Source organism: Oryx dammah, unplaced genomic scaffold, assembly GCF_014754425.2.
Source record: "Oryx dammah isolate SB20612 unplaced genomic scaffold, SCBI_Odam_1.1 HiC_scaffold_23, whole genome shotgun sequence".
In the NCBI taxonomy this organism is placed as follows: domain Eukaryota; kingdom Metazoa; phylum Chordata; class Mammalia; order Artiodactyla; family Bovidae; genus Oryx; species Oryx dammah.
In genome coordinates this window covers 43,568,157-43,799,456 of record NW_024070207.1, presented here as the reverse complement: position 1 = coordinate 43,799,456, position 231,300 = coordinate 43,568,157, and the positions used below count along the sequence as shown (strand labels likewise).

The 231,300-nt window shown below is 39.8% G+C and overlaps 2 protein-coding genes across 5 annotated transcripts in view; both read left to right on the top strand.

Annotated features, from left to right (window-relative positions):
• Positions 1 to 19,223: 19,223 nt before the first annotated feature.
• Positions 19,224 to 191,325, top strand: ATP11C (ATPase phospholipid transporting 11C). 4 transcript variants are annotated; one of them, XM_040265386.1, is made up of 30 exons: positions 19,224 to 19,403; positions 93,827 to 93,946; positions 100,164 to 100,253; positions 102,480 to 102,560; positions 104,302 to 104,409; positions 119,674 to 119,802; positions 121,706 to 121,809; positions 124,153 to 124,203; positions 125,179 to 125,243; positions 125,594 to 125,675; positions 126,526 to 126,676; positions 127,257 to 127,454; positions 132,212 to 132,373; positions 133,046 to 133,197; positions 134,201 to 134,272; positions 136,422 to 136,495; positions 138,382 to 138,485; positions 138,948 to 139,129; positions 140,497 to 140,760; positions 144,423 to 144,597; positions 149,023 to 149,125; positions 150,751 to 150,896; positions 154,927 to 154,986; positions 163,781 to 163,908; positions 169,967 to 170,102; positions 173,375 to 173,440; positions 175,518 to 175,621; positions 178,950 to 179,103; positions 185,731 to 185,835; positions 188,770 to 191,325. In XM_040265386.1, exons 1-29 carry the CDS (start codon positions 19,377 to 19,379, stop codon positions 185,830 to 185,832), a joined length of 3,390 nt encoding a protein of 1,129 aa, XP_040121320.1. In that variant the 5' UTR covers positions 19,224 to 19,376; the 3' UTR covers positions 185,833 to 185,835; positions 188,770 to 191,325. The 4 variants fall into 4 exon arrangements, with proteins under 4 accessions (XP_040121320.1, XP_040121323.1, XP_040121322.1 ...); XM_040265389.1 differs by lacking the exon at positions 185,731 to 185,835 and adding an exon at positions 179,223 to 179,289 and having other exon boundaries at positions 188,770 to 188,856; XM_040265388.1 differs by lacking the exon at positions 124,153 to 124,203.
• Positions 191,326 to 228,931: 37,606 nt separating this feature from the next.
• MCF2 (MCF.2 cell line derived transforming sequence) overlaps positions 228,932 to 231,300 on the top strand; it is a 127,982-nt gene continuing 125,613 nt past the window's right edge. Inside the window, exon 1 of the mRNA XM_040265282.1 lies at positions 228,932 to 229,090. Within this exon, the coding sequence (XP_040121216.1) occupies positions 228,932 to 229,090 (159 nt within the window). The remainder of the gene's footprint in view (positions 229,091 to 231,300) is intronic.

Here is a 231,300-nt window from a genome sequence, read left to right as displayed (position 1 = left end):
AAATGTCTATTTAGTTCTTTGGCCCATTTTTTGATTGGGTCGTTTATTTTTCTGGAATTGAGCTGCAGGAGTTGCTTGTATATTTTTGAGATTAGTTGTTTGTCAGTTGCTTCATTTGCTATTATTTTCTCCCATTCCGAAGGCTGTCTTTTCACCTTGCTTATAGTTTCCTTTGTTGTGTGCCAGGATCCAGTCCCCACAGGATCCAGGGGAACCCTCAGGAGAAACGGCATCAGCAAAGAAACTGATTTAGAGAGAGATAAAGAAAGAATGTTGCAGATAAGAAAATAGAGGAGAGAGAGAGAAAGAAAGAAAAACACGGGGGAACCAGGCTTTCATGGAACTGATCCTGGTCCGTCACTTTCTTTTTCAAGGAATCTTTTATATCTTGACTTGTACATAGAGGGAAATGAAAGATGCAAAGTCATACGGAGTCAGCCCAAACATTACATCTGTTTTGTCTTTATCGAAACCAGGATTTTTTCTGCATACCTTTCCCATAAACAATGTTGTGTACATTATCTTCTGGCCTTGGAGGCCTGTGAACATTTTCTGGCCCTCTTGTGATAAAGGCTGCTCAACCAGAAAACTTATTTTCCCTTGAAATGTTTTTTCTTTATATTTCTAATCTATGTCAGCCTCAGAAAATGCTAAACAGAGTTACATTTCTCATGGATCAAAGGTGCAGTGAGTTACAAGAAAGAAAAACCAATTAGCTCAAAGGTCTGATGTGGTTAATTTCAAGGCTACTTCTTGTTTTTCTTACATTCCAACTATGTTAACTAATGCACTCCCAGATGCACAGTGGATAAGAGATATGGGAACTTAGCAGCAAGCATTGGCCCAGTAATAAAATCCTACACCAGCACTATTCTAATAGCTTTTAACTCTTTGAAAGGCTCTATGATTTAGGCTTCCCATGCCTGTCACAGTTGGGAGGATGTGAACAATCATATGCGTAGCTGCAAGAGTCTGGATAAACCTGCCAAGCAAGCTAGAATGCTAACAGAGGGGGTTTGATTTGAAATATTCTTCTCATGTCCAGGAGACTTATTAGCTGAGCCCTAAGTTGATTTTCTCCAGGGAAAGGTGGTCAGGGATAGCCCCCTGTTAATATCAGGAGAGTTGGTGAAAGGCATAAAATAGTAAGACAGACAGATTCTGGTTTGGGGGTAGATGCTCGAGCAGGTCTAGGGAGCCCCTCGAATCCTGAAGCCTTGCTTAACAGTTCTCTTCCACATGACCTTGTCATGGGTGGGATCTCCTGTGCTGGCTCCCAGCAGTTGTGCAAAAGCTTTTAATTTTAATTAGGTCCCATTTGTTTATTTTTGCTTTTATTTCCAGTATTCTGGGAGGTGGATCATAGAGGATCCTGCTGTGATTTATGTCAGAGAGTGTTTTGCCTATGTTCTCCTCTAGGTGTTTTATAGTTTCTGGTCTTACGTTTAGATCTTTAAACCATTTTGAGTTTATTTTTGTGTATGGTGTTAGAAAGTGATCTAGTTTCATTCTTTTACAAGTGGTTGGCCAGTTTTCCCAGGACCACTTGTTAAAGAGATTGTCTTTAATCCATTGTATATTTTTGCCTCCTTTGTCAAAGATAAGGTGTCCATAGGTGTGTGGATTTATCTCTGGACTTTCTATTTTGTTCCATTGATCTATATTTCTGTCTTTGTGCCAGAACCATACTGTCTTGATGACTGTGGCTTTGTAGTAGAGCCTGAAGTCAGGCAGGTTGATTCCTCCAGTTCCATTCTTCTTTCTCAAGATTGCTTTGGCTATTCGAGGTTTTTTGTATTTCCATACAAATTGTGAAATTATTTGTTCTAGCTCTGTGAAAAATACTGCTGGTAGCTTGATAGGGATTGCATTGAATCTATAGATCGCTTTGAGTAGTATATTCATTTTCACTATATTGATTCTTCTGATCCATGTACACGGTATATTTCTCCATCTACTAGCGTCCTCTTTGATTTCTTTCTCCAGTGTTTTATAGTTTTCTACATATAGGTCTTTAGTTTCTTTAGGTAGATATATTCTTAAGTATTTTATTCTTTTTGTTGCAATGGTGAATGGAATTGTTTCCTTAATTTCTTCTTCTACTTTCTCATTATTAGTGTATAGGAATGCAAGGGATTTCTGTGTGTTGATTTTATATCCTGCAACTTAACTATATTCATTGGTTAGTTCTAGTAATTTTCTGGTGGAGTCTTTAGAGTTTTCTATGTAGAGGATCATGTCATCTGCAAACAGTGAGAGTTTTACTTCTTCTTTTCAAATTTGGATTCCTTTTATTTCTTTTTCTGCTCTGATTGCTGTGGCCAAAACTTCCAGAACTCTGTTGAATAGTAGTGGTGAGAGTGGGCACCCTTGTCCTGTTCCTGACTTTAGGGGAAATGCTTTCAATTTTTTAGCATTGAGGATAATGTTTGCTGTGGGTTTGTCATATATAGCTTTTATTATGTTTAGGTATGTTCCTTCTATTCCTGCTTTCTAGAGAGTTTTTAATCATAAAGGGATGTTGAATTTTGTCAAAGGCTTTCTCTGCATCTATTGAGATAATCATATGGCTTTTATTTTTCAATTTCTTAATGTGGTGTATTACATTGATTAATTTGCAGATATTGAAGAATCCTTGCATCCCTGGGATAAAGCCCACTTGGTCATGGTGTATGATCTTTTCAATATGTTGTTGGATTCTGATTGGTAGAATTTTGTTACGGATTTTTGCATCTATGTTCATCAGTGATATTGGCCTGTAGTTTTCTTTTTTTGTGGCATCTTTGTCAGGTTTTGGTATTAGGGTGATGGTGGCCTCATAGAATGAGTTTGGAAGTTTCCCTTCCTCTGCAATTTTCTGGAAGAGTTTGAGTAGGATAAGTGTTAGCTCTTCTCTAAATTTTTGGTAGAATTCAGCTTGAAGCTGTCTGGACCTGGGCTTTTGTTTGCTGGAAGATTTCTGACTACAGTTTCAATTTCCGTGCTTGTGATGGGTTTGTTAAGATTTTCTATTTCTTCCTGATTCGGTTTTGAAAAGTTGTACTTTTCTAAGAATTTGTCCATTTCTTCCACGTTGTCCATTTTATTGGCATATAATTGCTGATAGTAGTCTCTTATGGTCCTTTGTATTTCTGTGTTGTCTGTTGTGATCTCTCCATTTTCATTTCTAATTTTATTGATTTGATTTTTCTCCCTTTGTTTCTTGATGAGTCTGGTTAATGGTTTGTCACTTTTACTTATCCTTTCAAAGAACCAGCTTTTGGCTTTGTTGATTTTTGCTATGGTCTCTTTTGTTTCTTTTGCATTTATTTCTGCCCTAATTTTTGAGATTTCTTTCCTTCTACTAACCCTGGGGTTCTCCATTTCTTCCTTTTCTAGTTGCTTTAGGTGTAGAGTTAGGTTATTTATTTGACTTTTTTCTTGTTTCTTGAGGTAAGCTTATATTGCTATGAACTTCTTCCCCTTAGCACTGCTTTTACAGTGTCCCACAGGTTTTGGGTTGTTGTGTTTTCATTTTCATTAGTTTCTATGCATATTTTGATTTCTTCTGTGATTTTTTGGTTATTCAGAAGCGTGTTGTTCAGCCTCCATATGTTGGAATTTTTAATAGTTTTTCTCCTGTAATTGAGATCTAATCTTATTGCATTATGGTCAGAAAAGATGCTTGGAATGATTTCAATTTTTTTGAATTTACCAAGGCTAGATTTATGGCCCAAGATGTGATCTATCCTGGAGAAGGTTCCGTGTGCACTTGAGAAAAAGGTGAAATTCATTGTTTGGGGGTGAAATGTCCTATAGATATCAATTAGGTCTAACTGGTCTAGTGTTGTGTCATTTAAAGTTTGTGTTTCCTTGTTAATTTTCTGTTTAGTTCATCTATCCATAGGTGTGAGTGGGGTATTAAAGTCTACCACTATTATTGTGTTATTGTTAATTTCCCCTTTCATACTGGGTAGCATTTGTCTTACATACTGCGGTGCTCCTATGTTGGGTACATCTATATTTATAATTGTTATATCTTCTTGGATTGATCCTTTGATCATTATGTAGTGTCCTTCTTTGTCTCTTCACAGTCTTTGTTTTAAAGTCTATTTTATCTGATATGAGTATTGCTACTCCTGGTTTCTTTTGATCTCTATTTGCATGGAATATCTTTTTCCAGCCCTTCACTTTCAGTCTGTTTGTGTCCCTTGTTTCGAGGTGGGTCTCTTGTAGACAACATATACAGGGGTCTTGTTTTTGTATTCATTCAGCCAGTCTTTGTCTTTTGGTTGGGACATTCAACCCATTTACGTTTAAGGTAATTATTGATAAGTATGGTCCCGTTGCCATTTACCTTATTGTTTGGGGTTTGGGCTCATACACCCTTTTTGTGTTTCCTGACTAGAGAGTATCCTTTACCATTTGTTGGAGAGCTGGTTTGGTGGTGCTGAATTCTCTCAGCTTTTGCTTGTCTGTAAAGCTTTTGATTTCTCCTTCATATTTGAGTGAGATCCTTGCTAGGTACAGTAATCTGGGCTGTAGGTTATTTTCTTTCATCACTTTAAGTATGTCTTGCCATTCCCTCCTGGCCTGAAAAGTTTTTATTGAAAGATCAGCTGTTATCCTTATGGGAATCCCCTTGTGTGTTATTTGTTGTTTTTCCCTTGCTGCTTTTAATATTTGTTCTTTGTGTTTGATCTTTGTTAATTTGATTAATATGTATCTTAGGGTGTTTCAACTTGGGTTTATCCTGTTTGGGACTCTGTGGGTTTCTTGGACTTGCGTGATTATTTCCTTCCCCATTTTAGGGAAGCTTTCAACTATTATCTCCTCAAGTATTTTCTCATGGTCTTTCTTTTTGTCTTCTGGGACTCCTATGATTTGAATGTTGGAGCATTTAATATTGTCCTGGAGGTCTCTGAGATTGTCCTCATTTTTTTAATTCGTTTTTCTTTTTTCCTCTCTGATTCATTTATTTCTACCATTCCATCTTCTACTTCACTAATCCTATCTTCTGCCTCCACTATTCTACTATTTGTTGCCTCCAGAGTGTTTTTTATGTCATTTATTGCATTATTCATTATATATTGACTCTTTTTTATTTCTTCTAGGTCCTTGTTAAACCTTTCTTGCATCTTCTCAATCTTTGTCTCCAGGCTATTTATCTGTGATTCTATTTTGATTTCAAGATTTTGGATCATTTTTACTATCATTATTTGGAATTCTTTATCAGGTAGATTCCCTATCTCTTCCTCTTTTGTTTGGTTTGGTGGGCATTTGTCCTGTTTCTTACCTTTTGAGTATTCCTCTGTCTCTTTATCTTGTTTTTTTGCTGCGTTTGGGGTGGGCTTTCTGTATTCTGGCAGTTTGTGGAGTTCTCTTTATTGTGGAGTTTCCTCACTTTGGGTGGGGTTGTATCAGTCACTTGTCAAGATTTCTTGGTTAGGGAAGCTTGTGTCTGTGTTCTGGTGGGTGGAGCTGGATTTCTTCTTTCTGGAGTGCAATGGAGTGTCCAGTAATGAGTTATGAGACATCAATGGTTTTGGGGTAACTTTGGGCAGCCTGTATATTGAAGCTTAGGTTTGTGTTCCTGTGTTGCTGGAGAATTTGCATGGGATGTCTTGCTCTGGAACTTTTTGGCCCTGGGTGGTGCTTGGTTTCAGTGTAGGTATGGAGACGTTTGATGAGCTCCTATCGATTAATGTTCCCTGGAGTCAGGAGTTCTCTGATGTTCTCAGGATTTGGACTTAAGCCTCCTGCTTCTGGTTTTCAGTCTTATTTTTACAGTAGCCTCAAGACTTCTCCTTCTATACAACACCATTGATAAAACATCTATGTTAAAGATGAAAAGTTTCTCCACAGAGAAGGACACCCAGAGTGGTTCACAGAGTTACATGGAGAAGAAAAGAGGGAGGAGGGAGGTAGAGGTGACCTGAATAAGATGAGGTGGAATCAAAAGAGGAGAGAGCAAGCTAGCCAGTAATCACTTCCTTATGTGCGCTCCACGGTCTGGACTGCTCAGAGATGTTCATGGAGAAGAGAAGAGGAAGGAAGGAAGGAGACAGAGGTGGCCAGGAGGATAAAAGGGGGAAATGAAAAGGAAAGAGACAGATCCAGCCAGTAATCAGTTCCCTAAGTGTTCTCCACCATCTGGAACACACAGAGATTCACAAAGTTGGGTAGAGAAGAGAAGGGGGAGGGAGGAGACAGAGGCGACCTGGTGGAGAAAGAGGAGAGTGCAAAGGAGGAGAGAGCAGTCAAGCCAGTATTCTCGCTCCCAAGTAAAAATGGGTACTGAACAGTGGGTTTTTAAAGGTACAAAATTCATAACAAATACCAAAAATCAAAGATTAAAAATCTAGAGTAGAGGTTGGATTTTCAAAAATACAATATTAAAGAAAAGAAGAAGAAAAAAAGTCACAAAATTGTTATATATATATATATGCAGTTTGCTTAAAAATAGGGTCTTTTTTTGAAAAGTAACAGTAGGTTATAAAAATGACAATTAAAGGGGTAATAGAAGACTTAAGAGGGCTTAAAAATTTTAAAAAGTTAAAAAAAGAAGGAAAAAAATGAATTATTGTAAAAATAGTACAGATATATCTAGGACTTTCTCTGGTGTTGTTGTGGGCAGTATGGGGTCAGTTCATTTTCAGATAGTTCCTTGGCCCGGCTTATATTTCTCAAGATCTATAGGCCCCTTCCTATGTAGTCAGTACTAACGACAGGGTTTTAATCTATTGCACCTGTCACTTCCAAGGTGGTTCCCTCTGTTTTAGCTTCTTCTGTTTGCTGGTCTCTTCAGTGTCTGATTTCTGCCCTGACACCAGGGGGGTGGTGGTGGACACTTTTTTTAGGCTCACTTGTTCAGTTGCACTGTGGGGAGGGAGGGACGCTGCAAACAAATAACACTGGCATGTGGTCGCAGTGTCTCAGCCACACTGGGCCTGCCCCCGCTCGCGGTACACACAGTTCAGGCTCTAGGTTGCTCTGCTGGGAACCATCTGAGGCCGGCCCTGGGCTGTATGCACCTCCCAAGTCTAATCCGCTCAAGTTCAGGCATTCAGGTAGTCCTCAGAGGTGCAGACTCAGTTGGGCCTGCATTTTGTGCCCTTCCCAGGTCCGAGTAGCTCAGGTGTTTGGCGAGTGTGGTCACTGTGACTTATCACCTCTCCCGTCCCTGCTGCTCGGTTTTCTGTGTGTACAACTGGCGCACCTTCTCAGGTGGATGATGACTGTCCAGAACCCCAAGAAGTATTAGTTAGCAAAGGAGCCTGCTTTCCGTTTGGTAGATAATGTCTCTCTGGGGCTGCGATTGCCCCCTTCTGGCCCTCGTGGCTCTGGCTGCCTGTCACCAGAGGGGGATGGTCTGCAGCCGGCTAATTCTGTTCCGTCCTTTGTTCTGTGTGCGTCTTGGCGGTGTCTTATGTTAGAGCTTTTCGTGTGGTAGCTATCCCACAGTCTGGTTTGCTAGCCCAAGTTAGTTTGCTCTGACTACATTCGGGGCATTTGGGCCCAATCCTTACTCTAAGCAATGCAGCCCGTGCCTCCCTGACCAGCCCCTGCTTGCTAGTGGTGGATGCAGGCATCTGCACTGCTTCTCCGCTGGGGGAGTTACCATTGGGCTCGTAATCTGTGGGTTTTAATTATTTATTTATTTTTCCTCCCTGTTATGTTGCCCTCTGTGCTTCCAAGGCTTGCCACAGACTCAGAGTGAGAGTGTTTCCTGGTGTTTGGAAACTTCTCTCTTTTAAAGACTCCCTTCCCAGGATGGAGCTCCATCCCTACCTCTTTTGTCTCTTTTTTTGTCTTTTATATTTTTTCCTACCTCTTTTTGAAGACAACGGGCTGTTTTTCTGGGTGCCTGATGTCCTCTGCTGGCATTCAGAAGTTGTTTTGTGGCATTTACTCAGCGTTTAAATGTTCTTTTGATGAATTTGTGGGGGAGAAAGTGGTCTCTCCGTCCTATTCCTCTGCCATCTTAGGACTGCCCCCTCTGTAGTGATGCTTTCTAAGGCCCACTTGACTTCACATTCCAGGATGTCTGGCTCTAGGTGAGTGATCACACCATCATGATTATCTGGGTCATGAAGATCTTTTTTGTACAGTTCCTCTGTGTATTCTTGCCACCTCTTCTTAATATCTTCTGCTTCTATTAGGTCTCTAACATTTCTGTCCTTTATCGAGCCCATCTTTGCATGAACTGTTCCCTTGGTATCTCTAATTTTCTTGAAGAGATCTCTAGTCTTTCCCATTCTGTTGTTTTCCTCTATTTCTTTGCATTGATCAGTAAGGAAAGCTTTCTTATCTCTCCTTGCTATTCTTTGGAACTCTGCATTCAGATGCTTATATCTTTCCTTTTCTCCTTTGCTTTTGGCTTCTCTTCTTTTCACAGCTATTTGTAAGGACTCCCCAGACAGCCATTTTACTTTTTTGCATTTCTTTTCTATGGGGCTGGTCTTTATCCCTGTCTCCTGTACAATGTCGCGAACCTCCATCCATAGTTCATTAGGCACTCTATCATATCTAGTCCCTTAAATCTATTTCTCACTTCCACTATATAATCATAAGGAATTTGATTTAGGTCATACCTGAATGAGGAAAACAATACAATTGGAAAGACTAGAGATCTCTTCAAGAAAATTAGATATACCAAGGGAACTTTTCATGCAAAGATGAGCACAATAAAGGACAGAAATGGTATGGACCTAACAGAAGCAGAAGACATTAAGAATATGTGGCAAGAATACACAGAAGAACTGTACAAAAAAGATCTTCATGACCCAGATAATCACGATGGTATGATTACTCACCTAGAGCCAGACATCCTAAAGTGCAAAGTCAAGTGGGCCTTAGGGAGCATGGTTATGAACAAAGCTAGTGGAGGTGATGCAATTCCAGTTGAGCTTTTTCCAATCCTAAAAGATGATGCTGTGAAAGTGCTGCACTCAACATGTCAGCAAATTTGGAAAACTCAGCATTGGCCACAGGACTGCAAAAGTCAGTTTTCATTGCAATCCCAAAGAAAGGCAATGCCAAAGAATGTTCAAACTACCACACAATTGCACTCATCTCACATGATGGCAAAGTAATGTCAAAATTCTCCAAGCGAGGTTTCAACAGTACTTGAACTGAGAACTTCCAGATGTTCAAGCTGGATTTAGGAAAGGCAGAGGAACCAGAGATCAAATTACCAACATCCGTTGGATCATGGAAAAAGCAAGAGAGTTCCAGAAAAACATCTATTTCTGCTTTATTGTCTCCACCAAAACCTTTGACTGTGTGGATCACAATAACTGGAAAATTCTTAAAGAGATGGGAATACCAGACCACCTGACTGCCTCCTGAGAAATCTGTATGCAGATCAATAAACAACAATTAGAAGTGGACATAGAATAACAGACTGGTTCCAAATTGGGAAAGGAGTACATCAAGGCTGTATATTGTCACCCTGTTTATTTAACTTATATGAAGAGTAAACCATGAGAAACCCTGGGCTGGATGAAGCAGAAGCTGGAATCAAGATTGCTGTGAGAAATATCAATAACCTCAGATATGCAGATGATACCACCCTTATGGCAGAGAGCAAACAAGAACTAAAGAGCCTTTTGATAAAAGTGAAAGAGGAGAGTGAAAAAGTTGACTTAAAACTCAACATTCAGACAACTAAAATCATGGCATCTGGTCCCATCACTTCATGGCAAATAGATGGGGAAGAAATGGAAACATTGACAGACTTTATTTTGGGGGGCTCCAAAATCACTGCAGATGGTGACTGCAGCCATGAAATTAAAAGACACTTCCTCCTTGGAAGAAAAGTTATGACCAACCTAGACAGCATATTCAAAAGCAGAGGCATTACTTGCCAACAAAGGTCCATTTAGTCAAAGCTATGGTTTCTCCAGTAGTCATGTATGGATGTGAGAGTTGGACCATAAAGGAAGCTGAGTGCCGAAGAATTGATGCTTTTAAACTGTGGTTTTGGAGAAGACTCTTGAGAGTCCCTTGGAGTGCAAGGAGATCCAACCAGTCCATCCTGAAGGAAATCAGTCCTGAATATTCATTGGAAGGACTGATGTTGAACCTGAAACTCCAATACTTTGGCTGCCTGATGTGAAGTGCTGACTCACTGGAAAAGACCCTGATGTTGGGAAAGATTGAAGGTGGGAAGAGAAGGGAACAACAAAGGATGAGATGGTTGGATGGCATCACTAACTCAATGGGCATGAGTTTGAGCAAACCCCAGGAGTTGGTGATGGACAGGGATGCCTGGCATGCTGTAGTCCATGGGGTCACAGAGTCCGACATGACTGAGCAACTGAACTGAATTGCTTTACAATATTGTTTTGTTTTCTGCCATACATCAACATGAATCAGCCATAGGTGTACGTAGCCCCCTCCCTCTGGAGCCTCCCTCCCACCACCCACCCCATCCTACCTCTCTAGGTTGTTACAGAGCACCAGATTTGAGCTCCTTGCATCATACAGCTATCTAATTTTAAATATAATAATGTGTATGTTTCGACGATACTCTCTCAATTTGTCCCACCCTCTCCTTTCCACCTTGTGTCCACAAAGTCTGTTCCCCTCTCTGTTTTTAAACATGTTTAAGCTAAAGCTGAAACTCCAGTACTTTGGCCACCTCATGTGAAGAGTTGACTCATTAGAAAAAGACTCTGATGCTGGGAGGGATTGGGGGCAGGAGGAGAAGGGGACGACAGAGGATGAGATGACTGGATGGCATCACTGAGTCGATGGACGTGAGTCTGAGTGAACTCCAGGAGTTGGTGATGGACAGGGAGGCCTGGCGTGCTGCGATTCATGGGGTTGCAAAGAGTCGGACATGACTGAGCGACTGAACTGAACCGAACTGAACTGAGGTCTCCTTTAGTTTTTTTTTGGGGGGGATGCTTAATCCTGATGGTCCTCCTAGCAATTGTATTCAATAATTTATTCCTTCTTCTACCACTGAGCTTTGCAAATGAATGGGTTACATCTATAAACTCTTGCCATCTGGCTTCCAGCCCAACCACCACTGAAACTGCATTCTTAAAGCTCATGCAGGATTTTTGAAGCATTAAATGAAATAGCTCTCCTCAGTTCTGATTTCCCTTGACCAGGGGTAAACTTTTGAGGTTTAAAGCATCTTATACCAAGCTCTAAAACCACATTTTCAATGCATACTAGACATTTGTATTAGAGCATTCTATTGTTACTTCAACACAGTTAAAATGACTCATAATTTTCTCTACTGATGTTCCCTCTGAATGATTTTCCAATGTGTGACTGACGATGAGCCTGATGATGATGCCCTGTAAGAGTAGGGATCACACCTTTCAGGTACATTATTATAGGTCCTTCACACTGCTTGGATGTAATCAACAGTCAACAAATATTTGTTGAAATGAACAAATGAATAAACATCATTCTTCCACTCACTGAGCCTGAATTCTTTAGAGTCATTTTGGATTCACCTCCCTCCTTTGTTCCATAAATTACATCAGTGATGAAACCTTATCAATTATGACTCAAAATGTCATGGTTAAGGGTATGGATGTGGAGTCATATGGACCTGTTTGACTCTTTGCTCTGCAATTGTCAAGCTCTGACTTTGGGCATGTTCCCTAACTTCTCAATTTTTTTATCTATAAAACGAGAATAGTAAGGGTACATTATGGGATTAATGAGAATAAATGAGGTAATATGTACAAAGTGCTTCGCACAGTGCCTGGCACACAGCAAGGGTTCAATAAATGATAGTTATTCAATTATCTTTCACTGCTCCCCTAGAGAGGTTTACTTACTGCTTCATATCTTTGCTGTTTCTCTTGGCTTGAATGCTCTCCTTTCTTTCTGCCCATTCAAAATGCTATTTACTCTTCTTGTTAATTTTATTTTTTAAAGTAATACATATTCATAGTTAAAAACTTGAATAGATTAATAAGACTTCTTATGCAAAAGAGCAGACCTCTACTCCATCTTGCCTAACTTCTGATTTGTACTAGGAAACCAACCACTTTCAATAATCTTAACTGTTTTCCCTAACATTTACTTCCATATTTCTAAATAATGTCCTTATACTGATGGTTCTTGATCTTTCCATTTTTAGATAAATACTTGTTGCCTTATTATGGAAGGTAAATATTTAGACCTCTTACAATACCATCTTTTCCAATTTACTTTCCCTTCATCCTACAAAAGAATTTTCTCAGAATCTTGAAGGCCAAACTATATCCCAGCGAATTCACTGTAGCTACTTGTGATTGCCTTTTCCCTTCCACTAAAAAAATACCCTATCCTTTTTTTAGTTGGTTCTAGAACTGTGTGTGCCTTTGATATCCTGATTACTAGAATACATCTACTTCCCCTTTCTTAAAAGCAACGCAATATTAGATCATCCACAATCCCCTTGGACTTCTGTTCTCCATGATTACTAACCTCATTTGTCAGTACAGTATCCTCAATGTAATTAATATGGGCTATTTGGAGCACTATAACAGGGAACCCTGATCTCATCTGACAAAGTGACATTTAAGCTGAGATCTGAAAGACAAATTGCAAAGGCTATGAAAGCATTCCTGCGGAGATGGTTGCAAGTACAAAGGCTCTCAGGGGAAAAGGAACTTTGGGAACTCAAGGAATAAAAGGCGGCCAGTGGAGTGGATGGAGCTTGGTGCGTCAGGGGGAGAGAAGGCTCACCAGGAGCTAGAAAGGAAAACAGAAGTTAGAGAATTCAGAGCCTTGTAGCTGAGGTCCAGGCAAGATCTGAGCCTTATCCTGAAACCAATGAGAAGCTACTGAAAAGTCATAAGCAGGGGAGCGATTTGATCTGATTTGTCTTCTAAAAATTTCTATGGTTGCAGGGTGGGGAATGAACTGGGGAAGGCCAAGAGTTGGAAAGATACGGGTAAAACTGGTTTCAAGGAAACGTTTAAGGGCAGCTTTGTAAGGGAGAACAAAATTTCAAATGGGCAAAAGGTAGTCTTATGAGGTACTTTAGAAAGCTCAGCAGAGCCCTCAGAATTTCTTCAACTTGCTGATGGCAGTGATAGGTATGCTCATATAACAGCTTCAATTTTTTTCCCTTTTTTTTTAGAATTAGATGGAGGAGGGGACTCCTCCTCCCGCTCCTCCTCACCCTCCTGCTGAATCCCCGAATTGCTGACCAACCAATTGATCCAAGCAGCAGTTTGCCTCCCTCCTTCCCAAGCCTGGACAGCCTCCAGTCCTCACTGGATGGTCTACCCACTTGCCATGGTGAGATTTCTGAGGGGTCGAGACGACCGAGGGGCTTGCACAGAAATAGGGCAGCAGAATTGAAACGGTCAAGGGAGAACAGTTTCCCTTCCATTTCTGAGACAGTATGCATTAGCACTAGTCGAGTTGAGATGGTAAAAAGGACAGGAGACTGCTTCCTCTGAACTCCTGCCTACAAGGAGCCTGGGGCTTCAGCTGCAGTCAGCTGAGGCACCATGAGAGTCGTGTTATATACCATGGGGTCTGACAGTTCAGACAGCCAGAAGTTAGTTTTTGCAGTTCTGTTTATGGAACTGGCCAAATGAAAATGCTGGCTGATGGTCTGCTTTTCATAGCCATTGACAACAGCTTCCTACAACACCTGGGTTTTCTTTGGAAGCTGTGAAGAGGCACTGAAAAGAACAAAAATAATTTCTTCTTGTCTTAAAAAAAAAAAAACTCACAAAGTAATCTGAATGTGTGTGAGAGTAACTCTAATTCAGGTTGCATTTGGATAGGAAAGAAACTACCTTGCATAAATTGCAGGTTTTGCTGAGCATATTTGATTTTTGTGGGATTGCATTTTTATAGTCAAGCAAATTAGTCTGGACCCATGAATACAGGTGTTGTGATGCAACAAACTAGGAAGATGAGGGAGAGACGGTGGAATTACAGTAACAAATGAAAATTTGACCAACAATATTTCTATATCTTGGGAGATCCTAAAAGCTTTGCTTTTAAGCTGGATAAAATGGCAATGGTATATGAGAAAATACACAATGATGTGTGAGAGAACACCGAAAACCAATATCCAGTTCTCTAAAATTTTTTAAGTTGGTCTGTTTGAATCTATAAGCTAAGTACATTTTTTCAATTTATTTAACGAATTGCATATGGAAAGATATTACTTATTATTTACTAGTAAGCACTTGCATATCAAAATGTCTAAATTCATTTTCTATTTACCTATTTTACTGATAACGATGTCTCTTATTGATAAGGATTCTAGACTTATGCCTAGAACAATTGACAACAACCTCTTCAACCCACAAATTCCAGTCAGTATCTAGAAAAGTGCCTGCCACATAGTAGGTATTCAACAAACAATAAGTGAATTAAATTACATTAGTCATTCTCCTCAACAAAAGTAGTCAGTAAAACTTTTTCTATTTGAAAATAAATCATTGAAATATTAGAGAGCAAAATCTTAGATCCATTTTGCCAATATAACAAAATATCCTAATATCTGATCGGGCTTCCCAGGTGGTTCAGTGTTAAAGAATAAGCCTGCCAATGCAGGAGATACAGGTTAGATCCCTGGGTTGGAAAGATCTCCTGGAGAAGGAAATGGCAACCTACCCCAGTATTCTTGTCCAGGAAATCCCGTGGACAGAGGAGCCTGGCGGGGACTGAGGGACTAAACAACAGCAGATCAATAGACATCTAATATAAATCTTAAAAATCCTTAGATGTGGCCACAAGGGTGAGTAAATGCAAGGAATCACAATAGAGAAAGAAGTGGAAATGGACGGTTTTACTTCTAGGCAACCAGAACAGTTTGGGAACCTACCTTACGTGCCTTGCATTTAAGGCAATGAGGACGGGCTACTGTAGTGGCTCACACTATCAAGTGCAGACTTCCCAGGTGTTTCTGAAGATCCTAATGGGGAATGCAAAAGCAGGAAGTCAAGAAACACCTGGAGTAACAGGCAAATTTGGCCTTGGAGTATGGAATGAAGCAGGGCAAAGGCTAATAGAGTTTTGCCAAGAGAACACACTGGTCATAGCAAACACTCTCTTCCAACAACACAAGAGAAGACTCTACACATGGACATCACCAGATGGTCAACACCGAAATCAGACTGATTATATTCTTTGCAAGCAAAGATGGAGAAGCTCTATATAGTCAGCAAAAACAAGACCAGGAGCTGACTGTGGCTCAGATCATGAACTCCTTATTGCCAAATTCAGACTTAAATTGAAGACAGTAGGGAAAACCACTAGACCATTCAGGTATGACCTAAATCAAATCCCTTATGATTATATAGTGGAAGTGAGAAATAGATTTAAGGGACTAGATCTGATAGAGTGCCTGATGAACTATGGACAGAGGTTCGTGACATTGTACAGGAAACAGGGATCAAGACCAGCCCCATGGAAAAAAATTGCAAAAAAGCAAAATGGCTGCCTGAGGAGGCCTTACAAATAGCTGTGAAAAGAAGAGAAGCCAAAAGCAAAGGAGAAAAGGAAAGATATAAGCATCTGAATGCAGAGTTCCAAAGAATAGCAAGGAGAGATAAGAAAGCCTTCCTCAGCAATCAATGCAAAGAAATAGAGGAAAACAACAGAATGGGAAAGACTAGAGATCTCTTCAAGAAAATTAGAGATACCAAGGGAACAGTTCATGCAAAGATGGGCTCAATAAAGGACAGAAATGGTATGGACCTAACAGAAGCAGAAGATATTAAGAAGAGGTGGCAAGAATACACAGAGGAACTGTACAAAAAACAGCTTCACGACCCAGATAATCACGATGGTGTGATCACTCATCTAGAGGCAGACATCCTGGAATGTGAAGTCAAGTGGGCCTTAGAAAGCATCACTACGAACAAAGCTAGTGGAGGTGATGGAATTCCCGTTGAGCTATTTCAAATCCCAAAAGATGATGCTGTGAAAGTGCTGCACTCAATATGCCAGCAAATTTGGAAAACTCAGCAGTGGCCACAGGACTGGAAAAGGTCAGTTTTCATTCCAATCCCAAAGAAAGGCAATGCCAAAGAATGCTCAAACTACCCCACAATTGCACCATCTCACACGCTAGTAAAGTAATGCTCAAAATTCTCCAAGCCAGGCTTCAGCAATATGTGAACCGTGAACTTCCAGATGTTCAAGCTGGTTTTAGAAAAGGCAGAGGAACCAGAGATCAAATTGCCAACATCCTCTGGATCATGGAAAAAGCAAGAGAGTTCCAGAAAAACATCTATTTCTGCTTTACCGACTGTGTGGATCACAATAAACTGTGGAAAATTCTGAAAGAGATGGAATACCATACCACCTGACCTGCCTCTTGAGAAACCTGTATGCAGGTCAGGAAGCAACAGTTAGAACTGGACATGAACAACAGACTGGTTCCAAATAGGAAAAGGGGTACGTCAAGGCTGCATATGGTCACCCTGCTTATTTAACTTCTATGCATAGTATATCATGAGAAACGCTGGGCTGGAAGAAGCATAAGCTGGAATCAAGATTGCAGGGAGAAATATCAATAACCTCAGATATGCAGATAACACCACCCTTATGGCAGAAAGCAAACAAGAACTAAAGAGCCTCTTGATAAAAGTGAAAGAGGAGGGTGAAAAAGCTGGCTTAAAGCTCAACATTCAGAAAACTAAGATCATGGCATCTGGTCCCATCACTTCATGGGAAATCGATGGGGAAACAGTGGAAACAGGGTCAGACTTTATGTTTTGGGGCTCCAAAATCACTGCAGATGGTGATTGCAGCCATGAAATTAAAAGACGCTTACTCCTTGGAAGGAAAGATATGACCAACCTAGATAGCATATTCAAAAGCAGAGACATTACTTTGCCAACAAAGGTCTCTCTAGTCAAGGCTATGGTTTTTCCAGTGGTCATGTATGGATGTGAAAGTTGGACTGTGAAGAAAGCTAAGCAGCGAAGAATTGATGCTTTTGAACTGTGGTGCTGGAGAAGACTCTTGAGAGTCCCTTGGACTGCAAGGAGATCCAACCAGTCCGTCCTAAAGGAGACCAGTCCTGGGTGTTCATTGGAAAGACTGATGCTGAAGCTGAAACTCCAGTACTTTGGCCACCTCATGTGAAGAGTTGACTCAGTGGAAAAGACCCTGAGGGATTGGAGGCAGGAGGAAAAGGGGACGACAGAGGATGAGATGGCTGGATGGCATCACCGACTCAATGGACATGAGTTTGAGTGAACTCTGGGAGTTGGTGATGGACAGGGAGGCCTGGCGAGCTGTGATCATGGGGTCGCTAAGAGTCGGACACGACTGAGCGACTGAACTAAACTGAATGGGTTTTAGAGTTTTAGAGTTCTCTTGGGGGCCATTCCTGCCCACACATCCTAGGCGTCTGCCCAGAGAGTGTGTTCTTTTTCTTAGATCATCTGGCACGTCCTCGCTTACCCCTCCCTCCACCCTGGACTTTGCCCACGGAGCTCCTTCTAAAGCCTTCTCACATAGCAAGGTCCATTTTAACCTCCAGTGCTTTCGAGAAAGCTTCCCAGACCCCCTTTTGAGGTGCATCGGCGGTTTCAGCACTTGAAGCCTCTCATCTAGCAGCCAGGACTTTCTAACCTGCTGATTTTGCAGGTGGGTAGCCCCTTACCACAGTGGGGCACCCCCACACACACACACGCTGGGGAGGTCTTTTCAGAAGTCGCCGTATCCAGCCCCTAACACAGCCGAATACAAAGAAAATGCCCACGAAAGATCTGTTGAAATGGATCTAAACCCGAGTGGAAAGGAGAAGTGCCCGTGCCCAGCATTAAAGGCCCTTCACGACTCCAGGCGAGGCTCATGGTGCAGCTGGCCCTGTCCCCAGCGCTTCGCTGGCAGGAGACGGTGGCGCGGCAGAGGCTCCTGTTAATCCCTCTGATCTCCTTCGACTAATTTCTTCTTTACTTTTGCAGAGGAATCTACATTCTGCTCCAGCAGCCTCGGGGCACGCCGTAAAGTGCGGTGCAAACAGAGACGTGGGCGTTGGGATGGCCAGTCTCAAGGCAATTTTAGCTTCGGCTTTCCTATGTAAAGTTTAAAGTTTCGCAAACTCCAATTCTAAACTAGGAGCCGAGAGGGTAGAGCGTTTCCTGGTGAACAATTTTTCGCGTCCCAGGGAAGCTTCCGGGCATTCGTGGCTTTGCCTCGCAGATTCTTTTCACATTTCCCACCGCGGGGAATCTAAAGAGCGTAGTGGCCTCCACTTCCAGCCCGAGCCGAGAACCGCGGTTCAGCCCTGAGGTCTCAGCCGCTTCCTCCTTCAACCCTCTGGGCAAACCCAGAGCGGGCGAGTGGGGGAGCTCCCAGCCCGCGGTACTAGGCGGAATCGGAGGCATGGCGGGACTACAACTCCCAGGCTGCTCTGCGAGAAGCAAAGGGGCGGGGGCGGGAGGGACAGGCTTGGGGTATAGGCGGGAGGGGGAGTTGGGGGTGGCAGGGAAATCCCGCCCCGCTGCGCAGCAGCGGCGACACAAAGCCTGACTTTACAACCTCAGAGAGAAAGTGGAAGTGAGATGGTTTAGGTGGGGAGACAGGATGAGAAAAAACCTGAGGGAAAGGCGCGTAGATAGCTGAGCGAAGCGAGGGTAGTGGGGAGATCCGCGCCTCGGCACCCGAGGAGGGGGGCTCTTATAACTAGTCCCCCGGCCCGCGCCCCGCCTGCGCTGGGGTCTCCACAGCGCCCCGCCGGTCCCTGCTCCTCACGCAAAGCCCGGCTCCGCCCCGCGGGGAGCGGGGAGCCCCGTTGCCTGGCAGGTTCGGGGCGGGCCGGCAGGCTGCACCGTGGCTCCCCGGCCCGAGTGCGGGACGGCCGGCGAGGCTGCCGCGGACCGAGGAGGGGCTGTGAGCGAAGCGGAGCGGCGGACGAATTAGGGCCGGGGCAGGGTAGGCTGCGGCTCCCGCACGAGCCAGGGAGTAGTGTCGGGCTGAGGCGAGGTGAGGCGCGGGGAGCCTCGGGAGGGTCCCCCGTGGCCGCGAGCGGGGCGGGCGCACGCGGGCTGACCGCGGAGAAGCAGGCGGTGGCTCCGCGGCAGGGAAGAGTGCAGACAGCGGGGTGCCGAGCCCGGCGCTGGTGGAGAGCTCTGGGCGTCCCCCTCCCGCAGGAGGAGCCTAGCGCTCCTCCGCCATCCCTCCCCCGCGCGTTCGGCTCGCTATCTCCGCGGGCTGCTGCGGGAGAGGCGGGGCCGCCGCCCCCGGCGCGGGGCGGGGCGGGGCGGGGCGGGGCGGGGCGGGGGGGGCGGTGAGTGAGGTGGGGCGGGGGGAGTTCGGAGGGCCGGCGGTTGGCGGGGCCGCGAGCCTCGCCGACCGTTTCGCGCCGCCGGCCCACGCCGCAGTGTCGTGTGTGGACGGCACCTTCTCAGACAGCCCAGTAGAGTCCAGCTCGGCGCCCGGCAGCCTTCGACGCGATGTTCCGCCGGAGCTTTAATCGTTTTGTAAGTACACTCGCTGCGGCTCCCCGCGTGTCGGTTCGCTTGCTCGCCAGCCCCTTCGCCCGGTCCCTCAGAACAGTTTCCTGAGGGGAAGACTGCGTCTCTGGGAGACACCAGCAGCGCCCGCTCTTACATTTTCACTGAAACGACGCTGCCCGGGGCGGTCGGGGTGGCGAGTCAGATAGGGCTCTCGGAGCACCCCGCCACTCCACCCCGACCCCGGCCCATTTATCCGGAGCTTCCCTGGGCTGTTCCTTACAAACTGCCGCGGACGGCGGGGGGGCGCCCTCCGAGCTGGATGGTGGGGGACCCCCCCGGGGGGACCGACCCAAGGGTCCCTCGGTGTGCCAGTTACTCGAAGATGGCGTTTTATTATCAGGGAGGTTGCTTTCTTTTGTTTCCTCTGCCATGAGCACATGGAGGTAAACCTAGACCTGTCACCGTGGTCCAAAAAAGCCCTGGGGTCTGAGGGTTGGGAGGCTGGGGCCGGGCTCAGCCGGCTGCTCACCCGAGGCCGGGCAAACTTTGGAGACCCAGCCTGAGCCTCTCACCTTGAGGGTTTAATAAGAGCGGGGGCGATCGTCGGGGTGGGTTGAGTCGAGGTGGAAACGCGAGGAGGCGGCACCGCCGCTACCAAGCGAGCGCCGGGGCCGAAGCCTCGCCGAGCACCGAACGGCCCAGACCTTGACCCAGGGGAGGAGGCGGGCTGCGGCTGGACGCCTCCGTCCACGTCGACTCCCCCTCTACGATCCCCAGAAGAGGGAATTTTATTGCCGAGGGAGTTTGGCACCCGGAAAACCGATTACTGACTTTCTTGAGTAACCTGTTCACTCCTAGAGGGTACGTGAAGAATGGAGTGAAACCGGGACCATCTACTTCTATGCTGCTATTAGTAGCAACTTCCTTAATTGCAAGATGAGGTGGCGGAAATAGGATTTTATTTCTGCCAGTAATGTGAAAGGAAGGATTCGTCAATAAATGTGGATTTTTCTGGCCTTAGGAGAAATGGTTGAGTGCTGTGCGCGCCTAGCAACCCCCCTTACAAGATCTGTTTAAGAACTTGTCGGTTTGGCTGTTTTCCTGCGATTATTCGTAATCGAAGTATTGCTAGCATTTTTCACGTTTCGGATGAATTTGCTCTCATTATTTTTTCTGCATTTGAAACTTTCACAAATGTACCCTGGCTAAACGAAGTAATTGTACGTCCCCTTCTAGGCTATTATCCCAAGAGTGCTGTTAATGTTTTTCTAAAGGTTTACCTCACCAGAAGCATGTCTTATGAAATTGGAGCAGGTTTACCTGTGGCACAGCAATAGAGGTTGTGCCTATCAGGATTTTGAAATCCGTAGGAATTGGCTTGTACTGTATGCTTTGCTAAAGCAAGTGACTAAAATTGGTTTCTCACATTTAGCCTGAGAAGGTAAAAGAGGATTGTGCTTCATAGTTCTATTTCATGTAGATTCTTGTGATCCTGAGTGTTGTTTGGGGGTGTTAGAAAAGGAAAGGTGACAAAGAGGACTAATTGTAATATTTCGGAAGAGGATAATCTTTTCACATGGCATTCTTATACTGGAAAACAACTGGACTGTGGTTCGTAATATATTCGTTAGCTCAACATTGAGATGATGACTCCCCCCCGCCTTTTTTAAGGATTTAAAGATTTGAAACCAAACAACCAGTCTAAAAGTATCAGTCTAAAAGCCCCCTTCATCTTTCTTTTGCTCAGAGTGGTCTGCATTGTTTGAGTCTAGTAAGGAAGCACTGCTGGCCGGGGAAGGCAGGGCATGCAGTAGAATTTGCAGCAGTTGTTGAGGTGCCAGCCTGCAGGTTTTGAGGCTAGTACTTTGCATCCCCGTCCAAGATCTCTGCGTAGAATATGCTCATACTGAAAGGAGCTTTGACCTCATTGTTTCTGCTGGAATACTCGACTGCTCGCATTTTCCTGAGCAACCATGACTCTGGTTAAGTCTCCAGAATTTCTACCAGTGCAGTAAACTGAAAGCTTCTCAGGAGTTGTATCTGAGCCCTAGGCCTAGGGCAAGGAATTAATTTGCAAACCCTTGGACGGAATGTGAAATATACTATCAAATACTTACTGCTAAAGAATGACTTCAGAAATAGTTGTGTGTGGGGGGGGGTGCGGTTTTTAGCTCCTGTAGTCAGTAAGCAAAATGTTGTCCTCATCTTTTCCTTGGTAGAGACTGAGTGGCACTCCCACTACATCACTAGAAGGATACAACTAAAGATTTAGGTTCGTCTTTCACGTTTCACTTCCATGCATTGGAGAGGGAAATGGCAACCCACTCTAGTGTTTTTGCCTGTAGAATCCCAGGGACGGGGGAGCCTGGTGGGCTGCCGTCTATGGGGTCGCACAGAGTCAGACACGACTGAAGTGACTTAGCTTAGCTTGCCTTGGACAGTAATATAGATGTAGTCTAAGTTGTGTGCTTTTATATTTTGGAGATGGGGCTATGAATTCCTTTCAGAATTGTTTTTCTTGTGTACCCGTGTACATCTGAAATTGACTTTGAATGTAATATAAATTCCAGTGATGTTGATTGTAGTTCTTGGTCACTGAAAACTAGATACTACATGTTAGGACAGGGCTTTACATTTTAAGGCTTCCCTTGTGGTTCAGTTGGTAAAGAATTGGCCCACAGTGCAGGAGACCTGGGTTCAATCCCTGGGTTGGGAAGATTCCCTGGAGAAGGGAAAGGCTACCTAGTATTCTGGCCTGGAGAATTCCATAGACTGTATAGTCCATGGGGTTGCAAAGAGTCAGACACAACTGAACGACTCTCACTTAGATTTTAAACCTAACATGGGAAGTAGTATCATCTTTTACAGCTCAGTAGAGAAGGCAGTGGCAACCCACTCCAGTACTCTTGCCTGGAAAATCCCATGGACGGAGGAGCCTGGTAGGCTGCAGTCCATGGGGTCGCTAAGAGTCTGACACGACTGAGCGACTTCACTTTCACTTTTCACTTGCATGCATTGGAGAAGGAAATGGCAACCTACTCCAGTGTTCTTGCCTGGAGAATCCCAGGGACAGGGGAACCTGGTGGGCTGCCGTCTATGGGGTTGCACAGAGTCAACACGACTGAAGCAACTTAGCAGCAGCAGCAGTGTTTGACAAATCGTTTTTAAAACGCCATTTATTTCTCTAGGCCCAGGTTTTCCAGTTTTGAAAGAGAAAGTTCTTTCAGTTCAATTCAGTAGCTCAGTCGTGTCCAACTCTTTGCGACCCCATGAATCACAGCACGCTAGGCCTCCCTGTCCATCACCAACTCCCAGAGTTCACTCAAACCCATGTCCATCGAGTTCATGATGCTATCCAGCCATCTCATCCTCTGTCGTCACCTTTTCCTCCTGCCCCCAATCCCTCCCAGCATCAGAGCCTTTTCCAATGAGTCAGCTCTTCACATGAGGTGGCTAAAGTACTGGAGTTTCAGCTTTAGCATCATTCCTTCCAAAGAACACCCAGGGCTGATCTCCTTTAGAATGGACTGGTTGGATATCCTTGCAGTCCAAGGGACTCTCAAGAGTCTTCTCCAACACCACAATTCAAAAGCATCAATTCGCCAGCGCTAAGGTTTCTTCACAGTCCAACTCTCAGATCCATACATGACCACTGGAAAAACCATAGCCTTGACTAGACTGACCTTTGTTGGCAAAGTAATGTCTCTGCTTTTGAATATGCTATCTAGGTTTTGGTCATAACTTTCCTTCCAAGGAGTAAGCGTCTTTTAATTTCATGGCTGCACTTACCATCTGCAGTGATTTTGGAGCCCAGAAATGTAAAGTCGGACACTGTTTCCACTGTTTCCCCATCTATTTCCCATGAAGTGATGGGACCAGATGCCATGATCTTCGTTTTCTGAATGTTGAGTTTTAAGCCAACTTTCCCACTCTCCTCTTTCACTTTCATCAAGAGGCTTTTTAGTTCCTCTTCACTTTCTGCCATAAGGGAAAGTTCTTTAGCTTGAGCTAAAAGAAATAGTGATTCATTGTAGTTTTTAAAGACATGGCCTTGATGTCTTTGCCATTAAAAAATTGTCTTGTTTCCTTTCTGATGAATTACGACTTTCCTTCTGACAATTTTGTGGTAGAAAGAAATTGGTGGATTTGGTGTAGGATTTTCGGATTTAGATATGTAGGGGATATCTTAAAAGATTTAAGAGTTGGATGTCTAAGAGTATAATAAAAACTATATAGCCTATTCCCAGTCAACATCTCCAGTCTCCATAAATAAAATAAATAATGGTAGTTTTTTTTTGTACAATTTACTTTCCATTAAAAGAATGTTTAATTGGAAATCTGGACTAATTGAAACTTAAGTGTCAGGGACTTTTATTCTATCTTTTACTCTTCGTGACTTTCATAGTGATTACACTAGCATTTTCACATGAGTTGAAAGGTTTAATGAAAATCTAAACAACAAGAATTCCCCCCATTTGGTTTACTCACTTATTTCATGCTAACAAACAAGACATTACTTGATAAAGTAATTTAGGGGACTTGGCCAGGTGGATGCTATTTAACTAGCCTGTCAGAGTGATATGAAACAGGTGTGAATTTCTAGATCATTGATATATAAAAGCTTAAGTTTCAAGTTGAAATACTGGGGAAAAAAAAAAAAAAAACCTCTCTGATTCTATTAGCTCTCAAACTGTTTTGTCTCCATAAAGCATGCAGCATATAGTAATATCATCACATAGAAAATGTTGTATCTGTCAAAGACACCCAGGACTGGAAAGAAGTTGACTGCATAAGGAATTTTAAGAAAAATTCAAAATAAGATAAAATAATTCAAAATAATGAAATAGGTAGCTAATGTATTTCTTTGAGTCTGATCTCTGGTGGCCTTTACCTGCAGTGGCTTGAAGCAGGATTTCTGTTTTGGCCAGAGATTGAAGGCAGGTGGCAGCAATCCTGGCCACTAGACCTCCAGGGCCAGTGGCCTGTGACAAGACCCTGGCCCTTTGGCTTTGTAGAAATGAATTGCCACAAAGAGATGGAAATTAGTGAAATAAGTAAAGTGTTTATTAGGAAAAAGTGTACGTGTGGATAGACTTCCATGGGTGGGCTCAGAGAGAGAGTTGTGCCCTCGTGGTAGTTTGAGTCACTTACATGGGGTATTTCTTCCGGGTTTCCTTTGCCTCATAATCTTGCTCTGCCTGGCTCTGAGTCTGCAGTTTGGTTTATCTCAGTATCTTCCCATGTGTGCATCCACTTCTTTTAGCCAAGATGGAGTCTAGTGAAGAGGCCTCTGGGTAGGTTTACATTGCCTACTATGGGGTGCATCCCCTCTTGACATCCAAGGAGGCTTTCTGTGCCTGTGTAGTCAGGAAGGCCTCCTTGACCTCGAGAATGAGGAATGTGTGGTCTGTCTCTTATCTGGGCAGCTCCTCTGCTCTGGCTGTTATCTTTGTCTTGGAGTATCTGTCCACAGGGGACAAACTCCAGCTGCTCAGCTTGGGGCCCATCTGTCTGCTGCCTCAAATCCAAGGCAAGACCAACTTAGTGAAGCAATATATGGAGACAGTGAATAAAATTCAGGTAATTTGGGGGTCTTTTTGGAGCAAGGTTTTTTGTTTTCTCTTTGAATTAATATTATCAGAGTAATTATATATTTTTTTCTTGTTTCACTTTACTAAAATCCTCAGCCTGACATTGCTGAGCAAGGAAAATATTGATGAGTTTTATTATGTTTAGAAATTTATCTGAATGTATGTAGTGCAGTATTTTTGCATTTACACCAACATTACAAATGGCCTGTTCATCTTTGCTCCTACCAGGTAGTTCATACATGGCTGGATTTTTTTAAAAATTAATTATTTATTTTGGCTGCACTGGGCATCAGTTGTGGCCCCTGGGATCCAGTTCCCAGACTAGGGATCAAACCCGGGCGCCCTGCTTTGGGAGCTTAAAGTCCCAGCCAGAGGACCACCCAGGAAGTCCCCATGGCTGGGTTTAACAGGTGAATTTGCCCCTATTAAAAGCAAAAACTTTTATTATCGTATTGTAATTTCTTTGAGGGCGGGGGTTCCTTTTCCATGCATAAAGAACTTCCCCCACCAGGGATCAAATCCACACCTCCTACAGTGGAACCGCATTCTTAACCACTGGACACCAGGTAAGCCCCTGTCATTTCCTTTTAATTTCTGTGGCACTTTACATTAGTTTTTCTCCCCTGGGAGAGAATCAACTCCTAATGCCCTAGAGAATCTGTTTTATGTTATACTTATCTCCTGTGCATGCATCTGTAGATGAGGAACTTCAGTTGAAAAAGGCTGCCCTAGACGTTGAAAGCTGCTGGGAGCAGGGACAGTTGGCACAGTGCCTGGTGCATAGTAGGTGTTTGATAAATATTTGAATGAAAAATTTTTATGTTTCACATAATAGCTTCTGCTCATAGTGATATTTATGAAATTCTTATGAAAAAATGGTTAAAAATGAGGAGTTCTAGTTAATTGGGTGTGATACACCCAATCAGCAAGGTTTGGAGAGCTTCCAGGTTGATTTATAATAACAAATATATATGTGTATTTGGTCTTTGCCTGTTTCTGGCCCAGAGCTCCTAAAACCCTTGGCATTTCCGACTTTGAGAGCAATAAAGGTGTTTTTTATAATGTTAATGAGGTGAATTGGGAAAGCATCTCTGGTTGGCGGCTGGTCACCAGGGAAACCAACCCTTTTATTAGAGGCTTGGAACTTTCAGTTCCAAACCCCTGATTTCTGGGGATTGCAGAGGGCCTGGTGATTGAGTCACCAGTGACCAATGGGTTAGTCAATCATGCCTATTAATGAAGCCTGTATAAATCCCCCCCCCACCTTCAAAAAACAGGGTTTGGAGAACTTCCAGGTTGGAGATTTGTGAAGAGCAGGCCGTGCTCCTAGAGAGCACAGAAGCTCCGTGCCCTTTCCCCATTCCTTGCCCTATGCATTTCCTCCATTTGGCTGATCCTTGTGTAATAAACCAGTGATCTAGGAAGTAAAATGATTCTCTGAGTTCTGTAAGCCACTCTAGCAAATTAATGAAACCAAAGACGGAACCTCTGATTTATAGTCAGTCAGTCAAAAGTACTGGTAACAACCTGGACTTGAGGCTGGTGTCTGAAACCCCAGGTGGAGGTTGTTGGGAAGCCCAGATTGTAGTCAGTTGGTCAGAAACACAGCTGATAACCTGGACCTGCTGCTGGTGTATGAAGTGGCTGGCTGGGGGAGTCTTATGGGACTGAGTGCCTAACCTGGGGTATCTGATGCTACCTCTAGTCAGAAATAAGTTGAATTATGGGACACTCAGGTTATGTCTGAGAATTGCTTGTTGGTGTGGGGACACCCCTCCATATTGGAACTGTGATCAGAACCTAAACATTGGTGTGTACTGATTACCAATTTTTAAACTATTAGAATAAATATATCTAACAACAAAGCTATACTGACCATAGTATAATCTCTTAGATGATTACACCATTTTATGATCTTGCAGAGCATTATTTCATTCAACAAATATTCACTGAACATCTGTTATGTACTGGGCACTATAGTAGGCCCTGGGACACATTGGTGAGCAAGACAAACTCCCTGTCTTCATGAGCGTTAATGGTCATTATGTACACGGCTATAGATTTAGAGGATGTGGTGACTGCTCTGTAACACATTTGTGACAAACCATGCAACTTGCTTTTTTGTGAATAAGTTACTATTATATACTTACTTGTTTGTCTTTCTACCAGAAATAGAGTGAACAATTTCAATTATTTTCTGGTTGTTTGGATTTCAGATAAAAAGGGATTTGTTGCATTTGACACCTTCAGTATGACCTAGACATGGCAAAGGGCTCTTTTGCAAATAGATGTTAGTCTGATTCTCTGTAAAGTGGGACACCTATTTAGGAATGAATCACTACTACTTGAAGTAAATATTAGATAACGTGAAAACAAGTTTTGTCTTTTTTTTAAAATCCTGATCTGGGTTTTACTGATTCAGCAACATAAAACTTGGAATGTCTTCTGAACACCTATAAGGGTTTACTGTTTGCTTCTTCTGTTTATGATTATTGTGCATAATTCAACCTTTTAGTGGGTGATACTGAGTGCCTATAAATCAGGTAGTTTCCAGTGCTCTTAATGAGCTTTTAGCAGAAGTGAGATTTGAGCAGGTAAAGCTGGCCAATTTCATATTGATACAACTATCCAGGTGAGCTTGTTTCCTCATGTAGGCTGCCGGTTGACCAGCGACTGCAGTGGGTTCTGAAAGGTAAAGTATAGCCAGTGACCCCTGTGCTGTGCTTAGTTACTCATGTCTGACTCTTTGTGACCCCATGGACTGTAGCCCAGGCTCTTCTTTCCATGGGGATTCTCCAGGCAAGAATACTGGAGTGGGTTGCCATGCCCTCCTCCAGGGGATCTTCCCAACCCAGGAATCCAGCCAGGGTCTCCTGCATTGCAGGCAGATTCTTTACCATCTGAGCTACTAGTGACCCCTAGAGAACCATAACTAACATCCCTGCCTCTGGATGATGTGCAGAGAACTAGCTCATGAGTGAGTTCAAATACTGGTTTGTTGAGTGATGGGAAAAAATCATTAAGGTTGACTGCTTGTCTAACATGGTATAAGTTCTCCCAAAGAGGTGGAAGCATGGGACACAAATGAAAAACACTTTTTTCCCCTCAAGGTGGTGGAGTTCCTGTACATATGTAGTGCTTTATATGGAATAATCTTTTGCATCTGGAATTCTTCGGATTGGAAGGAATTTTCTGGTTGGGCAGAGTGAGGTTCTAGGCTTCCATAAGTGAAGTAGGTGCTATTTTCAAGTTTGTTTACATTCACTTAACACTAACCTTTCTGGCCTAGGATAAGGGTAGATCAGTGGTGACTGTAAAACAAACAGCACGACTGCAGCATATGTTAACACTACCGCAGTTTAGTGATGAATGAGTACTCAGCACTGCAGATATGGGTGTGGGGTGCCCTGTGCCAGTACATTGGCAGGCAGCCCCACACTTCCTGAAATGTGTGGAGGGATTGCTGGTTTGGCTGACTTACTGATTATTTGAGGGTTATAGATAATATTGGACTGTGGATATCCAAATTCGGGAGGTTAATATGTATTTGTGAAATACAGATTGTCATCAATTTTTTGCCCTATATTTATTTAATAAAATATGGGAGGATTGGTGAAGATTACCCTGTTCAAGCAGATACTGTGTATTTTTTTTTAGACTCCTCCATTATATGTTGTCATAAAGTAGTGTGGCTATATTTTTCTAGTCTCTTTTTCCTGTAGATATTGAAAAAATCAGCAGTTTTCTTGATAATGATTATGCCTTTAGCAGAGCATCAAGTAAACAGTAGATGCTCAATAAATACTTTCTGAATTGATAGCATAGTCTGAGTCAGTAATAGAAGTTGAAAAATAACCAGCTACTGAGAAGCTTAGGCATTTCAGACTGGGCTACCAATGAATGCATGGCACTAAAAATAACATCCTTTCAGTTACAAAATACTACACTATATTTATTCTAAATGAGAAAAAAATTATACTTTCCTACCCACTTAAAAAAGAAAAGCTTTACCATTTACTTGACGCTAGTTTCTCGATCAGCGAAAAAGATTATCTTTAGTGCCTTTCCCTTTGTTGGCCAGTCACAGAAAACTATAACCCATATCCTGTTCTCAACTTCTAAAATTATAAGCAAATCCATATTCTTTTTGTTAAATCCTATGCATAAGCTTATATTTTTTGTTGCCACCAGCACATCAAATCTTTTTGAAAACCAAAGCTGCAGAATTCACTCTCCCAAGAGCATTATTTGGAATCCGGATTCCACTTGGTATTTGGTGCTGGGTGGATACCTGCAGTGAGAAGGCAGAGCAACCAGAGGAATTGTGGAGTTTGAGGGAAGCAGTTTTGTTGAGAAAAGAGCCTTAACCTTGTTTAAAAGGGTTAGTGCAAGTCCTGGTTTTGCCATTTACATCCTAGCTTGGGAATTGGGCACTGTAGTTCCTGTACATCAAAGTGTTCCCCAAAGTGTGGTAGACTACCTGCAGAAGAATCATCTGGGAATCTTATTAGAAATAGAAACTCTTGAGCCTCAAACCTACTGAATCCAAGTCTCAGGTGATAGGTGCCAGGAAACTGCATATTTAGCAGGCATTCCAAGTAGTTACTCAGTTCACAAAAATTGGAGAACATCCATATTCAATAACCTGGAGAAGGGAATGGCTACTCACTCCAGTATTCTGGCCTGGAGAATTTAATGGACTGTATAGTCCATGGGGTTGCAAAGAGTCAGACACGACTGAGTGACTTTCACACACATATTTGATAAACACTGAAATGTTTATTTTCTGTGTACACTCTGTTCCTGTTTCTGAAGTCTCCTTTCTTCACCTATAGAATGAACATCACACCTACTTGGCATGATTGTTGAAGTTTGGTAAGCTATTCAGCACATACCAATTGTGCCAGAGGTCCCCAGAACCACGCCCAGGTTCGATGGCTTACTGGCCAAACTCAGAAGACTCAGCATACAGTTGTCCTCACAGCTCTGATTTATTATAGAGAAAGGCTCCAAAGCAAAGTCAGCAAAGGGAAAAGGCTCAAGAGGCCATGTCTGCAGGAACCCAGGCACAGCTCCCAACAGTCCTCTCCCAGTGGAGTCACACAGGTTGTGCTTAATTCCTCCCAGCAATGTGTTGTCTCCAAAGGGAGCGTCTTAGAGACTCAGTGCCCAGAGTTTTTACTGGGAGCTGGTCACATAGACACACACCCTCTGCCTGGTACATGCAGAATTTCAGACTCTCAGAAGGAAAACATGTATTTAGCATAAACCATAACGTTATGCCAACACAGTGAGCTATTCTTACCACTTAGGATGGTGGGAACCTTCCCCACGTCCAATTCCCCAGACACCAGCTGTGTCTATACCAACCTTGTAAGCAGACACTTTTAAGAATAGAAGTCAGACCTGCTCTGTTAACTTTTTCACTGTTAGGAAATACTGGTATTTTTCAGAGAAGGGAAATGACTGACCCTGGGTCATTAAGCTAATGAAGCAGCAGAACTGAGTCTGTCTGAAACTCCCAGCAATCATCACCTTATTCTCATTGCTGTACACATCATGCTTCTGGATGATAGGTCATCGCTTTGCAGAACGTTGAATGTATTCACTGTCACTTGCAGCAGAAGAGCAACCTGCCGGTGATAAATTGATGCACCCAGTGGGGGAGCCAGAAAGTATTGATGTTTCTGCCAGTTTAGCGTCAACACTTGCTGGTTTCCTCTCTGGAGCATCACTAAATTCGTGGATTTTCAGTTATTCTGACTTTTATCACTGCCCCAACTCCTCCATGTTCCATCCATTTACCCATAGTCCCAGCCAACACTCATTAGCATCATTACTTCATCCCATTCTGTGATGGTTAGCTGTTAGCTTATAGGCAGCCAATTTTAAAAATCCTTTTGGATAACAGGTCCAAAGAGCAGGCATAGTGAAGAGTTTTTGGTCAAGGATAATTATATAGGAAAGGCTGCCAAAAGGAAGACTAAATTCTTGGGCTAATGAATGAATTTTATGGAAATGTTTATAAGTACTACTTTACTGCAGGATTTTTGAGTTCTGTGATCATGGAAAACCTCAGTGATATCTCTGGTTATTCTTAATTTCAATCTTTTTTTTAAAATCTGTTATCAAAAAAGAAAATTAATAATTCTGTTATGATTTGGGGCAAAGAATAAATTAGGAAATCATACTGGAAGATGTAGTAATCCTGCAGCTCAATGGGGAGCAGAAGCCAGGAGGGAGCTGTCACAAATAAGTAACAGCTGGGTAGAGCAGATTATGTAAGTTACACCTGTTGTGTAAGGAGTGGGGATGTTCTTGAAGCTTCACAATTAATGTAGCTTGCAGTAATATAGGTTAAGGGATCTATAATGTTTTGGCTTCTTTTCTGAAAACATCCATATGAATCAAAAGCTTCCTTTGAACACCCGTGCCCTACTGTAGAGGTATATAAGGCACAGCCTTGCTTTCCAGTAGGTTGCAGTCTATTAGAGACAGAAGACCACGCATGAGATCAACCTCCCCAGGCAGCAGGTAATCAGTGCTATCCTCCTGAAGGTACACACAGGAAGTGCTGCCGGCATTCAGACTAGTGCGCCAACTCCCTTGGCAACAGTGCCAGTAGACACTCTTCTGAAACTCATTATTCCAATGATGGTGGTCCTCAGTCTTCTGATTTGATACAGGAACTGGGATGGAATAAGTGTTTGGGGTAGTATTTCATGACCCTGCTTCATAATAACATTATATGACTGGTTATTTGGTTTTCCTGCTTATGTAATAAGTGCACACTTGCAGAAATTTTTACTACATGGGGACAATGTGGTAGTTTATTATCTTGAGTACTGTTGGTCATTTTAAAAAGCTGGGGATCCAGCATTTGTCCAGGAGCACCTTATAGTAACACTTCTGTTTCACTGTCATTAAATAGCATAGCTCTCTCTCTCTCTCTCTTTTTTTTTTAATTTAGCTGCACCAGGCTGTAGTTGCAGCATGTGGGCTCTAGTTCCCTGATAAGGGATGAAACCTGGGCCCCCTGCATTGGGAACTTGGAGTGTCAGCCACTGGACCACCAGGGAAGTCCCAACATGGTTCTTAATAGACATTCAGATCTGACCTTCATTGTATCTTTGTTGTTGTTTAGTCACTAAGTCGTGTCTGACTCTTCTATGACCCCATGGACTGTAGCCCGCCAGGCTCCTCTGTCCATGGGATTTCCCAGGCAAGAATACTGGAGCGGGTTGCCATTTCCTTCTCCAGGGCATCTTTCTGACCTTCATTGTACCTTACCAGAACATGAATTGCATCTTATTCCCACATAGTTCATCACCACAGGCTGTTGATGCTACTTGTGCTTTATCATCATGACTGCCACTCTAGTCCAAGTCATCAGCATCTCTTTCACATTTGTTCCTCCTCCAGTCTTCCCTCTTTCAACAGATGGCACCATCTTCTACCAGTAGCTCAAGCTAGAACCCTAGCAGTCATCCTTAATAACGCCTTTCCCTTTATCTCCTACATCTGTTCTCAGCAAATCCAATAGGTTCTAATTCAGAAAGAGTTCTCAGATCCATCCACTTCTCTACTTTGCCATCCCTACCGCCATCCAAGTCCAAGCTACCACTATCACTTATCTGGATCATTGCAGTAGATGATCTCATTTCCTACTGCACTCCAGTCCACCTTCCACACAGCATCAAAGGGATCTTTCACAGATGTGTATTTGAAAGCCTTCAGTGACTTTCCAGTACTCCTAGATAAAGACCTGACCAGTATCAGGTGATTGACTTATTTCACTTAGCATGGTTTCAAGGTTTATTTGTATTGTAGCATGTATCAGTAGTTGATTCCTTTTTATGACTCAGTAATATTCCAGTGAATAGATATACCACATTTTGTTTATGCATTTGTCAGCTAATGGGCATTTGGATTGTTTATATTTTTTTGCTGTTGTGAATAATAATTCTGCTTTGGACATTTTTGTATATGTTTTTGTGTGGACACATTTTCATTTCTGTTGGCTGTGTACCTAGATTTGGAATTGCTGGGTTAAATATTTAATTCTATATTTAACATTTTGAGGAACTGCCAAACGTTTCCACAGCTCTTCTGTATTTATTACTTTAAAAAATTCTGTTAAAAGACATAGATAAAATTTATCCTAAAATTTTTAAAGTACATAGTTCAGTTGGGCTTCCCTTGTGGCTCAGCTGGTAAAGAATCTGCCTGCAGTGTGGGAGACCTGGGTTCAATCCTGGGTTGGGAAGATCCCCTGGAGAAGAGAAAGGCTACCCACTCCAGTATTTTGGCCTGGAAAATTCCATGGACTCCATGGGGTCACAAAGAGTCTGACACGACTGAGTGACTTTCACTTTCTTTTTTCATAGTTCATTAGTGTTGAATATATTCACATTGTTGTTCAACAGATCTCCAGAACTTTTTCATCTTACACAGCTGAAACTCTCTAACCCATTAAACAGTAACACCTCATTTCCCATTCCTTACTCCCCCCAGCCCCTAGTAACTACCACTATACTTTCTGTTTTTAGGAATTTGACTATTTTAGATAGCTCATATAAATGAAGTCCTACCATATTTTTCTTTTCTTTTTTTTTAACCATATTTTTCTTATTGTGGCTTCATATAAATGGAGTCCTAAATAGTTTTCTTATTTACTTCACTTAGCATAATAGCCCCAAGATTCATCCATGCTGTAGCATGTGACATGATTTTCTTCCTTAAGGCTGAATGATACTCTGTTTATGTATTGCATTTTGTTTATCCAACCATCTATTGATGGACATTTGGGTTGCTTCCATTTCTTGACAATTGTGAATATTGCTGCTATTAACAAAAGTGTGCAGATAATCACTTTGAGATCCTGATTTCAAGATCTCATTCTTTTGGGTATATATGCAAAAGTAGGATTGTTGAATCTTATGGTGATTTTGTGTTTAATTTTTGAGGTGCATCTGTACTGTTTTCCATAGTAGCTGCACCATTTTACATACCCATCATTGCAGAAGGCTGCTAGTTTCTCCACATCCTCACCAACACTTTTTTTTCCCCCCTTAGGAGAGGGTGATGTTTGGTAGGAGCCATCCTGATGGGTGTTTATATGGTTTAGATTTGCATTTCTCTGATGATTAGTGACATTGAGCATCTTTTCATACTTTTGGCCATTTATATATCATCTTTGGAGAAATGTCTATTCATGTGTTTGCATATTTTTTATTAGATAATTTTTTTTTGTTGTCCAGTTGTAGGAGTTCTTTCTATCTTAGATCTTAACCCTTTATCAGATATATGCTTTCTGTATATTTTCTTCCATTCAATAGTTTGTTTCCCTTTTTATATTTTTGATTGTTTCCTTTGATGCATAGAAGTTTTTTAATTTGATGAAGTCCCGTTTGTCTGTTTTTGCATTTGTTGCTTATGCTTTTTTAGTGTCATCTCCAAGAAATCATTGCCAAATCCAATGTCATGAAGCTTCTCCCCTAGGTTTTCTTCTAGGATTTTTTTTTTGTTGTTGTTGTTTTAGGGCTTACATTTAGATCTTTAATCCATTTTGAGTTGACTTTTGTATTTGGTGTAAGGTAAAGGTCCAGCTTCATTCTTACGCATGTGGAAATCCAGTTTTCCCAGTGCCATTTGTTGAAAAGGCTATGTGGATTTTAGGATGAATTTTTCTATTGTTGCAAAAAGTCATCCTCACTTTTTACCTTCCCGTCGGTCAAAGGACGTTAGTATATACTATTTCCCTTGTCTGGTAAACCTCTCTCTTTTAGTCAGTTCCTGAACTTTTGCTCATCTCTCAGGGCTTGTCTTAATCTCACATCCCCAGGGAAGCTGTCCCTAATCCTTCCCACAGACTATGGCAGGTTCCCAGGTTCTCATAGTACTATGAACCTTTCTTCTATACTCTTTATCACAGTTGACTTTACATTTGCATATTATATTTGTTTGCTAACCTATATAGTATCAAGCTTCCCTCTGTCTAGTAAATTTCACAGAAGTAAGAATTGTGACCATTTTTGGTGGTGGTGGTGGTGGTGGTTTAGTCGCTAAATCGTAGCCTGCCCAGTTCCTCCATTCATGGGATTCTCCAGGTGAGAATGCTGGAGTGGGTTGCCATTTCCATCTCCAGTGACCATTTTTGCTTATTGCTATATCGCTAATGTTTCAGTGCCTGACATGTAGTAATATGCTCAATAAAAATTGAACGAATAAATGAAATTTGATTACTATCTGTATTTTTAATCTTATTTCCCATTTATAATCATAGAGTTTGAAAGCTTGTCTGAGAGGTAAAATTGTCCAGTCTTTAGACATCAGTGTTGTGTTCAGTTAAAAAAGCATTACTCATATTTTAGAAATGACTTCATTTCCTCTAGAATGCTGTGTTTTAAATATATACAATAGAATATCTGTTTTTCACTATCATGTATTTAATGTTTTCTGATGTACTTAATGAAAAACTTTATGGGCATCACTGTTGTATACACATTTTCAACATTCACTTTGTTGAAGTTTGCTCAGTTCATCTCAGTTGCGTCCGACTCTTTGTGACCCTATGGACTACAGCATGCCAGGCCTCCCTGTCCTTCACCAACTCCCAGAGCTTGCTCAAACTCATGTCCATTGAGTTGGTGATGCCATCCAACCATCTCATCCTCTGTCGTCCCCTTCTCCTCCTGCCTTTAATCTTTCCCAGCATCAGGGTCTTTCCAAGGAGTCAGTTCTTCATATCAGGTGGCCAGAGTGTTGGAGTTTCAGCTTCAGCATCAGTCTTCCCAATGAAGATTCAGAACTGATTTCCTTTAGGATGGACTGGTGTGATCTCCTTGAAATCCAAGGGACTCTCAAGGGTCTTCTCTAACACTACAGTTCAAAAGCATCAATTCTTTGGCGCTCAGCTTTCTTTATAGTCCAACTCTCACATCCATACATGACCACTGGAAAAACCATAGCCTTGACTAGATGGACCTTGTTGGCAAAGTAATGTCTCTGCTGTTTAATATGCTGTCTAGGTTGGTCATAGCTTTCTTACAAGGAGAAAGTGTCTTTTAATTTCATGGTTTGCAGTTACCATCTGCAGTGATTTTGGAGCCCCCCAAAATAAAGTCTCTTTCTGTTTCCCTTGTTTCCCCATCTATTTGCCATGAAGTGATGGGACTGGATGCCATGATCTTAGTTTTCTGAATGTTGAGTTTTAAGCCAGCTTAAAGTTCACAAAAGTTGAAGTTTGCTACTATACTTCAAACATACTGACTTCGAGAATCCTCTTCTGGTCTAATGGTTAGGACTCAGCACTTTCACTGCCAGGGCCTGGATTTGATCCCTGGTCAGGGAACTGAGATCCCACAAGTCCCATGCTACGGTCATAATAATAATAAATACAAAAAAGTACTCACTTCACTATAAATAAGAAATATCATATTTATTGATTAAAGCATTTCTTTCATTTTATGTCTTTGATAATTTTTTAATCTAGCTGTTTCACAAAATTTTTTTTTAATTTCAAAAATAGTTATATTGAAGAGTAAGTACTTTTAATGTTACTGTCTTTAGTGAATTTATTGCAGTTTTGTGAGTACCAGACAGTCAGAAATGATAGTGTTAAGAGTCTCATTTAAGCCCTTAATACATGAGGATGGAAATCTTTTTATTTTATATGGATCAAAATTTGAAATGAGTTTTTTATCTTTTTGCCTTCAGCATAAGCATTTGTGTTCTGTTAGGCTGTGTACAAAAATAACTATTCCAAATTCAGTGCCTTGAATTACTGATCTTTGATCCCACTGATACTCTGCAGGTTTATGGAGTTGTTTTAGTTCTGAATTGTCTTTGCCTTCTTACCATTATAACAGCTAAAACCAGAGTAGTAAATTCCTGACACTGTTTCAAGTGCTTTGCAAACTAGATCATTATACACATTTGCTTATTGTATTAGTGAGGATTCTCCAGAAAAACAAATAAGGGGTATGTGTGTGTAAATACTTATATATTTACTACTTTAGTATTATTTCTGTGTAACTATGTAAGTTTCTTCATGTATATATTTATACAGACATATATACACATATAAAGAAACTTACAAAGAATTGGCTTCCGTGATTTTGGAGGCTGACAAGTCTTAAGAGCGGGAGTCAGCAAGCTGGGGACCCAGGAGAGCCAATGGTGTAGTTCTAGTCCAAGTCCAAAGGCCTGAAAACCTGGAGAGCTGATGGCGTAAGTTTCAGTCCAAAGGCTAGCAGGCTTGATACCCTGGAGAATCAGTGCTTCACTTCAAGTCCCAAGGCCAGTTAAACCAGTGTCCCAGCTTAAAGGCCGTTAGGCAGGAGGAGCGGCCTCTTACTCAGAAGAGAGTTGGTCAGTCCCTCCGTTTTATTTAGGCCTTCAATTGCTTGAATGAGGTCCACTCATGTTATGGAGGACAATCTGCTTTACTCTCTTTACCAATTCAAATATTAATCTCATCCAGGAATACCCTCATAGCCAAACGCCCTATAATGTGTGACCAAATATCTGGCAGTATGTGGTGCAGTCAAGTTGACACATAAAATTAACTATCACAGTTATGTCCTAGGGTCATGTGAAGATAAATGAACAAACCTAAAGTGTGTACAGCCCAGGAGTAGAAGACTTTACTATAATTGCCCATAGTGTGCTAGCCTTACCATCTCATCTGTAAAGTGAAGGACTTGGATTGCCACATGGTCTGTAAGGTTCACTGAAGTCCTAGAACTGGTAAAGGATCTTAGAGACCTTTTAGTTTTCCAGCGTCGTCATTTTACAGGTGAAGAAACAGAGGGCAGATGGCTTGTCCAAGGTTATTCAGTGACTGGGAATTCACAAAAAGAAATTCCAGGCTCAGCTTTGTAACCTATGTCCTCAGTTTCCTCCTCTGTGAACTGTGAGGGCTCTTGGATCGTCAGTATTTCTTGAGCTTATAGAGATAGTATACTGTTTTGTTTTTTTTTTTACTCAATATTAAATTGCTAAGATTCTTCATAAGGTTTCATGTAGCTGTAGTTGATTCATTGTCACTGCTGAATAATATTTTACTTTGGGTATCTACTAGAATTTATCCATTCTTCTGTCGATGAACTTATAGGTTATTTTGCAGGGTTTTTTTCCTGTGTGACCAGAAAAATATGTCTTTTAATGTATATTTATGAAAGAGGTTCCTCCCAATGTATGTAGGGTACACATATATAAACACACGCTCAGCCACATCTATAGGAAGACAAATACATGTAATAACTCTGGAAATGTGCAACTTTACAAGAGGAGGTGAAATTGTTCTCCGAAGTAGTTTTACCATATGAATTACAACTAGCAATGTATGAGTTTCCATTGCTTCATATTTTTGCCTTTGATATTGGTTGACGTCTTACATTTTGTCAGTTCTCTGATTACTAATGAGGTTAAGCATCTTTGCATATGTTTCTGGGCCCTTATGTTTCACCTCTGAAATACTTGTTCATGTCTTTTAACTGTTTTCTATTAGGTTATTGATCATATACTGATTTATAATTATGAGTCCTTTTCATAATCAGAGATTAATCCTTTGTTGATTACATTTTTTGCAAATATCTTAGTTTGTAGCTTTATATATATATGTCTTTTGATAAAGAAATTCTTAGCTTTAATGTAGTCCAGATTTTGGTTCTTTCTTTGTGGTTACTGCTTTGTGTCTTGTTTAAGCACTCCTTCCCTATTCCAAAGTTGGAAAACTAGTCTCCTTTTTATTCTTTTTAAAAGTTTTAAAATTTGGCAAATTATTTTTCAAGCCTCATTTTTCAGAACTTTAAAATGCAGGAGTTGATCTAGCTGTTTTGTAACAGTCTTTTATTCTTTAACATTGTGACCTGAAGTAGAAAGGATATGTGTGTATATTTTCAGAGATTGCCATGTTCTTTCAGTAATCTCTTTCATTATGAAGCTTCATATTCACTCCTACTTCTCTTTTTCTCGTTTCCCCAGCCTCTTCCTTCCTGGTTTCTTCAGAAAATAACCAGTTGAATCCTGCAGAATCCTAAAGTTTCCGTGTCGAAGCACCACTTTTTAATTGAAATTTGAGATAATGCAATTGTAGAAAATAATAGAGATCCCATGTACTCTTTACCCAGTTTATCTTAATGGTAACATCTTGCAAAACTGTAGTATAATGTCACAACCAAGATATTGACGTTGATAGCATCCACTGTTCTCATTCAGATTTCTCTAGTTATACTTGTACTCATTTGTGTGTATTGTGTATTTAGTTCTGTGCAGTTTTATCCCATGTGTATGTTTGTATATCCACCACCACAGAAAGATATGAGAGGAAACAACATTTTTTAAAGTCTGAATTACTGAATACCTCTAGAGTGTTCTGCAGTACCCAATTTGGCTGGTGCCCACACGGTTCTAGAGGGCCACCTCCAGGTTACATAATCCAGAAGCAAATTGATGAACTGAAACCTTGACCTGAGAGATGAAAGAATCTTTGATCTTTGGGTCTGAGGTCCTGGGAGGTCAGTTGGCATGCCCCCAAAACATAATCATCCTTTATTTTGAATTGTATATGCCCATATAAACCTGCATTTGAGACATCCTAGTAAAAGCTGCTTTTGGTCCATCATACCAATAGGAATCATTCAAATTCCATGTGGTCGTTAGCAACTACAAAGTAGTAGTGTAAAGGAGTAATGCTAATCCTTCTAGGAAAACAATTAAAACCATTAAAAACAAAATTACATAAAAACAGAAAAAAACAATTAAAAGCACCAGAATATACATTAGTTTATACCCCTATAAGTAGAAACTTACATTATTGTCATGCTGGTAGTTAAGGGCATTTGAAGACTATATTTATGGGAGAGCTGTGTATGCTTTAAACTCCTGTCTACTTCAAAATGTTTAAAAATGAACACTCAGCATCTTTAGTGGAGTTCATTCATTCACCCCTTTATTGCCTTGTTGTGACCAACCAGGCACTATGCTAAGCAAACAGGATTAAGTAGTAAATAAAAAGTGCTTCATGTCCTTATGGAACTTAGAATCTAATCTTCAATTTTAAAAATAAGGCAGCAAATATTCTAATTATTCATTTCATAAGTTATGAGTGAAATTAATTAGAAACAGAGATAGCAGAAATAGGATCTGTTTTTGATAGGGTAACTGGCAAGTTCTGTCTGAGGAAATGGCATGTAAGCAGATAACTGAAGGAATGACTGTCTACTTCTGCAGTGGGGATTGTGAGTAGTTACTGAAACCAGTTGTTTAAAGGCCCTGAGTTGGGCAAGAGCCAGGCACATTGGGAAACTGCAAAGGAGGCTAAATGGGGCTGAAGGGCATACTCAGTGGAGGAGGGAGACGGAGGCAATTAATGGGCTATAGGAACTTCTTAGGAGCAATTTGGATCTTGTAATCTGAACTTCTTGAAGCCATGAAGGTGGTTTGAAGATGTGGAAGTGATGGTAATGAAGTTGTCTATTTAATCAGTTCACAAATACTAAATACCCTACCATGTGTCAGGCACTATTCTACTTACTAGGGATGCAGTGGTGAGCAAACAGACAAAAATTTCAGCACCCGTGGGTCTTAGATTTTAATGGGGGATGGTATTGTTAGGGTGAAGAAGAAGCTGATAGTTCCAAAATACAATGGCCAGAAAAAGCTGATCTTCGTCTCTCTGAAAAGTGTGAAAGTTAAGTTAGTTGCTCAGTCACATCTGATTCTTTTGCGATCCCATGGACTCTAGCCCATCAGGCTTCTCTGTCCATGGGATTCTCCAGGCAAGAATACTGGAGTGGGTAGCCATTTCTTTCTCCAGGGGATCTTCTGGGACCCAGGGATTGAAACTGGGTCTCCTGCATTGCAGGCAGATTCCTTACCATCTGAGCCATCAGGGAAGCCCCTTCATGTCTCTGGCATGCATTAATAATAACCCAGGACAGAGGCAGCTTCTATTGCATGAACTCATCTGGAGAAGGAAATGTCTACCCACTCCAGTATTCTTGGCTGGAGAATCCCATGGACAGAGGAACCTGTTGGGCTACAGTCCACAGGGTCACAAAAGAGTCAGACACAACTGAGCATGTACGCACATCTAGGGTCCCAGGGTAGTGGGGCAGTTCTACCTTCCTCAGCATTAGGTTTTCAAGTTCTAGCCAGCCAGAGGGAAAGAGGGATCCAGGGCAAGCTTCTTTAGGAAAATGACCAAGAAATTATACACATCACTGTTAAACACATGCCTTTGGGAGATAGGAAAATGTAGTCTATAGCTGGAAAGCCAGGTGCTCAGGAAGAAAGGAAGAGCAGATTTAGGGGGACAACCAGTAGACAGGGAGACATAGTAAACAAGATAAGTGTAATATCTTGTATGCTAGAGATGAGTGGTAAAGGATAGGAAGTATCAGGTGGTAGAGGTTGCAGTTTTTTAATAGAGTGACAAAGGAAGCCCTCATTGGGAAGGTGTCATTTGCTTAAAGCTCTGAAGTCTGTGAGCAAGAAATATTCTGAGTTGTTCTGAGGTTGCCATATGCAGGGTAGGCTTTTACATGCCTGAATCTTGGACCTTATCTGAAAGTATTTAGGTTAGTGGAAAAGGCATAGTTATAAATACTACAGTTTCACTGAGAACAAGTAATAGAAGAAAGCCTTAAACAATGAGTTGATGAATTATCACGCTAGGACCTGGACTGAGGCATCTGTCTGACAGAATTTTTTTTCTTAGATCTTTGATGGTAGGCTTAGCTCCCTGAGAAAGAAGGGACCAAGAAACCCTCTGAAGTGCTCAGTTCAGAGTGGGGTTGGCGGGGGAGGATGATTGTTTTTTCCCCCCTAAGTGTAGGAAGTTTTGATGATTTGAGTCTGCTGTAGAACTCTGGCTAATTTCAGTCAACTTCTGTCAATGCAGTTTTAAGGATGTGGTTAGAAAGAATGGAAGTATTTTCATGTTCACACTTACTCATCCAAAATCTTGCTTAGTTGCCTTTCCAATTAGAGAAATCGATAGTTTCCAATACTTCATTATTTTCTTTAATTATATTTGAGTGCTGCTTTAGGTTATATGTCAATGTAAAATACATAATAAGCACGTTTCCCTACTTCTACATCATTTATTTTTTAAACGACAACTCACTGGGTTAATGAGACAAAAGAATTTTCTGCCTCTTTCTCTAATGCCCTTTCCATCTCCAATACTCCCATAGGTTGTCCTGGGCTTATTTCCGTGTTAATAATCATTATCTTTCATTAGAGAATTTACAGTTTAGGAAAGGAGATAAAATACACAGATACATAATGAACATACAAGGCAGAAAGTGATAAATGCCACAAGAAAGGTAAAAATAAAATGCCTTTGTAGTTCACAGACCACAGGATGAGATGGTGACCCTGACAGTCTTTGCTTCCACGGTCATGAAAGGAGACAGTAAGGTTAACTTTGAGCTAAATATGTAATGCTCTCAAAAGGAATTTTCTCTTCTTGGAAAAGGGAAGCATTTGATGTATTCTCCTACTGTTTTAAGTGTTTTTGTGAGTCCAGTCCTTTTCTAGGCACAGATAAAACACATTTTTTTTTGCCTGTCATGCTACACGACAGAGAAAAACTCCAGTTAGACTGGAAAAGCACTGCTAATCACAGTGTTTTATAGTCTTGGAAGCTACTCTTGAATCTCTCCTCCTCTCCCTCACTTAAGCTTACCTAGTGCCTCACCAAATCCCCAAGATTATGCCCCCTGAATATTTCGAGGATCCCCTCTTGTCATGCTTAATCCAACTCTGCAGAACAGCTCAGCTGACTTTTTAAAAACATAACATTAGTTTAAGTCAGTTTCACGCTCTGAATCCCTAGTGGCTCCCCTCACAGAGCAAGATTTCACCTTCTTATTGTGCGCACCAGGCTCTGCCTGCCTGTGAGATAACATCCCTGACCTTTGCCCCTCGCCTTGTACACTGCAGTCACACTGGCCTTCCATTGGGGCCCTGCCCTCCTCCTGCACACTGCTCCCACAGTGTGGAATCCTCCCCTAACAGACCCATTTCTGTTTCTTCATTATTAAACTCAAGGCATCCTTAAGGAAGCCTTCACTGACCCCTGCAGAATCAGACTACCCATCTCAACAAGGTCTCATGGCACCTTGTACTTCTTTTACTTAGGTCTTCCTGAAATTGTAATTCATTATGAATCTTGGAGCTAGTTGTTAGCTGCCTCCTGACTTTGTGGTGGTTGTTTAGTCACTTAGTCATATCCAGCTGTTTGCGACCCCTTGGACTGTGGCACACCAGTCTTCCCTGTCCCATCACCATCTCCTGGAACTTGCTCAAACTCATGTCCACTGAGTTGGTGATGCCATCCAACCATCTCATCCTCTGTCATCCCCTTCTTCTCCTGCCCTCAATGTTTCCCAGCATCAGGGTCTTTTCTAATGAGTCGGCTCTTCACATCAGGTGGCCAAAGTATTGGAGTTTCAGCATCAGTCATTCCAATGAATATTCAGGACTGATCTCCTTTAGGATGAACTGGTGTGATCTCCTTTGAGTCCAAGGAACTCTCAAGAGTCTTCTCCAACACCACAGTTCAAAAGCATCAATTCTTTGGCACTCAGCTTTGTTTATAGTCCAACTCTCACATCTATACATGACTACTGGAAAAACTGACTAGATGGACCTTTGTTGGCAAAGTAATGTCTCTGCTTTTTAATATGCTGTCTAGGTTGGTCATAGCCTTTCTTCCAAGGAGCAAGCGTCTTTGAATATCATGGCTGCAGTCACCATCTACAATGATTTTGGAGCCCAAGAAAATAAAGTCTGTCACTGTTTCCATTGTTTCCCCATCTATTTGCCATGAAGTGATGGGACCAGATGCCATGATCTTAGTTTTCTGAATGTTAAATTTTAAGCCAGCTTTTCACTGTCCACTTCCACTTTCATCAAGAGGCTCTTTAGTTCCTTTTTGCTCTTGGCTGTAAGAGTGGTGTCATCTGCATATCTGAGATTATTGATATTTCTCCCAGCAATCTTGATTGTGCACAAGCACAATCCAGTTTGTGCTTCATCCAGCCTGGGATTTCGCATGATGTACTCTGCATAGAAGTTAAATAAGCAGGGTGACAATATACAGCCTTGACATACTCCTTTCCCAATTTTGAACCAGTCCATTGTTCCATGTCCAGTTCTAACTGTTGCCTCTTGACAGGTTTCTCAGGAGTCCGGTATGGTGGTCTGGGATTCCTATCTCTTTAAAAATTTTCCACAGAATTTTAAATCTTGTTCCTTCCTAGAACAAGATTAAAAAGGGCATGTGCAGTTTTACTTATTTAATGCTCTGTACCCAGAGCCTCTTTGCAACCACATGGACTGTATCCTGCCAGGCTCCTCTGTTCATGGGATTATCCAGGCAAGAATACTGGTGTGGGTTGCCATTTCCTCCTCTAGGAGATCTTCCTGACCCAGGAATTGAACCCATGTCGCCTGTTGGGCAGACAGATTGTTTACCACTGAGCCACCTCGGAAGTCCCATAATTCCCTGTGCTATAGGTAAATCCTGTAGGCGCAGGAGGGCCGAGAGAAGCTACTCCATGATCAAGGTCAGGAGGGGTGGCTGTGAGGAGATACCCCTCATCCAAGGTAAGGAGCAGCGGCTGTGCTTTGCTGGAGCAGCCATGAAGAGATACCCCACGTCCAAGGTCAGAGAAACCCGAGTAAGACGGTAGGTGTTGCAAGAGGGCATCAGAGGGCAGACACACTGACCATAATCACAGAAAACTAGCCAATCTGATCACACGGACCACAGCCTTGTCTAACTCAATGAAACAGCCATGCTGTGTGGGGCCACCCAAGATGGACGGGTCATGGTGGAGAGGTCTGACAGAATGTGGTCCACTGGAGAAGGGAATGGCAAACCACTTCAGAATTCTTGCCTTGAGAACCCCATGAACAGTATGAAAAGGCAAAATGATAAGATACTGAAAGAGGAACTCCCCAGGTCACTAGGTGCCCAATATGCTACTGGAGATCAGTGGAGAAATAACTCCAGAAAGAATGAAGGGATGGAGCCAAAGCAAAAGCAACAGCCAGTTGTGGATGTGACTGGTGATAGAAGCAGGGTCCGATGCTGTAAAGAGCAATATTGCATAGGAACCTGTAATGTCAGGTCCATGAACCAAGGCAAATTGGAAGTGGTCAAACAGGAGATGGCAAGAGTGAACGTCGACTTTCTAGGAATCAGCGAACTAAAATGGACTGGAATGGGTGAATTTAACTCAGATGACCATTGTATCTACTACTGTGGGCAGGAATCCCTTAGAAGAAATTGAATAGCCATCACAGTCAACAAAGGGTCCAAAATGCAGTACTTGGATGCAATCTTAAAAACGACAGAATGATCTCTGTTCATTTCTAAGGCAAACCATTCAATATCATGATAATCCAAGCCTATGCCCCAGCCAGTAACGCTGAAGAAGCTGAAGTTGAACGGTTCTATGAAGACCTATAAGACCTTTTAGAACTAACACCCAAAAAAGATGTCCTTTTCATTATAGGGGACTGGAATGGAAAAGTAGGAAGTCAAGAAACACCTGGAGTAACAGGCAAATTTGGCCTTGGAGTATGGAATGAAGCAGGGCAAAGGCTAATAGAGTTTTGCCAAGAGAACGTACTGGTCATAGTAAACACCCTCTTCCAACAACACAAGAGAAGACTCTACACATGGACATCACCAGATGGTCAACACTGAAATCAGATTGATTATATTTTTTGCAGCCAAAGATGGAGAAGCTCGATACAGGCAACAAAAACAAGACCAGGAGCTGACTGTGGCTCAGATCATGAACTCCTTATTGCCAAATTCAGACTTAAATTGAAGAAAGTGGGAAAACCACTAGACCATTCAGGTATGACCTGAATCAAATCCCTTATGATTATACAGTGGAAGTGAGAAATAGATTTAAGGGACTAGATCTGATAGAGTGCCTGATGAACTATGGACTGAGGTTCGTGACATTGTACAGGAGACAGGGATCAAGACCATCCTCATGGAAAAGAAATGCAAAAAAAGCAAAATGGCTATCTGAGGAGGCCTTACAAGTACCTGTGAAAAGAAGAAAAGTGAAAAGCAAAGGAGAATAGGAAAGATATAAGCATCTGAATGCAGAGTTCCAAAGAATAGCAAGGAGAGATAAGAAAGCCTTCCTCAGTGATCAATGCAAAGAAATAGAGGAAAACAACAGAATGGGAAAGACTAGAGATCTCTTCAAGAAAATTAGAGATACCAAGGGAACAGTTCATGCAAAGATGGGCTCGATAAAGGACAGATATAGTATGGACCTAAGAGAAGAAAAAGATATTAAGAAAAGGTGGCAAGAATACACAGAAGAACTGTACAAAAAAGATCTTCATGACCCAGATAATCAGATGGTATGATCACTCATCTAGAGCCAGGCATCTTGGAATGTGAAGTCAAGTGGGCCTTAGAAAGCATTACTATGAACAAAGCTAGTGGAGATGATGGAATTCTAGTTGAGCTATTTCAAATCCTGAAAGATGATGCTGTGAAAGTGCTGCACTCAATATGCCAGCAAATTTGGAAAACTCAGCAGTGGCCACAGGACTGGAAAAGGTCAGTTTTCATTCCAATCCCAAAGAAAGGCAATGCCAAAGAATGCTCAAACTACCGCACAATTGCACTCATCTCACATGCTAGTAAAGTAATGCTCAGAATTCTCCAAGCCAGGCTTCAGCAATACGTGGACCATGAACTCCTTGATGTTCAAGCTGGTTTTAGAAAAGGCAGAGGAACCAGAGATCAAATTGCCAGCATCCGCTGGATCATGGAAAAAGCAAGAGAGTTCCAGAAAAACATCTATTTCTGCTTTATTGACTATGCCAAAGCCTCTGTCTGTGTGGATCACAATAAACTGTGGAAAATTCTGAAAGAGATGGGAATACCAGACCACCTGACCTGCCTCTAGAGAAACGTATATGCACATCAGGAAGCAACAGTTAGAAGTGGACATGGAACAACAGACTGGTTCCAAATAGTAAAAGGAGTACATCAAGGCTGTATATTGTCACCCTGCTTATTTAACTTATATGCAGAGTACATCATGAGAAACACTGGACTGGAAGAAGCACAAGCTGGAATCAAGATTGCCGGGAGAAATATCAATAACCTCAGATATGCAGATGACATCACCCTTATGGCAGAAAGTGAAGAGGAACTAAAAAGCCTCTTGATGAAAGTGAAAGAGGAGAGTGAAGAAGTTGGCTTAAAGCTCAACATTCGGAAAACTAAGATCATGGCATCTGGTCCCATCACTTCATGGCAAATAGATGGGGAAACAGTGGCAGACTTTGTTTTGGTGGGGGAGCTCCAAAATCACTGCAGATGGTGATTGCAGCCATGAAATTAAAAGATGCTTACTCCTTGGAAGGAAAGTTATGACCAATCTAGATAGCATATTGAAAAGCAGAGATATTACTTTGCCAGCAAAAGTCCGTCTAATCAAGGCTATGGTTTTTCCTGTGGTCATGTATGGATGTTGAGAGTTGAACTGTGAAGAAAGCTGAGCACTGAAGAATTGATGGTTTTGAACTGTGGTGTTGGAGAAGACTCTTGAGAGTCCTTTGGACTGCAAGGAGATCCAACCAGTCCATCCTAAAGGAGATCAGTCCTCGGTGTTCATTGGAAGGACTGAGGCTGAAACTCCAATACTTTGGCCATCTCATAGGAAAAGTTGACTCATTGGAAAAGACCCTGATGCTGGGAGGATTTGGGGGCAGGAGAAGAATGGGACGACAGAGGATGAAATGGCTGGATGGCATCACTGACTCGATGGACATGAGTTTGAGTGAACTCTGGTAGTTGGTGATGGACAGGGATGTCTGGCGTGCTGTGATTCATGGGGTCGCAAAGAGTCAGACACGACTGAGAGACTGAACTAAACTGAACCCACAGCCAGTGTCTGGTATAGTCCTGGGCATAGGAATAAATGCTTAAGAAATATTTGTTGCTAAAGAAAAATTGCAAAAAATCCCCAAATCAAGTAAATTTGGTTTTAGGTTTTATTTTGGTATTTACATTGATCCTAGGTGTTTTTTTGGGTTTTGTTGTTAATATTTCTTTGTCAGCTTTGAATCTTAGTTGTGACACACAGGATCTTCTTTGGGTTATGTAGGATCTTTTGTTGTGATGAAAGGACTCTTTAGGTGTAGCACATGGGCTCCAGACTGTGCGGTGTTAGTTGCCCCATGGCATGTGGGATCTTTAGTTCCCTGACCAGGGGTGGAACCCTTGTCCCCTACATTTTAAGGCAAATTCTTGGCCACCAGACCACCAGGAAAGTCTGAATCCTAGGCTTTTTAAAGTTGCTGGAGTGTTTACAAAAGATAAGCATCAACACACCTGGAAGCTGTTAGAAATACGAGGCTTAGATTCTGATTCAGACCTATTGTATCAGATACTCTGAGGGTGGGGCCTGACTGTCTGGTGTAACAGGCCCTCCAGCTGATGCTGAATAATGTTTGAGAACCAGGGTTCTGTAAAGATACTGACTGAAGGTTGATTGTGACTATGTAAAATATGAAGTGCAATTTAAACCTACTTTTTTTTATTATAAATTTTTTATTACTTTTGTCAGTCTGATAAGTGAGAAGTATAATTTCGTGTAGTTTTAATTTACATTTCTTTTGCTATAGGATGAACATCTTTTTATATGTTAAAGGGCCATTTGCAATTACTTTTTGTCAATTTTCCATTCATATCTTTTGACCATTTTCTTTTTTTTTTAATTTTAATTTTTACTTTGTTTTGCTTTACAGTACTGTATTGGTTTTGCCATACATTGACATGAATCCGCCAGATGTGTACATGAGTTCCCAATCCTGAACCCCCCTCCCACCTCCCACCCCATATCATCTCTCTGGATCATCCCCGTGCACCAGCCCCAAGCATCCTGTATCCTGTATTGTACATAGACTGGCGATTCATTTCTTACATGATAGTATACATGTTTCAGTGCCATTCTCCCAAATCATCCCACCCTCTCCCTCTCCCTCAGAGTCCAAAAGTCCGTTCTATACATCTGTGTCTCTACTTTTGAAATTAGGTACATAGTTTCTAATCAGTAGCAGGTGTTAAGAAACCACTTTTCAGCTGCCACCCCCATTTTATCAACTGATGTCTCAAGACATCAACTGAAATGTAAACAAGGTCTGCCTGATCAGTCAGTCCAAACTTGGACTTTGGAAATTACATAGTATTTTTCAGCCTTCACCAGCCTGAATCTAACTTTTATCTGGGCTTCCCTGGTGGCTCAGACGGTAAAGCGTCTGCCTGCAATGTGGGAGACCTAGGTTCGATTCCTGGGTCAGGAAGATCCCCTGGAGAAGAAAATGGCAATCCACTCCAGCACTCTTGCCTGGAAAATCTCATGGATGGAGGAGCCTGATAGGCTACAGTCCATGGGGTCACAAAGAGTCAGACATGCCCTGCAATTCCAGGAAATGATTGTAGAACTGATAATGCTCATGATTCTAGTGTTGGAGTGCTTTGCTTTTATTTATTTTGGCCGTACCACATGAGGAATGTGGGATTTTATTTCTCTGAACAGGGATCAAACCTTTGCCCCCTGCATTGGGAGCACAGAGTCTTAACCACTGGACTACTAGGGAAGTCTCAAGAGCTTGTTTTTTTTGAAACAAGTAACATCTTTTTCACTGAGTGGTGCCTTCACCATTGTATTTTGGTGTCTTAAGTTTTACTTTAATCAGGAGACAGGTATATGTGATTTACATGTTTGAAATACTTATAATTGTGAAATGTGTTTCAGCTGATGAAGGGATTCGAAAGTAAAGTGGCCATTTCAGTGAATATTCATTCTGTGGAAGTTAGGGGAACCTAAGGTGGTTTTGCAAATACTCCTGTGTCCAGCTGTTGCCCACATGTACTCTTATTTCTTAGCCTCCAAGCATCTGTTTGCCTGTAGCTGCTCTTAGAATTTAATTACCTGCCAGCTAAAACCTCTATGAAAACATTGGAGTAGATAGAGTGGCCCAGGATTTTCTTTGCTTGGCAAGAACTCACTTGCTAAAATGGTTTTTAATATGTTGGTGCCTCTCCACTGTGCTGCTTTTGCCAGAATAGATGCAGCCCAAAAGATTTGCTTATCTTCCTAACTCCTTTTTAAACATCTCATCGCAATGACTTTAGCTATTGATCTGAAGGGACAGTGACAACCCTGCATGTGCTTTTTGCAAGTTCTGATATTTTAAGAACTGAGAGCTTTGAAAAAGAGCGTTGCTCTACTTCACAAACTCAAGGCTTCTTCAAACCAAACAATATACAGCATATATCATAAAGAAGGTTCATTCCTAGAAATCACCAGATTTGAAGGGAGTGAAGGATGAGGGAGAAGGAATTAAAGCAAGTGAGAGTCCTTGCTCAGAGACTGATGACCAGGGTTAGCTCCATGGGACATTGTCTCCAGCCACCCCACTTACTCTTTTCCTCACCACATCCCTAGTTCATGTCCTTGGCTCCTAAAATACACTTAGAGCACTTTTCAGAAAGATTGTTCCAGAGTAAAAGGCACATAGAAAGTAAACAATAAATTTTTTGCTGAAATTAGCCTTGAGTATATTATTAGTGGTTTTAGCTTCTAGATTGACTCAATAGAGAAAATAGCAGCCACATGCCTCGTTATAATTAGATATATTTCCAATAACTGAAGATAATATATCTGTTGCAAGGCAGATGGGAAAAATCGGGAAATTTTTACCTGCGTACATTTATTAACCCAAGTTTTGACTAATAAGGTCTAAGGGGACTCCGTCCACTTGAGAGACATGCCCCCCCACCCAAAAGAGTTAAAGAATATTTAGGTTTAGACTCTTAATTTGTTAATGTTACTAATATCTCATATATATATTTGTATCTGTACAAATAAGTATGGAAGTATCCCACTTATTTTTAGAATTTGTTTTAAACTTTTTTAAAGTAAACTTTTCATTTTAGCATAGTTTCAGATTTATAGGAAACTTACAAAGATGGTACAGAGAGTTCACCCTTATTATTATCTTATATTAGTAATGGTACATTTGTCAGAATTAATGAACCAATACTGTTATGTTATTATTAACTGAAGTCCATACTTTCTTCACATATTCACGTGTCTTCTCTTTTTCCCTAATGTTCTTTTTTCTGCGTTAGGACCCCACCTAGGATACCATACCATGATTAGTCATCCTGTTTCCTTAGACTCCTCTTGGCTGTGACAGTTTCTCACCCTTTTTTTGGTTTTGATGACATTGACTGTCTTGAGCAATACCACCCAGGGATTTTGTAGAAGATCCCTCAAATAAGATTTGTCTGATGTTTTTCTCAAGATGAGGTGCAGATTATGGATTTTTTGGAAGAAGACTGGAAAAGTGAAGGGCTGTCCTCATCACATCTTATCTGCCATGCATAGTGTCAACATGACTTTTCACTGATGATGTTAATTGATCACTTGGCTGGGGTAGCATTTGTCAGGTTTCTTTGTGAAGTTTTTTTTTAAAGAGATTTTTACTGCTTTTTCTACCTCTGTGATTCTGGAGGGGAATATGTTTTGTTTCATTTATTCATTCAACAGATGTTGCTGTTGCTGCTAAGTCGCTTCAGTCGTGTCCGACTCTGTGCGACCCCATAGACGGCAGCCCACCAGGCTCCCCCGTCCCTGGGATTCTCCAGGCAAGAACACTGGAGTGGGTTGCCATTTCCTTCTCCAATGCATGAAAGTGAAAAGTGAAAGTGAAGTCGCTCAGTCGTGTCAGACTCTTAGCGACCCCGTGGACTGCAGCCTACCAGGCTCCTCCGTCCACGGGATTCTCCAGGCAAGAGAACTGGAGTGGGTTACCATTGCCTTCTCCATAACAGATGTTACTTTGAGTTAAAGAAAACATGGTTTTAGGTAAATTTTAAGGTTTTTTTTCCCCAAGTCCCACTCTATGGATGGGAGAAATGAACCTTGTTTAAGGCATAGCCAGTATTTTGTACGTAACAAAAGTTGATTAAGGTCAAGTTGTTGGTGTATGGTGCATATTTATTTAGCTTTTCTAAATATACTGAGTTTTTCAACAAAATTCTGTTTGACCACTGATGAATATTGTTAAATAATTTAAACCACACTCTTCAAATATTATGACATCTCAATTATTCATGATTTACCAGTTTAAATTAGACTTTCTTACCATCTCTTTTCACTCATTTCACATTCAGAAGTAACAGTGGAAATGAGACCCTTTCTATCTATCTTCCCGGCTTTTGTTTAAGTACATAGGATTATATAGATATTAGGGATTAAGCAACCTCCTACTTATTTACATTCCTCAAATGCTAGTCACAGTAATGGATTCTGATTAGAAAGTACTAGGAAGAGAACTCACCAGAGCATCTTGTGTTGAAATTTGTTAGGGAGTTTTGATATCAAGGAATGAGCATGCAGCAGATGAGCCTCTAGGATGAATTTGATTAATTCTCCACAGCAGCAAGACCTCAGAATCAGATGGTGTTGCTTGAGGCTTTGTGTTGCTTTGGAGTTGGATAATCTAAATTGTATGACTTCTAGTGGATTTCCGTTCTGTCATGTATGAATCAGTGTGTATCTGTGCAAATGGAAAGAGATTTTCTGTTGGGCTGTGTGTGAGCTCAGTGGGAAGGGTTAAAAATTAGGAATGAATGCATTTAACTCAACTCAACTTTGCTTCCTAATGACAGACATCTTTACTAGAATTGATGACACTACAAACATGAAAGGAGCAGAGACATCTGGGTGTTATTGCTGGCTCTGCCACTACTTGTATAGTTTGGGGGGTGATTTTTTTTTTCTGTGTCTCCTCTTGGTGGCCCTCAGATTTTCATCCACATAGTGGGAGTGGATAAGTCAGAGCATTGCTTATACCCCCTTATAAGTTTGTTGTTCAGAATGGGAAACAAGAGTAGCAGTATGGGCTGTCCACCCAATTCCATGGTATGATATGCGGCAGTGCATTAGGAAAAATAGATTTCTAGGTAATACATATGAGCCATAGAGCTTTTTAAGATCTATATTCTGGACTAGGGAAGTGGTGGTAGGTAGAGAAGATGGTGGTGGGTGAACAGAACCCACTATACACTGAATTCCATAGTCTTTGTCCTTGGTCCTTCCCCTGTTACAGACTTGCTATTTCTCTTTCATTGACCGTCTCCTCTGCTCATGGCCTTGCCTTAGGCTCTCTGTTGTCAGGAGGGCTATGAGGGCCTGTTGACTTCCCCGTCTTCACTGCTCTCCAGAGGACAGACTTGGGGAAGGTCAGCCTCGAATGAGGCTTTGGGCCCCAGGCTGTCCTGAGTTGGAGAAAATTTGGAAACCTCAGCAGATCAGCATGTCTGCTAGTGCCATTCTCACTGTGTGCACTTATGTTTTTGTAAGGCTGCTCTTGTCTAGTTCCTTGTGATTAAGACTGGCCTTGTATTCAATACTTCCATGCAGAACCTGGGCCCCTTGGTGAAGTCCTTGTCTGGGTACAGTGGTTGGTACCTTAGTTGCTCTAAGGGTAGAAACATGCTTTCTTTTAGCCACGCCTCTCAGGGACTTGAACTCTGCCTAGATCCATGCTGATGTTTGGGGCTCTGCTGCCCATTGTTGACGAAGATGCTCACTGACCCAATTGCTTTTTACCAGATTTACCTGTTATCGTATTGTCTGCTTTCTCCTTGCTGAGTATCCTGATGCTCACTCACTGATCACCTACCTGTCTGGACCTCTACTTGGTGCTGCCCACTCTCCTTTTCCAATCACACTCTCTTGCCTGCTTGCATTTCCTCCTAGAGCTTGCTTCTGAGTCCATCTCCAGGCACCTTCCCTCTAGTATGGAGGGATAATGGAGCCTGATCTACCATATTGCCTGCCTTTAGAAGCTTAATCATGACAACAGCGTTTTCCATTCTCTTTGTAAAAATTGATCAGCGTTTAGCTCCCTTAGTTGTTTTTTCCCCTGATATTATAAACCCACTCTTTGCCATTTTTATTGGATCACTTCTTTTGTCTTTCTTTAGAACAAATCTCATGTGTCCCCATTTCAGCCACTTGTTACCTTCACAGGAAGTGACCTCAAATCATAAAATCTTTGTGTTGGAAGAGACTTTCAGAGACATCTAGTTCAACTTTCCATGTGATAGTAAAATAACTGATCAGTTATGTTTTTGACAGCTCTCAACTGGTTTCTTGGGCCCTAAACTATTGATTCACTCATTCATTTATTCAGTCAACACAGTTACTGAAGGTCTACTTTTAGCCAGACGTTGCAGGTGTGTGTGTGTCTGTGTTTGTCACCATTCCTGTCCTTAGGGAGCTGCTACTCTAGAGGGAATAGAGAAGTAAACAATCATGATTGTTAACTAGAGACCTGTAGTGGGTGTGGGGGAGGAGTCATTTCTCCTGCATGACTGAAGGTTGGTTCTGGAGAGGCTCTTTCTGTTGCTCCAGTTAACATCAGCTTTCTGGTCCACCACTTTTTCAGTTGCTCAGTGAAGAGAGGAATCTCCTTTCTGCCTCTGTCTATCCTTGACTTGCCCTTGAGATCATCTTTCTAAATGCAAATCTTGGTTTGTTACTTCCTTGTTGATAGCCCACCCCCCCCCATTGTCTTTACCCAGGAACAGACATCTGATTCTTGGGCACAACTTGTAAAGCCTTCTGGTTCATGCCTACCTCTCCAGTCTCATACACACCATTTTTCATCAGGCGCTCAGTGCTCCCAAATTTCGTGTAGTTTCCTGGCTACATCATGCTTGCACTTCTCTCGTATATGTTGTTCCTGCTACTTAGAATGACTGCCAGTCTATCTTTACCATAAACTCCAGGGCACTGTAAGAGTCTGATGGAAAATGGTACACAGGGAGGAATAAATCACAACTCTACCCTTTTCCATTAAGTTGTACTTTGACCTTTTGGCTGCTATTACACCTTATGCACTCCACCCCTTCTGCCCAAAGATTGTAAACTACTCTAGACCAGGCAGTTATCTCTGTCTTTAGCCTTAACAGAGACTGGCCCAGAATGAGCAGTCAATAAATACTTGTTTGGTGAATGGATAAGTAAAGAAATGAGTACAAGCTTTCTGTGGTGTCTGTTTTCTACTTTAGGTTTCCCTTGGAGCACTGCAAGTGCTACTTAAAAAGACTCCTACCACAATTTTGACTGTAGCTCCCTGCCAACCTATGACCACGCTCACTGGCTTAGGCACAACCAAACACCTGCCTGCAGCTATCACCAAGTGCTTAGTCGCTCAGTTGTGTCCAACTCTTTGCAACCCCATGGACTGTAACCTGCCAGGCTTCTCTGTCCATGGAATTCTGCAGTCAAGAATACCGGAGTGGGTTGCTGTGTCCTCCTCCACGGGGTCTCCCCAACCCAGGGATCTATCACTAAATAGCCTACCCAACAGGGAGAAAGACCCTTCAGTGGTGGGGGGAATGATGGACAATTCTTCACCTTCTCCCACTTGGCAGCCTCTGCTGCCAAGATAAGCTGTGTCTCTTCAAAACTCTAATCAAGAGAAAGAAATTGTACAAAATGAAATTGCCTTCATTCCTGTTTGATAAATCAGAACATTTGTAAAGTGAGGAGAATTAGTACTTGAACAAGCTCCTGTCTTGTTTAGCAATCTTTTGAAGAGTCATCTACAAACTCAAGCAATTGGTGAGGACAGTTAATGGCCATTTATCATTTTAAGTTGACGTGTTTCAAATAAGTAGCAAATGAAGTATTTTGTTGCTAAATTACACATTTAGCACCTTCCTACTAGAGCCCCCATTGTACATAATTATATCAGTGAGCAGTGAAAGACACACAAAATTGTCATGAACTTTGTCCTCTTTATCTTCCTCCTCTTTAATTGTGGATCTTAAACTTTTAGTCAAAACCGAGCACTTTTAGTTCTATTAGATGTAGATCTCTGCCTGAAATAGTCAGCCATTTCTGAGATAGTATACCTTTTTCTTTTAGGTTTATTGTGATATAACTTACATAAAGTAAGATGCACCCTTTTTAGACATGTACAGGGCTTCCTTGGTGGCTCAGACGGTAAAGAATCTGCCTGCAATGCAGAAGAACTGGGTTCGATCCCTGGGTTGGGAAGCTCCCCTGGAGAAGGGAATGGCTACCCACTCCAGTATTCTGGCCTGGAAAATTCCATGGACAGAGGAGCCTGGCAGGCTATAGTCCATGGGGTCGCAAAGAGTTGGACACAACTGAGCGACTTTCACTTTCAGATATATACAAGTCTATGAAGTTTGACAAAATTATGTAGCTCATGGCCACCACTGAAATCAAGATAATAGACTTTTCTGTCTCCCAAAGTGTTCCGTCATGCTTCTTTGTAGTCAGTCTTCTCTCTATATTGCCAACCTTGGCAACCACTGCTCTGATTCTGTCACTATAGTTTTATCATTTCCAGAACCTCATTTAAGTGAAATCAAAGTATGTAACCTTTCGAGTCTGGCTTATTTTGCTTAGTATAATGCTTTTGAGAGTCATCCATGTCATTGAATTTATCAGTAGTTTTCTGCCTTCTATTACATTCTATATGAATGTACAACAATCTGTTTATCCTTTCACCAGTTGATGGCCGTTTGGATAGTTTGAAAATTTGCAGTGATTATGAATAAAGTGGCTGTAAACATTTGTAGTTTAGCTTTTGTGTAGACATATATTTTTATTTCTTTTAGGTAAATACCAAAGAGTGGGATGGCTGGATCTTACGATGTGTTTTTCAAAACTCTGTTTTTCAAAGTGATTGTGCCATTTTTTAAAAATTCCAGTCTGTGGCTTGTCATTTTATTTCTTTTAAATTTTCTTACTATTTAAAGAGCAAAATATTTAAGTTTTTATGAACTTCAGTTGATCAATCTTTTCTTTTATGGTTCATGCTACTCTGTCCTATATAAGAAATAGTTACCAGACCTAGGATCATGAAGATTTACTTCTATTTTATTCTAAATATTTTGTAGCATTCAGTTTTATGTTTCAGTCTATGATCCATTTCAAGTTGTATGTATAGAGTGAAGTCTGGGTTGAGGTTCTTTTTTAAAAATTTTGATTTGTTCCATTGTTCCACCATCATTTGTTGAAAGACAAAAAGATTATTCTTTGTCTGTTGAATTAAATTGACATCTTCATCAAAAATCAGTTGACCATATATAAGCATACCTCGTTTTTTTGTACATTGCTTTATTGCGCTTTGCAGATACTTCATTTTTTACAAATTGAAGTTTTGTGGCAATCCTGCATCAGGCAAATCTGTCAACTCCATTTTTTTCCAGCAGCATTTGCTCCCTTCGTGTCTCTGTGCCACATTTTGGTAGTTTTCATCATACTTCAAACCCTCCACCAGCAGAAAGGTTACAACTTGCTGAAGACCAAGTTGATGGTTAGTATTTTTTGCAATAAAAATAAAGTATTTTTTATTTTTATTTATTTTTTATTTTTCAAGGTATGTACATTTTTATTTTTTTAGACATAATGCTATTGTACACTTAATAGACTACAGTATACTGTAAATTTAACTCTTATATATGAACTGGGAAACCAAGAAATTTGTGTAACTCACTTAATTACAATATTTTCTTTTTTGCACTGGTCTGGAACCAAACCCACAGTATTCTCCAGGGTATGCCTATATATATATGGATCAGTTTCTATTCCATTTATCTATGTGTTTACTTTTTACCAATATCACACTGTCTTGAATAGTGTACCTTTATAGTAAGTCTCAAAATCAGTTGTTTTGAATCCTTCAGCTGTTTCTTTTTCAAAATTGTCTTGGTTATCCTAGATTGTTTTCACATATAAATTTTAGAATTATCTTGTAAATTTCTCAAGAAGAAGTTGGCTTAGATTTTGAGCATTGACTTGAATGCTGAATTAAGGATGAATGGAATCTGTAAATTGATTTGGAAGAGAATTGCAGTATTGATGATGTTGAGTCCTCTAATCCATGAACATACTGTGTCTCTCCAGTTACTTATGTCTTTGATTTCTCTCATCATTGTTTTTTGTAATTTTCAACATATAAATCTTATAATACTTTGTTAGATTGGTTCCTGAGTATTGTATATTTATTGGTTCTGTTGCAAATAGTGCTTATCCAAATTTCAGCCTCCCATTTGTTCATTAATGTATCTAAAAATACAGTTTGTGTTTGTGTAGTGGTCTTAATGTTTTCCATCCTTGGTAAAGTCACTTATTAGATCTACTAATTTTTTTATGGATTATTTTGGATTTTCTACTTAGATAATTGTGTTTTCTGTGAATAAAGAGTTTTATTTCTCTTCTCCAATTTTGTGTATCTTTATTTTCTGTACCTTACTGCATTAGCTAGACTTCCATCTAGTAGGCTGTTGAATGGAAGTGGTAAGAATGGGTTCCTTGCCTTGTTCCTGATCTTAGGGGAAAATCATTCAGTCTTTCACCATTAAGTATGAGCTGTAGGTTTTTTCATAGATGCTCTTTTTCAGACTGAGAAAGTTCCCTTCTATTTCTAGTTAAGTGTGTTTTCCTTTAAATTGTGAATGGCTGTCGAATATCACAGTTTTTTCTGCATCTATATAAATAAACGTGGATTTTCTTCCTTAAACTGTTGATATTGTGAATGACATTAAATTAAAAATTATGAACCAACCTCGCATGTGTAGACCAAATCCCAAATGACTATAGTATATTATTCTCTTATACTTTATGGAATCACGGCTAGATGCTGCATAGTTGTTGGCAATTCCTGAACATGAGTGTTATATAGGTTACTAGAACCACTTCCATCTTTGCTAACCTTACCTATGATACAATGCATGTAGAGTGCTGTTCTTCATCTTGGTTTGGTCTTCCAGCTATCATAAGGGAATGAGGGGAAAGGCAACAAATATAATGAGTGTCTATGTATTAATACTAGGCAATGTGTATGTTAATTTAATCTTAATTGGAAATTGAGGTCCAACAAGCAATTCGTACCACTGAAGTCTTGGAGCTGTTCGATGGCACACTCAGAACTCAAGTACAGGTTTGTTTTGTAAAAAACCATGATAAGACCATCACATTTTAATACCTCTCCCTGGAATTGAGTGCCTGCATGTGGCAGGTTTTGGTTGGGGCAGGGAACCAGGTATTGGGTGGAAGACTGCAGGGAGGGTGGTGGAGGAGAGACTGGCTGAGATTAGGAAAGGGAGAAATGTTCCACCACCATTCATTGCCATCTAAAAACCTGGACTCTTTTAGATATCTTGGTTTGCATCGTATCTCTGTCATTTATTTGATTTGTGGCACATTTGTATCTCTGAGACTTTTTTTTTATTGTTATTATTTGAATTGTAGACTGTTAACCTGGGTTATTATGAAGAATAAAGTGCCACGCACATAGAATGTGCTCAAAATGATGGTGTCCATTACTATCCTCATTACTGATTTCCTACCATTAAACACACCTTATAACTGGAAATAATTTGGTTTTGGAAAGTGATTTATGTAGTTTAATTCTTTTGCCAAAATAGCCTAGAACAAGTCTTTTTTTTTTTTTTTTTTTTAAAGAATGGACTTGGTTTCTTCTACTTTTTACCCACATCCCAAGTCAAAACAATACTCACTTTACTAAATCAGTTTGCAAGTTTAATTTAAAACCTCCTGCTGAATGCTTTGGGCTCTGGAAATGATTGCGTGCATGTGTGTTTGTACATGTGATCTGGAAGTGGTTTTCTCGGCCCTGAGGACCAGAGAGACCATTTTGATTTTACATGAGCAGCCAACCAATGATAGCCAGCTTAAGTCCCTTCGCTCATGCAGATCTGACAGTTTCTGAGTCATCAAAACTCTTCTCTGACACAAACCACTTCAGGCTGTTTGGAGGTAATGATTCCTTTTTTTGGTAAGGTTATTTTGGTTATCACAAGTAGAGCCCAACAGCTTCTTCTGTGTTTCGTCAGTCAGGTCAGGAGGTAGCAGTGAGAAAAAGGCTGACTCTTGAGAAAGGACATCAGGCTGTCATCCAGTGAGCTTTATACTGCCCAGAACCTAAGGAGGGTTTTTGGCTCTGGTATCACCAATCCATAGCCTTTTGGGAATTGATTCTCATTATTCTTTGATTTCCTAGCAGTATACTTCCAACTGAAAATGCTGTTTGACAGGAAAATCAATTGTATTTTGCGAATTTGGGGGATAATATCATACCATCCCTTGGTGTTATTGCAAATCAGGATTGGCAGTCAGTAGTCCTCTTTTTTTTTTTTTTTGAAAACAACTTTATTGAGGTGTGATTGTTATACAGAGTGCTACTGCCCATATTTAATGTATACAATTTGATGGATTTAAACATATCCATACACCCTTGAAACTATCACCACAATCAGGATAATATATATATCCATCACCTCCAAGAAAGTCTCTTCCTTTCTTATGTTTTGTATGTATGTGTTAAGAACTCTTGAGATCTATCCTCTTAACACATTTTTAAGTGAAAATGAAGTGTTTTACATATTATTGTATTGTCATATTACATATTTATATGATACATAGTATTTTACATATTACATATTGTCAAAGCACCTGCTCCTTAACCACAACTTCTAATTTAATTTACACCTTCAGTACAGTAGGTCTTATTTTTACTTTATGATGAAAAAATTGACCTAAGGGATATGTTTTCCCAAAGATCACCTTTGGATATTGCGCCAGTACCCAGAACCAATTTTGAATTTTGTCCATAAGACCTCTGGCCCTTAAGCCTGATCTGGCTCTCTAAACTTTATTGACCTAGTAAACTGTTTGAAAACTAAATGTTTAATGACTACCTTTGTCCCCACAATTAGGATCAACAAATGTAACTGATGACAGCTTCAAAGAGAGTTCATGAAACAAGTAGTTTCATGGAGATAGTTTGGAGAAGACCTTCTGCGTTTCATATTTGTAACTTTCCCTTTCTAAACTGGTTAGAGACTTCCAGTGTCCAAGGAGGAATGTTCAAAGGCTGGTCATTAAACTTTTGGGATGGTTTTAATTAAAATGTTGGTCAGTGAGGTAAGGGGCCTCCCTGGTGGCTCAGACCATAAAGAATTCGCCTGCAATGTGGGAAACCTGGGTTCGATCCCTAGGTTGGGAAGATCCCCTGGAGGAGGGCATGGCAACACACTTCAGTATTCTTGCCTGGAGAATCTCATGGACAGAGCAGCCTGGTGGGCTACAGTTCATAGGGTTGCAAAGAGTTGGACACAACTGAGTGACTAAGCACAGCACAGTGAGGTGTGGCCCAGCCTGGTAGATTTGGTGCGGCCTCTTGAATTTGACTTTGTGTTAAATACTTTTCTAATCATTATAGGGACATAAAGATTAAAGGTGAAACAAACCCAAAAATAGTATTCTACTCTTTAGACCTGACAAGCCAACAAACAAGATGGGAACATAGACATGATTCCATTTTGTTTCCTCCAGTCCATTCTTCGTTCTTCTAGCAGGAGAGTCTTTTGAAAGCACATGTCCTTCCCATAAAATTTTCTGATGGTTCCCTGTTTCACAGAGGCCCAAGTCCAAGCAGGACAGAAAAGGCCTTCTCTTATTTTTCCAGCTTCTCCCTCCATACCCACTCCTCTGGCCAGGATCCCAAATCTCAATACCCCAGTGACCTGGGTTGGACTATGCATGAGGCAGGTGAGCTTTGTGCCCAGGCCCAGTTCTGTCCTCTGCATTCTCACTCATGTCTTGTTTCTCCACAGGTGTCACTTAAAGGGACACAGGTTTCTTCATTTGTAATAGGGGGATCAATATCAGCACCTCCATCCTGGGCTTGCTGTGAGGGTTCAACCAGAATGCATTCTGAGGGCTTAGACTGTGCCTGGCATAGCGTATTTTATTATTATTATACAATAGAAGAAGCAGGGGTGTGAGGGTAAAATCTTACTATTTTTAAGTGCTCGGAGCACACCTGATTTTTCATGCCTCTTGGTGTTTACTCATGCTGAGCCCCCTGTCTAGAATGCTGTGTTAGTCTGAGTCCTCTTAGAAGGAGAAATTTAGGATGAAACAGGCAAGGATTTTATAACCAACTGCCTGTGTGAGAGATGTGGCAGGATGAGGAGATGGGAAGGGTGGGTGTGTCCATGATGCCAGTTCATGATGCAAGTCTGACCCCTAGTGAAGAGGAGACAGAGTAGCTTGGGTGAAAGCTCTCTAGACTGCTGTACAGTTGAAGGGAGGTTCAGAAAAGCCTTTGGGGAGTCCCAAAGTCCAAAGGTCAGTACAGTCCTGCCCTTGCTGTGCTCCACCCATTGGAAGTGAGCCTTTGGCACAAACATCAGGATGAATTTCTGAGGTAGCAGCTCAGTTGTGCTCCCTGTCATTGGAGGCCTTCCTCTTAGCCTCTGTAAGTGCCTTTCCTCTTGTGTTGAATTCCTCCTGCCTGTATTTAAAGGACCAACTTTAAATGCTTTCTCTTCTAGGAAACTTTTCCTTGAAAGAAATTCTCAGCATGTCAGATGATGGGCCCACTGTCTACAGTGATCATTCCCAAATCTCTGCCTTGTTAATTTCTGATACACTTACTAGAACCCCTGCCATCTGAGAAACTAATAGGTGTTCAGGAAATAATCTTTTGAAGCAGTGAATGAGTTGGTAAGACTTGGACAAGCAGATTTAAGGGAGAAGATAGTTGAGGCAGAGTGAACTGCTTAAGTCGAGTCAAACAAGTATGTCTTGCCCCAAAACTGTCATTTTAGGGAAAGTATATTATGATGCAAAACAGTGGGGGCAGGTTTTTTTTCCTGGCAGTTGAAAATGATTCATATTTGAGAACTTTGTTAAAAACAATGCTTTGAGTATTTCCTGAGAGATTTCTTTTCTGAGAGGAAACAGAGTTGATGGAAATGGAATTTTACTGCTGCCAGGAAGAGTATGATAAAGATCAAATCTCTTACAACTGCTACCAGAATAGAAATTTCCATAGAGCAGAGAGATTTAAAAGGCCCACCTAATGGCTCATAGGTGTTTAGTGTTTGGAGCAGCTGAACTGTAATTCCATAATGGAATTGGACCAATTTTGACAATCCAGTTTGTAACATATGAATTAGTGGAGACTCATTCATTTTGACATTTGCTGAAGCTGCCAGATGTTGGCCGTATTTCTGATGAAAGGAAACAGGGAGCTGGCCAGGATCCCAAATCTCAGTGTCACTACCAACCGCCTGCCTCTGCTACATGTTGCCAGAAGAGGTAGACATGCCAAGGATAAGGTCTCAAAAATCACTCTTTATCAGCAACAGAGGTTTAGCTCCTAATCTCTATGTAATGTTTTGCCCTGGTGACCTGGGTTGGACTATGTATGAGGCAGGTGCTCCTTTTTGCCCAGGCCCAATTCTGTCCTCTGCATTCTCCCTCATGTCTTGTTTCTCCACAGGTGCCACTTGAAAGGATGCATGTTTCTTTATTTGTAAGAAAAGGATGAATATTGGCACCTACATCCTGGGCTCACTGTGAGGATTCCACCAAGTGGATATGCTGAGGGCTTGGACTGTGCCTGGCATAGAGTACTTGTTCAATAAATGGTAGCTAGGTTTTATTATTATTATATAGTTAAAGAGTGATTTTCCTGGTGGCTTAGTAAAGAGTCTGCCTGCAATGTGGTAGACCTGGGTTCGATCCCTGGGTCCGGAAGAGCCCCTGGAGGAGGGCATGGCAACCCACTCCAGTATTCTTGCCTGGAGAATCCTGATGGACAGAGGAGCCTGGCGGGCTATAGTCCATGGGGTCACAAAGAGTCAGACAGGACTGAGCGACTCACTTTCACTTTTTCATAGTTAAAGAAGCTAGGGTGCAAGGGTAAAAATCTTAATATTTCTAGGTACATAATTTAAAAGTTGATGAGGGCCTGTTCTCTAGGGGCATGGGCTTCTCTGGCCCATTCTGTAGTTAATCTCTCTCACACAGTTGCTGGTATCCAACTCTTCTCCAGTAAGAACAGTTCATTTTGGCTTTTACATAAGTAAAATCGCTTACTCCTCCACTGTGCTCTGACCTAATAGAGAATACCTTTCTTCTCTTTCTCATTGGCCCATCTCTCTCACCTTCAAATTTCTATTATAATTCTTCTGTAGGTTACATATACCTAATATGCCCCAGACACATGAATGTAACATGGCTGCATGGTATAGTCCCCTCCTTTGACTTTTGTTGATCAGGTTGGGAAGCTCTTTGACCCAACAGCCATTGCCTTACAGATCTTTTCTTCCCTTTTAGTGGGATAGTTCACTTGGGATATTAGCCATTTACTTCTGTCTTAAACTGCTGGGTCATTGATTTCACTAAAGAGCTTCTCCTTTATGTATGTTTATACACATCTCTTTTTTTTTCTTTTTTTCTTTTTGAATTATGAAAGTATGATAACACATTTACAGGAAACTTGGAAAATACAGAGCAAAGTTACATATAGTTCCACTATATGTTACCGGTATGTTTTACAGTAGATAAATTAAGGTTTTTAGTTGGAGTTTCAGTATCATTCTCAAAAATTAATAGAACAAATAGAAAGCTGGGCTTCCCAGGTGGCACTAGTGGTAAAGAAACTGCCTGCCGATGCAAGAGACACAAGAGACATGGGTTGGATCCCTGGGTTAGGAGGAGACCCTGGAGAGGGAAATGGCAACCCACCCTCACTATTTCTTGCCTGAAAAATCCCATGGACAGAGGAACATGGTGGGTTACAGTCCATGGGGTTGCGGAGAGTCAGACACAACTGAGCACACACATAATACTACAGGGCAAGCATATTTAAAATCTCCATCCAGATAGATCATAAGCCTTCCCTCCTTCCAAAATAACCGTTATCGTGACTTTTCAAGTAATTATTTTCTTACAGTTCTTAATCAAGAGGGTGCTTTTTAAAATTATCACTCTTGCCTATCCAGGTACCTCTATGTTGCAGCCTAGGTAAGGATGCTGAGATTCTTTCACAGGTGTTCTCAGGCCTGCCTTTCTAGTCTCCTTTCTCTAACCACTCCTCTTTGCCACAGCACCGGGTTTCTGTCCATACTGGGTTATTCACAGGCTCAAATGCCTCTAGGGTTTGCCAGATACCTCCAGGCATTTGCTCCTGCTTTCCCCTCTCTCTGGAGTTGCCTCTGTTCCCATTCTCTGATGAAGTCCTGCTGATATAGTGAAGTCACTCAGTCGTGTCTGACTCTTTGCGACCCCATGGACTGTAGCTTACCAAGCTCCTCTGTCCATGGGATTTTCCAGGCAATAGTACTGGAGTGGATTGCCATTTCCTTCTCCAGAGGATCTTCCCAACCCAGGGATCGAACCCGGGTTTCCCGCATTGTAGACAGACTCTTTACCATCTGAGCCACCAGGGAAGTGGACCTGCTCAAATGTGGCTTCTTCAGTGAAGCTGTCCTAGAGCTCTCTTGCCTGACAACCTGGACAGAATGAATCTCTCCCAGCTCTGTGCCCATTAGAGACTTTTTTTGGTGGGGGGACCTGGGAGCTTGTGAAATCTTAGTTCCCCGACCAGGGATCAAACCCATGCCCTGAACAGTGAAAGTATGGAGTCCTAACCACTGGACTGCCAGGGAATTCCCTGGAGTATTTTATACATGCTTCCATTAGTAATATTTATCATAGTATCTGGTTCCTAACAGATTGCTTAATACATAGTAGGTGCTCAATAAATGTTTGTTGAAAGTGTGAGTCTATGCAGTCAATCTTTGAAGTTTTTTCAGGGTGTCACATTTTCTTCAGAATTGACACAAATCATATATTTGATCATATGATCAAGCTTGATGTGGAATCTTTCAGATGTTGTGAACGTTAACTGTGGTTGAAGTAAGTTTTTTTTTTTTTGCTGTATTAAGATAGCACTCCTGTATTTTAATTGTTTGAGTTGTCTTAAAATACCCAATTTGTGTCAGCCAAACAGGGACTGAAGTGAGCTTTATAAAAACTTAAAATTCAAATCCATATCTATCTAGTCCTAATATCAATAGGAGTGATTTATTTTAATTCAGATTCTCTCAATTACATTTTATATAACTAGGATAGATATGACTTAGAAAAATTTGACAGTTATCAAGATTTTTTTAATTGAGAAGTTTTATATTTGGTTAAAACTTTTTTTAAGCTACAGAACGTATAAAAAAGTTTATATCCCTGCTTCATTTACAGCCCTATTCCCCAGAGGTAACCACTGTTAAATTTCTTCTCTGGGTGTTCAAATTGTTTTTATGTCTATTGAAGCATATGTACACTTGTGAACACATGCATATGCTCATACATTTATGTTCATGCACATATATCTTTATATACAATTGGAATCATACAATATATCATATTCTTTAATTTGTTTTTTTACTTGATGTATGTTAGAGATAATTTCACATTGGTATATACTGAGCTACTCCTGTATTTTGACAGTTGCACAATAGTCCATTGTTTGGATATTTCACAGTTAATTTAAACAGTCCCTTCCTGATGGATATTTGGATTATTTAATTTTTAATTTTTTTTTACTCTTTTAAACAATGCTGTTAATAAACATCTTTCTATATTTTATTTACTCTTGTTTGTAAAATTGTTACAAACCAGACTACTTGGCCTTCCCTAATCAATAGAAATTGATCTGAAGCCGGACAAGAAATTCAGGCAAAACTTTATTGGGGCCCTGCTGCAGCAGTGGGGAGCCACAACAAACAACAGGTTCACTTGTTGCTTGCCCTCTCCCTGGAAGAGGGCTAGCTTGTGCCCTTATATGGGGTAAGGGTAGGGGTGTGTCCAGGGGTCAGACCAGAGGGGTGACTTAGGTGGTGGTGTGTACAGGGAGCACGCTCAGTACCCTGTTTTTGCTCCAGGCTCTTCAAAAGTGACAGTTGTTTGTTTTTGTTTTTTTTTTTTTTTGGTCTCTGTGTATCTTTAGGGTCCAGAATTTGCCCCAGGTGTGCATGCATGCAGTTACTTTTAGTCCCATACAGTTTCTGTGTGTTTTGTTGCTCAAAGAGCAGTATGTACAGGTGCAAGCATTGCAGCACTGCAGCAAAGGGTCCCAGGTCCCAGCCTGTCTCAGATCACACAAGTATTTTTTTTTATAGTTTTATTTATTTATTTACTTTATTTTTGGTAGCACAGGCTTTTTTCTCTAGTTGCAGTAAACTGGGGCTGCTCTCCAGTTGTGGTGTGAGGGCTTCTCATTGCAGTGGTTTCTCTTGTTGTGGAGCACAGGCTCTTGGGTGCATGGGCTTTAGTAGTTGTGGCTCCTGGGCTGTAGAGCACAGGCCCAATAGTTGTGGAGCATGGGCTTAGTTGCCCTGAGGCATGTAAGATCCTCCTGGACCAGGGATCGAACCGGTGTCTCCTGCATTGGCAGGCAGGTCCTTTACCACTGAGCCACCAGTGAACCCTGGTGGGTGTGGAGGTAATACCTCATTGTAGTTTGATTTGCATTCTCCAGTAATTAGCAATATTGAGTATCTTTTCAGTATTTTGGGCAAAGAATATTAATAGGCATTTCTCCAAATAATATATACATCTGGCCAATAAGCACATGAAAAGGTGCTCAGTGTCTGCATTTCCAGAACTTGGTGTATTATTGCTTGAAAGAATCAAATCTTTGTGAAATAAATGTGTAAATGGAATTAAAACAGATTTTTCAACAGTAATGTTCTATCTTTATATTAGTGTTTAGGATTTTTAATAAATATTACAACAGCTTGTTTAAATTAGATATGTGAATATCTAAAGGAAAACCATAAACATTTTAGACAAAAATGGGAACTTTGGGACTTCAACCTTTATTCAAGCAGTAAGCCCATGCAGATTTCAGTTTTTGAGGAATATTGTTACTATCATAGAATTTAAGGCTGGGCTTGGTCTACTAGATCTGTCTCTATTGACATCCTTTTTACCTCCTTGTTTTCATTTTCATCAGTTTCAGAGCCCTCCATCTTTTGCAGCCAGGAAGGAAATTGGTCTAGGCTTATGAAGACTGACATCTACATAGGGTTGGCATCTTAGTCACTTTCCCAAAATCTGATGCAAAAAGGCAGAAAACCACTCATTTTTGTATCTTGGAAAGTGAAACTCTATGTGTACTAAGCTCCATCTGGCAAAAGTAGTATTTAATATTTGTTCCTTACTCTTTTCAGAAAATGGAGGCGTGGGTGGTGGTGATGAAAATTAACACTTACTGAGTTCCAACTATGTTAGGCACTATATATATGTTATTTTGTTTAATCTTTATAGGAATATAGTATGGCTCCACTGAGGCACATAGTAGTTTAATTGCCAAATACAAATACCTTGCTAGTAAACAGCAGGGCTGGGGTTTTGATCCAAGGTCTTCTTGACCGCCCTCCCTCCCACTATCTGTGTCAGTCACACACTTGGATAAGAAACCGTACCATTATTGTTCATCTCAAATACTCATAATTTGTTCTTTAGGGAAGTTTTGGCTACTTTTCAAAAATTGGCATAGTGTTAAAACAACCTTGGATTTCTTAAAGTTAAGAAACTTGTAGTATGATTCGTAGGTAAGAAGTCCTGTATTTGAAGAGCAGATTAAATTTTAGTTGTAAAACTATAGTTTAATATTTACATTACACATAAACTGTGATTCATTTTTATGTATTATAAATTGGAAATTATTTTAAATATGTAAAGAATCCTTAACACGATTACATATGCTTCAGTTATTCTAAAATACTTTTTTTGATAATATTTTTTCTTAAAAGACACTTTGAGGAATGTTTCTTTCTTAAGGGTTCAGACTTTTTGGAAATGTTGCATTTTCCATTAATAAAATTTTTCTAGTTTCTCTTCTAACTCAGAAGCAGTATTTGTATGTAATGTCAATTGTTTACATTTAAATAGAGCATCTTAGTATTTGCATGTGACTCAGGCTGCTGTGTGGCTCTGATGAGTGCTGTTTTATATGCTTCTCAGGAATGATGCAAACAAATGCATTTTCCTACGTGGTAGACTTAATAGATAAAATCAGTTTGGAATTAAAGTTCACAAGTAACAAAATTTCTCCCTGAACAGTTCTCTGTGTGGCACAGTGTGTAACTGTATCAGACCCAACTCTACTACCAACAAAACTGTAATGTCAGTCCTATGTCCTATTTGTCTTCTCCTCCGGGGCAGTTCTGCTCTTATCAAAACAAATCAAAGTGCAGTGCAAATTGCTAGTCCTCAAGAATTATTATTTTCTGTGGTAACTGTTTAATTCAGACACGGATGCTGCTGAAGTTGCTCCCCAAGGTACCCTGTGCCTAAGGCATTTTAAGAACTGGAGTATATTTCAGTGTGATACTGCTACTCTGGAAGAAGTGTATACATAGTGGTTTACTTTCCCAGTGTAAAGTTAGACTAGAGCTAACGTTTCTGATCTATAAAGAGATTTATGGCTGATGTGTATTTGTATTCTGGCTCTGCTGCTTAGCTGGAGGACTTCAAGTGATTTAGTTCTCTCTGTCCTTCAGTTTCCTCCTCTCTAAAGTGGGGATGATAAAACCTGCTTCATAGCTTTTTTGTGAGGATTATTATCCAGGATTACATAATATTGATCTTCACATTTATTTAAGATAGTATGGTATTGGGATTAAGGATGCAAGTTTGAAGGTCAGTCAGTATTCAAATCTTGGCTCTGTTCCTTTTTAGCCACCTGACCTGGTGAAGTGAAGTGGAGGTCGCTCATCTGTTTGTGCTCTTAGTTGCTCAGTTGTGTCCACCTCTTTTCGACCCCATGGACTGTAGCCTGCCAGGCTCCTCTGTCCATGGGATTCTCAGGCAATAATACTGGAGTGGGTTGCCATTTCCTTCTCCAGAGGATCTTCCTGATCCACAGATTGAACCCAAGTCTCCTGCATTGCAGGCAGACTCTTTACCAATTGAGCTACAAGGGAAGCCCGAGTGAAAGTGAAGTCGCTCTGTTGTGTCTGACTCTTTACGACCCCATGGACTGTAGCCTACCAGGCTCCTCGATCCATGGGATTTTCCAGACTAGAATAGTGGAGTGGGTTGCCATTGCCTTCTCCAGGAGATCTTCCTGACCCAGGGATTGAACCCAGGTCTCCCATATTGTAGGCAGACGCTTTACCGTCTGAGCCCCTAGGGAAGTCCACCTGACCTAAACTAAGTCATATAATCTTGTGCTTCAGTTTCCTCATCTGTAAAATGGGAAAACTAATAACTGCTTACTTCATCAGGTTATTTTCAGAAGTAAATGACTTAATGCATATGAAATGCTTTGAAAGATACCTGGCACCTGGTAAATCCTAAATAGTTATTAACCATTAACAACAGCAACAATGATCTTGATTCTCATCTCAGTTGTCAGCATGCAGTGTCAGTGTTCATTTACTGTGCTCACTAAACCAAAACCTCTTTTGGAGATTGGGCAGATTCTTTTTAGCTTCTGAGCCTGACATAGTAGGTTGTTGTTGTTCAGTCGCTCAGTTGTGTCCAACTCTTTGCAACCCTGTGGACTGCAGCGCACCAGGCTTCCCTGTCCTTCACTATCTCCTGGAGTTTGTACAAACTCATGTCCATTGAGTCAATGATGCCATCCAACCATCTCTTCCTGTCGCCCCCTTCCCCTGCCCTCAATCTTTCCCAGCATCAGTCTTTTCCAGTGAGTCGGCTCCTCATATCAGGTGGCCAAAGTATTGGAGCTTCAGCTTCATCATCAGTCCTTGCAAAATATTTATGGAATGAATTAGTAAGTAAAAGAATACCTTTATGCTTCTCAGACCTACCCTTGCCCCCTTCCACTTCCTTTGAAACTGTTGTCTCTCTCCCTGCCATGACCCACATGGTTTTTGCAGCTGAACTCACCATGTGGTTTAGAATAAAAATTTGGAATACTTGGTCTAAAAACAGAACAATCTGATTAAATTCAGGCTGTACTACTATCGTAGTCTCATATTTTGCCTCCCCAATCCACCCCCCCAACCCGCACCTACATTTAACTGTGAAGCAAAGGATTACATCTGCTTGCCAGCGCTGAAGATAGAGAAAGTCTGGGGCATAGTAGGTGCTTGATTGATGATGTATGAATTGAACAGAGTCTTTGCAGCCCCAAGAGATGAGTTCATACCTTTATCCCAGATGGAAATAAAGAGCTTTTCACACCAGTGATGGTTTCAGGGTTATTAGGAGCTATGGGATCTGCCTCTGACATGTTTTGAAGTAACACATTTCAAACCTCAATTTAGGTGCAGTATGTATGAGAGGGAAGAGCTTGTAGCAAGCCATTTGAAAGACTTGTTTCTTAAAATTGGCTACTGATGCTTTTCTTCACTGGTGATTCTTCCCTCCTATCATGTATAGCATATAAATTGATTTAATTTTTCTTTCCTGGTCTATCCCAAGTTTTCAAATGGCAAATTAGATTGAAAATAACTCAGTATTGCTTTGCAGTTATTGCACAAGGAAAGCTGGCTTCAGTGGTGCAGTTTAACTCTTGCTGTGCCACTCCTCCTGGAGCAGCATGGAAATACCTTCTCTAATTATAGTCATTAAAAGTCTAATGAACTTTTCTGTTTTAAAAAGCCTTTTACATTTTCTTCTGTTAAGCAATTTCTTTTCATTTGTGCCATAGATGCTGTTGATAATTTCCATTTATATATTCTTCTGGCTTCATACAATTGGTTTCATTTTTCATGTAATTAGACACATGGTTATTATATGTAAGTTGTGTAGGTAAAAAGAGGTCATTCTTTATACAGTCTCCTAAAGATATTCTCCTTTTTACTGTTCTTCCTGTGAGAATTTACTGTGTCTTCCTTCTGATAACACAGTAAGGCTGTAATATTTGTCTGGTTGTAGGAATACTTAGCTCTTTCTTGTTTGAATTTCTTGTACCATATGGGTAAATCCAGTCCTGGTAGAAAACTCCTTTTTTAAACACACAAAAAAGAATATTTTGTATTGTAAAAAATAGTATATGTACACTTAAAGAAACCATTTTGTCTTAACTGACTTCACACATTATAATTGCTTCTTTTAAAAATGTACTTCTCAGAAGGTTTCAGTTCCTAAAATCAAAGTTTAAAACTGCTCATATCAATAACTACTAGTGGGTACCACATTTCTTTTTCGGGTGATGAAAATGTTCTAAAACTAGATGGTGGTGGTGTTTGCACAGCACCATGAACATAATACAAACTGTTGTTAAATGAGTGAAATCTATGGCATGTAATTATATAGAAATAAAGTTGTTATTTAAGAAAAAGAAAGGTGCTTATATCACCATTAAGAAGCTCTACTGCTCACTAGCTGGCTGTGTGGCCTTGAGTAAGTTGCTCTCCTTTCTGTGCCTCAGCCTCCTCATCTGTGCAAGGCAGTAATAACAGTACCTTTCTAATGAGCTGTTTGTGAGAGAAAATGGATAAATATATGTAAAGAACTTAATATTGCTCTTTGGAACCCGAGCCCTCAGTGTTATCATGTGTAGAGCACAGAAGAGAAGTCTGGGGCTAGAGATGTATACTTTTCGGGTGTCATCATATAGATGATAATTAAAGCCATGCCTATGGATTAGGTTACCCAGGGAGAGCATGCCATGGGGAGCGGTGAAGGACAGAGAGCTGAGGGCTGAATACAAGGAAATAGGAAGAGCAGATTTGGCAAAGGAAGCTCAAAAGGAGTATCCGGAGACATAAGAGGAGGTGTGATGTCATGGAAGCAGAGAAGATGGTTCTTAGCATTAGTGCTAGAAAGAGGTTAAGTTAGAAACTGTCCATTTGATCTGGCAGGTTAGACCTGTGGGAGTAGGGGCAGGAACCAGCCTACAGAGAAAGGGCTGGAAGAGTAAAGAGGAGGTGAGGAAGGAGACATATTGACTGTCTTCTTCTGAGGTGGTGACTCATTTTTCAGCAACTAATTATTGAGCTTCTACTATGTGCCATTCCCTGCTCTAGGTTAGTGGTGTACCAGGGAACAACAACAACAACAACCCAAATCCTTGCCCTAAGAGAACTTTACTTTATACTGGGCTTTATTTTATACTGGGAAGGAGAGAGATAAGGCTGGAAGAGGATCCATTGTCAAGAAAAGTATGTGTGTTTAAGAAAATAAGGACTTAAACTAAACATTAAAGCTAAAAAACCCGGGGGAGATAGAGAGTGGAAATAAAATGGTTCATAGTATAAGGGAGATGGAGTAATTACTGGTGCAAAAAGATGGGCAGATAGAGATCAGGAGCATAGGTGAAAGCTCTTTATCAGTCAAGAACAAGAAAAGAAACCCCTCTTCTGAAACTGGAGGGCGAGACCTGATGCTCACACACAACAGGGAAGTACAAAGAAGTGCCCAGCAGATGTAGGAGCAAGGTCACCCACATAGAGGAGTGTGGTATGGGACTTGAGAGTCATGAAGCTTTCAAATAGGCACTTAGGATAAGTGGAGAGCACAATCAATGAGAACAAATAGGACGTTCATGGAGTGGCACTGAAGATTTTGTAATGCCATGAACTTCACATTAGTGTGATTTTTAACAAAATTGTTCTTAGGTTTGTTCATGCAGGAATGAAGACAGCGATCTCTGAGACTGGTCCCAGAATTAGGACTTAATGTAGGTCTATTGCGGAAAGCCTAGTTGGGAAGAAGTTGACGGAGCTGGTGAGAAATAGGTTCTATGAGTGAACACTTTATAGAAAAAGTGAAGGTAAAGAATTTGAGAAACTGAAGGTGGGATCAAGAGACCAGAGGTTTTAAAGAGCTGTGGTGGGAGTGAAAGAGCTAAAAGACTAAGAGAGCGTGCTTTTTTCCTTCGGGGTGTCAGAGATGAAGCAGCAGGTGATATTAATAAATCCCAGTCTGTCAGCCTAGAGCAGTTGGCTAAAGTAGAGCAAAGGTGAAGATCCTTAGAGCAAAAGAGTTCTGAGACTTGACAGTGTGGGTAGATTTCTGGATGAGTTGTCTGTATGGATGATGGTATTTCCAAGTGCAATGATAAGAGGAAATATAGGGCATAGGACTTAAAGCTAAATTTCAGAGTCTGCTGTTGATGTCAATAAGTGACCAGATGAAGGTTAGTAATGGTCACTTGAGATTATGATGTCCAAAAATTATGAAACAGGAGTATGGAGTTGGTTGTCACACAGACATTAAAATTTCACAGAATGATGGTAGGAGATGGGATGGAAAGGCCTCCAGTGACACAAATGAGTAAGGAGAAATGTCCAGGAGACATGCTGTCCATGAGGAGGAGGGGGTAAAAGTTTGTATCTCTAGATCGTATGACCCCAAAAGGAGGACACACTTTTCAGGAGATTGGATTCATGAACTGCACATGCAGTGGAGAGGCAAGAGGAGACTGACCCCTCACCTCTCTGGGGAAGAATCATCAAAAGAGAGCTAAGGCTTAGGGCTTCCCTTGTGGTTCAGCTGGTAAAGAATCCGCCTGCAATGAGGGAGACCTGGGTTTGATCCCTGGGTTGGGAAGATCCCCTGGAGAAGGGAACAGCTACCCACTCCAGTATTCTGGCCTGGAGAATTCCATGGACTGTATAGTCCATGGGGTCGCAAAGAGTCAGACATGACTGAGCGACTTTCACTTCCAAGGCTTAGGGAAGGCAAATATTTGTAGGGAACATTTTTTGATGTTTAAGGATGTAGAGAGTTTGGTTAATGGGGATGGTAGATTCTGCAGGGCAGAGTTTAACCATTGAGTTAGGAGCAAGAGAGGGAAGGGGAACTGGTATCGTGAATGTGGGGTGATGAAAGAAGCACAGAGCAGTATGAGGATCAGGATGAAGTGAGGAAGTTTGATGAGAGTCATGGGTGGAAGTGATTAGATTTGGGGTCCCCTTGCCTTTTTTTTTTTTGTAAAAATCTGCTGGAAAAGAGTAGTTCAGGGTGTCACAGATATACCTGGAAATTGCTCCCACCAATTCTTTCCCTCTTCAAATGCTGTCTGGGTCTGAACCTGACTAGAGTTGTAGGTTATGTGCTTCCCACGCCAAACTAAAGTTTATTTTAACTAATGTGACTCAACATTGTGCAAAATAGAAGCTATAACAATGAGCATGTTGTTTTAGAAGTGCAGCCTAAATCCTTGGTTACAATATACTTATCTGTTTTTTTTTTTTTAATTTTGGGTCTTTTTCAGCAATATCAAGGTATAATTAACATACAACATTGTGTAAGTTTAAAGTGTACAGCATAATGATTTGACATATGTATGCATTGAGAATGGAGAAGGAAGATGGCAGCCAGCTCTAGTATTCTTCCCTGGAAAATTCCATGCATTTAGAAGAGCCTGGCATACAGTCCATGGGGTCGCAAAGAGTCAGACACAACTGAGTACACCCACATGCATGCATGCATACATTGAGAAATGATTATCACATTAAAGTTCCTTAACATATCAGTCAACTCACATAGTTACTCTTAAAAAATTTTTTAATGTTTATTCCCAGGAGTGAATGAAGGAATTTCTTCATTGTATTTTATGGTCACCATCAGAACCCAATTTCTACTTTCACAACAGTAACTGGGTGGTTGGGTATTTATTCACCTAAATAAATATATCTGTTTATTTATAATGAAAAGAGGTGGCAAAAAGTAACTTTAGGAGTGACATGGTGGATTGCATTATGCCACAGACAGATGCTCAACCCATCCTTACTTAAACATTTACAGAGCCAGTTTTGATTAGCTCTTTAATCTTGATAATCAGACTCCAGTCTACTAAGCCCAGTCCAGAGGTGATTATTACTGAGATTTATAGCCACTGACACCACAAAATCTTACAATTTAGCTGTTAGGAATTTTTTTTTGCAGGGGTCCGGAGTTGAGTGAATGGATTATTTAAGAAGGAAATCAAGTGTTTACTATATTGGAAGCAAATTTGTTATTGTTCAGTTGCTCAGTCATGTCTGACTCTTTGTGACCCCATGGACTGTAGGCTGCCAGGCTCCTTTGTCCATGGGGATTCTCCAGGCAAGAATACTGGAGTGGGTAATCTTCTCGACCCAGGGATTGATCCATGCCTCCTGCATTGGCAGGCAGATTCTGTAACACTGAGCCACCTGGGAGGCCATAAATGGACATTAGTAAAATGGAAACCCTTAGCAAATCTTACTTCAGTTTGTTATATACCAGTTAATAGCTAGAGGTTATCTGTGTTTTTGCAAGAGTTACTATTTCTTAAGGTCAATCAGTGTGTGGCCCTTTCCTGTAAACCTTTAAGTATAAATGTGTAGGCAAACTTTCTTCTGGAGGATCACATTAAAATCGAAAGATTCATAATGAGATTTACATGAGGAGATTGTCAGAGAACAGTCTTAGCAAACTCTATAGTGGTCAACTTTTGCTGAGGGAGTTTCTTTCTTAAACTTTAATTATTCTTAAAACAAATCATTTCAAACATATGAAAAACAAATGGGACAATATTTGGCAAGCATAAGCATGATTGATAAGGTAGAGACCAGCTATCTCCAGATCTAAACCTGCTCCCTCTCTTTGTCCAGAGCTGCTTGTCCCCTTTAGTTAGGGTGCTGCCTGCCTTTGTGTATGCTTACCCCTCCCTCTGGGTTCCGGCCTCCTCAGCATTGCATATGTGGCATAACTGAGCCAGTGCCTTCTTATAGTTGCATCCATGTGGTTTCACGTGGTAGCTATTTCTGCCTGCCACCTAGTGCCTAACCCAGAGCCTCCACTTGCTGAGACTTCCCAAATTCCAACCCTGAAGTTGAGTCAGGCCTGTTTAATCAAGTTAGGGTGCTGTAACCTTTGAGAACCCATCTGAAGTTGACTTTAGATTCTTTTTTGCAAGTATTTTGAATGAAGTATGTTGAAGTCCTGAGTAAAGTCACAGTGAACTATTCTGTCTTATGCTCATGTGCTGATTAGATAGTATCTGGTCAGTGCTGTGTGCATAGTCACTCAGTCATGTCTGACTGTTTGTGACCCCATGGACTGCAGCCTTCCAGGCTCCTCTGTCCATGGGGATTCTCCAGGCAAGAAACTGGAGTGGGTTGCCATGCCCTCCTCCAAGGGATCTTCCCAACCTAGGGATCAAACCCAGGTCTCCTGAATTGCAGGTAGATATTCTTTACCAACTGAGCCACCAGGGAAGCCCTGATCAATAGTTAGCAGGAAATCTGGGCAGTAGTTCATTTAAAGAAATGCTCATGATCATTAGGGTTTTGCAGGCATGCTTCCTTTCTCTTTTTCAGTTTCATAGAGGTTGAATCTTTCTGTTTTTATTTTAGTCAAGAAAATGTTCACATAGATTTTATTTGTGGCACTGTGTTTCAGGGTAATAACCCTACAGATGTTTTTCAATTATTTGCATTAAGGTTGCATTTTTTACACATTTAAAAAAAATCTGGGTTGGAAGCAACTAGGTAATGGCAGCAAAGAAATTAGCTATTTCACTGTGCTATATAAAACAACTGACATTTTTTCAGCACTTACTGTATGAAGGCAATGTCTCACAACTGCCTTCTAAGTCATTGATATCATCCTCATTTATACAGATAGGGAAATAGACACAGTACCGTTAAGGAAATCGGCTAAGATCTCTTAGGTGTAGTAAGTGGCAGAACCAGGATTTAAACCCAGACGTCTGGCTCCAGAACCAATGTATTGAGCTGGTACGCTTCTCTTCTTCACTATATCTTGTGTGACCCCCTTGAAGCAATCTGGTAATTGCCAGGCTCTCTGAAAGAAGGCCATTAGAATAGCAAATGGCAGAATGCCTTTTGATTTTTGAGTATTAAAAATATACCCATTAGAAGATATTTACAAGACAGTTAAACTGTGAGCTACTAGCCTTGATCAAAGTATTCTCATCTCAGATCATCACTTAATGATCCTTGGTGATCTCAAATGACTGTAGACAATACTCTGATTTTGGAGCCATGCTGGTTTGATCAAGTGAGTGTGCCATATCTGTTTATCCATACACCTTCTGCCACTCCATCCATTAGACCTTCCATCCATCCATCTACAGAATTCTGCATCTTCTTATGACATGCACTTGCTTGAGTGTGTGCATGCTCAGTCATATCCAACTCTTTGCGACTCCAGACACACACTTAGGCGTTGCTTATCTTCATCGAGGAATCAAGTCCCAAATGTATACTAAGTGAATGAGGCACAGAGCTCCAAGAATCACTGGCTAATCACCTTGAGGGGAAAGTAAATTAATTTATGAAGGTCTGTAAATTTTATGTATCTTCAACTCTTCTTATGTTACAGGATCTTGTAGATCACTAGTTGAACCTTCAGTTACCTTTCAAGGAGATTCATGTAGGTAATTCCAGTCCAGGAGAACAGCAGTTAGAAATAAACTGGGATACTTAGAAAATGAGGAGCGAGACCAGTTTGCTGAGAGCAGAGCCTTCTGGAGGGGGACTGCTAGTGGAAAATGCAGTTAGAATGGGTAGACTAGGTCAGGTTATGATAGAGAAGCCTTGAAATCAAGCACAGTATAAAACTGAAAATAAGTTTTCTTGTCATTATATCCAGATTCTAGCTTTGGAGCATGCCACATGTGACATACCTACCCAGTAGATTTTTAAATGATTTGGATCATATTCTGGATTAGAAAGAGGCCAGAATCACCCAAGGCTTGGACATGCATTAATCTGAAACTCTATCTAGAATAACTGTGCGCAAGCAACTACATGATCTTAGTAGGGATTAGTCATAAGTCTTGAACTGGCATTGGACTTTTAAACATTTAGCAGTATGGGTGAAAACTGCTTGGAGTGGGGTGTTTCGATTTTGTGTTGATTTCCCAATAGTGCTCTTTAAGACTGGAAGTTATGATCCAAGAAATAGTAGTGCTGATTGCATGCTATTGTTTTACTCATTTGTGTGCAAGCATCATTACTAATTGTTATGTCAAATGTGTGTACAAATAATGTCTGTTAATCATTAAGATGTTATTTCAAAAATGCAATTTATTTTCACTTCCAGAAAGCACAGGGATAATGTTACATTGTTTAAATGTTCTTTGACAGCTTTAGCAGAGTGTTTTTTGGCTGCACTGCATGGCTTGCAGGATCTTAGTTCCCCAACCAGGGATTGAAACCCCAGCCATAGCAGTGAAAGCGCTGATTCCTAACCACTGGACCGCCAGGGAATTCCCTAGCACAGTCTTTTTTGTGTGGAACTTTCTATAGGTCAGTGAAATTGCTCCTCTCTGCTTGCAGAGAAATCTGTGCTATAAAAAATACCTTGTCCCAGCTTATGATTATTAAATGAGATAGACTTAAAAGAGAACAGTGTGTGACTGGATGATTTGAATTGTGTTTGCCCTGGTCCTAGCCTCTTTCCATAGTACACACTAGCTGGGTGATAGCTTTTCCTGAAAACCTTGTCAACTTGTCCTTATACTCTGTGGCAAGTTGTGTTTATGGAAGTCAAAGTAATGTAAATCTAATCTGATTTTCTTCACAGAAACAAAATATTATATTGAGGGTTATATTCCTGGACTGAAGCTTGACTTTTTTATTTAATAGAAATGACCATAACCACCATTTTTAATCAACTATTTAATCGACTGGAAATGATTAATCTGAATGCTGCTCAGGATAAAATGGTCTGAAGTATATGTTTAAGAAGGCATCACAATAGCCAGTCGCATTAAATTATGTTTAACGAGTTAGCATCAGTGGACTATACAAAGTTCTTATTATTACAATAAGTGTCTTGTTTTTACTGAAACTAAGCAGAAGGTTAAAACAATGCACTTTATGCAAAGTCAAGCAAGTCATAAAAGATTTCTTTGGGTAACTGTTGACAAGAATGTTTGAGTAGAGTTTGGGGGAGTCTTGCAGTTAATAACTTTTTGAAAAGTTGAATTGAGATTTTCTTCTTGCTTTGCTTATTGTAAATTCCTGAAGAAAATGGCAACCCACTCCAGTATTCTTGCCTGGAGAATCCTGTGGACAGAGGACACTGGTGGGCTGCCGTCTATGGGGTCGCACAGAGTCGGACACGACTGAAGCGACTTAGCAGCAGCAGACACAGATTTTGGAGAACAGGTCATTGGTCTCTCTTGATTTGAGTTGCCATCAGGGAAGGCTTTAGTGAGGAAGTGACAGTTGAGAGATCTGAAAGGTGATTCAGTTCAGTTCAGTCACTCAGTCGTGTCCGACTCTGCGACCCCATGAATCGCAGCACACCAGGCCTCCCTGTCCATCACCAACTCCCAGAGTTCACTCAGACTCACATCCATCGAGTCCATGATGCCATCCAGCCATCTCATCCTCTGTCGTCCCCTTCTCCTCCTGCCCCCAATCCCTCCCAGCATCAAAGTCTTTTCCAGTGAGTCAACTCTTCGCATAGGTGGCCAAAGTATTGGCTTTTCAGCTTTAGCATCATTCCTTCCAAAGAAATCCCAGGGCTGATCTCCTTCAGAATGGACTGGTTGGATCTCCTTGCAGTCCAAGGAACTCTCAAGAGTCTTCTCCAACACCACAGTTCAAAAGCATCAATACTTCGGCTCTCAGCTTTCTTCACAGTCCAACTCTCACATCCATACATGACCACAGGAAAAACCATAGCCTTGACTAGACGGACCTTAGTCGGCAAAGTAATGTCTCTGCTTTTGAATATGCTATCTAGGTTGGTCATAACTTTTCTTCCAAGGAGTAAGCGTCTTTTAATTTCATGACTGCAGTCACCATCTGCAGTGATTTTGGAAAGATAAACTGGAGAGGCAGGAGTATCCTAGTGGAGGGAAGCTATAGAGTAGAGGCCCTGGGGCAAGAAGGCGCCTGGAGCTCACAAGGGTTGGAAAGAAAACCAGAGTGAACAGGGAGGAGAGACTGGAAAAGTGGGAGGAAGAGACCCAATTCTGTGCGAGACCTTGCAGGTCAAAAGAAGGATTTTAGTTTTCAGTTTTAACATCAGTGGGAGACTTATTAAAGCAAGGATTAGAGAAACAATATGATCAGGTTTGTGTTGTATGTGGTTGTTGTGTGGTCATGGCTGGGTCAGCTCTCAGAATACTCTGCAGTTGTCATTCTTGGCACTTAGCTGATTTGATAAGTATTTGATCAGTGTCTTGTCTCCTGCTACACTCTCAGCTCCATGAAGGCAAGGACTGTTTCTGTTTATTTATCACCCTATCTCCAGTGTCTTGCACACAGTAAGGACTTAATAAATACTAGTTGAGTGGATGCATCAACCATATCAAGCCTTGTGACCTGCTTTAAGGCAAGTGTGTTAACTTTTTTTTTTTTGAGGTGAAGTTTACATAACATAAAATTAACCATGTTAAAGTGAATAATCAGTGGAATTTAGTACATTCACATGTTGTGAAACTATCAACTCTCTCTTGGTCCATGACATTTTCATCACTCCAAGGGAAGCTCTATACCCATTAAATAGTTACTCCCTGTCTCCACTTCCTCCCCAGCTCCTGGGAACCACCATCTCCTTTCTGTTTAATAGATTTACCTATTCTGAATGTTTAATATAAATGAAATTCTACAATATGTGACCTTTTGTATCTAGCTTCTCATTTAACAGAATATTTTGTTTTAGGTTGTCCCATGTTGTAGCATGTATTAGTACTTCACTCTTTTTATGGCTGAATAATATTCCACAGTGTTCCATTTTGTTTTTCTGTTTATCAGTTGTTGGACATTTTGGGTTGTTTCCTCCTTTTGGCTATGTAAATAATGCTGCTCTGAATATTAATACACAAGTTTTTGTTTGAACCCTGGTTTCCAGTTCTTTTGGATGTATAAGTAGGAATAAAATTGCTGATTCATATGGTAATTACTTACTTAGTTTTCTGATAAACCACCAAAATGTTTTCCACCAATGCTGAGCTATTTTACATTCCTACCACTATGGAGATTCCATTTTCTTTACATTCTCAACACTCTTAATTTTCCATATCTGTTTTAAACTCTAGCCATCCAAGAAGCACTTTGTCTTTAAAATGCATGAATGAACTGCCCCTTATATGCAATGAATATCTCATTCTTTGATACTTCATCACTTTGTTACTCAACAGTATGAAAAGTTGTAGTGAGGTTCAAAGGTACACTGGACTGAATTGGATTCTAAATCCATAACATCTATGTCCTGTGTTACTCTGGTACATTGCCTTCTAAGAAAGGTTTGCAAGTATTAGAATCCCACCTTTTCCTCTTAGCTCTGTTTTTAAGATAGAAGATGAAGTCTAAAGGACTAATCTGACATTTAAACAAATGTCTTCCTTCTAAATATACATGTTGCTTAAAAGCTCTTCTTTGGAGATGTCTTGAGATCAAGAGTAGTAATGGGAGCTTCCCAGGTGGTGCAGTGGTAAAGAATCTGTCTGCCAGTGTAGGAAACACATGGGATGCAGATTTGATCCTTGGGTTGTCATATCCCCTGGAGAAGGATATGATAACCCATTCCAGTATTCTAGCCTGGAGAATCCCATGGATGGAGGAGCCTGGTGGGCTACAGACATAACTGAAGCGACTTTGCACACTGAGAATGATGAGGAAGCCGTATGCTGTCTTAGCAGAATGCTCTCATCACAGCTAATTTTCTTTTGGCCTGACACATTTGTACTTGTCCCCTTTCACTTTTCATTTTCTTTTGTTGCTCATTTATTTTAAGCTTAGCTCTTCTTCCCAGAGAGTAGATGTACCTGCTTGCTTTTGGTCTGGGACAGAACTGTAGCTAATGGCTCAAAACAGAATAGGGCTGTAAGCAGAATATGTTGGAATACCCATTCACAGTCATCAGTCCACCATAAATTGGCTCTCATTAATAATGCTTGATTAATATTCACATTTTTTGCAAATACACTTTAATTACCAGCCTTTGAGGGCCTCCTCCATTCTTTCAGGTTCTGCCATTTTTCTGTTCTTAACTAATGCTGTAATTATTTTCTGGTTGTCAACATTTAGAAAGTTTTATATCATATCTGAGTTCACAGAGTAAGAATGAGTTCAAATATATTAACACATTTGCATACACACATGCTTTTAATGAAAACGTGAATTAGAGTGAAATTCATCACAATCAGGAGAATGGAGTCTTTGCGGACATTTAATTATCCAGTACTGGTCATGACTAATCTGCTTGTGTTCCACTGACTCAATCGCTTAATGCTGTGACTGCTATGCTGCTTCATGATTTAGCTCAAAGCATTTTTCCTGTTCAAAGCTTGCCAGGTAATTTTAATGTTGGCTGTAAATTCTTATAATTGTTCTAGATACCCCCTATGTGTGTTTTGGAAATATCCCATTGCTGTTTTCACTCATACATTTGAATAGAATTTCAAACTATTATTTGTCCTATTTGGTAAAAAATCAAGAAAAAAAACTGGTTTAGCGGTGTGTGACCTTTGGTGTGAGTAGTGTTTGTTTTTGGGAAGTCATACATTTAGAATGTGTCTGGTTTAATAATTCTTTCAAGTGGTTTTAAATCTGTGTGCATGTGTTTCATTTTATAGCAAAATCCTTTTGAACAAGTAAAACTTGTAATTCTAAGTGGTTCATTATTTTTTAAATTGCACTTACTGCAGTTAATCCTAACCTGTTTTAACGTGAAGTGGTTTGTACCTTGGGTGCCAGGACATAAATTTCATTCCACTTTATCAGAGGAAAGTGATTCTCTTGGGTAACAGGTACATTTGAGAAGGCATTCATTTTTTCACATCTAAATGTTACCATTAAATAAATTGGCACTGTGGTGCTTTAAATGGGCATCCTTAGAGCCCCAAAGAGCCAATGTACCTTCTAGTGTACTGAAATTAGCACCCTGAAGCTTTTCCCTGATGTTTGTAATTTTTCATAATGTTCCTTTTATTTCTCCTTTCTTGTCTACTTTGAAGCCTACAAATAAATTTTATCCTGAATACATTATCTTCTCATGTATATTGGCTTATATATTATTCTTTATCCTCTAACAGGTCATCTGTCCCCCTCCCTTCAACAGTTGGTTTTTTTGTTTGTTTGTTTTTGGATTTTTGGTCCAGGCTGAAACAAGTGGTGAATAATACAGCAAACAAAACCACATTTCAAATTTTATTGCTAGAAAGGTCTGACTTCCAATTCTCCTGCAGCCTTTCAGATCAGATTATTTAGTCAAGCTCTCCCCAAGTTACTGCTAAAGAAACCTATTCCAGGACTTCCCCTGAGACACAAAAACATCAGTCTGTAGTAGAAGGCAATTAAAACCAAGATCTCCTGGTTTCTTGCTTCTCATAATTAAGCCTTAGAAGCAAAAGCACACACCTGGGATCATGGGTGAAATTGTCACAAATTCAGCAATTATCTCGCCTTATACCTTTGGCTACTTTGCCAGTATAGCTGATCATGGTGAGGTAACAAATACACTAGAGTAGCATTGCCCAAACCATGTTTTACAGAATCCAATGTCATTGGATCTTCCTTGGGGGATGGGTGTTCTATGGGAAGTGCTGACTGACACAAAGATATAGGCTTCTTTATTGTAAGACTTTTTAAAGCGTTTATTGTGTGAATATTTGTTGTAAACAGCCAGGAGGAGGGGTTACAGGAGTAACTTTCCACCTTCTGGAAGGAACCTCATTCTTAACTTATTCCATGTAATGCAGTTTGTGAAACATTGAATGGAGTTTTCTAATATTCTTGTTAATCCATCTTTGTGTGGCATTCCTACTTGGCAGTACTAAAAGGCCAAATATTAAAATTTTGCAAACCAAACCAATGTTACTACACACAATAACTAATAGATATTGTATATGTTCTTCTTTCTGTGCTTCAGTATTCTAAAGGTTATACATTATACTTCAAACATATTGCTGAGTTTTAATGTCTCTTTTAAGCATGTTTTAAGAATAATTACAAATAGATCACCTATTATGTTTATAGCAGCACCTAGTGTTTATACTGTACACCAGTTACTAATCCAAAACCTTGGAAGAGAAGTGAGGTTTAGAGACAATGTAAATAATTCCAGTGTCTGGGTACCTGTGTATATGGGTGGGGTGCCTGTTCAGTTGCATCAGACTCTTTGTGGCCCCATGAACTGTAGCCCGCCAGGCTCCTCTGTCTATAGAATTTTCTAGGCAAGAGTACTCGAGTGACTTTGCCATTTCCTTCCAGTGGAATCTTCCCAACCCACGGGTCAAACCTACATCTCCTGCATTGGCAGGTGGATTCTTTACCACTGAGCCACCTAGGAAGCCAAATAATTCTAGTACAGTTCCCAAATGACCATGTGCTTTGCCAATAAACAGAAAAATAAATTCTTCATTGTACTCCCATGGTGTCAGATCATCTGTTTCAAAGGACTAATGGTCTGTGTTATGGACAGCAGCTTCAGGGGACTTTTTGAGTGGCCCTCCCATGCTTCTAGATACATTTGTCAGTCTCCCTGGCCAACTCTGGTCCTCTTCATGAATGGTGTTTTCAACACCAAGAGCTTGCTCTCGGTCAGTAGACCATAACTCAACCTGCCTCCTTGAATAAGAGTAGCATCAGAATTGGGTATGCCTCTTTTGTAGAGCCAGAAACTTCCTTGCTTTAAATCAAATACGTACACTTGAATTATGTGAGGCCATTGCCTGGTTCTGTGCTAGCAGTTCTTAGAGTTTTAATATTCACATAATTGGATATTAGCAAGCACCATCCTTTTTTCACCTGGATAGCCTTTCAATTCCTTTAAAGTGATCTCTGGGTGTTTTGTTAATGCTACTATAGGCAGTCATTTAAGTTTCGTTACCTTTTTTTTTTTAAACTATTAAAGAAATTAAGGCTTGGTTTTCCCCAGGTCTCACACTTTACTGATTCTCCTGTAAAAGCCTTCACCTCTAGGGAGGATGCCTTTTTCAAGAACAGATTTTTCTTTAGGACATTGTAATTTGAGCCAAGAAGTGGGCCACGATGTCCTTGAATGGAAGGGTAGAAAATGGTCACTGAAGAAGTGGAGACCTTGTGTAAGGCCCCTCCCACTTTGTTTTCTTTGGTTATTCCACTCCGTGATGCTCCACAATGGAAATTATTTTTTACCTACCTCTTTTGTTGGAGATTTTTTTTTTAAAAGCTATAGCCTGGATTGCTATTTAAACTAATTATAACTTGGACATTTTTTTCTAGCTGGTTTGCTTTGTGTGTGATATTTAACAATGCCCCGGGCTTGGGGGGAGGAATGTACTCGTTGGTTTCAGTAGACATGCTCCAGCATATATTTGAACTGCTAGGCCTTTCTAGGAAACTTATTATCACTTTTATAAAAACAATCTGTTACTAAAATGGGAGATAAAACTCTGTTCAGGACATCAGGCACCTCTTTTACAATATGTTTTTTGTTCTAGCCAAAGTTTATCTCTTCTTACATTGTAATAAGAATTCTTCCCTGGTGACCTAGAAAGATTAGAATTTGTCTTTTGTATTTTTCACCCTAATAGCCAGTGGGTCTCTCCCTTGCCATTGTTACATATTACTGTTTGCTTCTGAGATTAAATTTTGCTATGAGATGTTTAAAAAGTGGGGAAAGGAATTCTCTGGTGGCCCAGTGGTTAAGACTCCACGCTTCCACTGCAGGGGACACAAGTTTCATCCCTGGCCGGGGAACTAAGATCCTGTATGCTGCAGGGCCAAAGGGAAAAAAAATTAAATGCAAAGTAGAAAATCTTCCAGCTCTAAGGGATTTTGCTACAAAACCCATATGCTTGAGTATTATATTTATTTTGGTATGCATTTTTTGATGCTTCAGTGTACGCTATGACCAATACTCTTACAGTGGAGGGACTTCTTATATCACAGTGAATACCTAGGTTATATCTTCCTTTTATACTATATACCTGCTTAGAACTAAAAGTTCAGTTGAATTTTCCTCAAAAGTTTGATTTTTAGCCTCACTTCTTACATTGGTCCATTTATTACAGGCATGGGCTAAAAAAGAACTTACAAGATGAGGAGAAAATGCTGTGTAGTGTAAAATACTAATATTTTAAAGTAATGATGCTTTAAAATCAAAAGTTACAAAGGCAAATCAAGACTTCAGAAAAAAGTAACAAAAAAGATGTCAAATGACCTGATAATAGAGGCTAGGCCACCAGAGCACCCCTTCAAAGTCTTAAAGGAACAAACCAAGTCTTCTAGCACCTCCCTCAGACGTACACAAACTTGCTAGCTCCAGTTGGCCGTCATCCCAAATTCTGGGAAACTTTACAGAAATCACAGGGGTTGGTACAAGTAGTGTGATAATCTGCAGTGTTCTCTCTGTGACTTCGCTGCCATTGTGTTAGCAAATTTCTGGGTGTCGGAGCAAATTTCTGTGTGTCGGAGCAAATTTCTGGGTGTCGGTATGCAGAGGGTCCCACCTTCCTCTCCTGCCTCTGAGGTTTGTGATCTGTATTTTATTCTGTTCCCTTTCAGCCTGGTTGGGCTTTGAGGTCCTGGGGCCTTCTTTAGACTTGCTTTCTGTTTGCCTGTGTATTTTTATCCATTTCCTGAGGGTGATAGTAAATGTGTGGTTGGCATGTCAGTCAGCCTTACTGTTTCTCCAATCCTTAGAAGTTGTGTACCTCCCTGTTGATTATTAACATCTGGCTAAGTGTTGGGAATGCATGGTGGTGTGTAGATATGTGTAGTAGAAATGAAAAGTCACTTCTGAGGCCTTGTAGATGTGTCCAGTTCATCTCAGTTAAGTTTGTCTTAGGAGAGATGCTGTTACCAAAAAAAAATGGAGTTCCTGAGCCCCAGCTTGAATTTTGTCTCAGGTTACCTTCTATAAATGGAAGAATCTCTGAATTATTTTTTTAAAATTCCTGTTAGACTCCTGAATCACTAAAGGCTTATAGCACTTTCGATCTGTTGACTCTAATAGCTACCCTGTGAGAAACTTCCTGCATTTCTTCTTCAGAGCCCTGTTTCTGTAGCCTTGAGGTCCTTGGGGTGAGGCATGGTGGGGAAAAGGATCACAGAGGGAACACTTAGAATTAATTGTTCCTGGTGAAATTAAACTGCTCAGTGGATCACATTTAGATAATGAAAGCTTTACCCTGAGCTTCCAAACCCAAGTCCTCACGGTCACTGCTTTTTCCTAAGCTTTGTACTTGCTGATTGAAGTGTTTTTCTGGCACTTAATATCTTTTTCCTATAGGAGTTTCTATTCAATTAAATGTGCTGCCATTGGGTAATGCCTGCCTAGAGATTACCTGCATGCCTAGGGATGTACTTTGGATATTTAGTTGTGTTTTGCTCAGATGTTTGAGAGTATTGATTAATATAGCCATAAAGGCAAGAAGAGACAAAATGTCCTGGCTCAATCTTGCTTCACTTCCTCTAACAAAGGAGAGACAGCTTCATGACTTAAGAAGGTGCAGGAAAAGAAAAATCAGAAAAGTGCAATTTAAGACTCGTTTTAGAGTTATGACTGTAAGTTAGGCATGAAGGCTATTCTTGGCTTGTTATAATGGGATGGGCTTAGAAGCCTTAGCAATATGACCACTGAATCCATTGTAGAAATCTTAACCAGGAAGCTTAATACACCGGAAATATTGCCTGGCACTGGAGTGCTTCTAACCTTGTGCAGAACTTCCACCCTTAGTGGGCTTCCCTCATAGCTCAGTTGGTAAAAAAAAAAAAATCTGCCTGCAATGCAGGAGACCCCTGTTCAATTCCTGGGTTGGGAAGATCCCCAGGAGAAGGGATAGGCTACCCACTCCAGTATTCTTGGGCTTCCCTTGTGGCTCAGCTGGTAAAGAATCGGTCTGCAATGTGGGAGGCTTGGGTTTGATTCCTAGGTTGAGAAGATCCCTTGGAGAAGGGAAAGGCCACCCACATCCAGTATTCTGGCCTGAAGAATTCCACGGACTATTCAGTCCATGGGGTCACAAAGAGTCAGACACTACTGAGTGACTTTCACTTTCACTTTGCCAACTTTAGTATAGAAATGCTGAAATTTTCATGAAATGCTCTCTCATGAATTTGTTTGGCCTTTTAAAGACTGATTATACTGTTCAAAAACACTAGAGCTTCAGAGGGAAAACATAGCTTTGGGGCTGGAATGTGGACAATAGATTAAAATCATTGCCAAGTGTTCAGATTATTAATAATGATTTTTTGTTCAGTTAGAGTAAATATAGTAGTCCTTCAATGTCTGCAGGGGATTGATTTCAGGACCCTCAGATACTTGAGTCCTGTAAAATGGCATAGTATTTGCATGTAAGCTACATACATCTCCCATATAATTTAAATCATCTCTAGATTATTTACAATACCTAGTACAATGTAAATGCTATGTAAGTAGTTTTTAGGTGCATGACAAATTTAAGTTTTGCTTTTTGGAATTTCTGGATCTTCCCCCACCAGTGAAATATTTTCAATCTGAAGTTGCTGGAATCTACAGACGTGGAACCCCCCGATAAGGAGAGCTGTCCTCTTACTTGCTTTAGTAACTCACAGAGAGCAGTTTGATGATCAATAAAAGTAATGCTGTGATTGTTGGAGATTATATTATTGATTATTTGCTGATAACCTGAGTAGCTTTGCATGTTTTCAGGGCCTGTAATTTTCATTATCAATGATCTGAATGATCAGTGGGTAGTAGATACATGCAAAGTGAGTATTGACGAAGAATCTCATTTTGTGAGCAGCTTAAAATGTTTGGTAGGGTTACTACTTGATGGTTATTTGTATTTCTTGTCTTTTGAAAAGCTAATTATTTAAATTATTTTGATTGCTTTAGAAGTGTAGCATTATGCCTGGTGTACTAAAAACTTGTAAGATGTTCATTAAGGTCAATCATTAATTCAAAGAGTGAGGTTCTGTAGCAGTAATTCTCAGTCCTGACTGCAAATTAGAACTGTCACCTGGGGAGCTTCTAGAAAAATTAAATAAAAAGACCCAGCCATTGGCATTATGTTTAAAGCCAACGTGTGGCCAGACTTAAGAACCACTGATCTATGACTAAGGGATAAATTCAAGTCTGCCAATATGTGGAATAGATGGAGAGGTGAGCTGTGTTTTAGAAACTGTGCTAGCTTTCATGATGACAGTCTTGTGTTGAGTTCTCTGTTTTCCCTCAGTTCTTACTGAGTCACTGGTCTAGAGACAATCATGAAACAAATTATACTTCCAGCAGCTTTTTTTTTTGTTTATGACTAGCAAAGGCATAGGATTTTAAGATGGTACTAGTTGAATAACAGTACCATTTTACTCTCGGTTTTTGTTGTTGTTGTTGTTTTTTAAGATTTATTTATCTATTTTATTTTTTGCTCTGCATGGACTGAGGGGAGGCTCCTCTAGTTGCAGTGCGTGGGCTTCTCATTGCAGTGGCTTCTCTTGTTGCAGAGCACAGGCTCTAGGGTTAGAGTTAAGTAGTTGAGATGTGTGGGCTCAGTAGTTATGGTGCATAGGCCTAGTTGCTCTGCAGAATGTGAGATCTTCATGGACCAGGGATCAAACCTGTGTGCCCTGCATTGGCAGGCAGTTTCTCAACCACTGGACCATCAGGAAAGCCCTACTCTGATGTTTATTGAGAGACTATGTCTTGAATAAATTATTGGAGTTTTTTGTTTTTTGTTTTTAAAAAACAGGATTCAGTTTATAATTCAGGAGTACAACAGGGTGGTTTTTATCATGAATAAGAAAATTAAATTGACTTCTGTGTTAATTCATAGACTATAAATATACTTTTAAATATTTTCCACCCTTTTAATTGTAGTGTGTATGATATGTCATTAAAATAGAATTGGTGCCAACTCATTTCAATTTTAATAAATGCCATTCCTAAGGACATTTGCACGGGAAGCACTTAAACACAGGATGTACTCCTAATGAATTAAAATTCGTTACGAAGTGGCAGGAATCATACACTCCCATTCAAAACTACATTGTGTGCCATCCAAACAGGATTTTTTTTTATAATTCCTATTTAGAGTTTCTCTCCCTTGGCTAAGGTACCTACATTATTCAAAATCACAGGAGCTAAAACCACTGCTTTAACACTACATTGGCAGAAGTGGAAAATTACAATGAATTTACACATATAGTCAGCTTTGCCATTTTCATGTGAACCAAGCAACATTACAGAGTAGAAACAAATTCTACCATAAATTGCAGGTTCATCAGATTTTTAGGTTGACAAGCATGGAAAAGTCATCTATTTCACCCCACCCCAGACCCAGTCCTCAGGCAGCTCCAAACTCCAACCTGCCTGACCTGAGGAGACTTTGCCCTTTTTTGAAAAATCCTCAGGAGCATACATTCTGCAATTTTTCTCAGGCTCCTATTTCCTTGTCTAACAATGATCATTGTCTGGATCTCCCATCCCCTCTCTCCCTCCCCAAACCTGCACAACAATTTCAATACATTTTCTCCTATTTAATGGAGATAGAGGTCACTTGAAAGAAATCAGAGATGAAGTATGAGGAAAGCTCTTAGTAAAACTATAAATGCTATACAAATGCAAAATTCATATCACATGCCTGAAAAATTGCTTTATGCTTGTACCTTCCTTTTGTTCTTTGGAAAGTTATCTGCCACAGAATAAAGTCGAAGACAATTCAGAATTGGGATAGTGCTAGTTCAGTTTGGTTTTAAGTTAATCTGTGGCCACTGTTAACTGAGGAAAACAATCTGTACTGGCAGTGCAGGAAACATCCCACTTCACTGGTCTTCTACCTCTTTCCTCTTCCCCCTTTTCATTTGTTGAATGAAGTGAGAACTGGCATGAAAGGTGGTTCTTGCTTATTTACTCTATAGCCACTTGTGTGAAAAACCAGATAGCCATGTGACTATTAAATGAAAGAATTTAAATTGTAGTGTTTGTGTGGACTTGACAATTTCTGGTCTGTTGTAGAGACTACAGTGGGACTGTAACTTGCAACAGAAAGCTAGGGGAGGGGAACAAAGTATATTTCTAAGAAGGTGTATTTACTTTTTGCAAAATGGGTATTATGAGAAATGTAGTGCTCTTCTGTGTTCAGACCCTGTATACTACAGTTGCAAACAAAGTCAGTCCCTTAATCAAAATGTATATAGTTACCATTCAGGTAAAGGTATTGTTTACTGGTTTCCAGGAGCTGTTTGAAAATTTACGTGTTAATCACTGACCCTTAGCATGTGAAGGACCTTGTACAGTCAGTTGTTCTAATGCCCTGTCTTGGGGCAGGCGGGTGAATAGCACTTGTAGAGCATTGATGACTTTGTGACTTTTCCCAGATTGCCGTAGATTGAATTCCCACAAGCTCCCTTTTAGCCCGTACCGGAGTGTATTTCCAGTAGTTATCATTTATATACAACCTAAATCTCTCCTACTTCAGTTTATCTCAGTTACTTTTCCAGTGATTTTGGAGGCCGGACCCCACTAGATAATTACTTAATAATCTTTGAATGAAAATAGTGAAGCAAGAGGTCTTACCATATTTTAGGGTAATGTTTTTTTCAATCAGAAAAATTATTTTCCCTATATCTGTTTGAGGTACAGAAATTCAGACTGGAATACAGCAAAATATAGACATTTGGAGAACTTTGCAACCTCTAAGTAGTCTTGCTTAAAATGATTATTTCAGGGCTAGAGAGTTATATCTTTGACCTTTAAACAGATCACCGAACAGAAATCTTTGTGGCTATCTACTTTAAAACATTTTAGGTTGTGGAATTACGCTTTTTAAAAAAATAAGGAAATATATAAGTGGATATTGGTTTCTATCATACTTCCTTTGACTTAAATAAATGGTTGTCTCAAACATGTAAGAACAGTGCCATCATAAGAGACTATTCCATTTAGAAAGATGGTAATGACGATCCTATCTGCAGGGCAGCAAAACAGACACATATGTAAAGAACAGACTTGCGGACTCTGGGAGAAGGCAAGGGTGGGATGATTTGAGAGAGTAGCATTGAAACACGTACGTTACTACATGTAAAATAGATGACCAGTACGGATTCAATACAGGAAGCAGGGCACCCAAACCCAGTACTCTGGGACAACCCAGAGGGATAGGGTGGGGAGGGAGGTGGGAGGGGGTTTCAGGATGGGGGGACACGTGCACCTGTGGCTGATTGATGTTGGTTGATGTATGGCAAAACCCATCACAATATTGTAGTTATCCTCCAATTAAAATAAATAGATTAATTTAAAAACTTAAAAAAGAGACTATTCTAGATTTATATAAGGAAAGATATCCTGATTTAAGATGAGAAAACAGAGTGAAGCCTCAGTGAAATAAAACTGAGGTAAAAATGCACCTAAATCTTGCAGCTTCTAGATTCAACAAATCTACTTTTTAAGAATACAGAATGGGCATTAGAGTTATATTGTGTGAAATGGGACTTTTTGGCAGTAAGTTCTGAGAGATCACAAAAGAATATTTTTCCTTGAAAAGCCAAAGAATTGTAACTTTTCTTTCTAGAAATAGTTGATCACTCCATTAATAGAGGTAGCCATTCTATATTCCTGTGTATTTATAAGCAATTATTTTCAGTTTATAATAATTTTGCATTCTGCTTTCTGCTGTTTGATAATGAAATTTACAAGGTTGTCTTCAATGCCTTTTGTGTAATAAATTAAATATTCCCAATCTGACCTTTTCTAAATTAGTGTGTTGCTGTGACAGTGATGGTTGAGATCCTGTAGATGAAAGAAAATGCTTGGCAGTAAAAATACTGTTTCTCTAGGATACTTCAATTTAAACATTTAGAATCACAATGTTGGCCTCAGAGCAGTTGGCCTAAACAAAACTTTTACTAACAGTGGAGTTTGAATTTCCTAACAAGGTTTCTATTCTTCCTATTATTCTCTCTCTAGACAATAGCCAAACATGCTTAGACACTTAGACAAGAATTCTGTGCTCAGTAGAAGCATGGAGAAATGTGATAAAAAACTGATCTGTTTTCCTGTTTCTCTTGGTCAGTGTGCTGGAGAAGAGAAGCGAGTTGGTACACGCACAGTATTTGTTGGCAATCATCCAGTTTCAGAAACTGAAGCATACATTGCACAAAAATTTTGTGATAATAGAATAATCTCATCTAAGGTAAGTTGTTTAACTCAATAGATCTTCATATAGTAAGCCAAATAATACTTATTTATGCTGTAAGCTGAGACATTTATATATGCATTCCTGAATGCGCAGTTGTACCAATCATAGACCAACTATAGTAATTACTCCACCAAAAGGCAGTTTCTTTAAAAGCATCACTTTGTCTCGTTATAGCTGAAAGAGTGTTTCCTTGCTCTCCATTATGAGTCATCATAATGCCTGTTGATTATATGTATGACTTTAAGCCTTAAAGTGTGCTAAAAGTGGAATTATTTACTTGCCCAAAGCTTCCTGAATTGCCCTTGTGTGGAAGGACTGGGTTGTAAATAATTTACATTCTTCCAGAGGGTGTTATCTTAGAGTAACATTTGTATCTCTTTCTGTTCCATTGCAGAGCTTCTCAAGTACACTCCTGGGTCCGAAAGGGTACATTCTGTTCTGTGCACTGCTTGAACTGTTAAGGGTTCAATCACCATAGCTGTGTTACCATTTGAATAATCATCTTACTTTATTTAGCATTGTGTAATGCTAAAAGAAGCCGTCTGAAGACCTGTTTAAATCCTGGTCTGATCATTTACTAGCTATGTGACTGGGCAAATTAATCTCTCAGTCTGAATGTCCTCATTAGTGAAATGGAGCTTATGTTCCATTCATGAAAGCATTCTTTATAACTCATAGTACCCAATAGTCATTGATCTACAAGTATTAGTTTGCTGATCTTTCCCTTGACTGAGGAGGTTAGGTGCTAGGTGCTAGATGGCTGGCACCATCTAGAGACTGCTGTGTCTTCTAGTATGGCACAGATCTTGATAATTTTCCTCGCTTCCTCATGTAGCATGATAAGGTAGCCCTCAAATGTTGGTGACTATTGGTTCATTGCATGTTGACAGACACCGAGGATCTGAAACACAGAGTTATACCCTTCCTTTGCAAATTTAACATTTTAATTTTCAAACGTGATTTCTGTTTGAGTAGTGATATAATGCAGATAGATTGTACTTAGCTGGGAGAGTAGCATGTAAAATATGGACAGAATGATTGAAAACTGTGTCACCTAATGAGCAGATCCATGGGACTCTAGAACACTCTGAGTTTAAATGTCTGTTTCCTGTTAATCTTTAACCTTGTGGCAGAAATTTATTGTCAGCTAGAAGTTTCTGTACCTGTGCCCGAGATAGTGAATAGTTCTTTCACCGAAAATTGTGACTCACCCTTAGTAATCAAGAAAACAGTCAATAGTAGTTCTTTGGCTCAGAATGATGGACTTAATATAGAACCGAAACATCCTAAGAGATCCTGTTGTTCAACTCCCTGACTTTACAGATGGAGAAAGCAAACCCAGAGAACTTAAGTTAGTCATGGTCATGAAGCAAAGTTAGTGATAAAGCCAGGAGCAGAACTGCTTTATAAGATATAGTGGCTCTGAATAAAGAGCTGTTTCATGTCATTGTGCTATTCGGGCTCCTCCCTCAGTTTTCTCTCCTTTACTTTTAGGGAATTATTTTTTCCCATAGTGCTTTATGTAGAAAATGATAAAGTGACACACTGATAGTCAAGTGACTTTTCACTGAGCTAATGAAAATCCACTTGTTGTAATATACCATGTATTTTTGCATATTAAAGGAACATATAAAACTCAGTTAATTCTCAACTATTTTTGTATTTCATAGAATATTTTTCATATTTTAACTGTAGTTTTGCCAGTAGTCAAAACAATGCAATAGGATATTTTTTAAATAATAAGGAATTCATGGGCAAATACAAACTGGTTCTAAACATATTTGCATATACAGTATATATGTATGTGTTTTAGAAACCACAGTAGTGAATGCATCTACATTGATAGACTAACACATCTTTTCCTTTGTAGATATTTTATTTTTACAGTTTGTCTAGTTAATTGCTTATTAACTGATCTGTTTTTCATAACAGCTCTAGAACAGAAAAAAAGGAATTGACAGTATACTGACTTCACAGAAAGAATGAAATTTTAGTACAATAAATAGTTATAAGGGAACAGCATATAGTGTAGTGGTAAAGAGCTTCACCCTTATAAACAGGAGATCTGTGTTTGAAGTTAAAGTTATATAACCTTCCTATGTCCCCATTTTCTTATCTGTAAAATGGGGCTGTTAACTACTTATCTCACAGGATTGTGATGTGGATAAAGTAATTCACAGAAAACATTGAAGCACTGTGCTTGGCATGCAGTAACAACTCAGTAGATGGTAACTGCTATTGTTATTTATGTTTTTGTGATTATTATTATTACTGCAGTCCTGAGCAGTAGTATTGATTTCCTCAGTCTCCTGTGTTTCAAATATGCAGAGCATTTACTTTTAAAAAGAAGCCTTCAGGTCCAGTTCGGAGAGAAAAATGTTTCATAATTTGACTTTCTCTTCTTCACATTGCCCTTTGGCTAATGGTATTTGCATCAGAATCTTTTAATTGAAGAAATGTACAACACTTTTAATTGAAGAAATGTGCAACATTTTTAGCAAGTGTTGATTTCCTTTCTAAACCATCTGATAATAAAAATAACTTTCACAGTTGGCTGCCTTTTGTTTGTTTACAGATGCCATCAGTAATGTAATATCACTGAGAATAAGTCCTGTTAATACAGGAACACTGAAAATAACACTTTGATAAAAATTTAAGTTTTATTAACTTACAAAATTAGCATCCTTTTCTTCTTTTGGGATGCACAAATACTTTTGTGTAGAAAAACTTGTTCTCTTTGGCCTTCCTATTTTAGTGCACTGAGTAGGGACCTTTGGGAATCACTAGAACTTTGTAGCTGGTACAAAACTTGGAAATCCCCTTCTGCAGCAAAAGAAACTAGATCTTTAAGATCTTAGGTTCCATCATTTTTCTCTATTCTACTTTTTTTTTTTTTCATTTAAAACTTCTGAGCCTCATCTTGAAGGCCCTTCAGTGGGATAAGAATCAGGGAGCTCCTCCTAACTCTTTGAAGCTATGCCCAAGGTTAAACTTAACTTCTTCTATGTGAAAGAATGTATTAAAGTTTCAAGACTAAAATTACACTAGCATTTTCTCTCATTTTAAAAATCAAAAGCATCAGTAGAATTTCTTAGACATGTCTTTGCATTTTATCAAACTCCCTGAAGGTGCCTTTTAAGCTAAAGTTACTAAATCCTAATGTAGTACTGTCTTGGTAACTCCTTTTGCTGTTCTGAATTTATGGTAGAAAGAGTGATACTTTGAAAAAGCAGAAAGTTCTGCTTGACATTGGTAGTGAAAATGAAAGTAGGCTGCTGTGATGGTCAAAATTGGATTTACTGCCTACATCAAGGAGAGTTGATAATCACGTGGATACAGTCATTTAGTAAAATGAACAGTTATTCAACCTAGAGCTTTGCTTATTTACAACTAATCTTCAGGTACGGTTATTTTGTTACATTGCATTCAAATGCCAGTAGTAAGAAAAGTCAGTGCTCCTTCACAACTGGTTGTTGACTTTGCCACTTTACATAGTTAACTACTTCATTTTAGCTGCTATCTTTTTTCTCATGATACACAGAAATATTAGAACAAGTTTTTTAAAGGCTAAATTGGAAAAATTTTGGACTTTGGGTAAAAACAAGTAGTGTTTTAAAGTTTCCTTTTGTTTAAAATTTTCAGTTTAATAGACTCTCAAAACTGAGATTCCCTTCATACTCTCTACTTTAAATTAGGAAAGTTATTTATCAAAGTTACAAGGTTTTGATTTCTAATTAGATGATAGATGTGTGAGGGGGGGACCCACAGTTGTTTCAATCAAAGGCCACAGTTGTGTACCAGTTGTTTAATTCACTATAGGGAAAATGAAAATGCTTTGCACATACTTGGGAAGCTGGCATTTTTCTGAAGAAACTTTTGAAGAAAGTGAAAGTGAAGTCGCTCAGTTGTGTCCGGCCCTTTGCGACCCCATGGACTGTAGCCTACCAGGCTCCTCCGCCTATGGGATTTTTCAGGCAAGGGCACTGGAGTGGGGTGCCATTTCCTTCTCCAGGGGATCTTCCCGACCCAGGGATTAAACCCAGGTCTCCCTCACTGCGTGCAGACGCTTTACCGTCTGAGCCACCAAGAAACTTTTAAAACGTGTTCTAGATGTCAGGGTTTCTTTTTTTAGTTTAGGCTTGCACATTAAAATAGTATAGAAGATCCACTTACTGACTTCTCTTGAGCAAGAACTGACTTTTGACCCAAAAAAATGTCCATTTTCAACATCATGTATGAAACAAATGCTCTAAACATTTTCTTCCTGTGAGTTAACATTGTTTCTAGTTTGTAGCAACTGACTAAGTTTGAGAGTTCAGTTTTTAAGTAAACAAGTCAATTTGAATAACTTGGTATATGCAGCTTTCATTCCATTTCAGTTTTAATTAGAACACTATTTAAAAGTAGGCTTCTCTTAGTCTGCCTTGAAATATGTATGCTATATTGCATTTGTATTATAACAGAGACAAGAAGTTTAATTTACTTTTTAGTTAGAGCAGTGGAGGAAATGGCCAAAACACAAGTTTCAGTTAACATTTCTTGTATGCTTTCTACATGCTGAACACTGTTCTAGGCATGGAAGGGAAAGGAGCTTATGTTTATATGTTCTCTGACCTCTTAGTAGTTCATGATCTGACATAGGAAAGAAGAGGGCATGTAGTAATAGTTGCCTATCAAGATACTGACCAGAGTTCCTCAAGGAAGCAGTTCATTTAGGAAGTTAAAACAGAGGGAAACAGTGGGGGCCTAGAAACAACAACAAAAATGTTCCCTTCGACATGTTCACACCCCACAGAGGACTCTCACAGTCCCAATGTTTGTTTGTTCAATTTAAAACCCTTTACTTAAGGAACAGAAGGTCAGTGAGCCAGAAGCTCAGCTGTTAGCCTGTTGGAGTTTAGTTTGTTGTTTTAGAAAACTGACCTTCAGTCATCGGGACAGTTAAGTGGTCATCTGAACTAGGGTGCAGCTTCAGAGTGACTGGACCTGTGGTTTTGATCCCTTTTCTTTTTGGTCACAAGCTGCCTTGGGAATCTGAAAACTGTGGACTCTCTTCTCCCAAGTGATACACATCCACACACAAGTATGCACTTCGTGTCGAATGGGCTTCCCTGAGGCACTTCTATGAACCCTGGGAGAAGAACCTTCTAGGTGGGCTGTTGGTTGTAATGCAGCTGCTTCACTGAATATATTTGCCTCCATTCATCTTTCTATTCTTGGGATTCCCTGAACCTTGGGCCTATATACCTTTTAAAGGGAGGTTAGTAGTAAAGCTCCATCTATTGTATCATGCTCTGCAACTTTGGCTTTGTCAGTCACCTTACCTAATACAATGAATATTTTCTCACAAATGGAGACCGTGCAAGTATAAACTTAGATCTTTAGGTTAAGAAACATTTCTTTGTTTCTGGTTTCTGGTCTTTATTAAGACATCTAGAAAATCCAACTTTGGGTGATTTTAAAATGCCCTGGTCCTTGAGCTTAAGGTACCAGTGAGAAAGTCTTTGTGATTTGACAGCTGGCCCAAGAGTTTTCTCCTCCTGCCCATGTACAATTTAGCATTGAAACCTTTACCCACTACCTATTATCAAAGTACAAGGTTGGTATGTTGTTGATTAAAATGTAAACTGTCTATGACCTAAGGTTATGTGTACACCAAGGCTGTCTGGGAGGTAGGAAGCAGTGATAGGGACAGAATTTTATCTGTGATGATGATCAAGATTCCAAAGCTTAGCACAGCCAGAAAAATTAATTTAATTAGTTCATTCATTCATCCAACTAATTTATTGAGTGTCTACTTTATGTCAGGCACTGTGCTAGGAGTTGGAGAAAAGTAATAAAAAGACTAGATGAATAGTCTGCCCTTTTAGATCTCAGTGCCTCTTGAGGGAGAAACTTTAATTAAAATATGCACACATATAATTATTCACTGAAACGCATGATCTCAGGGAAGTATAGGGTGATATGAGAGCAGATAACAGGGAACCTAATTTAGATTGGCCAGGGAAAGCAAAGCTGAGGGACAGATGGCCCAGTTAGAATGCTCCAAGTGAAAACTTGACTCCTGCAGAGTGCTTATATGCTATACCTCTAAGCACACACTTATTCGTCTGTGAGGTTTGGGTTTTAACATGCTTTCAAAGTATTGTGATAATCTGGAATCTTTTTCAAGTTTCCTTTCTAATAATCTTTTTTTTTCCCTCCCATACAGTATACACTTTGGAATTTCCTCCCAAAGAATCTGTTTGAACAGTTTAGAAGAATTGCAAATTTTTATTTTCTTATCATTTTTCTTATACAGGTAAGAGCTCTATTAGAAACTTCATTTCTTCAAGCAAATTTTCAATCTGGTTCTAACTTTGAAATGCCCTGTGATTAAAAAGTTGTTCGTGGCTTATTATAACAACACTTTTTAAAGTACTAATATATTTTAAGCTGTACTCAATTTTATATATTTCTAAAGTAGCTCTTTCACTAGAAAACTTATTGAGACTTCATTACTATTTTTAAACTTTCATGGATTTCATATCTTTGTTCATCTTAGACAGACATGCATTGTGTACTTTTATATATAGTGGTATGTATGAAAATTAATAGTTTTACTTTGTTAAGCACCCATTTCAGTTTAATTGAAAATTTATCACTTATCTTCTTGATCACCAGTTTTGCTTTTCCTCATTTATTTACTTTAAGGATGAAATAAATCCTTGTACATTGGTTTGCTTCTCAGTGTTCCTACTAATGTTTTGTGTTTTAAATTTTAGACATTTAAAATTTCATCTTCCATCTTTCAGTCTATAAGCTATTAAAATCTTTCCCTTGCCAAAATTACCCTTTGAAAATTTTACTACATAAAAGGTTTTTTTTTCTCATTTCATTGTTTTAAAGCAAAGCAAAAACATCCCCAAAAAATTGCTCAAATGCCTTGCTGATCTTAAGTGCTTCTGTTTATCCACTTTGAGTAAATAGTACTGTAATTCAATTTAGCCCTGCAAATTAAAACCAGTCTGGGTTGTGATATGGGGAAGAACCAATTTCAGTCATGAATGACGGGGCATTTGAGGCGGAGCTCCTCTAGATCAATGGTGAGATGTCTTACAGCACAGCATAGAATAAATAAACTGTGTAGAAGATTATGCACACAATCATTCAACTTGGCATGCAGCACATTTCAGTTCAGTTCAGCAAGCACCTGTGTGCCAGGCAGTGGTCCAGATAACAAAGATTTTAGCAGGTACAGTAAAGATCAAAATTGCCTTTTCTACCCAAAAGGAATTTTACGTTAAAGCAAAAAAAAGACAGTCATGTATTCACTCAATTTAATGTGGTAAATGTAGTAAAACTAGTATGAGCAAAATGCTGTGTGGACACAGTGGAAGTTATGATTTTTCTTCCTACCCAAGAGAAGCTTGAGAAAACTTCAAAGAATAGGTGACTTTAAGACTTGAAAGATTAGAGAGCTTATGTGGTGAGGAATCCGGACTAATATCTCAGTGCTACGTAAAAGGAGAGTGACCCCATGATCCTCTTTGCCTCAAATCTAGTTCTCTTTCAGGATTTCCTGTTTCAATGAATGACAACATCCACCTAGCCATGTTAATCAGATACTTGGGAGACATTTTTAACCACCACTTATAAGAAATTCATTACCAGTGTTGCTTCCTAAATGTCTCTGGAACTTCTTTTTGTATTTGCTGCTACTACCTTTGTTCAAGCCATCATCTCTTACCTGGATGAGTGTACTAGCCTCCTAAATGAGTGTACATCTCTTACCTGGATGAGTGTACTAGCCTCCCTCCACTTTTGTTCCCTTCCATTCCATTTTCCACAAAGCAATGAGAATGACCTTTTGGAATGTGGTTCTGTTCACATGACCTCTCCCTACCTAAAAGCTTCAATTATTTCCCACTGTTTGTGAGATAAAGAATGAACTTTCCTCTGGAGAGCCCTGCTAGGTCTGGCCCCATCTCCCCTCCAGCCTCTTCTCACACCACATACTTTTTTGCTGCTGGCTTCCTTTATTTTCTCACAGGTGCCACATGCCCTCCTCCCAAAGAGACTTTCTATATGCACCTCACTGCGCCTATGAAGCCCTCCCTTCCATCTAGTTAACGTCTGTATACTCTTCAAATCTGACTTGTTTTAATGTCTGGTTTTCACTGTAAGTTGCCAGCTCTTATGAGGGCAGGAACTTTTCTCCATCTTGTTTAAAATAAAGCAGCATCTCTAGAGCCTGGCTGATAATAGCACAAAGGCTGACAGAGTGGTGCTCAACAGACAGATGGTAAATGAATGGATATATTTCAATCTAGGGGTTAGTCCAGCCAAAACTAAGCCTAAATTTAGAACTATTTTCTTAAACTAACGGCTATGTGGATTGCTTTTGTTTTAAGGAAAGTTAACATTCATGTTGCTACTGGGATATGTTTTGTTTACGTTTTTGTCTGAAATGTTTATAGCATGTAAGTGCTGCATATAAGTTAATGGCAGCTTTTCATTTTACTCTCAATTTACTTTCTTTACCTAGGTCACAGTGGACACACCAACTAGCCCAATTACGAGTGGACTTCCACTTTTCTTTGTTATAACTGTTACAGCCATCAAGCAGGTAAATTTCTAATCTACAGTTATGCTTGCATTTCAGTCCTGTCTGACATGAGAGTTTATATTTTGTTCTTATTGAAAACCCATTAAAATGGTTATAAGACATCTATAATTTCTTTGCTCCTTTCTTCCTATTTTTTGGAGGGAGGAATATAACCCTAAAAGGAGAGTAGGTAGAGGTACACCTCACTCAGGGAGTGGAAGGTAAATTTGTAACGTGCATTGCATTTTTCAGTGTGCTGTATCTGTCTGAAAAATTCCCATTCTTGTGGACTTTTTAAATTGCCACCTATAACAGGCTCCTCTGTCCCTGGGATTCTCCAGGCAAGAGTACTGGAGTGGGTTGCCATTTCCTTCTCTGAACTCAAGAGTATAAATAATTTTGTTGTCTTTCCTGATGCTGCTGAAGAGGTGTTTTGACAAATTCCCAATGAAACTGAAAAATGGAAACAGGAAGCATGGTTAAGGAGTAGTTAGCAATGTTTTTCCTGTACCAGAAGCTGACAGGTTACAAGGAGACTTTTAGACAGTACTTATCAAAGTCCTTTAGAAAGTGTCCCAAAGAATATCCAAAATAAAGGTTTGCTTAACAATATTGAGAACATGGTTACCTTTCTTCTTGGGGTTATCTGGTCTTCTATCTTGCCTACCCAGAACTGAAAGGATATTTTATCAAGTGTTTGGTTGCTAAATAAAGACTTTGGGAATGTTATTTCCCTGAGGCTGTTAAGATTATTTTCTTTAACATCATAGAATTGCTGGTTCCAAGAATAGCCTGTTTGGTTTTCAAAAAGCTCTTACTGATTCATTTTACTCCCAATACTAGTTCATGCTGGGGCCTTTGTTTGCTCACTGACATCACTGAAAGTTCCCATATGAAGTGATAGTCTAAGCATTGCCCTAAAGAAGGACAGGATAGGAATCAATATATACCACCTGAGAAAAAAAGGGGAAGGTGATTAAGAGACTTTTCAAACAGTTAGATTTGAAAAGGTACAGACCCTATTATAAGGAAAAAAAAAGCAAAGTGATGTAAAAAAAGGAGATGGTGCTCAAACAAATAGAGTTCCTCCATTCTTACTTTTGGCTTAAATTATTCTAGACCAAAGAAAGCCCAAAGGAAAATGAACTCCTTACTTTTAATTCTAAAAGACGAACACCAATTTATCTTTTCTTTTGTCACCAAGTCAGTGGAGAAATTTTAACTGTTGATCTCTAAAACTTATCATAGATACTGTTCCAAAATAATCCTACTTGCTCTTTCTATCCTCTGTCTCTGGGAAGGAATTATATTTCCTCAGAGATGATCACTCCCAACAGTCTAATATGGAAGAATGTGTTTAAGTAATTTGGTCTATAAGAAAATAAAACCTGGAAAAATGTCTTTCAAATTAAAAAGTAGAGAACATTAACATTAGCTTGACTAAGAGCAGAATTAGAAAAATAAATCATAGTCCTTCACTGCTGAAGAATGTTAAGTCTCTATTACCTGTATTTTTATTAATACTTATCTCTAGAATGGAGGAATCTTTTAATGCAATAAAACTTTTTACCTAAGGAATATTTTGAAAGCATATTTTCGTTTTTGCTGCAAAAATTTTACAGTGTTGTCTCTTTATTCTGCATTGAAAGTAACATTATAAGTACAAGTATCTGCTGTGACTCAGAGAAGGGGTTGTAAAAATTTATTAACAACTTTACTTCATTATGTGAGTTTGACTATGTCCTTATTTTTATTCTTCTAGGGATATGAGGATTGGCTGAGGCACAGGGCTGACAATGAAGTCAATAAGAGCACTGTTTACATTATTGAAAATGCAAAGCGAGTGAAAAAAGAGAGTGAAAAAATCAAGGTATTAAGTTTTGTAGTACATTCTTTTTTTTTTTAATTATAGTGAGAACACATCATTTTAAAATGTACACTTCAGTGGCATTTTATATGTTCTCAGTGCTGTACCACCATCACCACTGTCTAGTTCCAGAACATTCTCACTGCTATGAAGTAGTCATCTTCCATTCCTCCCTCACCCAGGCCCTGGCAACCACTCATCTTTCTGTCTCAGTGGGTTTACCTATTGTAGGTATTTCACATAAATAGAATCATATACTATGTGGCCCTTATGTCTGCATTCTCTTGCTTGTTGCTATCTTCTTGAGGTTCATTCATGTTGTGGCATGTATCATTACTTCATTCCTTTTGATTGAGTAATACTCCATAATATAGCCATACCACATTTTGTTTATCCAATCATCAGTTGATGGGCATTTGTTTTCTTTCTATCTTTGAGCTATTAGGGGGCTTCCCAGGTGGCTCAGATGGTAATGTGTCTGCCCACAATGCAGGAGACCCAGCTTTGATTCCTGAGTAGGGAAGATCCCCTAGAGAAGGAAATGACAACCCACTCCAGGACTCTTGCCTGGAAAATACCATGGATGGAGGAGCCTGGCGGACTACAGTCCATGGGGTCGTGAAGAGTTGGACACGACTAGGCGACTTCACTTGAGCTATTAGGATTGTTGGTGATATGAATATTCATGTACAAGTTTTTGTTTCAAACACCTCTTTCCCATTCTTTTGGGTACATACCTAGGAGTGGAATTGCTAGGTCATGTGGTGATTCTAGTTTTTATGAATCACCAAACTGTTTTCCACAGCAGCCATATGCCATTTTATATTCCACCACCATATGTGATAGTTGTAAGGTGTTTTTTTAACTATCTCAGTTTCATTTTTTATTCAAATTAGCCATTGACTGTTATTATACAGTAAGATTCCTGTTGATAAAATTTTTGACTTGTCCAAATCAAATAATAGTTTTTGTACCTAGCAAATTTTATTTTAATTAATGTAAGCTTAGTCCTGGTGGCTCAGAGTTTAAAACGTCTGCCTGCAATGCAGGAGACCTGGGTTTGATCCCTGGGTCGGGAAGATGCCCTAGAGAAGGAAATGGCAACCCATTCCAGTATTCTTGCCTGGAGAATCCCATGGACGGAGGAGCCTGGTGGGCTACAGTCCATAGGGTCACAAAGAGTCGGACACAACTGAGCGACTTCACTTTCACTTTCACTTTCTTTTAGTCTTTGGAGCAGCAAAACCGAACAGAAATTATGGAGTTCACGTACAGTCCTTTTCCCTACACAGGTACAACCTTCCTCACAATCAGTACCCCCCACCAGAGTGGCATATTTGTTACAATCAGTGTGATAGTCCACAGTTTAGGTTAGTTAGTTTTCACTCTTGATCATGTATGTTCAGTGAGTCTGAACAAATGTATAAGTTCATGTCTCAAGCATTACAGTATTCTACAGAATCATTTCACTGCCCTAAATATCCTCTGTGCTTAGCCTATTCATCCCTCCCTCCAACCCCTGGTCACCACTCTTCCTTTTACTGTTTCCATAGTTTTGCATTTTTCTTAGTGTCATGTGGTTAAAATAATACAGTATATAGCTTTTTCAAGTTGGCTTTTTCCATTTAGTAACATGCATTTGAGTTTTCTCCATCTTTTTATGGTTTGATAGCTCATTTCTTTTTAGCACTAAATAATATTTCATTGTCTAGATGTACCAGTTTATTTAATAGTCACTCACTTACTGAAGGACATCATGCTTGCTTCCATGTTTTGGCCATTAGAAATAAAACTATTATAAACATCTATATGCAGGTCTTTGTGTGAATATAAGATTTCAGTTCATTTTGGTAAAAACCAAAGAGTGTGATCTGGGTCATATGGTAAGAGTGTGTTTAGTTTTATAAGAAACTTCCAGACTATCTCCAACATAGCTACCCATTTTGCATTTCCCGTAAGCAGTAAATGAGAGTTCTGTTGCTCCATATCCTGGCCAACATTTGTTGTCAGTATTCTAGATTTTGCCCATTCTAAAGGCTGTATAGTGATATCTCATTTTGGTCTTAATTTGCAATTCCCTGATGACATAGGGTGTTGAACATAATTCCATATGTTTACTTGCATTTGAATATCTTCTTTGGTGAGGTGTCTATTAGGTCTTTTCCCCAATTTTTTAACCAGATTGCTCATTTTCATATTGTGAAAATTGGTAACAGTCCTTTTGGTATATTTTGGATAATAGTCCTTTATCAGATGTGCCTTTTACAAATATTATATCCTAGTCTTAAGGTATCACTTATTTTTACTTTATTGTGTTATTGGGATAAAAAATAAGAACAGAATTAGAAAAATAAATGATAGTCCTTCACAATTAAAGAATATTAAGGCTCTAATGCCTGTGTTTTTATTAATACTTATCTATGTTGTTGTTCATTCGCTAAGTTGTGCCCAACTCTCTGTGACCCCATGAACTGCAGCACACTAGGCTTCCCTGTCCTTCACTATCTCCTGGAGTTTGCTCAGACTCATATCCATTGAGTTGGTAATGCCATCCAACCATCTCATCCTCTGTCGCCCTCTTCTCCTCCTGCCCTCAATCTGTCCCAGCATCTGGGTCTTTTCCAATGAGTCAGCCCTTTGCATCAGGTGGCCAAAATATTGGAGCTTCAGCTTTAGCATCAGTCCTTCCAATGAATATTCAGGACTGATTTCTTTTAGGATTGACTGGTTTGATCTTCTTGCTGTCCAAGGGACTCTAAACAGTCTTCTCCAGCACCACAGTTTGAAAGCATCAGTTCTCTGGCACTCAGCCTTCTTGATGGTCCAGCTCTCACATCCATACATGACTACTGGAAAAACCTTAGCTTTGACTTTACAGGCCTTTGTCAGCAAAGTGATGTCTCTGCTTTTTAATATGCTGTCTAGGTTTGTCATAGCTTTTTTTCCAAGGAGCAAGCATCTTTTAATTTTGTGGCTGCAATCATCATCTGCAATGATTTTGGAGCCCAAGAAAATAAAGTCTGCCACTGTTTCCATTGTTTTCCCATCTGTTTACCATGAAGTGATGGGACTGGATGTCATGATCTTCATTTTTTGAATGTTGAGTTTTAGACCAGCTTTTTCACTCTCCTCTTTCACCTTCATCAAGTGGGTCTTCAGTTCTCTTCACTTTCTGCTGTTAGAGTGGTATGTCATCTGCATATCTGAGGTTGTTGATATTTCTTCAGGCATTGTTGATTCCAGCTTGTGCTTCCTCCAGCTCCATTTCACATGATGTACTCTGCATATAAGTTAACTAAGCAGGGTGACAGTATACAGCCTTGATGTACTCCTTTTCCAATTTTGAACCAGTCCATTGTTCCATCATGTCTGATTCTAACTGTTGTGTCTTGACCTGCATACAGGTTTCTCAGGAGACAGGTAAGGTGGTCTGGTATGCCCATCTCTTGAAGAATTTTCCACGGTTTGTTGTGATCCACACAATCAAAGCCTTCAGCATAGTCAATAAAGCAGAAGTAGATGTGTCTCTGGAATTCCCTTGCTTTTTCTGTGATCCCACAGATGTTGGCAATGTGATCTCTGGTTCCTCTGCCTTTTCTAAATTTAGCTTGTACATCTGGAAGTTCTCAGTTCGTGTAGTACTAAAGCCTAGCATATGAAAGTTTTTGAGCATTACCTTGCGACCATGTGAAATGAGTGCAATCTGCTTATCTGTAGAATGGTGGTACCTTAACACTAAATTTACCATCTATTTACCAACTGTTTTTTAAGTATACAGTTCAGTAGTGTTAAGTATTCACATTGTTGTACAACAGATCTCTAGAACCTTTTCATTTTATAACACTAAAACTCTGTATCCACTAAACACTGCTTCTAGCCCTTGGTAAACACTTTTGTATTTTCTGTTGCTGTTACTTGGACTGCCTTAGAGAGATACTTTCTGTGGTAGGAAATGTATAGTATCTGTCCTTTTGTGACTGGTTTATTTCACTTAGTATAATGTCTTCATATGACAGGATTTCCCATTTTTAAAGCTACATAATACTCCATTGTATGTATATACCACACTTTATTAATTCATCAGTTGATAGACGTTTGGCTGGCTTCCACCTTTTGGCTATGTGAATAATGCTGCAGTGAACACAGGTGTGCAAATAGCTCAAGTTCTTGCTTTGAATTATGTTAGATATATACCCAGAAGTAGAATTGCTAGATTGTATTGGAATTCTGTTTTTAATTTGTGGAGAAACCTCCATACTGTTTTCCATAATGGATGTACCATTTTACCTTAGTGCCGAGTACACAAGGCTTTCAACTTCTCCTGGTCCTCTTAAGGACTTGTTAGTTTCTGTTCTTTTGATAGTAGGCATCCTGATTGATACAAAGTGATATCTCATTATGGTTTGTATTTGCATTTTCCTAATGATTGGTCATAGCAAACACCCTCTTCCAACAACACAAGAGAAGACTCTACACATGGACATCACCAGATGGTCAACACCGAACTCAGATTGATTATATTCTTTGCAGCCAAAGATGAAGAAGCTCTATACAGTCAGCAAAAACAAGACCAGGAGCTGACTGTGGCTCAGATCATGAACTCCTTATTGCCAAATTCAGACTTAAATTGAAGAAAGTAGGGAAAACTGCTAGACCATTCAGGTATGACCTAAATCAAATCCCTTATGATTATACAGTGGAAGTGAGAAGTACATTTCAGGGCCTAGAACTGATAGATAGAGTACCTGATGAACTATGGAATAAGGTTCGTGACCTTGTACAGGAGACAGGGATCAAGACCATCCACATGGAAAAGAAATGCAAAAAAGCAAAATGGCTGTCTGGGTAGGCCTTACTAATAGCTGAGAAAAGAAGAGAAGTGAAAAGCAAAGGAGAAAAGAAAGATATAAACATCTGAATGCAGAATTCCAAAGAATAGCAAGAAGAGATAAGAAAGCCTTCTTCAGCGATCAGTGCCAAGAAATAGAGGAAAACAACGGAATGGGAAAGACTAGAGATCTCTTCAAGAAAATTAGAGATACCAAGGGAACATTTCATGCAAAGATGGGCTCGATAAAGGACAGAAATGGTATGGACCTAACAGAAGCAGAGAATATTAAGAAGAGGTGGCAAGAATACACAGAAGAACTGTACAAAAAAGATCTTCACGACCCGGATAATCACGATGGTGTGATCACTCATCTAGAGGCAGACATCCTGGAATGTGAAGTCAAGTGGGCCTTAGAAAGCATCACTACGAACAAAGCTAGTGGAGGTGATGGAATTCCAGTGGAGCTATTTCAGATCCTGAAAAATGATGCTGTGAATATGCCAGCAAATTTGGAAAACTGAGCAGTAGCCACAGGACTGGAAAAGTCAGTTTTCATTCCAATCCCAAAGAAAGGCAATGCCAAAGAATGCTCAAACTACCAAACAGTTGCACTCATCTCACATGCTAGTAAAGTAATGCTCAAAATTCTCCAAGCCAGGCTTCAACAATATGTGAACCGTGAACTCCCTGATGTTCCAGCTGGTTTTAGAAAAGGCAGAGGAACCAGAGATCAAATTGCCAACATCCGCTGGATCATGGAAAAAGAGAGTTCCAGAATAACATCTATTTCTGCTTTATTGACTATGCCAAAGCCTTTGACTGTGTAGATCACAATAAACTGTGGAAAATCCTGAGAGAGATGGGAATACCAGACCACCTGACCTGCCTCTTGAGAAACCTATATGCAGGTCAGGAAGCAACAGTTAGAACTGGACATGGAACAACAGACTGGTTACAAATAGGAAAAGGAGTGCCTCAAGGCTGTATATTGTCACCCTGCTTATTTAACTTACATGCAGAGTACATCATGAGAAATGCTGGACTGGAAGCAACACAAGCTGGAATCAAGATTGCCGGGAGAAATATCAATAACCTCAGATACGCAGATGACACCACCCTTATGGCAGAAAGTAAAGAGGAGCTAAAAAGCTTCTTGATGAAAGTGAAAGAGGAGAGTGAAAAAGTTGGCTTAAAGCTCAACATTCAGAAAACGAAGATCATGGCATCCGGTCCCATCACTTCATGGGAAATGGATGGGGAAACAGTGGAAACAGTGTCAGACTTTATTTTGGGGGGCTCCAAAATCACTGCAGATGGTGACTGCAGCCATGAAATTAAAAGACACTCCTTGGAAGAAAAGTTATGACCAACCTAGATAGCATATTCAAAAGCAGAGACATTACTTTGCCGACTAAGGTCCGTCTAGTCAAGGCTATGGTTTTTCCTGTGGTCATGTATGGATGTGAGAGTTGGACTGTGAAAAAGGCAGAGCACCGAAGAATTGATGCTTTTGAACTGTGGTTTTGGAGAAGACTCTTGAGAGTTCCTTGGACTGCAAGGAGATCCAACCAGTCCATTGTGAAGGAGATCAGCCCTGGGATTTCTTTGGAAGGAATGATGCTAAAGCTGAAACTCCAGTACTTTGGCCACCTCATGTGAAGAGTTGACTCATTGGAAAAGACTGATGCTGGGAGGGATTGGGGGCAGGAGGAGAAGGGGACGACTGAGGATGAGATGACTGGATGGCATCACTGACTCAATGGACGTGAGTCTGAGTGAACTCTGGGAGTTGGTGATGGACAAGGGAGGCCTGGCGTGCCGTAATTCATGGGGTCACAAAGAGTTGGACACGACTGAGTGACTGAACTGAACTGAACTGAATGATTGGTTATGTTGAGCATCATTTCATGTGCCTATTGACTGTTGTGTATTTTCTCTGGAGAAATGTCTGTTCAAGTCCTTGTGTTAAGTGTTAATCACTCAGTCATGTCTGACTCTTTGTGTCCCCCTGGACTATAGCCCACCAGACTCCTCTGTCCATGAAATTTTCCAGGCAAGAATACTGGAGTGGTTTGCCATTTGCTTCTCCAGGGAATCTTCCTTACCCAGGGATCAAACCCAGGTCTCCTGCATTGTGGGCAGACCCTTTACTATCTGATCCACCAGGGAAGCAAGTCCTTGACCCAATTTTTAATTGGGGTATTTGTTATTGAGTCATGGTAATTCCTTATATATTCTGGATGTTAACTCCTCGTCAGCTATATGATTGGCAAATATTTTCTCTTATTCTGTAGGTTGCCTTTTCACTATTGTTTTCTTTGATCATGTATTCTCATTTTCTAATTTTGGTTTTTATCCTGTGCTTTTGGTGTCATATCCAAGGAGTCATTGCCAAGTCCGATGTCCTGAAGCTTTTTCTCCATATTCTAGGAGTCTGATAGGATCAAGTCTGACATTTAGATCTTTCATTCCTTTCATGTTAATTTTTGTATATGATCTAAGGTGAGAATCCAACTCTATCAATACTTTTATAAGTAGATACCCAGTTTTCCCAAAGCTGTTTGTTGAAGAAACTCTCATTCCCTTTTGAATAATCTTGGTACACTTGTTGAACGTCATTTGACCTTATGTGCAAAGAGTTTATTTTTTAGGCTTTCAATTCATTGTCTTATGTATCTGCCCTTATGCCAGTCTTAATTACTGTTGCTTTGTAGTATGTTTGGAGAAATTTGGGAATGCAAGACCTCCAAGTTTGTTTCTCCTTTTCAAGATAATTTTTGAAGATCTTTCCAAGATCTCATGGTCCCTTGAGATTTCATATGAATGTCAGGTTTTGGGTTTTTTTTTTTTTCCTATTTCTGAAACAAATGACATTGGTATTTTGATAGGAAGTCCACTGAGTCTGTAGATCACTTTGGATGGTATACACATTTTAACAGTATTAAGTGTTTTAATCTATGAACTTGAAATATGTTTCCATTTGTTTTGTATTCTTTGATTTCTTTTAGCAGTGCTTTTGTAACTGTCAGTGTACAACTCTTTAACTTCTTTAAGTTTGTTCCTAAGTGTTTTATCATTTTTGATGCTGTTGTAAATGATAGTGTTTTCTTGATTTCCTTTTTGGACTGGTCATTGTTAATGTATAGGCATGCATCTGATTTTTGAGTGTTAATTTTAGTTCCTGCAACTTTGCTGAATTAATTTGTTCTAACATTTTTGGTGGAATTTTTAGAGTTTTTTTTTTTTACATATAATATCGTGTCATCTCCAAATTAGGATAATTTTACTTTGTTCCCAATTTGTATACCCTTTTTGTTTCTTGTCTAATTGTTCTATCCAGAACTTCTAGTACAATGATTGATAATAGTTCTGGAGTGGACATCCTTGCTTTGTTTCTGATCTTAGAGATAAAGGTTTTAGTCTTTGCCTGTTTAGTGTGATATTAACTGTAGACTTTTATTAGGTTGTGATCATTTACTTCTCTTCCTATTATATTAAATATTTTTATCATGAAAGAGTGTTGAATTATGCTAAATGTCTTTTCTGCATTAACTGAGATGATCATGCAACACATTATTTATATGCTGCATTATATTGATTGATTTTCATATATATTCTTGGATCCCAATAATAAATTTCATTTGGTCATAGAGCATGATCATTTTAATGTTACTGATTTTTGATTTGTTAGTATTTTAAGATTTTTTTTTTTTTGGTATCATTATTTGTTGAGAAAATTGGTATGTAGTTTTCTTGCGGTGTCTTTTTCTGGTGATAATATCAGGGTAATGCTGAGCTCAGAATAAGTTTGAAGGTGTTCCTACCTCTTTGATTCTTTAGAAGGATTAGGAAGGGTTGTTATTTCTTCTTCAAATGTTGGGTAGCATTCTCCAGTGAAGTCATCTAATCCTGGGCTTATCTTTTGGGTGAGATTTTTGATTCCTACTTCAGTCTTCTCACTAGTTTTGGATCTGCTCAGATTTCTTTATTTCTCAGTGATCCAGCTTTGGTAGGTTATATGTTTCTAGGTACTTATTGGCATGTAATTGTAGTAGTCTCATATAATCGTAAAATTTTTATTTCTCTGACGTCAGTTGTGATTTCCTCTTTTTTTAGATGTTTGAGTCTTTTTTTTTTTTTTTTGGTTGTAGCTAAGGGTTTGCCAATTATGTTAATCTTCCAATTGTGTTAATCTTCCGAAATTGTTTGTAATTTTGTGTTATCATTAAAATAATGTTTTTATATGAATATGAATTAAAACATGAAAGTTAATGGAAATCAAATTCTTCAGAGCAAAGGAAGATGTGTGGAACAGAATTGTTCAGGGCTGTGGTATGAGTTCATACAAAATGATACTCTCCTCTCTATTGTTTTATCAGTTATTACCACCACTGAATTATTTACTTAATACCCAGAATTTCAAGCTTAAAGTTCTCCATATCCCCAGCAATAAGTAAACCATCTTACACCTTCTTATAGTAATGATGGGAGGAAGGCCACAGACTGAGAGAGTTACCCAAGTTTGACATAAACTGTATTTCTCCCACTCTTTTTTCTATTTTCCACATCCCAGAAGGGAGGGCCTTGTGGTGAACTGGAGTGGTTAGGATCTGAAGTTTCCAAACCATTAGTAGAAACTCAGCTTTTTGTTCACATAAGAACCAAAGGCAGCATAAATGATTCATAGTATTAAATCTGTTGCTCCCAGGTTATGAAGTAAAATTGCAAAGCAAATAAAGTCTCCCACTTTTCTTTCCTTTTCTCTCATTTCCTCTCTCTGTTTTTGCTGTCACCCCCACTACCTTAGAAGGACCCCCATCTTCCACCTTTTCTCACTAGGCTACTTATCTTTGGCTGACCTCAGCTGGTTATAATCTCAGTTACATTACATTGCTGCTGTGTGAAATGCTGCTTGATTGAGCCCTTTCTGGAGTATTTGTGTTATAACGTGAGAAACGTGAAGTCATTCAGTTGTGTCCGACTCTTTGTGACCCCATGGTCTGTAGCCTACCAGGCTCCTCGGCCCATGGGATTTTCAAGGCAAGAATACTGGAGTGGGTTGCCATTTCTTTCTCCAGGAGATCTTCCCAACCCAGGGATTGAACCCAGGTCTCCCGCATTGTAGGCAGACGCCTACAGTTTGTGTTATAAAGAGATGCCTACAAACTAAAAGTATCCAAGTGATTGCTTGGCTGGGGATTGTGGGTACTGTTGTTGAACAGGAGAGTGACTTGTTCTGTATCCTCAGTGCACTGGGTATTTTTTAAAGCGTTTCAAAGCTGGGGAGTGACTTGATCTTACTCTTTTAAAAAAGGCAACTTTGAAGATTAAGCAAAGTAGTTAGTGTGTGCCCAGTTGCTAAGTTGTGTCCGACTCTTTTGCAACCCTAAGGACTGTAGCCATCCATGCTCCTCTGTCCACGGAATTCTCCAGGCATGAATACTGGAGTGGGTTGCCATGTCCTCTTCCAGGGGGTCTTCCTGACCCAGGGATCAAACCCATGTCTCTTTCATTGGTAGGCTGATTCTTTATCATAGTGCCACATGGAAAGCCCAAGCAAAGTAGAGGCATGAGCAAAATTAGAATGAGGGAAACCTGTTAGGTGGTTATTGCTGTAGTATAAGCAAAATGTAAGCTTATATAGGGTGATAGCAAAAGAGATAATAACAATAAAAATAGAAATATTTGTTAACATTTATATGTTACATAAATATTCCAGGCACTCCCTTCTACATTCATTAATCCTTACTTTATAACAGTCCTATGAAATAGGTACTTTTGTTATCCCCTCTTTACTGATGATGAAACTGAGGCATAGGGGGGTTAAGAAACTTGTCCATAACTTATAAGTGGGAAAACTGGGATTTTAATTGAAGGAAGTCTGGGTGTGGTGTCCATGCTCATAAGCACAACTTTGTCCCTCCTATTGCGTGATCAAGATAAATGGATCTATTCAAGATATTTATTGTAGATAAAATCTGGACTTACTGATGTATTCCATGGAGAGAGTGAGAAAAAGAGCAAAAAAGAATAAAGATAGCCTCCTTGATTTTGCCCTGAGCAACTAGTTGTATTAGGTAGTGCTGTTAAACAAAATGCTGGTGCTATTAAGTAAGTTGGAAAGGACTGGGAAAAGAATAGGTTTGGGCCATGTTCATTTTGAGATTCCTATTAGATAGCCAGATGGAATTGTCAAGCCTGGAGCTCGGAGGAGATGTTTTAGGTGGAAATAGAAATTTGGATGGAATCATGTAAAACATGATGAAGCACAAGCTGGAATCAAGATTGCCAGGAGAAGTATCAATAACCTCAGATATGCAGATGACACCACCACCCTTACGGCAGAAAGCAAACAAGAACTAAAGAGCCCCTTGATAAAAGTGAAAAAGGAGAGCAAGAAAGTTGGCTTAAAACTCAACATTCAGAAAACTAAGATCATGACATCTGGTCCCATCACTTCATGGCAAATAGATGGGAAAACAGTAAAACAGTGACAGATTTTATTTTGGGGTCTCCAAAATCGCTGCAGATGGTGATTGCAGCCATGAAATTAAAAGACGTTTGCTCCTTGAAAGGAAAGTTATGACCAACCTAGACAGCATATTAAAAAGTAGAGACATTACTTTGCCAACAAAGGTCCATCTAGTCAAAGCTATGGTTTTTCCAGTAGTCATGTGTGGATGTGAGAGTTGGACTATAAAGAAAGATGAACACCAAAGAATTGATGATTTTGAACTGTGGTATTGGAGAAGACTCTTGAGAGTCCCTTGGACTGCAAGGAGATCCAACCAATTCATCCTAAAGGAAATCAGTCCTGGGTGTTCATTGGAAGGACTGATGTTGAAGCTGAAGCTCCAATATTTTGGCCACCTGATGTGAAGAACTGACTCATTTGAAAAGACCCTGATGCTGGGAAAGATTGAAGGCGGGAGGAGAAGGATGAGATGGTTGGATGGCATCACTGACTCAATGGACGTGAGTTTGAGTAAACTCCGGGAGTTGGTGATGGACAAGGAGGCCTGGCATGCTGCAGTCCATGGGGTCGCAAAGAATCAGACATGACTGAGCAACTGAACTGAACTGATGTAAAACATAGAGAAGAGCAACAGGCCTTGAGGAATTCCAGTGGAAAAGCATAGTTATTTGTAAGGAAAAGAGTGTGGGTTTTGGCATTGGAAATATTGGAAGAGTTTCTTCAGTTTTACTGATGATTTCTTTTGTCATATCCAGTCTGCTGATAAGCCCATTGAAGGAAATCTTTATCTCTCATGCCATGCTTGTAATTTCTCACTTTTTTATTTGCCTTTTTTTTTTAAAGTTCCCATCTTGATGCCCAAATTCTTCATCTGCACATGTATGTTATCTGTGTTTTCCAGTAAATACTTAAACTTTTTTTTTTTTGGTCGAGGCATGAGGGATCTCAGTACCTCAACCAGTGGTTGAACCCATGCCCCCTGCATTGGGAATGCAGTCTTAACCACTGGACAACCAGAAAGTCCCTCCAGTAAATATATCAGTATTTTACTCATAGCTAATTTTCTAAAATCTGATGATAGGTCATTTTTCTCTTGGTTTTGTGCATCTCATGTTTTTAATTGAATTCTGGACAGTGCATGGAAAAGAATGCTAGAGATCGAGGCAGGTAACCTGTATTTCTGGTCTGCAGTGGTCATACCTTTTGTCAGCCAGTCCATCAGTGTTGGGGATTGAGTCAGTCTGGTCAGGAGTTGGCTGACTTTGGATTTTGCTGTAGATGTTGATGCTTTCAGTACCTCCCTGGACTCTAAATTCCTGCACATCTGGGCTGCCACAGGGGTTTTCTAAGTGTTCCTATTACACTATCTGCTTTCAGCAGGTCCTGCATTCCTGAGACACAGTGGATGCCTCTCTGTATGCCCTTTCTCCTCCCCCAGTGGTAAATTGTGCTTTCCTGTTGTTATTCTTTGCAGGGTTCCTGATGGGATCAGAGTGGTTTCTTGATTCTCCTACTCTGTCTCATTATTAGGCAGCCTTTATGCACCTTTACCTCAGGGTAGAACTTTCAGCACTCTTCCCTGATCTCCATCCCAACCTCCCTTGGCAGCTGAACTTTGCCTTTTATTAGTACCAGGTCCTCAATGTGAGGGTGTCTCCTGTCCATCCCCAGCAGCAGATGGCTTTGTTCTACCTCTCCACTAGCAGTAGTTACATGTCCCTGAGACCCTGCCAGGGAGGGTTTCTTGCCTTGCTCTTAGGCACAGATGGCTTTTGCACCCTATGAGAGAAGGGTCCACAGTTGCAGCATATTTTACCTGTTCCTCCACAGCACTCGGTCAAACCTGTACCTTTCTCGTGAGCACCCAGTGGATGCCCAGAGAGAAGAACTGATGTGTGCTTATGGTCTCCTCTTTTCTCTGAGGCTTGCAGAGATTTGAAACTGTCACATTGGCCCCTCCAAAGCCTTTTACAGTTGGTTGAAAATCTAGTTTTCTTCTTCCTATGCACTTTTATAACAGCCATCTCTTCCTTCTGTGCTTTGTTAATTGTGAAAGAGTCAGTTTCTCCTGCCTCTCCTCAGAGGGACTTTTTGCCCTTTGAAATTCAGTTAACTTGGTTGCCCTGCAACCTCAACTCTCTGATGAACCCAAAAAACTTACAATTCTCTTGATTATTTGACTTTTTCTAATGTTTGTCATAATGGATGGTGAGGTTCTCTTGTTGACTTTGTACAAGTTAAGTGGAAACAATCCTAGAGTTGATTGTCTAACTGAACCATGTTGTTCCCTTTCTTTAAAAGTCCTTTCTCGGTCCCCCCTTGGCTTCAGGATGAGGCCTCAACACCTGAACCTGACCTGTCAGACCTTTTGTGGTCTGGCCCCAGTCCATCTTACCAGCCTTAACTTGTACTCCAGGTGCAGAGACCTTTTCATATCTGAGCTGATTGTCAGTGTTGTAGAAGAAATTGTGGTTTATATTTATCAGAGCCTGGGAATCATCTTCCATCCTTTAAATGAGTGTTTCCTTCTTCTGAGATGCTTTAGGATTTTGTTTGTTATTTTGCCTCTGTGTATTTAAGCATAGATTTTGGTTTATTTAAGCACTGTAAGTATTTACGGATGTGAAGAAGGAAAGATCCAAGAGAATAAAATATTATTTACAAATTAGTTTCATTATTGATGTTGTTGTTTGTGGCTACTGATTAAAATTGGCAAATAAAATCGTTTCTGAATAGATATTGAAACCCTCATATTTATCTGCTAAATTATGTAGCAATTGGAAGGCAGGTATGTCATTTATTAGTTCCATGTTTTATAACCAGTGTGTCCAAGCTGGTAAGCTAGATATTGACTCCCTAAAGTGGGTTGTCTTCTTTCACTAGCAGCCTCCTCCCTTTATGGAGTGCTGTAAAAAAAAAAAGTGTTAATTTATCATTTTCTATGTGTCCCATGGCATGGAAAATGTTGGAATGGACTGGGTTGGATAATTTCTTACATCTTTCCAAAAAGCTTTATGACTATTCATAAGTTCAAAGTAAAGTAGTTGCAGGATATTAGTAATAATTTAGTAAACAACTATCAGATGGTAACTTTGTGCCAGGTACTTTGTGAACCACTTTACTTGTATCCTCATTTTATACTCAAAACCAATCCTATGAGGTAGTTGTAGTCATCAAAGACACTTAACCCAAGGTCATATAGTTAAGTGGCAGAGCTGGGACATAAAATCAAGTTGTAAAGATCTGTGTTTTAATCATTATGATTGATTTCATACATTATTAAATTATACACTAGAAATTGTTCATGGTTTCTTCTCTCAGGTTTTTTCTCTACTTGAGCTTTGGGCACTAACTGATAGCAGATGAATTATTGGAAAATGACCTAATGCCTCTCTAATTAAGTGAGATTTTCTGAGCACTGAAGAGAGAACTGTCACCCGACACTAATAGTTATTACCACAAAGCATTTAGAAATATTTGTCCTGATGCAGAGTGGGAGTGCAGCTGCCCAGTATTTTTGAAGTACTCAAATGAAAATGTATAGATTTTTTTGATTCAGTCATGAAATGATAATGGTCATTCTCTTATCAAACACCAGTGCTGAAAACATCAGAGAGCAAAAGAGTCCCTGGGTAATAAAATCATGTATCAGAGATTAAAGTTCAATACTCAGGTAATCTGAAAGCATTGTAAGTCCTTGTGACCTTAAAGAGGATTCTGAATGTTGAGTAATATTATTTTGTCACCTTTCACATGGTATAGAATGCTGAGACATTCTAAGCCTTAGATGGAGAGAGGTCTTTTGCTACTGTTTTGACTTTAGTTGGAGGTATAATAAATGCTTTGTTTGGAATTAAGAACATTGATACTGTTGATGTAAGGCAAAACCAATACAGTATTGTAAAGTAAAATAAAGTTAAAAAAAAAAGAACATTGATATTTATTTTTCTCTCTGTACTAGGTCGGTGATATAGTAGAAGTACAGGCAGATGAAACCTTTCCCTGTGATCTTATTCTTCTGTCATCCTGCACAGTTGATGGAACCTGTTATGTTACCACAGCCAGTCTTGATGGGGAATCCAATTGCAAGGTAAACATTCTCAGCTAAGGATAGGTAATCATGCAATATTCTGTCCCACTGCCCCTAATCTTTTAACTTATTTTTTCCTATTTGTGGAAATTTTGTATTTGAAGACAGTGTTTATATAACTGTCTTTGAAACTTCTAAGCAAATACTCAGCTTTGGGGGAAAGGGTGGTGTTGGGTGAGGAAATCCACACCCCAGATTAAAACCACCACATTCTTATAGCACTGTTTACATTTCATATTGACATTAACCCATTCCACATTGTATTTAGGCTTTTAAAATGAAAGTGCTCTTAGGCTGAAACTATATAGCTATGAAAATAACTACATCCGAAGGTACTCTCACCTTCATCTAACGTACTCTAAGTCCGAAGGTACTCTCACCTTCATCTAACGTACTCTAAGTTTGATCTATTTTTGTTTTTAAAGTGATGAATATCCTCTTTTAAAAAATGTTTATTCCTGGCATTTTGAAAATCTAAGCTATTGGCTTGATTACTTTTTAAAAATACCTTAGGGTATAGTTTGGCAAATATTTGCTTTATTGCAACTAGGAAGAATTAAAAATGTGTGAGTAAATTTGTTCAGACTGGAGGATAACTGAATTCCCTGGTACTTTCTGGCAGAGTCAGTTCTTGTCTGTCATCCAGAGTTCCACAGGGCATGAAGATTTACCCTCTATGTGCTGCTGCCTTTAAGGAAGAGCACTCATGTGCTCACCTCTGTATCTTCTTGAGGGCTTTCCTCCACTTGTTTATGCTATCTGAACTTGAGAACCAGGACTCAATGTGTGGTAAAGGAACTTAAATGCCTGTTAGATAACTAATTTTGTTACCACTTCAGGGGCATGGTGATGAACTAGTCCCATTTCAACTATTCGAAAACAAAGTTATATTTAAGGGAATGTCAAGGTGAAAATTGAGAAACCTACCTCAAGATTTCCTAATAAGGGACAAAGTTGTTTAGAAGAAAACTTTACTTTCAAGTGGTTTCATTTGCCACTTAAATTTATCTGATCAAATCAGCTAAAAGTACATAGGTTTTCAACATCAGGAGATACTTTTAAATATAGCTCAGGCAGTTCCATAATATTCTCCAGAGATCATGCAACAGCTTTCCTTCAGCATAAGTAGTGTAGTCTTTGAGTCTGTGTCAGCCCTTCTTTGATGATTTATAAAAGGATTCATTAGAACCTGCCTTGAGTTCTGGGTCAATCAAGTAAGTACATAATATACCCTAGTAAATATTCTAACTGTCTGACTAAAGCAAGATACATCATGTCTCTGCTCCTCACATGAATTGTAGCTACTCGAAGCATTTTCAGGATCATTAATTTTTCTGTTTGTGTAATGGGAGCTATTGATGATTTTTTTCTTTCTGTTAGCAAAATGTTAGTATTCTTATGACCAAAGGGTGATTCAATTCTTTTTTTTAATATAAATGTATTTATTTTAATTGGAGGTTAATTACTTTACAATATTGTATTGGTTTTCACCATACATCAATTCTTATTTGTATGTTAACTTCACCATATACTATGGTGAGCAAAATAATAGATCTCAGTTCTATAAATAGGAGGGAAAAAAAGTGCTTTAAATTTTTCATGGGGTTTTCAGTTAATTATATGCATGGTGCAAATGGAATTTTCTCTGCTGTCAGTATCAAGAAAAGCTTTTAGTTTTCTCATTATCTTTGAAATCCCTTCACAGCAGAGTTCACTGTCTAATTATTGTAATATATTTTAAGAATAATACCATAAAGTTTATCTAGTTGGAGATGTATTCGTATTATTCTGCCAAAGCCTCTTACTAAAAACATAGTGTTCCTGAAATCAGGTGGGTGTATGATTATAATTTTTTTCTTTTTTGGGGTGGCTGTTTTTGTTTTTTTCTTCTGCTTTCATCTAGACACATTATGCGGTACGTGATACCATTGAACTGCGTACAGTCGAATCCATTGATAACCTCAGAGCAGCAATTGAATGTGAACAACCTCAATCTGACCTCTACAAGTAAGAATTACCTGGTTTCATTTTACTGCTGTCTGATGGCTTTGCTTCTCTTTGCCATCAGTATTGAAGTACCCACCACTTACCAGCCTCCTTTCATTTGTGTTTTTATGAGCTGTTCCTTCCTTCTGGCAGGCAAATGAATCAAATCAGCCTTGTTCACTACCAGCCTAAGATAAATTATTGTGGGCTCAGGCATCTCACTTGTGGTTTTTCTTTTATTATTGTTATTTGTAGACAAGGCTGTCCATCACATTTTAAGATTACATAATCCCATAAGCCTGAGCTATCAAACTTGTGCACTAGACAGAGTTAATTAAAACAAAAATAAAACACTTTATGTGTCATCCAACAGTAAAGAGAGAAGGAAATGTGGGACCATGCAATTAGTAGGCACTCTATCCTTTTTTATGAGGATCATGATGAACTAAGTATTGTATATAGGCTGTTTCTTGTCCAAAGTAAATGGCTAAGTTGAGGGAGCAGTGAAATGGTGTGATTTCCTCTGTTTTGCTACACCTAGGCTTTCTTGAGCAGAGTTGCTGATTAACAGTCATTGTGGGTTGTCAAAAATTTGGCATTTGATTTTTTTTTTTTTTTTACTAATTATTTATTTGGCTAAAGAGTCGGACATGACTGAGTGACTAGCATAGCACAGCACAACACATTTGGCTGTGCCGGGTCTCAGTTGAGGCATGTGGGATCTAGTTCCCCGACCCAGGATTGAACCCAGGTCCCCTGCATTGGGAGCATAGAGTTTTATTCACTGGACCACCAAGGAAGACATTTGATTTTTAAGACTGCTGATTAGTTTGGTTCTTTAGAGCATGGTATTAATGAGGGTAGAATAATGGGTTTATGGCCAAGTGAGCCAATTAATTATATTCTGTTCTGCCATTACAGATGGCATCCATCACCCATGGATGTTAATCACCCATCTTGTTAATGAACGCTGTTGATCATAAAAGAGGACCAAATAGTGGGATGTGGCTTACAACAATGCCCAGTAGTGGAAAAAGAAAGTTCTCATCCTTCTATAAGAATTATACCCTCCCTCCTTCCTATCATTCCTTCTTTATTTTTTCCCTTCTTCTGTATCCATCTTGATAGTAGGAACTTAGGATCACAGAGCAAAATAGCTGTTTGCTGCCTTCTGGAAGCATGGAATCACAGAAAGGAGAGTGACTGATTTTGTGAGTTAGAGAATAATATAGATCCTTACATATTTATAGGGTAACTCCTAAATTTTTCAGTTACCTTAAATATGAAGGAGATTTTTAGTGAGGGAAGGTTATTCCTAACGTCTCTAACAGATTGAGTACCCTTGGTATGTGTCTTCAGAATACCTTCTATTTGATTGGCCAAAAAGGTCATTGGGAGTTTTCCTGCAACATCATACAGAAAAATTCAAACAAATTTTTTGGCCAGCCTAATACCTCCACCACCCTAGTAATCATCACTTACAATGTAATTGCCTGATTATGTTATTTGGTACAAGGAACACATTTTTCTTGCTTATTAGGAAGCATAGTAATGGTGCAGTTAATACATGTTGAATGAATGCAGACGTTCATATATAGTTCAGTTTTTCTGAAAAAATCATAATGTACATTATAAAATACTCATAACATTCTTAGTAAGGATTTAGAGCTTTTTACCATATTTTTCAGAAATGTAGATTACCATGTGCATAGCAATATATCTGATCACTTGATCAGATCAAGCTCAATATTCAGATCAGCTGCAAGACACAGCTTGGAAATTTCCAAGATGGTAATCAATCAAGTGTTCCCTAATGGCTGTTTCTCAAAGGATGATCTCAGGCCAACAGCATGCACATCACCAGAAACTTGTGGGAAATGCAGATTCAAATTCTTACCTAAACCAAAAGCCTGGGGATGGGGCCTAGAAATCTATGGTTTAAGAAGCCCTTCATTAATTCTGATGCATGCTCAAGTGAAAGAATTACTGAACTCATGGTTTTCAAAGATGGTTTAGCAGCAGAAACCTTTCTTCACATGAATGTAAAATAGAAGCCAATTATTTATATGAAGTATAGATGAGGGGGTATTGTGTGCATGCGTGGTGCCACGTAGATCTTGAAAATCAACTTAGAATCTTTGTTTACATTCTTATAATCCATAATATTTTAAAAATGAGATGAAAATGTTACATACCATATTGGTTCCACTTAGCTTTTTCTTTTAAAATTAAGACAATAGGCTTTTGTAGTTTATTGTCTTATCTCTTTTTGCATTATTTGTATTTTGATTCATTCCCATATTTGGGGTAAATAGATTTTATCTAGATATAGAAGACACATGTGCTATTATATTCTTTTTGCAGGTTTGTTGGCCGAATCAATATCTATAGTAATAGTCTTGAAGCTGTTGCCAGGTTAGTTTATAATTCCTTTAATCTGTCCTTTAGGGGAGGGATGTTTCTCTTTTAAGCCCATTAAAATAGCTAAATACTTTCTTTTATAGAAAGGGATGGGGAAAAGTGAATAAATCTGGAGTAACTAGCCACTGATGGGTCTTAAATAGCTCACCTTGTGATTGGTAGGGTTGTAGTGGCAGCGGCTCAGAGTGTATGTGTCCTGGGAGAGGGTGGTGTTGGAAGTGATGATGAGGGTTTCTAAAATTGTAGAACTCCAGACTTCTTTGACCACTATTCCCAAATATGTTCTATGCACTCTATTGATTGTCCTTGGTTGTGAAGTGCCTGACCATATTGGAAGTATATCTGGAAAGCAGTGTTTTAAGAATAATTTAGGGGCTAGATGGTAGACAAAATGCTGGGAGAATTAGCTGGACTTACGTAGAATGAAAGGCTTAATAGTTGATAATGAAACAATTCATATAAAAAGGGATGTTTTTTTCCCCTCTTTGATCATCCAGTCAGTTATTTTAACTTTTCCACTTGGCCTTTATAGCCAGTGCTCAGAAGGAAGTTAAACACCAGGAGCTCAGTGATCCCCCCTCAAAGGCGGGTTCGCGCTCTATAAATACAGCACCGTGTCTCCTTCCTTTACATTTGCTTTTCCAGTCTTTTACAGTCATTTTTTCTTTCTGTTTCTTGCTACTGCTGTTATCTTGCTTTTCATGACTCATAGTCCTTTCACCTCTGTGCATGTCTTTACCTCTGTGTGTGGCTGGCATCTCCTGTACTGTGTGCTTTTATCTGTGCTGTACCCTAAGTAACTTCAGAGGGGAGGATTTTTCAACTCGTCCTGTGTTAGTAAGCATATAAGTAGACAGATGCATTCTGAATCTTTTGAAAATAGATGTGTGTGAGAGCAAACTATGTCCCCAAAGTTGATGGTGCTATTAGTTGGACTCTTTGAGTAAGTTGTGTTCATTTTTTGTTTAGGTCTTTGGGACCTGAAAATCTCTTGTTGAAAGGAGCTACACTAAAAAATACCAAGAAGATATATGGTGAACGTTTTTTTAAGATATACTTACTGGAATTAGGCCTTTTAATACCTAAATGTTCATAAATAGTTCAGTAAAAAAAAATTGAACATGGAATTTAATTCCATTTAGTCTAAGTCTCTTTTTACGTGTTGGGAATTTATAAGATGGTAAACTAACTTGAAATATGACAAACTATGTTGATTAAAATTATACTATAAAAGTATACTGTAAATGATTATTAACTGGTAAATAGAAGAGAGTTTAGAATTCCTATTTTTATAGATTGAAAAAGTTGGTAGATCCAACTGGGTGGGGAGTTGGGTTGGCAGTCTCATTTGTAACCTAATTTTCATCATATTGTTATTCCTTAGGAGTTGCTGTTTACACTGGAATGGAAACCAAAATGGCATTGAACTACCAAGGGAAATCTCAGAAACGTTCTGCTGTTGAAAAGTTAGTGTGCCTCACAATTTCTTTATTTGTTATTGAACTGAAATTGTTACCTCTCAGTATTTCCAAATATCAACAGTATGAAAAAAACAACATAAATTGTGCATTACCATTTTAAGCACTTCTTTTGTTCCAGAAACTGTGCTTATTGTTTTGTATGGCTGATTTGGTTTAATCCTCTAAGCAACTTGGAGTAATTCTTACTAGTCTGACCACTTTACAGATAAAGAAATAGTCTTAAAGATGATAAGTGATTTACCTAAGCTCACTTAGCTATTCATGGGCAGAGTTTAGGTAAAATTTATTCTCTTTTGCTGACAGTTAATGGTTTGGGGTCCTCTAGTTGCTATATGTAAGGAGTTGGTGCAACACAGATAATAGTGTCCTTGCAAATAATTGTGTGGTACTTGACACACCTTCAAAGCCATTTGCACTGGCACAAACCTCACTCTCCTGTTGCCATGGACATGCAGTATATCAGCAACACCCTCTTCATAGCTCTACTTTTGGATTAAAAGATTCTGCACTAAGCTTGACTATTTCACATTTGCTCCTCTGTAAGGGCTGAGTAGGTAATGGTGTGTATGTTCTGTCACTTTATAGGATCCTTACTAAAGGTGTGTTGAGCTAATCAGCCATTACACTTTAGATTATGGTTAGGACTGGCTTTTCCATTTTACCAGTCAAGAGTAATGCTTTAGCAGTGATAACTGAGGTTCACCCATACAGGCCTGCACTATGGTTACACGTTGTACATATGAGAAGCTTTAGAAAACTGAGCAATTTAGTCTATACCTGGTTGATATCTTCAGTATTTCAATGGTTTTTAAATTCATAATATCTTATTTTTCAGATCCATTAACGCTTTCCTGATTGTGTATTTATTTATCTTACTGACCAAAGCTGCAATATGCACTACTCTAAAGTATGTTTGGCAAAGTACCCCATATAATGATGAACCTTGGTATAACCAAAAGACCCAGAAAGAACGGGAAACTTGGAAGGTAATTTGTTTTATGCTGAAAATTGTAACCCTAGTACATTGTGACAGGGGCACCCTTTATTGAAATACTGCTCAGATAATGATACCTTGGTATTAGGGATTTCTCTTGGTTGTATGGTAGCCCCAAGCCATTAACTTTAAGACATTCTAGGATTTTTTTCTTAACCCTAGGCATATATCCTTGCTTTTAACTCTTAGGTTAAGAGTTTTAGGCAATTGGGTCAAAAGGTCTGGCATGTTGATATGTTATGAGCTTGTGATATATCATGATAGAAACATAATGGATGCCTACATGAAAACTTTGATCCTACATTCATATCTGAGGGTGGGAGAAGCAGAGACCTTAAGGAAGTAATAAGTGTTAAGTCAAGGTACATTCACTAAATAAAATTCAGGGTATTTTACATGTTTTCACATGCTATGATAATAATGTTGACCAATGATATAGTGTCATTGGGAAGTTTCTTTTTTATAGCAAGAGCAGTGCTTTCAGCATTGAAATTAAAAGATAGAAAGTTTATATTACACTTGCTTGATGGAACTGTGTGTTTAATTATCATGAACTATTCCCCTTTTTTTAGGTTTTGAAAATGTTCACCGACTTCCTGTCATTTATGGTTCTGTTCAACTTTATCATTCCTGTCTCCATGTATGTCACAGTAGAAATGCAAAAATTCTTGGGCTCCTTCTTCATTTCATGGGATAACGACTTCTATGATGAAGAAATTAATGAAGGAGCCCTGGTTAACACATCAGACCTTAATGAAGAACTTGGTCAGGTAAGAACTCATTGTTACTTAAAATAAGGTAACATAGTGAAAATTGCTTTTATTGTAGTCTGGATCACCAGTGTTTGCGACCATTTCACATTTGGAAATTAACTCAATAAAAATTTCTTTATGCAGGCATGTAATGAAGGCAAGCGATGTTATCTTAACTATAGCATCAGTTTTTGCTGGCATTTTTGAGAAAGACCCGATTTATATATTAAATTTGAATGTTACAGAAATTCTCTTTAAAACTCAACCTGTTGGTGGTGTTGATTATGGGTTATTGCTTTGAAACAGGAAACAAGTAGTCTTCATCACCATCTATAATCATTTAGGAATAGAATGTGAGGTAGTGTAAATAAAGCTATTTTATAAATACATTTTCTTCCATAAACCAAATTGACCAGAGTTGTCCTATGGACATTTTCTTGGTACATTTTCTTGGACATTTCTGATCAGATGTAATATAGACCTAGAAAGCAGAGTTGTTTATTCTGTGCAAGAATTTAAATGAAGGGAAGATGTGAGGGCATGCACTCCACTAAATGCCTTTTGCTTCATGTACCAGTGTAGTCCAAGCTTTGACCTTCTTGCTAACCCAGGTTGTTTTCAAATGCTAGCCTGCAGCCTAGCTGTAATTCTTCAAGTGGTGACTTCTTGGGTTCTTTTCTGACTAGTATTGAGAAAGTTTTTGCCTTTATCTGAATTTACTGTGTCACGTAATGATTTTCACAAGCCGAGGGGAGTGTTTTGGCTTGCATTTACTTCTCTTTATATTTAGAATGTCAAGGCTGTGGAAATGCCATTTCTGGGACTAGGAGATGCAGAATCAGTTAATGGAACTGTGTGGCTGAAACAGGGCCTCACAGTTGTTTTAAATGGTACAGATTTGCACCTATACCTCAAAACTGTGCTCCTGAATTCAGTCTCCCAGTACCCCCACTCTCTATTTCTGTTCTTTACACAGCCTTTGCCTAAACTAGAGTATCCTCTTGACAACTACTCACAAGGCTGAAAGGATTCTCCAGATACCATTATGTTGAGACCTGACTCTAGGACTCCAGGATCCCAGAGGGTGGCATCTGCCTCCCACAGAGACACTGAGTCACAGAGGATAGAATAAGCCATGAACAGGCAAATGCCTTTCTCTTATATACTGTTCCCAGAAGTTTCTTTTCTAGGTCACTTCAGTGACCGCAGCTGACCTTAGCCTTTGTAAACCAGAACTTTTCATCCAGGGACAGCCTGGTAGAACTGCTCTAGTCCCAGTGAAAGGCATTACTCTGCAACTCTTTTGCATGGGAAAAAAAAATGAGTTATAAGCCACCTCTGGAGAACTTTTCCCTGACAGCTGATCTGCCTATTCTAGATTCAGTGCCTGACTGCATGGATTAACCTACCCAAGGGTGAACATGGCAAGTCCCCAGCTGCTGCAAATAGAACAGCCATCTTTCCACATGTGGCACCTAATTCTCATGAGACAGGCAGGATATCCAGGCCAGATCTCCACCTCATCAGATTCCATCTTATCTATGAGGATGTGGTTTTGTTCCTATCATCTAGATTTATTCATACTTCAGAAAGTAAAATAGAGCTTTGGATAATGATCTATTAATAATAAATCTGATCAGTAAGAACAAACCAGTTTTCATTTTAGCCACCACTTCTTTTCCCCAGTAAAACCTGCTTTTTTGGGTATGATTGTCATTTAACCAACTAATTAAGGTAATAACCAGACCAGCACTTACATTTGTACAGTATAAAAACAACTTACCATCATACCAACTTACATCACCTTGTATGTGTAGAAACAACCTAAATTAAAATGCAAAGAAGTCTTAAAATGATTTCATTTTGCATTTAGTGGACCAGTACACACAAAATCAAGTGTAACCAGTTTCCTCCTTGATGAGTCATAGTTTAAAATCTATAGGACTTTTATTTTACTTAAGAGCAGTGTCAATTTCCATCAGTACCATTGCAAACACTTGCTTAACCTCTTTCAAAGTGACCCACATTGGTATTGAAAGAAAATAGGAAGATATGTTTAGAACACTGTTCGTCTTTGACTTGAAAAGCAAAAAGAAGTAGACTGCTCAGTTCAATTGGAATAGAATGGGGTCTTTTATGATTAGACATCTGTCCTTTAGACAACCAAATGGTTTTAACCTTTAAAAAATTGTGGGGATAGCCTGTTCTTTTGTATGCCCTCTCAGTCTCTCAGCTATGCCCAGCAGTATGCCAGAGTATATACTCTGATTCCAATAATTCAGTCTAGTGGTTGTGCACTAAAGTTCTGTGTTATCTAAGATACATTCTTGGTACTGGGGGCTACTGTTACAAAGTAAACAAGAAAACCTTGAGTTGTTCACCATATAGTTGAAGAAATTCACTTATCATACCCTAACTGTAGCAATGTGATGATTATCAGAAAAATTATAGGGACTATGAAATGATGGAAGGAGTTCAGTACTGTGATTTTGATCAGGTCAGCAGCAATGACAGTCAACATCTATGTAACAACTTAGAGCTTGCAAGCATATTTAGTAATCTTTACAGCCTCGTGCAGCAGCTTTGATTATTTAAGGCTAATGTTTAATGTTCAGAGAGATGGGAGTTTTTCCAAGGTCACAAAGTTACTAGGTGTTAGAGCCATGACTCCAGTAGAAGGTCTTCATTAAGTTAAACGATAAAAAATATTTTGACCAATTTTGACCTATAAACTAGATGATTTCATGTGTTCAGCCTTTATCTTAGGGCTCTCTCCATTCTTGAACAGCTATCTCACTTTAGGCTTTCTGTCCATAAATTGATGACTTTGAGCTTGCTTGCTGATAGACAGGGTCTGCAACCAGCTCAAACCTACCACTAAAGAGGAGGAGGCTGATGAGAATCGGAGGCAGGCAGTAGCCTCTCACTTGTCAGCCCTGTCTCTCCTATAAGTATGAGGATACTCTTTAATAATAGCTGATCTTCTCCTCCTCTTGTCCTTAGTATAGTGCATATATTAGATCATTGGTTCTCAGAGCATGAGCTCAGGAACAGCAGCATCAGCATCACCTGGAAACTGATTAGAAGTGCACATTATCTAGCCTCACCCCAAGACCTACTGAGTCAGGAACTCTGAGGATAGAGCCCAGTGATTTGAGTTAACAAGCACCCTCCAACTCAGTGTGCTGCAGACTACAGTTTGATAATCCCTCTATCACGGTATACTTTGTTGGCCTATACCTTTGAGATTAATTGTAGACAGATCTATACTGTACAGACTGTTATATATAGGCAAACAATTGCACTTTATGTTTTTAAAGTTATTACCTTTGTCATCTATAAAGGATTTCAAAATGGGTTAATGCTCACGCAGCTGTAGGAGCTGCACCAACCCAGGAGAACCTTTTGGGAGAAAATGAAGGTTAATAATTTTGATCACACAAAAAGCCCCAAATAATTTCACTTTAACTAGAAAAATCTAGATGATACAGGAATAATAGCACTTGGATTAATTTAAAGGGAGAATTCAAACTTGGCTGGCTAACAGAAAAAAGAGAAGATTGGAATGCTATATTTGTGCCAGTGCTGCTACCGTCAAAAGCTTTGAAAAATAATTAGAAAGCAGCTACTGCCGCAGTTCATCTCTTTCTCCCTTACATAATAAAAACCTTAATTTTGTACTTATGCTTGTTCCTGTCAGCCCGTAATTTTAACTATTTAAGCATAAATTGCCAAAAAGGAGGATAAAATTGTGGGTTTCCAAAAGCCAGATGTTATAAATAGAAGAGATAAAAACTGAGATAAAATGGAAATGCTCAAAAAGGCTTATTTTACATGGAAAATTTATTTCATAGCCTATTTTTTCCATTATTTATGAAAGTATGCTTATACTTTAACCTATCATTATAAACTCTGCTCCTTTTTTTTTTTTAATTTGGAAACTTTTTTGAGGAGTATCTGAAAATATACATAGTATTGGGGAAGAAATTTCATTTATGTTTTTGATCATTTATTGACTTACTGTGTCTCCTAATTAAGTAACTGCTATTATTATTTCCCCTGTCTGTCTATATTCTGTAACTGTTACATACGTATAAGACACAATGCATTTCACTTCAATCCAGTATATTTATAGAAAATTTTACTTTTCAAGGAAAACTTTTGTTACATCCCATTTGCATGCGTGCATGCTCAGTTGCTAAGTCGTGTCCCACTCTTTGCGATTCCATGGACTGTATAGCCCACCAGGCTCCTCTGTCTTTGGGATTTCCCAGACAAGAATACTGGAGTGGGTTGCCATTTCCTTCTCCAGGGCCGAATTAATTTAGTTCCTATCAATATATTTTCTGTGTGTGTCAGAGAAATAGAGAAATAAGTGGTCCATAAAATGTTTCCTGCTTGGAAAATTGACTTTTGTTATGTTAACTTCTTTATATCAAAACAAGTAGGTGTTAAATTGAAGGAGTCTTAGTTTGGACAAAATAGCCACAGTTTTCCTTCCTAGTAATCTCCTGTATTTGAGTAGGTCTACCAAAAGTCAGGCACAACTTAGCAAATGAACAACAAGAACCTTAGACATGTGATACTATTTCAGAATCTTTTTAAAAATACATGTTAATTTCTCATTCATTTGATAATACTGCTTCTGTCATTGTCTGACATTTGACAAGTCTTTGGAAAAGGTGACTTCTGTGGATATGAAAATAGCCATGCTAACTAAAAGTTAATCACATTGAAGAAAGTAAGAATGCATATGTTTGTATTCTTGTTTTTAGGTGGATTATGTATTTACTGATAAGACCGGAACACTTACTGAAAACAGCATGGAGTTCATTGAATGCTGCATAGATGGGCATAAGTATAAAGGTGTAGCTCAGGAGACTGATGGACTCTCTCAAACTGATGGACCCTTACCATATTTGGACAGAGCTGATAAGGTGGCATTTTTTGCGTTACCATTTTGCCTTGAGAAATCAATTTAGATAGGCATATGTTAACATAGTAGAAATGAAGGATTTTGGCACATGACATAAACTTTTGAATAGCCATTTGTTCGTTGTTGCAACTTCACCTTTCTTATTTTATGGACACTTCTGGAATTTGTAAACAAGTAGAATTTATAAAAAGAGAACATTATGAGAAATGGCATTTGGGTAAATCTTTCACTGTGTGATCATATTTGGTGCTTTATCTTTAAAAATATGAGCTACTCCAAGAATGATGTCTACTGAAATCATTCAAGCCCCAGGAGTGTCTAGGCATTAAATGAACCAGAGTCTCCATGCACCTGAGCTATTGCCAGATTGTGAATTAGAACTGAATGCACTCTTTTAGGCCATGGAGATGTCACTGCTTTGGGATTAGGTGGTACTGCAGTAAGAATGAGTTGATAGAGCCCCTAAGGTATGTTAGCTGGGGACCAGGCATGTTGGCAGGGATTAGGAGCATATATAGCTCATTTTAGTATTAGGAATTCATAAATTTCTGCTATTCAGTTTGCTGGTGGTTGTAACATGCTCTCACATTAATAACTTTTCTCTGTTCATTGACTACTTACCAAGTGATCACAGTAAAAATAATATAGTCATTTTTCTGTCACTGTTCAACAGAATCGAGAAGAGCTCTTTCTGCGTGCCTTGTGTTTATGTCACACTGTAGAAGTTAAACCAAATGATACTGTTGATGGAGTTATAGAGTCATCTGAATTAACCTATATGTCATCTTCACCAGATGAAATAGCTTTGGTCAAAGGAGCTAAAAAGTAAGCACATATGTTATGCTGGATGAATAATTTCAGGATAATAATAACGTTCTCCCTCTAGTTAACAATATGGTATTCTCACTTCAAAGTTTGTTAAGAGAGTAGATCTCATATGTTAAATGTTCTTATTGCCCCAAACAACAAAAAGGCAAAAAGACACAAAGAAACTGAGAAATGTCAGGATATCTCTTCCCTTGATTGTGATGATGATGTCACATATGCATGTTTCCAAAGTTATCCAGTTGCACATGTTAAATATTTGCAGTTCTCCATTAGTTATACCTCAGTAAGTAATGCTGTTTTAAAACCCCAAAATAAGTTGTAGAAAAATACATTAGCATTTTCAAAGAGTAAAAAAAAAAAATCAAACATTTCTTGTATTTCTCCAAAGAAAGTGAAATCACGGGAGGACAGGCATTATTTTGTTTTTTCTCTTATTTGCTTCAATAACCTTATCTTATAGGTATCGCTATTCTTTAATAAGGAGCAAAGCTACTTTGTTGGAAAGTTGGAAAAAATTCCCAAACCTAACCAATTAAGACCAAAAAGAATATAGCAATGCATAGTGGTAACTTTCATCACTATTTGTGCATTCCAGCCAGAAGTCCAAATGTTCACATTATATTTTGGAAATCTTCTAACAATGGTCACTTTTCATATAACACATGTTATTTCTGAAGTACTTCCAGCAATTTTGATATCATTTGGTTATTGAAAGTCCTGCTTTATCCGTGAGGCCCAAGATGATTAAGTGGATAAAAGGTCACCCCATGTGTTAGCTACAGAATTGAAATTACAAATTGCCTCTTTTTTTTGGTTATGATTTGTGACTGGGCATTGACTTGGTCTGTGTTATATCTCAGCCAGTAAAAGGAAGTACAGCTATAGATTGGGGTTTTATGAAAAAGAAGAAAACAATAAACAAGTATGAATAACCCCAGTGCAAAGGGAAATTCATCATCATTTAAAAATACACAACGGTCTTTTTTATTTTGTTTCACAGGTATGGATTCACATTTGTAGGAGTTCAGAATGGCTATATGAGAGTAGAGAACCAAAGAAAAGAAATAGAAGAGTAAGTAGCCCTGATTGTTTGATGATTCTCACTTCTTAACTCCACAGTCAGCTTTAGATGGATTTAGGAAGGGTAGCAAAGGGAAGTGATTGCATCTATAAATATAAGACTCTGCTTTCCCAGGTAAGAGTTTTATATAAATGTAGCTGGAGTAGAAGACATTTTTCGTAGAGTGGCAGAAATTAGCGTTTGAGGTGTAAATGATTCCAGTTTTGTTCACACATCGATCCAGTAGCCTGAATGAGCATCTGCCTGGACTTTTCTGAGTTTTAGACGCCATTTCAGGTCTCCAGCACATGCTGCAAGAAAAATCAGTGAACATGTATGAAACCTTCTGCTGTCTAGAACCTAATGAATCATTCTGGGATTACACGCCCTGCCAGTCATAATAGCTTTGGTGTCAGAAACTTTCTCTTATTCTAGATACTTGAGTGTGAGCCCCAGGGCAAATACTCTGATGCAGTAGTAAGCTCCACATTTCCTTTTTTTTTTTTTTTCTTTTTGCTACAGAGATCCCGACAAACAAATCCACCTTGCCTTAATAACAGGTTTTAATTAGGCCCTCTGATTAATCTTATATCCTTTATAGGAACTTGAAATGTAATTATCTGACTTTCATTCTGACTCCTAGCATCTCCTGAGACCCATCTCATAAACCTGTAACACATGTAAGTTTGCTGGGGAATATGCCTCTTTGGAAAGGAATGTTCAAGAGCCAGAGGAAGACTCTTTGGCTTGACTGCCAGGAAGGAGCCGAGTTATTGTCAAAGTCCAGATTCTAGCCAGTTCACAACAGTACCCCCATCTGGCCAATAGCAAATGAGACATTATGCTACAAGTAAATGTCTTACACACATATCGTATATCCCCAAACCGGTGACCTGCTCACTCCCATCAAAGACAAGCTTGGTAGTAAATACTTTTAAATCAGATAGTTGTATATAAGTTATTTATTTTCAAGAAACTATTTCCACACATTTTCTCAAATAACTCTTATTTTTCTTTTTCATTTCATCTACTGTATAGCTTATTCTCAAATAACTCTTATTTTTCTTCTTCATTTCATCTACTGTATAGCTTAGCCAGTGCAACACAGAGCTGATCATGTAATTCCACTCTTTATACCCTTCAATGGATTACTATTGCCCTTAGGATGAAATCCCAAGTATCTGCAATGGTCGACAGTGTTGTCAGGTCCTAACCCCTGCCTACCTCTCTTGCTGCTCCCCTATCAACTAGATCTCAGCCTTATGTGGACTGCTGTCAGTCTCGCCATGGGCCATGTGCTCTCATGTTGCTCTGCCTTTGCACATGCTCTTCTCTATACTCAGAGTGTCATGATATCCTTTTTCCATCATGTCACTGCTGCAAAACACAGCTCAGGCAAAACCTCCTCCAGGAGGCCTTCCTTCTGTGCTCCTGCATCTCTGTGTGTTCCTTTACTTCAGTATTTGGAAGACTAGGAGGTAGTCATTTCATTAACCTCTGCCTCCCTTATCATGGGCTTTCCTGGTAGTTCAGATGGTAAAGAGTCTGCCTGCAGTGCAGGAGACCTGGGTCTGATTCCTAGGTCAGGAAGATCCCTTAGCGGAGGGCATGGCAACTCACTCCAGTATTCGTGCCTGGAGAATTCATGGACACAGGAGCCTGGTGGGCTGCGGTCCATAAGGTCGCAGAGTCGAACACAACTGAGCAACTAACTCACACACACATCCTTATCATATGATAAGCTCCTTAAGAGAAGATTCATATATCTTCTCCAGCATCTGTCACTGTGCCTGACACATAGTAGGCATTCCATAGATGATTAAGTGGCAGGATGGGACTATTTCTAAATAGCCTCTAGATATGGCTTGGTGGGACAGTTCTTTGTACCTCATTCCTTTGCAGTCACTCTCCCCTTACTATTTTAAGTCATATAATGAGAAGGTATAGATACCCCTTAACCACTGCTGGTATTCTCTGACATCATGTTCCAAGTGCAGAGAAATTCCAAAGACACAATGGGAAGTACCCATTGTGCACACAAGCAGCAACCCTTAATCCGAGAGGAAAGCTCTGTTAATGTAAGATGTTTTCTGTTGTGTTTTTTTTTCCCCCAGTGTAGTCTTGGTATTTCACTTTTCTCACTTTTTTTTTTCTATTAAAGGTATGAACTTCTTCACACCTTAAACTTTGATTCTGTCCGCCGTCGTATGAGTGTAATTGTGAAGACTCAATCAGGTATGCATATTTAAGACTTGACTTTTTCTTTCTTTCCATTTGTAGATTTGTTGATCAACTACTTCAAGAGAGAAAAACATTTCATGTAGTAGTGTTTGATTACTTAAAGCTCTTGTATATCCTTCAATGTATTTACATAAGCACCTGTTCAGCTTGTCAAAGTATCAGTGGCAGAACCCCTAGTATGACAATATATGAATTTTCTTGGAAAGTGAGCTCCACTTCTCAGTCTTGGATATCCAAACAGGAACAGAAAGGGTGACTTTTTTTTTTTTTTACAGTTCAGGGTACTGAACAATCACCACCAGTGTCTACCTGTGGCAGCCCACTACAACTGCATGGTTTGCTATTACTAGCAGTAGTTTTTGAGTGTAGAGAGTTGCTGGTTCTCCCTCCCTGACCATCCTAACTCCCCAGTGCTTTACACTTTCTGGGAGCAGGTGAGCCAGAGATGACCAAGGCCCCACTGCTGGGAAAGGGCACATGATTTACTCTAGCACCCTGGGCTCTTTGTTTCACACAATAGAGAAGCTTGCCCTTTGCAGGGGAACCAGTGCCATCCTTTCAGGGTTCACCCATGTTCTTGGGAGAAGCCGTGGTGGCTATGATGCCTTCTGCTCAGATTCAGCAATACCCATGGGGTAGCATTGCTGCTTCATTTGTGGGCTCAGATTCCTCTGTGTAAGTGTGTGTCTGTGTGTGTCTCTGTATGTATGTCTCTGGGTGATTTTTCAAAATATTCTTGATTTATTTCCTATTAATTAACTTTTAGGATTAAATCTGTTGAAAATTTCTTAATATGAGAATGGGAAGATATAGACAGACCATTGAGGGAATATGTCCATTCTTATTCATACTTTTGTGGTGTGACTGCAAAGTTACAACGTTGATTTCATTATATGTGAATATGGAATTTGTTTTATGACTTTTAAACATACCATGGATATGCGAGAGAAGTTTCTTTTAATATTTATTTATTTATTTGGCTGCATCAGGTCTTGCTGCATCAGTTGCAGCACACAGGCTCTTCATTGTGGCGTATGGGCTTAGTTGCTCCACCACATGTGGCATCTTACTTCCAAGACCAGGGATTGAACCTGCATCCCCTGCATTGGAAGGCAGATTCTAAACCACTTGATCACCAGGGAGGTCCCTGTGAGAGAAATTTTTTTTAAAAAACACCTAACGTGTGGAATTCTTCTGTTTTTACCTGTACTTGTGCATGTCTGCATTCTATTGCAGATGGTGAGATGTCTGAGGAAGTGGTCTCCCAAGGCCCTTGACCTCAGAGATACCATTTTTTAACTTCTTGAACTTAGCACTTTGCCTTATAAGGTTGGAATCTCTTTCTTAAAGGTTAACTGTCTATGCTCCTGGGTACACAGACTGGTATAAAGCTGTATTTATAATAGCATTATACGGAGCAGTTCTCCAGTTTCCAGTGAAAATCAGCAAGCTACTGCTAAAAGCTAACATGTATAGACTTTGAAAATGATTTTTTCTTGTTTGAGATTGAGTTTGCTCCTTGACATCTGTGGATGCTACATGTGGCTTTTAGACCGTGGTTGACAGCATCCTCATAGTGAATTTAGTCAGATGCAGCTCCTTGACACAAGTGATTCACTCACAGGGTATATCTTTTAACAGAGGTGCATACTGTAAACTCTGGGGTATTAGTTGTGTCCTCATTGGTCCTCAGAGGTGGTAGATATTGTCCTTACAGAGTGAAGGTCAAGATGTCTGCTTCAAGTTGGGTAAACATTCCAAGGCAGTCTCAGGATACACAGCTGCTGGGAGGGAGAAGCCACCGTAATAGTTACCTGTTATGAAAATCCCAATACCAATCTAACTCTAAGTAAGTCAAGTACTCTGATTCTTTATTTTAGGAGACATACTTCTCTTTTGTAAAGGAGCCGACTCAGCAGTTTTCCCCAGGGTGCAAAATCATGAAATCGACTTAATTAAAGTCCATGTGGAACATAATGCAATGGTGAGCCTGCACCCCACCCCTCAATAGAGAGAAGGAGAATTGCTAGAGATGACTCTGTCTGTGGATTGCTATATAAAGGACAATTTAAATGAATTTTAGCTTATTTTTATGGTCTATTTTTGTATTGGGGGATTTTGTAATATTATTTTCCTTATTTTAATATAAAACATCCTGGAGCAAGTTTCTGTTCAAAATTTGCAGCCTTTGAAGACTTTTCAAGAATCTTTGTTTTATGTTCTGCTTTTGTGTTTTTTTAAACCCAAGAGGTATTATTTTGTTATTCTGAACCCAATTGAATGTTAACCTAATGCAATCTGTTTTTTCTCCCTTTTTTAACTGAAAAGGAAATTAGTCAGAATTTCTTTTTTTTTTTTTTGATATGATAAAGCAATAGTATTGAAAGAGTGTATTTTGTTTGTTTTTGATATTTGGATAACTAGAGATCTCCTACTTTGCTTCTAGGAGGGGTATCGGACACTTTGTATAGCCTTCAAAGAAATTGCTCCAGATGATTATGAAAGAGTTAACAGACAGCTCATAGAGGCAAAAATGGCCTTACAAGACAGAGAAGAAAAAATGGAAAAGGTTTTCGATGAGACTGAGACAGACATGCATTTAATTGGAGCCACTGCAGTGGAAGACAAGTAACTAGAAAATGATACTCTTGTTATTTTAATGACCAATTATTTAGAGTAGTATCTGTCCAGATTGGTTATTTATTCTCAAGCTTTGAAATCTTTGTTTTAGCTTTGTCTGTACACCAGGTTTTGAACTGTTTGTGGAAATAATTTTTGAGTTAAGTATTTGTGACTTAGAAGAATATAAATCTGTCATCTCTAAGGTCTTTTGAGTACTTCCTATGCCATCCCTTCATTTATACAGATATTTATGAAGTAGTATTACTATGTGTAGGAAGTTTTGTGCTAGAGGTATCATTCAGTTGGTGTTTGGTAGAATGGATATGATTTTGACAGACATGAGCAGAAGGGAAATTCAAGGTAGAGCAAGCAACATGAGAACTCATTGTAACCTAGTTTAACAGACTAGGGCACATTTTTAAAATAATTGGCTCTGCCAGATTTGATTATAGGGCTCCAAAATTGATCTGCTTGAAAAAATATGTTTTAGATTCTATTTTGGGAGTTTTCTGGAAGTAATGAATGTGAATTATCAGGCTTAACCCAAACACGAAGTTATAAACATAGATTCAGCTATGTTGGAAGGTTCTAACAGAATTCATACAGTCTAATTTCACTGTTGGGCTTCCCTGGTGGCTCAGTGGTAAAAAATCGGCCTGCCAGTGCAGGAGATGCAGGTTCAATCCCTGGGTCGGGAAGATCCCCTGGAGGAGGAAATGGCAACCTGCTCCAGTATTCTTGCCTGGGAAATCCCATGGACAGAGGAGCCTGGTTGGCTACAGTCCATGGGGTCACAAAGAGTCAGACCAACTTGCCAACTAAACAACAATTTCATTGTTATTCTCTAGGCAGAAGGAATACAAAGTATCCTTCTTCTGTCCTTCCCTTTCAGAATTATGCTTAAATTGTCTTTTAGAATGTTTGGCTTTCAAGGTCCTCAGGGATGGGAATTTGCTGACTTCTCTCAGTATCTCATTAGGATGTGTCTGGCCCTTTCAGTTTTGAACCACATTAAATATTTGTAGACAACATAATGAAATATGCTAAAGTGACAATGAGTAAGACCATTTGGTGAGATTCTGAACATTTTAGCTAAGAGTGATGATTCTTATTTCTGTCATTAGATGCCAGTTACCTCAAGAGAGGTCATGAACTTTCAAAACCTCATTGTCTGAAATGTACTTTAATAAGTAAAATTATGCCAACAAGAATATGCTTAGAAAGGGTAGAGGATATATAAGAAAAGTAACTATTAAAACATGTCAAGATTCCAAAATTGCTATGAATTATAAGAATATTCTCTTTAACAAGCCTTCTTGCAGAATCTGTGTCAGGAATTTTCAAAGATAACAAGGTTTCCTTTGTGTTCCCAGGCTACAAGATCAAGCTGCTGAGACCATTGAAGCCCTGCATGCCGCAGGTCTGAAAGTCTGGGTGCTTACTGGTGACAAGATGGAGACTGCAAAATCCACCTGCTATGCCTGCCGCCTTTTCCAAACCAACACCGAGCTCTTGGAACTGACCACCAAGACGATTGAAGAAAGCGAAAGGAAAGAGGATCGATTACATGAGTTGTTGACTGAATATCGTAAGAAGCTGCTGCATGAATTTCCTAAAAGTACTAGAAGCCTTAAAAAGTAAGAAAGTGCATCAATTTGTCATATTTAGACCTTGGTACAGATGTAAACCACAGCTACTTATGCAGAAAGCTCTGTTTTCTCTAATTTATCATTGGTTGGTTGTAGGTGGTTTATCCCTGTGAGTTAGAACCTTCCCTGAGGACTTGGCTAATGGCCTATTTGAGATTATTTGGCACTTTCCACTTCATGTTTCGGTTTTTAAAAAAACCTACACTTCTTGAGCTTTAGAAAAGTGGTTCATTTTCTAAATATTTAGGGTCTGGGTATTTAGCATTGATATCCTGGCCTGGTCCATGTTAAGAAAAAATATCCCTTTTCATGGTCTTTTAAATTGAGTGTAATAAAGTCAGTCTCTGTTAACAGTTTCTGTGCAGGTTGAGGTCCTGAAGCCATTTTCTGTGTGAATTTTTATGCTTCAAAGGAGACCAAACACTTGATAGCATAGCCACTCGACTGCTTTCAACAAGCTGCTTAGGAAGAACCTAGGGTTCTCAAGGAAAGGCACTGATCCATAATAATTCAATACCCAGAGATACATTGACCATGGCTTAGGTTTGTCTAAACCAATTACTGGAATTTACCTTGGCCATAAGCAAATCGATTTCCTCTTCTAAATCCAAAGACCCCTAGGTAATACTATTTTACATTTCTTAAGCACGCTCTTTGTTCCAGGAGTAGCATTAAGCACTTTAAATTATTCTCATTAAATCTTCACAAAAACCCAGTAACAACTAATTTTCTTCATGTTAAAAATAGGGAAACTAAGGCTCAGAGAGATGAAGTGACTTATTCGAGGTAACACAGCTAATAAGATGTAGAACAGGTCTATCCAATTCCAGATCCTATGCTTTTAACAACTCTGCTGTATCTCTGTCCTCATCTGTAGGGTTTTCACAGGCTTTAAAAATGAACAACCCACATTCATGAGGTGATGGCCAATTTTAAAACAGCTGTTGTTCTTCTGTTACTTGGACATGAGTGAGAGTAAACAGGTTTTTATTAATTGTCTGTGATAAATGTTTCCTTCCTTTAGCCAAATGGTACTTATTAAGGCAGTCCAGATTACATGTTTTACTTGTGCATTTATCTTAATCTGCTCAGGCCATCATAACAAAATACCACAGAGTGGGGGGCTTAAACAATAGAAACTTACTTCTTGCATTTCTGAAGGCCAGAAGTCTGGGATCAGGGTGCCAACATGGCTAAGTTTTGGTGAGGTTTCCCCTGCCTGGCTTGCAGAAAGTGGGCTGTATCCTTTCTTAGCTGAGAGAGAGGAAGCTCTGATGTCTCTTCCCCTTCTTATAAGGATATTGATCCTATCATGAGGGCCCCACCCTCACGACTTCATCTAGACCTATCTATCTCACAAAGGCCTCATTTCCAAATACCCTCACCCTGAGGGTTAGGGATTCAACATGGGACTTCATGAGAGACACAGTTAAATCTACGGCACCATTCAGCAGCTCTTGGGCACTTGTGTAAAAGCCAGGGCTTATGGAAAATTGAACTCGCCATCTCAAAACATTTCCTCTTCCTCATTCATCTGCAGTTTGGTGAAGTCTTTCCCCAAGTTGCACAAACATGAGACACAGAATCCCTTTGGCCAACTTCAGCTCCTTTGTCTCTTCCATTGCAAATCTGCCCCCAAGCCCTACCCATGTTCTCACTCTCTCCACTGGGGCTTTATCAGATTCCTAGTAATTTGTGCCTCAAAGCACTTAAGCCCCTCTGCCCAATGACTGGTCCTTAGATGTAAAGCACTGCCCATATCATAACCCTGCTCAGAAACCTTTAGTGGGTCTCCATTACCCACAGAATTAGGTCATATCAAAGACCCCAGGTGACCTTTTCAACTTATTTTCCTAGTGTACCACACATACTGGAGAAATGGCAACTCACTCCAGTATTCTTGCCTTGGGAAATCCCATGGACAGAGGAGCCTGGTGGGCTATGGTTCATGGGGTCACAAAGAATCAGACACAACTAAAGCAACTTAACACACACACCATACATACATTCTCTCTTTCTTCACCTCTTTCTGTCCTCTCAAGTTCCATTTTAGATGTCATACCTCATAAAGAACCCATTGTTCTTTCCTGGTGTGTATTTATTCTCCCAATCACTGGATATTAACCTTTTTAAAAATTATTTTATTTTATATTGGAGTACAATTGATTAACAGTATTGTGTTAGTTTCAGGTGTATAGCAAAGTGATTCAGTTATATATGTATCTATTCTTTTCAGATGTTAACCATTTATCATGTTTAGTGGGGCATTTTCTCTCATGTGTGCCTCTTTCACCCCAAGGAGATTTTCTAGTCTCCAGAAAAAGTTTAGTTAATAATTCTTTCTGTTTTTCTATATGGCTTAGTTAGAGTTGATGTTTACAGATACTGCTTGATTGATTATTGAGCCACTGTTTTCTGGACATTGTTAGCTCTGTGAGTAGGAGAGCAAAGGAATGCATGATTGATATCTCTTTAATTAGTGAATAAAACATGCTCATAATAGTATGAAACAAAATATGGAAGGAAGGAATGATGAGGCATATTAGGCTCTCACTACTCATAGTCTGTAAAACAGCAGCTCTTTAAACAGTAAACTTTGAGAAGCATAACATTAGACAAATGAATCTGTAATGATAAGACCCTGCTGTGTTTAACACTTCTGCAGTGATTCTCAAATGGCACCCAAGATTGCCTGAGCAGAAATTGATTAATTGCTGGTTTTTTCATAATTGCAAAAAAATGAAATGTTAATTGGTAGCATTTTTTCAGTTATGTTTTTCCTCCATATGGTTTTCTTAAATAGTTGGCACCCATTATATTTGTCTTTCCTGGCAACTAATACTGCTCAGTCCTGGCTATGTATGCAAATAACCTATGGAGCCTTTTAGAATACGCCTATATATTGGGTTGGCCAAAATGTCCATTTGGGTTTTTCCATGTTATGAATGAACCTATTCTGGAAAAACCCAGGTGAACTTTTTGGCCAACCCAGTCTAACCAAGCTCTGTCCAAGATACTCAGATTTAATTTGTCTGTGGATAAACCTAAGACATGGGCTTTTTAAAAAGCTGCCTAAGTGACTCTAATGGGAAAGCTATGGTTGAAAATCACTAATCTAGTATAAAATGATACTTATTTAAAGAACATAAATCATTGTATGGAATTCTTTAATGAACACTTTGTCTTTTGGGTAGTCTGTCATATATGAGAAGCCAGATCTATTGATAGGTTTTGTCAGTCAGGCAAAAATGTTAAGAATATCTTCTGTGATTTGTATACTCCAAAGCCGTTTTGTCTTTTCCCTGCATCGTTCAGTTTTCAGATTGACTAATGATTTGTCTTCATATCAGAGTTTTACTGATTGAACTGTAATTTCCAAAATTCATCTTGAGTTTCTTATATGGAGACTGGCTGCTAGATTTTCATTATTTTTATATTTAGAACTTAGTGACATCTATCTGGACAACTTGAGCCTCAAAGATGTGATAGAAAGTCTCTATTGTGCCATTAATAGAAATGGTTGCTTCTTCAGAATTCACAGGTCCAGGAACCAGATTGATGATAAGTCTGCTTTTTGTGGTTTTTTTTCAAGTTCCTAAAAAGCAATGTGTAGTAGATTCAAATATATTTGCATTATTTTTCTTTTTCAGAGCATGGACAGAACATCAGGAATACGGATTGATCATTGATGGCTCCACTCTGTCTCTTATATTAAACTCTAGTCAAGACTCTGGTTCTAACAATTACAAAAGCATTTTCCTACAGATCTGCATGAAGTGCACAGCAGTGCTCTGCTGTCGGATGGCCCCATTACAGAAAGCCCAGGTAACTGGATATTAGTTGATGTTCCATCCTGGGTACTTCTGTACACATACATACAAATGATCACTTTTAATTCTCTTCAAAGGGCCCTGAGTACCTTATTATATCTTCCCTGGCCTCTTCCTCTGTGTGGTCCAACTCAGGAGCCTTCCCGCCAATTTGAATTAAACCTGTGCTGCACCTTGTTGTCCCCTCAAGCTGGCTGTCCAGTTGCTCACCTTCCAAACTTCTCTAATGAGTGCTTGGTGCCTGCTGCCTTCATCCCACTACTCCTGGCTCCACTGTTCCATTTGCTCCATGCATACTTTCTTCCCATCTTAGTCTGGAGAATCTCTTGGAGGAGAGCAGCAAACTCTTTGCCGAATCCGTTGCACTGTCTTCCATTTTCTCCTCCTTTCTCCACTGCAGTTGACACTGCAATTATGTCCCTGTTTAAACTCTCCTCCCTTGGTTTCTGTGATAGTCCACAGTCTTCTTTTTTTTCCATCTTGACAACATGGTGTTTTTTTGTTTCATTGTTGGTCTTCTCCCTGATTATCAGGTTTTTCTGGGGCTGTGTCTTCCATCTGCTTTTCACTTAAATCCTATCTTTGGATAAGCACATCCTTTTCTATGACTCCAACTGACTTGTCCTTTTTGTTAAGTCACATATTTCTAGCTGCCTGCTAGACGGCTCTATGTGGACTCCCTCTGTAACATTAAATTCTAATATCCAAGACAGATATTTATAATTTTCTCCTTCAGGCCAGTTTGGGTTATCCTTTTTCTTTATTATTCCTGTCACCAGTGACATTTTTCTTTTGCTCCCCAAGTCTCCAAACTGCCTTTGACCCTTTTCTTCTCACTCACTCCATATAATCACCATGTCCTGTTGTTCCTACCTTTTGTCATAGCTCTCATTTTGGTGCCATCTTCTTAAACCTTTTATCTCCATCCTAGTGCAAGCAAGCCCTTAGGACTTTATACACAGAGTGTTTCATTTAATCTTACTAATCCCCTTGCTTTCGCCCTTCCCCCTTCCATATCTTTCCCCATACTCCCAAATTAATCTTGTTAAAAGTGTCCTTCCAACATATATTCTCACTCAGAACCTTTCAGTAGTTTCCTAGTCCCTTAGGATGAAGGGCAGATGACTCAGTATGGCAGCCACCCCTGTCAACCCTTTCCATGTGTCTGTACACACTTTGAGTCCACCATCACTCCCACATCCAGCGTGAATCCTCCATTCCTATTGGCTGTTCCCCTTTTGTGTCCCTTCCCATGTGCCATGCTCACGCCAACTTCCAGGACTTCCCTCATATCATTTCCTCATCTGGAATTGTCTCTGAATTCCTCTTGACCTAACAAAAATTGTATTCCTAACAAAACCCAGTGCAGAGGCCACCCGCTATGCGCTGTCTTTTCCAGCTCCTCCAGCTTGCATTGATCTGCTTCACTTTGCCTCCTTGTACTCACTGCATCTCTGGAACCTTAGAGTGTCAGGTATACAAATTTTCACTTCTGTGTACACTGTATTCTTTTATATGCATTGGTCTTGCTTCTTCCCATCCCTTAGCTGCTTGCTCTAGACCCAGGGGCTGGTGCTGTGTCTTTGGCTTCTCCTTCACAGACTTTGCCCCCTACCTTGCACAGGCATGTGCATGCACCCAGCCCATCCTAATTGAGGGAATCGTCTCTCCCTACCTTCTCACTTACAGTTTCTACTGCAATCATATGCTCTTCTTTCTTCAAGCTTCAGAGTCTCTGTTAGCCCCAGCTGGGGAAGCAGATCCTATCAGAACAATATCCATAGAAATCTGTCCCTCTAATCAAAGGCAATACCTCTTTCCTTTTTATTTTCCCCCTACATTCATTGTCTGCTGCTCAGATTGGTCACCTGGGTTTTGACTGCTCCACTGCCCAGGCCAGTATCTGAATTCCTAACACCATGCTGCTTCTCCCACCCAGAACATGGAGCGCCCCCCGCTGTCGTTCAGTCCATAGTTTCTTTTATTTCTCTCACTATCATCACCTCTTCCAGAATATCACCTACCATCTACTATCATCTACTCATAGGTGTTTTTCAAATCACTTCTCCAATCCCAGTCTTTGGAGTTCCACTTGATTTCTCCAGTTGCTTACTGAATACGTTTTCTTGGGTGTGTCATTATCACCTCAATTCAACCTTCTCTAGAGTCCAGTTGTCATTTTCGTTGTCGTTTTTTACAAGTGTTACTGAGCACACTGTACTTCTAGATCTGTATGTTAACGTCCCCTCTGCTTTACCCTTCCGTGTGCTCTCAGTCACCAAATTCTGCCCATTTTCTAGTACATTGTCTTTTCCATCTCTTTCCATTAGCATCCAGGTCCAGGACTTTAACAGCTCATTGAACTCCATGTCGACTAACTTCTTTCTTAGCCTGCAGTCTAGCCTTTTCTTCTCATTTCTCCTTTCTCCTGCACCCTGTTACCACTTTGATAATATGGCCCCATATTATATTATCTACCTGTCCATGTCCCCTTTATGGAAACTCAATTGGTCTGGTCAAATGAGACCCATTTTCTGAGCATATATTGGACTTAACTGTCAGTATGCCTTAGATTGTGCTCTTCCCTTTCCCTGGAATACTCCTCCAAACCCTTTTCCCCATCCATGCATATATTACCAGTCCTTTATGGTTTAGATCAACCCATGCTTCCTTCTATAAAATCGTTTCTCATCACTCTGGCCTGTAGTGTCCTCTCCCTTCTCTGACATCATAGGCCTTCTTATGTGGACAACTTAGATGACAGTGTTATATATTCTCTTGCATAAATATTGAGTATTATTATCTTTTATATTTAATCTGGTTCTCTGATGTTATTGTATCCATTCCCCATTACATGCTTCCTAAGGTGTGTGACCAAGCCACATATCCTTTTTGAGTATTTGCACTTCACTTTTGCACATTGTGTTGCATATAGTTATAGTAGATCAATAAATACTTTTTGGTAAATTGATTTCTTTTTTGGTGAGGCTATCTAGAGATTAAAAGTTCTTAATCTCGGTGACTTGGAACTTCTGAAAAAAAAAAACTTGATGTTTATCTATCTAGATCTTTATGGGCTTATGGTCCATAGCAATATATACTTTTATCTTTCTGCAACGACTGGCTTTCATCTTTTTAATCTGTATTTGCATGCAGAAGCTGTCATCCTTGATAATTTTATCGCCTTCCCTAGACCTTTCCTGACTGCATTTTTCTTCTTTTAGGTCATTACTGCATACAGTATAATAGGTGCAATTAGTTAAACCAGTAATGTAGCCCATTAAAAACAAGTTTACTTTTGTCTTTGACTCACTGATTATTTCTGACACTCAGAAAGGTTTTAAAAAGAACCAAGTTGAGGTGAAGGATTGGGGAAAACCTGGCATTTCCTAGTAACATCATTTTTGTGTCAAATGGATTGGGCATCAGGTTTTTTTGGTATGCAATTTAACTAAAACCTGACTGAATTTTGTTTAAAGAAAAGACTGCAGGGTGGTTTTGCCTCATAAATTATTTTTAATCTATGTGGGAATGGATTTTATTTATGTTACCTGGTGAAAGCCTTTGAGAGTACAAAATTTTTGCAAGACATTATTTAACTACTTATTTACATAAGCTGTTTAAAAGCTGCTAGATTCCAAGGGGTTTTGAGGGTTTACACATAAAGCAGTCATTGGTAGGAAGACAGCCACTTACCCAATATTCTTCCCACAGTAACTCTGCCAGGAGAAGGTTTCTTTTATTCAGTACCTACCATGAACACAGCGTTGAGCTGCACTGTGCCATCATCGTATCTTTAAAAGACACTCAGGGAATGATGATGCTTTATACACATCTCAGGCATCTTTCTGCAAAGGTCATCCATCACCTTTTAAAATGCAGCAACCTGTATGAGAGATCAAATCATATTGAGCACTCAAAGATTTGGTGAAGTTTAGTCAGCAGGTAGATGGAAATGAGGGTTGGGGTGCACCCAGGGGTGGTTGGAGTGTCAGCAGGGAGGAGAGAGGCAGAGGTGACCAAAACCATTATCCTCTCACTGCCCACTTTTGTCCTGGTTGCCCCATGCATATTACCCTAAATCAGCTCTCTGGTCTCCACTTTCTCTCCTTCACTGCCTGATCTGAAAGGATATGTGAAGCAGTGACAAGAGGGGATGCGTTCTTCTCTCTAATGTGGGTAGAAGGCATGGATTAGACAGTTCATCCATTAGCAAAACCAGAAACAAGTGGGCACTAGTGTTACGTTTTGAAAAGCTGTGTTGTTCTCCCCTGAGAATTCGACACTATTATATGCACAGACCACCTTTCTGTTTGCAAGGCCTCCATTTAAAAGTGTGAATGAGGCAAATACCCCCGTGGAGTACAAGCTCACATTCTGCTTTGACCTTTTCTATACCTCTCTTGTATTTAACGTTTAGATTGTAAGAATGGTGAAGAATTTAAAAGGCAGCCCAATCACACTGTCGATAGGTGATGGTGCCAATGATGTTAGCATGATCTTGGAATCCCATGTGGGCATAGGTAAGAAACATTTAATGAGATGGCAGCTGTAAGGTATCAGTATTGCTTTTAGGTAGAGTGGTCTTATTATTCTAGAGATTGTTTTGGTTGCTCATCTTGAATTTGAATTCGGGAATGATCATTGTTAATCAAATGAAGGTTCTCATCTGATCATGGAATATGCCCATGCATAAGTCCTACCCCTGGTGGGAATGTAGCAATACCAGGCTGGAGGATATTATTTTATTAGCCAAATAAACCAAATTTCTGAAACCTCTTGGCCGTGTGATTGATCATTTAGCTCTCATTTTTGCCAGTGTGCAGGAAATTTTATTGATTTTTCACCACTGGCCAGATCGCCTGCTTATGTTGCTACACTGTATCTTTTGAGGTCCTTAACTGCTTGGAACTCAAAAATGATAACTGGCTGGCTAATTTTCCTCATGCTGATATCTATGCATGGTCGTTTGGGTTGCAGTGGTGAATTTACATGTTGGCATGCAACAACAGCTTATCTACGACTTCACCATTTTGTCCCCTGTTAGGTTTCTGGGAGGCAGCAATCCTAACACCCCAGCATTTTTTTGGAGGGGGAGAAATAATAGCATTATTAGTATTTTGGAGATTATTGTAAAGCAGTTTGGATTCCCAAATTCTTTCCATTTGGAAGTAACCCTATTTACTGTGGAACTCTAGTTCGACTCATGGGCTACTGACCAGAAATGGCCTGGAGCCACTTGAGCTCATGGGCTCAAGCTTGAGCATGGGCTGCTACTCAGCCTTGCAAGGACATTTGATCTTGTCTAAAATGTCCATAGTGCATTTTGTCCACGCCAAAAGGTCCTTGAAATTCTGTTGTTTAGTCCCTAAGTCGTATCTGACTCTTTTGTGACCCTATAGACCGTAGCCTGCCAGGCTGCTTTGTCCATGGGATTCTCTAGGCAAGAATACTGGAGTGAGTTGCCATGCCCTCCTCCAGGGGAACTCCGCTTCCCTCCAGGGATTGAACCCGCATCTCCTGTATTGGCAGGTGGATTCTTTACCACAGAGCCGCCTGAGAAGCCCCCTTGAAATTTGGTGCTGTCCAAAACTATTTGGTGTGGATCAAGTATGCTCATGGGCATTTTGGACAAGAGCAAATTTTAAGGATCTTTGGTGTGAATCAGCTGCTTTATGGACATTTTGGACAGGACTAAGTGTTAGCTAACCACTGCTCAGAGTATCATTTGGTATGAGGACTTAACCATCTCATTACAACCCTTCAGTTTTGAGCTCTTAAACCATAAACCCCAGGTCTCTGAGTTGCTTTAGTTGCACCTAGTCTGGTGCCATGTATAATTAATCACTAACCAAGTACCTTCAAGATATTTTTCAGATTAAATTTTTCCTCAGTATAATTTTTGCCTTATCATGATTAAAATAATGATTTCATTAATTATTTTATATTTTGTTATAAATAGGTAATTGCCAATTAAACAATTTTGCTTTTTATTGATAAATCTCACCGATAAAAGCACTTTTTGCTTAAGAAAACAAAGCTAAACTATTCAATTGAACTGTACTTGTAAGCAAGAAAAACATGGAAGTAACAGATGAGGTGATTACTTACTCTATAAAAATACCCTATAGAGATTGTCTTATTTTAGGTATTAAAGGCAAAGAAGGTCGCCAAGCATCCAGGAATAGCGATTATGCGGTCCCAAAGTTTAAACATTTAAAGAAACTGCTGTTGGCTCATGGACATCTATATTATGTGAGAATCGCACACCTTGTCCAGTATTTCTTCTATAAGGTATGTGATAAAATATTTGTAATTTATGAGCGTTTAACACAGCATTGACTTAGCTTGGTTGTAGGTTTTTTTGTTGTTGTTCTTTTTTCATATTTCTTTTAGTGTCTTAGCCCTGAAATTTGTGGTCAGTAAAACAGAGGTGTTCTATTTAATGAATCAGAAACCAGAAATTCCTTTTAATGAAAGAGATTTGAGGTGAAAAATTTTAAGTAAACTTTCTTAAAGTATAAATACAGTACAGTGTACCCATTAAATGTTAATAGCTTGATTTTGACAAATGTTTGCGTCCATGTAACTACCACCAGAATCAAATATTGACCATCTCTATCACCCCAGAAAGTTCTCTTGTGCTTTTCCAATCTTCTCCACCCTTGCACCAATGACTTATCCTATTGACATTACTATATGATATATAGTAATATAAATGATATATAATATATAAATTTAGATATAATTTATGCAACATATACGTTAGGTTTACCTGTTTTAACTGTGCACCAGAACTTGATCTCTTATCCTATATTCTGTTCTGTTTATTTTTTTGAAGTTTTTTCAGTTTTCATTTTGAGATAATTTCATACTTTTTAAAAGTTGCAAAATTAGTGATATCTCGTATACTCTCTGCTCAGCTTTGCCAACTGTTAACACCTTAGATAACACACAGCATAGTTACCAAGATCAATAAATTGATATTAATTAGCACATTATTAACTAGTCCATATACTGTATTGGAATTTTGCTAATGGTCCCACAGATATTTGTTTTGTGGTCCATTTCAGGTTCATGCCTGCATTTAAGGATCCTGATCTCCTTAGTCTTCTTTAACCTGGGATAGTTCCTGTCTTTTTTGTCTTTATGATCTTAACATGTTTGAAGAATGCTGACCATTTAGTTAGTTGAATGTCCCTCAATTTGGGTTTGTCTAATATTTGCCTGTTATTAGATTCAAGTTTGGGCACAATTATCACAGAAGCATTATTGCAACCTGCTGAGGGCATCATATCAGGAGGATGTGTTATCAGGATGTCCCATTCATGATAATGTCAACTTTGATACATTGATTCAGATGGTGTTTTGAGGGTCTCAGGACACCTCAGTTTCACTTGTGTAATTTTGTTTGAAAAGATCACTCTCCCACTAAACCAGATACTTTATTCTGTGTTGAAATTCATTACCATCATTCATTGTTACTCAGATTGTCACAGACTTGGTGCCCACATCCTTTCATCATGTCCCCATCATTAACTTTTTATTTTATTGTGATGACATGTAACAAGAGCTCTATCTCCTTAACAGATTATTAAGTGGAAGAATACAGTCCTGTTAAGTATAGCAGATCTCTAGAACTTACTAAAACTTTATACCCATTGAGTATACCCATCCCTGAACATCACCTTTTTTTAAGTCTTGTTTGTTTTCTGGTACCACATGATGTTCTAGGCGCCTCTTGTATTTTTTCCTTCTCCAGCCCTGGATTCAGACTTTTTCTCCAAGGATCTCTGGTCCCCCTTTTTTTTTTTTTAAACAAATGGTATTTAGAAATCTAGATCTGGTGCTCATTGTGCTCATTGTCATTGATATCCATATAAACTCAATATTTGAACTCAGTTTGTATGGATACCTTTGATTAAAGCCAACACCACAAGGTTTATTCTATCTAACCTTTCCCTTTTCCATATTAGTATCTCCTTTCTTCAGCAGTGAGAAGCCTGGTTCTCATTTGCATTATTTATTTATTTGCTAAATCCTCAAGTTTATACTTAAAGTAGTTCCAGAATTGCTAACTCATATATTCCTGTGAGAAACAAGCCTGACTAACTTGAGAAATATGTGTGTGCGCACTTCTGTCTTTATTTCTTTAGCCTTAGAGTATGTAGTCAAAATACTGTTTCCAAAGTTGCTTTTTTTTTTTTTTCCTTTTCTGCCATTTCAGTGTGGTTATGTTATTTATATAGAGTCTATGGGGCCTTGGACTCAGTAACTTAACAGCCTCATGCAGGGATGGATGGTTATTCTCTCTTACCTCCCCCTTGATGGGGGGTAGCTCATGAAGCTTTGGCCATACATATCTGCCTAGCATTCTGACCCTGGTCCAGAAGCTTGTTTGCCTCTTTAAGAGTTTGGCCTGCAATTCAAGCAACTGCCACCAGATGGAAGGAGCACTCTGTTAAGAAAAACAAAACAAGTATTAAGATGGCTAATGTTTACCAGTGATCAGTACGTTACATATCCCTGTTCTCAATTTAGCTGATTATTTATGCAGAAACCCTCTGTCTTCATTAGAATCTCTGTGCCCATTGTCACCTTAGTTACTGACTTAGCATAATTCCTTTCTTATGCTGCCTTTTGTCCCAAGATGATCTCTAATATGTTTGCCCACTCTGGCTGAGCTAAGATGCCTTCCTTCCTCTTATCTTGCCTTTGCATCTTCCAGTTGTTATTACCCTGCAGTGACAGGTCTTCCTGCTTTCTGTTTCTCCACTCGGTTACATAATTCAGCCAGGTTAATGTTTAGAAAATGCCACTTTTCAACTTGCCCTCCAGAAACTTCACAATCCTTTGTCTAAGAATTAGTCTGGCTTTTAAGGCACCCCACCCTTTTCTACGTGATATGTTTAAAATACATATGGTCTTGCCTTGGTTCCTGCTATCACCATATCATATTCACCTTTAACACCTAGTTCAAAGTCTGACTTCTTTTTTCATTCAATCAACAAATATGCTTGAATGTGTTACCATGTGCCTAGCATTATTTCAGGACCTTGAGAAGTCATAATGGAATAAGACAGGCAACGTCCTTGTTTTCATGGAACCGTTACTCTTATGGGAGAGTCAAACCTCCCCTTCCTACAAAGCACCCCCATAATCCACACCTAGCACTGTCTCTTTCTCAGAGCACTTCTTTTATATACATAAAGTACTATAGAAAGGCGACCAAAAGTATTTTGCATTCTGCCAGAATTGATCCATACAAATGAGTGTTGCCCTTCCAGATGATGACCTTGGGAGCTCTGACACTCTGGTGCTGTAGAACTTATTCAAAACATGTGTAGCATTTTTCTTTAGAAATGTCCTCCACAGCCTGCAGTGTATTTACCTAAAAATCCTCAGCTGCGGTAGAGGATCCACTGGATTATTAAAAACAGCCTCAAGTCTCCCAGAATGGGAAATTAGCTAAGTGAGAGCGTGTGACAGAAGGAAAGAGATGGTTTTTTGACGTGGCTCAAAAATGGACTATTGAAGGGGCTGCCCAAAGAGAAATCCAGAGACACGTGAGCAAGTGACAGCAGTGTTCAAATACAGTCAAAGCCTATATTGAAGGACAGCAGTCATTTGAAAACATTAGTGCTGGTAGTTTTGCCTGAAGACATTAATTTTAGTACTTATCCTCTCACCTGGTGGCTTTTACTGCCTTATGCATTCTCAGCTTGTATTTTTTTAATCAGTTTTTCATATTCTCCCAGTTAAGTGATAACTCGCTTAGAAATGAGAGGTTTTGTTTTTTTGTATCACACAGTGTGATCTTTACTTGTAGTAGATGATCAATAATAATAGTTGGTTGTTTAATGAGGCAGTAACAAAGGCAATAAACCATTAGTTGATACTTGTTTGTGTCAATATATACTATAATAATTTCCTGACTATTTATTGGCATTAACAGACTTTAAAATATACACTTAGAGCTTTATGTCAGTCTACTTTGTGATGATTTTACAAACCCAGTTGGCATTTAAGGTGCAGTACCATTAGGTGTTCATATTATATGAGCTCATTTCTTCTCTAGAACAGCAAGAGGATCTCATAAAGTAAGTGAGGTTATCTTCTGCCTGGGAAGAGCAGAAGTTGATATCAATATGAATGTAATCTATTGTTTTGAATTGTTTCCTTACAACTCAGGAGTAGAAGCTTATTGCATTGTGACATTAGAAGCATTTAGGACTGCCTATACTATTGAGTACAGTTTCCTGTTTTAGTTTCAAAAAGTTGATGGAGTGAAACATATTAAACCTTTTCTTCATTTTTTTTCCAGAACCTTTGTTTCATTTTGCCACAATTTTTGTACCAGTTCTTCTGTGGATTCTCACAGCAGGTTGGTTTCTCTAGGTATTTGTTGTAATGTAGTTTATACTTGCTGTTAATAAATTACCTTTTGTGTACTGGATTGTAGAGACTTAAAGAGGTATATCCAAAATAAAAGGATTTTTTTTTCCCTCTTGGTTCAACAGTTGATCTTCTTGGCCTGGTTTTTGACCAATAGCAAAATTTTATGTCTTTGCTTCAGTAATGGTCTTATTGTTATTTTCTTTTTGAAAGTTATTTGGTACATCCTATTAGAATTGAGATCCTTTAAAAAAAATTTTTTGTCAGTGTATATAATGTTTTCCAATAACTTTAAAATGTTGTACTATATTTATATTTCATCAAATAAAATTTTTTATCTTTACATTTTCTCAAGTTGATTTTCTAGAAAAAAAAAATTGATGTTTAAGCTAGCCAAGAAGCAGTAATTCCTGGATAAAGCCTTGGATTAAAGAATTCTATACTTATAGCCCTCTGTAGTTTTCTGAACATTTTTCACATACAGAATGTGCTATATGTTGACTTGATATATAAGTGGTTGGATGAGCAGGCACATTTGTAGGTTTCTTTTAACAGCTGAAATACATTTTGCATTGCTTCTAGTGGAAGTATAGCTAACCAAGGAAGCTATAATGCTTAATGACTCAGAAATTTTGTAGTTTACCTATGAGCAATTCAGTGATTTTTACCAAGCTGAGCTTCTGGTAACATCATCATAGGTATTAGAAACTGAGTTTCTGTATTTCAAGGCCTCCTCCATTCCTCATGATAGGAAGTGATTTTTTCCTTAATTTCTTGGCAGTATTTTTAGAGAATGTATTCTTTCCAATGGGAAGTGACTGCTATCTTTCTCTTAAACTTGCCTATTTGCTATATGGTATGCTGTCTCTTATATCAGTTCCATGTCATCAGCCCCATGATGCCTGCTAAGCTGATCACTTTATGAATTAGTTATCTACTGGCTGTAGGAAGTGCCATCGGCCTTCTTGTATTAGCAAGTAACAGCATTGGTAACAGTTTTTAAAATTCTGATAGTTATACTTTTCTTGAACATTCAGATTGCTATTGATCAAAATATTTGTAATTCCTCACTTCCATGGATGATGAATGCAAGTTTTAAAAAGGCACTTTGAAATTTTGAAGCAAACTGATACAGGGAAGCTGGCTTTTAAAACCATGTTGACCAAACAAAAATTGTATGAAGAAAGAAAGGAAACCCTGGGTTTTTGAAACCCTGGGCTATCAGGGGTCTGCTTAAGGTTCTCATAGGAGTTAATGTTTGCCTTCCTCAGTTGCTCAACTGGTATGTGAATTCATTTAACAAATACTTCTTGAGTGCCTACTGTGTGCCCTGTTAAGTACTGGGAATGTAACAGTGATCATAGCTCTTACCCCATGGAGCTTGCAGTACAGTGAGTGATAGGCAGAGAGACAGATAGCAATCAAACATATTATGCTGGGTACTGATAAATCCTCTGAAGGAAAAAAAAGAAAAACAAAAAACAATAAGTGAATACGGGGTTTATTGACTGAGGAAGAGAGCTGCTTTTTTAGACAACCTGATCTGGGAAGTTTTCTCTGATGAGGTGACATTTGGGCAGAGATTTGGAGGAAATGAGGGAAGAACCTAGGCAGACATCTTAGAAAAAGTGCACCAGATAAAAGGAAGGTCTCTTGGTGGCTCAGATGGTAAAGGATCCACCTGCAATGCAGGAGACTCGGGTTCAACCCCCGGGTTAGGAAGATCCCCTGGAGAAAGGAATGGCAACCCACTCCAGTATTCTTGTCTGGAAAATCCCATGGACAGAGGAGCCTGGTGGGCTATAGTCCATGGGGTCGCAAAGAGTCAGACATGACCAAGTGACTAACATATCTGAGGTAGTGATGTTCATAGCTTTCATTTTCACTGTGGCCTTGTGCTGCTGCTGAATGCATAGACCATTATTGCAGATACCTGGCTCAGATGGTAAAGCGTGTGCCTGCAGTGCGGGAAACCTGGGTTTGATCCCTGGGTCGGGAATATCTTCCTGGAGAAGGAAATGGCAACCCACTCCAGGACTCTTGCCTGGAAAATTCCATGGATGGAGGAGGAGTCTGGTAGGCTTACAGCCCATGGGGTCACAAAGAGTCAGACATGACAAAGCAACTTCACTGGTGGAATACACACAGGTTAGTCAGCCTTTTTCAGTTTAGGTCTACTTCAGGTGTTCTCTGCAACCCAGGAACTTAGTATGAGCTATGGAGCAGGTAGAAATTGCACCAGGATGCAGATTATTTAAACAAAAATCAACTCTTCGTTTAGTAAAGCTGGAATAGACTGGTCTTTTTTCTTCATGAAAAGATACCATTCATAACAGTTTCACAACAACAGTATTGTCAACTAAGCCTGTTGTTTATTTCGAGGACTTTTCTGTCTCCTCTGATTACGCATCTAAAAATTATAATTATCTCTCATATACACTCAAAGTACCATAGTAGAACAAAAGTAGATTGATGCTCCTTTTGTTTGAATAAAATTCAAGACTAAACTAGACAGCAGTCAATCTGTTTTTTTTTTTTTTTTTTTTTTTTCTTTCAATTTCTCATAAGCCAAGAAATGGAATGGATGGTTTTCAATGAGAATGTAGTGCAGTGTGCCAACAGACTGGTTGTCTCCCTTGATAACTAAAAGAAATCTTACACCTTTGAGGGGTACTTTTTAGTTCAGTAATATATTTGCTGAACTTAAATCTTTGTGTGTGGAAAGTATCTCTATCTTCCATGTTCAGTTCAGTTCAGTTGCTCAGTCATGTCCGACTCTTTGCAACCCCATGGACTGCAGCATGCAAGGCCTCCCTGTCCATCACCAACTCCCGGAGTTTACCCAAACTCATGTCCATTGAGTTCGTAATGCATTGAGTTGGTAATGCCATCCAACCATCACATGCTCTGTCATCCTCTTCTCTGCCTTCCCTCAATCTATCCCAGCATCAGGGTCTTTTCAAATGAGTTAGTTCATCGCAAAAGGTAGCCAAAGTATTGGAGTTTCAGCTTCAACATCAGTCCTTCCAATGAACACCCAGGACTGATCTTCTTTAGGAGGGACTGGTAGGATCTCCTTGCAGTCTAAGGGACTCTCAAGAGTCTTCTCCAACACCACAGTTCAAAAGCATCAATTCTTCAGTGCTCAGCTTTCTTTACAGTCCAGCTCGCATATCCATACATGACTACTGGAAAAACGATAGCCTTGACTAGACGGACCTTTGTGGGCAAAGTAATGTCTCTGCTTTTCAATATGCTCTAGGTTGGTCATAACTTTCCTTCCAAGAAGTAAGCGTCTTTTAATTTCATGGCTGCAGTCACCATCTGCAGTGATTTTGGAGCCCAAAAAAATAAAGTCTGACACTGTTTTCCACTGTTTCCCCATCTATTTCCCATGAAGTGATGGGACCAGATGCCATGATCTTCATTTTCCGAATGTTGAGCTTTAAGCCAACTTTTTCACTCTCCACTTTCACTTTCATCAAGAGGCTTTTTAGTTCCTCTTCACTTTCTGCCATAAGGGTGGTGTCATCTGCATATCTGAGGTTATTTATATTTCTCCCAGCAATCTTGATTCCAGCTTGTGCTTCTTCCATCCCAACATTTCTCATGATGTCCTCTGCATATAAGTTAAATAGGCAGGGTGGCAATATACAGCCTTGATGTACTCCTTTTCCTATTTGGAATCAGTCTGTTGTTCCACGTCCAGTTCTAACTGTTGCTTCCTGACCTGCATACAGATTTCTCAAGAGGCAAGTCAGGTTGTCTGCTATTCCCATCTCTTTCAGAATTTTCCACAGTTTGTTGTGATCCACATAGTCAATGGCTTTGGCATAGTCAATAAAGCAGAAATAGATGTTTTTCTGGAACTCTCTTGCTTTTTAGATGATCCAGCTCATGTTGGCAGTTTCATCTCTGGTTCCTCTGCCTTTTCTAAAACCAGCTTGAATGTCTGGAAGTTCACTGTTCACATATTGTTGAAGCCTGGCTTGGGGAATTTTGAGCATTATTTTGCTAGCGTGTCAGATGAGTGGCATTGTGTGGTAGTTTGAGCATTCTTTGGCATTGCCTTTCTTTGGGATTGGAATGAAAACTGACCTTTTCCAGACCCATGGCTACTGTTGAGTTTTCCAAATTTGCTGGCATATTGCGTGTAGTACTTTCACAGCATCAACTTTTAGAACTTGAAAAAGCTCAACTGGAATTCCATCACCTCCATTAGCTTTGTTTGTAGTGATGCTTCCTAAGCCCCACTTGACTTCACATTCCAGGATGTCTGGCTCTAGGTGAATGATCACATCATCGTGATTATCTGGGTCGTGAAGATCTTTTTTGTACAGTTCTTCTGTGTATTCTTGCCGCCTCTTCTTGATATCTTCTGCTTCTGTTAGGTCCATACCATTTCTGTCCTTTATTGAGGCCATCTTTGCATGGAATGTACCCTTGGCATCTCTAGTTTTCTTGAAGAGATCTCTAGTCTTTCTCATTCTATTGTTTTCCTCTATTTCTTTGCACTGATCACTGAGGAAGGCTTTCTTATCTCTCCTTGCTATTCTTTGGAACTCTCCATTCAAATGGATATATACTTCCTTTTCTCCTTTGCTTATGACTTCTCTTCTTTTCACAGCTATTTGTAAGGCCTCCTCAGACAGCCAGTTTGCTTTTTTGCATTTATTTTTCTTGAAAATGGTCTTCCTCCCTGTCTCCTGTGCAGTGTCACGAACCTCCATCCACAGTTCATCAGGTATTCTGTCTATCAGATCTAATCCCTGAAATCTATTTCTCACTTCCACTGTATAATCATAAGGGATTTGATTTAGGTCATACCTGAATGGTCTAGTGGTTTTCCCCACTTTCTTCAGTTTAAGTCTGAATTTGGCAATAAGGAGTTTATGATCTGAGCCACAGTCAGCTCCCGGTCTTGTTTTTGCTGTCTGTATAGAGCTTCTCCATCTTTGGCTGCAGAGAATACAATCAGTCTGATTTTGGTGTTGGCCATCTGGTGATGTCCATGTGTAGAGTCTTCTCTTGTGTTGTTGGAAGAGAGTGTTTGCTATGACCAGTGCCTTCTCTTGGCAAAACTCTATTAGCCTTTGCCCTGCTTCATTCTGTACTCCACGGCCAAATTTGCCTGTTACTCCAGGTGTTTCCTTACTCCCTACTTTTGCATTCCAGTCCCCTGTAATTAAAAGGACATCTTTTGGGGGTCTTAGTTCTAAAAGGTCTTGTAGGTCTTCATAGAGCCATTCAACTTCAGCTTCTTCAGCATTATTGGTCGGGGCATAGAGTTGGATTACCGTGATATTGAATAGTTTGCCTTGGAAATGAACAGAGATCATTCTGTCGTTTTTGAGATTGCATCCAAATATTGCATTTTGGACTCTTTTGTTGACTATAATGGCTACTCCATTTCTTCTAAGGGATTCCTGCCCGCAGTAATATGTATAATGGTCATCTGAGCTAAATTCACCCATTCCAGTCCATTTTAGTTTGCTGATTCCTAAAATGTCTACATTCACTCTTGCCACCTCCTGTTTGACCACTTCCAATCTGCCTTGATTCATGGACCTAACATTCTGGGTCCCTATGCAATATTGTTCTTTACAGCATCTGACCTTGCTTCCATCACCAGTCACATCCACAACTGGGTATTGTTTTTGCTTTGGCTCCGTCCCTTCATTCTTTCTGGAGTTACTTCTCCACTGATCTCCAGTAGCATATTGGGCACCTACCGACCTGGAGAGTTCCTCTTTTAGTGTCCTATCTTTTTGCCTTTTCATACTGTTCATAGGGTTCTCAAGGCTAGAATAGTGAAGTGGTTTGCCATTCCCTTCTCCAGTGGACCACGTTTTGTCTCCATCTTACATGTAGAACATGTTTTTAAGCTCATTGAAAAAGTTGCATACATTATCTCTTGCTTTGTATCTGCTACAGGCAAGAAGTGTGGTCCCCTCCTCTAGGCTCTCCCAGCTCCCTATACAGTCACCACGCTGCCTCCCCCTCTACACTTGATCTTAGCTGAAAGGCCAAGAAGCAACTGCCTCCCCCTCTAGAACTTGAACTCCTCGCAGACAGGGCATGAATATTCTCTGTTCTCAGTATTTCACACTTGGTAAACAGTCAGTAAATATTTTTTCCCCAGCAAATGTTTTTGAAGTCAATTAATGAATGAACTGATGCTCTATTCAAGTCATTATCAATCTTTTTGAATCAACATCCACTATGATAGTAATTGTATCTTTAGTGGACGTTGATTGAGAAATGTATAATTCTGTTAATTTGTGTCACATTTAAACTTAAATGCATATTATTAATCAGAAACATTTTGTATGTGTAAAATATACATGTGAATATCAGATATTGTCTATTCAGGTCATAGATAATAATTATATTACAACATGTAGCACTGTGTAGAAATTACTGAACTCAGTAAATATTTTCATCAAAACAAGGTTCATTATAAACACCTTAATATTTTTTCAATAAAGGAATATTTATAATGTCAGATCAGTCCTATACAAATACATTATAGCTTCCAATTTCTAGTCATTCATTCATCCAGTTTTTGTTGAATGCTTCCTGTAAGCCAAGTTCTGTTCTAGGAATTCAAGATTGTCAAAGCCAGGAGAACACTTGTAGTTCATCAAACTAGGTTTATTAGTCAATGCAACAGAAATAATGTACACCATGAGGAACAGTGGAGTGTCTTAGAAACAGAGTGTCAGAAAAGTCTTGTAAGATTTGGGCTTGAGTTGAGTGATTAGGGGAAGGGTTTAAGAAATAGTAGGGCCTTGCTGGCTGCTGTTAGCAAATAGGATTAATTTTATGACTGGCCATGTTAGTAAATCTTGTCCAGGAAGCTAACATGTCATTGGTCAAGAAGTAGTAGTCACCCAGATTAGCCAGAACATAGATGTTGGTCATTATTGTGATCTGGACAATGTTTATATTGTGTCTATGTTCAGAAGTGTTTATGGAGTGGTCATGTTTTTGTCTCCATCCATCACAGTCACAGTGGCCTTGTTTGATGTTGCTGTTTTGTAAAATTGTTTGTGTTCTACAGAGTACCAGTGCCTAGCTGTGAGTGCCAGGCCAACTCTTGGATGTCAGGGGCTGCTTTGCTTTTTCATAAGCTACAACTATCAATAAAATAAGTAAAAATCCCTCGCCACACAGAGCTTAAATTCTAGTGTGAAGAGAGATACAGTAAACATAATAAATTTATCATGTGGATTAAAAGGTGATTAGTACTATAAGAGGAGAAAAACAGGGTGGAGGAAATGTGTTCAAGAGAGAGGACGTGGCATGTTAAATCAAGATTGGTCTGAGAAGGTGACAGACAGGTAAAGAGAAGCCAAATCAAGGGGGACTTTACAGCCCCACCATTGTAGAAACTTCTTTACTTTTAGAGATAAAGGAATCCATTGGAGAGTTTGAACAAAACAATTATTTGATTTCACTTATTTTCTAGTAGAGCTGCTCAGGTGGTTTTGTTGAGAATAGGCTACAGGTCAAAAGGAAAAGAAGCAGGGAGATCAACTAAAGGCTTGCATGATTGTCAGAGTGGAGGGGCTAAGAAGTAATGTAGTTCTGAATATATTTAAAAGTGGAGCCAGTAAACACTTCTTCATAGATTGGATAGGGATTGTGAAAAAGAAGAGAGTCAAGGGTAAATACAAGATTTCAGTTCTGGTTGATCAAAAAGATTTAGTTGCCCTTTCCAGAGATGAGGAAGACTTCAAGAGAAGTAGATTTCAGGTGAGACAAGTCAGGAATTCAGTCCTGGACGTAAGTTTGAAAGATACTAGACACTTAGGAGGAAGTATTGAGTGGGCTGTTGGTCATACGAAACAGGTCTGGGCTACATACAGGAATTTTCAGTGAATGGGTTGTATTAAAACCACAGGACTGTATGAGATCAGCTAGAGAATGAGTATAAAGTTCCAGACTTGGAGTGCTGGAACATGCCAACACAGAGGGCTCAGGAAGAAGAGGAGCCTGAGAAGGAATGGCCAATGAAGTAGAAAGAGAATCACTCAAATCAAAAAAATGTCTTGAGCAAGTAAGCAGTACCAGGCACCAAAGGTATATACTTGGGTTGCAAACATTATGGGGCCACTTACTGAAGTAGGGAACATGGGAGGAATCGGATTTAAAGGGAATGAGTTTGCTTTTAGACATTGTGAATTGCAGGTTGTCCTATGAGACAACCAGCAGGAAGTTTGATCTGGAGCCTATGGAATTCAGGGCAAGAAAGAGTCATGATCATATGAATATATTTAGCTTTGATTTTTGTGAATATATTTATTTAATCCTTACTAAATGGCCACATTCGATATTATAAATACAGTCCAGAAAAGGTCATTGTGGTATTTAAAAGCACATAAAATATTAACCCAAAAAACTGTGACACAGGCTGGCCACTGCTTATATTTAGTTTTCCTAAGGAGTTCCTCTCTTATACTTAGTTGGTCTTCATTCACTGAAAATTTTTTGAAAAGTTCTTGGTTAGTATCTGTTAGAAATAGTTTATAGCATGTAAATGTTCTGAATAAGAGCCTATTTTTAAAGGAAGAGTATATTAATATGATGTATTACAATATGTTAGTTTCTTTTCTGTACTCATCAGAGTGACCTGATTTACAAAAGCTTTTTGTGCTGTCACACAAAGTATGAAAGGAAACTGTCTTGTTTTAGCTTGTGATTTTTCTAGACAGTTTAATATCTTCTGGCAGATGATTGTTCCAGTACATTTATTTCTCTTTTGTGGTTTGTCATTACAGCCACTGTATGATGCTGCTTACCTTACAATGTACAATATCTGCTTCACATCCTTGCCCATCCTGGCCTACAGTCTACTGGAACAGCATATCAATATTGACACATTGACCTCAGATCCCCGATTGTACATGTAAGTTGAACATATGTAAGGTAAAATCCCCTCAGACATTCAAAGTTGTGGGTTTCATTTTATCTGCAGGTCAGAAGGACAAAGAACTTCCCTCTTGGTTTGATTACATGGTTCTGTTCTGAATTTTTAGCTAGTTAAACTAAACCATCCAGTTGAAAAATGACTTGTTCTAGGTATATGTCTTATACTTGGATGGGTGAAATTATTTAGTTCAGAATCAGTAGTTCCTAAAACTTTGCCTACATTGTCATAGAATTCTAGAGTCTTAGATGAAAACAGACTAGTTTTAACTACCTACCACCTCACCTGCCACCTGATGTGAAGAGCTGACTCATTGGAAAAGACCCTGATGCTGGGAAAGATTGAGGGCAGGAGGAGAAGGGGAGGACAGAGGAGATGGTTGGATGGCATCACCAACTCAATGGACGTAAGTTTGGGCAAACTCCAGGAGATAGTGAAGGACAGGGAAGCATGCTGCAGTCTATGCAGTCACAAAGAGTTAGACACGGCTTAGCAACTGAACAACCCCTTCACCAAAAAAAGGGCCACCCAAAGATATAATAGATTGAACTGACAATGTTATGTTAGGCTTTCTTTTGTAAACTGTCCCTGAAACAAAGCTTCCCTGCCTTGTTAGCTCCCATTCTAAAATGGCATTGTTGAAGAAAACAATTAACTCATCAAGCCTTTATATTCATGTTGTGTTAGTTGGAAATAGTTGTTTTTCTATTGGATGGGTACTTGGCACTAGCCCCAGTTCCTTAACCTTTGATTAAATTGGACTTTTGTAAGTGAAGCCTACAGCTAAGGATAAAGATGTTAATTTACTGCAGATTGTAAGCATTATTGAATAGTGGGTAGCAACTGCAATAGAGCTGAGTAAGATTAATTTGTGCAAAGTGAAGGTGTATGACTCATAAAACTCACAATTAGGAATTGTTAGACTTAACCAGAGTTATAAAATTTGTTCTCATTTTAAAGATATTTATTATGAAAAATTTAAAACATGCATAGAAGTAGCAACAATATTATTTATAGAGTGAACTTCCCTGTCCTCACCACTCGGCTTGAATATCAACTCATGGCCAATCCTACTTCATTAATAACGTTGTCTTCTCCATCAAGAACTTATTTTAAAGCAAATATCAATCATTATATAAAATAGTTATTTCAGTACACTACCATACCTAATACCTTCCCTGGTGGTTCAGATGGTAAAGCGTCTGCCTACAATGCAGGAGACCTGGCTTCAATCCCTTGGACTGCAAGGAGATCCAACCAGTCCATTCTGAAGGAGGTCAGCCCTGGGGTCTCTTTGGAAGGAATGATGATAAAGCTGAAACTCCAGTACTTTGGCCACCTCATGCGAAGAGTTGACTCATTGGAAAAGACTGATGCTAGGAAGGATTGGGGGCAGGAGGAGAAGGGGACAACCGAGGATGAGATGGCTGGATGGCATCACTGACTGACTTGATGGACATTTGGGTAAACTCTGGGAGTTGGTGATGGACAGGGAGGCCTGGCGTGCTGCGATTCATGGGGTTGCAAAGAGTTGGACATGACTGAGCAACTGAACTGAATTGAACCATACCTAAAAATTTAACAAGTCCATTATATCATCAAATATCCAGTCAATGCTCAGGTTTTTCCAGTTGACTCATGTCTTATAGCATGCTTATTTGAAACTGTATATAAGGCCCATATACTGCAGTTGGTTAATAGGCTTCTGAGACTCTCTTAATCTGTAGGTTATTTTGACTATTTGTTAACGAAACCTGATCATTTACCTTGTAGAGTTTCCCCCAATCTGGTATTTGCTGATTGCTTCCTCATGGCGTTAATGTGTTCTGCTCTAGTATTTCTTGCAAAGGGTATAGTTTGATCAACAGAAGAATCATAGCACCCTTGGTAGAAATCTTCCAGAGCATGAGCTCTCATACCCTCTTGTTTAAATAAATGAAGACTCAAGGCCCAGAAATGACTTACCTAAGGATAGAGGGTATAATGAGAGGCCAGGGCAAGATCCCATTTCCCTCCTCCTGATGACCAGGCCTGTGCTCTTTTCCAAAGGCTGGTGGTTTTCAAATCTTGAGCAGCAGTGTTCTGTCTTCAGACAACAACTGAAGTGAAGACCAGTAGTGCAGTGACTCTGGTGGAAGAGGGATTTGGGTGGCAGGGAGCAGAATGCCTCCTATTCAGTGCCACCAAGAGCGGTAGCCTTGCCTATGCCCTAATCTCAGCTCTGCCCTTGCCGAAGTCACTTCACTGAGATGGGCCTTAGTTTCCTCTTCAGTAACAACAGATCTAATCGCAGTGTTTGGGGGAGGATTAAATGAGTGACTACATGGAAAAACTTACAGTGGTGCCTGCATGCATGTGCTCAGTCTCTCAGTCATGTCTGGCTCTTTGTGACTACATGGACTCTAATCCACCAGGCACCTGTGTCCATGGGATTTCCCAGGCAAGAACGCCATGCCCTCCTCCAGGGGATCTTCCTGACCCAGGGATCAAACCCAAGTCTACTGCATTGCAGGCAGATTTATTACCACTGAGCCACCAGGGAAGCCCACAGTGGTGCACATAGTAAATTTTCAATGTGCTTAGTCTCTCAGTCCTGTCCTACTTTTTGTGACCCCATGGACTGTAGCCCACCAGGCTCCTATATTCATGAGTATTCTTCAGGCAAGAATACTGGAGTGGGTTGCCATGCCAAAATTTTCAATAGATGGGAGCTATATAATCTTACTGTTCTATTAATAACACCCTTCTCCACATAACTTCAGGGCTATGCTGAGCACTTTTGCACATTAAGAATGTTGTAAACTTGAAGCAAGCTATTGAGTACAAATTCTTGTAAGGGTTTCTATGAACTTTTAGTAACAACACATGGGTGTAGATCATGATTTTTTATTATTCTTTTATTTATTTATGGCTGTGCTAGGTGTTCATTGATGCATGCGGGACTTTCAGTAGTTGTAGCAAGCAGGGGCTACTCTCTAGTTGTGGTATGCATGGGCTTCTCATTGAGGTGGCTTCTCTTAGGGAGCATAGGCTCAATAGTTGTGGCTCATGGGCTTAGTTGTTCCTAAATCTTCCTGGATCAGGGATCAAACCCATGTCTACTGCATTGGCAGGTGGATTCTTTACTACTGAGCCACCAGGGAAGCCTCATCATGAATTTTTAAACAATTTTGCATAGAGGGTATAGTTGCCACATCTGATGGAGAAATGAAAACCAGGGCATACCTATCACATAGCCCAAAAGGCGGCTTCCTGCCTGCCTGCCCTGATGAGACGCTGCTCTTAGCCTGTCACTGTGTTGGAGATTGCTCCATTGCTCTGAGCATTCCTTTGTAAACAGGAAGCTCCAGTCTTCATATGTGGCTTTCTCCACATTTGTACCACTTAATGTAACTTGTGGCCTTATGTAACATTATAGATGTCACCTTCATGGACTTAGCAATGCAGGCGTTTACCAAAAATTTTGATGTGAAATGTGACATAGCTGGATCTTTTCATATTTTTTGAGAGAAATTTGAAAAGTAAACTGTAGTACTTGTTTTGAGGGTAGAGGCATAGTCTTCTACCACTTTAAAAGGTGAAAGAAAGGTCTTGGTACACCTGCTGCCTCTGATTACATGGAAATGCTCAGGTCTGTGCTGCTGGTCAGCACCCCTCATCTTCATTCCCTCCTGTTCCCTTCACATTGCTGCTGCTGCTAAGTCGCTTCAGTCATGTCCGACTCTGTGCGACCCCATAGATGGCAGCCCACCAGGCTCTGCCATCCCTGGGATTCTCCAGGCAAGAACACTGGAGTGGGTTGCCATTTCCTTCTCCAATGCATGAAAGTGAAAAGTGAAAATGAAGTCACTGAGTCGTGTCCAACTTCTCAGCGACCCCATGGACTGCAGCCTTCCAGGCTCCTCCATCCATGGGATTTTCCAGGCAAGAGTACTGGAGTGGGGTGCCATTGTCTTCTCCCCCTTCACATTAGCTACCACATTCTAAGTTACAGCAGGTTCCTCATTCACCTGAGTACAGCTAGGAAACTTCAGCTATAACCCAACACACCATGACACTGCTTCCTTTCTTCCCACAATGCATGATGTAAATCCAGTGATTGGCTGGAAAGACAGGAACCACTTCCTGCCTCAACCCCACTCAGTGACTCTCAGAACCCTCATTGGCTGGCATTTGCTGGGCACTCCTTTCAAGGCTCTTTAAGAGAATTGCTTTCCCAGTGGCTCCCAGTTGCCTTGGGAATGTGACTCATTGGCTGTGGGTAGAGCTCATTTCTGGAAAGCAGTTACCTCTTTCCTCCTGCAGCTTTCTAGGGCAAATAGCAGCGTATAGCTTTATGCATCCCCACCACTGCTGTGGAGAAGCAAATGGCAACCCACTCCAGTATTCTTGCCTGGAGAATCCCATGGACAGAGGAGCCTGGTGGGCTGCCGTCCATAGCGTTGCACAGAGTCAGACGTGACTGAAGTGACTTAGCATGCATGCGTGCATTGGAGAAGGAAATGGCAACCCACTCCAGTATTCTTGCCTGGAGAATACCAAGCACAGAGGAGCCTGGTGGGCTTCCATCTATAGGGTCGCACAGAGTCAGACACTACTGAAGCGACTTAGCAGCAGCAGCAGCTCCATTGCTGATTTCTGTGTGCACTTGAACATCTTAGTAGGTAAAAGTTGTTTAATGGCTGTTTTTCAGGAAAGCCCACAGCACTCCATACCAACAGAACAGGGATCAGTTGCACTTACATTACAAAGGTCTTTCTTATTCATTATAGCTCAGTGACAGTCTTCATAATATTGGCAACAAGTGCTCTATTTGAGTGATTACATACTTTTTGATACATGTTAAGAGGAATTTGAAATAGAAGCTAAAGAATTCCATGCACAGACCTATATCTTCTTTCTGTAGCTCTATCCCATTAGAATCGGTAGCCTTATTCGACATCCTGACTTGTACCCAGAACACTCTTATTTTTGACGGATGTTAAACTTTGGATCTGTCCACCCGCCATTTATCAAAGCCTGGCTGTACAGCTTCAGACATGTTATTTGACTCATTTTAAAAATATAAAGGGCACCACAAGACTTAAGAAAGGTTAAATTCCCAGGAAGAAATCTTGATTAAAAGAAGTATTTTTATAATTATAGTTACAAAGTCATGGTAGCTTGTTTGGTTGAGAGCATGTGATTTAAAGTCAGCTCTGGCATATAGCTCTATTAGTGGTTCCCAAACTTTACTACACATTAGAATTACCTGGGGAGTTGTACTTTTTTTTTTAATTTGACTGTGCTCGGTCTTAGTTGTGGCACGTGGGATTGAAGATCTATGTTGTGGCAAGAGAACTCTTGAGTTGCAGCGTGTAGTATATTTAGTTGCAGCATGTGGGATCTAGTTTCCTGCCCAGGGATGGAACCTGGGTCGGCGGCATTGGGAGCACAGAGTTTTAGCCACTGGACCATCAGGGAACTCCTACCTGGGAAGTTTTAAAATTGTCCTGGTTAGCCAGGTTATACCTCATGCCAGTTAAATCAGAATGAGAGTGGGAGCCAGACATCAATGTCTTTATAAAGATCTCCTTGTGATTCCAGTGTGGATCAGAGTTTGGAAACCATTATAATATACCTTTTTGAGGCTCATTATTTGAAAATGGTAGTGATAAGAATACCTATCTCGTGGTTCTTCTGTGTACACAAATGGACTATATAAAACTCTTAACCCATTTTTATAAGCATATAATAAGTACTCAATAAATGAGCTGATCATTATTATTGATGATATTAATATTGTCAGTGACCAGAATTGTAACGTAGAAGCACTATAACAACTTACTCCAACACCTCAGACAGGAGGTGATTACACAAAGACAAACCTGTGTCTCCATCTGATCTTTTAATGAAAGCCTACCAATCCCTCAGGAGGAACTCCTTTCATTCTATAAACAGGGTCAAACCCCATGCGCACCTTCAGCATTTCACTGTATCTTTAAATAAACAGCCTACAGAGATTCATTAACTTGTGTTTTTTCCCATTTCTCAATAGGAAAATATCTGGAAATGCCATGCTACAGTTGGGCCCATTCCTATACTGGACATTTCTGGCTGCATTTGAAGGAACAGTGTTTTTCTTTGGGACTTACTTTCTTTTTCAGACTACATCCTTAGACGAAAATGGAAAGGTAAAAAAAATTACGTCTTTTGCTGTCACAAGCATGGCTTAATTTTTTTCCATGGGCATTGGATCTATCATACACATACTATAGCTCTTATTATTTTGCAAATTATTTCTTAAAGGTATGGTATTTAGTTCTCACAGCATCCTTAGAACAATTGAAATGTCAAAGTGAAAAAATCACTTCCTGCATGCACACCTAACTAGAAAGCTTATGTGCAAACCTCTGGAAGCTTAACTTGGCTGTAACTTTTACTAGATGAACAGAATTCTTGGGACTTTAGACTTTGAACCTGTACACTTTGATGTGAGCCAGGCTTTTGCTGTTTTAAAAGCAAAGTCTGTCCCCACTCAGTTCTTAGTCTGTGCTTAGAGTGCAAGGAGGTAGCTGCCATATGTTTGTAGTATTTGCCCAATAATTAGGGAATTCCCTTCTCTTCCTCCTTCTTTTCCACATGGGTGCATAGTGTTTTCCAGAAAGGCCACACTGATCCTGTCAGTGTCTTCCCAGCAAGCGACTCCATAGGTCAGCACCTGCATTGGGGTGACTTTGCCCTGGCTGTGCTCTAGGAGAGAATTGCTGATGCGGTGAGGTCTTTGGCAGCCACACAGTAGAAAATCGAACCCACCTTGCATGCTGCTTCCACTAGGTTCTTTGCTATTTCTCAGCTTCCTCTTTTATGGTCATTCATAGTTTATAATCATGTGAAGCAAAGCTAAGTTTCAAAAAGACTTTACTGAGTACAATGACTATGTCTAGAACCATGCAATCACCATCTACTACAGAAGTGATAGGCTCAGTGAATTTGAATGATATACTGAAATTAGGTATTACAGTTAAAACCTCTCTAATTTGGACTAACAGAAGTCAGTTTAATCACTGAGTAAGTGTTGATGAAATACAGATTTAGTACTTTAGTGTAGGCACAAATAGCATTTGCCAGGGAGAGTTCCCTAGTGAATCTGTGTGCATCCTCAGGCCAGTCACTTCAGTTTTCAAAGTCACCTTTGCCCAGTGGTAAGCAGAAGAAACACAAGCTGGAATCAAGATTGCTGGGAGAAATATCAATAACCTCAGATATGCAGATGACACCACCCTTATGGCAGAAAGTGAAGAGGAGCTAAAAAGCCTCTTGATGAAAGTGAAAGAGGAGAGTGAAAAAGTTGGCTTAAAGCTCAACATTCAGAAAACAAAGATCATGGCATCTGGTCCCATCACTTCATGGGAAATAGATGGGGAAACAGTAGAAACAGTGTCAGACTTTATTTTTGGGGGCTCCCAAATCACTGCAGATGGTGACTGCAGCCATGAAATTAAAAGACGCTTACTCCTTGGAAGAAAAGTTATGACCAACCTAGATAGCATATTCAAAAGCAGAGACATTACTTTGCCGACTAAGGTCCGTCTAGTCAAGGCTATGGTTTTTCCAGTGGTCATGTATGGATGTGAGAGTTGGACTGTGAAGAAGGCTGAGTGCCGAAGAATTGATGCTTTTGAACTGTGGTGTTGGAGAAGACTCTTGAGAGTCCTTTGGACTGCAAGGAGATCCAACCAGTCCATTCTGAAGGAGATCAGCCCTGGGATTTCTTTGGAAGGAATGATGCTAAAGCTGAAACTCCAGTACTTTGGCCACCTCATGCGAAGAGTTGACTCATTGGAAAAGACTCTGATGCTGGGAGGGATTGGGGGCAGGAGGACAAGGGGATGACCCAGGATGAGATAACTGGATGGCATCACGGACTCGATGGACATGAGTCTGAGTGAACTCCGGGAGATGGTCATGGACACGGAGGCCTGGCGTGCTGAGATTCATGGGGTCGCAAAGAGTCGGACATGACTGAGCAACTGAACTGAACTGAAGCAGAAGAAATTAGATTGTATGATTTCTCAGATCCCTTCAGCTTTATGACTTGATTCTGTAACTTTACCTTTTTATTTTATGTTTATTTGGCACATAAATTATAGACAGTTAACTATACTCTCCCACAATTCTGTTGATATGGTTCATTTGCTCAGCAAACTCTACTAGTGGTGCATGGGGAGCCTCAACCCACCCTGTGTTTAATTCATCACCCATTTTGAGTTCATGAAGTCCAAATGAATTAGATGTTATTGTATGTTTGCTAAAATTGTAATAAGAACTACTATCAGCAGTTAAACATAACACCATGTATGATTTGATCAAATCCTTTTTTTTTTGCTATTAACCTTAATTTTTTGTTTTTATTTTTTAAACACCTTTTACATTTCATTTTCTGTTTTAATGTTATGCATTCAGATCTTGACAGCATTTGGTAAGCATATGTGCCATTCATTGCCATCGTTCGGATTTATACATGGTATCTGCTTTTCTTTGATGTGTACATGCTAACAGCTGTAATATAGCTGCAAAATTATTTTGGTTTTTTATTAAGATATAACTGACATGTAACATTATATGTCTCAGTTGTATAATATAATGATTTGATATTTGTATGTACTGATTGATCACCATAATAAGTCTAGTTACTCTGTCACCATATCACCATATACTCTGTTTTTAAAATGTGAGTTCATTTGTCTGCAAATTAGTCCTTATTTGAGATATTTAGGGCTATATTGGGCTTCCCTGATAGCTCAGTTGGTAAAGAATCCGCCTGCAATGCAGGAGACCCTAGTTCAATTCCTGGGTCAGGAAGATCTGCTGGAGAAGTGATAGGCTACCCACTCCAGTATTCTTGGGCTTCCCTGGTGGCTCAGCTGGAAAAGAATCCACTTGCAATGCCAGAGACCTGGGTTTGATCCCTGGGTTGAGAAGATCCCCTGGAGAAGGGAAAGGCTACCCACTCCAGTATTCTGGCCTAGAGAATTCCATGGACTGTATAGTCCATGAGGTCGCAAAGAGTCAGAAATGACTTAGTGACTTTCACTTTCAGAGCAATATGACAGGAAAAGCCCATATCAAACTCTGTAGAGACAGGAGACATCCAAATGAGTTGTCTTATGAACGTTACTGGTAGTGGAACAGAATTTTTCCTGCCTGTATCATGCTAGTCTGTTCTTTTGTGCTACATGGAATCATGAAGTAAACCCTACCAACCACACATGTGGTGTACCTCTTCAAGAAAATTTAGGCTCACAGTAAAAGCCAACATATTGGCCTGTACTTTTGAGCAGGTATTTCCCTAAACAATTTATACAAAAATCCTTGTCAGTTACACACAAGATTAAACTGGCTGTTTATTGTTTTAAGCAGGCTTGTGTATTCATGGTACATGTAATTGTTGAATGTTTTTCAGGTATATGGAAACTGGACTTTTGGAACCATTATTTTTACAATCTTAGTATTCACCGTAACTCTGAAGGTTAGATTTTTATTATTCAAATATATTTAACACCATATTTTTTTTAATACTTTCCGGCCTTACACTAATATATCTTAATTTTTACTGTGAGCTGTTATTCAAGTCTGAATGCTCATTAAAATTATGTGTGGTATTAGAGATTTGGACATTTGTATACTATTTGTGATCCTTTTTTTTCCCAGTATACTGTCTATTCTCTCTTTTTTTTTTTTAATACACGATACTTATATTGGAAATCTCTTCCTTTGTTCCTGCTGTTTTTGAGATGTTATGAGAAGTGGTATGTAAATGGACTGTGAGTGTGTGTGTGTTTCCATGTTAAATACTTGAATATTTTTTATTTATTTTTTAATATAAATTTATTTTAATTGGAGGTTAATTACTTTACAATATTGTATTGGTTTTGCCATACATCAACATGAATCCGCCACAGGTATACACATGTTCCCCATCCTGAATCCCCCTACCTCCTCCCTCCCCATACCATCCCTCTGGGTCATCTCAGTGCACCAGCCCCAAGCATCCAGTATCATGCATCGAACCTGGACTGCGATTCATTTCTTATATGATATTATACATGTTTCAATGCCATTCTCCCATATCATCCCACCCTCTCCCTCTCTCACAGAGTCTAAAAGACTGTTCTATACATCTGTGTCTCTTTTGCTGTCTCACATACAGGGTTATCATTACTGTCTTTCTAAATTCCATATATATGTGTTAGTATACTGTATTGGTGTTTTTCTTTCTGGCTTACTTCACTCTGTATAATAGGCTCCAGTTTCATCCACCTCATTAGAACTGATTCAAATGTATTCTTTTTAATGGCTGATTGTGTATATGTCCCACAGCTTTCTTATCCATTCATCTGCTGATGGACATCTAGGTTGCTTCCATGTCCTGGCTATTATAAACAGTGCTGCTATGAACATTAGGGTACACGTGTCTCTTTCCATTCTGGTTTCCTCGGTGTGTATGCCCAGCAGTGGGATTGCTGGGTCATATGGCAGTTCTAATTCCAGTTTTTTAAGGAATTTCCACGCTGTTCTCCATAGTGGCTGTACTAGTTAAAATTGGCCTTACTGCAACATTTTTCATCTGTCTCTGAAAAGCCATCCACTCCGTCTTCTTTGCATGAGTATTACTGTGACATCACTATTACTGTGACATCCTAGTAGCTTGGTGGGGGGTGGGGTGGAGGGGGTTCAAGACTGGGCTGCATTCACAGTGTTATCAATATCCTATTTATGGATGAGTGACTATTAACAGAGTGCTGAGGAGCAGGGTGTCAGAACAGCAAGTAACAAAACGGACACCACCTCCTCTTCAAGAAGGAAATGCCCTGGATAGTAAGCATTGTGGCCCAGAAATTTTAAGAAAGCAGAGTGGGCCATACTTTTTATTTTTAGATTGCATGTGAAAATCCCAGGTGCCACAGTCAGAAGAAACAATCAGTCCTGGAGGAAACATGAAAGGATTAAAATCTCAGGCAGCTGAAAAGGTTATTGATTCAATGGAGTAGCTGTGGGGTTTGCAGTTGAAAGGCATGTTACATAGACCTGCAATCTGTGGTTCCATGATGCCTGATATGTAGAGCTAGTTGCCTTTGCATTTAGTAACCTCCCTTATGTTGTGCTTGAGGTCTCATGACTCCTTTGTGTAGTTGGTCTTTTCTTCCTAGCTACTCTTTCCCTCTTCTCCTGATCCTTGGTATACCTGCCTCCACCAGTTAGGCCTTCTCTTTTTGCCATCAGCTTCCTGACCACCACCACTTAAGGACATGGGGGCTCCAGTGTCCAGGATCTTACCATGATTTCATTCCTTGTCCTTCCTTCAGTAGTGAGGCATCTGCAGTGGGTACTTGCTTGTCCACACCTCCATGCCTGTACTCTGGTGTCTAAATATCTTGGGGCAGAGCTCTTTGGGAAGTCTGGGTTCTGTTATTCTAGTGCCATTTGGCTTTTGTTGCCTGGCCCAAGCTTCCCACGGGTATCATGTATGAGTTATTGAATGCCACTGGACACTGCCTGGTGTGGTATGTACACATCATGAAATTTCCTGTCTTGTATCTTTTCAGCTCGCCTTAGATACTCGTTTCTGGACATGGATCAACCACCTTGTGATTTGGGGTTCTTTAGCATTTTATGTATTTTTCTCATTCTTCTGGGGAGGAATTATATGGTAAGCAACTAAACATGTGGGAGTGATATGTAAATATTAAGAATATGTATATTGTATATGCCAACATTAATTATGCTTTTAAAGTTTTGATTATATAAAATGGCAAATCTTCAATATTAATGGGCTGGAAGTTCCTTCCAGCCAGTAATGCTGCTAATTTCAGGTGAGATTTTAAATGTAAGTTTATAGACTGCACAAATTACTCAAAAGACTTTTTGACCTTCCTTCTGGTAGCCCTTGTGCAAATCTTTCAGCTTGAAGGTATATAAACATCTCTCTGTGAAGTGAAACTAATTTCTAGCATGGCCTTTCCCGTATGATTTCCAGTGGAAATACTCATCCTATGAAATTTCTGCAGTGTAGTGGCCAATAGATACAGCCTTATCCATGAATACTCAGAGGGTGGTTATATCTTGAAATCACCATCCCATTGTTTTGGGGAAGGTAAAGGTGGACTCTGTAGCTTGGATTTAAAGTTCATTCCATTCATCTTGGTTCAGTAGATGTTTATTCAGAATCCATTTTGCATGAGGCACTCTATGGGATACAGCAGTGAATAGACTATACCCCTGCTTCAAGAAGACGAGAGTCCAGTGAGTACACATAAGCTGTGATTGGGAGAGTCATTAGAAAGTAAAATCAGAGTTTCATCTCCTTTCCTTACTGCCAGAGGCCTGTATTTTATTTTTAAATATCACAGTTGTTTTCATTCAGTGGTGATTTCCCCTGACAAGGAAACCAGCAGCAGAGAACAAGGCTAAAGCAAGCCATTGGTTGAAATTCCAGGCATACATATTTTCACTAGTTTGAGCAAAATTGTACATACAAAACATTGCACATTATCACAGAGGACCATGTTTATGTCCCTTGAGACTTAATTAGAAGAAACTCGTCCTGTTTTGGAAAGCTTTTTAAAATAAAGGCCTCAAGTAATAAAAATATGGAAAACCGAATTGCTTATAAAAGTAGCAACTCCAGAAAGTATACTTACAGCATTTATTTGACACCTTTATTTGAAGCAGTGACACTGAAGGAAGTCTCTATTTTTTTTAATAATATACAAATGCATCAAAGTTGATTAACCAAATATGATATACAATAGTAAGATCTGCCCATAGGACCATAATTCTGTCTAGGAATCTGTGTAGTCAGCATCTGAACTAATTGTGCAAAATTTCCTCAAGAATGAAATGTTTCTAGCAAACTGAACCAGTTTCTCACTCTTTCCAGACTGTTTCTTGTTGATTAAAACAAATCCTTGACACGATTTAAAATATTGTCATACCTGTTTCTATTGATTAGAGATGCTGACTAAAAATGAAATGTGAATAAATCTTTGTTTTACTTTCTTGCCTCTAGTGCTGTCCTTAAGTAGACCTGTCTGAGTTGAGCTACTCCATGAATATAAAATTTATATTAATCATAAATCAACCAGCAAAATGTGACTAGAAATTGTAAAACTTCAGCTGAATGCTGATTACAGCTAGTCTCCGGACATGCTCAACCCTGAGGCATGATGACTCACCTCTCTTCAGGGACAGGCAGTGAGGATGATTTCTGAGCTCCAAACCCCTTCTAAAAATAATATCTTTTGTTTTTTACTGCTCCCTTACAAGACTCCATAGATGCTGTCAAAATCAGAAAGAAAACTGTGGAGCTTTTAGAAACAGAGTATTATGGGTACTATGCAAAGGAATACCCAGTAACTAGCAGTCAGAATTGTCTGCTGGACCCTTACTGTGTCTTAGCTGCCTGGAGCATTTGTCAGGGTGCTCTTCTGCATTAGAGTGGGACTTGAGCTCCGTGGAAATCTTTTCTCTATGGTAGGAGCCCTAGAAAACTCTTAAGTTTCTCCACCTTACTATTCTTGCAATCTAGTGCCCTGTGAAAGTCACTCAGTCATGTCCATCTGTTTGTGACCCCATGGACTATACAGTCCATGGAATTCTCCAGGCCAGAATACTGGAGCCGTTCCCTTCTCCAGGGGATCTTCCCAACCCAGGGATCCAACCCAAGTCTCAAACAGCAGGCGGATTCTTGACCAACTGAGCCACCAGGGAAGCACAAGAATACTGGAGTGGGTAACTATCCCTTGTCCAGCGGATCTTCCTGACCCAGGAATCGAACTGGGGTCTCCTGCATTGCAGGCAAATTCTTTACCAACTGAGCTACTAGGAATCCCCACAATCTAGTGGGTAGTGGGTCCACATATATTCCACAGTCTAGTCTTCATCTGTGTAGAGCCATGAGCTTGATGTGATCATGTTATGTTGCATGACAGTGCACAAACATCAGTGTTTAAATGAGAAACCAGTGTATCATCTTATTTTTATTAATGTGCATAATGAGGATTCCTTTAAAATGCAACAGGCAGCTTCAGTAACACTTCTGTTTCATATAACAGGAACTGATTTGCTTTTCCATTATCTTCAGTGAGCACTATTTGTCATCTACTAAATGGGACCAGCCACTTACATACCTAAGGCTCCTAATCCAAGGATAGTTTGGTACATCCCCTGAGCTCGAGCAGCTGCTTTGTTCTTCCTCCCACTCAGCTTCAGACAACATTCATGCTACCTTAGTGAGTCTCTCAGTGGTTCAGCGCAGACAAGGATGGGCAACTGGCTGGACTTCTCAGTGGCCACCTAATGTTTCAGTGGATGACTAAACTCGGCAGAATGTAGCATCCCTCTGGATTTCTGGACCCCAAGGCTTAATGTGTGATTAGCAATATTCTTCTGGCAACCTACTTTGCACACTCTGGTTCTCAGTATATATTTGTAGATAAGAATGGTAGATTTCTCACATTTGAAAGAGAAAAACTACAGTCCTTATTATGCTTACATAGGGGTTTTGCAGAGGTGGGGCAGTGGTAATAAAAATGTCTTTTAAATTTCTAAATGTAGAGCACAAATCCTTTCTTACATTAATAAAACAGCCAAGGAAGTAAAATGTTTGTTAACATAAAAGTTAATCATCATTTCTCTTGAATATGTCAGAAGTGCCAGCATTTTCTAATGCAAATAAATACTCTCCAGTTGGCAACCTTAAAATAGATCGCTTTGTTGTTTTCAAGTCAAGGGCATTTTATTATCTCTTTGATTACTTTCAAGTCAAGTGCATTTTCCCCTTTGATTATCATCCCTTTTCTTTCCAAACATTTAGTAAATGAAATCTGTTTACTACTTTTGGTCATTCTAAAGATTATTTTTATTAATGTATATAATGAGGATTCCTTTTAAATACAACAGTTAGTTTCAGTAACATTTCTGTTTCATATAGCAGGAACTGATTTGCTTTTCCATTATGTATTCTCTTTCCACTCTAGGCCATTCTTGAAACAACAGAGAATGTATTTCGTATTTGCTCAAATGCTGTCATCTGTATCCATATGGTTGACCATAATTCTTCTAATATTTGTCAGCCTTTCCCCTGAGATGCTCAGGATTGTATTAAGGAGTGTAAGAAGAAGAAGTACCAGGGTAAGAACTAACTTTATATTATAACCTGATTTTTGTAAGGGGCTTCAATATCTGCCATGAACTAAAATCTTTATTTAGAAAATTGCCATAGTTACAGCATGTTAAACCCCTCCTTACAGGTTCATCACTTAATTTCCTCTTCTGCATAAAAAGTATATTTAAAAACTTCGTTATCCAATGCAGGTGGTAAGTAGATTCCTTAATAGTGTTCTATGTGACCTTTAGTGATCCATATGGAGTATCTCATATGCTCCATATGGAACGTAAACAGAAAAAATGATGTTGTTTTTTTTAATTTAGCCTAGAATTTTCATGCTGGGAATGTCCACACCAACTTTTCAGCTGAAAGAGGTTGCATCTTTTTTTTTTTTTTTTTAACAAAGCATTCCAGCTTTAACCTTAGAAATTTCCCTGTGGGTTGTTTGCAGACTTTTTTTTTTTTTCAGTTGATAATCCCAATTTGCCTCTTTCAAACCTTTCCCCTTCCTTTAATTATAGTGCTGCTTAATCTCTGTGTTGCTTCTAGCCCTGTCTGTCCAACAGTATATTTAAACCAAAGAGAATTCCCTGGATGTGGTTTCTACATCCTTCTCCTCTCAAACACACTTGTAAAAATTTAAGATGGTTTTATGAGTGTGTTTTTATTTTTGCTGCTTATATGGTAAATTTTTTGCAGCAATGAGAAGTTATTACCCTCTGTCAGCCTAATCGCGTGGGCCTGCATTTTCTGATATCTGTTGAACCTTTCTTAAAAAGCCTTTAAACTGAAAAAGGTAGATTAGCCTAGAAAAATAAAACTTCTGGCAAATTTTGACCTACAGGTTAAGTAAATATGTCATATTCCTGCCAACACTAGCTAATTTGCCCAACAAAACCCTATTTCAATCATACTGACACCAATTAGATCTTATAGCCCCTCCAAGGCAGTATTTTCAAGAAGTAGTGTAAGGTATATCTACCTGATCTGTTCGATTAAATTTGCCAGTTTAGCCAGAAAACTGGTTCGTCTTGATTTTTATTTTATTTTTTTTTTCCTATTGGTAGATTCCAGTGATTGGCATCATATAGAATAGGGAACTAAAATGTCTATAGTGGGAAAAATCTTCAGTGATTGGGTGTATAAAAGAGAAGCTTCATGATCCACGTCAGTATCAACCCCAATGAAAAACAACAGATTATCAGTGGCACAAGCTACATTGATTCGTGGTATAAACTGGCCAATCACTATATGGTTAGGTGGTCAGAACTGGCCTTAATTCCGTGCTTCTGCATGCCTTATAGATGAAAGTGGACACTGTAACATTAACCAACTAAAACCACCTTAATCTCTCTAATTCTTCCAGTAGACCGGCTACTGACTCCCTCCAGCCTGGTGTTTAGTCTTAGAATGGTAAAGTGGCATTTATTTGTCTGATTATACCTTAAATACCAGTTGGACAGGGGTGTAACAGGTTACTTCTCTAATGGCTCAAGTGGCAATTTGTATGAAACCAAATTTTAAAAATGTCACAGTAAGAAATATTTTGGTGCCTTGTCATAATAGAGATTTGTCTACAAAGGATCTCTTTATTTGGAAATACACTCTAAGGAGCTCCTTGATGTTTTTCTTATTTGAGGTAATGGAGCTCATGCTAAACAATGGCTCACAGCCAGCTTATAAATTGACAAAGCTTCATCCTCTAAAGATGAGACAAAAAAATCTCAGAAATCAAAACCTTCAAACATAATATTTTATCCTCTTCCATAGGCCCTTTAAAAAAAATGACACTGGCTGGACGTGACTTACATAAATTAAATGGCCATTAAATGGAAGGATGCTACAAGGCAGTCACAGATAAAGACTTAGAACATTTTCTTTCCATGCAAACAGCAGATTCCAGACTTCTGTGGAAAGAAAGCATGGAGTTCTGGACCTGCAGCCCTTTTTACTTAGCAGTATAGAGTATTTCCAGGGTTTAGCATGAACTTTGTTTGCCATGAATTATGTCCATGATAGGAGGAATTATAGTGTCTGTGCTGTAGCTTGGCATGCTGATGTGCTAGAACAACCAGGAGAATTTCCATAATCACCTTCATTCATTCATTCATTTATTCCTGTCATCATTGAACCAGTGAACATGTATTGAACCACCTACTGATGAACATCTCTCTTTAACATCCAAAGTCTGAAAGGCTAAATGGTTTTTCAGACCCTATGGGATTTTGAAACTTGCAGATGAGACAGAACATTGTGGGCACTCATCAGCACTGCCTTTTTCCCACCCCCTTGTGAGAAAATGCAAGAGCAAAGTAGTGCATATCAATGCATAAAGGGCAACTGAAACATGGCAGCCATGACTATTCTGATAAGTCATATCTATTTACACAAGGCTCTAGTTGGCCACATCAAAGAGGCAGAGGCCACTTCAAAGATCTTTCTTCAAAGAAAGAGTATCTTAAAGGCTTCTCTTGTGGCTCAGATGGTAAAGAATCTGCCTGCTCTGTGGAAGACCCAGGTTCAGTCCTTAGATCGGTAAGATCCCCTGGAGAAGGAAATGGCTACCCACACCAGTATTCTTGCCTGGAGAATTCCATGGACAGAGGAACCTGGTGGGCTACAGTCCATGGGGTTGCAAAGAGTCGGATACGACTGAGCAACTCACACTTCAGTGAGCAACAATCTGGCATTCAGGGTGACTTCCTACTTATTCAGTATCCCTTGCTAAGACATTGGCCTCATTTAAAGAACAGCAAAAGATTCTTTTACACTGGATCCACCTCATTCCTGAGAGGCTAATCGGGGTAGAGTGTGTGTCCCTAGCTAGAAGTAGAAGATCCCCCTGAATTCAACCAGTAAGGGTCAGATCTTTTGCAGGGAGAGCCAGAAATGCCTGTAGCAAGTAGACTGCAGGTGCTATCTGCCTGTGAGTCTTGGCAGCTGCTTTAAGAAGGGAACTCGGTAGTGGATAGAGAAAATGTCTCCATGGAATTTGAGAAGGAAGCTAAGCCATTTACATTTAACTGTTGTAGAAGCAGCCTTCTGTTGAATTCCATTCAATTCAGAACACTTTGCCCGAGGGTCCAGGATAAGCTAGCTGCTGTGCTAGGTTGATCATTCCAGCTCACAGGGAGCTCTCACTCTAGTTGAGTTATAAAGGGATTTATTTGGAACCACTTCTGGAAGCAAGTATAAACAGAATAGTAGAGTCAATAATATGGCTTGTAACACAGCTGAGCCATCTCAGGGTCCAAGTCACTACCTCCAGAAGCCTCTGGTAAAAAGGACAGAGTGGCAGCCCCCACCACAGCTGAGTTCTGTCTTGATACTAGCAGTATAAAAGAACTCTGCTATCTTCAAAAATAGATTCCCTCAGTCGTTTAACACAGGAGGTAAATACATTTTCACACCCTTATTTTCAGCAGTATAGTTAATTTTTGAGCTAAAATCCCATCATTAAGGATCATAGGGCTTTTCTTTAGCTTCTACGCTGCCAGCAAGTATATGATGAAATTATCATTGAGCACTGAACAGTGGGTACAGGAGATAACACTTCAAAGGAAATGTAAAGTTTAGGATTTGGGGTACTTCAAAAAGCTGTGCCCCATCTCAGCACTTTTGTTGGGCTGGCTCTTAATCAGTGAAATACACCTGGACCCTCTAGCCAACTAGTCAATACCAGTTACCGTTTCAGGCGGAGGAATTTTTCCACATATCTTTATGCTAAGTTTTCCCATGGAAACCACCATGATCCAAAGGAGGCTTGATTTTGCCTAGTAGACACGGAAACACTATAATGTAATGAGAATGGATGCAGCAACATGGCTATACCTTGCAGGTGACATCTGCACAAACAAAAGCAAACATCCAGTTACATAGGGAGCTCTTTCAGAGCGGCAGCCAGGAGAAGGAAGAATGTCAGGTATTTGAGCAAAATTCCCAGAGAAAGCACTTTAGAGAATACAGTTTCTACTTTAGTAACAATGGTGACTGATGATGACTATTGAAATCCTTACAGTGTCTCATACAACCATGAGCTCTAAGGTTAACAGCCCTGTGATCTAGATTGCTGCTAAGTCACTTCAGTCGTGTCCAACTCTGTGCGACCCCATAGATGGCAGCCCATCAGGCTCCCCCGTCCCTGGGACTCTCCAGGCAAGAACACTGGAGTGGGTTGCCATTTCCTTCTCCAATGCATGAAAGTGAAAAGTGAAAGGGAAGTCGCTCGGTCACATCTGACTCTTCGAGACCCCATGGACTGCAGCCTACCAGGCTCCTCCATCCATGGGATTTTCTAGACAAGAGTACTGGAGTGGGGTGCCATTGCCTTCTCCAGTGATCTAGATTAGACAAAAATAAAGTTGAATCTTAACATCGTGGCTGTGGAGGTGGACCTTTATGCATTGGCCTCTTTGACAGACTGCTAATTGAGCCAGTGTCAAAGCTCCCTAGATGACTGCAAAGGAATGTGGAAATTTCATACTATTTTGTTTGTTATCTCTCAAGCTTCTACCCCCGCTACCTGCCCCCAACCAGTTGCTGGCTGTATCAATTTTTTATTGCTTTACTCTCTTCATGCTCTCTACTGCCTTCTGTACTCTCATATTTCTGTTTTCCTTTATAAAGTAGCCTATAAATCCCTAAAATTTCTACTTCATAGAGAAACTTCTATCTCTGACAGTTGGATACAAGGTTCTGAGCGCACCAAAATGTGTTTCAAGTTACACTCTTAAATAGATGGGCTTGTATTTTAAACACAGGGTGGGGGGTTTGGTATCATGTTAATCTTGTTGCAAGGTTTTTGCCTACAAAAGAGAAGGCAAACAATTAAAATTTTTTCTCAAAAACTAAATATTAATCTCTCTAGCTTTTATCAATTGGTAATTTGCATGTTACCAACATGTCACCAACTTTATTAAGGTAAATTATGAACAGGAGAAATGTAGTTATGTTAAAGCATATATTAATAAACAAAATTTTTCCTTTGGAAGTATAAACGTTTATTAGACTCTGCTAGATATATGTGTTACTTCAGCTGGTTTCTTTTTGTTAAGCCTGTTTCTATTAGTTGCTAAGTAGATAATATGGGTAATCTTGATTAGCAGAATTGTTAAGCTCATCCTCATAGTTCACCACTCATCTGTTTTGCTAGAGCAATACCAATTAGCCTACAGCTTCAGGCACAGAACAAGGGGAAAAAAACTAACCTCTTAGGTTTTCTAACTAAACTTTAAGTCATTGATTTTCACTTTTTCTTAGTGTTTTAAAGGAAAAATTCATAGCTTTTCAGGCAACGCTTTTAAAGAGTCTCTACAGGAAAAAGGAGGGGAAACCAATGAAATTATGTTAGAATAAAGGAATTAAGCTTTGGTTCAGAGGTAAATGGTACTAAAGTGTGGTTTCACCAACAGTTTTTCCATTATTTAGTTTTGATTAGGTTTTTAACCTGAAAATGCCCAAGGATAGTCAGTCTGTATTACATGTGTGCAATTGGACAAGATGAGATAGTTACTTGAAGATAGGTCGATGATGGATCCTGAGCATAGCTCTTTGATCATTGAATTTTAAACAGTGTAAATTAGTGAACTAATGATTAGAGATGAGCTTTATTTCAGTGAGAAAAATACTTTTAAATTATTTTACTCAAAATAGTCAATATTCCCATGAACCAAAAGTTTTTAAATTAATATACAGAGAAATAGCAGTTTGCTCATACAATATTCCTAACTCTAACTCTTTTACTTCAGAAAGTAACGTCTTTAAAACTAATGTCATTTCGACTTCTAATTCTCAAGGTTTCTTTTTAAATGTCTTACATTTCAGAGAATATTTACTTTTTTCTTTCTTTTTGGTTTCTGCATTTCTCTTTTTCCTACTGCAATTTTCCACCTTTTGTGCAATTGTGAACAAGGTAACGAAACGCCTCCCTTCCTCAGGAACATCTACTATCTTCATGCTTTCTCAAACTTCCAGCAATCACAGTTTCTCTTGGAGTGAATAAGGTGACTTCCTTTCTTAATGTACCAACTTGCTTGCATTCTCATTTGCTTGACAACATTTTCTGATTCTTTATGAAAAATTCTCATGACTCATCTTTATATCTTCTACTTGATACTTAAGAATATTTTGCCATTTTCCTTTAATCATTTGTTCACCTTCTCAATTGTCACAATGGAGAATCAAAAACCTGGACTGTAGGTCTGTAGTCCCACTGGTTCCTGGTACACAGCGTGTTAGAGCTAGTCTGTTCACTAAGGCAGGAATGTTTTGCACAAATTTCTCTTTGTTCAATACACTCAAAGTACCGGAACAACTCTCAGAGGTGTTCACCAAAAGGATGGTAAGGTTTACTAATCAAACCATATTGCCTTCATCTACCACATAAGTTACCATTTCAAAAACTCAAGTTTGCCACGTACTACTAATGTCTGTATTCTACCATGAAAACAATTCAATTTGAGGTGGAGACTTTCTTAGGTCTTTAAGTGTACTCATTTAAATGTTATGCATTTGCTATAGTATAATCATGTGTACTTTTGGCCAGAAGAGTAGTCTTATAGGAAATGATTTTTTTTTTCTTCCTACATTTTTATCACCAGGTAGGTTACCAATCTTTAAATGCTTTAAGTATCTTTACCTCACTATTACAGAGCAATCTAAGCTGTAAAAAGGCATCTGACTCATTATCCACCAGACCTTCAGTCAGACCTCTTCTTTTACGAACATTCTCAGATGAATCTAATATATTTTAACAGGTACCTAGTGTTAAAACAAGTGGGCTGGCTTTAAAGAAACAGATTAACAGCATTATAAAGAAAAAATGAAAATATCACTCTCTAAATTTTCTCTGCTGTTGGTGTGGTGAACTTTATACTATTCTTTGAAAAAATATAAAGATGCATTACTTGGAATATGGGGAAATACATATTTTAAATTTGCTAAGCCCCAAAATAAAATTTTATCCATTTTCCAGAGCTGAAGAGTAATATAATATATTTAATTTGTAAGGGGCATGTTTTCATGGCATCACATGAAAATGCTTGTTACCACTGATCAGGAAATATAATTGGATTTTAAAAGATCATTTGGAAAATTAAAAATAAATATTCCAAAATTGCATCTGTATAATATCAAGTCAGTTTTAGTATTGCATGTTCTTTTGGGAATTATGTGGAAATAATTCAATGTGTCTGCACCTCCATGTGCTATGTCTGTGTTTGCAGGTATATATTTATGTCCTTGTAAATGTCTGATCTCCAAGTGTATGGTAATGAACCAATCTACTCTAATCACTTTTTGTAGTGTCAAGTTTTATTCAAGCTAAGTATTTCAACTTTCAAAGGTGAAAGCTTTCCTAGCCATTCAGGGGGATGCTAGCCTAGTGATTTAGAATGCATCATAATTGTTTTTTTCCAAAAGTGAGTAAATTCATCATGTAACATGTTATTTCATTTACCCCCCCAAAAAAAAAATATTTGGAAGGAATTGATATGCCATGGGAGAAATTTTTGAAGTCAGAATGACTCCTCTATGTGTATTCTGTTTCCCACAGAGGTAGGGGCCTCTGTCACCCCAGGCCTTTCAAGGTGTTTTATCCATCCATGGGTGTTTGAAGTACTTCATGAATGAGGTTTACAAATTTGTCAGCTTAGAAACAATTCCACACAGCTTAGGGCAGGGCATCTTTCATGCACACATAAAAATTAATGATCATCATGAATGACATTGCACATCAGTTCACTTTGATGCTAACAATTGTGAGGCCACTTCATAGGCCCGTTTTTTCATCAGCTATCAGCTTCCCTACCCTTCAGCAAAGGATAAAAATTGAGCTAAAAGATTGAATCCATTGGTTCTTCCATCTCCTACAGTTCATCACAGTCTGTATCTGCAGTGTTATTTTGGGAGGCGACTCATTTTGTCTCGGTCTACCTCCTTTTACCCAGTTGGAGTGACTCAGTTCGGTCGCTCGGTCGTGTCTGACTCTTTGCGACACCATGGACTGCAGCATGCCAGGCCTTCCTGTCCATCACCAACTCCCGGAGTTTACTCAGATTCATGTCCATTGAGTCAATGATGCCATCCAAAATATTTTCCCTCAGAAATGAATCTGCTTCCCAGTAGCCTTCAAAGTCTTTGACCATCTTGTCCCAGATAGCCATGTCCTAAGTTGTGTGGTGTATTTTAGTGAATTTTTTAATCCCCCTGGATTGCTTTACTTAGCTTGGTCTGTGGTTTGGGAGACTAGGCTGGATAGCAGACATTGCTGCTGCTTTTGGTCTCTCCAGGGCCTTAACTCCTAGTGTTAAAGCTAAATAAGGTTTTGTTTTGTTTTTTTCAAAAATGATTGTTTTATTTTTAAAGTAATTATTTCTTCTAGGAATATATTTTCATATAACATTATTTCTTCTCCAAGGGAAAGAAATCTGGCAATTAGTTTAGCCACCGAGTTTGTCCCTTGTTTGTTAAGGAAACTGCCTGACTCCTTATATAAGTTCTCATGTGAATGTCAGCCTTATTTTGGTTAGCGTCAAATGGTCCCTGCTACCTGAAGAACTAATATGAGAATGTGTGTATGTGCCAAGTTGCTTCAGTCGTGTCTGACTCTTTGCAACCCTTGGACTATAACCCACCAGACTCCTCTGTCCATGGAATTCTCCAAGCAAGAATGCTGGAGTGGGTTGCCATGCACTTCTCCAGGGGATCTTCCCAGCCCAGGGATCGAACCTGCATCTCTTACATCTCCTGTATTAGCAAAGAGGTTCTTTACCACTAGCGCTACCCGGGAAGCCCCCAGTATAAGAAAATGAAACATCAAAAGAAATGGAAGGTATTCTACAGGACTTCTAGTCCAAGAATGGCAAGGAAGGTGCACCAAAAGGGGAAAAAAATAGTACACCCCTTAAGGCCCTCCACTATTCAAGTTTTTAAAATTTGAATTTTTGAGTGTTGAATCAAGGTTAGGTTCTTGTACTTCTCCACATACCTGATTTACAGGCACCAGTTCTCATGCAGCACCCTAATGATAGCGTGTGATAGTGTTTAGAGGATAAAGAATCTAGATTTCTTAGGGCATTTTCTTTTCTAAAAAGATAATGAATAAGGAAAACAGAAGAGTCAATTGATTCATAGATACACGATCTATCAGAAAAAAATTAACAGCTATTATAGAGAGGAAACATGTTTCTTTAAGTAAAAGTGCTTTCTTAACAATCTTTCAAATTAGAGTTTGTCATAATAAACACAACCAAAAACCAGTGATCAGTTCATTCATTCATCATGTCCTGAGCGCCTGCTGTGTGCCAGACACTGGACTGGGTGCTAGAGACAAAACGTTAAATAAAACATACCTGTTTTCATGGAGTGGGGCTCACAGCTAGAAGGGATCCTAGTCAGCTAAGCCTCTGCTGTCCTAGTGGTAACAGTTCTTAGGAGAACCCTGGAGCAATCCAAAAGCAAAAAGCAAGTCTGAATCTATTCAGCTGACAGATGAAGAAAAGATTAAAAACTGGTTACTGTGTCACTTTTTTCCTCAAGCATGTGAATAAAACTTGGCAGCTTTTTTAAGACAATTGGTTTACTCTCATAAAAAAATTTACTACATGATTTATTTTTTTAAGTGCTAAACAAATGGTTTCACATTATTATTAAAATTAATGTTTTAACTCCGTATATTTTACATCTTTCAGAATCCGAATCTTGAACTGCCTATGTTATTGTCCTACAAGCATATTGACAGTGGTTACAGATAAAAGAGAAAGCATGAAGAAACAACTTCAAAAAGTTATCATCTCAGGATACTTGATATGCAACTAACTAAACCACTATCTTATGTCTGAGGTTCAGAATAAATGTCCAGTAAAATACCAAATGACTCTCTTAAGCATTTATAATTATTATAAGTAGCCATTATGGCCAAAGCTCTAAGTTATGAATTATATGAAAGTTGAAAGCAAGAATATATAGAATTTCTGGCTTTAGATAGAATAACTACCAAATGGGTGCTCTTTTAACCCATGAACTCTGTGAATGGATTTAAATATGATAGAATAAAGTAGAAGTCATGCAATGGGAATGAATAGATTTTGCTAATCTTACTTTTTTGCCTGTCAAAAGAAATAGGCTGTTTGGATCACATTTCTTGTTCCTACTGAATGATGATCTTAAATTTTTCCCACATATGAAAGGAATACTTGACAATATAAAAGAACTAAATCAATGCATCAGATAGTAGTTAATCCTTTCTGTTCACCTACATGCTGATTATCCTTGCCAAATAGTGCATTGAAAGGTGGAAAGAATGTTAACCCTGGGTATTTTTGCAAAAATAAAAAAATTTATTTTTGTTCTTCTAAATTACACTTAATGGGTGGAAGACTACTAGATTTGAAAAGAAATCACTTTAGTGACCCTCAAAATAGTTAAGATACAACAGATTTTTCCAATATTAGTTTTACTGGGATCAGAGGTAAAATGGGCAAACCCACAGTTACATTAAAATGCCATTCTGAACATCAGTCTTTTATAATTTTTTTTGTGGAGAAGAAGGAAGAATAGCTTGTTTGAAACTGTTAACAGTTTCTATTTGAAAGAGGTTGCATCTGTGCGCATATGCAGCACTTTTTTTTTAACTTGGCAATTTGGGAAGGAGGAAGGGTCCATAACATGACTCTGAACATGAATATTGTCTCTCTTAGGAAACATGGCTAGAGTAATGGTCTAACTCGAAACCATGAGATTCACCTTGGTTAAATCCTCCACTTACTGGACTAGAGAGAGATTATAGCCTCGTAAGGAGCTCACTTAAAACATAAAAATAAATGTGATATGTCTTTATTAAATGTTAAAATTAAACATACACTTGTTTTTGGATATAAGTGACTACATTTGACTCCTAGATTGAAATGGTCTTTTAAAAGGTATTTTTGTTCCAGTTTCCATTTTTGGTTGTCTTTCTGGCATGCCTGTACTATTATTAGTGTTTATATTGTACCTTGATTTGGAGAAGTATTAGATTCAGTCTATACCAATGTATTTATAAAGTCCGGATGACATATTTGATTCTTCCACTTACATTTTGTGTTAATGTTTAGGTATAATTTTTCTTAAATTCTCGAAAGGACATAATTTCAGTTATCAGAAGCCATTCCATCATTACCGACCCTTTTTCATTATTTCATTTGTTACCATCTATCAGTATTATTTTTGAGTATTTATTAGGTGTCATCACACCTTCTTAAGTGTGCTGTGTTTTAGTAGCCTAGTATTTGAAGAAGTCTGCTGGAAACTAAGTCAGTATATTCTCTACCTATTCCAAAGAGCTAAAAATCAGAGCCAGGAAAGCTTTTGATGTTTTGTTGTTGTTCTTGTGTTTATAATTGTTGCTGTATTATTATTGTTGTTGTTTTACATAAGAATTATAGAGACTGTGAATACAAAGAGCCCACCTTAACTAGAGAGCCTTGTTTAATGCAGACCATTGGAGGTTTGACATAATCAAAATATCTAGGGTAGCAGAAATATAACTGGTGGCATGTAAAATTCCTTGCAACCTGGAAGAAAGATAAGTAAGGGGGATGTAAAGTCGTGTCTTATAAGGTACACATTACACTGCAGCTCAAATTCACAATGACAGTGATGTGTGATATGGCCTAGATTCTTGAAAGAGACCTGACTTGACTTTTTAAAAGATAGATATTTTATTAATGAGCTAAAGAAAAGGGTTGGCATGAGGTTAGCAGAAGTAAGCCATCCAGTATTCCTATCACTACAATCTAACCACCTTATTTTGTGCCAGAGAAACTGATAAAGTGTAATAATAGGCTCATATTCCCATCATTTGAATAATTTTGAACTACAAACTGTCCTTATAGTTTTCATAACCGTTGTCCATTGTTTGAGGATATTACTACTAAACTGAAAACATAAATTCCATATCTACCACATTTACACCAGCAACAGTATAAAATGTAAGCCTAAATTTGCAAAATTCATAATAATTTAGTGACGGAATTTTTTAATAACATGCAGTAAGTATATAAATGCAGATTTTATGCAAGTGTTGACAAAATCATTTTTCAGCTTACAAAATGGGACTGCAATATTACATTTTTCACTTCAGCAATTTTTTACATCATTGCTTTCTATAATGAATGTGAATGCCATCTTTTATGAATGCAACTTGCCTTTTTCATTACAGAAATTTTGTTCAATGTAATCAATAAACTTTGGTATGATATAATTGACACTTTCAGTCTCTTTTTTGTAAAAGGTCTGTTTGACATAAAAGTAGTATGGAAGCAATTTGGTGGTAGGAAATAAGTTTCTAATTTCTGCTTTGCCTGTACAGCTCACTAAAGACTGACCATTTCTGCGTACAAACTGGCATTTGAGGGCGGAACTAATTTGGGGATGTTCCGATATTTGGGAGTTCTGAATAAGGCTGGATCTGTTTGCTGTATACAGAAAAGTCCAGCTAAATAGGCAAATATGTATTGCTAGGTTGCTGTGTGCTAGGCAGTACCTACTTGTTGGACGTTGTGCAATATATGGTCCATGTCTGCATCCCATTGAAATCATTTGATTCTTTTTTTTAATATTGATTCATTTATTTGTCTGCGCCGGGTCTTAGTTGCAGCACATTGGATCTTTAGTTGTGGCATGCAGGATCTGACTCCCCGACCCAGGATGGAACCCGGACCCCTGCATTGGGAGTGTAGAGTCTTAGCACTGGACCACCAGAGAAGATCCTGAAATCATTTGATTCTTAAGTAGCCAAAGATGCAGGGATTTTACAATAGAGTGTGTGTGTGTGTACATCTTTCTCTCCCTCGCACCCCTCCCCCTCCCTTCCTTCCCTCTGTTGTTGCTCAGCCTGCCTCTAATGCCTTGTGAGTGTCCCTTTTCCTTGAAAAACCCTGCTCTCCTTGACTCCTAAGAAACTAGTCACCTGAGTAGCTGGTTTCATTACATTTATACACTTCCATCTCTGTATTTTTATCATCTTTTAATCCTGTTAGTCTTTGACCTACGTTGAGAAAATGCATTTCCTCTTTTTTTGTTAAGTGGGAAATGTGCTCTATGAGGAGGTGAGACATGAGTTCAAGTTTCAGCTTTGCCACTAAGAGCCATTTCCCTCTCGATCCTCTTTTCTCTTACCTGTAAAGTGGTGTCTTGGGGGTGAGGGGAGAGCAAATGAGATAAAAGATAAGCATATGAGGTAAAAGATCATAATTGCTTTGTAAAATGACATTTACTAGCCAGACAAATGCATTGGTATTTTTATGTTAAGGGGTTTTGTTGATGCTTTGACACTTGTAATCAATAGTTGTCATTTACCAAATTTTCATACGTGTGTCTTAGATTCTTTCTACCTTCTTGGAGTTAGTCTGTTTAGGTTTCCTTCCCTTCCCCCATACAGCCTGGTAAGGCACTGCCTCACTGTGGAGTCTGCCCAGGATTGGCCAATGAGGTAAGTATTGTGATGGACTGAGTGGTTTGGCCTCTTCAGTAGGAAGCAATGCAAAGGTTAGGGGCTGAGGTTATCACTATGGTTATTCAGTGAATGTGTTGGTGACTGAAGCGCTGGGTGCATACTAACGAAGCTTGAAAGCCTGAGTTCTGGGAATAGTTGTCAGGAAAATGAGGGGCTTAATTATTTCACAGCATTTTTTATTTAATTTGACACATTTTTCCAGCAATGGATAAGTAAGGAAATGTGGCCTCAGTTCCTAGTATGTGGACCTACTGTGAAAAAGCACTGCTGTGTAGAGCAAAAAAGTCCTCATCCTATGGGCAGGCCACTGGCTGAACAGTGCCCCTCTTGGTGGAGCAGAGTTCCTGCTAGCCATAGGTCTTTGGCCTTGGCTCTTTGGGTAGGGAGAGGCAATAGATGTTCATAGTTAAAATGCCTGCTGCTGCTTTGATCTCTTCATCAATTTGTTAAGACAGATTTCCTACCAGTAAAGTCACTAAAATCCTAGCTCATCACAAAAGCTAACACTTAGGTAGCATTTACTATGTGTCAGGCACTGTTCCACTGACTTTACATATATTCACTCCTTTAGTAATCCCCACAACCCTATGAAATAGGTATTAACTCTTTTTTGATATCAGCTATGAGACAGCATCAGACCCAAACTGAGGGCTATTCTACACTTTAACTGGCTTGTAATCATCAACATTATTAACATGATTAAAGACCAAGACCCAGGGATGCCCAGATAAAGGAAAGGAAGATGATAACAAGTGCAGTGTGTGATCCTCAGATCCTGGACCAGAAATTGGGACATTGGTGGGGTAATTGGTGAAGTCTGTGATATATCAATGTTAATTTCCTGATTTTTAAATTTTTGCTGTGATTATATATATTTGGAGGGATCTGAGTAGAGAGTATGTATATGAGAATTCTTTGCACTGTTTTTGCAGATTATTTCAAAATCATAATTTGAAAAATAAAGCTAGAACATAATGAAGTATACAGATATTAATGGGAGAAGGCATTGAGTTGACTCTAGAAGACTAAAATTTAATTTATTAACAAATATCTGCATGGCACTTTACAGAGTGTTTTTAACATACTTCATTTAATCTTCACAGCAGCTCTGTGTAGAGATTAATCATGAGACTCTGGATTCTTACAGATAAAGAAACTGAGGCTCAGATAAGTTAATAAGTCCTGGTCCCTCAGGACTGAACCTAGGTCTAATCCATGTGTTTTCTGCTACTCTACCCTGTGGTCTGTCTAGCACTTCTCAAGCATATCTGCTGGAGTCTACAAAAATTAAAGAGGAAATTACTGAAGTCAGTTTTCCTGTGGGCCCTTCTGGATGCAATGGTCTAACCCAAATCAGACCATGAACAAGAGTCATGCCAGTGCCCTTAAGGTTGAGGCAAGTGCCCTCAGAATGCCCCAGGCTAGGATTTCTCTTTCATTTAATTTGATGTTGTACTGGGTTTCCCTCAAGTACTGCTTTTTCAGGTGGTTCTTGAGGCAAGTTTGATCTTCCTAACCCAGCTTCCCCCGCCTCATCTGAGTGAGAATACAAATTGTTGTTAAGTCCCTCAGTCATGTCTGACTCTTTGCAACCCCGTGGATAGCAGCACGCCAGGCTTTGTATCCTTCACTATCTCCCAGAGTGTGCTCAAACTCAGGTCCATTGAGTCGGTGATACCATCCAACCATCTCATCCTCTGTTGCCCCCTTCTCTTTCTGACCTCAATCTTTCCCAGCATCAGGGTCTTTTCCAGTGAGTCAGCTCTTCACTTCAGGTGGCCAGAGTATTGGAGCTTCAACATCAGTCCTTCCAGTGAATATTCAGGGTTGATTTCCTTTAGGATTGACTGGTTTGATATCCTTGCAATCCGAGGGACTCTCAAGAGTCTTCTTCAGCACCGCAGTTCAAAATCATCAATTCTTCAGCACTGAAACTTCTTTACAGTCCAACTTTCACATCTATACATGACTACTGAAAAAACCATAGCTTTGACTATATGAACCTTTGTCAGCAAAGTGATGTCTCTGCTTTTTAATATGGTGTCTAGGTTTATCACAGCTTTTCTTCCAAGGAGCAAGCGTCTTTTTTAATTTCATGGCTGCAGTCCATCTGCAGTGATTTTGGAGCCCAAGAAAATAAGGTGTCACTGTTTCTGCTTTTTCCTCATCTATTTGCCATGAAGTGATGGGGCCAGATGCCATGATCTTAGTTTTCTGGATGTTGAGTTTTAAGCCAGCTTTTTCACTTTACTCTTTTCACCCTCATCAAAAGGCTCTTCAGTTCTGCTTCGCTTTCTACCATTAGAGAATGCAAATAACCCGTTTCAATTTAATAATGAGACATCAAGCTAGCCACCTGGTATCTAAAATATGTACATCACTTAAAGAACATGGGAATATTGAAGGCACTGTCCATCTCAAATGATTCTACCCCACTCCTAGCAAAAAGTCTGGCTGAAATAATTGTTTATTATTTCCCAAACTGGGTTGTATGAAGCATTAGAGTTCTGGGGAATGTTATTAGAAAATCCTTAAAAGAGAGCACTCTCTGGTTAAATAACTTTGGGAGGTTCTATGTATGACTGCTCTAAGTTACAACTCTATAAGAACTCTAATATTAAACCCATTTAACTTCTTTTAACCCACTCCAAACACTAGACCAAGGAAACCTTTTTGCATAGACCATCTAACGTGGAATTCATCATCAGGCATCAGTTTTCCATGGAACTCTCTTTCCTTCCCACTCAGTTGACGGAGTTCATTTTCATGATCTGAGAAAGATGTAAATAAAGATAGTTTTCAAGTCAAAATCCTCAGTCAAGCTCCAAAGTAGAAATCAGACCATTCCATGTATTTAAAATGGAGGGAACTTAAGGGAATTGATTACACAAGTGATGGCAGAGGGGCAAAGCCAACTGGGGCTCTTTGGATTTTTTTATGGCTTTGACCACGAGACATTTGGGATCTTAGCTCCCTGACCAGGGATCAAACCTGCACCCCATGACTTTTAAGGCAAAGTCTTAACCACTAGGCCGTCAGGGAAGTCCTCAACTGGGACTCTTTGTAAAGCATCCCAGAGATTAGAAAGAGTAGGAGGCCTGGCGTGCTACAGTCCATGGGGTTGTGAAGAGTTGGACACAACTTGGTGACTGAACAACAACAACAGGAGGCCAGAAGCACTCAGGCTGAGGGGACAAGGGGACGGTGGAGATCCTGGATCCTAGGACCTGGTCCACTTGGCAGAAACAGGAATGATGGTGGACCTACCTGGAGCAGCTGGGCCCACACAAGCATCAACCACAGTTGGAGACACACCCTGAGGTACAAATGCCTTGGCTTCTCGTGCCTGCCATAGCTTCCTTGAGAAGCAGCTTGAAGGTTTCACTCCCCATCATCATGGAACAGCAGAGCAGGAAAGTTGGAGAAATGCCTCTGATCTGAACTCACTTCTGTAAAGCATTTTGTGTGAGTCATATGATTTTATGGATACATAATTAATGGAGTAGAAGGCCTTTGTATAATACAGCCTTCTCAATTAGTAATAATAAAGACACTGTAGCATAAATACTAGAGCTAAATGAAGGAGTAAGCATATCTAGATAAATTCACCTATGTCATTCCAAATTCAAGAAAAATTCACAAGGGGTCTCAATAAAAAGCTGTAATCAACAAAGGGAATAATTTTCCCTCTTATGTTTCTGCCTAAATAAAATACAAACTCTCACTCTCTGAAGCATGTAGAACAAGGTTTCTGCCCCTCTCCACTCACTCAAGTGCTAACTGGTGAGCCTGCAGAAGGGGTTATTTTGTGGTGCACATGTGTACACGTGTGTGTATTTCAGTCTGCTCTGGCCCTTTCTCTTTTAGAGCTGCCAGCCTGGAGTCTGCTCTATTCTTTTCTCCATTCCTGGATCTTCTGTGCAATAAGCTCACTGGGGACCGGAAGCCATATTGGAAGGGTGACTTCAGTTTTCCAGCCAGTGAAGTCTCTTGACTACATGGATCAATTCAAGTCAGGGATGTCATTTCCACTGCAAGCTGAACCAAGTTTTAAAATGCAGCTTTGCAAATAATAGATGGCTATTTTGTCTGCTTTAGGCACTTCTGTATTCTTAACACCTAGAGCAATTCTGGGACCAGCGATACTGGTTAACAAATACATAACAAATAAACCAGTGCGTTTTATCCCTGACTGATTGATGCCTGAGCCTATTGCTCAACTGGCTTGAACTCCCAAGGGAGAGAGATGACAAGATGGGGGAGGAATGTTCTTTGCATCTTCCCCTTTGCCTTCTCCATATTCAAACTAATAGCCAACCCCAGTTTACAACTTTAAGAAGTATATAGTACAAAAAGTTGCACAGGTTTTGGCTTTTGTGTTCCAAAGGTAGATCTTTAAGAAGAATATAGAAGGTTTGCAGAGGAGAGGACAAAGGGGAGTCATGGCCATAGAGTGTCTTGAGGAGGAGACATGAGAAAGGAGTCTTGGAGTGCAAAGGGCAGGCAAGACCTACGCTTTCATGCAAAGCAGCAACAGCCGAGTGCCTCTAGGTAGACAGGATCCCAGCCAGCCAGTCTTGGCAGACAATTCCAAGCCTCCACATGGCAAGAGCCAGGTGAGTTGCTGGCTGTAGGAGACACCATGTAGATCAGATGATGGATCTCTGCAGTGTAAGTGTGGATGATGAGTGAGGACCAGATAGGTACTCTTGTCTGTCTCCAAAACCTTAGCATTAGCTCCAAGAACATAGAACAGCCCTGAGAAGGGGGGCCCACGGAAGGACAGTTTTCATTCATTCACTCACATTCATTTATGCAGCCTGGCAAGATGGGAACTAGGCAGGGTTACGGATTGAATTGAATTGATTTTTTAAATATATTTATTGAGCACCTCCCCTTGAGTTTGCTATATTTCCTTAACAACTGCCTTTCACATTATTTTTAAGCATTTTCTCCTTCATCCTACACTGTCAAATTTCTACATAGTTAGATTTTCTAGATAGCTGCAGTTTACTTATTTAAGCACCAAAACTTTCTTTAATGGAAGTCTTTCCAATGTGCTGCACTGTTCTCTGCCTCCATATGCAGAAGGCACCAGCTACCACATTACTTTCCATTGATGGCACTGGGTCATTGTTATGGAGATCCAGCACAGTGCCATACTGGAAGCATGATGGTTCCCGTATTTGTGCCATGCTGTCAGCTACAGCTATTTTTGTAATGTGTCAGTCAGTTCAGTCACTCAATCATGTCTGACTCTTTGCAACCCCATGGACTGCAGCACTCCAGGCTCCCCTGTCCATCACCAACTCCTGGAGATTGCTCAAGCTCCTGTCCATCGAGTTGGTGATGCCATCCAACCATCTCATCCTCTGTTGTCCCCTTCTCTTTCCTTAAATCTTTTCCAGCATCAGGGTCTTTTCCAATGAATAAGTTCTTTCCGTCAGGTGGCCAAAGTATTGGAATTTGTGACGTGTATAGATTTAAAACTGCTCTCTTTCTCTTAACTTTCCCCACTGATTTTTAAGATTTTATTTACTTATTTATTTTTGGCTGAGCTGGGTCTTCATTGCTGCATGGGCTTTTCTCTAGTTGCAATGAGCAGGGGCTACTCTTCATTGTGGTGTGTGGGCTTCTCCTTTGCAGTGGCTTCTCTTGTTGCAGAGCATAGGCTCTAGGCACACAGGCTTCAGTAGTTGTGGCTCCCAGGCTCTAGAGCACAGGCTCAGTAGTTGCGCACAGGCTTAGTTGTCCTCCTGCAGGTGGGATCTTCCCAGAGCAGGGCTGAAACCCATGTCTCCTATTTGGCAGGCGGATTCTTAATCAGTGGACCAACAGAAAAGTCTCCCACCAATTACTTTTTAAGTGACAACAACATGTAATGACTAGAAATGCAGATGAATAAGTGGGTCAGAACTTGACATGCTTGGATCTCGAGCTCTACTGAGCTCTCCAGACAAGGGCCCACTCACCATCCCAAGGCCTCCAGAATCATGTAAAATCTCCTTGGTTCAAGACCTTCCTCCAGGCCTCTCCTACCTGTTTCTGAGTGGAGCCCCTCTTCTGTGGAATTATAAGGAGCTGGAACCTGTCATCCCATTTGTGTTCTCTTTTTGTACAAGCTCCACAGGAGGCTGCTACTCTTTCTTGCTTTCACTTCCATGCTTCCAAGTCCAGCCACCCCAGCTGTCCCAGGTTCCCAGGAGGCCACCAATCAGCCCTCTCACTGGCCCTTCTTTTCATAGAGGAAGACCGGGCATTGCAGATGCAATGATGAAAAAAAGGCCCTGGGTTTGTTTGTTTGTTTGTTTGTTTCTGAATTATGTTTATAGATGTTTTAAATGCATAGACTTTGGCATAACTATTTGAATGTCTCAAAAGCATTCTGATTTTTGGTGTGTTTGAGATAATATTGCATGATAAATGACTCAAATGGGTGTATCTTTCCTTTTCTCCTTTGCTTTTTGCTTGTCTTCTTTTCACAGCTACTTGTAAGGCCTCCTCAGACAGCCAGTTTGCTTTTGTGCATTTATTTTTCTTGGGGATGGTCTTGATCCCTGTCTCCTGTACAGTGTCACAAACCTTTGTCCATAGTTCATCAGGCACTCTATCAGATCTAGTCCCTTAAATCTATTTCTCACTTCCACTGTATAATCGTAAGGGATTTGATTTAGGTCATTCCTGAATGGTCTAGTGGTTTTCCCTACTTTCTTCAATTTAAGTCTGAATTTGGCAATAAGGAGTTCATGATCTGAGCCACAGTCAGCTCCTGGTCTTGTTTTTGCTGACTGTATAAAGCTTCTCCATCTTTGGCTGCAAAGAATATAATCAATCTAATTTCGGTGTTGACCATCTGGTGATGTCCATGTGTAGAATCTTCTCTTGTGTTGTTGGAAGAGGGTGTATACTATGACCAGTGTGTTCTCTTGGCAAAACTCTATTAGCCTTTGCCCTGCTTCATTCTGTACTCCAAGGCCAAATTTGCCTGTTACCCTAGGTGTTTCTTGAATTTCTAATTTTGCTTTCTAGTTCCCTATAATGAAAAGGACATCTTTTTTGGGTGTTAGTTCTGAAAGGTCTTGTAGGTCTTCATAGAACCGTTCAACTTCGTCTTCTTCAGCATTACTGGTTGGAGCATAGAATTGGATTACCATGATATTGAATTGTTTGCCTTGGAAACGAACAGAGATCATTCTGTTGTTTTTGAGACTGCATCCAAGTACTTCATTCTGGACTCTTTTGTTGACTATGATGGCCACTCCATTTCTTCTAAGGGATTCTTGCCCACAGTAGTAGATATAATGGTCATCTGAGTTAAATTCACCCATTCCAGTCCATTTTAGTTCACTGATTCCTAAAACGTCAATGTTCACTCTTGCCATCTCCTGTTTGACCACTTCCAATTTGTCTTGATTCATGGATCTAACATTCCAGGTTCCTATGCAATATTGCTCTTTACAGCATTGGACCTTGCTTCCATCACCAGTCACTTCCACAACTGGGTGTTGTCTTTGCTTTGGCTCCATCCCTTTATTCTTTCTGGAGTTATTTCTCCACTGATCTCCAGGAGCATATTGGGCACCTATCGACCTGGGGAGTTCCTCTTTTATTGTCCTGCTTTTTCATACTGTTCACGGGGTTCTCAAGGCAAGAATACTGAAGTGGTCTGCCATTCCCTTCTCCAGTAAGAATTTTTCTTCAAGAAAATTAGAGATACCAAGGGAACACTTCGTGCAAAGAGGGGCTCAATAAAGGACAGAAATGGTATGGACATAACAGAAGATATTAAAGAGGTGGCAAGAATACACAGAAGAACTGTACAAAAAAGATCTTCACGACCCAGATAATCATGATGGTATGATCACTCACCTAGAGCCAGACATCCTGGAATGTGAAGTCAAGTGGGCCTGAGGAAGCATCACTATGAGCAAAGCTAGTGGAGGTGATGGAATTCCAGTTGAGCTGTTTCAAATCCTGGAAGATGATGCTGTGAAAGTGCTGCACCCTGCTTATTTAACTTATATGCAGAGTACATCATGAGAGATGCTGGGTTGGATGAAACACAAGCTGGAATCAAGATTGCTGGGAGAAATACCAAAACCTCAGATATGCCTCTGAGGTATTGACATGACTCTGAGTAAACTCTGGAAGTTGGTGATGGACAGGGAGGCCTAGCATGCTGCAATCTGTGGGATCCAGACAGTCAGACATGACTCAGCACCTGAACAAAAACAATGAACAGCAATCAACAGTCATTAGATAACTTTTCTCTTGCTTTTATGTTCCACCTGCTGGACCCAATTTTGCCTCCTGGAGCAACACAAAATCAGGTGACTCTGTCTTTGACAAAGCCTTTTATATCTTTCAGGATTGCTCTCATGTTCATCCACCCCTTTTATAGGATACCCCTCTCTAATGATGTCAAATCATCCTTTGTATGAACAGCTTTCCAAAATGATCACCGTCCTGGTCACTTGCCTCTAACTAGGCTCCCATTCATCCCTGAAATGTGGTACTAAGCACAGAGTGCGATACTGTGGCTATATGGTTGAAAACTTTTTTCCTTGGTCTATTAACTCTGGTTCTGTTACTGTGGCCCAGGGCAGCATTTGTGTTCTTTATCAGTCACATCAGACTTTTGGCCCAGATATTTTCACGTATACTGTTTTCAAGCCATGTGTCCCTGAATTACTCTCCTGGGGCTGGCAGAACAAATTACTACAGACTTCATGGCTTAAAATTGTATTCTGTCATAGTTCTGGAGGCTAGAAGTCTGAAATCAAGGTGTTGACAGGACCACATTGACTCAGAGAATGCTATAAGAATTCTTCCTTATATATTCAGGTGGCCAACAGTAAGTGAAACACGAAAAGATAGTCAACATCACTAATCATCTGGGACACTTAAAATCACAACAAGATAGAATGACTATTATCTAAAAGGTAAAAAAATAAGTGTTAGATAGGATATACAGAAAAGGGAACCCTCCTACACTGTTGGTGGGAATGGAAATTGGTACAGCGACTGTGGAAGACAGAATAGAGATTCCTGCAAAAATTAAGAATAGAACTACCATATGATCCAGCAATCCCACTCCTGGGCATATATCCAGAAAAGACAAGAACTATAACCTGAAACGATACATGCACCTCTATGTTCATAGCAGCACTATTTACAATAGCTAAGCCATGGAAACAACCTAAATGTCCATCAACAGATGAATGAATGAAGAAGATGTGGTATATATTATCAGTTCAGTTCAGTTGCTCAGTTGTGTCTGACTCTTTGTGACCCCATGGACTGCAGCACACCAGGCCTCCTTGTCCATCACCAACTCCCAGAGTTTACTCAAACTCATGCCCATCGAGATGGTGATGCCATCCAGCCATCTCATCCTCTGTCATCCCCTTTTCCTCCAGCCTTCAATCTTTCCCAGAATCAGGGTCTTTTCAAATGAGTCAGTTCTTTGCATCAGGTGGCCAAAGTATTGGAGTTGCCACTTCAGCATCAGTCCTTCCGATGAATATTCAGGACTGATCTCCTTTAGGATGGACTGGTTGGATCTCCTTGCAGTCCAAGGGACTCTCAAGATTCTTCTCCAACACCATAGTTCAAAAGCATCAATTCTTTGGCGCTCAGCTTTTTTTATAGTCCAACTCTCACATCCACACATGACCACATGAAAAACCATAGCCTTGACTAGACGGACCTTTGTTGGCAAAGTAATGTCTCTGCTTTTTAATATTATATATATTATATATATGTATGTATTACATATATATAAATACATATATATGCAATACATACATATATATAATGGAATACTATTCTTCCATTAAAAAGTTGAAATCTTGCCATTTTTAACAACATGGATGGATGTTGAAGGTACTATGTTAAGTAAGTTGTAGGGAGAAAGGCAAATACTGTATGGTTTCTCTCATGTGTAGAATATAAAAACAACAACAACAACAAGAAACTGAATAAACCAAACAAAAATAAACATATAGATTTAGAGAGCAGAGTAGTGGTTTACCACTGGGATGAGATTGGGGGTGACAGTGAAACAGGTAAAGTGAGTCAACTGTATTGTGGATGGATGGTTAAATTTTTGGAGGTGAGCATGCTGTAGTGTACAGAAGTGGAAATATAAGGTTGTACACATGAAACATATAACCACTGTTACCTCAATAAAAATAAGGTTGAATTGAGAAAAAGTGGAAATGTCAACTTAAACAAACTTGAAAAGAAGGAAATAAGAATAAAGAAAATTATTCTAAGAGTAACAACTGCTTTATGATATGATAGACAGGCGCTGAATGTAATGTATAAGGTAGCAGACAATAGTGATCTACACCGCTGAAAATCATGAACTCGACTATAATTTTATTGTAGGATAAAAATGTCAGAGTCTGATCTCTTGTTTTCAGTACAGTTCAGCAGGATGCGTATTCATGGGAGAAATTCCACTCAAACTTCTCCAATAATTAAACTCATGTGAGCCATCACAGGACAGATGGTTGTGCTATTTAAAACAAATTATAACCTTTAAGGATGAACATGTACTATTGAAATCTAAATATAAATTTGCCTTGAATTTTCATTGAATAGCACGATTGTTTAACAGGTAAAATTGTTGTGAAGACTTCAGAAAGTGTTTTTTATTAAGAATACCTCTTAAATGACAAAAATATTAGGTGAAAATTATTTATATAATTTGTCAGTATTTCTGGAATCTTTTGAAAAGCCTTTTTCTGACATTTAAATTATCTGTTCTGTTGAATAGTTTTGGAACTAGAAAGGGATGACAGATTTTTATCTTGTTTTCTTTTTATGCCTTAAAGTGGGCCTGTATATTACAACTTAAATAGCAATTTTAACTTTTTTGTCCATCACTAAAGTGTCATCAAAGGCTGTAACACTGACCCTCCTTTGGATTATAAAAAATCTTCTGACCATTTGATTGAAAACATTGTCTACTCCAGTATTTAAATTTTAGTGGAGTTTTTTCCACTTTGATTTTCCTTGTGGTATTTAAAATGCATTTTTGTCTATTTGAAATTTTTAATGATAGAACTGTGGAAAAACACGTTGTACAAATGTAACCCATTACCCTTATTTTGTGACTAGTTTGATATTGAAATCCAAGATGTGTTTTTTCACACTTATTAAAGAAATATTGCTAATGGGAAATGAGTACACTAATTCTTAGTGAAAAAAATCAAAATTATAAACAGTATGATTTCAAAATGACTGGGGGGAACATCATACTATTAATCATGGTGGCCACTAGATAATGGAATTAAGGCTAGGTTTTTTTTTTTTTTTTTTTTTAATGCTTTTCCATAGTTGCAAATCTTCCACAATGAGCATGTACAACTCTTACAATCAAAACAAATTGCAAACACAAAAAATAACAGTTATTCTCCAAGAATAAAGGCATCCCATTTCTGAGGTAAGAGCTTTCATCTGAAGTCCTATTTTATCAGTAAGGCCTATTTGAATACTGAATTATACAATGTTGATCCATAAAAGCTGCTCATTTGTGCAAAACATGGTACAAGTGAAGTGCTATGTAGACCATAGGCTGTGATATTTACGTTCTTTAACATGTTCATTTTCAAATACACAAACTTGCAAGATGCAGTAACTGAGGATGACTTTCCTTGCAAATTACATAGTGATGCACTTGGAGTGCTCTGAGTATCCATCTTCTCTCTACTGTTCCATGCCCCAGCTTCTGTACAGCAGTGGTCAGTGTGTGATGTTCTTCTAGATCCATTCTCCGTGCCCTTGTTTGAGAATATGGTGATCTTACAATGTCAGTGAATGTTCACACAGAGTTTGAGAAAAAGAAGTAGCAAAAATTTAAATGCATGATTGATTTCCTAAAAGAATATTCATAAGATGACAAACTAACGAGTAACTTTGTACTTTCAGTACAAGAAAAAACACAAGAAGCCAGTAAAACTATTTGTTCAAATGGTGAAAAATATCTACCATGATCCTATTGTAAGAATAATTTTGGAAGAAAATTATTGCATTTCAGGCAAAAATCCATTTTGGTTTGCCAGATGTTTTTCTAATTTAATAAGAGCTTTATTTTTTCTGATTATAATGATGATAGCTTCTCAAAATTAAGTAAAGTAAGTAAAGTCGATCAGTCGTGTCCGACTCTTTGCGACCCCATGGACTGTAGCCTATCAGGCTCCTCTGTCCATGGGATTTTCCAGGCAAGAGTGCTGGAGTGGATTGCCATTTCCTTCTCCAGGGGATCTTCCCAACCCAGGAATCGAACCCGGGTCTCTCACATTGCAGGCAGACACTTTACTGTCTGTCATGTAACATCTTACTCCACTCCTGTTAACTATATGCTTCAGACTATCTCTATGCAAGTGTATATACTTAATTAACATGGCTATACATATGTGTGTGTTAGTTACACAGTTATGTCGACTCTTTGTGACCCCATGGACTAGCCCACCAGGCTCCTCTGTCCATGGAATACTCCAAGCAAGAATACTGGAGTCAGTTACCATTTCCTTCTCCAGGGGATCTTCCTAACCAAGGGATCGAACCCAGGTCTCCTGCATTGCAGGCAGATTCTTTACCATCTGAACTAAAGGGAAGTCCCGGATACACACACACACACACACACACACACACACACATATACATGTGTATAATTTTGTATAAAATAAACCATGATAAACACGCCATTTTATGTATATATATATATACACATATTTACATGTATATATTTACATGTATAAACATTTTTTTAACCAGAAAGGCCATGAAGATCTTTTCACATTAACTGATTCAGATATATAGCATCCTTTGAAATCACTGTGTAGTATTTTATTGATTTCATGAGTACATGCTAAGTCACTTCAGTCATGTCTGACTCTGTGCAACCCTATGGACTCTAGCCCCCCAGGCTCCTCTGTCCATTGATTCTCCAGGCAAGAATACTGGAGTGGGTTGCCACACCCTCCTCCATGGGATCTTCCCAACTCAGGATTGACTTTCACCTCTTATGTCTCCTGCATTGGCAGGTGGATTCTTTACCACTAGTGCCAACCATGGATTATTTTACCATTGCCTGCTTGATGCCTATGTAACTTTCTCCTTTTCCTCTTCCTGCCTGCTACTGTGAATGGAGTGACAATGCACTCTCAACCAAAATATTTGCGCACTTACTGGATTAACTTCTGATATAAAATCAAAGATGGAGAATTCTTAGAGCAAAGAATGTGCATATTTAAAATTCTGATGTGAGGACTTCCCTGATGTCCAGTGGTTAAGACTCCGTGCTTCCTACTTCAGGGGGCACAGGTTCTATCCCCAATGGAGGAACTAAGATCCTGCAAGCAGTGCAGTGCAACCAAAAAAAAAAAAAAGATGAAGACTATGTGACAGAGACTGTATGTGACCCACAACATGGAAACTTCTACTATGTAGAAGATCTTTACAGAAAAAATTTGTCAACCATAGGTTTAGAGGAAAAATAGTACTTTATGCTTTGTAGTATTTGCTTTTTTTTTTTTTTTTTTTTGTTTCTTGTGTTTTTAAATATTTTAAATATGTATTTCTTCTTTTGGCAGTTTACATTTCCTTTCTCATTTTTCTATTTGGTTGCTCATTTTTATTCCTTCCTTTTTGAAAGAATGCTTTGTATCAGTATATTAGGGAAAAGTATATTTTGTCACATATTTTGTGAGATTTTTTTTCTCTGTGTCCAATTACCTTTATGTCAGGCATTTTTTACATTACAAAAGAAGTTTAATGAACATGCAATCAATGCAAGTGTTCAGAAAATGCTGTTTTAGATATAGTAGTTGAAGAAGTTCTCTCTGACATGGTGACACTTGAGTAGAGAGTTGAAATAAGCAAGAAAATGATATATGGATGAACATATGAGGGTTATCCTGGCTGTTCCCACTGCACAGATCCATTTACATGGCATATTGGAGGTACTGCCAAGAGATCGGTGTGACCAAAATGGAGGGAGAGTGGTAGAAGTTGAAATTAGAGATGTAGGGAGAGAAGAGATGATGTAGACAACTGGAAGAAAATATTTGCCAGTGATACAACTGATATGAGATTAATTTCCAAAATATACAGACAACTCAACAACAATAGAAACAAACAACTGAATCAAAAACTGGGCAGAAAACCTAAACAAACATTTCTCCAAAGAAGACATATGCTACTGCTAAGTCGCTTCACTCATGTCCAATTCTGTGCGACCCCATAAACGGCAGCCCACCAGGCTCCTCTGTCCCTGGAATTCTCCAAGCAAGAATACTGGAGTAGGTTGCCATTTCCTTCTTCAAGAAGACATATAGATGGCCAATAAGCACATGAAAGATGCTCAATATCACTAATTAGCAGAGAAATGCAAATAAAAACTACAAAGGTATAATCCCACTTTCCTCAGAATGGCCATCATGAAAAGTCTACAAATGATAAATGCTGGAGAGAGTGTGAAAAAGAAGGAACCCTCCTATACACAATGGAATACTACTCAGCAATAAAAAATAATGAAATATTGCCATTTGCAGCAATGTGGATGGACCTAGAGATTATCAAGCTAAATGAAGTAAGACAAGGCAAACACTATATGATATCACTTATATGTGGAATCTAAAAAATATGATACAAATGAACTTATTTATAAAACAGAAATAGACTCACAGACATAGAAAACAAACTTATGTTTACCAAAGTGGAAAAAGGCAGGGGATAAATTAGAAGTTTGGGATTGGCAGATATACACTACTATATATAAATTAGGTAAACAACAAGGACTTACTGTATGGCACAGGGAACTATACTCAATATGTTGTAATAAACTATAATGCAAAAGAATATGAAAGAATGTATATGTATGCATATACATCTATATGTATCTATCTGTTTATGTATCTGAATCACTTTGCTGTACACCAGAAACTAACATATTGTAAATCAACCAATCAACACACATACACAATTATTTTGCTTACAACCTACAACCTGGCAGGCCAATTCTTTCTAGTGGAAGCTCCATTTTCCCAGCCTTGTCCTTGTAATTAAAGTAGTTGTAATTAAAATAGTCACCTCCTTCACTGTGATACAGTGTATGGCTTATAAAATTGTTTTCTGTGTTCTACTCCAAGTCAAGCCTTCTCTATACTTTTAGTTGCAAAAACAGGTTTGTTTTGAAACATGCTTCCAAATATTCTTGTTTAATTTGAAGTTAAGAGCAAGCATGAGTTTGTTCTCAGGGCCAGGGAGAGGCTGTGATGTGCCAAGGTTCCTTTTGGCTGAGAAAACGGAAAATAAGCATCAACAGTCTTAAGAACCAATATCTGTGGTAAGGATTTCTCTGCCTTAGACTAATACAAGAAATGAATTTAGGCATGAGTAAGTCTATCTTGGAATAATACTATGAAAAGAGCATCCACCATAGCCAGTCCCTTGCACTCTTTCCCTAGAACCCCACAGTTCTAGAGCTAGTGATTTGCAGGACACAGTGAAGCTCTTGTTTATTGTTTGTTTGTGTGTGTTAATATTGCTATGCTGGGTCTTAGTTGCAGCATGTGGGATCTTTCTCCCTGTGTGCTGTGCTTAGTCACTCAGTCGTGTCCGACTCCTTGCAACCCCATGAACTGTAGCCCACCAGGCTCCTCTGTCCATGGGGATTCTCCAGGCATGAATACTGGAGTGGGTTACCATGCCCTCCTCCAGGGGGGTCTTCCCTACTCAGGAATCAAACCCAGGTCTCCTGCATTGCAGGCTGATTCTTTACTGACTGAGCCACCAGGGAAGCCCTCTAACTCCTTGACCAGGGATCAAACCCCAGCCCCCTACAGTGGAGACACAGAATCTTAGGCACTGGACGGTTCGGGAAGTCCCTGAGCTCTTGTTGAGGTGTATTCATACATGCAGACTGAGATACCTACTTCAGAGTTCTCCCCCAGTTCTTTATCTCCTCTTCAGATGTCTCCTAAAATAATTAGGGACTTCAAGGAAACACAGGCATGAATTTGCCAGTTCTGGTTTGGGATTTCACCAGGCATAAAGCTGGGATTCCTGGTGCACCAGATTGGTCTGCTGGCTCTTTGTTCTTGACCTTCATGGGACAGCTGTATGTTGGTGGGGGGGGGTTTCTATGGAATCCAAGAATCTCAGACTCTGAGCCCTATAGTGATTAGGACATGAGAGGGTGCCTCATGCTACCTGAATGTAGGCAAGACTGGCTTATAAATTTGAACACTAAATTATTCCCTTGCAGTCAGTACAAGACCTTTCTATACCTGTGACCAGTTCATTTTAAACATATTTTTCCAGGACCAAAATGCCTGGAAACCACTTTGGTCCCTAAACCACTTTGGCTGGGAAGCATAGACTTGGAGAATGAAGAGAAATCAAAGGTCTGAAGAACAATTTTGTGAAAGAATGTGATAATCTTCCTCACATTTTGGTGGAGTGGTATCTATTGAGGCAAAACAACATCTTATACTTGCTCTACAATATTGATTTCTGGAGGGGAGCAAGTTTCTGGAGAAGGACTCCTTTGTGTAAGGAGCCTGGGGGCCTTCTAAGAGTGAAGTGTTGGAGACTCCAATTCTTCTTTCTCTGAGTTGCAGAGTTTTTTTTTTTTTTTAATTAAAAAAATTTTTTTTTTTTTGGCCAAACCACACGGCTTGTGGGATCTTAGTTCCCTGATTAGGGATTGAACCTGCTCTGTGGCAGTGAAAGCCTGAGTCTTAACCACTGGACCAGCAGGAAAATTCTCCCCTGAGGTGCAGAGTTCTTAAAGCTTCTTTGGGTGGATGAAAAGGCCCCAATGAAAGCATACTTGAACTTGGTTAGATGGAGGTACAACAGATGGGGCAGCTCCATCTCAGAGCCCTCTGTTCTCATCCCTCCTGAGCTGGTTATTTTCCAGGATTCCTACACATCAACTCTTCTAGCATTTCCCTTATTTGTGCTCATAGACTGAATCACTTTCTCCTAGATTCCTTGTCTTCCTCTTTATTGATTTACTTCTTAATTTTGAGGGAATACATTCTCTAGTAACATCCTAAGAAAGGTTATTGGTGACAAACTTTTTAAATAATATTCTTTGCATGGCTGTAAAATATCTTCAGTCTACCATCATATTTCTTTGGGATTTTGGCTCAGTAAAGAATTCTAAGTTGAAAAGTATTTTCCCTGCATTTGTCATGTATTTTTTCCAGTAGTTTCTAGAGTCCAGTATTGCTACTGAGAAGTTCAATCCCAATTTATTTTTACCCCTCTGGAAATATTTGAGTTCTTTTTCATATCCCTGGTATCCTGAAAAATTTGTAAGGGTATGTTTCAGTGTACTTCTTTTTTAAAAATTATCTCATTTTGCTTTCGATAGGCCCTTTTAATATAAATACTTGTGGTTTTCAGTTCTAGAAAAAATGTTCTTCTATTTCTTTTCTGATATCTTTGAAATGCCCCTCCCCATTTTCTTTCTTCTTTCTTTCTTGGGCTTCTGTGGGATTCTGAGCCTCCTGAATTCATTCTTTCTGTCTCTGCTCTCTCACTCAACACTGCCAGGCAACCCACACTATAGTTTCTTAGAAACCCAGTTTTCCATTCTAAAAACAGTGAGGAGGAGGAAGAGGAATTCCTACCCCTACTCTTCCTCCTTACTATCATCTGTTGACATCAATTCATGACATCAGAAAGAAAATAGATACAGGAGTCTTGTTAAGATGTGTTACTGAGATGAACTCCTGTGGAGGAAGAGAGTTCAAGGGAAGAGAAGGAAGGTGGAGTTGGCAGAAGTCAACTGGTGAAGCATTCTGAACAGAAGCCTCATCCAGCCCCTCCAGTAAGTTCTAGAGATGAGATTGTCAGAGTGGCTCCTGTTTGGAGCAAGGGAGCTAGATCTTGATACCCCATGCTCTTCAGTCATTGGGTTGCCCTTGGCAGAGACCAGGACCTTGGCTTGGGTAGCTCTTTTCAGTTTAGGCAATCCCTGTGGGGTGCTGACAGCTTCTAATTTATCTGGCAGCATTTTCAACAGATGGAAGAATAAATCCTTACCTCCAGAAGAGGGACCTGAATGGCACATCACAGTTTCTAATGCATCAGCCCCCCTGTACCTCGGTGGTGCCCAGAAATCGGCTCAGAGCAGCCTGTTCCAACCAACACTGTGCCTCTCTTCCCAACTTGACATTCAGTGACATCGAGATAGTAGCCTGAAATTGGCCCTTTAATGGAATTTTTAAAATGTTGCCAATCATTTTCCACTCTAAGAGCTCTCTCTTTTTTTAAAACTCTGATTATTCCTTTTTCATGCATGCGTGCATGTTAAGTCACTTAGTTGTGTTCAACTCTTTGTGACCCCATGGACTGTAGCCTGCCAGGCTTCTCTATCCGTCCATGTAATTCTCCAGGCAGGAATACTGGGATGGGTTGCCATGACTTCCCCCAGGGGATCTTCCCTATCTAGAGACTGAACCTGCATCTCATGTCTCCTGCATTGGCAGGCAAGTTCTTAACCACTAATACCACCTGGGAAGCCCATTCATTTTCCATAGTATACTGTAATTGTTTATAGTTTATAATAATGACTTAAATCTTCCAGTGTATAAACAATTAGCATTGCTGTTAAAGGTCTCCATTCCCTGAATTAAGTCTGTTACTTCCATGGATTTTTTTCACTTACCCATCCATCCATGTATCATCTTGTCAAATAAAGGACTAGGCACTATTTCAGGTGATGATGATACAATAAACAAGACACAAAAGTACCTGTCCTGGAGCTTCCAAGCTCATGAAGGTAGTTGTTGTACAGTCCACTAAGAAATGTGAAAACATATAATCTAATTGAAGGAAATCATCTTTGCTACGAATGAATGAAACAATGTAATAGGTGGACTGGTCGGGGGCTGTTGTTTTAAATAGGGTGCCTGGGAAATTGTCTCTGCAGAGGTAACATTTGAGTAGAGACCTAAAAAGGGGCTTGTTGCAGGAACAGGAAGAAGGCTAAAGTGGGCAGAACAAGTGTACCAGGAAGCAGAGTGCTAGGAGTGTGGGGAAGGAGACAGGGCCAGATCATTTTTGCTGTTTATCTTGGTCTGTCTTTGCATTTGGTGACTTATATCAGTCAAGGAGAAGTGTGGAAATGAGTGGAGAAATTACTCCAGAAAGAATGAAGAGATGGAGCCAAAGCAAAAACAATGCCCAGTTGTGGATGTGACTGGTGATGGAAGTAAAGTCCGATGCTGTAAAGAACAGTATTGTATAGGAACCTGGAATGTTAGGTCCATGAATGAAGAAAATTGGAAGTGGTCAAGCAGGAGATGGCAAGAGTGAACACTGACATTTTAGGAATCAGTGAACTAAAATGGGCTGGAATGGGCAAATTTAATTCAAATGACCATTAAATCTACTCCTGTGGGCAAGAATCACTTAAAAGAAATGGTCAACAAAAAGTCAACAAAAGAGTCCAAAATTCAGTACTTAGGTGTAATCTCAAAAATGACAGAATGATCTCTGTTCGTTTCCAAGGCAAACCATTCACAGAAATCCAAGTCTATGCCCCAACCAGTAATGCTGAAGAAGCTAAAGCTGAACGATTCTATAGAGCCCGTGCTCTGCAACAAGAGAAGCCATCACATTCAGAAGCCTGCACACTGCAATTAGAGAGTAGACCCTGCTCTGCAACTAAAGAAAAGCCTGTGCAGCAATGAAGACCCAGGACAGCCAAAAGTAAATAAAGAAATCTTAAAAAAGAAAGAAAGAAAGAAAGAGCCCTATGATGGGAGACGCTTGAGTAGCAGAATTTGGATTTTTTTTGAAGGCCTTTCATTTCTGCTGCAACATCTCTGCTCTTTCACTGGAGTGAGAGTGCTATGTGTAGCTGGGGTCTAAGGTGTAAGGGGTGGAGCTGGGGGGACAGTAAGGACTTTGCCCACACAAAGTCTTTTCATGAATCTTCCTGTCTTTAGGCTCACATCTCACTGTCACCTTTCAGAGTACCTGATATTTCCAAATCCCCAGACTTTCCAGGGTTCTCCGAGGCAAACTGGCTCCATTTGATCCACATCTGGTTTCTGTGAGTCCCAGCCTCCCCCTATTCAGCTTTGGCTCTCTCATATCTAATCAGCCTTTATCCAGTTTTGACTTTCCAAATTGTGGTGAAATCTTCTCTTTCAGAGGCCCTTTCCCATTCTCTTCATCTTTGTGGATTTATACATTTAAAAACAAAAATAGTGTGGTCTCTTAGAGAATAAATCAATAGTAATAAATCAATAAATAGTAATAAATCAGTAGAATTTCATCTGCAGCTTCAAACCACTCAGTCTCATTTTTCCATGTAGCAGGAAGAAGGTGGGGAAATGAGTGTCCTTTGCATCCTAAGAACCACATGGCCCAGGCAGGGTCTGCAATAGAAACAGAAGCACAACTGGTGGCTGAAATCCAGTCTAATGCTATAGACTATCCAGGTCTTAATTGACAGCCCAGGCTCAGCGATCTGGTAGTAGTGGTGAAATTCTTCTCCAACTGCAAGGGTATTTGTTACAAGTCACACAAAAAAATCAGCATTTTATTAAATACTGAGATAAGGTTATCTTTATCCCTGTAACACACTGTTCCTCCTGGGGAAGGCTCAGATGAGGCTGTTCTGTCTTGGCTTGAGTGTCTCTGGATAGGATGACAGACAAAGATCTTGGGTAGAATAAATTATCATAGAGGAAGAAGGATGAGATACTAAGAAAAGAAATCTGGCTGGGATGAAAAAGGGGGGAGGAAAATAAGAAATCCAAATTAGGGAAAAGGAGGTGTTCAAGATCAAGGTAGAGAGCTGGGAATTGGGCCTAAGGCCCCCATTCTTCCCCTCTCATCATCACCCTGTCTTAGCGTCCCTCTCCCCAACCAATCTTTTTTTTTTATATTCACACCTCATTCTAAGTTTACTCCTCCTGGACCTGTGGAAACAGACGAAGGATACAGATTCCAAGAGAATTGATAAAGGACTTGGAAACAGGAAAAGATGCTCAACCCCACAAGTAACCCAGAGTCAATCAGCTAGCTAACAGTAAGTGACTTTGGAAGGGTTTTACACAGGAAAGGGTGGTTCTAAGCTTTGAAAGTGAGTGTAGCTCTGGTTTAAAATTTTAACTGTGCACATTCAAGATTAGATTTTTTAAATGACAGTGCTTAAGGAGAAAAAAATATTTTGTTAGTTCAAAAGTATCAAGGTCTCAATAGTATCCCTCACCAACTGATGAGTGGACAAAATGTGGTCTAACCATACAATGGAATATTATATTTTTAAAAACATTTATTTATTATTTATTTATTTGGCTGTGTCGGGTCTTGGTTGCAGCATGTGGGATCTAGCTCCCTGACCTGGGATCAAAACCAGGCCCCCTGCCTTGAGAGCACAGAGTCTTAGCCACTGGAGCACCAGGGGAGCCCCACAGTGGAATATTAAACTGTGAAAAGAAATGAAATGCTGACACATGCTACAACATAGATGAACCTTGAAAATGGTATGCTACATGAAAGAAATCAGACACAGAAGGTCACATGTTATATGATTCCACTTCTATAAAGTTGTCCAGAATAGGAAAATCCACAGAGACAGAAAGTAGGTTAGTAGCTGTCTAGGCCTGGTGTTGCTTGGGGAGCTTGGAAGGTGATGGCTAAAGAGTATCGGTTTCTTTTTGGAGGGATGAAGTGTTCTACAATTAAATTATTATGCTCATTGCACAACTGTGAGCACTGAATTATACACTTTAAATGGAAGAATTATATGGTATATGAATTCTGTCTCAATACAACTACTACCAAGAAAAAAAAGCATGGGTACTAGAAAAGTAGAATCTTAAACGATGATATTACAATTGTTAATCGGTGAATTTCTTCATGGATTGGGAGACTACACTTTATAAGGACTATGACTGCTTTAGGAAAGAGGAAGTCTGAGAAATTAAAAAAAATTTTTTGGTTTGGAATAATATACTCAAGGTCCAGATTTGAAAATCACAATTCATTTGTGTGATTGTCCTCACCTCAAAAATGCTAAAATTAGTTAACTGACTAGTTCTGGTTTTGCTACAAACTAATAGCATGAGCTCAGGCAACTCAGTTTCTCAAAACCTCAGTTTCCTCACCTAGAAAGTGGGGATAAATAAACTGCATCTACCTTATAGGTTTCTTAGGATCAAAGGAGATAAGAGATGAAAAAGTAAAGTATGAATGAAAATGAACTGTGAAAATGAAGGTGGGACACATTAATTTTATTATTAGTAGTAGTAATAACAGCAACCCTGTCTTATAGCAAATGAAGATGGTGACCTGCTGATCTTTTTAAAAATCTATTTTATTTTGTTAAAAATATTTATTTATTTAATGTACTTATTTGGCTGCACCAAGTGTGATTTGTTGCACATGGAATCTCCCTTTCACCATGGCGGCATGCAAGCTCTTAGATGTGACTTATGGATACAGTTCCCTGCCCAGGGATAGAACAGGCACCCTGCCCCGGGAACATGAAGTCTTAGCCACTGGAGCACCAGGGAAGTCCCATTGTAGCTTACTGTATACCTAACAGTTTGTACCTCTTACTCCCCTACCCTTATCTTGGCCCTCCACCATTCCTCTCTCCATTGGTAACCACTAGTTTTTTCTCTATATTGTGACCTGCTAATCTTACAAAGACTTGCATCTTTAAATTTGGCCTTACATAAAGTAAGGGATATAAAATAGTATGTTTTATATGTTTCACTGCTCATTGTTACTAAAGAATATATATGTTTGAGAAATAATGAGGGAACGAATATAATTATGGATTTAGCATTGGTTTATTACCTATACTTTCTTTTATTGAAGTATAATTGTATCATAGAATATGATACTAGCTTCAAGTGTACACCACAGATTCAATAATTTATGAAAAGTGAAAGTGTTAGTCACTCAGTCGTTTCCGACTCTTTGCAACCCCGTGGACTGTAGCCTACCAGTCTCCTCTGTCCAGGGAATTCTCCAGGCAAGAATACTGGAGTGGGTTGCCATTTCCTTCTCCAGGGGATCTTCCCAACTCAGGGATTGAATCCGGGTCTCCCACATTGCAGGCAGCTTCTTTACCATCTGAGCCACCAGGGAAGCCCAGTAATTTATATACATTTTGAAGTGGTCACCACAATAAGTCTAGTTACCACCTGTCATCATTCAAGGTGATTATATTATTGACAATATCCCATATTGTACACCTCTGTGACTTATTTATTTCAGTGACTAATTTATTTTATAACTGGAAGTTTGAACTTCTTAACTCTTTCACCTATTTCACCTATACCCTACCCCCTCCCTCTGGCAACCACCAGTTTATTCTCTGTATCTATGAGTCTGTTTCTGTTTTAATTAGTTTTTGAAAAATTATTAATTTTTATTTTTTAGATTGAGCACTTGGACTTCTTTTATCCTCATGTGACTTATATAACCACTCTGGTGAAAGTGTTTTTTTTTTTTAAATTAAGCTATTTACATGAACACGCTTCAGAATTCCAGTCCACCGTAATAACTACTTGTTTGGGTAGTATAGAAATTCAGCAGTAGAATCGATTTCCATTTCATTGTTTAAGCCTGAACTCATTCATCATGGCTAATGTGGAAAGAGGTGGTCCTAGTCAAAAATTCGAGTTGGGGAGTAATGATTCCAAATTTCTAATTCTGATGCAAATTTAGTCCCAAGTAGTTAACATTTACATTTCCAATATTTTCTCATTCTCTGAGTAGGTATCCAAAGCGTTTCATAAAGGGACTGCCAACCTTTATAGGAGCAGTTGTTTTCTCCACTATAAGTATAATTGCATTGGAAATATTCTGAAAGCATTTTAAAGGTACTGTTTTTTCTTTTTAAATTCAATTATACCTCAAAGCTGAAAAAAAAAAAAGAAAAAAATGGGACTTTCCTGGTGGTCCAGTGAGCAAGACTCCCTGCTTCCAATGCAGGGGTTGCAGATTCGATCCTTGGTTTTGAGACTAAGATCCCACAGGCACCACGGCCAAAACAAAACCAAAACTATATGACCATCTAAACAGGGCAAAGTTTGAAGTACTCACTTCCTTTAACAAATGACAGAAATTAAAATATTTCCCTCTGAGGGGCTTCCCTGGTGGCTCAGTGGTAAAGAATCCACTTAGCAATGCAGGAGACACCGGTTTAATCCTTGCTATAGAAGATCCCACATGCTGCAGAGCAACTAAGCCTGTGAGCCACAACTTTTGAGGCTGTGTTCAAGAGCCCAGGAGCCAAAACTACTGAGCCTGAGTGCCACAACTACTGAAGCCTGCGTGCCCTAGAGCCCATGCTCTGTAACAAGAGAAGCCACTGCTGTGAGAAAGCCCAAGACCCACAAGTAGAGAATTGCACCCACTCGCTGCAACTAGAGAAAGCCTTTGTTGTCAACAATGAAGACCCACCATAGCCAAAAAGTAAGATAAATAAATAGATAAATAAATCTTAAAAAATGATAATGAATGAAAAGATTTCTGTGGAATTTCCTGAGGAGGGATAAATTTTAAGTCATGCCTGGCAGGGCCTGGGCTCAGATCAATTAGTTTATATCTTGGAGGTCTAGAGTCAAAAGGATGCCTCTATGTTCAACATGCTTTTGTGGGTTTATGCATACATACAGAAGATGCCCTGATGCCAACCCAGAATTAGATGAGATTATGTTTTACGTTAATCACGACGTATTAGTTGGGTTTGCTTGGTTGCAAATGATAGAAATCCACTTGCAAATAGTTTTAAGCACAGAAGAAAATGGCTTAATCTGTGCAACTGCAGGCTCTCTCTGAGTCTCAGACTTACCTCACTCTTAGAACTGACAATTCCAGCAAAGATTTACTCTCCCTTTCACTGGCTCCAGAAAGTCCTGGGATACTATCTTACTGGTTTACACCTATCACAGTGGCCAAGGAAACAGAATACACCGAGCTACTAGGCCTGGGTCACCTTTCCACCCTGGAATGCAGTTACTGGCAGTCTTATGTGCAGCACGTAGATTTAGAGTGGAGCAGGGATGCTTCTGCATAGAAATACTGAAGTACACAGGTGCTAAGCAGACAAAAATGGCAGATACCCCTTATTGTACAAAGCAAAGAACCTATCACAGTGTGCAAATTGATACAGTCCTTTGTATAATATAATCACATCTAATCTCTACACTATGGACAGAGGTTCATGACATTGTACAGGAGACAGGGATCAAGATCATCCCCAAGAAAAACAAATGCAAAAGGCAAAATGGCTGTCTGAGGAGGTCTTACAAATAGCTGTGAAACAAAGAGAAGCAAAAAGCAAAGGAGAAAAGGAAAGATATACCCATTTGAATGCAGAGTTCCAAAGAATAGAAAGGAGAGATAAGAAAGCCTTCCTCAGTGATCAGTGCAAAGAAATAGAGGAAAACAATAGAATGGGAAAGACTAGAGATCTCATTAAGAAAATTAGAGATACCAAGGCACATTTCATGCAAAGATGGGCTCAATAAAGGACAGAAATGGTATAGACCTAACAGAAGCAGAAGATATGAAGAAGAGGAGGCAAGAAGAACTGTACAAAAAAGATCTTCACGACCAAGATAATCACAATGGTTTGATCGCTCACCTAGAGCCAGACATCCTGGAATGTGAAGTCAAGTGGGCCTTAGGAAGTATCACTACGAACAAAGCTAGTGGAGGTGATGGAATTCCAGTTGAGCTATTTCAAGTCCTGAAAGATGATGCTGTGAAAGTGCTGTACTCAATATGCTAGCAAATTTGGAAAACTCAGCAGTGGCCATGGAACTGGAAAAGGTCAGTTTTCATTGCAATCCCAAAGAAAGGCAATGTGAAAGAATGCTCAAACTACTGCACAATTGCACTCAAGGAAATGGCAACCCACTCCAGTATCCTTGCCTGGAAAATCCCATGGACGGAGGAACCAGGGATTGCAAAGAGTCAGACACGACTGAGCGACATCACTTTCACACGCTAGTAAAGTTATGCTTAAAATTCTCCAAGCCAGGCTTTAACAATATGTGAACTGTGAACTTCCAGATGTTCAAGTTGGTTTTAGAAAAGGCAGAGGAACCAAAGGTCAAATAGCCACATGCACTGTATCATCGAAAAAGCAAGAGAATTCCAGAAAAACATCTATTTCTGCTTTATTGACTAGGCCAAAGCCTTTGACTGTGTGGATCACAATAAACTGTGGAAAATTCTGAAAGAGATGGGAATACCAGACCACCTGACCTGCCTCTTGAGAAATGTGTATGCAGATCAGAAAGCAACAGTTAGAACTGGACATGTAACAACAAACTGGTTCCAAATAGGAAAAGGAGTACATCAAGGAGTATGTCAAGGCTGTATATTGTCACCCTGCTTATTTAACTTATATGCAGAGTACATCATGAGAAACGCTGGGCTGGAAGAAGCACAAGCTGGAGTCAAGATTGCTGGGAGAAATATCAATAACCTCAGATATGCAGATGACACCACCCTTCTGGCAGAAGGTGAAGAACTAAAGAGCCTCCTGATGAAAGTGAAAGAGGAGAGTGAAAAAGTTGGCTTAAAGCTCAACATTGAGAAAACTAAGATCATGGCATCTGGTCCCATCACTTCATGGGAAATAGATGGGGAAACAGTATCAGACTTTATTTTTGGGGGCTCCAAAATCACTGCAGATGGTGGCTGCTTGCTCCTTGGAAGGAAAATTATGACCAACCTAGACAGCATATTAAAAAGTAGAGATATTACTTTGCCATCAAATGTCCTTCTAGTCAAGGCTATGGTTTTTCCTATAGTCATGTATGGATGTGAGAGTTGGACTGTGAAGAATGCTGGGTGCTAAAGAATTGATGCTTTTGAACTGTGGTGTTGGAGAAGACTCTTGAGAGTCCCTTGGACTACAAGGAGATCCAACCAGTCCATCCTAAAGGAGACCAGTCCTGGGTGTTCATTGGAAGGACTGATGGTGAAGCTGAAACTCCAATACTTTGGCCACCTGATGCGAAGAGCTGACTCATTTGAAAAGACCCTGATGCTGGGAGGGATTGGAGGCAGGAGGAGAAGGGGACGACAGAGGATGAGATGGCTGGATGGCATCACTGACTCGATGGACATTTGGGTAAACTCTGGGAGTTGGTGATGAACAGGGAGGCCTGGCATGCTGCAATTCGTGGGGTCACAAAGAGTCGGACACGACTGAGCAACTGAACTGAACTGGGTAACTAAGAGGCTGTGTGGTACAACCAAAAAATTAAAAAAAAAAAATCAGACACGACTGAGCCACTGAACTAAACTGAACTGAATCTCTACAGATTGTGAGGTTGCTATTATTCCTATTCTACAAATGAGTTTTCATTTGGTAATCCTCACAGATGTCAACAGAACATCTCAAAATCAAAGGTAGTAAGAAGCAACTAAGGGCGCCTTTGAATGTATTGTCCCCTTCTACTTTCAGCATTTCAGATTCTGGTTTCTCAAAGCCTCTGCCTAATTTACTATTCCTGTTACTCAGAGACATTATTTTGCCAACAAAGGTCTGTGTAATCAAAGCTATGGTTTTTCCAGTAGTCATGTATGGATGTGAGAGTTGGACTATAAAGAAAGCTGAACGCCAAAGAATTGATGCTTTTGAACTGTGGTGTTGGAGAAAACTCTTGAGAGTCTCTTGGACAGCAAGGAGATCCAACCAATCCATTCTAAAGGAAATCAGTCCTGAATATTCATTGGAAGGGCTGATGCTGAAGCTGAAACTCCAATACTTTGGCCACCTGATGTGAAGAACTGGGAAAAGACCCTGATGCTGGGAAAGATTGAAGGCTGGAGGAAAAGGGGATGACAGAGGATGAGATGGTTGGATGGCATCACTGTCTCAATGGACATGAGTTTGAGTAAGCTCCGGAAGTTGGTGATGGACAGGGAGGCCTGGCATGCTGCAGCCCATGGGATAGCAAAGAGTTCAGACAGAACTGAGTGACTGAACTGAACTGATTTGTGTTACTCAGATTCCCTCTGTTTTACCTAGGATAGGTGAGATTTATGGATTTAGTCAAATGGGATGAAAGTTTATCTCATCAGTGTTACTAGAGAGAGGAATTTGTTATAAGCCTAGTTCATCCTCAGCCTTCATTCAAGGACATTAATGAAATACCAAACGACCTGATTTCCAAAGATGTTCTATTGTTTGACCTGTAGCAAAGGCCCCAACGATTGCACCTAAGAGCAGTTGCACGAAGGTGGATCTGAATGTGTTCTGCAAATTGGAGAATAGAGTCATGCATTTTCTTTTTTACTGAAGTATAGTTGATTTATAATACTGTGTTAGTTTCAGATGTGCAGCATAGTGATTCAGTATTTTTGCAAATTATACTCCATTAGAGGTTATTATATGATATTGGGCATAATTCTCTGTGCTGTACAGTAGATTTTTGTTGCTTGTCTATTTTATACATACTAGTTTGTTACATTTTCTTCTTTTAGCCTTGAAAAACCCTGAGATTAGTGTTTTTTCCAGTAATGGTCCACAGTAAATTAAAAAACTGTTATTCATTCATTATTACTTTATTCACCCATTCAATTAACTGATATTTCAAGTGTCGGCTATATTCCAGGCCCCAGAAGACAGTGCTTAATAAGCTCTTTTTCCTGTCCTCATACTGATGAGAATCAGTGATAGGACAAAGGGTCATGACAGAAGGGGAGTGGCTCAGGAACTGTGGCCAAGCTTCATAGAGGAGGTAATCATTTCTAATGACTGTGGAATCCATGGTATGGATGACATACAAGGAGCTCATGTAATCCCAGCCTTCTCTCTCTTTTATCAATTTGCTTGGCTGGCTATTTATCTTCTGATCATCTATCCATCTACCTACCTACCTACCTACCTACCTACTTACCTACCTCCTCAATGTTGCATCCAACATTTTTTCAATGCTTAAAGATGGCATGCAGTTGAGATTACAGTGTATATTCATTTTGCATACAGACAACCCAATCACCATCAGACCATGAATGTTTTCTCATGGTCTGAAAAATTCCTCAAGGTGCTTCCTGGTGGTCCAGGGTTTAAGAATCTGCCTGCCATGCAGGGTACATGAGTTCACTTCTTGGTCCAGGAAGATTCCACATGTCATGGAGCAACTAAACCCATGCACCACAACTATTGAAGTCACAACTAGAGAAAGCCTGAGCATAGCAACAAAAACCCAGCGCAGCCAAAAATAAAAATAAATTCTTCAATAATGTCAGTTTGAAAAAATTAGAATTTTTATTTGAAGATGATTGTAGATCTATAAGCAGTTTCAAGAAATAATACAGAGAGATCTCATATACTCTTCACCCAGTTTCCCCTAATGACAGTATCTCGTAACATTATTGTATGCTATCACCACCAGCATATTGACATTAGTGCAATCAAGATACAGAACAGTTCCATCTCAAGGGAAAGTCATTTTTGATAACTGAATAATTGATTTTGGAATGTGTCATAATTTATTAATCTTGCTATTGTTTGAAATATAGGTTGCTTCCAATTTGGGAATGTAATAAATAATGATGTAGAGAATGTCTTTGTATATAAATCTTTGCCAAAATCTCTGATTACTTCTGTAGGGGAAACTCCTGGGAGATTTGCTGAGTCAAAGGATATGTACATTTTTAGGGTCTCAATACTGATTGCCAAACTGCTTTCCAGAAAGTTTGTGTCAACTTACACTCCTGCAGTACATGAAAGTGCGTGGCAGGCCACATTAACTGATGTTGAGTATTGTAAAAATCTTTGCCAATTCTGCAAGTGAAAATGATATTTTGAAACTTTTTTGGTTTATTTTTATGAATATGAAAATAAAAAATTTATATATATGTATGCTTATGTATATATTTGGTTTTAAAATTTTTTAGAGTTATCTCCTATCTTTTGACCATTCCCATTGCATTTTTCTTATTAATTTATAAATACTCTTTACATGTTAAGGATATTATTTTTAACACCTTTATTGAAATAAAATTAAAATACCATACATTTTGCTCAATTAAACTATACATTTCAGGCTTCCCTGGTGGTCCTGTGGTTAAGATTTCACACTTCCACTTCAAGGGGTTCCCTGATCAGGAAACTAAAATCCTGGCCATCAACAGAGGAATGGATAAAGAATATGTGGTAGATATATATGCAATGAACTACATCTCACATTAAAAAGAATGAAATTTTGCCATTTGCAACAACATGAACAGACCTGGAGGGTATTATGTTTAGTGAAATGTCAGACAGAGAAACACAAATACTGTATGTGAAATCTAAAAAACTAAAACAATATATTAAAATATTTAAAAAAACAATATACAAAAAACATAATAAAACTCACAGATATAAGAACAAACTATAGTTATGCGTGCGGAAAGGTAAGATGGGAGGGGAACAATAGGTGGAGGATTAAGAGGTACAAGCTATTATGTATAAAATAAATAAGCAACAAGGATATATAGGGAACACACAGCACAGGGAATATAGCCAATATTTTATAATAAGTATATATGACATAATCTATATAATTTTTGAATCACTATGTTGTATACCTAATACTAATATAATGTTGTAAATCAACTGTACCTCAAGAAAAACAGTTCAGTGGCTTTTAGCATAGTCACATACTTGAGCATCCATCAGCACAATGAATTTTGAAATATTTCATCTCCCAAAAAAGGAATTCTAATACCTTTAGTTGTTACCCATACTCCCTCCATCCTCCCATTCGCTGGCAATCATTATTCTATTTTCTGTCTTTATATATTTGCCTATTCTGGACTTTTCACATAAATGGGATTATAAAACATGTGGTTTTTGTGACTAGCTTCTTTCACTTAAGCATCTTGTTTTTAATGTTCATCCTCATTGTAGTATGTACAAGAATTTCATTTCTTTTTAAAGCTCAATAATAATCCAGTGTATGGATATATCACATTTTGTTTATCCATTCATCTATTGATGGACATTTAAGTTGTTTCAACCTTTTGGCTATTATGAATAATGCTGCTCTGAACATTCATGTACAGCTCTCTGTGTGAACACTTCTTCATTCCTCCTGGGTAGATTCATGGGTGTGAGATTGCTGGGGTTATGTGGTAACTCTATATTTAAATTTTTGAGGAACCGCTAGACTTCCACAGTGGCTGCACTATTTTACATTCTCATCAACAATGAATGAGGCTTCCATTTCCTCTACTGTTTTACCAATGCCTGTTATTGTCTGTCTTTTTTGTAATATAATCATTCTAGTGGACTTGAAGTGGTATCTCATTATGGTTTTGACTTGGATTTACCTGATGGCTAATGATGTTGAACATCTTTCCACCTCCTTCTTGACTATTTGTATATCTTCTTTGGAGAAATGTCTATTTAAATCCTTTGTCCACTTTGAAATTGGTTTGTCTTTTTTATCTTAGAGTTATAGGAATTTTATATATATTCTGGACAGTAGACTCTTGACAGATAGATGATTTCCAAATATTTTCTCCCATTCTGTGAGTTGTCTTTTTATTTTCCTGATAGTATCTCTCTCCTTTTTTTTTTTTTTGGCTGTACCACATGGCTTGTAGAATTCTTAATTATCCAACCAGAGTCTGAACCCACCTCCCAGCAGTGAAAGCCTGGAGTTCTAAAAATTGGACTCCCAGGGAAGTCTCCCTGATAGTGTTTTTGAATGATGATTTTTAAAAAATTATGATATTTAGTTTATCTGCTTTTTTTGTTGCTGTGTTTTTGCTGTGATATCTAAGAAACAATAGCCAAATTCAAGGTGATAAAGATTATGCCTCTGTTTTTTTTCTAACAGTTTTGTCGTTTTAGCTTTTACATTTAGATCATTAATATACTTTGAATACTTTTTGTATATGATGTAAAGTACAGGTCCAGATTCATTCTTCTGCTCATAGATATCCAGTTGTCTCAGTACCATTTGTTGAAAACAATTTTTCTTTCTCCATTGAATTGTCTTGGCATCATGGTCAAAAAAGAATTGACTCTAGGTCTAGGCTTCCCTGGTAGCTCAGTTGGTAAAGAATCTGCCTGCATGGAGACCCTGGTTCAATTCCTGGGTCAGGAAGATCTCCAGTATTCTTGGGCTTCCCTCATGGCTCAGCCGGTAAAGAATCTGCCCCCAATGCGGGAGATCTGGGTTCGATTTCTGGGTTGGGAAGATCCCCTGGAGAAAGAAATGGTAACCCACTCCAGTATTCTTTCCTGGAAAATCCCATGGACAGAGGAGCCTTGTGGGCTGCAGTCCCCAAGGGGTCACAAAGAGTTGGAGCCGACTGAAGTGACTTAGCACTTAGCACTAGGTGTAATGGTTTGTTTCTGGACTCTCAGTTATACTCCACTGACCTGTAAGTCTGTTCTAATGTTGGTATCATTTCCACTTTTTTATTGAAGCTTTGTAGTAAGTTGTGAAACTGGCAAGTGTAAGTCCTCCAACAGTATGTTTTTCAAGATTGTTTTGGCTATTCTATATCTCTTGAAGGATCTTATTGTTTTGGAAACTATTTCTTTGCTAAAGACTTCCCATTTGTGGTTTGACTTTTTAAATGAGTTTTAATTACACAGTTTTAAATTTTATGTCAGTTTATTGATCTTTTTTATTTTTATTTTTTATGATGATGATCCTTTTTTTCTTCCAGTTTTGTTGAGATATAATTGCCATGCAGCACTATATAAGTTTAAGGTATACAGTGTAATGATTTGATTTATATACATCATGAAATGATGACCACAATGAGTTTAGTGAATATTCATCTCATATAGATACAAAATTTAAAAAAATAGAAAAAAATATTTTTCCTTGTGATGAGAACTGTTAGAATTTACTCTAACAACTTTTTATGCAACATATAGCAGTGTACTACCTATGTTTTCTTTTAGGAGGTCAGGTCTTACATTTAAGTCTTTAGTCCATTTTGAGTTTATTTTTGTACATGGTGTGAGAAAGTGGTCCAGGTTTCCCAGCACCGTTTACTGAAGTGAAGTGAAGTGAAAGTCGCTCAGTCATGTCCGACTCTTTGCAACCCCATGGACTATACAGTCCATGGGATTCTCCAGGCTAGACTACTGGAGCAGGTAGCCTTTTCCTTCTCCAGGGGATCTTCCTAACCCAGGGATCGAACCCAGGCCTCCTGCATTGCAGGCAGATTCTTTCCCAGCTGAGCCACAAGGGAAGCCCACCATTTACTGAAGAGGCTCTTTTCTCCATTGTATATTTTTGCCTCCTTTGTCATAGATTAATTGCCCATATAAGTGTGGATTCATTTCTGGGCTCTATTCTGTTCCATTGATCTATGTGTCTGTTTTTGCACTAGTACCATAGTGTTTTGATTACTATCACTTTGTAGCATAATGTGAAATCAGGGCATCTATTCCTTTTATAATTAGAAAATTATTTTTCATTGTTAATTTTCTAACACCCTTCAGAACCTAAGTTTACTTTTTGGTTCCTTCTTTATCTAGAAAATGCGTTACAAAAAAACCCCTGCCCATTGTGAAAATTTTAATATAATTACCTATGAAGCAAAAAGTGATAGCTCCCCATAATTAGTTGATTCCTAATTTTATCCTCCCGAGATAACTGTTGTTAGCAATTTGTATCCTTCCTAAGCACTTTCTAAGCATAAACATAGGTATAATGTTTAAGAAGTGGGATCAAACTATAAATATCTTTTTGCATCTTTCTTCACTTGACAGTACAGCAAGGCATCTTTCCATATGCAGATCAATCTCATACTTTTTTTTTGTTATGCTAAGTAAAGCCTTCTCCACCCTATGATTATAAAAAATATCCTCCTATATTGTCATTTTAGTAGTTTTAGAAACTGCTATTTTTATTTATCTTTAACTTAGTTATTAAAGTTGTTGTAAAAGAACAACTGTGGTGTCAGTGGAATTCTTAATATCATCTGGTCCACAATGTAGAGGGGACGTCTCCACACATTCAAGAGAGGGGCTAGAAAATATTGTGCCTGTTAACTTGACACATTCAGACAGAACTTAAACTGCCTAGAGGAAGAGGGTGTGTGTGTGTGTGTGTGTGTGTGCGTGCACGCGTGCATGTGAGTGTGTGTATATTTTCCTCCCTTCTGTAACTCTTGCCTTTTGTATTTGGCTGCACGCATTCTCAAGAGGTGTAGATCAGTAACTTCCCATAGAGCCTTTAAAAGATGGACCAGGAATAATTGGCCTATGTAATATCAGACCACTATTGCCAGAACATTTTGAGAAGAATAAGGATTCAACAAGAAAGAAATGGTAGTTGCAATTCCCATAAAAACTTGTAGCGCTGGAGCAAAACTCGTGGTGAATTCCGATGTCACTAACTCAGTTTCAGACTTGCAGTTTTTATGCTGACATCCCCAGGCCTCTCCCCCAGTGGCCACAGCTTTCTGGGCAGCAACCGCACCCCCCCTCCCCGGCCCACCCCTCTACCCCCAACCCCCCACCCACACCACGGCTCTGCGGAGTCTGGTAGTTCATCGACCCCATCTCCGGGGGCTTTGGGACAAGGAAAGAGGTCGATTCCTTTTCTTTCCCACTTCTTGCTTCTTTAAGGGGTCGCCTCCTCTGGCCTTCCGGTTTTCTTCTGCGTTCTGGAGCCCTCTCTCTAGGACACGCCAAGATTCCAAAGCCGGAGAAGGATGGCAGCCCAGGTGTCTCTACAGGGCGCTTCCTGAGACCCCAGCGTTTGAGAATCAGGACTCAGGACTTAGCACCCCCAAGGGGGCGGGATGTGTGGGTGTGGGTGTTTGCCTTGGGGGTGGGGGGAGGGCACAGACCCGTTCAGACCCTCCAGGGCTATAGCACACTCTTGGCGCCGGCAAGGGTAGGCAATCTTGGCAGGGCCACGAGTAAGCGTTCTCACTGAGCCACTCCCGCGTGTGGCGAATCTGTCTTGGCCAGGGCTAGCCGGATGGGATGCTAGAGCTGCAAGAGTTGCAATAGTTACCCTGAGAGTGCAAGGCCGGGCCGTCTCCTCCCACACTTGTGCTCGCCCCGGCCGCCTCCCCTCCCCCGACAATGGGCGTCTCTGCAGGGGTTCTCCCTTTGGGCTACCGGAGTCCCTCCTCCACATCCCCGCCCCCCATCCTTCGGGAAGCTAAAAGGGGGCGTGTGTGCGCTCCCGAGAGGAGTCGCCCTCTGCGGCCACCGCCAGAAGCGCCCCACTGGAGCCCCAAAGTCCGAGCAAGTTCCCGGCCTCCGGGCGCGCCGCGCTCTCGGCCTCTGGCGCCCGGGTCCCCACGAGAGGGCTCGGGGTCGTCGGGTGGTGGTGGCGTCGGCACCGAGCCGGCGGGCAGCGGAACGCCCCCGCCGGAGCCCGGACCAGCGGGGCCGGACGCACGGTGGAGGTAGGCGGCGGCGGTGGCGGGCCGGGCCAGCTGTACCGGCCGAGCTCCTCGCTGAGGATGGCGGCGGCGGCGGGCTCCAGGTACCACCTGGGTACGGCCCCCGGGCACGCGCCCGCGATACCGGAGCCCCGGACCCTGGCGCCGAGTGGCAGTACCTGGGAACTGCCCCGGAACCGGGACCGCGGCGCGTTAGTGCAGGCTACCCAGGACATCCCTCTGCAGGTGGACATGTCCATGGCTCTGCGGCGCGTGCGGATTTCCGATAAGTACAGCCAAAGCTACTTCAGCCTGCTGCAAGCAGTCTCCGTCGCAAGTAAGTTCCTCCCTCGCGCCCGCCGTCCCCCGCCCGGCTCGCGCGCCCCTCTCCTCGCGCGCTCCAGCCCCGGCCGCCCGGCTGCCGGGCGCACTTTGTCCTTCCTCCACCGGCGCCCGCTCGCTCGCCCTCCCCTGCCGCCCGCGCCCTTGGCTGGCCCGCCGTTTTCCTCCGGCCTGGGGCAGAGCTGCCACGGGACCGTGAGAAGGTCCGGGTGGTGCGAGGACGTCTCCGGGGCGGGCGAGGAGCGGAGAGGAGACCTGAACCAGCCCGTTGGGGGAGGTGGGGCTGCGCCGTATTTTCCAACTCCGCATCCCGCCGACCAGATGCTCCCCGCCTCCGCCTCCTGAAAGTGCATTTCCTTTGTATGAATGCTGGAAAAGCGGGGGCTGGGGGTTGAATCGCACGTTTGGGGAAAGCAAATCCAAAAAAAAAAAAAAAAGCGCTCGGATTCGGAGACCCTTGGCACTGCGCTGGGAGGGGGCGTTGCAGAGAAAGCGTGCCGCTGGCGCCTTGGCTTTCTCACCCGGACTAGTGCGTCCTTCCAGCTGGGTCCACGAGTTTCCTGTCTTCCTGGGGTCCTCACTATAATGGCAGAAGTTTTTCTCTGCCACTTATGCGGTGTGGGTGAGGGATGAGAGCGGCGATTGGGGGACCGTGGACGCGGTCACTCGGTGGCCGTGGTTCACACACCGATGCACATGCGTTTACCCCGCCAGAGGGGCCCTGCGATGGGGAGGGTGCAGCTCTGCTATCTTACGTTCAGCCAGGGCTTTTCAGGCAAGTTTTCGAGGTACTGTAATTCACGGATGTGTCTTCCTCGGCAGCCCGTGGTGCTTTTGCCTTAGCAGGTGCTCAGCCTGGCGCAGGAAGTTTTGGCATCCCCAGAAATAGACCTGGAGACAATTTTCTGAAAAAATCAGATAGCCACCACACATGTTCAAAATATTCTGCCTCCTTCTTCTAGGCCAACCCCTGTAGTTAGACCGCAGTAAGCCAAGGCTGCGGCTTATGCTCTTTCCGAAGCCCTCCACGTTTGGTTTTTGGGGTGGGCACTATTGGTTTCCGAGTCTTCCCAGGTGGCGCTAGTGGTAACGAACCTGCCTGTCATTGCAAGAGGTGTGAGAAACGCAGGTTCAATCCCTGGGTCTGGAAGATCCCTTGGAGGAGGGCATGGCAACCCACTCCAGTATTCTTGCCCGGAGAATCCCCATGGACAGAGGAACCTGGCGGGCTGCAGCCCTTGGAGTCTCACAGAGTCTGGCGCGATTGAAGCAACTTAGCATACACAGGTACTATGGGTTTCCAGGTGTGATCAAGCAGTAAGGGGAGTGTGGTAATGGGGCACGTGCTCCTTCTTCAGGTGCTGAGCGTCTGAAATGGCTTGAAATGCTTACACCAGACCCTCACTGGAACCTGGGCAGCTCAGGGAAGTGTGGGGAGTCCTTTGTGTCTTGTGTTTGCCTCTTGCAACTTCCTGAGAGTGGAAAAAAAAAATCTCCATAGAAGAAATGTATGCTTTCTTAACAAACATTAAATTAGCCATGCTATGAACTCGAAGTTGACATTTCTACTCCAGTGATTTCTCCGTTTTTATAGTTGGGTGCGGTGTTTCATCCTCCATACCTCTAGGCTCCAGCGTGTTGGCAGGCTTCTGTCACCTCAGCATTGTAAGTTGCAGCACCTGAATGACACCGGTTGCTGTGCTATGTTTAACACGGGCAAACGGTGCTGTTTTGCCTTTCAGCATTTTTAGTAGCTGGCTGGACCAACAGAACGTCCTGGGAGTGGTCTGTAGCTAGCTTGGCTGTTAGGACATACACCCTAGGCCGATAGTTTTATGTGTAGAAAGGATTTCATTTATTTAAAAATTATTCATCCATTTAAAACATATTTACAAGGCTTTTCATCGTGGGACAGAACTTCCCAAGAGATCATTTCAAGGATGATTATTTAGAGCCTGCTCGCTACCAGGATGTACCAAGGTGTAATAAACAAATTCACCTGTTTGTGCAGGATCCATTGTGGGGTAGCCAGAAAAGCCTCTGCTGACTCGACAGAGGAAGTTAAGGGAAGACTTCAGGGAGAGGGTGAAGAAGGATCTGCAACTTTAAGGATGCAGCCAAATGTCCAGGTGGACTGGAGACTGAGCACGGAATGTGGTGGGGAAAGGTAGGGAGAGGTCATCTAGGCAAAGGAGGAAATAAGATGTGGCCAAAAGAGTAGAAAGGGGACAGCATCATAGGTTGGGGGAGTCTTTTTGTAATGATGGGAGTGGAAAGTGTGGAAAACACAGGAGATTAATTTGGAGGAGTAGGCAGAGGCTGGATCAGGCATGTTAAAGGGCTTTACTTTGTAGAGCAGTGGGGAGCCGTCAGAGCATTGTGAATGGAGGAATAGAGCAAGGCTGCTGCATAGGGTTGTACGGGGCGCACAGGGTCCACAGTGGTGGGCTGTGTTAGTGTGTGGTGGAGCTTCTTTCTTTTGCAAATACGACTCTGGCGGTTGTAGGGAGGACCCAGTGTGTGGCATATGGAGCAGAGGAGGAAGTACAAAAATAGGGCGGCCAGTTAGAGAGCAGTTGGAACAAGCTGGGCAAGAGTCAGTTCAGGGAATGGGGAGAAGGAGAGAAGCTCAGTTCAGTTCAGTCACTCAGTCGTGTCCGACTCTTTGCAACCCCATGAATCGCAGCACGCCAGGCCTCCATCACCAACTCCCAGAGTTCACTCAAACTCATGTCCATCGAGTCAGTGATGACATCCAGCCATCTCATCCTCAGTCATCCCCTTTTTCCTCCTGCCCCTAATCCCTCCCAGCATCAGAGTCTTTTCCAATGAGTCAACTCTTCGCATGAGGTGGCCAAAGTACTGGAGTTTCAGCTTTAGCATCATTCCTTCCAAAGAAATCCCAGGGCTGATCTCCTTCAGAATGGACTGGTTGGATCTCCTTGCAGTCCAAGGGACTCTCAAGAGTCTTCTCCAACACCACAGTTCAAAAGCATCA

What these genes read in the sequence shown, in the direction of transcription:
- ATP11C (XM_040265386.1), top strand. Translation starts at nt 19,377, where the DNA reads ATGTTCCGCCGGAGCTTTAATCGTTTT. An exon ending in AGTACTAGAAGCCTTAAAAA is followed by an intron (nt 140,761 to 144,422) that starts GTAAGAAAGTGC and finishes TTTCTTTTTCAG; the next exon opens with AGCATGGACAGAACATCAGG. An exon ending in TCAGATCCCCGATTGTACAT is followed by an intron (nt 163,909 to 169,966) that starts GTAAGTTGAACA and finishes ATTTCTCAATAG; the next exon opens with GAAAATATCTGGAAATGCCA.